Source organism: Sycon ciliatum, chromosome 4, assembly GCF_964019385.1.
Source record: "Sycon ciliatum chromosome 4, ocSycCili1.1, whole genome shotgun sequence".
Taxonomy (NCBI): Eukaryota; Metazoa; Porifera; class Calcarea; order Leucosolenida; family Sycettidae; genus Sycon; species Sycon ciliatum.
Genome location: NC_088646.1, coordinates 38,400,352 through 38,642,851, shown reverse-complemented (window position 1 = coordinate 38,642,851; position 242,500 = coordinate 38,400,352). Strand labels below are relative to the sequence as shown.

The 242,500-nt window shown below is 48.8% G+C and overlaps 9 protein-coding genes and 1 non-coding gene across 13 annotated transcripts in view; 7 read left to right on the top strand and 3 right to left on the bottom strand.

Annotated features, from left to right (window-relative positions):
• LOC135816058 (mucin-3B-like) overlaps window positions 1-10,673 on the bottom strand; it is a 71,552-nt gene extending 60,879 nt beyond the window's left edge. Inside the window, exon 1 of the mRNA XM_065329422.1 lies at window positions 9,920-10,673. Within this exon, the coding sequence (XP_065185494.1) occupies window positions 9,920-10,255 (336 nt within the window). The 5' untranslated portion in view covers window positions 10,256-10,673. The remainder of the gene's footprint in view (window positions 1-9,919) is intronic.
• Window positions 10,674-21,934: 11,261 nt separating this feature from the next.
• Window positions 21,935-22,600, top strand: LOC135813563 (uncharacterized). Its single transcript, XM_065326654.1, has one exon. The coding sequence runs from the start codon at window positions 21,935-21,937 to the stop codon at window positions 22,598-22,600; it is 666 nt and encodes a 221-aa protein (XP_065182726.1).
• A 21,635-nt stretch (window positions 22,601-44,235) lies between these two features.
• On the top strand, window positions 44,236-48,502 carry LOC135816057 (uncharacterized). Its single transcript, XM_065329421.1, has 3 exons — window positions 44,236-44,420; window positions 45,878-46,201; window positions 47,676-48,502. Exons 1-3 carry the CDS (start codon window positions 44,400-44,402, stop codon window positions 47,781-47,783), a joined length of 453 nt encoding a protein of 150 aa, XP_065185493.1. The 5' UTR covers window positions 44,236-44,399; the 3' UTR covers window positions 47,784-48,502.
• Window positions 48,503-53,710: 5,208 nt separating this feature from the next.
• Window positions 53,711-109,616, top strand: LOC135816055 (mucin-3B-like). Its single transcript, XM_065329420.1, has 22 exons — window positions 53,711-54,414; window positions 55,336-55,496; window positions 56,038-56,357; window positions 56,895-56,930; window positions 57,273-58,678; window positions 59,295-69,608; window positions 70,851-79,382; window positions 79,768-80,409; window positions 80,704-80,805; window positions 81,111-99,783; window positions 100,244-100,486; window positions 100,976-101,163; window positions 101,382-101,519; window positions 101,890-102,078; window positions 102,500-102,913; window positions 103,267-103,512; window positions 104,058-104,311; window positions 104,649-104,736; window positions 105,234-105,311; window positions 105,752-105,864; window positions 106,342-106,407; window positions 106,708-109,616. The coding sequence occupies exons 1-22, from the start codon at window positions 54,079-54,081 to the stop codon at window positions 108,986-108,988; spliced, it is 44,820 nt and encodes a 14,939-aa protein (XP_065185492.1). The 5' UTR covers window positions 53,711-54,078; the 3' UTR covers window positions 108,989-109,616.
• A 976-nt stretch (window positions 109,617-110,592) lies between these two features.
• Window positions 110,593-121,781, top strand: LOC135816053 (uncharacterized). Its single transcript, XM_065329416.1, has 8 exons — window positions 110,593-111,501; window positions 112,093-112,294; window positions 112,610-112,685; window positions 113,080-113,157; window positions 119,498-119,661; window positions 119,963-120,035; window positions 120,730-120,762; window positions 121,302-121,781. The coding sequence occupies exons 1-8, from the start codon at window positions 110,613-110,615 to the stop codon at window positions 121,548-121,550; spliced, it is 1,764 nt and encodes a 587-aa protein (XP_065185488.1). The 5' UTR covers window positions 110,593-110,612; the 3' UTR covers window positions 121,551-121,781.
• Trnac-gca (transfer RNA cysteine (anticodon GCA)) lies at window positions 111,860-111,931 on the bottom strand. Its single transcript has one exon. It is a non-coding gene; the product is annotated as a tRNA-Cys (tRNA).
• Window positions 114,365-116,540, top strand: LOC135813328 (piggyBac transposable element-derived protein 4-like). The gene is made up of 2 exons (XM_065326428.1): window positions 114,365-114,686; window positions 115,007-116,540. Exons 1-2 carry the CDS (start codon window positions 114,365-114,367, stop codon window positions 116,518-116,520), a joined length of 1,836 nt encoding a protein of 611 aa, XP_065182500.1. The 3' UTR covers window positions 116,521-116,540.
• Window positions 121,782-123,778: 1,997 nt separating the features above from the next.
• Window positions 123,779-175,870, bottom strand: LOC135816052 (kinesin-like protein KIF21A). Of its 2 annotated transcripts, XM_065329414.1 has the most exons (47): window positions 175,520-175,870; window positions 173,930-174,109; window positions 173,384-173,426; window positions 172,884-172,950; window positions 172,416-172,531; window positions 170,373-170,414; window positions 169,965-170,054; window positions 169,543-169,689; window positions 169,003-169,227; window positions 167,548-167,663; window positions 152,182-152,284; window positions 151,726-151,818; window positions 151,053-151,236; window positions 150,375-150,456; window positions 149,925-150,135; window positions 149,605-149,672; window positions 149,108-149,189; window positions 145,603-145,654; window positions 145,243-145,385; window positions 144,898-144,949; window positions 142,626-142,762; window positions 142,478-142,540; window positions 141,845-141,895; window positions 141,381-141,437; window positions 140,928-140,996; window positions 140,569-140,728; window positions 140,098-140,192; window positions 139,843-139,911; window positions 139,410-139,481; window positions 138,969-139,088; window positions 138,661-138,762; window positions 133,702-133,935; window positions 132,831-132,865; window positions 132,377-132,473; window positions 131,695-132,063; window positions 131,133-131,278; window positions 130,719-130,868; window positions 130,121-130,266; window positions 129,784-129,920; window positions 129,345-129,391; window positions 128,266-128,400; window positions 127,812-127,950; window positions 127,420-127,455; window positions 126,438-126,572; window positions 125,194-125,338; window positions 124,771-124,843; window positions 123,779-124,386 (listed from the first exon to the last, which is right to left on the bottom strand). In XM_065329414.1, the coding sequence occupies exons 1-47, from the start codon at window positions 175,549-175,551 to the stop codon at window positions 124,350-124,352; spliced, it is 5,184 nt and encodes a 1,727-aa protein (XP_065185486.1). In that variant the 5' UTR covers window positions 175,552-175,870; the 3' UTR covers window positions 123,779-124,349. The 2 variants fall into 2 exon arrangements, with proteins under 2 accessions (XP_065185486.1, XP_065185487.1); XM_065329415.1 differs by lacking the exon at window positions 131,695-132,063.
• Window positions 175,871-179,090: 3,220 nt separating this feature from the next.
• On the top strand, window positions 179,091-180,419 carry LOC135813562 (uncharacterized). The gene has a single exon (XM_065326652.1). It carries the CDS (start codon window positions 179,091-179,093, stop codon window positions 180,417-180,419), a length of 1,329 nt encoding a protein of 442 aa, XP_065182724.1.
• Window positions 180,420-185,936: 5,517 nt separating this feature from the next.
• Window positions 185,937-237,189, top strand: LOC135816054 (phosphatidylinositol 3-kinase regulatory subunit beta-like). Of its 3 annotated transcripts, none has more exons than XM_065329419.1 (14): window positions 185,937-186,223; window positions 186,339-186,537; window positions 189,234-189,377; window positions 190,218-190,389; window positions 190,699-190,794; window positions 191,959-192,136; window positions 198,185-198,348; window positions 202,161-202,256; window positions 203,037-203,214; window positions 214,416-214,538; window positions 215,056-215,171; window positions 226,924-227,112; window positions 227,499-227,604; window positions 235,856-237,189. In XM_065329419.1, exons 2-14 carry the CDS (start codon window positions 186,528-186,530, stop codon window positions 235,889-235,891), a joined length of 1,608 nt encoding a protein of 535 aa, XP_065185491.1. In that variant the 5' UTR covers window positions 185,937-186,223; window positions 186,339-186,527; the 3' UTR covers window positions 235,892-237,189. The 3 variants fall into 3 exon arrangements, with proteins under 3 accessions (XP_065185491.1, XP_065185490.1, XP_065185489.1); XM_065329418.1 differs by having other exon boundaries at window positions 186,333-186,537; XM_065329417.1 differs by having other exon boundaries at window positions 185,937-186,537.
• The last annotated feature ends 5,311 nt before the right edge of the window (window positions 237,190-242,500 follow it).

Below are 242,500 nucleotides of genomic sequence, written 5' to 3'. Positions count from 1 at the left end.
TAATCTTTTCGACGACGCACGGGCTGCGAGTCTTTCGGAAAGTTTTCCCTCGTGCTCTTGGCCGGGCTTTACACTACAAGGTCGGTGCCCAGCACGTGCTCTCACACTGCCCTGCGGCAAGTTGCGCGTTTCTCTGAAAAAAGGTGACGTCAACAAAAAATTCCGCCGTGGGAGGGGGTATCTGCAGATTGTGCAGGAGAGATCCGGAGTTGCACACTCTTGTTTATCTACTCTTGGTTTTACTGTAGATGGTCTTTAGTTAGAGGTTTGCACCGTGCGACCATATATGGATCCCAGTATATGAGATGCATATCAAAATGCAGCTAATACTTTAGACCAATCCCGAAAAGATTGTCTGGGTTCGAAAGGGGGCATGTCAACTGAGAGTACACTGTACAGCACATACATGGCACTACCTGATCAGCATGCGGCACAGGACGTGTTTGATAGTTCGCGTGTGAATGCGAGGGTAAGTACACGGTTTTCTCGTTAGTTGCATGCAAGAGAGACGATGCGACAGAAAGCAAAGCCCTTTGTAATTTTCTCTCTCGCACTGGTAATGCAGGGGCGTAGCAGCTGCTCCGGCCGGACCACTTTTTCGCCCGACCACGATCACCATAGTAAAACAATGCCAAAAGTGCCCAGAATGCAGGATTTTGCACCCTAATTTCAAAAAAATCAGGGGCGACATCCCCCCGACCCCCCCCTGGCCGGACCGCCGCCAACGGCGGTGCTACGCACCTGTACTAATGGTCTGCTGTTGGAGTTGAAATGCTAAGACATAATCCTTGTTTCGCTCTTCTGACGTTCTGTGTAGTGTGAAGAGGTCAACGAACATGTAGAGCTCACTTTGATAAAGTAGGCAAGGCTGTGAGCGCTGTGGCTCAAAGCGATAGGCCCTAAATCTTACGAGATATTTCGAGTACTATTGTTTGTTGCGAGCGCTTCGTCTTCGATGAGTCCTGCCTCTTTCCTGGCAGCTGCCCTCCTATAGGACCAACCACGAAGTGACTATACTCATCTGCAGCCGATCAATGTTATATTGCACAAGAAGATAGCGTTTTCGCCAAGCCAGTGCCCCGCCAAAGACCATCGCCGTGTCACACCAGTAGTCACCGCAGCAGCACCAGCAGTCGCCGCAGCAGCAGTAGCACCAGTAGTCACCGCAACAGCACCAGCAGTCGCCACAGCAGCAGTAGCGACAGTAGCACCAACCAGCTGGAAGCACAGCAGCATGATCAAGAGCAACAGCAACTTGGGATTGGCGCCACAATTAATGACTTCCTAGATCCTGAGCGCGAGTCGTGGCCTGTCCGCTGCCGCTGCCGGCACACCTGTAACCCCGCCACAAACGTTCTTCTGCCGAGCGGTCACCTGATTCGCTGTCGCATGATGCGAAGCGTGCTGCCCAGCGTGGTGCGCAGCCACCCCAGCAGGATAACCAATCCTCACAATGATGGCTCCAACAAGTGCACGGCAACCACCTAGAATGCTCCGCCTCATGCTGACAAATGCTTTCGGTATCTTGTCAAAACTTGGGGAGTTCCAAGCTTCTCTCAATGCCCACCACCCAGACATTGTCATCGTCACGGAGACAAAAGTCACGGAGGACAAGGCCACGCCTGCTGACCTCACATTCCCTGGATACTTCCCACCAGTTCGAAGGGACCGTACGCCCAGGGGGGCGGTGTTGCTGTCTGGATTCGGGCCGACCTGGCTTTCACAGAACTAGAATGTATTGATACTGGTGGAAATGAAATCCTGTGGGTTCGCCTCAAGACAGCAGCTGGCCCATCCATTGGAGTGTGTGCTGTGTATCGCTCAGGTTCATCCGCTGATGGAGACATCTCTGCCCTACACAGCATCAGCTCTGGCATAGATGATGCTAGGCAATGCTGCCAGAACATCATCGTTGCAGGTGACCTAAACGTTCACAACCAGGAATGGCTAGGCAGCAGTAGAACTTCCCCTGCTGGTGAAGCTGCTGAAGATCTGTGTTACCACCATTGCCTCGATCAGCATGTCCATGAGCCAACACGTGGCAATAATATCCTCGACCTCATAATGTCAGATATCCCTGGAAGCGTCATCTCAACTCTCCATCCACCTCTAGGGAAATCTGACCACGCAGTTGTGGTAACTGACTTTGAAGTTGCCCCCTCCTGTGACCGTCCCAGTAAGCGAACAGTGTGGCGCTACCAGCATGCTGACTGGCCTCGGCTACGGGCTTTCTTTCGGTTCACAAACTGGGTGTTGACTTATGACAACAGCATTGACATCTCTTGTGTGAAACTTACACAGAAGATCAAAGTGGGCATGCAGATATTCATTCCATCCAAAACCCTGAAGCTATGCCGAGGAGACCCAGCCTGGTGGTCACCTGAGTGCCAGGAAGCTGTTGACAGGAAGCAACGTGCCTGGCGACGTCACCGATCTTCGCCCAACAATGCACACCTGCGGCTGGCCTACTCTATGGCAACAGGTGAAGCAACAAACTGTCTGCACAGAGCCAAGCAAGCGCACACTACCAGTATCCGCCGAAAGATAAGAGAAGGTGCCCTTTCCAGCCGACAATGGTGGACAACCGTCAAGCGAGCAGGTGGGCAAGGACACCGCTCTGCAGACATACCTGTTCTGCGTGCGTCGAACGGAACTGAGCACACCACGTGCAGCGAAAAGGCCGAAGCATTCGGGCAGTACTTCGCCGCAAAGTGCAGTCTTGGTGACAACGACTTGCAAGCAAACAGCCTCCCTCCAGTCCGCCCCCGATCTCAAGCCCAACTCCGCAATGTCCACTTTCGGCCAAGCACCGTTGAGCGGAAGCTGAGGCAACTCCACCCCGCCAAAGCCACGGGTCCAGACGGCATTCCCGGGCGTGTACTCCGGCAATGCAGCAAAGAGCTGGCTGTACCAGTGTCGCGGCTCTTTTCGCAGGCCTTCCACCAAGGTCGGCAACCTACAATGTGGAAGACGGCAATGGTTGTGCCGGTGCACAAGAAAAAATCCAAGTCTGATGTTAAGAACTACCGCCCGATCTCCCTCCTCTCTATTCTGTCGAAGGTCATGGAGGCCATTATCAACCACTCAATCCGACAGTTCCTGGAGGCACACAGCATCTTATCGAAAAGTCAGTATGGCTTCCGCAGCCAACTCGGCACCCAGGACATAATCACGCTACTCAACTACCAATGGAGTCGCGTTGCAGCCAGAGGTGGTGTGGTTAGAGTCATTGCAGTTGATGTGGCTGGCGCATTCGACCGCGTCTCTCATGTAGGCGTTTTGCACAAGGCACAATGCTATGGTATAACTGGTCCACTTCTCGCTTGGCTGAGGGATTACCTGACTGATCGTCACTTGAGGGTTGCAGTTGGAGGTGAACTTTCCAGTCCGTACCCGACCAAAGCTGGCGTGCCGCAGGGCAGTATCCTTGGTCCCACCCTGTTCATCCTCTACACCAATGATGGCGAGGACCACCTCCCACCAGGTATGGAGCTAGCAGCCTACGCTGACGACACCACTCTCTTCCACTGCCTCACATCAAGAGCTGACATTGATTGTGGCTCCGAGCTCCTCCAGCAGGGCATTGATGCGTTTTCCCGTTGGGGACATAAGTGGAGGATCAAATTTGAGCCCTCCAAGACGCAGGCTATGTCTATAGGCCACCATCGCCAGCCCTGGGAGCTCCCTCGAGCAACATTTGACAGCACACCGGTCAGTGAAGAGAGTTGGCTGAAACTCTCGGGAGTCACCTTTGACGACACCCTGAGCTACTCCTTCCACCTCCGCTCCCTAGCTTCCCGTGCTAACCAGCGGATTGGCTTCCTGAAGCGAGTGTCTCCCATTCTGGACGCCGAGAGCCGCCAACGCGTCTACAACGGCTTTGTGCGACCCACACTCGAGTATTGCCCCTTAGCGTGGATGGGCTCACCCTCGTCCCATCTTAAGAAGCTGGACCAGATCCAGCGAAGGGCCCTCCACATCATCGGAGCAGGTACTTGACTCCCTAGCCTGGCACTCCGTCGCCTGGTAGCTGCACTTGCCTATACCTACAAGCTCTGCTATCTAGATGCATCCAGCCCTCTGAAGCAGATGCTGCCCAAACCAGCCACTCACCGTGCCCCCGAGACAAGACCTACCCGTCAGTCTCTCCAGCTGCAGGATTCCCATCCATACCAGATGACAACTGGCCTGCCTGCCAACACCCGGAATAGCTGCCTCCAAGGATTCCCTGCTTGCACCGTTGCAACATGGAATGCCCTGCCACCAGACCTGTTCCACCACCCACCCGCCCAGCCCCACATGCAAAGCTTCAAGAAAAAGGTGTACCGTCACCTTCTTGCTCAGGACTGGCTCTCTGCTACTGATGCACTTTGAATCTGCTCGCCAACGCCTTCCCTGTTCTTATTAGTGTTCAGCTGCTTACCTTATAACCTTGCTGCCATCATCACCAATATTCTGATTCTCATGCACATGTCCCAGAACCTGATATCCTTCTCAGTCCCCATCAACCAAGAGCACTGTGCTTCTATCTCCAGCTCTCTCTCTCTCTCTCTCTCTCTCTCTCTCTCTCTCTCTCTCTCTCCTCTCTCTCTCTCTCTCTCTCTCTCTCTCTCTCTCTCTCTCTCTCTCTCTCTCTCTCTCTCTCTCTCTCTCTCTCTCTCTCTCTCTCTCTCTCTCTCTCTCTCTCTCTCTCTCTCTCTCTCTCTCTCTCTCTCTCTCTCTCTCTCTCTCTCTCTGTCTGTCTCTCTCTCTCTCTCTGTCTCTCTCTCTCTCTCTCTCAGATATAGTTCTGTACTCTACGAGTCGTGTATTCTGGATGGAGTTGACAGTTTGTGCTGAGGACAGATTCAGTGTCAGTAACCTCGCGGAAGGACAGGCGGTATGCGGGATCTGGCCGATCAATGCCGAGCAAACGGGTGGCAGGTCGTTTCTTTTTCGGTTGAGGTAGGTGTGCGTGGTTTCATCCCGGACTCTCTTCGGAGGGCTCTGAAAGCGCTTGGATTTTCTAATCGAAGAATAAATTTATTTGTAATTTGTGCAGTAAGACGTCTCTGCGAAGCAGCTACATCATCTGGTTGCGGCGTCAACAAAAACACTGGTCGGAAGATCCACTTTTCTGAGGTACTGTATGTGGGGCTCCGTTTATTGAGGTGCGTTGAAATTTTATGTCTCTTTATCTTATTATTTCTTTTCTATAATTTCCCCATATGAGTTCCTATCAGTTGCTGTGAACCACCTTGAGTGGAGAGCGCTTGCTCGAGCGTTGAACCGGGTTCTTAATCCACCATACCCAGTTCGCAAGGCTGGGCGGGGTGTGAGCAGGCTTTCATTTCATCTTTTCTTATTATTTCTGCTTTTCATCTCATTACAAAAATTCTGCGCTTTTTCTCCATCTGCGCATAAAATCTAGACTGACAACCTGCCTGTTAAATCATGCACCTGCTTTCAGGCGTAAAAAACCCTGTTGTAGAGGTCTCAGTCCTCATTTGTTAGACTTACCTGTCTTTATAAATGTAACTTACTCTCTCTCTCTCTCTCTCTCTCTCTCTCTCTCTCTCTCTCTCTCTCTCTCTCCTCTCTCTCTCTCTCTCTCTCTCTCTCTCTCTCTCTCTCTCTCTCTCTCTCTCTCTCTCTCTCTCTCTCTCTCTCTCTCTCTCTCTCTCTCTCTCTCTCTCTCTCTCTCTCTCTCTCTCTCTCTCTCCTCTCTCTCTCTCTCTCTCTTCTCTCTCTCTCTCTCTCTCTCTCTCTCTCTCTCTCTCTCTCTCTCTCTCTCCTTCTTCTCTTCTTCTCCCCCCTCCCCCCTCCATCTCCCGATAAGTATTAGCCCCCCCCCCCCCCCCGTTTTCTTTCGACGCGTTTGCTGTGCAGTGAAGCCGAGACCCTAGGTCGGCAGAGCACATCAGACCCCGTCACCACGTCCACGATTCATGCCTGCGATGCTGCACCGCTGCTTTGCATGTCATGATTGGAAGCTGTGGCCTTAGTAAAAAAAAAAAAAACACCGTCGGAACGAGTTCATGATGAGAAACATCATTCGCGCGAGCGTGATGAAGAACTATTTCGAAAGACTACATAGTCTTTACCCCCGGGACGACAACTATGCGCACGTCCTGCAAGGGGAGAATGTCACCAGCGACATCAACGAAGACGACGGCAGTATTTCGGAAACCTGGAGTCAGCGGAGGTCGTCAGGCTCCTCCGCGACCCGGTACATGTACAGTATAGGTGACATGTCGACACGAGCGTGCGGAAACACAGCATACACTGTAGTAATGTTGCGAGAGTTTGCGGAAGGAGTCCAAGTCGGGAAATCCATCAGCTCCAAAAGCTACCTGTAGGTGGGCGATGAGACTCCAGTTCAGACTACAACAGTCAGGACTTGTAAATAGTTGAACTTTGTGAAGCAGCAGATCGAGAAGTTAGCTGGAATCGTAGCTGTTGCAGTATGTCGGCGCTATGTAGCTTGCATTTTTTACGGAGAGTCGATCGCCACGCGAATGTTTCTCTCCTCACCGAGAGCTAGCTGGCCTCCAAACTCCGTCAGGGTCTGCCTAAGGTACCGAAGGTCCTTTGACTAGCTGCTGGCAGGACTCCATCAAATCCTTTAGCTAAATTCGGTGGCGTGCACCGAGTCTTGAAAGGGGGGTTTCTAGAGTTGGTAAAAAAATTCTGGAGACGCACTGTATAATTATGTATTTTGTGCACATGAGCATCCCCCGAACATCCCGTCGGAGTTAAAGGGGAAGTATACCCTGAAATCAAATTTTCACCAGTTGTAGTCTTCTGGGTGCTGAGTCGAATGGTCTTGGTCCGAGGAAGCTGCGACGCTCCCTTCCTACTTGAATCCCAATCGAACTCGCGCACTTCCACCGAAACTGGGTGACTGCGCCCTACTAGATGGGGGTTTGTATGCAAAATGTCACTAAAAGCGCCATTTCGTTCTTATAAAAGCACGGATGACCGCGATTGGCCCATATGTTGTAGTCTTTTGGACGCTGAGTCGACTGGTTTTGGTCCGAAAAGGCTGCGATGCAGCGTTCCTCCTTTATTCCCAATCGAACATGGTTGAAGAAGCGGTCACGTGCTCCTGCGTACACCAGTCGCCTGGTCACCGTGCCTGCAGGGTACAACTTACTAGCCTGTTTGACCTTTTTTGGGTGCAGTCCTGTCACTCGAGTTGAACTCGAGTTGAACCTTGGTGTGAAAGTTGTCGCTTGCTGGCGCGGTGACCAGGTGATTTGGGCACCCAGGAGCACGTGACCGCTTGTTCAACCATGTTCGATTGGGAATAAAGGAGGAATGCTGCAGCGCAGCCTTTTCGGACCAAAACCAGTCGACTCAGCGTCCAAAAGACTACAACATATGGGCCAATCGCGGTCATCCGTGCTTTTATAAGAACGAAATGGCGCTTTTAGTGACATTTTGCATGCAAATCCCCATCTAGTAGGGCGCAGTCACCCAGTTTCGGTGGAAGTGCGCGAGTTCGATTGGGATTCAAGTAGGAAGGGAGCGTCGCAGCTTCCTCGGACCAAGACCATTCGACTCAGCACCCAGAAGACTACAACTGGTGAAAATTTGATTTTAGGGTATACTTCCCCTTTAACGGCGAGGGCTAGGGAGGAGGCTAGGGGGGGGGGGGGGGGGACTCAAGATCAGGGGTGCAGGGAACCAATGAACACTGGTGCTGATGAGATGCGGGGCTCGTCCGACTGCTATCATTAGAATCATGCCGGCACAAACGCGTCTGAGAGGGCAACCAGGTACAGGCGTAGAAAGGACAGAAATAAGAGTAATGAGGAATGGAGGGAGGGGACGATGTTACATGGAAATGTTGGTACATGTATGACCGGTAGCAGGATAAAACGGGTTACCTTTTACATACCAGCACTTCAAAAAGTATTTGCAAAGAGGGTGCAAAGGTCAATGCACTCATTATACAATCACATGTTTGTCAAACCCATAAAAGTTTGATAGGCCTAGCCGCCCAGGCTACATGTATACACTACAGTCTATAAGTATAACACTTTGTCTATGGTACTTCACTAGTCCACTCCATGCAGGCATGTTTGTTACATCAAAACACTGCTTACATTCGACGTATTTTTCTTTCTGTTCTTATGACGAAGTTTTCGGCATGTATTGGCAATGTTCCACATGATTTCAATAAAGAGTTATGGACCTTGCTTCGATGGAAGCTCGCGGGAGAAAAGCGAAGCCCCGCGTCCTTGAGTCGCGGCCCGAGCAGCGCTTCGTTCTGAAGCAGCTCAAGTGGATCATGGACGCACATTTTTACGTCTTCCAGTCGACAACGTTTTTGACGAACATCTCTGCTGCGCACATGAGCGAGAACGAAAGGCTGTCATCTTGATTTGAGTCAACAGTTTGGAAGGAGATATCGTCAATCATATCCTTGAACTGACTTGCATCGCGCGTGCTTGACTCAAATTTCGAGGCAAAACGGATTTCTTGAACGTCATCGCCAATCCAGGAGCGAACCAGAGCTAGCCTAGAGATCGATCTCTCTGTGGCTACTCTCCACTGAAGAAAGAGAGAATAATGTATTTTGAACTGCATGCAAAGCAACTCTCTCTCTCTCACTTCGAAATAAGGACATAGTCACTGTACTGTAAACTGCCCGTCGATCGACGTGTATGCAGAATAACCAATCCAGTACGAGCGTAGGCACGCTTTTCCTTTGGCAAGATTGCCCGAAAAAAGGTGGTTTCCAGACACCAAAAAACTCATACGGTGCACGCGCCTGCTGAGTGCTTGAGCTCAGCGAGCAAAAGTCTCTCTCTCCTCCTCCATGGGCTGACACACACAAACTGAATACAAAACGATGCACTTCACACGTGCTGGCTTCCACGCGTGCCCCCTTTCAATTCACGAACCCAGACGATCTTTTCGGGATTGGTCTATTGGAGTTGCGCAATGCCATTCTTATTTCAGGTCAAACAACACTTGGAAGTTGGAGAGAAAGACGGAGAGATGGAGGGAGACAAAAGAGAGAGAGAGAGAGAGAAGATAAAAAAAATTGGGGACGTCAAATTCAGCTGCTACTTCTGAAGCCAGGAGTCAAACGTTCCCTGTGGAAGTTTCGTTTTGCGCTGGGCTTCAAATTTGTTCATCCGATCAATCGTACCGACTATCCTTTTTGTGACTTCTCGATTGTTCGAACGCAATCCTTCAGCATCAGGACCTTGCGGTGCTGCTTTGTTTCTGGATTCCTTGACGCCATCGTCGATTCATTTGTATGACTGGGGTGACAGAGCCGCTCAGTCTTCGTTTCTCCTCCGAGTAGTAACATCGAGCAGAGCGCGCTTTCGATGTCTATTCTTGACAGCGCTTGGAATTCTGACAGGTGTAGTGCAGTCCACACCGACTCCACAGTCAAAATGGCCTGCGTTCATTTGTTCAGCCTGTAGTATAGTACCGAAAGATTCCTTTCAGGACCATGGAAAATCAGCAAAATATTAATTTCAAGAAGGAGCTAGCTTCGATCGAGCAACATTTTAATTATTATTTTGATTTCCTACATCGCGGTCGCTAGTTACGGGTCAAAAATCGTCTTTGGGACAAGAAAAGGCGGTCGCTGGTCGCGTTCAGCAGGTAGTCGCTAGTCACAGTCAGTGCATTTTGAATGTGAGACCGTTGTAGCGCCCGGCCAAGTGGTCGGTAGTACCAGGCTGGTCGCTAGTCACGGTGGTCTTTAGTTACAGGTTTTACTGTATCGACATAATCAATGACGTACACTCCATAGTCTTCATCTTTTTGTAATTATTATGAGTCGACCAGCGGCATCGCATTATCAATATTGCTGCATTCATAATATCCTTGGTTATTCTTCCTTCCCACAATACATGTACGCCTAAACAACCACAATGATCATCAAACTCATTCAACTCTTGTAACCGCTTACCCCGTGTAATGACGAGCCCGGTCCAGCCAACACATCCGTGTACACCGGTGCAGCACTTCCATAGCTACATTCCGACTGGCACCTGGCGGCGCTGCTCGCTGCAGAACAACTGAAATCACCCCTGGGCTGCTGGCGGTAGGTGACTAAGCCATTGGAACCACACGTGGAGCTTGCCTGCACTGGGGTATTGGTGGAGAAGCTCGCGAAAGGGTCTGCGGCTGGGAACAAGCCCTGGCCATGACTGCACCAAGGCAACACTAGGCAGACGAGCAGACAGAGAGCTAGAAGTCGCGCTGGTCGTGGATTCCAGGAAATCTTGGCCGCTGCCAGCTTCATTGCTAGCGTCCACCCTTTCAGCAGGTTGCAGCGCCTCCCTGCACTGGTCCGCTCATGTCCGGACTATCAGCTATGCACAAGAAGACCACGGCCAAGCAGGACAGAGCGCCCAATGGTTTATTTATTTATTTATTACAACATCAAGACTCGGTGGAAACACCGGCCAATGTTAAGAGAGTAGGTGATTGCCAACCACGGGGAAAATTACAAGTAAGGGGAGGGAAAACAAAAGATTAGCAAATCAACAGCAACAACAACTCCCAATTCTTCCTCACTCTTTCTCCTTTCTTACACTATGATCTCTTATTGGCCACTGGCTATCGTGAGAATAAAGATTTGAAACTCAGTAAAGAAAGAGAATGTCGAATAAAAACAGTGAAATGTTTGTCAAAATTCAACTCGGATGGTGAGCCAATTAAAATAATATTATGGTAAAAGGAGAAAACATTGGTAAGAGAAATGACCAAAAGTCGAAATGGCCAAAGTAAAATGAACCCAAGGTCACGGAATGATTCGGTTCACTCCGCAGTGTAGATGGACTTACCCACTGTAGATCACAAAGTTCGGACAACGCACACCGTAGACTACGGTGTGCGTTGTCCGATACAGCGATAGTGATCTGTGTGCACATGACTGGGACCTTCCAAAGCGATGTGCCAGTTTTGTGACACGAGAATGGCACGAGTGTACCGCTGAGTGTACCGCTATACACGTGGTCGACACTTTGTCGACACGATGTCTTTGTTTATCTTGTTGACACGTGACCCCGTCACCGGTCTGCTTTGTGCCAATGCCATGGCGCCACTCGGTAAACCAGGTAAACATGGTAAAGCCAGTAAAGGCCGATTCATACTTCATGGCGCACATCAGAGATACTACGGAGCATCAGCAAATCGAATTTTCGATTTGATTATTCGAATGGCAAAGAGAAAATCAGACTGAAAATTCGAATGAAAAAGAGGTTCAGCATGTAGCGCAGTCCAGTATTTTCGAATCGAGTTCAATTCTCTAGCCTGAGTAGTTGAGGACTGGGATTTTGAGATGTGCAATGGCTGCGTTTGTTGCAGAGCAAGTCGATTTGTTGGATTCGCTTCTCTTCCTTGAGTTCGCTGAAGGTCACCTGGACAGAACGGAGTTGCTGCTGTTTCTCATTGCCGTTGAGGATGACGCGAAGCGGCGGATGCTTAATCCGATTCAGGCTATTGGCGATAGGATCTCTCTTGGAGACCCCTTGAAAAGGCGGATCTCGGCCGAGCTCCTCCGCTACCCCTTGCATATCAGGAGACCCGCGGACGAATAGCTGAGGGTGGGCCCAACACTGCCTCAGCAGAATGAGATCCATGGTGAGGTCGAACCTCAAATATTTGGCACACTTTGAGTTGCCCTCTCCCTGCGGGGAACTCACCATAGACGCAGATGCCGAGGCAACGCCAGCAGGGTTACTGGGAGCAGGAGGCATATACCGCGGGGCTGGTAGTTGGTGAAAAAAGCCATGATTCCAGGATCTTGAAATGAAACAAAAAGCACACTTGACAAAACTTTTCACAGTTCGAGAGAGAGGAAAGCGTCAAGAAGTCCGGTTCGACTGTACCTTGTGCATGTCTTACAACTACGACTACATGTAGTAAGAACTAGTACTAGTAGCTACATGCGCAAGTATGAGTAGTGCCAGGGGGCCCTGGGGAGGGAACTGGGAAGGGGGTGGTTATCATGGTGGTTACTCACGTCCCAGTCTGCATAATCGAATCGTCCAAGTATTAGCAAGAGTATACATGTAGAAGTCCCCAAGAGACTTGTCCATAAACATGCACTCTTGGTATTATCTTGGTACAGTGTACAGTGTATTATGATTATTCAGTTACTCTCTGGCTGACGATAGTAGCAATAATCAAGAGAACGGTTACCATGTTTTCAGGGTCAGTGTCGCGATGGGAAAAGTCGCACCATCGGCATCCGGATCCCCTCTCTCCTTCCTAATCAAGATAATTATGTCACATTCTAGTTTGTACATGTTTGCATTACATGCCACGTGACCGTTACCACGTGTGACCGTTACCCCTCAGGGCCCTCACAACCTACACGAGCTATTTCAGCACAACTTTGGCCCAATTAACCAAAAAATTAGAAAAAAATTGCCAAAACACACCCGAGTCCTCTGTAAATTCGATATTTTGCTCGGAATTTGCCAGCAATTTCTTTTCGTGGGAAATTTCGATATTTTGCTGGAAGCATTGCCGGCAAATTTGGGCTAGGCCTAATGAGTACTCGTAGTGCGCCGTGTACTAGAGCACGCGCGGAGCATTCGAAAAGTATTCGAAAAGTATTTTCTCTTTGCGGGCATTTTTCAGTCGAACAAACCCCTAGTTTCGACTGATTGAGTGCTTTTCGTGACGATTCTCGAATTTCACTCGAAAATTCGATTTGCTGATGCTCCGTATTGATTCGCTTCGTAGTTGCCATCTTTACTCGATGCAGAGTGGCGACTGCGGCAGTTGCTGCCTCTTTGAAGGTTGAAAGAAGTGTAGCATCATCTTGGGGAGGCCCGATGGCGCCTCCACACCTGTTGTTTTCTGTCAACACATGCTTGTTGGCATTCAGGAGACCACCAGATTGGGTTGCTGGCTCGTTGCTTCAGTACTTTGGATGCTGTGGGGATTGCCCTATCAAAAATTCGATAATAATAATTAACTGGTTTGAGGGAAAGAGACAAACGGGAAAAGTCTGAAGAAAAAATTGACTGTCATCACCAGGACTCGAACCAGGATCGACCTTCGCTTGTAGCCAGCGATGCTCTAACCACTGAGCTATGGTGTAGTCGTCATCCCAGCAGAGGCCGTTCAACATTTTCTTCAGACTTCAATAATAATACTAATAATAAGCTCTCGACGATCGATCTACTCCTAAACTATCGTAATCCGACATCACCATTATTCATTTTTCTCATATCTTTCTCATACTGAAGTGCATATTCATATCGCAGATTTCTCGTTTTTGCTTTTGGTAGGAATCGGAGAATCCTCTCTCCGGTGAGAAGGCAGTATTGCCGGTGCCCTGAGAAGTTCATACATTTCCCGTATGTCACGTGATTGTCGCCTTGGAGTGGACCAATGAGTATGACAGATCAAACAGCGCGGGCTGGAAAGCGCGGTCCTGCCTGCTCAAAGGTGATGGGACTGGATCCACTGCCCGTCGTCAAGTAGAGTCCAGCGGATAATGCTCCGAAAAGGTTCGTATAATGCTAACCATAATGCTCCAAAACTGCCTTATAAGTATCTATTATTGCACGATTAAAGAGGTCAATATATGAAATATAGAACGAGTAAAAGACCGAGGTCCCCCGAGGTCTTTTACGAGGTCTATATTTCATAATATTGACCGATTATGAGGGCAATAATAGATTTATCACGACATAGCATACCTAAAACTGTTTTTGCTTTGCTATAGGAAGAAAGGAATACTATTGTACTCGAAGTAATAGTATAATAGTATGTACATATGCCGTTTACATTGGACATTACTTCTGTGTAAACCGAAGTTTTCATTTGTCTCTTGTAGTATGTTCCCCAAGTTCTTTGACTGAGAATCTGACAGTTTGGGTTCAAATCCCAGCATTTGGCTTCAGATTTTTCTTCTTTCAGTTCTGATTTTTTTCTAAGTTGGGGGAAAAGTTCTAAGTCCTCGGGCTAAGGGGGCGTTCGTTTTTGATCTACAGGTTTGGGTAGAAACTACTTCTTTCGGTAGAGGTGTTCGTTTTTTGAAAAAAAATTCTACTCAAAAGGGTAGATTCTACTTTCCTCTACCGGCTCTACCGGGAAAAAGTTGGTAGAATCCGGTAGAAGTTGGTAGAGCTACGGGATTTCCAGCAAGATCAAGGATTTGTACACAACTCCATAAAAAAAGAAACATTTCACGTACGCATCGTGTAAACTACTAGATCTGGTAGAACAGCGTTCGTACACTTGCCTCTACCATCTACCTCTATCGGTAGAGTGACTCCACTCTACTGTACCAAGTAGCTAAAAACGAACGCAGCCTAAGTGGTCAATATAAGCGGTCAATATTATGCTGATATTTGACCGCTTACAGATCACACGTTTCTGTGAGGGTCAATAATAAGAGAGTGATAATGCTGATTATAATGCTGATTGTAATGCTGATTGTAATGCTGATTGTAATGCTTCAGCAAGGGATATACATTGTAATGCTCTAGGTTTGGGACAAAAATGGAAGAAAGTCTGCACATTGTCAAACTTCCAGGAAATTATGCATATCGTCGATCTGCATCTGAAGTTGCCACCTTATCTCTCACGAGCTCCACTACTTCTTAGCACTGTCTCTTAATTTGCTTGCCAAAAATCCTATATAATAGGATTTGAAAATATGTGACCTGTATGCCGTTGTTATTGGTCATCATGAGTCATTCATGACCCATAATAACGGCATAATGGTTTTTCATAGAAGCTGTAAATATGTTTGAGGCATGAATGTTTACTTTTTAGATTCATAGGACATCATGAATACCCATTTTAAGCTGGAATTGGAACTTTGAGCAGCATTGTTAAGCTGGTGTCATGGAAACGACTGAAGCAGTGAATGTGCAAAAGAACATTACAGGTGTGGCACGGGGTGGTTTCATGACGACATATCGCACATGCCGTCGTGAAACTACCAGTTTTAAGGATAAAAGAAGGTCCAGTAAAATCTCAAATCCTATACATGTATATAGGATTCGAAAAATAGGGCACAGGTCTTAGAAATATTGCGCAAGGAGATGAGCTTTAGATGTTAGTATTTGAAAAAATTATCTTATTCAACTCTCCATATCAACTAAGACCTAACACGGAAGAATTGGCCACATACGTTTCCCTATGCTCGTGCCACACCCATTCTGAGTTGAAAAATATGACCAAAATCCTATATATAGGATTTAGCAAATTAATAATAATAATAATGACAGTTCGCATTTCACTCATTGCATGAGGTCAACGCATCTGTTAACAATTTCGAGCCAAGCAGCTCTATCAGAAGCAGATTGCACAGCATCCAGAAGCGACAGATTAATGCATTGTAAGTCTTTCTTGACAACGTCGATCCATCTCAGACGTGGCCGTCCTCGGGGTCGTCGTATGTCTGTTGTGTTGATCGACATTAGGAGGGCTTGGAAAGAGGACGATTCTTCGCCTTCCCTCACTACATGGCCGAACCACAGCAGTCTCCGTTGCCTGCAGACTTGAATTAAGAGATAAGACATGATCGCTTCTCCATTGATTGCTCTCCATTCCAACTTTGATGCTGTTTGTAGCAGAACAGACGGTGTATCAAATCCCTCCCCTAGTTATCCATGTAGTGAGAGATGAAACCATTATTGCAAGTAGCCATTCATTGTTGGGATGAAGTTAATCTTGGCAAATAGTATTCCTGCCTGCAGACAAGCTGTCACTGCGTCCACTCTGTGAATAATGTCTTCATCTGAAACACCAGACGTGAGGCCAGATCCGATCTCAGATGGAGAGCCCTCCCATTTGCGGAAATCCTGAAAACACGTGGTCAGACGTTATTTTGCCACTCTACATCCTTTGCTTGTGCTCTCATCTTCTCCTTGAGATGGTGTGTAGACGTATGGCTTGCCACAATACTCTTCCTTTCTGATAGCATTTGACTGTAGGCCTGGCATTACAACCGTCCACAACTAACTGTACGTGCTTCATCAGGAAAGTAAGACAGGCGCTGCTGAGCAATCGACTTGGTACTGAGTCCATGAGAAATTCTAGTTCTTTTCGAGCCTCCTGAGCTGGACTCGGCAAAGGCAGTTCTTTTGGAACGAGCTCTTTCTGTTTCTAGCCGCTCCTTCATCGGAAGTTTATCCTGGTCCAAATTTAGCACTGCATCAATGTCTACTTCAGTATCGCTAGAGATGCTATCGCCAGAGCCTCTGGCACAACTAGAAAACTCTTCTTCGTCTGTTTGATATTCACTTCGCGTACGTCTCCTCCGTAGCTCTCCATTATTCTAAAAGTAAAAGAAACCTCGTAAATAATTTCTCAGGATTTGTGTCACTTGAACTGCCTCGGCGCGCGGCCTCGGTTGGCCATGCTTCACAAATGGCTTGTATACATTTACCTGACCACATCGCTACAATCATAACGTTTTTATGTAGCAATAGTTATGTAGCGTTAGTAAAGGTGTTACGTGTCTACACAATCACAAAGTCTGCGCCGGTACGCGGTAGACAATGCATAGACTGTAGTGCTCAAGTGCCCGGAATGAGCGGAGCGTAGTACGCAAGAGGTAGACCTACAGTGTACACAAAAGGAGTAAAATAGGGCTGTTTCGTTGTTACTCAGAGTTTCATGGCAATCATCAGACAACATCTCATGATCATGATTGTAGCCGATTGTTGCCAAAAACCTGGGATTTCCCGATATTATCCACTATTAAACTCGTTATGCCGCTCAAACCTCACATAATGCTCGTTTTGTTCCATTCTAATGCTCCATAATGCTCTGATGCTCGGATAGTCGTATAATGCCGAATATAATTCCGGCATTATCCGCTGGACCCTATCGTCAAGACTTGACGATAGTGACGACGGGCACGTCACTTGACGACGGGCAGTAGCCACTGGACTGACTCTCTACTTCAAGAGTCATGGTCTTTCATTGGTTACTTGTCGCATGTTTCATAAAATACAACTTTACAAGTAATAAATAACTAAAGCAGAAGCGCGACTGTTTGCAACCACAACTGTCATCATGGCGCTCCAACATTTGATCTGGAACTGGGAGAAAAGAAGCCCCTTTGTTGAACGGTATTGGCGATGTGAACGAGCTCCTCCAAAAAGTTGAGGAAGAGACTGAAACCTTTATTGCGGAGTCGTTCGCGCAGGAGATCTTGGACGAGCCGGATGAGCCTCAACCAAAGCGCGCAATGCTCAGCAACCTGCAGGACCCGCGCAATTTGCCGAGTTTTCGATCAAGCCCTGGGAAAAATCCGTAGGAACAGAACAGTCAGAATACCCGATGCCAAGTCTAAATCTGGAGACCCTGATCTGGCGGCAAACTACCGGCGGTAGTCTACCGCCCAGTTTCGCTGCTGCCTATATGTGCCAAGGTATTAGAAAGAATAGTACTGGACCAGATAATGAAATTCTTCGCAGATAATGGCATTGAACACGTACCAGACTCTCAATTTGTATACCGTCGCAACCACTCTTGCGAAGACTGCTTGGCTCTAGCTGTGAACAGATGGCGTTCTGCATTGGATAGCAACGAATACTGTGGTGTCATCTTCGCTGACATGAGCAAAGCTTTTGACAGGGTGGCACACTCCGCCCTCATCCAGAGTCTACATGACACAGGCATCAGAAATGTTGCCTTGAATTGGTTTTGTAGCTACCTGTCTGACAGAATACAAACTGTTAGAGTGGGTCAGGAACTTGGACAGTCACGCCCATGCTCCCGAGGAGTGCCCCAAGGCTCCGTTCTGGGCCTAGTCTTGTTTTGTATCTACATTCGCGACATAACACCCTGTTTTAGGTTTAGCCAAGACCAGGAATAAGCCGATGATATTGCATTTTATGTCCGCCATAGTGACTGTGATGTGTTGGAGCGTCTCACTGCGGACCTTGCTGCTCTGGACAGCTACCTTACAGGGAAGGGACTAGTTCTTAACCCTGATAAGACACAATTTCTGCTATTACGTCGCCCAACTAGTCCCTTACTCACCACTGTGTCCATATCATGCCGCAACTCCACTCTCTATCCTGCGCACACAGCCAAATACCTGGGCCTCATTGTGGATGAGCACTTGGCATTCGATGCTCCAGTAGAGCGAGTTTGCATTGCAGTCAAGCAGAAGGTCGGAGCCTACAAGCATGCCAGGCAGAACCTGAACCACAGAGCACGTCGTCTATTCTATCTATCCATTATTCAATCCACCCTTGAGTATGCTAGCTCTGCCTACATTAACTGTCTATCTCACTGTTCATACAACCAGCTGATAACAGCCAGCCGTACTACCCGGTAGTCTTAAAAGAATATTTGCTCTTGACCGCAGAACTGCCACTGAGACACTGTACGCTTACACCAAGATCTACACACTAGAGCAACGCTTAAATTTCAAGCAATACGTCTTTGTCTTTCGCTGTCTGCATGGTTTATCTAGCCCACTTCTCAGCCTCCTATTCACTCCCCCATGCACTGGCCCACATACTGCTGCCACAACCTGGGGCCAAGCTACAGCTGCTCTTGTCTTGCCTGCCTGCCACTCCCGGTATGGTTTCCATTCCATTGCGTATATTGGTGCCGACAGGTGGAATGCGCTGCCTCCATCTTGTCGCCTGGCCGGGTCGCCTGCTTTGTTTCGCGCTCACACAAAGTCTCATTTAGGGTTCCCAGTAAAAAGGCAACATTGCCTGTTGGGCAATCCCTAACAAAATAAGAAAAAATAATAATAATATTTGTGTCCAGAAGGACAGCATTATTCGTTTGAAATTGTTTTAGTAGCAGCTTGTTCTGTTTGTTTGGCCCTGGTTGGCCATGGTGTCATATCTTGTGTCACAGTAACTATACTAGTAGTCCTTACAAGTTCGTTAAGTGCTTTCGCAGTTTTTCCTGTTATTACCTTAGTGCTAGGATTATAAATAATCTACGTGGAGATAAAAGTTTAATAATAGCAATGAAAAGTATGAATGCCGCAGACATCACCACGCAACATGACAATTTGTTCAAGGTTTGGTTTTGTGTGTTTCCAAAATCGATTTTCACGTTCCGATCATCAGTGGAAATACGGAACTAAAGAGATCAAGGGAAAAACAAAGGTTAAAAATCCAAAGAAGTGTGACACATGACGGGTAACTTGTGGTAAGTTTTACAAAAAGTGAGAACTAAAATAAAGAGTAAGTGTGACAAACGGGCATGAACAGTGCAGAAACAACTCATGAACACGGGGTGCAAACTCACGAAAATAACCTAAGTGCTAAAACATGTTCTTTTTGCTTACACAAATCGGGCTTATTCGAGCAGCATGTACCACTTCACATGCTGCCGGACGCAGCAAAAGCGAAGCGCCCGAAGCGGGGAAGACCACGCAAGAACCCGCTCCCTCTACCACCGACACAACCAGAGCAAGTCGAACACACGGTGCAGAGGAAGAGTGGTGGATCACTAAGCCAACCGAATGTGCCTTCTCCACCGTTGCCCTTGCCGCCATCGGAGCCACCACCAGTGCCGTTGGTGGCTGGGGTTTGGGAGGAGTCGGCAACAACAACAGTACCGCCAATCACAGACATTGAGCCCATTTCTTTGACACAGTATCCGGCTGTGCGGACACCGCAGCACCCTCCGGCGCTTGATCCGTGGGTCCAGAGACCACGGAGGTCGACCGCCAATTATTCAACCGAAATATATGCTAGGAATGGCCAAGGCCCACGCGGAGCATCGAAGGAGACCGGAAGCCGGGGGCAAAACGGAACACAATCTCGGGACGTAGATGAGGTAAAGACAGTGACACGGGACAGACGTAGGAAGGAGAACATGGATGGTATCAGACGACTGACTGGTGGTGAATATGAGTTGGGTGATGATGCGGCGGATGACGAGAATACAGATGACGACGAGGCGGATGACGGCGAGGATACAGATGACGACGAGGCGGGTGATGACGAGGCGGCGGATGAAGACGAGGCGGATGACGGTGAGACGGCTGGTGGTGATGGTGATAAAACGGACGAGGAGGAGTCAGGTGGCAGGGAAGGTGATGGAGCTGATGAGGGTGAAATTCGTAAGAAGTCAGCTGTGTATTTGCATTTGTTATCTCGTCCCGATTGTTTGAGTGTGTATGATGATTCCCACTTCTCTGTACTGTGTCGTGCCCGTTATGTCCAGCAGTTGAAGGTCCTTGAAGCTGTTTGTATTCGTACGCATAAGCCCGATTTGTGTAAGCAAAAAGAACATGTTTTAGCACTTAGGTTATTTTCGTGAGTTTGCACCCCGTGTTCATGAGTTGTTTCTGCACTGTTCATGCCCGTTTGTCACACTTACTCTTTATTTTAGTTCTCACTTTTTGTAAAACTTACCACAAGTTACCCGTCATGTGTCACACTTCTTTGGATTTTTAACCTTTGTTTTTCCCTTGATCTCTTTAGTTCCGTATTTCCACTGATGATCGGAACGTGAAAATCGATTTTGGAAACACACAAAACCAAACCTTGAACAAATTGTCATGTTGCGTGGTGATGTCTGCGGCATTCATACTTTTCATTGCTAGGATTATCATTTTCATTGGTGTTGTTTCTTCTCACTCCATTTCTCTTTATTAATAATAATAATAATAATAATAAGTCGACAATGTCAATGGCCACCAGGGAGTTGTATAGACCCGGGGTCTATACAACTCCCTGGTGGCCACCACAAGAAAAAAAGCACTATGGACTACTGTACTGTAAAAGCAGAAATTTTCGGTGGTGTTTTATTTTCGGTGACTTAAGCCTAGTTCACATTCGACGGGGCGCGACGGGACGCGACGTAAGGATCGACGGGAAGCGACGGGACGGACTGACGGCGTCCAATGTGAACACCAGGAACGGGAACGCAACCGTACTAGTACAGATCGGGAAGCGACGGGAAGAGTTGGATCGATCCAACTTTTCATACCGTAGACGGGCGTAGACGGGGACGCAAGCGTACAAAACGGCTGCAATTCGAGTGTGAACAGGAGACGGCGTCGTGCGCCGACTACTCCCGATTCGTACTTGGAAATTTTTAGCATTTCGAACACTGCGCTTCCCATGATAAGTCACAGAATGGCTAGCACGACTTGAGTTGAATTTTAGCAACATAAGATCTCATGTCACCTATTGTATTTAGGGATAGTTCAGAAGCGTGACAGACGAACTATTCTATCATTTCCTGGGGCTATTATTTGAATGCCACAACTTTCAGGGCTAATTTTTTGGTCTTCATGAAAAACTGGTATTGTGAACTTGATTCCGCTTCTTTCAAGGAGAAATAATTGAAGAGAAGTCCCGAAAAACGAGAAAATAATTAGGTCCGAAAGTCACCCCGTCACGGACCGTGCCGAGCCACCGTGCTCACAGCAGAGACTTCTGTGTGTGTTATTGTTGTGAAATGGACCACAAAGACGTCGCAACGACTGCTGCATGTCGTGTCGTACGAATCGTACAGGATTTTACAGCTCACCCCATGGCCCAGCCCTCCCGACAAGCCCTTACCTCTCGTACCGTCGGCGTTGCGTCGAATGTGAACTAGGCTTTACATGTAGGTGCCGACAATTTTTACCGAAAATAAAACGCACCGAAAATTTCGGTACAACCAATTCTGTATACATGTGGCACTAGTACACTTCTCTGGAGAACGGGTTTTATCGAAAATTTCCCTCTACCGAACTGCTGATTTTGGAGAATACCGAAAATATTACACCACCGAAAATTTCTGCTTTTGCTGTACTACTACTGCGTACATTATAATGGTGTGCTTCTGGCGGCCGGTTGCTCATTTTTGAGCTCCTGGCTCGTCAGGTAGCGTGGACTCTGGGTTGACTGCCTAGAGTGTTCCTTTCTTTGCCTCTCTGGTAAGCTAGGAATAACACCAACTTAGTCTATCGGCATTATCGACGCATTCATTCTTTCATTCATTCAACGTTTATTTATTTTCGCCTTCCATGGTTCCGACCATCAATGATTATTGTGATAGTAATTGTTTGACAACAGAATGGCGAGTGGCGACTTTCAACGTACGTGGACTTGCTATGGACGCGAAGAAACGCGACCTGGTGGCGGATGCAAGGACCTACTCCGCGGACGTCGTCGCTCTACAAGAAACCAAGATACAAGACAACGTAACGGCAACGCTTGAAGGATATCGACTGTTGACGTTCAAGCCAGAAACTCCTGCGTATGGCTTGGGCTTCTTGGTAGCCCCCCGCCTGAGCCCGTTCCTGTACCGCTCCTGGACACCGGCGGACTGCGAGCGGCTGGCCGTACTGCAATTCAAGTTACCTTGCAGCGGTGGACAACGGACGTTTTTGCTGAGCTTGGTGAACGCGTACGGTCCCACGTCAGCTGTATCGGAGCGAAAACCAGAAGTCCTCGATAAGTTTTATGACCAGTTGACGAAAGTATTACACGACGTCCGGGGCAGCTCAGCTATACTGGTGCTGGGAGACTTCAATTCCAAAGTGGGCCGTAAGCAATGTTATGAAGAGTGCCTGGGAAAATACAGTAAAGGCAAGCGGAATGCCAATGGAGACGCTCTCATTGAATTTGCGCAAATGAACAATCTTCTAAGAGTTGGTGGACAAGCCGTTGATTATTCACTCTCATTGTAATATCAAAAAAGTATTCTTTCTAGACCAAAGAGTGGTATATTTGATAACATTTAATAACGATAGAAATATTTAAATAACCGACGAGCTAGCTGTGCTGCATTCTCACGCTTCTTTTCATGTTACTCTAGCTATATAACTGGTTGTTTTAGTGATTCTTACTATGTGACGATGTTCCACTGATGATGGTCACACGAAAACGTTCTGGAATTGTTTCATTTTAATTGTTTATACATGATTATGAGTGCACAATTGATATTTTTCATTGCGATAGAAATATTTACGATACTTCTCCAGACGTTTCGTTGTTCTGAACAACATCGTCAGTGGATAAAGAATTCTTTATCCAGACGTTTCGTTGTTCTGAACAACATCGTCAGTGGATAAAGAATTCTTTATCCACTGACGATGTTGTTCAGAACAACGAAACGTCTGGAGAAGTATCGTAAATATTTCTATCGTTATTAAATGTTATCAAATATACCACTCTTTGGTCTAGAAAGAATACTTTTTTGATAGAACAATCTTCTAATGAGCAATACGTGCTTCCAACACCCAAGCAGACATCTAACCACCTGGGAAGGCAAGAGCCCAGCCGGTAAAAGGATCTTCAATCAGATCGACTTCATACTATGTAACTCGAGACAAAGAGCTGTGCTGCAGGACGCCAGGTCGTACGCTGGCACAAGAACCTTTTCTGACCATCGCCTAGTTATGGCCCGTGTAAAATTTAAAGCTCTTCACCCTGTGTGGAACCGAGGCAAAACAATCCGCAAACGCAAGTTCAACACCATGAGACTGGTCAATGACAAGAAAATGCAGAAATTATACCAAACGAAAATGGAAGAAGCGGCACCTCAACTCCTCAATGTGGCAGAAGCAAGTGCAAGACTCACGGCAACATGCTCATCCATTCGCAAGGTGGCAACTGGAGTAGTCGGATACACACCGAGCAGAAGCAAGCTACCCTACGCTACGGATGAGGTAGACAAACTCTCAGAATTGCAGAGGAAGCTGCGTATGGATCTTAATAGCACACCAAACATGAATAGAAGAAATGAGCTGCGAGTGCAGCGTAACAGAGTGCAGAAGGAAATCCGAATCCTGTCTCGACAGCTGGCGTTACAGCATCTTGAGAGCCGCATCAGAGAAGTGGAGTCGCTCAAGAACAGGCCAATGATGTTTGCAGCGATAAAACTGCTGAAACCAAAGTGCCCACGAGATCTAACCATTGTAGACAACAACGGCAAGGCTGTCCTTGGGCCAGGAGAGCAAGCGGATAGAATAGCAGAGCATTACACTGGGAAATTTTCTCCTACTGCTGCAGAGCCAGCGGTTACGCCATTCACAGGAACACCGAAACCCCTCGATAAACTGATTTCCACAGCAGAGGTAGCGAGCGCAATGAGTCGTCTAAAGAACCAACGCTCCTGCGGGCCTGATGACATACCGGCCGAGCTGGTCAAATACGGAGGCCCTGCACTTGCAGAATGCCTAAGCAGCATTTTCAACGATGTATTCACTCAGCACAGCCAAGCGTCCCGTGGAGATGGTGTACTAATCGCTCTGCATAAGCCAGGTAAACCCAAAGGCCCCATGAACAATTTGCGTCCGATAACATTGCTGACTACTGCCAGAAAAATCTTGTCCCTCATCACACTTAGCCGGATCAGAGCTGACGTAGAGCGATATATATCTCCATCGCAAGCCGGGTTCCGTCAAAACAGATCAACCGCAGACATTGTGTTTTGCAAACGGATCCTGGCATCAATTGTTGAACGCTTCAACACTACTATCTACGTGCTAGGGCTGGACCTGAGCAAGGCTTTTGACACAATATACCGCACAAAGCTGCTTGATGTCATGGAGCAAGAGAAAATTGGAGACGCGGACGGTTTACGACTGGTTAGGTACCTGCTATCTGGCACGGCGCTGACAGTTCGCGTGAACAAAGCACAGTCCGCACCTTTTGAGACAGCTCGGGGGGTCCCCCAGGGCGATGGTTTGTCACCGGTACTGTTCACGGTTTATTTGGAAGCAGCCCTACGAATGGTACGTGACCGACTGCCAGCCCGACCATCAGCAGACAACATTCTACCTGAAGAAACAGCTTACGCCGATGACGTAGACTTCATCTCCACATCAAAATCATTCCTTACCAGCGCCCTACCCGTCATCGCAGGTGTCTTCTCCGAATGGGGTCTTACCGTCAATACCAGTAAGACTGAGTGGATCCGTATTTACCTGGAACCCACTTTGGGAGATGCCACCTCTACAACATCTAGAAAGGTCGGCACAACTCGTGGTAAAGAAGCTTGGCGACAGGTGAAGACACTCGGCTCGCTATACGGCTCCGGGGAGGACGTAACGCACCGTATTGGCTTGGCCGCAAAAGCATTTGGAGACACTCTGAAGTTATGGTTCAAACACAACCTGCTTTCTACACCCATCAAAATTCGTTTATACAACACTTTCGTTCTACCAATCTTGACCTACAACCTTGCTTGCCATGGCCTGTCCCGTGCACAAGAAAAGCGCCTAGATGTGTTTCATAGGAAACAGCTGCGGTGTACCCTTGGAATTACCTACCCAGATGTCATCTCGAATGCAGATTTATATGCTGTTACTGGCCAGTGCTCTGTATCTGAAATGGCCAAGCGGGACAGGTGGAAGCTATTAGGACATAATTATATTACGCCAGCCAAGTGACATCCCTGCAAATGTTGCTCTCACTGCTTTCTGTACATATGCTACCAGTCAGCCCTTTCGAATAGGTGCACCCCGCTCTTGCCTCACCACAAGTCTCCAGCGAGACGTCCGCCTCACACCTATCTGCACTTTTAAGCCCAGCTGCCTTCGTGATCTCGGCACCTATGCCCGCGACAGAAAACAATGGAGTAACATCTGCTCAGCCATTTTAGTCTAGTACTGCTCTTCTTAAATTTGACCTTTATTACAAGACTCTTCTTTTCTTTTTCATTTCGTTCTCCCACTCTCACACACACATGCTCACGGTTAATTCTGCCGTCGTGAGTCCCATTCGGGACGGATACGAGAGTAATAATAATAATACTGCGTACTGTCTGTAGACCTACCAGAAAACAATCACAAAACACAATGCAGGTGTGTATGTCATATATCTCTTTATTTGGCTTGGGTGCACACGGGAAACACGTTCCAGTCACCTCATACTCGGCCTCTACCGCTGTTCATCCAGCCCTTGCCGCTATCGCGGCGCGGACTGGATTCCGCGGTACTGCCCTCGTACTCGTGCAGGAACCTGTACGTACAGGCCAGGTCAAAGGTCAAGGGTTCCATATATTCGAGTCTCGTCGGCGCCACACAAGGTCTGGTTCATTTATGGCTTAGGTCAGTTAAAATCCGAACCGCTTCCTCCCTGTTTGGTGTGTGCGGAGTCGGGTTTCAATTATGTGGATTTCGTGTGAGTGGATGGTCTGGATCATGAAACGTTAGGGAACGGCTCCTTGATCTGGACTTCGATTGGCATGGCACCTTCTTTTTCTCCCTTTTTTCTTCCTTTTTTCGCTGTATACAATGATGGTGTGTGTCTCTACGTACGTACGTGTACGTGTGTGTTTGGGAGTGTTCTCCCTGGAGACGAGTGCTGTACTGTAGTGTCGTTCCTTCGAAGAAGCTTGCCGTCCTTTTAATTTTGTCATCTACTGATCATGATTATTTACTTCCTCCTGGTGCCAAGGTTCCCAAGTTTTTTCCTTTTCACCCTGTCAGCAACCAGAGATGCCGATGGTGGTACATCTTTCCAGTGGTTGAGACAACACTCCCCATGTACTGAGTTGGGGGTGATCCCCACGATCTTTTGTCTACTCACTCTCCTTTCTACCAGGCTGAAAGGGTTTTTTGAGTAGGTGTTTTGCGGTGACTCCAATTTATCAGCCAACAGCTGCTCAGGAACAATGTATGGAAGTCTTATTGGATCGAGGAACGTTCTTCGAGTTTCCAGTGGTAGTGATGGACCATCACCGGAAGCTTCACTACTACTAATTACTAGACTGGTAGTATTCTTGTTTTTTGTTTCCTTTCCTGGCTGATTTCGATCGAGGAGGCGAGGCCGTCCGTTTACAACAGTAGTGAGTGAGAGAGGCAGAAGAGGAGGGCATCTTCTCTTCATCCGCACACCGTCACCCCTCGCTCTATCCAGGTAACTTTCTTGTGTGGCACATCGGCAAGGCGCGGCGTGGTTACCATGTTACCGGCTTCCGGTGATGATCCATACGTTCATCACTACCACTGGAAACTCCAAGATCGTTCCTCGATTCGAAAAGACTTCCATACATTGTTCCAGAGCAGCTGCTGGCTAATACATTGGAGTACATGTACTTATGGTCACCGCAAAGCACCTACCCAAAACACCCTTTCAGCCTGGTAGAAAGGAGAGTGAGTAGACCGAAACTCGTGGGAATCACCCCCGACTCAGTACGTGGGGAGTGTTGTCTCAACCACTGGAAAGAAGTACCACCACCATCGGCATCTCTGGTTGCTGACGGGGTGAAAAGGGAAAACCTCGGGAACCTTGGCATCAGGAGGAAGTAAATAAGCATCATCAGTAGAGGACAAAAGGACGGCAAGCTTCTTCGAGGGAACGACACTACAGGACTCGAGGGAGAACCTAGACACAGACGTACAAGTAATAGTTAACATGTTTTTCGATTTTGACAGCATGTTACAAGGCGAGGACGCGTAGTGCTCCTGACTACAACCATAAACCGGTTGGCAGAGTCCCGGTCTTGCGACCATTTGAACCGTATTGGGAAAACCCAGGTTCGGACCCTCGTTACTCTACGGGTTGGTAGGATTTTTATAATCTTGTAACATGCTGTCAAAATCGAAAAACATGTTAAAGGGGAAGTATACCCTAAAATCAATTTTTCACCAGTTGTAGTCTTCTGGGTGCTGAGTCGAATGGTCTTGGTCCGAGGAAGCTGCGACGCTCCCTTCCTACTTGAATCCCAATCGAACTCGCGCACTTCCACCGAAACTGGGTGACTGCGCCCTACTAGATGGGGATTTGTATGCAAAATGTCACTAAAAGCGCCATTTCGTTCTTATAAAAGCACGGATGACCGCGATTGGCCCATATGTTGTAGTCTTTTGGACGCTGAGTCGACTGGTTTTGGTCCGAAAAGGTTGCGATGCAGCGTTCCTCCTTTATTCCCAATCGAACATGGTTGAACAAGCGGTCACGTGCTCCTGCGTACACCAGTCACCTGGTCACCGTGCCTGCAGGGTACAACTTACTAGCCTGTTTGACCTTTTTTGGGTGCAGTCCTGTCACTCGAGTTGAACTCGAGTTGAACCTTGGTGTGAAAGTTGTCACCTGCTGGCGCGGTGACCAGGTGATTTGGGCACCCAGGAGCACGTGACCGCTTGTTCAACCATGTTCGATTGGGAATAAAGGAGGAACGCTGCATCGCAGCCTTTTCGGACCAAAACCAGTCGACTCAGCGTCCAAAAGACTACAACATATGGGCCAATCGCGGTCATCCGTGCTTTTATAAGAACGAAATGGCGCTTTTAGTGACATTTTGCATACAAATCCCCATCTAGTAGGGCGCAGTCACCCAGTTTCGGTGGAAGTGCGCGAGTTCGATTGGGATTCAAGTAGGAAGGGAGCGTCGCAGCTTCCTCGGACCAAGACCATTCGACTCAGCACCCAGAAGACTACAACTGGTGAAAATTTGATTTTAGGGTATACTTCCCCTAATAGTTACTACTTCATCATGTACGTAGATGTAGAGACCAGGGAGTCGTACTCAAACTATTAGTTTGAGTACGACTCCCTGGTAGAGACACACCATTACATAGGCTAGGCTACATACACACCATCGTAAACAGCGAAAAAAGGAAGAAAAAAGGAAGAAAAAAAGAAGGTGTCAATCGAAATCCAGATCAAGGAGCCGTTCCCTCACGTTTCATGATCCAGACAATCCACTCACACGAAATCAACATTGAAACCTGACTGCGCACACACCAAACAGGGAGGAACTGGTACGGATCCTAAACCATAAATGAACCAGACCTTGTGTGGCGCCGACGAAACTCGAACCCACGACCTACAAGTAGCTCGCAAGCTCGGCAATCCCAAGATTTAACCAAAGTTGCTATCTGGGATCGCTATATCTATGATGTTTGAACCGACCAAATCCCAGGCCATGACAGCCACCCTCAGACGCACCGGCTTAGATCTCCCCCCACTCCTGTTTGGTGGCACACTGGTGCCCGAGACAACCACCATCACCCTCCTTGGTGTGAAGGTGGACGCCAAGTTGACCTTCAGCGATCACCTACGCTCCGTAGCCACCCGTGCACGCCAACGGCTTGGGGTCCTAAACAGAGCCGCCCACATACTCACCCCCGCCGGCCGGACGACCGTATACAAGGCGTTCGTACGACCAGTCATGGAGTATGCGCCTCTTGTATGGATGGGAGCTGCGCAGAGCCACCTCCAGCGTCTGAACAATGTTCAGCGCCGCGCGCTTCATGCTATCGGCCCTGGGGCACACCTACCCAGCCTGGCCATCCGCCGCACTGTTGCCTCGCTTGCCTGCCTGTACAAGCTGCACTACTTGCCTGGTCCTCCGCAGCTGCTCTCTGTGTTGCCACCGCGCCACATCATCTCTACCAACCCCAGAACTCGCAGCGAGCACGGTGCTGTCAGTGGCCATGACCACCAGCTCCAACACCAGCTGCCTGCATCTGCCCCGCTGGCACTGAAGCGCTCGTTCCCACACTGCAGCATCAGCGATTGGAACTCCCTCCCTGCCGCTCTCCTATCCCAGCCTCCCCACAGCAAGAGAATGCAATCATTCAAAACGAATGTTTACCGCCATCTTCGCAGCACAAACTGGCTCTGGGCAGTCGATTCCCTATGAATAGTATGACGCTAAGACAGTTTCTCCCCCACAATCGCTCGTGTTAAGCCTTGGGTTTTTGCATCTTTCTTACCTGTACAGCTCTATCTTCTTCTTTTTTCATTGTTTTTGGTGCGTGTTTTTGGCCGTGACGCCGAGACCTCAGGTCGGCAGAGTCATCAATGCCCCACCATCACTGCTGCGTCTCGGTGCAGCGCCTGCTCATTAGTTGTCACGTTTGTCCTAGTCTCCGTACCATTGTCTTTCCTTATTCTTTTCGAGCTGGTTATGTGAATATAGTAAAAAAAAAAAAAAAAAAAAAAAAAAAAAAAAAAATAATTATGGTACATTAGGCTAAATGAACCCTTGACCTTTGATCTGACCTGCACTGCTTGTATGGTCTGGGGGCAGAGTACACGGGTCAGATCAAAGGTCAAGGGTTCATTTAGCCTAATGTACCATATAGATATAGTGATCCCAGATAGCAACTAACTACACACAGTTGCGCAGCGCAGTGTAAAAAGGGCACCTCCAAAATCTGTTTTTTGCCGCGAGATTCAAAAAATATCGCGTTCCATGCGAAAACAAGCTGTTGTTCAGAAAGAAGTTTTTTGATTTCTCTGTGCTCGCAGTTGTCCCAGGATGTAGTTCTACTTGTTGCAGTGTTTCTGTAGCCGTGGCAGTTTCTACGCTGGAATGAATCACTGACCATGGATAATGCAAAACAAACCTACGCTGCTTGATTTTTTTCTGAAAACTTTGCTGAAGCGGTACGCGGTGGCCACAAAGAAGAAAATAATTACTGACGAAGAAGGGTGAGAAAAGCAGGCTGAAGTCAGTGAAGACATCGATGTCGAACGTAGTGATACTAGTACTGGTACTGGAATTTAGCATGGACTACCTGTGGAGCATGAAGTGGCTGCCCACTCGCTGGTAAGTGGACCCACTTGCAGCTCCAGTCGCACGAGTGCCGTTTGAAACTTTCGGTGGATCCTTGAGTATCCTGAGCTCAATGGACAACGTATCTCAGAGCTGCTGAACTTGGGCTGCTGTCCCTGTAGGAATGAGGTTCGTGTCAACCACTGTACTGTACTGATGGTGTAAGGAAAGCGCTGGCCAGAAGCTTGTGTTTTGAACCAAGGACGAACTTCTAAATCCTGCTCTTGTAAAAATGGGGATGCCACAACTAAGATGTGCACACTCAGGTGTGCATTGGGTAATTGTCTATGGCTGAATATTTTGAATCCTTTCCTATGCGCAAGTACATGCATTTATGTGTGTGTGTGTGTGTATGTATGTGTGTATGTGCGCGTGTGTACGTGCACGCACGCGTGCGTGTGTGTATGTGTGTGCAAGCTGTTGAAAGGTGTAATCCGAGCACAAGTTGCTATGTCTAACGTAGTTTGTTCGCTATCCTCGCTTCAGCGGTGGGCAGGTGTATGAGTGTGTGTGTGTGTGTGTGTGTGTGTGCGTGTGTGTGTGTGTGCGCACATGTGTGTGTGTGCGCACATGTGTGTGTGTGTGCGCGCGTGCTCGTGCCCGCATGTGTGGGTTCGCACGCAATGTTGATCTGGGTTATGCACATGTTCCCACGAGTACACTGTGTGCATGTGCATGCAAATGTCTGCGTACATGTATGTGTGTATGCACGTGCGTGTGTGCGCATGCACGCGCGCGCGTGTGCAAAGCTAGGTGTGGAAGGGGGGGGGGGGGCTCACGGTGCTGGTTCTGTATGGCTCTATTCTCTGGTGCCCGCAAGGACAGTGTGGCAGTGGCTTTACAGTACAGGAGGTGCATGTGAATGCACATTTGTGAACCGCATTCGAGACACAAAAAAGAATTGCCAAGAGATGATGACAGTACACTACATGATGATGTACATGGTATGTGCTGCACGCCAGCGTGTGTAGATGCATATTGCCCTTCACATACATTGTACATAGCGTGTGTTTTTCTGGAGTCTGCTGCTATCAACGCAAGTGACAACCAGCAAATGCACGCCCAGTGCAGTGGCTGGTCTTCATGCTTTTATTTACACTAAGTCCTATTAAGTATTATGGACTAGTAGTGTTACAATGATGCGTGCAGGAGAGTGCGTGCATGAGAGTGCATGTGGGTGTTTACATGTATGTGCGTGTGCACGCACACGTGTGGGTGTCTAGTGTGGCTGATTTTTGAATGCCTGATTTCACATTATTCATGTGCCAGTTTCATGGTCGAGGTTGTTATGAAACCTGGCTGCCTTACATGTACACTACTCGTATATCAATGTGCTAGGACTGATGGCTACATGATGTACATGTAATGATACATGTACCTTTCCAACCACAGACTATCTGGTATGTCCAAAGGAGGTTGCAGCATGAAAATAACTTCTTCTAACATAATATTACCATACTATTATGTCATTGGTAGTGCTATGTAGTCAAGAAGGCAAGAATGGTCAGATTTTCTAAAAATGCTATTTTCAGAATTGGCCTAAAAATACCATATTTTGATACCTATATTGTTTCGTAGGGGCCTAAAGTGCCTGGTGACACCATCAAAACTGTCCATTATCGGTGTCCTTGGGGCTCATAGATCACAGAAAACCACAAAAATCGATATGTCCATGGACAAAATGTTGCAGGCTGAACCATTTCACAATTCAGCACCCGATGGAAATTTCGGTACCCGTAATTTCGAAAAAGTGGCTCGCCAAGGGCAAAACCAAGACACAGTCTATCTTGTGTACCCAAGATACCTCCAAATGTGGTTCTTAAACATATGATGAAGAAAATGCTTAGTATCCTCCCTCCAGGAGGCTTCTTTGGGTCAAAAACCAAATTTTTTTACCATTATTTTGCCGAAAATCAAGAAATTGTACACTCACTAAATACACCAGAATACCTAGGCCTTGACGGATTATGCTAATATTTTCGTGAAATTATGCTTTTCGCATTGCTGAAAAAATTGCAGAATTATGCTATTTTTATGCTAAAAGTTACCATATTATGCCGCATTATGCTCACATATGCTGCTAATGCATAATGGTTCTGCGCAAAATAACAAGGGAATTTTGTTGTAGAGGGCGTAGTACTGTAGAAGCAAAAGTTCAACGGGGTCAACGCATCGTCCGACCTAGCTACGACCATCACTGATTGTAGTGGACTAGTCGACTGGACATGTTATCAAGGGAGTCGTAAACCTACAACTTCCTAGTGCATCTACTTGTACTTGTACTTGTACAACTGTATGGAATTTGATGCGAACAGGCGGATTATTACAATTTTATGCGATTCGTATGCAATTTGCCTCGAATTATGCGATTATTCGATTTTGGTAGGAATTATGCGAAAAATTATGCTAGCATAATCCGTCAAGGCCTAAGAATACCTCTTATATGCCTGGTGACCCTACCTAAAAACTATACCAAGTTGAAGAGGAGACATCACTCCACCATTCTATGCATAAAAAACAGGGTGTCCATGGACCTTTTATTTTTACTTCTTTAGGTGGGAGCCTCCTTAAAACTTGAGATTGCCGAGCTTGCGAGCTACTGGTAATTCAGTTGTAGGTCGTGGGTTCGTGTCTCGTCGGCGCCACACAAGGTCTGGTTCATTTATGGCTTAGGATCTGTACCAGTTCCTCCCTGTTTGGTGTGTGCGCAGTCCGGTTTCAACGTGGATTTCGTGTGAGGATTTCGTGTGAGTGGATTGTCTGGATCATGAAACGTGAGGGAACGGCTCCTTGATCTGGACTTCGATTGACACATTCTTCTTTTCTTCCTTTTCTCATCCTTTTTTCACTCATACTCGGTGATCATGCATCCATCGTATACGCCCTTTATTATTTAGATAGATAGACCTTTCCAAGTTTCCTTATTGTTCGGAGAAAGAGAGGACCATGAACCCCCAGATAGGCGTTAGCGTTTGGGTAATCCTGAAATAAAGATTATTATTACAACCATCATGACTTTGGAGGCTCCTTCCTCGCGGAAGCTTCCGCCTCTCTCACAGCTGTTGGTGGTGGATGGATGGATGTATTGGCTACAAGACAACGAAGGTATGATGAAGTTACATGACTTGTAACGTTAGATCTACAAGGTTCATTTATTCTTTTCGAAGCTGGAATGGCCGTCATGGAGTATTCGGTGTGGCCTGTCAGAGTCCCTTTGCGGACAACACGGTCACCTTCGGCCACTTGTGATCATGGTGGCACTGGCTCATCTGGTAACCTGTGATGGTCACCCGTAGATGTACGTGTACCTGTCAAACTATGAGTAAATGTATGGAGGAATAGTCACAAGTCAACAACTAGAGACTTGGTCGGAGGGAAACATATCAGCACACGAAGAGACGAAACCAGTTGTAAATCTGATGAGGCCTTTCGTATCATTACTTCTCTAATCAGTGCATGGTGAAAATGTGACGGGGACAACGGATAGCGACGTACATCGTTGTGCTTCGTCACTTTATCACCATGACATACTTCGAAGTACTGATTTGAGAAGTAATGGTACGAACGGCCTCATCAGATTTTCAACTGGCTTCGTCTCGTTGGTGGATCTGATCTATCCTCCCCCACCGTTTAGGAGCCGCATCTGACGCCTGATCATGTAATGGGGTGGTGGCGTCCCACGGAAGCGGAAATACATAATCCTACACAGTTGCGAGGGCATGATGCTCTGATCAGGCCCGAGGTCTGTGAGTGATCTTGCCCGAGGTCGCGACGCCCAAGGGGCGTAGCCCCGAGGGCGTCGCGACCGAGGGCAAGATCAGTCACATGACCGAGGGCCTGATCAGAGCGGCATGCCCGACGCAACTGTGTAGGATTGCGCTTCAGACAAGGCCCACCTCACAAACAACTAATTTCTTTACTCGGTATTCATGGATTGTGTGCAGTGACCATCACAAACAGCTATTTGTTTGGTCGGAACTTTCCAGTTTTGAGATGAAAGTATTCAAGTACAGTCAAGGCAGTAGTAACGTTAGTACCAGTAATATGACGGATTCGGAATAAACTCGTTCAAGTAATTTAGTTAGATGATTGCCAGAGTAAGGTTCAAATGCGAGTGCTGAGAAGCTGCAGCCTTAGGGCAGGTACAAAATGTACTTGTGGAGGTCTGCTTCCCTTGTGTACGTTTCGCCGCGAGAAACAGGACCAGCTGCAAGGTCGGTTGGCGTTTCTGGTCTCCCTGCAGACGTTCAAGACAGTAGTGAGTATATAATAATTTTGGAGAAGGGAGACAATTTTTAGTCCTCGTCGGAGATGTTGCCCAAGGCAAGGACTTCGAAAAATGGTAAATGCGCATGTGCGGCGCGATGCTGTACGACTGCTGTTCTTGACCGGCTAAGCAGTCAAGATCGACTGATCTTGACTGCTTATTCTGGCCGCTCATTGGCCGTCTCCTGGCAACAAGCACGTGCCATGTCTGAAAGGTGGTTCTTGACCAGGGAGTTGTACGACTCCTTGTTCTTGACCTGCCCAGTACGCGAACCCGTCGAATTTTTATATTTTATATTTTATTTCGTCTCGTCCTGTGCTGAAATCAACAACTGTCGAGAATTAATCATGCGACTTAGTACTACAAGTAGTTCATAGTCAACTTTTGCCATCATGGTCAGGAGTGTTCCAGGTCCTGGACCTACAGGCCAAATCATCGTAATTACCTTCATTGCAGATGTCCCTGTCACGTACACCAGGGCGCTAGGATTAGTCACTGGTAGATCTACATGGTACCGGCAAAAGAGTGAAAATGATGTGTAGCTACAGCTGAATGGTTCATGTGAAGCTCAGGTTGAAGGTCAGATTCAACATTATGATTGTGTGCCAATAATAAAGGTAACATCTTCATACTTAGTAGCAGTGATGAGGCTTCCTGCAGCTTCATTCGTAGGAAAAAAGGTTTCAGAGCAGACCCGCTCTCTTCCCATTCACTATGCGAGTTCGAGTTTGCAGAGTGAATGGGAAGAGAGCAGGTCTGCTCTGAAACCTTTCTTTCTTATCTTCATACTGTTGATCTCATTCTGCTGCCATCACATACAAAACCCGTGAAGGGATATGCAAGCTAATGATGTTGATAATCATGAGGGCGGCTGGCGTGGGTCTCTCTCACTCTCTCTCTCTCTCTTATTGTACTTTAGAAGTAAATGTCATTTACGGATAATCATGAGGGCGGCTGGCGTGGGTCTCTCTCTCACCAACTCATGTCTACTGCTGAGGAGGTTTCCGGTATGTGTACCCACACTGTATCACACACAGAGTATGAAATTGTATGGTACTGCTGTAGACTGTAGTTTGGCCGGACCAACAGAAAAAATGCTTCTGGCATAACAGTATTGTAATACAAGCGGACAAATACTTTGTTGCTGTATAACATCAATCATACACCGGGACAATGGACCGAGGTTATCATACTGTTGTTGCAACTCGACATAATTGTTGAATGAGTAATTTTAGTTGCGACAAGCACTGGGGTACAGGGTCAAGGTGCAAGTCATTGAGAACGCAAGATGGCGGCATTCCGTTGCAAATTGAATCATGGTGGCATGCTTTCTTGTGCTTCTTGCAATACAGAAACTAACATCACAATTGAGTGCCTTGAGGCACTGAAGGGGACGGCAGCTGACGCTGTTCAGCTCCTAACCAGGGAGTAGTACAATACCGGTATGGTACTACTCCCTGCTCCTAACATCACCAGAGGTGTCAAAGCCGGTGGCGTCACGTCACGTCCTCTTCCCTCCACAGCTGACGCTGCCCCCCCCCCCCCGGCAGATGTGCCAGCTGCGGCCGCAGACACCTGGCTTCACCAACGGTCGCCACGTGCGCCAGCCGGCTTTTCATGTTGCCGAGCATGCCGAGCCCCACCACGTCACCATGGTGATGCAGGAGGAACGGCAGGGCCCTCCGCAGCAGCAGCAGCGGCACGTTAGGCATTGGCGGATAATGCTCAAAAAGGTGGCAGATTCTGCTCGAAAAGCAGTGAAATTGGCAGAACCATACAAACCTTATGGCGGGTAATTCCTCGAATTCTGCTCCATTTCTTTATCCACATACCAAACATTTTTATTTTTTACTGAATACCACAGTACCATCAGATGCTGCACAGCGGGGACGGTGGCATATTGGATGGAAGCGGGGCGGGGCAAAAGTAACTCCTCCGACCAAAGGTCTCGGAATCATCATTACTCCTGTGCGCCGATACATAGGAGAAAAGAAACATGTGCATCCAAGAGGGAAGCACTGGCTTTGCAAACGATAATGGGGAGAATTTGAGATTGAGATAGGACAAAACAATAGTAAAAGCAGCTTCCGTAGGAAGATGGAGAGAACTAATAATCGGATTTTAAGGCTGAGCGAAAGGGATCAAAGAGGGGTAGAAGGGAGCTGGAGTGCGGTCAGTATAATTAGGCTGGTGTGTTGGCTGCGATGGAGAGATCATAGCCTGTCTGTGGCCCACTCCCATTTGCTGCGCCGCAAGTGGTCGTTGACATTTTTCTTGAACGTGTACATACCTCTGCGAGAAGGGGGAGACTGCAAAAGGGAAGGCCCTTTATAGCGGCATGATCGGCAGCACTGTAGAGGCGGAGGAGTCGCCGTGTATCTTCACTCATCCATCCCACACAAACACAAAACAAACATCACGATGAGCAACTTCGAATCACTCTGGCTCGAACTTGACCTACCGAATGTATCACTTACAGTTGGATGCTCCTACCGTCCTCCAAACACAGATCCGTACACATTCTGCCAACAACTGGAGCCCTGTCTAGGTATCTGCAACATGAACTCTCCGTTTCTATTGGTAGGAGATATGAACGCAAAGCACACCTCATGGCTTCCCACTGATATCACTGATAGAGCTGGCGACCTGCTGAGCTACCTACTAGACACTGCAGGATTAAATCAGCACGTGTCTTTTCCGACCTGTATTTCCAGAGGCAACTTGAAGTCCTGCCTCGACGTTATCATCTCCAACGTACCAGAAGAAGACCTATCTGTCACATCGTATCCCCCTGTCGGAGCGTCAGATCATGTACTCGTCGGAGGACATGTGTCCCTTGCATGCCCACCACAAGCACCAACACCCCAGCAAAACGTCGAAGCTTGGCGCTGGAACTGGGACCCTGATCGCGTCGTCGCACTGAAAGAATCCCTGAGCTCAATGCAGCTTTTGCCACCAGCTGAGGAAATCCCGCAGTTATCAATGACAGACCTCTGGTCGCATTGGCATGACTCGCTTATCAACACAGCACACTTGTACTGTACTTCAAGTACTAACTTCGCACCACGACGTACACACCAGACATGCCCAGGTCGGCGACCATGGATGACTCAACAGCTTCTTTGCAGCATTAAACTCAAGCATCAGCTCTACCGTCAGTATCTCAGAACTCGCAGCGCCGAGAACTGGCTCACATTCGTTACTCAACGCAATAGGACCACAACACTACTGAGAGAAGCTAAATCCGCCTTCGTATCCACTACCGCGCAAGGCGACGTAACTGGTGTCCCGCAGCGAAACCTGTACAAGTTAATGAAATCACTGCGGTCGTCCCCGAAAAAGGAGCTTCCACCTATTTCAGCGAACGAAACAGTGGCTAGATCAGATGGAGAAAATGCGGAAGCGTTTAACAATTTTTTTCATTTCGGAAAGCCAGAAGTCCGTCTCCGGACCAACTGAAGCCATGCCAGAGGTTAGCGTGTCGCGCATCTTCGGAAGCGAACTGAAGGAAATCATCACCACCCAGGAGGAGGTCAGAAAACTCCTTTCCGCTCTTGATTTCCGGAAGTCGGCTGGGTACGATGGCATCCCGACGAAATTGCTCAAGATCACTGCAGACGAAATAGCGTGCTCCCTCGCAACACTTTTCAACGAGTCCTTCTCGCGAGGCGAGCAGCCACAGGACTGGCGCGACGCCACTATCAGTCCTCTACACAAGAAAGCCTCTCGTGCAGAGGTCACCAATTATAGGCCAATCTCGCTCCTGAGCGTTGTCAGCAAGGTTCAGGAGAGGATTGTTCACCAACGCCTCTACACCCATGAGCCCCACCTACCGGCCGATCAATCTGGATTTCGATCTAAGGATAGTACTGAACTACAGCTTTCCTGCCTAGTGCATGAGATTTCCGCCAGCCGAGATTCCGGTCAGGCAGTGTCAGCATGCTTCTTTGACTTATCAAAGGCTTTTGACCGAGTCTGGCATGCTGGCCTCCTGGCCAAACTCGAGCACCTTGGTGTCCGTGGCATTGCCCTTACCTGGCTCACAAGCTACCTGACTCGCCGCCGACAACGCGTCAAGGTTGGCTCCGCTTTGTCATCATGGAAAATTGGAAATCCATTCCAGCTGGAGTACCCCAGGGCTCTGTCCTGGGGCCTCTTCTTTTCCTGGTGTACACGATCGACCTCCCCCCAGCATGTACAAACTCTCACACCAAATGCAGCCAGTTCGCCGATGACACGGCACTCATCGCGACGCATTACACGAGGGATTTGTCAGCTGCATTCCTCCAACGTGCCGTGGACGCAGCAGGACGATGGTTGAAGGATTGGCATCTCCTCGTCAACACCACGAAAACCGTCGTCCTTTCCTTCCAACCCCAACACACCATCCACATCATGCTCCACTCGACTCGGCTGCAGCAGGTCCACCAACATAGGCACCTTGGTGTTACACTCCAAGACGATATGCGATGGACCCAGCACATCATAGAAACCACCAACAAAGCCAAAAAACTACTACACCAACTCCACAAGACACGTGGCACAATGAACGCTTCCAGCCTATTGTTAATATACACGACCTACATCCGACCCGTTCTCGAATATGGCAGCCTTGCCCTCTCCAACACCACACAGCAACAGCGGGACACACTGGAGAGAATTCAACGCCGTGCTATGCTATACGCATCTGCCTTCGGATTCCCCTCTTTGCACCAGTTCACCACAGCTCCCTCCTCCATCATGCAAAGCTCCCCACCCTTAGCTCACGACTCCTTGTTAAACAAGCCCTACTAGCATGGGACATCTGCCACCAAACCTCCATACCACACCTGCAACAACCACATCTTGCACCACAACGTCAACAGCAACCATACACCCTTCGACAGACAAGGACCTACTCCATCGGACACGCACAAACGAACAGGCACCGAGATTCCCCCATCAACAGTGCCCTCACCCTCTACAACTCACTCCCTATCGATATCACAACCAAACCTCGTAGAAATTCTTTCCGAAACAATGCATCCAGTCTTCTTTGGAGCAGTACCTGTTCCTGCTCCGCGCATCCCCTGGTTTCTGATATCTCGAACGTGTACTTAACTATCTCGATCACCCCTGCTAACGTTATTGCCCCGCTTGTTTTTCATGATCCATTGCTTCTTGCCTCCCGGTTAATTTCCATCTAGCTGTTTCTGGCTAGTACCAGTTCTATCGCACTTATAATCATCCTTATTGGCGTCACGCCATCGTGGAATAAAAGAATAATTAAATTAAGGTGGGAGCTGATTCCACGTTGCGATGAGGGAGTGGGGAAATGAGCGGAGCGTGTTGTTTCGTGACTGAGGAGGAAGAATACTGGTGAGTTGTGATGGATGATGTGTTGCAGATCTGGTTGTCTCACGAGTAGACATGCGGCATTTCGGTGCGGCTGCTGATGGTGGCAGAATGGCTTTCACCATTTCCGGACCCTCCACAAAGTGCAGCTTGTACAGAAAGCAGAGCCCTGCTACCGTACGGCGAATGGCGAGGCTCGGGAGGTATGATCCATCTCCAATTATGTGCAGGGCACGGCGCTGGATGGCAGTGAGGCGGGCCAAGGTGGTGGGGGCTGCGCTCATCCACACCAGCATGCCATACTCTAACACAGGGCGGACAAAGCCACGGTACACGATTGCCCGGTGCTTTGGGTCTAGCACAGCCGATGCCTTACGGAGGAAGCCGAGCCGCTGGGCTCCGCGTACTGCAAGCTGTCGGATATGGCTGCGGAATGCCAGCTGCCTGTCGAAGGTGACGCCAAGAAGCTTGAGCTCCTCTACTTCTGGCACGACTGCTCCTTGGAAGCGTATTGCGTTCGGGGGGGGGGGGGGGGGGGGTTAGCGAGCGGTGGTGGCTGATGGTCAATGCCTGCGACTTTGTGGGCTCGAACTTGATCCTCCACCTGCTTCCCCATGCTGCCAGTGAGTCTACTGCCTGCTGGAGGATTGCTGTCTCTTCTGGCAGTCTGAGTCGGGTGGTGATGCACTTGTAGAGAGTTGTGTCGTCGGCGTATACAGCCAGCTTCGCCCCATCAGGCAGGTGGTCTTCTGCGTCGTTGACGTACAGAAGGAAGAGGGTGGGGCCGAGGATGCTGCCCTGCGGCACGCCAGATTGGATTCGGTGGGGCGGTGAAGACTGGCCGCCTATGACGACACGGATGTGGCGGTCTGTCAGGTAACTCCGAAGCCAGGCAAGGAGGGGGCCACTTATGCCGCACCGCTCAGCCTTGTGGAGGACGCCGTTGTGCGAGACCTTGTCGAAGGCCCCGGCAATATCTACTGCGAGTACCCTGACGAGGCCTACACATGCATGAAACTTACCAGAAAAAGTACCGAATTCTGCAAATTTTACTGCCGGCATTATCCGCAAAGGCCTACTGTACGTATGGGACTGCCTGGCTGCATGTAGGCCGCGCACCAGGCCCCTACTGCACTTTTTTCCCTTTCAAACTTTTTTTTTTTGATAGCAAACAAAACAAGATCATCGGATAATAAAAGCGTGGAATATAAATGCTAGACACGGCTACTCCGCAAGAGTCTCAGTCACGCAACTGACAGTCGTTGACCGCCAGCACAACAGGACTGGCAGCATCCACACGACTGCGGTAGGGAGAAGCACGGTGACCACGGAGGCTCATGTTGCATGATCTAACCAAAGCAAAGGAGACAAGGGAGCGGATCCAGGACATGACGGAGGAGTAGGGTTCATGCCGCTTCTCCGAAACCATATGGCCAAGACGCTTCAGGAAAGTGTGGGCTACCTTGCCGCACCCACCAGATGCACTGAATACCAGTGGGAGAAAGGAAGCATGCTCCACCTCCCTGACGCGTTCTTCGTAGGCCCTTCTCTTCTGCTGTTCGTGCTTGGCATAGGTGGACGCGGGAGTTGAGGAAGTGTTCGAGCGCGCATGAGGGTTAAAAACCCGAACATGTTGTTGTTGTTGTTGTTGATTTTTATTTTGCTTCGCAAGGCCAAACGGGCAATGGTGCCCAATTCTATGGAAGCGAATTTCAAAAGGGAGAGAGCTACGGGGAGAGAGAGAGAGAGAAAGAGAGCGAGAGAGAGAGAGAGGGGGGGGGGAGGGAGGGAGGGAGATGATAAGCAATTTTGTAGCGTCAACAGAGCGATTTTGCAGTGTCAATAGAGCGATTTTGAAGCATCAACAGAGGGAACACAAAGAGTTCATAACTTGAGCGCACAAGAACATCACAGAACGTGCGCTCAAAACGACTTCCCCAGGCACCGGATGCCGCCACATCAAGAGGAGCACCATCTTCCAAGATGGCAGAGCGATACCGGAGCCTTTCACCCTCCAAGGGCTGCAGAGGAGGTTCTATCTTCACATCCATTGCCACTTCACGCAGTAGGTCGGCTGTCAGGTCGCGGATCGTGTTATGGCGGAGAGCCGGGCATCCACCAGTTGGGCACGAAAGAGCATGGCTGGTGTTAAACGCCTTGCCACACACACAAGTGGATGGCAGGCGGGGAGAGACCCAGCCGAACCGCAGACAGAGTGCGTCTCTGAAGGCGCCTTTGTGGAGGACAAACCCGAACTGCTTCAGGGGCCGGCAAGTGAACCAGTTGGACGCTCCTTTCTCGGCCGCCATCCCCAGGGTTCGCTTGGTGGGCGCATCACATGTGGCCAGAAGCTGACTGGCTTGGTCTCGAGCGGCTCTCCTGGTTGCTGCTGCTGCAGTTAGCTTGGCAGCATGGATGGTGGTGGGCACTTCGTCCATGTTGGTGTCTTGGTCCAGTATCCGGCTCACGAGGATGTTGGTGACAGCGACAGACATAATTATTGTATTGGTCCGTCAAAGACCTCGGGTCAATGAGACCAAGACCACCTTCCCGACACGGGAGGGACAGTATGGCGCGCTCTTCGTCACCGGGTGCGGGGCGACCGGTTAGAGCAGGGATGAACCGCTGTCGGATGGAGTGCTCCAGCGGGTCTAGCAGTCCGCTGATGCCTGGGACCGTCCGGGCCACAAACGACCACTTGTGGCGGAGGCCATGAATAAAAGCAGCGTATGCCGCTTGTGGCTGAGTGGTGGCGAAGTCAGCCAGTCGTCCAACCTCTAGCGTCCATGTCTCTACCTTCTCTGTGACATATTGCTTGCAGAATTCGGGAGACCCAAGTACCGCACCGAGATGCCGCCAGCCATCCGTGCGAATCTGGACTGCCGTGTCAGCAAACAGGGATTCTGCTTCCTGAGGATGCTCCGGCTTCACAAGGACCGACTTGGCATCATTGGGGAAGTACCCATATGCTGGGCCTCGTTGCTTAAGCAGTGACCACCAGTGATGCAGCTTGCGAATGGTGGAAGCGGCAGTGGAGTCGTCTGCATACCACGACTGGAGTGCTCCGCTCTGAGACACTTCCTGGATGAGAGGAACGGTCGCCAGGGCATACATAGCCATGGCTAGTGGATCTCCCTGCGTGGTGCCTTCACAAGACAGGAGACATTCACCATCCACAAACAGCCGAGTCGGGCTGCGGTAGCTGTTGATCAGTGCCGGAGCAATGGCGGGGCAGGTGTGCTGGATATTGTGCAGTGAGACAGCACGGTTAAGGGCGTTAAATGCATTTGACGCATGTGCAAACAGAACGCCTTCCGCCTCGTCTTCCTGAAATGCTGTTTGCATAGCATGTATTGCTGCTTCTATGCCACACTCTTGACCCGCACATAGCTGTAGGCAGCCAGCTGACTTCTGTATTGAAGATGAGGCGCATCGCAGGATGGCTTTCCCGATGATGCGACGGGCCTCTTCTCCGATCCCAATCGGTCTGACACCCGGTTGTTTATCTTTTTATTACAATTTACTGTACTACCGGTAGTACACAAGACACAGGTGCAGGATGTGCTCCCGCGAGCTCGGGCTTTCCGCAATACATTGGTGACTTTTCAAAACCCCGGTCGAAATATTTTTTGGGGGGTGCACTTGCCCCCTGTGCCCCTCGCCAAGCACGCCCCTGCTGATAGTGGTGGTGTAACCCTATGATATTGCTATGATCCTGTGCCCTCCCGACCTCGAGCTACTGGTGCGTTCGGGTCCCGTCATCCCCTATTTAAGTGGATCATTTCACAGTGGGGGGATAATGGGCCAGTTCTAATTTCATAGTTTTACGACGGGGCTGCACCAGTAAAGGGTTTTCTGAACCGCTCACACCAGGGAGTAGTACAATACGGTATTGTACTACTCCCTGGTTTTATTATGGATAATGTATCGTGTTGAATGGATACTAACTTCACTCTACATTGTGCCGGGCTCAGTGCATTGCGGCAAGGACTCCAGTCTAGGGAGTCGGACCCATGGCATGGCCAAACAGACTCTCTGACGTGACATGGTTCATCATAGTGAGGGCTAGCTGTGGCGCGGGATCCCAGCATGCAGCAGTAGAGCTACACTTGTGAGGGGGGGGGGGGGGGGGGCTCTTCACACGTGACTCGACTGGCCAGAAGCTGCCTGGGGAAATCCCCGAATTTTGTTTTTGTTAGTTTGGTGTCCACTTCCAGTCCCAGAGTATTTTTTGAAAGACAGTGAAGATCTCGTTCAGTCGTTGTGACTTTTGGTCCCAATGATTTACCTGCTGATTATCCTGAGAGGCCTGAATTGATAATCGATCTCTTTTGTCGTCGCGGCGGTGAGTGATATAGCAGTTGCCAAGATAATGGCTGCGAAAACTATTCTGGTGAGTCTGAGAATGATCCCTTTTCTATTTGTTTTCAGGGCATGCCATCAAATTGTCGTAGTTTGAACTCAAAGCATGTGGCCAAGAGCACTCTTGACATTGAGAACATTCTGGAGACTTGTATAAAGTGCACGCATTACAATCGTGTCCATTGCAGCTGCTTTTGGGGGAGCTATGAAAGTTCCAAACTTTTTTTGTACGTAATTCATCACATCAAGAGTACATAACCCCCCCCCCCCCCCCCCCCCAGAGTGTGCAACGCCTGATCCAGCTCTGCAAAGGGTCTTGGTCGAGCGGAATCGGATCTTTGCGTCATAATACCACTGAATACCGTACACATCTAAGGGGAACCCGGGGAGTCGCGGGTACTCTTGGATCAAAAACAATGGTACCCTCAGGCCTGCCTCGAGACCGGCCTTGCGCTGGTGTGGAGTGTACGCATGACATCAGAAGATCCGATTCCGCTCGACCAAGACCCTATGCAGAGCTGGATTGGCGTTGCACACTCTGGGGGGTTATGTACTCTTGATCACATTATGTTGGTTGGGTCAGTTTACACGACATGTACATAATTTCGTCACGAAATTGATAAAGTGATAACCAGTCAGGCATCCGTTCGTGGAGAGAGGTCCTTGAATGAAACAATGTGACCAATATATGTTAACTCGGATACTAAGCCAGTAATAAAATTTAATGTAAAATAGAAGAAAACGCATTGAACGAGTTATGAAGCAGCTATCCACGACTGTAACAAGATAATAAGCAGTCAGAAAGTGCGATAACAGGGCTCAAAACTGACGTTGAATGTCTCAGTAGCTTGTCAGTTTTGTGCCCTGTTATCGCACTTTCTGACTGCTTACCGGATTTTCCCCAATAAATGTAGTCCTTTTATTTTTTCAAAGGTGGTCAGACCTGTACTACTATAGGAGACTGTACTAGTATTGGAGTTGTGTACTTTTATTGTTTCTGGAAAGATTGATTGCCTGGGTTGGGTGGCAAACAACTCGTGATAATGCTGCTGTATGGCTGTAAATACATCCAACCATGGTAAGAATCAGTGTACAAAGACACGAAGATGATGAACGGGTAAGAAAAACGAAGTAAGGTGGACCCTGGTATCTGTACCTCAGTACTGCCCATCACATCATTCCGGCATGTACTATTATTAGAGACGTGTCCTTTTATATTTTTGATCCACACTCAACATGACTGTACTACAATTGGAGACGTGTACGTTTAATGGGGAAAATACGGTATTATCTTATTACATACGTGGATAGTTGCTTCATAACTCATTCCCATGTGTTTTCTTCTATTTTGCCCAATATATATGAGATTATAATTGCAGTACGCAAGCTGCCCAACCGTCCTGCACTGAGTTGGATTGTCCTGCATTGGACTAAAACGTGCGTGCGCGCGTGTGTGTGTGGTGCCTGTGTGTGTTCTTCAACGGATAGCAACGTGGAGTTCTGTTCAGCCGTGCTGCGGTGCGCCAGCAGCTGCCTGCAGGCTTCAGTCCGGCTACACTGCAGCTCGACGGCGGCAGGCCGAAGCCACTGGAGCTGGAGAGTGTTGAAGCGGTAATGCCACGCTATCAATACTCTACACCACCATTCATGCGGCATGAGATAGTGCAGTCAAGCTCAACATCGAGCACAACACGCTATGCTGGAGCTCACCCCAACCCACAGAAATTGGCCACCAAGGCTGCGCTCTATGGATTTGTAATTGCTTTTTCCGGATGCTTAGCGCTGCTTGGTCTTGGATCGCTGCTTGGTCTGGTGAGTTCTTAGCAGTCTGCTATTGTCTTTCTAAGGTTGCACTGCCATAGAGCTGTATATTGTAATAAGAGAGCCAGCTCCGGACCCTCGCTCTGCTCATTCTTTACCTGGGTCATCATATGAAATACTCATTCAGCTGAGTTAGAGAATACTGGGATAGCTTGTTAGCACTTCCGCATGAACATTCCGCACTGCACATTCCATGAACGCCGGAGTTAACTTAGTAAAAAAAATGGTACGACCATGGCCGTACATGTCGTACCAGTGGTGCCAGTCCTGATAGAGCGAAGTCGATTGTAGGCAGATCCAAGGAGATGCCTCTCTCTCTCTCTCTCTCTCTCTGTCTCTCTCTTTCTCCCTCTCTCTCTGTCTCTCTCTGTCTCTCTGTCTCTCTGTCTCTCTGTCTGTCTCTCTCTGTCTCTCTCTGTCTCTGTTTCTCTGTCTCTGTCTCTCTCTCTCTCTCTCTCTCTCTCTCTCTCTCTCTCTCTCTCTCTCTCTCTCTCTCTCTCTCTCTCTCTCTCTCTCTCTCTCTCTCTCTCTCTCTCTCTCTCTCTCTCTCTCTCTCTCTCTCTCTCTCTCTCTTCCCCCTCCCCCCCGTTCTCTTTCCCTCCCTCTCACTCACGCATATACCCCCCCCCCTATACACACACACACACACACACACACACATTCACTCACTCACTCAATCACTTGGCGGACACCGAGAAGGTACATGTATCTTAGAACTAAGGTATTGTGTTATGTCAGCTATCACTAACTTGCTGAACCCAAGCCCGTGCCATATGTTGTGATGACAGCTGTACTCTGGCATAGTAATCTGCTTGAACGCCGCCGGTTTTTTTGTCTCTTTCTGTTCTTGTATGTGCTTGCCTGCATGCGCATAGCCGTGTGTGTGTGTGTGTGTGTGTGTGTGTGTGTGTGTGTGTGTGTGTGTGTGTGTGTGTGTGCGTGTGTCCCATATGGTGCAGTGGTATGTGCAGCGATTTCCAATCGATAGGTTGCGGGTTCGATTCCCGACGATTATGGTCACACACATCTTTCTTCTCTTTCTCAGACTCTTCCTGACTTTTCTTTCATTCTCCTGGGTGGTTACCAACAGCCAGTGCATGCCGGAGTATGTGGTGTGATGTGTGTGCGGAAAAAATAATAATAAAAAGACCAAAAAGTAGGGATTCACTGGCCAGAAAAAGCCACTTCATAGCTGTGTGGTGTAGACCAGGCTGAATAGTGGCGGTCAATTCTTCAGCCTTGCAAGCTGTTGAACGGTGCAATCCCAGCACAAGCTGCTATGGCTTCTGTTGTAGCATCGCTATCATCGCCTCCGGCGATGGGCGTCCAATGGTCCAATGGTATGTGTGTGTGTTTTTGTGTATATGTGTGTGTGTGAATGAGTGTTTTTGTGTGTCTGTGTGTGAATCTGTGTGTTTGCGTGTGTGTGTGTGTGTGAGTCTGTGTGTTGGTATGTTCAATACAGGGAAGAAGACGTCGCTCTAGCCACTCTGAGGCCCCAATCACAAACACTGCCCAAGATGCTGCTGCTACTGCTGCTGCTGGAGTTCAACCAAGCCCTGGCAAATCATAAGAACAGAGCCGTGTTTGTGTGATATGACTCTACTTCGATGGAACTTGATGACCCATACCTGCTATCCTGTCACGGTAAGGCTGTTTTGTAGATTGTCTGCCACGGTGACATACTCCGCTCCGATGTCAGTGTATGCGTTTTGCTTCTGGACCGGCTGTGCATCGGTGGTGTTTCTCTCAATCAGACGGCTTCCTTTGGATCAGACTTACTTTCACAGCAACCTTGGTCGTTGATCTGTAGGAGTGTTTGATGTGACTCCATGATGATGATGAACAAACGTTACTCTGGCGGCATCGGCAAGCAGGTTTGCTTCTGCTGTACATGAATGGAGTCAGTGGCTTTCAAGATTGACAAATGACGGAACTGTGCGTTGAAGCGCAATTGTCCTGGGCGCCGTGATCAACACGAGCTGTCGATATGGAGCCGTGTTCTACACGCCAGCAGTTCATCTTGACCGGTAGTATTTATTATCTACTGTAGCAATCTCTTCCCGAGTGTTTACAATACCTTTTTCAATATTTTCCAAGTGTGTCAGTCCCTGTGCATGCCCTACTGGCAGTTGCATGGCATCCATCTTGCCAGGCAGAGTAGGTTTGTCTCTAACTCTCAGCCTGACAACTCACTGCAATGATGATGACGGCTTTATCTCGAAAGGCTAGCTTGGTTTTCTCAAGACAACAGATTTCGAATCGAATAATGTGCCTGTGACACTAATGCTCCTCTTGTGAATCATCAGTGGTGGTGGTAGAGTATGTGTGACTGCAGCAGTGTGTGATAGTGTGTTGCTGACAGTTTCCACTAGTCTGTCTTTGTGTGCCCACTACCCTCAGGGTCAACTCTCTGCTAATATCCATATACAGTACAGGTGGCTCATGCCTCACACTCAGTGATCGTTAGCCCATATCCTTTTGCCACAGTACTGTATGGGACCTGATGATGCCAGGAGTCAACAAATAACGACTTTTGGATCAATTACTTGGATCCACTCTGCCCATAGCGAAGTACAATAAACAATAATTATGTGGTGGGTAGGTCTCTCGTGTTGCATGAATTCAGAAGGTATGCAGTGTGTTCTAACTTATACCAGGATTGGGTCCCCAGCCCTGGCCTGAGGGTCCAGGTCAATTACTACTGGTCACTGCAAAGGAAAACCACACAACACATGATCCATACAATAGACAAGGTTAGCATTTTAACGTTCACGCTAAATCCAACGGTACTCGTGCCCAGCACCCCAAATACCGTCGGTTTGGCATCGTTTCAATGATAGAAGGCTCTGTTTACCGGGAGAACGAAACGGTACGATTCCAACTAGGGTGATGTCACAAGCTGATCGTTGTGTCAGAAACCGAAATGCTAACCATGTCTTGAAACACACACAAAAATGGTACAGGCCGACGGTCGAAGTTGGCGTGAACGGTAAAATGCTAACCATGTCTAATGTATGAATCCATACAGCAATTGGATCCAAGTGGGTCCAATACTAGCAATAGTCAGCGCTGTCATGACCAAGGCAAAGCCAAAGGATCTACATTGCAGGCGGCGACCTGCTGCTCACTGACATGACCACTAGTTACCGGGGTGTGTGTGATGGAACATGGACCCGTTCACCTTGGCACCGAGACACTACGAGTCTTGTCTGCATGTACTGATGTACCGGTAGTGGCAATATGCACTCACTCTGCATCAGGGAGTCGTCAAATACCGTATTTGACGACTCCCTGCTCTGCATACTCGTCGACTTGTTTTATTCAAAGCGCCAATAATAGCAAGAAGGTACAAGAGAAGAGCTAGAGAGAAAAGGGAAGCCAAGGAGGAGTCCAGGTGGACACTGAGGAAAAGTAAAGATTAGAACATTGAAAGGATAGGTCCCGCAATGGTTCAATGCCCAGACCATGCACTCACTCTGCATGGTCTGGGAATTGAACTGCTTGTCATGCCATAACCTTCCGGCCTCTTGCTACCCCCCCCCCCCCCCCCACACACACACAAACGCACACGCACACATGCACGTTTCCTATCTCTCAACAACCGGGCGGGGGTCTCAAGTCATTGAAGATGAACTCAGATGATCACTGCGGATGCTACTTTTGCTAGCGGAGTAACCGGTGCTACCTGTCAAACCTGTCAAATTGACAGGTAGCCTCCTCTGCCTAGCACGACCTTGACAGTCCTGAGAGTGAGACTTGTGAGAGACATGCACCAACCATGCAGTGATGCTGCCCACCCTACTCCCTAGCAGTCTTCGTGGTCAGTCTTGGACGCGTCGTCTGGGGCCACTGGCCATACACTCCGGCATGGAAAGTAATGCGGGTACTCGTAGTACATGTATAAATATTCGCGGGATCCGCGTTAGCATCACTTGAATGTTCAGAAACACACAAGCTATAGCCTTCGCTTCCGCAGGCCACCACTATGCCTTTACACCTTAGTGGCGAATGCAGACCTCACAAGTGAATCAGGGGAGAGGAGGTGAGTCTCTCAACCAATCGGGCGTGTAACGGCCCATAACCCTGTAAACTGCATCCTTGTTATTCTCACTCGAGCTGTGAGTACCCAGTTGACCACGGCTGTTCATATGATCACGTCAGCGGACATCTAAGATGGCGTCGGCTTTGAGCATGAGTCATTTGAAAATTCTGCTCGAGATACGCATTTTTCCTAAACTTATCGTAGCAAACGACGATATCTTCGGCTTCCTCCGAGCCTGTTGACCAGTAACTCGCGATTTTCCAGAAGAGAAAGGAAAGACGAATCGTTTGATACCTCGCTCGACGACGAGCGTCGTTTTGGTCCCGATCGTCGAAGAGAATTGGGCCATTTTTTGTTCGTCGTAACTATTGTTGTATGTTATTGTGTAGCCGTATTTCCTGCTCCCAGAGAAGCGTTGCTGGAGTTTTCCCGTGCTTTCAGGAAGTTTTCCTGGTTGGCCCAAGGCTTCGGCCATCCGACAAACATAAATTCGTGAGCGGAAGCTGGTACATTTTTTTGGAAGCTGGTGGAGATGTTCTTGCACTTTGTGTGATTTTTAGGGCTCGATGGATGGTCTTGCATCTGTATGCTGGATCGGTGGCCAGAAATTCGCTGATTAGCCTTCCAGTACTACGTACTTTGCATCTGAGCATGAAAAATGGCCTCAAGGGCATGGGAGTTGATATTTCGGAGGACTTACTTGAACAACATCATGCTACTGCGATCATGATAATTGTGCACAATTGTGTCACATGACAGTCGCACTACTAAGCAGTGATAGCTGTGCCTTGTGTTGAATTGAGTACAAACATTATACATCATGACTAGAAACTACCACGCGATCAAAGGTATGCACAGCACGAGTACGCAGCAGCCGCCGTCCTGGAAGACGCTCGCACCGTGATTTGGTGGTAGCGGCATAGCACAGTAGAATGCATGCAGCATACTCCTGTGTTGAGCCACAACTGACAAACGTTACGTGCCTACAACAAGTCATCTACAACAATGTACATGCCATCAATTATATATTCACAGCGTAACGGCACAACTTCCGAAGGCAGATGTCACAATTGGAAGAGAACATATTTACCAGGCAGACAAACTGGGTGTAACTCCAGTCAGACTGCACCGGCATAAGTCACAGCAAAAGCACACTCATACTATAGTCATAGTCTTGGCTACACACAACACACACACGATCGCATACGTGCGCGCGCACACGCACCCACCCAGACGCACACACAACATGAATACCGATGTGCGGCACTGAAAAATTTACACTGCAATAAGAACAGGAAAATGAGCACATACGTCAGTGGTGTATGACTACCACTCAATAATGGAAAAAAGACACTAGATTTAAAGTTCAGCTGAGGACGGTGTTATGTCCTGGGTCAGACTCTTCGTGGAAACAACCATGCACGGAGATAACAATAACTATGGACTGTCGGGATTAAGTGGAGTGCAGCCATGCTTACACACTGCCACTGTCCAAAGAGGATGATGGATCCATCGCCTGCTGACGTGTCAGATGAGGGCAAACAGTCACACACCTTGCGGACACTCAAGGCTGATCGTCGCTCACAACGATGTGTAGTAGCGTTGTTATCCGGTCCCGAATTCTGCTGGTCGAGATCAGCCATACCGTTGTGCCAGTTTTGCATCTTGACCTGGGGATCCATCCCTGGATCTACGCTGCATCAATGCTGGCAGAGGTCGGCCAGCTCGATAAGCACAACGCCAGCCGCATCCAATGGCAACAGCAACGAGCAGTACACAGCATTGGTCACACTACATGCCAAGCTGCAGCAATGCATAGCCGACGCGGAAGCAGCCTAGCAGAAAGCCCTACGCATTTAAGGCTGGCCCAGCTACTTAGCTCTGCAAGGCCATTAGCAGTGTGAGACCGGCAGCATTTTGGAGGTTGTGCCGGCAACTAAATCCAGCAGGAGTCGCAGGCAGCATTGCATGATCAGACTGACAATTTCGGGCGACAGTTTGTTGCTGAATCTCCTGCTCACTCCCATCATATCACTACAAGGTAGCTCATCCATACTGCTAATACTGTGCGGTGCTCTTACGCCGTTGCGCGGAATAATACTACAGTAATACCAACTGTAAGAAGCCGTGTTGGATCAGTTTTACACTGGTTGCTGTATTCCGAGCTCCAATAGATATTCCTGGGACAAAACCACGGACTAAAAATTCAGTCTTGCACTGTTTCTTCGCTTCCATTGTCTTCTGCAGGTTAATGATGATGGCTTAGCACTGAGCAACATCGAACATTTCATGAGCTCGTTCAAGACGAGATCGTGAAGAGAAACAAATGCCATGTTACCCCTAATCTGCACCTTTTAGAGATGCACGCCGTGCCAGCTGTAACCCGACTCCATGTGGCCTTGGCTTGCTAGTTGAGCAAGGCTCAGAGAGCATCCATGCGGAATTCAACTCCCACTCTTATTAGAGTGAAGCGTTCCTGCGCCCATGAAACGGCTCGAAGCAATCGCAACGCCTATCAAGAACGCTGCCCATGTCCAGGCCACTCCGTGGCCGTAGCTAAGGCATGGAGGAAAACAGCATCCACTATAATCCTTCTCTTTCGGCTAGCTTACTCCATAGTGACTAAGTCCTGCTCTTCTTCGTCCTCCTTCTGCTACAATTTTTATTTTGTTGCTTTGATCTTCGCGTTTGCAATTATTTGGTCAGGTCTAACAAACCCAATTTACATAGGGTTACCTAGTTGATTCTACTTGATTCGAAAAGGATCCACCTGAAAACACACCAAGTTCATAAATCGAACGTGCAATGTGCAAATTTGCGATTTTCCAGTGAATTCGACGCCATTTTGATAGATGGCCGCAGCTGAACAGCCGTGTGACCGTGGGTGTCGGCGCAGTTCAACACGCGTAAAAAGTCTTTTTACACGCTCCCTGCTGCCAGCGCGGGTCTCGAACTCGGGACCTCATGATTCGCAGGCAGGCCTGCAAACCAATCGGCCATATGCGTTGGTCTCGTGTATCTGATGGGATAATCCAGCCTGCTGTCCGCCCTCGTACTTGTAGTGTTGTAGATCTATCTCCACATAGACCTACCACTCCACCCAGCATACTGGCATCCCCACTCCACACAGTTACTGGCCGCAGCGTGTACAATCATGTAAAGACAAGTAGGTGAGACAGGTCACCTGGTCCCAGGTCAGGGCTAGGGACCTTCAGGCTTCAGTTCAGCTTCAGCAATGACAGCATGCATTATCATGATCATGGCCAAGGTATTTTTCAAAAAGCCATTTTCATTGGAACTAACACGTTCTTGGCAGGGTGTCACCGCACTGCCTATTGCCAGTATACTGGACACACGCATTGCGCATACTTGCATGCGTCTCTAGAGCTCTCAACAGACATTTCAGTCTCATTGCTGCACACCATGCATGCATGGCACTCAGGCAGTCAGTGGACTGTAGAAATAAGGCGGTCACTTTGGAAGGTCCCAGTCATGTGCACACAGATCACTATCGGACACCGCACACAGTAGTCTACACTACAGTGGGGAAATCCAGCTACCATGTCTACACTGCAGAGTGAACCGAATCATTCCATTTCCAATCGTGACCTTGAATTCATTTTACTTTGGCCATTTCGACTTTTAGGCATTTCTCTTACCAATGTTTTCTGCTTTTACTCTGAAATTTGGGAATTTTCATCGACAAACCACTGGGCGATCTGCCCTGCTTGGCCGTCCTCTTCTTGTGCATAGCTGATAGTCCGGACATGAGCGGACCAGTGCAGGGAGGCGCTGCAACCTGCTGAAAGGGTGGACGCTAGCAATGAAGCTGACAGCGGCCAAGATTTCCTGGAATCCACGACCAGCGCGACTTCTAGCTCTCTGTCTGCTCGTCTGCCTAGTGTTGCCTTGGTGCAGTCATGGCCAGGGCTTGTTCCCAGCCGCAGACCTTTTCGCGAGCTTCTCCACCAATACCCCAGTGCAGGCAAGCTCCACGTGTGGTTCCAATGGCTTAGTCACCTACCGCCAGCAGCCCAGGGGTGATTTCAGTTGTTCTGCAGCGAGCAGCGCCGCCAGGTGCCAGTCGGAATGTAGCTATGGAAGTGCTGCACCGGTGTACACGGATGTGTTGGCTGGACCGGGCTCGTCATTACACGGGGTAAGCGGTTATAAGAGTTGAATGAGGTTGACACAATTTCAATGAAATGATCATTGTGGTTGTTTAGGCGTACGTGTATTGTGGGAAGGAAGAATAACCATGGATATATGAATGCAGCAATATTGATAATGTGATGCTGCTGGTCGACTCATATTGCGAAAAAAATGAAGACTATGCAATGGGAAGGAGTGTACGTGGATTATGCCGATACATGACATTGCATTGTACTAAACTAGTTACTTGGCAGCACCCATACTTTAGTATTCATGAACACAAGTGCAGGGTCTTGTAAATGTTGTAATCCATACTGCTCCCCCCCCCCCCCCCCTGCACACACACCATGTACCATGTACCATGTATACGCCCGTCGCAAGAGAAGCACGCAAATCTGCAAATGCACTGGATGTGCACCCACAGATTTTCTCTTATAGCAACGATAGCGAACAAGATCTGAATGAGGCAGATCAAGACTTGCGCCAGATAACTGTCTAATCCACACAACTGGCGAAGCCATGTGAGTCGACCACCAATGCACACCTAGTCTACACCACACGGAGTACATCGGCATAAAACGGCCAAGACAGTTACGGTACCTATGCACACCCTACACTTGCTGGGGTAACCAGTATAGACAGCACGCTGCTTTGATAGAAGTAGACACTAGATGCACTGGTACCTTGAAGTGAAATTGGAGTTACTTTACCAACCAGCCTCGGCTACTGAGTACTGGGAACACACACGCACGCACGCACGCACGCACGCACGCACCCCCCCCCCCCCACACACACACTGCTTGGCTAGGCCAAAGGCTATGACTTCTGTGTCCTGGACTAGGGGTTTGGCTAAGTTTCTCCATGCAATAGTACTATGGGCAAGATGACGTTGGGCTGTTTGTTACGTTCTCGTCCTTCTGCGCTCAAGGTTGTCGCAAATACATCCAATGCCAGCACAACGGTGTGGCAATTCCGTGACAGTCCGGCTGATACATATGTGCAAACAACAGAGCGGCCGTCATCAACGGGCATCAATGTGAATGGCTTGACAATAGCCTGCTGGCTAAAACAGAATGCAGACAATACTGGGTAAGTCATGACCTGTTTGACTGTGACCGATTGGTGTTTGTGACCGTTCAGCTGCATCTTTCGAGTTAAAGTGTATACGGAAGGATGAACTGAGCATCTTGTATGCTGGGTATACTGTGGAAAGATTGGCTGTCCGGCACCTTTTCCTGTGTGCTTTTCCTCCCTTCGTCTCAACGAGGTGTCAATATTCATCTGGCATGTCCCCTAAGAGGCATGCAGTTGGAAGCGATACACTTCAAGCGAGTGCAAGTGTATATATCGTGGTTGGCTTTCACCCCTCTCTCGCCCTTTGCGTGCCAATTGGTCATGGATCACGAGTTGAGTGAAATAAATAAAATAAAATATGCAGTACAGTACGATGGGTATGGGTATGAGTGTGTAGTGTCATGTAGTGTTGACATGGGGGAGGGTGAGGCAAGCAGTAGCTTGACTATATGTACATGTAGGTATTGGGAACTACTCTGTTTCCACCACTGAGGCTAAGATTATTCTCTCATTCATGACCTGCTGTTTGTTTTTGCTATATCACCACCTATCGCAGGTACATTGTTGCCAAGACCTCGGCCACCGGTCTGACTGCCTTCTACGCGATTCAGAGCGATGCGGCACGGTCTGAGCTGACGTTCAAGTACCGCGAGGTCGGCAGGCCGATCGGGTCCACGGATATCATCGTGTCCGGTGTTGCGTTTCTGCCGGATGTTTGGTACCACTTGGCAGTCGTTGTCCATGCAACGGACATGGTCTTGTATGTAAACGGAGCACGGCGCAGTCGGCATACTCTGCCAAAGTACATGGGTGACATCGATCGTCCCGGTGATCACCTGTTTGCTGGTGCAAGATACATGATACCGATTTCAGCAGGTACGTTGGTGAACGGTGCGTGTTATCATAAGAGTTATGCGTGGCTGTGCGACCGTTTTGCCGCAAGCCGCTGTCTTCAGCTTGATTGTGTAGTATATGCCCTGAATCTATGTGTAATGTGTTGGTACTGGTTGGCTGCTTTATTTGTTTATTTATATCTGCACCTCGTAGCATGTCAAGACAGCCAATTGAATTGAGGAGAGGGTGAGACCAACCACGGAAGAAGAGAAAAAAAGCACAGTTTAGTGTCTATTGCAAGACAGGGGCACTTGTCAGCCCAGTAGCATCATTAGAGAATATTTGTAGTTCATGTACTATGTGACACTACCACCATTCAGGGGTTTTACCGTACCACTAATTACAATCAATCTCAGACAGCTAGATGTTAGAGTGCCTGAACTGCGGTATGCACAGCGAGCTTCGCACTATCTCTGGACAGCTAGCTCATGATAGTCCCCGGTTGACATGGAACTTGGTTTGTATACTCATCTAATGAAGTCTTCTATATTTTCTCACCTGTCCTGTGTGTCTGTTTAGCCCTGAGCAACGTCACGCCTGGCTCTGAGTTTAGTGGTAAGCTCAAGAGACTAGGACCAGGAATCATGGTATCACTACTGGGTTGCCATGACACTTTTTGAACATAACCCCACTGTTTATGGCACTGGTGTCAAGCTTGGTCGATGGATACTGGAACTAACTTGTGAGGCTAGATCTGTTGAGTCCGGCATCATAAGGATACGAGTACACGGCTGTAGTGCTTGCTGGCTGCAATCTCACTGTGGCGTGTTACTGTGGATAGTTACGTTAGCAGTAGTACAACATCACAATGCTGGCTTACTGGTATGTTCCTAGCTGTGTAGTGCCTTCACGTTCACTCTATGTGTGTTTGTGTGTATTGCTGTGTTGTCTCCGCAGGCGACCTGCATTCATTACGTGTATACCCGCAAGCCTTGAGCAATGTTGACATTGAGTTGCTTGCCGGGATCGACAATGGTCCTCTACACTTTGCACCGGCATGCCGCTGCCCACCGTCCCATTCGGTCATCCGATCCTTGCTCTCACAGACCTGTGAAAGCCTGGACGACTCCAGCTCTGTGCGGAGACTGACGGCCGCGTCCAGGGATGCTGGGTTTCTGAACGACGACAGTGCCAGCACACCGTGGATATCTGCGATCGGCACAAGACAGGCAGACATCACGATGAGTCTTGGTGGCGTGAGACATGTCTTATACTTTCAGTTAACATTTACATCGGCGCGACCTCAGGCCATGGTTGTGGAGAAGTCCTCGGACAACGGCTTGACATGGTCACCACTGCAATACTATGCCTCCGACTGTGTAGCTAGTTTCAACCTACGTGACAACGGCGTGTTGGCAAGCAGCACGGGCGTTCAGTGCAGCAATCTGTTCTCGGCTGCATCATCCGGTGTGGTGACGTTCAACCTGCTCAACAGTGTGGTCAGGCCCAACTCCACACGGTTTGATCAGGACACTGGGCTGCAGCTGTTTGCACAAGCGACACACTTGCGTGCACGACTGCTCACTAGTCATGTGACCTCGACGTGCACGAGTGACCAGTATTATGCTGTCAGTGATTGGGTTGTGACTGGTAATCCGTGTGTGTGCAATGGCCATGCGAGCACCTGTAGCGGATCGGTGTGCAACTGCCAGCACAACACGGCTGGATCGTCATGCCAGCTCTGCCAGCCACTCTACAACAATCGGCCATGGCTAGCGGGCACCGTTGCACGGTCTAATCCGTGCGAGGCGTGCGCCTGCAACAATCACTCCAGCAGTTGCCAGTACAGCTCGGCACTGGGTCGCGGTGCCTGTGAATCATGCCAGCACTTTACAACCGGGACACAGTGCGAGTCCTGCATCACTAACTACTACCATCCTAGCTCCACTGATCTCACCAGCGTCTCTGCATGTCAGCCATGCAATTGCTTTGCTGCCGGTATAACCAATGGCGGTGATTGTCGTCGTGGGGATCTGGCATCGGCCGACTCTGGACAGTGCGCCTGCAAATCCCGCGTCACCGGTCGGCAATGCGATACATGCACCAGTGGATACTATAACCTGGCCTTGAGAAATGCTGACGGCTGTCAAGCTTGTTCGTGTAATACAGTTGGTACGATCGCTGGTAACAGTTCGTGTCAAGCGCTCACCGGCCAGTGCTACTGCAAGGCGAATGTGGATGGTCTGCAGTGCCAGAGTTGTCTGACGGGATTCTACGACCTCGCCAATCCAAGGGGATGTCAACCGTGTCATACGCAGTGCTCTTCAGCTGGATGTTCAGGTGCAGGACCGAGTGCATGTGTGGTAAGGACTGGATCATTATGTAATTTTCCAGCTACATTATTTGTGTACCATTCTTCAGGACTGTGGTGAAATAAGTTGAAGTATTAGATGGAAGCTGGTAGCACTACATTTGTTGTTACTCAGATAGTTGTTGTATCCTAAGTAAAATGTTTGCGGTTAGATGGGACTTTGCTCTTGGCATGGACATTCTGTCATTATTCGCAAATTGTCGCTATATCCGCAGTCGTTATTCGCGAAGTTGACTATTATATACCCCCCCCCCCCCTCCCCCTCCCTTACACGCACTTACACGTACACCTGCCCATCGCTGAAGCGATGATAGCGAACAAGCTATGTTAGACAAAGCAACTTGTGCTGGGATTACACCGTTCAACAGCTTGCAAGGCTGATGAATTGACTGCCACACATGTTAGCCTGGTCTACACAACATGACTGATTGCCCCCCCCCCCCCCCCCCCCGCCCTGCATGCATGAACGTTTGCAGGCCAAAACGTTTGTGTTGCTACCATGTTCTAGACCAGTTTGCTGACATGTTGCTCATACTGGTACATGGCATGTATTGGTGTGTACGCAAGTTACATAGTGTTGTATGCTGTGCATGTCTTGTTCTCTGCAGAGTTGTACGCATTTCAAGGACAGTGGAGCCTGCGTGGCGAGCTGCCCCGCTGACAAGTATCCCGACTCCAGCACCGAGTGTGTGGCTTGTGCCGGTACATGCCTATCGCTGCTGGCCAGCCCAGCACTACGTACGTTCACGGAGCCAGTAGCAGTCGGCACGGCTGTTGCAAGAGCAGTGGTGACCGACAAGAGATTGCTGTCACGGGCATTAGCCTACTCGCTAGGCGGCACGGACAGTGCCGACTTTGCCATCAACGCGTCGGGGTTTGTGTCGGTGGCGCGCACTCTGGATCGAGAGTGGGTGGCGGCGTACGACTTGTTGGTTCATGTGACGGACAACGGCGCAGACTTGTCGAGTGCTCTTCGTGCAAGTGCTACCCTTGCTGTGTCGCTGACTGACATCAATGATAATGCCCCAGTGCTGACACCACTGTTCTCCCAGTTCACTGTGCCCGAGAATCAACCAGCAGGACACCGAGTAACCACACTCTCAGCTTCGGATCTTGACACCGGTTTCAATGCGTTCTTAGAGTACAGTCTAGTCGCGGGTGATGATGGCAATGACTTTGCAGTGAGCGTGGCCGGAGTAGTGGCAACGCGCAGACCACTGGATCATGAGACCACTCCATCGTACGATCTCACTGTGAGCGTGTGCAACCCAGTGGTTCCGCGTCTCTGCAGCAATGGAACAGTGCGCGTACTGGTCGGCGATGCCAATGACAATGCTCCAGTGTTTGAAGCACACATGAATCCTGTAATGGTGGCAGAGTCTGCAATCGTGGGCTCACAGGTTCTGCAGCTGTCTGCACGGGATGCCGACGGTCCCGGTGTGAACAGTCAACTGACCTACGTAATCTCCACCGGCAATACTGACAATGTCTTCTCTGTAGACAGGACGTCTGGACTCGTTCGTTTGGCAAAGTTAGTGGACTATGAGACACGTACTGCATACAAGCTGGTGCTTCTAGCAATGGACAGCGGTGTGCCAGTGCAGCTTGGCAACACCACGCTGGATGTCAACGTTCAAGACGTGAATGATAATTCTCCAGTATTCCAGCAAACCGTCACCTCGCTGACAGTTGCGGAGTCGACGGCAGCAAACACTGTGATCAGGACTATCACCGCCACGGATGCAGACAGTGGAACGTTTGGTCAACTCACCTACACCCTAAGTGGATCTGGATCGGAGAGGTTTCGCGTTTCCTCGCGCGGTGCCGTCAGTCTTGCTATGACGTTAGACTACGAACAGCGCATGAATTACGTGCTGATCCTGACAGCTAGTGATGGTGGTAGTCCTCCGAAAACAGCAACATCTGAGCTACGCATAGCTGTGACGAATGTAAACGACCAAGCCCCTGTGCTGAACCAGACCATGTATGTATTATACATAGCCGAGGACCAGGTAGTCAACACTGACGTTGGCCTGGTTATTGCCGACGATCCCGACAAGCTTCCCTTGACGTATGCCCTGGCAAGCGCTAGCGTACCCAGTGTGTTTGCTGTGCAGAGTGCGACGGGCAGCATAGTACTTGCAGCCAGTCTAGACTTTGAGACCACGCAGCGGTACGCACTGAATGTCAGCGTCAGTGATGGTGCGTTCATTGCCTACGCGCAAGTCGTTGTCAATGTCCTGGACGTGAATGATAACAATCCTGTGCCTGATCAAGCAATGTACACACTGAGTGTTCCCGAGAATACGTCAGTCCCCACCAGTCTGTTGACAGTGTCATCAACAGATGCAGATAGCGGTGTGAACCGAGTGGTACGATACACTATTGCAACCAGCTCAGCCGTGGGAGTTTTCACCATCGACGCCATCTCAGGAGTGTTGACACTGGCCCAAAGTCTGGACTATGAGGCTGAATCCCGCTACACGCTAAACATCTCCTTATCTAACTCCCTGGCAGCTGTACAGCGTACTAGTTTTGCCCAAGTTTCCATCTCAGTGCTTGACAACAACGACAATGCACCAATGTTTGTGTCACCACAGGGCGGTTATCAGGTCTCAATCAGTGAAAGCATATCACCCGGCGCGTCTGTGTTTACTGTGACCGCAGACGATGCTGATTCGACTACCAATGCCGAGCTTCGTTACCAGCTCAACCCCAGTGTGTCTGCTTTCCGCATTGCTGCTACATCTGGACTAATCACCGTTGCACGGTCTCTTGATCGCGAGACACAGAAATCTTACACTGTTCCGCTACTTGTGCACGATCTTGGCAATCCAGAGCTCTCGGGCAATTCGACGATTCTGATCACGCTACTGGACGTGAATGACAATGCGCCTGCATTCACACAGACCAGCTACAATGTCACCGTGACTGAGAATACACCGGCCGGTATAGTGAGTGGTCTCGACGTCTTCGCTCATGACCCGGATGCCGGCTCCAACGGCACGGTGTCCTTCGCTTTGCTGGATAACCTTGGCGTGTTCAGCATTGAGCCCTTGCTGGGTAATCTCTCAACTCTAGCCCCGCTGGACAGGGAGTCCAGGCCGTCTTACATTCTAACCGTTCAAGCCAAGGACGGTGGGCGGCCAGCTATGTCATCAACGGTCACCGTGTTTGTGCAGGTAGGAGATGTGAATGACAATGCACCGCAGCTAGCTTCTCCCAGCACCAGTGTAACATTCACTGAGGCCGGAGCGGCAGTTCACCTTGCCCCGCAGCTGACAGTCACCGAATTGGATCTGGTTGATATAGTATCGGCCACAGTTACGGTTCAACTTGCCTCAACAAACACACTGACACCGTATCAAGATCAACTGTCTGTCGCCACTAGTCTAGTAACCAGGCTGAGTGTTGCCCTACAGAATTCAAGCCGCGTCATGGTGATATCCGGTGCAGGTTCTGCTGCCCAGTATGGTGCAGTACTTCGATCCGTTCTGTTCAGGAATGTCGAGAATGAACCAACGGCAGACACACGGCAAGTCATCATGCAAGTGAATGATGGACTAGCAAGTGTGCCGCTTGTGATCCGTGTCAACATTAATCTTATCAATGACAATCCACCTAGAGTGTCCCTATCAGCAGCGAGTCCGGCGTTTGCCAGTGTCAGCTTCACAGAGGGCACCGGTAGCATACCTGTGCTGGCAGCTACTGCACTGTCACTCTCTGATCCCGACTCGGGAGCTGTGAACCTGGCATCGGTGTATGTATCACTGATTGGCATGCGCGATGGCATTGAGGAGAACATCACGGCGAGCATGGCTAATGGTTTGGTCATATCCTCGTCTGCCGATTCCCTGGTACTGACTGGACCTGCCAGTTTTGCAGTGTTTACAACAGCCCTGCTCTCGCTGACTTACTTCAACTCAGCCGAAGAGCCCAACCCCGCAACTCGCTCGGTTGTAATAGTAGCAAACGACGGGCTTCACAACAGCACGGCAGTCACTGTACGTATCAACATAGATCTTGTCGACGATGCTCCCAATCTGCAGCTAACTCTGAATGGGGACATTGCGCTGCGCTATCGCGAAGGAAGTGGTCCTGTCCAGCTCTCGGATTCTGGCTTCCAGCTAGCGGATAACGATAACACATCTCTAAGTAGTGCCACTGTGACCATGACTGGTGGTGTGGACGGCAGTCAGGAACTCCTTACCTACACTGTCGGCAGTGGCTTGATAAGAGCTACACCCAGTGTGTCTGCTGTTATGTTTACAGGTGTGGACACCATATCTAGTTACAGTCAACTGCTGAAATCTCTATACTACACGCACACGGGTAGCAATCCGACCGACGGTCAGCGCATTGTTACATTCTCCGTGTCCGATGGTGTCAAGTCCAGCAACGCCGTGCAAGCATTCGTGACCATCAGCGCAGTGAACGATCCACCGCTGGTTGATCTGAATGGGCGTGCGACTGGCAGTGATGTCACGGCAAGCTTCACAGAGGGTGATGCAGCGCTGCCGGTATGTACACAAGCACGGGTACTGGATGCCGACAACACCCATCTGGTCTCGGCACACATCATTCTCACGAATCCACTCGATGCAAGCAGCGAGTCTCTATCAGCACAGGCTCCATCCTCGTCCATCATTGTCACGCAAGTGTCCGCAGCTGAACTGCACGCCGTGGGATCAGCAACATTGAGTGACTATGCCATGCTCATCCAGTCTTTGCTCTACATTAACACGGCACAAGCTCCCACAGAGACTCAACGAGTCATCACCGTCACGGTCAACGATTCCATTTCCACCAGCATCACACGCTCTGTGCGTATTGCAATCATTGGTGTTGACGATGCACCGGTTCTTGTGACATCATCCCGGCAGCCACTACCTGTGACCTACACTGAACAATCCAGTGCTGTGTTGGTTGTCGTACCTGGCCAAGTCAGGGTCAGTGATGTTGACAACATGACTTTAGCAGCATGTACTGTGACAGTATCACCTGTTCCCGATGGCAGCTCCGAGCAGCTACAGTACATTCTACCATCAGGCATCACACTCGCAAACATGGTTCAGAATGGAACGATGAGCGCCCGCTATGACTTCTCTGCATCGCCAATGCCTCAGTCGGCCAGCACATTCCAGCAACTCCTCTCGAGTCTGGCCTTCATCAACACTGCAGTTGAGCCAACGCCGGAGCCAGTCCGCACCGTCCGCATCCGTGTATCGGATGGTCTGCTGGAGAGCAATGAGCAAAGTGCGCATGTCAACGTGACTCTGATCAATGATAATCCGCCTGTGTTTGCCAGGACAAGTTACAGCTTGACGGTGGCTGAGAATACTGAGATTGGCTTCACGGTGGATACTATAACTGCTACGGATGCTGATTCACCATTGGGCATGTATGCAGTCGATGGCCTCATCACCTACAGGAAGGTCAGCGGAGACTTTGCCAGCTTGTTTGCTATCAATCAAAGCACAGGTGCTATTGTGGTAGCTGCTCCTCTCGACTTTGAGATCATATTCTTCCAGCCGTCGTTCACTATACAAGCCACCAACAGTCTCGCATCACCTGCTCTGAGTTCACCTGTTGTGACTGTAACAGTAAGTATCACGGATGTCAATGACAATGCTCCCGTCATAACATCACCATCTGTCATCAACGTCACAGAGAACGTCGCTCTGAGAACCGTCCTGGGGTTTGCACGAGCCACGGACCGTGACAGCGGTGTCAACGCTGATGTGCGCTACTACATTGTCTCATCACATGTTCCTCCCGCACCGTTTGCCCTTGGCTCAAGATCTGGCACCCTGGTAAGTACTGCCAGTGTGGATAGAGAGCAGCAGTCCCAATATCTGCTCACGATTGACGTACAGGATCGTGGCACTCCTCCCATGCAGTCAACTCAGATACTCACCGTCAACATTCTCGACATCAACGACAATGCTCCACGGTTTACTCAATCATCCTATTCCATTGATGTGTCGGAGGGTCGTTCTGTTGGTGACACCATTTTGCAAGTGACGGCAACTGATGCTGATTTCGGTGCTAATGGTACTGTGCAGTATCGTCTTCAGACACCGAACAACTACCTCTCTCTGAGCACGTCGGGTGTGCTGAACATCCGCAATGAACTGGATCGTGAGACAGCGCCTTCAATCTCAGTGACAGCGGTTGCGTATGATTTGGGCTCTCCCAGTATGATGTCAATGGTCACAATATCGTGTACGGTCACTGATGTCAATGACAACAGGCCGCAGTTTGCTAACTCAAGCTATTCATTCTCTATTACTGAAGATATCAGCGCTGGCAGTGAAGTTGGACGTGCCCTTGCAACTGATATTGATGCTGGCAACAACGGTACCGTGATCTACTCTGTTATGTCCGGAAATACGGCAGGGAGGTTCACGGTGGATGACAGTGGAGTGGTGACGACCGCGGGTAGAATTGACCGCGAGGTCGCAAGCCAGTACAATCTAGTCATTGATGCGTCTGACGAGGGTCAGCCACCCATGTCAAACGTTGTCAATGTATCCATACTGATCACAGACGTGAATGACAATGCACCCGTGTTCTCGCGACCAGCGTATCAAGTGTCTGTCTATGAAAACATATCGTCGTCGATGGCACTTGTCCAGCTACTGGCAACTGATGCTGATGTGGGCAGTAATGCAGCCATAGTGTACTCGGTACTGAGCGTTAGCAGTGGTGGCAGGTTTCAACTCAATACCACCTCTGGGCAGTTGACTGTTACACCCCCTCTGGATAGGGAGCAAGTTGATGCCTATCACGTTGTGGTGGAGGCGTCCGATCAAGGGCACCCACAGCAGCGGACGTCCGTCAACGTGACAGTTGATGTCCTGGACGTCAACGACAACAGTCCACTGTTCTCGCCTAGCCTGTTTACATTCAACATTACCGAGAATAATGCTGGAGGTGCTGCTATTGGTACTGTCACAGCTGATGATCTGGATGCCGGTAGCAATGGACGGGTGAGATACCGACTTGTTTCATCAGCTCACTCATCTCAATTCGTTCTTGATCCTGTCTCTGGAGTTCTCAGAGCTAACGTTGCGTTCAACCGGGAAGTTATTCCTAGTTATCTGTTGGATGTTGAGGCTTCTGATGAGGGCAGTCCCGCGCGTACGTCCCGCACAACTATCTCAGTGGCAATCAATGATGTGAATGACAATCGTCCCGTGTTCACTCAATCGTCGTACAGTGCATCTCTACTTGAGAACTCAACAAGTGGCACGCTGGTGACGGTGGCGATGGCATCAGATGCTGACAGTGGTACGAACAGTCAGGTGTCGTACACTATTCAACCCCCAGGAGCACTCTCCATCTCCGACTCAGGCGTTGTTGTGTTGATGACGCGTCTTGACGCGGAAACAGCTATGAGCCATGTATACAGCATCATTGCTTCCGATGGTGGATCTCCTCAAAACTCGGCCACTGCAACTCTTCGCCTCTCTGTGCTGAACATCAACGATAATCCTCCGGTCATTTCCCCAACTACCCTGACAGAGTCTTTCACCGAGAACGGAGCTGCTGTGCCGTTTGCTCGATCGCTAACACTGTCAGACAGTGATGTAGTTCACCAGCAGTTCACTGCGACTCTCACCCTTCAACGGAGCGGTACTGTTGTGGTGTCTCCGTACACTGGATTGGAGTGTGGTCACTCTGTTCTGCCATGGAACAAACTTGCTCAGTGCAATGTTAACGCTAGTACTGGGAATGTTCTTTCCAGTGCTCGACTTGTTGCTGGTGCAGCTCTAACTGCTGACTCCGCTACTCTACGGCTTGCCGCCCAGGGACAATCAGCCAACACAGCGGCAGCCTCTATACAACTGACTAACTCATTCACTATTGGTATGTGGATCAAGATCAGTAGTCATGTGACTGCGCCACTGTTCTCCCTGTCTGATGGAGCAAAGCAGTATTTCTCTCTGCGTATCGACACGCCAGCATCCACCATGACCATCACATACCAAACAGCTGGAGGAGCTGGATCAAGCAGTGACACTACAGTAACATTCCCTGCCGTTTCATTGAGAACGAATCAGTGGCAGCACATTGCTGTTGTGATGTCGTACCCGAATGTGTTCCTCCATGTCGATGGTGCAACTGGACTGCTGCCATCTGCCACAGCCACACTCTCTAGCCCACTCCAACCTCTGCCAAGCAATGCACTGCTGCACCTCGGCTCAGATGGTCTTAGCTCCGGCATTTCCGCCACGTTCCTGGGCGAGCTGTCTGGGTTTTTCTATGCCCCGCATGCTGTAGCCGCGGCATCCCTGGCATGTGTAAGCAGCTGTGATGAATGGCTAGTCCCCGTGGCTAACTCTGCCTCGTCATCTACCCGTACGGCAAGCAGATCTAGTGCAGGCGGGACAGTAGAATACGTTGACAGCACACTGGTCGGCATTCAAACAGCCATACGCTCCACCGGTTACTACAATGCACAAGCAGAGCCTGATCTTGCTACACGTCGCATTCAGATTCAGCTCTACGACGGCCGTTTCTACAGTCCCATGGCAGTCGCCAGCGTGCAGATTGTCGCTGTGAATGATAGACGGCCAGTCATTGATCTTGATTCAACGGACGGCAATGCGAGTCTGAACTTTGCCACACTGTACATTGAGAACCACGGGCCAGTGAGGGCAACGTCGGCGTCTGTGAAAATATCTGATTCGGACTTTGGTGTGCTGCGTATTGACCATGTAAATGTGTCCGTGGTATTGCCACGTGATGGTACCAATGAGAAATTGTCCGCAACTGCTAGTGGGCAAGTCTCCATTATCCAGACTTCAGCCAGCTCGCTCTGGCTTGTTGGTCCTGCACTGTTCGCTGACTTTGAGCAGGTGTTGCAAACTGTACAGTATGACAATACTGCCATTGAGCCTAGCATGCCAGCCGTGCGCGAAATCAGCTTTTCAGCAAGCGATGGCACCCTGCTCAGCCCTGCCGTGTCCACCATTGTCACGATCATGCACACCAACGATCCGCCAGTGCTACAACTCAGTGGGGAGAACAACCTCACCTTCACAGAGGGCTCGCCACCACTTCTGCTACTGCCAACAGGTTTGTCGTTAACCGACAGTGACAACACCACTGCACTGTCCGTGACGATTTCGCTTCAGACCTCGCCCGATGGTGCAATGGAGCTGTTGAATGTCTCTGCAAACAGGCCTGGCATTCGCGTTCAGTATGGCACCAACACTCTATCTCTGGTGGGCCCGGCTCTGCGAAGCGATTTCGTGGACGTGCTCAAAACTCTGACGTATCAGCACACCAATGATGCAATGCCAACAGCTGGCGTCCGCGCCGTACTGATCATAGCTAGTGATGGACTCGCTATCAGCAGTATCCTTGTCTTTGTGACAGTGAGAAGCCTGAATGATGCGCCGCTCCTTGATATCTCCGGCCTCGGCGTTACCCGTAGATACCTAGTCAGTTTCACAGAAGGTGACAGTGGTGTTGCGGTTGTATCCTCAAAGTTATCCCTTCAAGATGTCGACAGCGTTAACATGACTCAGGCTACATTCAGCCTCTCTCCACGTCCCAATGGTGCAACGGAAGGTCTACGCATGAATATCAGTAACAGTGCATTGACATTTAACTATGACATGACACGCGGCACATTGTCAATCCTGGGACAGGCCCATGTGGATCAGTACGCTGTGGCGATGAAAACCATTGTCTATTACAACTCCAATGAAAATCCAGATACTACACTACGGCGGGTGATAATGCATGTGTTTGATGACAAAGGTACCAGTAGCAACTCAGCCGAAGCTCTCATCACAGTCATTGCTGTCAATGATCCTCCTGAGATCCAGCCGGCTGGGCTATTTCCATTTGCTGTCACATTTGTTGAGGAGAAGGGCCCCGTTGTCATTCTACCCACTGGAGTGTCTGCATATGACGCTGATAGTCCAGGCATTGCTACCGTCTTTGTACAGGTAACGGGTGTGGAGGATGGAGTGAGTGAGGTCTTGATTGCATCCGACCCAGCAGTCCGAGCCACAACGACAAACACAGCACGCTCCATATCTGGCCTATCCGTGCAGTATACATTCTCTCCCAGTCTGCCTCTCAGCAGTGCCAGCAAGTTCTTGCAGGGTCTACATTACAACAACTTGGCGCTGGAGCCCAGCTCTCTCCTGCCACGCCAAGTCCAGGTATCTATGAGTGATGGATTGGTAATGAGCAGGCTGCAACAGTCCACTATCACAGTCGTGCCCGTCAATGATCACCTCCCTATGTTTACTAGGACTGTGTTTACGGGTCTAGCTGTTGATGAGAATGCCAGGGTTGGTCACAGTGTTGTGCAGGTGTCTGCATCGGACGGTGACGGTGACAATGTGGTGTACAGCATCAATTCATCTGTCCCGTTCCAAGTTTCTTCGACCGGAATCGTCTCAGTGTCCGGGCCTCTGGATCGCGAGACTACAACCCAGTACAGTTTCTTTGTCCATGCTACTGAAATGGCGTCACCATCTCGTCAAGCCGTCACTCCTGCCTTTATTGACATAGCCATTCTGGACATCAACGATAACTTCCCGCGGTTCGTCCCTGCGTTGAGCACTGTCAATGTGTCTGAAGCAAGTCCAGTAGGTACGCTGGTAACACTAGTGTTTGCACAAGACACGGATAATGGTAGCAATGGTACTCTTCTCTACTCCATACTGAGTGGCAACGATAACGCGTCGTTTGAGATTGACCCGGCGACTGGTGCTGTGAGAGTCAGCAATGGTTTGGATCGCGAAACACGGGCCAGATTCACACTGCTCGTACAGGCCAGAGATGCGGGCACGCCGGCACACGACAGAAGCGAGAGCTTGCTGATAGACATTCTCGACGTGAACGACAGCCCACCTCGGTTCTCAGCACCTCTGTATCATGTCTCTGTGTCAGAGGTGAGTGTTCAATGGCTCTGTGTGTTGGCTCAGCACCATTGCTCTGCATTGTTTACACATATACTGTAGGGCATTCTCGAGAAAGATACAGGATTAATTTTACTATGCTAGTATAAAATAAGTTTGAGGGAATGAAAAAGAAAAATCTGATGAAGACAAGATCACTACCAGGACTCAAACAAGGGCCCTTCACTAAATGCCAGCGATACTCTAACCACTAGTCGTCATTCAAGCAGCGACCAATTTTTCAATGCCACCTTTATTAATTTTGATCCGTCAATTCACAGCAGTGGTAGATTGTCTTGTGACCAGACAAGACCACACAACGCTGGCAGACACCAGCACGAACAGTTCACCAGCCACACTCCACAACAGCTAGAAGTTGCTACTTGTATAAAGAAGCCTTGCTTGGTAGTTTAACATGTTTTTCGATTTTGACAGCATGTTACAAGGCGAGGACGCATAGTGCTCCTGACTACAACCATAACCCGGTTGGCAGGGTCCCGGTCTTGCGACCATTTGAACCATATTGGGAAAACCCAGGCTCGGACCCTCTTTACTCTAGGGGTTGGTAGGATGTAGATTTTTTTAATTTTTTTGTTGTGTTGTAGATGTCGTCGTGTTGCCGCTGAAAAGTCTTGTTTCGTTCCATCTTAAGATATCGAAATCATCGGAGGAGAAGCAGATATTGAATGAAAGGGGTTGAAATGAGTGATACTGTTTTAATATAGAAGATACTGGCGCAGTGTGTGTACACTCAACTAACTCACGCATGTGACAAATCAACATGCACGGAATAGTGTACTGTAGTACTAAAGTTGAAAGGTTTTTTTGTCACTTGGCTTCTACTAAAACTCGATGATATTTACCGTATTTTTCCGGTTGTAAGTCGACCTTTTACGACTAAAAATAGAAGGAGAAAGGGTGGGGGTCGACTTACAACCGGGACTCGACTTATAACCGGGAACTATCAGTATCTTACAAAAAATGACCTGCACTGCATGCACGAGTGCACCATGTGTACACATTTTTGCCAGTTTATTGGCCTTTTTCAAGGATTGGGACGTTATACCCTCCAAAAAGAAATGTTTACAAGACTTGTTGATGTGTTAGTAGCAGGGAGTGGTCAGTAGTGCTTCTTTGGGTGAAACGTTAAAACGCAGAATTGAGACTTTTGGATACGGGGGTCGACTTACAACCGGTAAAATACGATATGTCGTTCTCTTGTCTGTGTGCCCCAAGGTGATTGCAATATCGTCGTCTCTACTCCAAGTGCAGGCAACTGATGCTGATAGTGGTGAGAATGCCCGTATACTGTTCGAGATTGTACCATCCTCAAGCAGCATGGCATTCAGCATTAACAGCACCACAGGCACAATATCTACCACATCGTCATTGGATTTTGAGTCGCAGGTGCAGCATCGATTCACTGTGAGAGCATCGGACAATGGCAGTCCAGCCAGGATGACAGGCACGACGTCAGTTGTCATTGATGTAACCAATGTGGACGACCATGCACCACACTTTCTACTGTCTCTGTACCAAGCTAGTGTGCGTGAGCATTCTAGCCCCGGTACGCCCGTTGTCACTGTTTCAGCTGCAGACATCGATCCATTCTCTGCCATTACGTACAGTATTGTTACTGGAGATCAGCGCCTCTTCACGATCAATTCCTCGACTGGAGTGATCGCTGTACTTGCTGACATAGACCGCGAGTCACAGTCTACATACAACCTCACGGTAGCAGCCCTGAGTCACAGCAACTCCACTCTCGTTGCCGCTAATAGAACCACAACCACCGTCACTGTCACCATCCTGGATATCAACGATTTTCCACCAGTGTTTTCCCAGCCAATTTACACGTATCCAGTTCCGGAAAACCTTGCAACTGGCTCGCAGATTGGATCTGTTTCAGCATCTGATCTTCACGACTCGGGTCTCAACGCTGTTGTGTCTGACTTTGAGCTAATCTCTGGGAATGGTAGTAGCGTGTTCACCGTTAGCAGCAGTGGAGTTCTGCAGCTGAATCAAACACTTGATCGAGAGACCGCAGCACTGTACACCGCAGTGGTACAAGCCACGGACAGTGGTGTTCCCAGCATGTCCGCCACAGCCACGCTTGTCTTCGTTATCACAGATATCAATGATAACCGTCCTGTGTTCGACCAGCCCGACTATAATGCATCGCTGCGAGAAGATGTTGGCATAGGGTACCCACTCATTACTCTGACGGCTACAGACAGCGACGCTGGCAGCAATGGTGATGTTGTCTATAGCATTGCAGTGACCTCGGCTCCGTTTATGATCAACCAAGCAACCGGACTGGTGACTGTTTCAGGGAATCTTAACTACTCTGTTGCTCCATTGTATCGCCTCACTGTCACAGCGTCAGACCAAGGCACTACCACTGTGATGGCAAGCCAGGTTATACTGCTAGTCAATGTCTTGCCAAAACCTAATGGTGCCCCTATCTTCCAGAGTCTGCCCTACACAACAACGCTACTGGAAAACTCCACTGTAGGTGCGTTTGTAGTGATGGTGCAAGCAGTCAGCGGTGATCCACTGATCAAAGGTCCAGTTACGTATTCTCTGGGTGCTCCACTCACAGGACAGTGGAGTGTAGACAAGACAAGTGGTGTAGTGACTCTGCAGCGTCCGCTGGACTTTGAAGCTGATCGCCAAGTCGTGCTGACCGTGGTTGCTCAAGTCAGAGACTTACAGAATCTAACCCTATCATCCACAGCTATCGTCACGGTCGTTGTTGGTGATGTGAATGACAATGCACCAGTCTTGTCACCACTTCGTTTAGTTATCAATGTGAGTGAGGCAAGTGGAGTTCCTGTGTCAATCGGACAACTGGTCACCAACGATGTTGATACAGTTGTATCACCGCTAATGTTCAATCTCGTCTCCTCATCCGTTCCTGGTGCTGTGTTGGTTAGTTCATCAGGTAATGTTCGGCTCAACATGAAGCTTGACAGGGAATCAGTGGGCTCCATCATACTCAATGTTTCTGTGACAGACGGAGTGTTCATCGCCTATGGGATGGTTGTTGTGAATGTCCTCGATGCCAATGACAACCCACCAATGTTCACCAGCCCTGTGTATTCGGCATCCATTGCAGAACGGTCAGCGATTGGTCTGTTGGTGCTGTCAGTCACCGCCCAGGATAATGACATCGATAAGAATGCGCAGCTGACGTACGGCATCAGTTCGGGCAATATCAACTCAACGTTTGTTATCAATGCTACTACGGGTGTCATCCGCTTGGCAGGACCAGTTGACTTTGAGTCGCTGACAATGTACAAACTCTTGGTGACGGTGTCTGACATGGGAGCTATCCCGCTAACTGCAAACTGCACTGTTCTGATCAACATCACTGATATCGACGATGAACCACCAGTGTTTGTGACTGCATCGTATCAACTTGATGTGGCGGAGAATGCTACCCTTGCCACCTCGCTCTTGTCTGTACTGGCCACCGACCCAGACGGTGGACTATCTCCTCGCCGTATCCAATACAGCATTACATCCGGCAACACAGGAGATGTGTTTCAGCTGCAGGCAATGTCAGGAATTCTCAGTTTGGCTAGGACTCTCGACTTTGAAACCCAGCCGACGTATCGTCTCCAGATATTGGCATCAAACGGTGGTGTGACTGGTCCGGGCAGCAGGGCACTGATCACGGTGTCTGTGATGGATGTCAACGACAATCCGCCTGCGTTTAGTGCAGCACTATATACCCGTCGGGTGTTGGAGAACGCCATCATTGGCCATCCTGTGATCACGATGAATGCTACGGATGCTGATACGGGTGTCGGCGGAGTAGTTAGCCAGTACACTATCGTGAGGGGAAACACCGGTGATGTATTCAATATCACTCCCTCCACCGGTGTACTGCTTGTGGCCGAGTCACTGGATTACGACACACGCCCGTTCGGGTACAATCTTGTCATTCGGGCCACTGACGGTGGATCACCACCTCTGCACGGCGACACCACAGTAGCAGTATTCCTGGATGACTTCAACGACAACGCTCCCGTGTTCTCTTCTCCGCAGTACTCGGCTAGAGTGTTTGAGAGTGCTGTCACAGGCATGGCCATACTGAACATCACCGCTATGGATGCTGACTCTGGTACTAATGCTGAGATAGTGTATAGCTTGCGTGGCCAGACACCATTCTCTGTGGACCAGCAAACAGGTACTGTGAGACTAGTCTCTTCACTGGATCGGGAGAACATTAGCAGTTACACCATCACAGCAGACGCTCACGATAGGGGTATTCCCCAGCTTGTCGGCAGCACCACGCTGAGTATAACTGTGCTGGATTCGAATGACCAGATACCTCGTTTTTCCTTGCCATCATACAGCGGTTCAGTATTGGAGGACAGCATTGCTGGTACATCTGTTCTGCAGTTACTTGCCATCGATGATGATCTAGGTAGCAATGCTGTCATCAGATACCAACTTGACATTGCTGGCAGTGCACCGTTCTTTGTCGGTGCTGTGTCCGGTGACATCTTTGTGAATGGAAGTCTAGATCGAGAGCTCACACCGTCATACACATTTGCAGTGCGTGCTACAGATCAGGGCCAGCCTCCGGCAAGCTCAGTCGTGTCAGTAACAATCAGCATCGATGATAAGAACGACAATCCACCCGTGTTCAATCAGACGCTCTACTCTGTCACCGTTCTGGAGAACATCGACCTACGGTCTGTGGTGTACACGCTGCATGCTACTGATGCTGACGTAGGTAACAATGCTCTGCTCACCTACTCCATCACAGGTGGCAATGTCTTGGGTCGCTTCAATACCGAGCCAACTAGCAGCAACATTGTACTGGTTGGTCTCCTTGACCGTGAGCTGGTTGCCAGTTACCGCTTATCCATTGCAGTCGTGGACGGTGGAATACCACAGATGAGCGGCAGCACAATGCTGGACATAACGGTGGCAGATGTGAACGATAACATTCCAGTGTTCAGGCAGTCGTCCTATTCATACACTGTAGCGGAGGATTTGTCAGCTGGTTTGGAAGTGGGCCGGTTGGAGGCCACCGACAGAGATGCTCGCAGCAATGCTGTCATAACGTACGTACTCACCAACACGTCCGTACCATTCAGTATCAATGCCACGACTGGGTCGCTGACTGTGGCTGCACCAGGCTTGGACTACGACACCCAGTCCGTGTTTGTGTTCAACGCTGTAGCCATGGATGGTGGTTCTCCATCACTCAACAGCACTGTACAGGTGACGGTGACTCTAACGGACATCAATGACAACTCACCAGTGTTTGAACCAGCCCAGTACAGTATCACAGTCCCAGAGAACACCACGGCTGGCAGCATTCTGATCACAGTCACAGCTAGTGATGATGATGACACCAGCAATGCTGTCCTCTCCTATAGCATAGTGTCCGGCAATGCACAGGGACACTTTGTTATCAATGCACTACGCGGTTCTGTTGAACTGCTGGGCCAGTTGGATAGAGAAACAACTGCTTCGTACCAGCTGGCTCTCCGAGCTCAAGACAACGGTACACCGCAGCGTAATGGCAGAGCTAATCTTAGTATTATTGTTCAGGATGTCAATGACAACTCACCAGTCATTTCACCCACACAAGCCAGCACTGTGTTTAGAGAGAACGGAGGACCGGTGACCATCTTCAGTACTCTGACTGTGTCTGATGAGGACACATTCCCACTGTATAGTCTGACTGCTCGGCTGATGCTCGACAGTGGACTTGCAGCTCCCTCATCAGACTCTTTACGGCTGAGTGGCACCATTCCGGCCACGTTATCGGTTTCCGGCTCAGGTAGTCACCAGATAATAATCAGTGGTGTGGCTAGTGTGGTGCAATATCAGAGTCTGTTACAAGATATCCAGTTTATCAGTGTAGCTGATGAGCCCCTGTCCACTGTACGCAAGGTCACAGTTAGTGTCAATGATGGCCTATCCAACTCCCCCATCAGTACTGTATCGATCTCCATCGTGTATGTCAACGACCATGCGCCGCAGCTGCAGCTGGGAAACCAGTCCATCAACTATTCCACATCGTTCACCGAGGAAGGACCTGCTGTGAGCATTGTGTCACCCGCTGCAGTGCTGAGTGATACAGACGGAGGAATGAATACTATCCAGTCTCTCAACATTACTATCAAGAATGCAGCTAATGGTGCTGGTGAGATGATTGCGCTCAGCGTAGGGTCGGTTCCGTCCATTTCCATGCAGCGCGGTTCAGCGCAGACAGATCAGTACCTGAATCTGATTGGCCCTGCATCGTTGAGTGAGTTCCAGAGTGTGCTTCGCCTCCTGACGTACATCAACACTGCTGATGAGCTGGCAGGTGTGCCATGGAGAGAGGTGTGTATGCTGGCCACTGATGGAATGTTCTTCACCAATCTGGCATGTGTCAATATCAGCTTGCTGCATCAGAATGATGCGCCCCTGCTCCGTCTGGGCGCTTTCACTGACAACGTTGTCGTGTACAATGAAACTTTATCCGGTGTGAGCATTGCTGATACGAATGCCAGTATTACGGACAGCGATGACTTACTTTTAGCCCAGATGATAGTGCAGATCACCAGCTATCAAGCAACGTCGGACAATCTAACAGCTAGCACTACCGGAACGGCAATCTCTGTCCAGCAGCACGGAGATTCGCTCGTCTTCACTGGTGCCGATACGCCGACAAACTATCTGATGGCTCTGCGCTCTGTTCGGTTTTCGTACACGCTCCAAACTGGAGAAACGTTTGAAAGTCTGGAGCAGAGTGGCACCATCCGGAGACTGCGTGTTTCCTGCAGTGATGGTAAGCTGAATAGTAGCGTGGCAACCTCAATCATCACATTCTCTGCGACTAACAATGCACCAACGGTGCGCATTGCAGGCATGAAGATCTACGCTGTGTCCTTCTCGGAGGACAGTGGCCTGCTGTCAGTGACGGGGAATTCCCTACTGGTCTTTGATCCCGACTCGGTCAGCCTGGTGTCAGCGACAATAGCGTTTTCATCTCCACCAGTTGACGCCGGTGAGAGGTTGAACATAGCTACTGTGCCCGCTGGAATACGCACCCAATACTTCTCATCCAGTGGCATATTGACATTATCAGGCACTGCTAATCTGATGGCGTATCAGCAAGCCTTGAACAGTGTGGAGTATGTGAACCCAGGCGACAATCCAACCTCGGCAACCCGCCGCCTCTTCCTGACAGTATCTGACGGACAGCTCTCCAGCGACCTCACCGTCATGGAGATCGCAGTCACACCGGTTAATGACCGCCCTGTTGTGTCACCCTCCATCTTGCCTCTCGTAGTGTTCACGGAGAACAGCCCAGCAGTCAACATTGCCAGTGCAGCCAACATCACTGACCCAGACTCCTCCATTTTAGAGATCATAGTCACCATCGTAAATGCTCGTGATTCGTCACAAGAGACCATCGAAGGCTCTGCAAGCATAACGCGAAGACTGGTTATTCCACCGGCGTCGTTTGCCTTCTACTTTGCCGATAGCCTGGGCAATCCTGTTGCAAGATCATCGAGTGAGATGACCGATGTACTGCGTAGTCTGCGATACAACAACAGCGCACCAGAGCCTGACGCCAGTGCACAGCGTCAAGTTCTCATTACAGTCAGCGATGGCAAAGCGTTCAGTCAGAACACGAGTGCGAGCATTGCAATCATGCTGGTCAATGACAATGCACCAGTGGTGAGCCCAGCACAGCAGACAGTGCCGCTTATGGAGAATGCTCCAGTCGGCCATCATGTGCTGCAGGTGTCGGCAACCGATGCTGATGTTGATTCAGTTCTTGTTTATTCACTGGTGGACAATTTCACCTTGTTTGCTATCAACAGCAGCACTGGACTTGTGAGTACTTCGGGTCTGCTTGACTATGATATGCCTCCACGCCAGTACTCCTTGCAGATCAGTGTGTTTGATGGTCAGTTTACAGCCACAGCCATGGCTAACATCACGCTACTGGACGTCAACGACAATTCTCCTTCGTTCATGGATGCATCTGTGAATGTCAACGTGTCGGAGTCGCGGGACACTGGATCGGTGGTCTTGACGGCTTATGCCACTGATGCCGATAGTGGAATCAATGGCATTGTGCAGTACATGTTAGAGCCTGGCTTTGGTGCTAATCTGTTCCAGTTGAATATTACATCAGGTCAACTCTCCATTGGATCAAGACTGGACTACGAGACGGACGCTAACTACACACTGCGTGTGAAAGCGTACGATCTTGGACTGCCCTCGATGAGTTCAGTGCTGACTGTCTTTGTTCGAGTGATTGACGTCAACGACAACCCACCCGTCTTTGATCCGACTGAAGTAACAGTCAGCCTGTCTGAATCTGCACCAGTAAGAAGCACCGTTGTTGAAATGAATGCCAGCGATGTAGACTCCAACGCTATATTGTACTCCATAGACTCCAGCGTGTTCAGCATTGATGCTCAGAGTGGTGTTGTGAGTATTGCCCAACCATTGGACTATGAACAGATAGCCATGTACAATATCACGGTCACTGCCGTAGATGCTAACCGCCTGCCCGTGCTGAGCTCCACTGCCCGGCTGATCATCAGTATACTTGACGTGAACGACGTTGCTCCACAGTTCAGTCATGCCGTGTACAACGCCAGCATCTCCGAGTCCATTGCGCTGCACAGTGCAGTTATCAATGTTACTGCAAGCGATCAAGACTCCGGACTCAACGGCCTTCTTCAGTACTCCATCATTGGCGGCAACATCGGAAATAGCTTTAGTATTGATCAAGCAGGCCAGGTCTCAGTCATTGGACAGTTGGACTTTGAGACCCGCTCGTTCTATCGTTTGGAGATTCGTGCACAGGACTATGGAATACCACCGTTGAACAGCAGCACTCTCTTAGAGATTACTATACTGGACTTCAATGACGAGCGGCCTGCATTCCCTGCCTCGACCATCCAGGCCAACGTGAGTGAAGGAGTCGCTGTGCTGCCACATCCGGTCACACAGCTGCTGGCAAGTGATGGTGACCAAGGTTCTAATGCCCTTCTCCACTACAGCATTCTCACCGGCAACAACGGGTCTGTGTTTAGCATCAACACCAGTACAGGATGGCTGGAGGTGGTGTCCATGCTGGACCGAGAACGCATCAGTCAATATCTGCTGGTGATTGAGGCGAGGGATCTTGGAACTCCACCACTGTTCTCAACTCTAAATGTTGTCATATCGGTACTTGACGTGAACGACAATGCTCCACAGTTTAGCACTGGTTTCTTTCCAGCTCGGATTGAGGAAAACGAGCCTGCTGGTACTCCAGTTGCCTCTCTTGCAGCCACTGACCAAGATGTAGGAAGGAATGCACAGATTGTGTATTCCCTGACTGGAGGTTTGGGACAGTTCGCTGTGAATGAAAGCACTGGAGAAGTGAGTACGTTGACTCCACTAGACTATGATGGCCGTCCACATCAGTACAACCTAACTGTCACTGCACAAGATGAAGGAATGCCATCTCTATCGGCCAGCACTACACTTCTTGTTGACATTATTGATTTGAACGACAACAGCCCACGATTGGCGGTGTCTCAATTACAAGTATCTGTGCCGGAGAATTCTGTGGCTGCTAGCATTGCCCAGCTGAATGCTAGCGATGCAGACTCTGGCATTAATGCCCAGCTTGTCTACAGGATCACCAGTAGAAATGTCGGCAGCAAGTTTGCAGTGTCTACGTCCGGATTGGTCAGTCTTAACGCCAGTCTTGATAGAGAAACCCTTGCCAAGTACACATTGACGGTGAGTTAAGCTACATGTATGATTGTGTGTGAGTAGTGTCCACTCTGTGTATTGGATACGGGGGTTTGTCGTATTAGTGTGCACTGGTACTGCTACCCGTTGTTCTATCCACACTGAAAATATACGGGTAACACGCAGTATTCCACAATTTCAAGCTGTTTGCAACCACGATGTTTGCAGAGAATTTTGTTAGTGTGTGTGTGTGTGTGTGTGTGTGTGTGTGTGCATGTGTGTGTGTGTGTGTGTGTGTGTGCATGCATGCATGCGTGTGTGTATGTGTGTATGTGTGAGTACATGCGTGTGTGTGTATATTTGATAGTCAGGAAGGTAGGCAGCAGTGGATGTGACCATGATCATGCACTGGATATGTTTTGTGTGTACTTAGGTGGAGGTTCAAGATGCCGGACCACAAGAGACAGTAGTGCCAGCCATTGCCACAATCATTGTCGACGTACTGGACGAGAACGATAACAATCCAGTTTTCTCTCCTACGTTGTACAGTGCGACAATCGTGGACAACTCCACAGTACCAGCCATTCTTTTCACCGTGTCAGCTACGGATGCCGATGCAGGCAGTAATGCTAACGTGACGTTTGCAATCACATCAGAAAATCCAGGAAATGCTTTCTCACTCTCACCGTACTCTGGTGTTCTGAGTCTGGTTAAGCCCATACCGACTGCCTTCCAAACGTATCAACTAGCCTTTACTGCATCTGATCACGGAAACCCGCCCAGGTCTGGTTTTGCCACTGCAGTGATCACAGCCAGTCAGAGAGCATACTTTGACTTCAGTGTCAGCGGTTTGGGATACAGCTTGCCCACATCCGTGCCGGGATCTACACACGACTTTGGCTTCTTTGCCGGTGCGGCCGGTGTTGGCCGTCAGGGTACAGTGAAGGCCTCACTTGGTCAATTTGAGGTGAATCAGACATTCAGCGTTCAGCGTCATGCGGCGGTGTCAGCAAGAGCCGTCCTAGTGGAGAGCGAGTTCTACTCCGATGCAAGACAGATGCATGTGATTGCACAGGTAAACCCCACTGTCCCCTCGCACAGTCTACTCTCGTCTTCCATACACTGTGGGTCCTGTGGAACAATGCTAGCTTTGGCCGAGCACCCAAGAGTTCTTTCTTCAAGCCAGTAGATTCGATTATGGATGTGGCTGTTGAGTGTAGAATGAATAAGATGCAATGCGATTTGGCAAGCATGTGATGGTAATGCTCTTGAAATATATTATAGCATGGCGACTAGTTCTGCAATGTAGATGTTTATGTTGTTCGGGTGTCTTGTGATATCTCCTCTGTTTGTTGACATGTGACTGCAGGCATATGATACCACCCATGGTATTCACACTGCACCGGCAAGGATAGTGTTCCGTGTCATACCAGATGCTAGCTTGGGCTTTGTCCTAGCTATCGATCAGCAGGTCAGTGCTCGCAGAGTACATCAGATATTTATGAACACCAGTGAATGATTTCATTGTGTCCAGAACGAATCACCATGGCTTTGTTCGTCACTATTCATGTGTTCTCAGAGCAGCCATGATAGCCATTTTAAATTATACACTAAAGAACTAAACATTTTGAAGCTGCCTGCTGAATCCGTTTTACAATAGTATTTTTGCTGAGAAGAAGACCCCATAAGTGCCTTTTAAAACAATTTTTCCGCTTTTCTCTTCTGATTGCTTTTTTTTCTACATGTGCTGTGTTCTGCCAAACTCTCTGTGTGTAGTTGATATGCACTACGGACGATGCTGGTCGTTGCGAGGGTGTTCTAACACTGCCCGCAGATTGGTTTGACGGAGGTCGACTGCCATCAGCTATTCAGCATGCTACTGTGGACTATCGTCTTGAGACGGTGTTCACGACTACATCCCTTGGTCGGGTAGCCCTGCATGCCACACAGCCAGTGCAGGTTAGAAACGATGTGGTGGCCGTGCTGCCGGACTTTCCCGTCATTGCCGGACAAACAGTTGCCGTGCCAGTCTACGCACATGCTGTCTACGCCGTGGCTACCTACAGTTTGCGCTGTGACGCCTCGGCTGGTGTGGAGATCGTGTCAGCATCCGTTGACACGTCGCTCTGGACCACTGACAGTCGTCAGAATCTCTCCACTAGCCTGGCCATCGTGGCAGTGCTGCGAGATCCGGAGCTAGCTTCAGGTAGCGTGGTACAGCGTGACACACTGTTGACACTACAGCTACGACTCAGCAACGCCACACAGGCCATGGCAAGCTCCACAACCATTGACTGCACGGTGTATGGAGTGAACAACATCCGAAGTCAAGAACTCCAGCCGCGTGGTCTACAGTCACCAGTCAGTGCCACCATCAGCGGCGGAGAGAATCAGCGATTGCGTATTGGTACACGCGTACTCCGAGGTCTCATTGCTACAAGTAATCAATCTGAGCTTGTCGACCTGGGCCCTGTGGGTGGAAGATCCACCATTGCATCCATTGACTTGCTCGCTGTTTACTCAGATAACTCCCAGGAACGAGTGGCCAATGCACAGTGCTCTTCACTTAGTACTTCACTTGATTTGTTGCTGGGCTGCTCCGCAGTGCAGCTCAGTGTGAATGCTACGCCAAGTGCTGATACCCGTATCTCTGTGACATTCGGTGGTCTGAATGCAACGCTCGGCTTCAGGGTATGGAGCGTAGTGAGTCAGTCGCAGCCCGTGCAGCTTTCAATGAGCCCTGCGCGGCTTGGCAAGATCAACGGCTGGCTCGAGAGCGAGGCCGGTGCTTGTGTGCAGCGGTACCAGTCAGGTCAGATGCAAGCCAGCGCTCAGTTCACCTACGACGGTGTGTCCGTCCAGGCCGTGTCTGTATTGTCACTGGTGGCTGCGTCTTTCCAGTCATCCAACACATCCATTGCAACTGTATCAGCTACCGATGGTAAAGTACTTGCCGTGAACCCTGGCACGTGTACAGTCAGTGCGTACAGTGACGACATGGAGATTGCAAGCCACTCGGTCATCGTCGATGATAACCTGAACGTCTCAGTAACCTCTCTCAGTGTTGTTGTTGCAACTGGTGTATCACTGTCACTGCCTCCATCACCGTACACTAGTATATCCAGCCAGAGAGCCAGTGCATTTGTACGACAAGAGTTCACGTTTGAAGGAGTCAACGGAACAGCATCGGTTGTAGCCGTTCTCTCTGATAATTCACTGTACGAGCTGTCAGCCAGGGATGGCCTGTCTGTGCGATCACTGGACACCGCTGTAGTGCAGGTGATCGGAGACAATGTTGTGTCGGCCGTATTGAACGGCAGTGGAGAGCTTATTGAAGCTAGATGGTCCTCGACCTCTCCACAGTGCTCGTCTGACCTGATTGCCTCTGGCCGCAGTAGCGTTGCCGTGCGCTTGCCACGCGCCATACAGGTCAGCCTTGTCAGCCAGCACACCACGTTGACCGTACCGACAGACTCGGCATCTCACATTCTGCCAACGACAAGCAGCCTGACTGTGACGGTGTCCTACCAGAATGGACGTAGAGTGGACCTGACCGCCGATAGCCGCACTGTCTATGACACCTCATTGGCAGCTGGCCTGTTCACTGTGGTAGTGAGCGGTGGTTCTGCCAGCGTTCTACCAAACACCGCAGGTCTGTTTGGTACCACTGTACTGCTCGTGCGTTTCCACCATCTGAATCTTACGGCCAGTTTACCACTGACCGTGACCGGATTGAGTCATGTGTCAGTATTCGCATCACCCTATCCTACATACCACACGTCTAGCAACAAGCGTATAAACAGCTTGCACAGGATCGGAAGTACAAGCCCGTCATCGTACCAACAGGCTGAACTGCACGTCACCGCTCACTTCCTGGACAACTCCACCGCTGACATTTCCACGCATCTAACGCTCATATCGTCCGACCGTCCATCTGAAATCTCCATCTCCACCAACATCGTGCGCCCAGTGCCAGCCGCTGCGGAAGGCACTGTAATTCTGACAGCAAGCTTTGTAGCAAAGCACATGGCTACAGTGCGCATGCACCTCAATCAGTCAACTGTTCGTATCGTTCAACTTCAGAATATGACACTATCTTCTGGCTTCACATTGTCTGGCGCACAGCTTGCTACCGGACAGAGTCAGCTATCAGCTGTCTTCTCGGATGGTACACAGTATGCTAGTTTGTTCAGTGGCTCAGTGCCTGTATTGCCTGGCAGCATATCATTCTCATTGGACACGCCAAGTGCCGCCTCTGTGGACACCAGAACCGGTCTTGTATCTCTTCTAGCCAACCATCATTCCTTGGTCAGATTGACAGCAAGTGCTGTTGGCAGTTCAGGCGTTACCGCAATGCTGCTGTTTGCATGTAACCTCCATGCCGAGGCTGGAGATATTGACATTGGCAATAGTACCGGCTTGCCAGTGGACAGGCGTGCTGTGAACGAGCTGTTTGTCCTGCCCATGTACGTCAACACCGGCACGTATAGCCTGGGCGATATGTCAGTCTGTCTCATATTCGATCCCCTACTGATCAAATTCAATACAGTCACAGCAGCCACGGCCTGGTCAGGTGCTACCGTGAACCTCAGCCCACGCGGCAGTCAGACTTGCATCACTGCTAGCAATCCATCGTCAAGAGCTTCTGGTTTGGTTCATGTTGTGAATGTTGTTGTTCAAACTCTAGCCGCTGGGCAAGTGGATGTGAATGTTCGAATTGATCGCCTTGTAAGCACAGGCGATTCTCCTGTGGAGCTGACACGGCCTTTCTCATTCTCCAAAGCTGGCAAGGTGTCATTCCTGGTTGGTAACAGTGTGAGTAGTGGACGACGTCGACGATCCATGCTGGACTCAGCGGTACATGAGCGACTCAGACGAGCAACTGCATGCGCGACACCACCGTGTGATACGTGCCCAGGTAGTAGATCGCCAGCGGACACCGATGGCAGTTGTGAGTTTGACGGTGCTGATGTGTCATATCTACAGCGCTACCTAGTCGAGGGCCTCTTCAACTTTGCACTGCCCACGGGCCGAGCACTGGTTAGTAACCTAACAAACTATCAACGCAGCGCCCTGGATGCTGACGGCAACCAGGCAGTGAACACGGGTGACCTGTACTTTATACAGCGTGTGAATCTGCGCCTACTGAACTTCCTGGTGTCATCAGTCACCGTTCCAGTTCAAGATGTGAATTCGCCATGTCTGCTTATCGTCAACGCAACCTTTCAAACTGCTAATGGCAGCCTACCTGACAATACCGATGTGTTTGTGGACATCAGTTTGCCATTCGATCCCACCTATAGCCAGCAGCAACAGTTTGATAGATCGGTGTTTCTCAAGGGAACTCTCCTGTCCTCTTCAAAGTCGATAGCAGTGGAAGGCGGTGTGGTACAGATGCAGAAGTTCTCCGATGGTACGTTTGGCATGGAAGGCCAGTTTGAAGTGAATGTCAGCAACATTGGCATCAGCTTCCTGCAAGTCACCCATGATAGTAACAACCGCACTGGTGCTGTAAGGTCATTTGCTTTCCTGGGCAGCAGTACGCCTCCCCTGGCACACAGTCAGCCGTTCGGTGTGGATGTTACCGTGTTCAGCCAGCGCATCTCATTCTCCACCAACGTGGGATTCAATCCGTTCACCGCCGTCAACAACACGCTGAAATCATCTGACTGCTCCGTCAACACTCGCCCGGAATTCAATTCCAGTTTGTACACTGTCAGTGTGGTAGAGGGCAGTGCAGTAGGGCAGTCTGTCTTGCTTGCTCAAGCTGTAGACAGCGACAGTGGCACCAATGCTCAGTTGAGCTATTCCATCATCTCGAACCGGACTGTCCCGTTTGTGATATCAGCATCGTCTGGCCTGATCACTGTGAATGGCACGCTGGATAGAGAGATGTCATCTCGCTATCAGTTCACGGTTAGTGTGATTGATAGCAGTATCAACAATCCCCTCTCAGCCACTGCAACAGTCACGGTCGTCATCACCGATGCTAATGACAACATTCCAGTGTTACACAACCTACCTGCCCGTATTGACCTGGTTGAGAACATCCCTGCTGGCTATATAGTACTGGATATTAATGCTACTGATGGTGATATTGGATCAAATGCCCGGATCACATTCACCGTGATATCCTCCACACCAGCAGGATGGGTGTCAGTGAACAGTACTGGGGTGGTGTACACATTACAGCCACTGGACAGAGAGCAAGTTTCTAGTATCCGTGTACAGTTCAGTGTTGCCGATGGCGGCTTGCCTGCGTATAGCGTGAACGCATCCATCACCATTGCCGTGGAAGATCTCAATGACAATGTGCCCGTGTTCAATACACCCATTGCTAGCACTGAGACAGTCTTCCTGACTGAGAACACTACGCCTGGACAACAGGTGTATGCCTTCAATGCCACCGATGCTGATCAGTCTAGCAATGCATCCTTGGTGGTCTATCAGCTTGTTTCTGGCAATGATAACTCAACCTTCTTGCTCTCCTCGCGTTCTGGAATCCTGACGCTGAGCAAAGGTTTGGACTTTGAGAGCCAAACAGCATTCAACTTGACTGTCCGTGCCACAAATCCCATACCATACTCGCCGATGTCACTGGTTTCCGAAACTCGGGATCTCCTTGTCGTCATTCGTGACGTCAATGAGCATCACCCGGTGTTCTCGCAGCCATCATATGTTGTGTCTGTGTCAGAGAGTGTGACCATCGGTGGCCTCAATGTCTCACTCATGGCATCTGATCCCGATGGGTCGAGTGTTTCAATTACGTATGAGATCATTGCCGGGAACTCGGCTGGTGAGTTTCAACTTGACAACACCACTGGTCTGCTGACCAATGCAAGGCCACTGGACTATGAGATCACACAACAGTACAACCTCACGGTCAGAGCTAGCGAATCAGCTGGCGTGGCAGCACTGTCACGCGACGTCACGGTCATTGTGAACGTCAGCCCAGCAAACGAAGCACGGCCTGTGTTCTCGCAGGCTCACTACACCGCATCAGTGCAGGAGAATACCACCGTTGGTGCCAGTGTACTGCAGCTGCAGGGCAATGACAGTGACGCTGGCACTCACGGCAATCTGACATACGCAATCACAGCAGGCAATGACAATGCTACATTCACCATTGATACTCTGACGGGGGTAATCTACCTAGCTGACTCACTCGATCGAGAGAGCATGGTGACGTTCACCTTGACGGCTACTGTCATGGACCAAGGTAACGGTGCATCGTCCGCCAATGCTACCATCACCATCACTATCACCGATGTCAATGATAACTCGCCTGTCTTCGCTCAGTTCACTAACACACTGAATGTGTCCCTCAGCTCACCAGTCGGTTCACCCATAATCCAGTTGTCCGTCTCGGATGCAGACATTGGTACCAATGCCCTGGTGACCTTCTCACTAGTCAGTGGCAACACCAATGACACGTTTCAGATCACAAACCAAACTGGTGTTTTGGAACTGGCCAAGCGACTTGATCGTCCAGGAGCGGTGTTCTCTCTATTGGTGGCTGCATCTGACGCCGGTGATCCTGGCCGGGTCACCTCTGTTAACATCATGATCAATATTGTCTCGCAATCTCCACTGGCACCACAGTTCTCATCTGTGCTATACAGTGCAAGTATTAACGAGTCACTTGTTGCGGGCACTGTATTCAGTGTTGTGAATGCGAGCATTGCTGCTTCAGCAAGTAGTGGCCAGCTTCAGTATGATCTGAGAGACGCCACTGTACCATTCAGTGTCAATGCTGTTACTGGTCTGGTGTCTCTCAACCGCTCGATTATTGGCATTAGTCAGCCACTATACACCTTTCTAGTCCGTGCCACGGCTACTTACAGCACATTAGTATACGAGGCATACACATCTGTGCAGGTGTCAGTGAGCAACCGTCTTGTTGATCAGCGACCTGTCTTCACCTCACCAACCAGTTACACAGTCTCTGAGAATGCAAGTCTGGGATCTGACATTGGTACAGTTCAGGCCGTCTTTGTCAACTTCGCCGGTCGCTCATCAGACATCACGTACAGCATATCACCACTGTCCAGTGTTTTTACGATCAACTCTTCCTCTGGTGTCATTCGTGTGAGCGCACCATTAGATCGTGAACTGGTGCCGTCATACATGCTAACTGTGCATGCTCAGAATTCCCTCAGTAGCGTAGCGCTGAGCACGGACCAAGCAGTTCGCATCAACGTTTCAGATGTGAATGATGAGACCCCAGTGTTCACGGACAGTGAGTACAATGCAACTGTCTTGGACAGTGTATCCGTGGGTAGTGTGGTAGCTCAGCTGACAGTCCAGGATGGTGACGCAGGTACCAATGCTGCTGTTGTAGTCAGTCTTGCATCACAGCCAGCATGCTCACAGTCATTCCGTGTGGCCAGCACCAGCACCAGCATCAATAACACGGTTGTGAACATCGACACAGCACAGCTACTGGATGTCCTCAACTTCACACAATGCTCTCTACTGTTGACTGTCACCGATCTTGGAAGCCCGGCTCTTAGCTCGTCCGTCAATGTATCCGTCGTGATTACGGATGGTGACAATCATGCCCCGATGTTCACAGCACCGCTGTACAATGTCAGCGTATTGGAGAATGCAACACAGGGTACACTTGTCACACGTGTTACAGCAACTGACCTGGACACAGGTAGTGCAGCGGGTAGTGTGCAGTACAATATTACTGGCGGGTCTGGTCAGGCACACTTCGCCATAAATCCCAGTAATGGTGCTATTGTTACAAATGCTCTGCTCGACACGGAGACAACGCCCAATTTTACACTTCAAATTGCAGCGTTCAATCCAAACTCTAACCGTTTTGCTTCGGCCACTGCCATTGTTGTTATTCGTGTGGTTAATGTCAACGACCATGGTCCAAGGTTTGGCCAGGCACTGTACACTGCACTTGTGTCAGCCTCTGTTCAGCCTGGCTATGCTGTGCTGCAAGTCACTGCCACAGATCGTGACAGCCCTGCCATCGCGTTTAGTATATCTCCAGTGACGTTGTCACTGTTTGTGATGAATGCAAGCAGTGGTGTGCTTACTGCCCGTGGTGGGTACAATAGTAGTCATGTAGGACAGCATACATTCAGTGTGCTTGCAGTGGACAACGCCATTCCTCCACTCAGTGCAAACACCACTGTACAAGTGACCATATTGCCAGCCAATCTGGCTGGTCTCCGTCACCAGGACATGGCCTACTCCACTAGTGGCTTGCTGGTTCAAAACACTATCAGCAGTTCAGAGGATTCCACATCCCGTTTCAACCTCTCCTACATTAGCTATTCCGATACAACACAGGTAACTGTGGCCATCCGTGGCAGCTCAGTGCCGTCGCTCACACTGCGACAAGCAACGCCGCCCCTAACAGCAACCAGTCTCACTGCAACGCTCTTAACGGACGATGTTTACTTTGATTCGCCGCGTGTCCGCGTGTCACTGCACGCTATGGACATGTTTGGTGACTCACGGATCAGTAGTGCAACCGGTACTGTCACCATTGCCCAGGGCACAGCAATGGAGCAGAGTGGCAGCTGTCAGCTGGTTTCTGGCCAGTGCATTGCTAACCTAGTGCTTACTGCTGACTGGTTCACAGCCAGACGCTCGCCCAGCTTGTCTGCTCGCCTCGACACCGGCGGTGTATCAGCAGTAGTTGCGGAAACAATCATCATTCATCCACAGCAGAGTGTCACGCTGAGCAATGATGTCCTGATCCAGCTCCCCACGTACGATCATCTCCGAGGTGACACGCTGACGGTGTCGGCATTCGCACACGACTCCTTTGCCATTAGTGGCTTTGACATCACTCTGTCGGTGGGAAGCGCACTAGAAGTGCTACACTCAGTGTCCACGGATAGTGTGTGGTCTGCACAGTCCGTAATCAGCACCTCTGCTGACAGTGTCAGTGTGAATGCTGTTCTGCAGCCGGGTATGCTACCATCGCCTGTGTCATCACCACCGGGAGCAACACGCCTCTTCCAAGTGCAGCTGAGAGTGCGAGCGAGCGCCGCGGAGAACATGTTTGCAAACCTCACTGCAACTGTTCAGACTCTGACGAACATCAACAACGATGGCTTGCAGCCAGGTGGCCGAGCTGTTCCAACATTCGTTTGGTTTGCAGATCGATTATCACCGGCAAGCCCTGTGGGAAGAGTGTACATTGCACAAAATGATCTAGTTGCAGTGTTTGCTTATCTTGACGGCAATCCAGTATTCAACATGGCCGCCTTCACAGGTATCAACCAAACATACAGTGTTGTGGCACGGGGCGTGTTCCGTTCCGCTGCAGTCCGCGTGCTGACATCATCCATCACGTGCCAGTCATCGTCACTCTCCTTGACTGTAGCCAGTGATTGCAGGTCTGTGATTGTTTCAGATCAACACAGCATGTCTGAGCACCAAGCACTGATTAATGTCACTGCCGGTACTGCACGCAGCTCATTTCTTGTTCATCTCTGGCAGCCGCAGTTCCCACTCCAGATCACTCTCTCTACAACCACCCTGAGCAAGATCGATGGCTGGCAGCAGCTGCCCTCATGTCGTGCTCGCTACCAAACTGCTACCGTACAGCAAGTGCTTGCAAACTTCACCAACGTCATTGACAGTCCGATTACTGTCAACGTCCTGGAGCGGGTCCTTTCCCGTTTGAGTATCACTAACACATCAGTGATGGTACTGAACAGTACAACTGGTATCCTGGAAGGTGTAGCGCCAGGCCAAACAGCTCTGCAACTAAGCACTGCCAGCGGACACACCATTGCCTCAGTGATGTGCAGCGTGTTAGATAGTAGCATCACAATATCTGGTATCGACGTGGCTGTGTTGACGGCTCTTTCGTCTTCCGCCAGTGTTGTCAATGCGCCCTTGTCTGCTGGCTACCTGGCATTTGACTGGTCACACATGTTTAATTTTGAAGGACAGCTTGGCTTTATTCATGCCGCAGCAGTGTTCAGTGATGACACACGGCAAATTCTGGCAGCAGAGGATCTGAGAGTGAGTTCTCTGGACACACTCGTTGTAGTACCTGGCTCATCCAAAGACACGATTGTTGTTCAGCAGAGCAGTGGAGCTGGTGAGTTGCTGGACGTTGCCCTGATCTCAAACTGTTCCGCTGACAATGTCCTATTGTCAGCCCGAGCATTTATCAATGTCACTCTGCCACTGCCTACATCAGTCAGTATCCTTGGCCAGGTCAGTCGCATCACCTTCTCTGGTGATCCATCCACTCGGCGCAACATACCCACAGCAATGTCACTGCAAGTAGCATTGGTGTTTGCAAGCGGTGTGAGACAGGACATGGTCGCTGACTCTCGGACGTTGTTTAACTTTACATCAGGTAGTACCTTGGTCAGTGGCAGCGTGCAAAGTGGACGATTTGTAGTGCAGCCGACTCAATTGGCTTCGGGTCCAGTTACACTGACCATTGCGTTTTCGCATCTGCCAGCATCGTATGCAAGGACCGTAACCTTCACAGTAGTCCAGGCAACGGCAATAACAACAACTGCTTCCCCGTTCCCCACATACTCCGGATCATCGTCCCTCATCAGGCACAGTGTTCACCCCATTGCAAGTACGGGTGTGTTCCAAGAAGCTTTGCTTGCATCTGTACTACACCTGAGCGACGGTAGCACCCATTCTGTGTCTGACATTGTTCAGTACTCCAAGCACACAGTCGGGCTACCAGACTCCAATGTCACCATTACGGGCAGTGGGTCATCACGCCGTGTCCTGGTGACGGATCACACAGTGCCCGCTGGTACAGTGACAATCAATGCTACGCTGTTACAGCTGACATCTGCCATGCCTCTGGTGTTGACCGTGTCACGAACACCTGTAGTAGTGCAGAGTCTCTCATTGACTAGCAATCCCAGTCAACTAACCGGGCTCAGGACCCTAGCAAGAACACAGGTGATTGTACAGGTCATCTTCAATGACACGACACAGTATCCTGTCTTTTCAACATCCATCCGCCCACTGCCAGGCCTGCTGAACCTCTCACTGTCCCATCCAAGTGTAGCTTCCATTGATACCGACACTGGTGCGGTAGTCTTGCTTGGCAACTCACTGCTATCACCTGTCAGAATAACAGCACAGGACACCAGCTCTGCGATTAGCAACACCATTGACGTCCCATGCAATCTTGATCCTGATTCTGGTGATGTCGACATGGGACAGCGGAATGGTTTGGCACTCTCACTTGTCACTGTGGGCCATACCTACTCTATCCCTATCTATGTCAACACAGCCAACCTGCGGCTTGGATCATGGGATTTTCGCCTTTCCTTCAACTCCACCCTGGTGAGAGTAGCCCAAAGATCGGACATAACACGTGGAAATGACTGGCCGAGTGCAGCGCTGTTCGATGGTGTGGCTAATGACCCTGTTAGTGAAGTTAGATTTGGAGGCTCAATAGTGTCTGTTGCTGTTGTTGGAAGCAGACTGCATCTCGCTACTGTGACTTTGACGGCCATTGCCAGTGGCACTAGTTTCCTTGCTCTGGAAGTTGTGACACTCAAATCACAGGATGTCCCAGCCAGGGATATTGGTGCAGCAACACCGCGACAAAGTGCTGCCGCCGATGGCCTTGTTCTTGCCGTGATGTCGTCGTCTGTGGGAAGACGGTCAGTTGAAGAAGACCTGCTCCCGCAAACAACCGGCATTGTTGGCCATCGCAGGTCAAAACGCCAGGCGACTACAGCGTGTTCTGTTCCACCATGTCCTGCATCTCAATGCACTGGTGGAGAACGTCAACTTGGTGACACTAATGGTGACTGCTTGTTTGACGTCAGCGATGTAACGTTTGTTCAACAGTACCTGGCTAGCAAAGCCCAGAACTTCATGGACAGCAATGGTGCCACGATCAAGACTGGCTTGGATACCGTGTCGGATCGGCTTGTTGAACTGGATGCCGATGGAAATGGTGTCATTGATGTGAGTGATGCTCGGTATCTGCTGTTAGTCAACTTTGGTTTACTTCGCTTCATGAGAGAACTCCACATCCTACCCGTGCAAGGACTCGGCTCTAACTGCTCGTTGACACTGCAGGTGCGTTTACTGAACAAAGGTGATGTGCCTGTTGACGGCAGGCAGACAACGGTTGCGTTCTTGTTGGCCAGTAACGAAATAGGTCTGGGTGTGCAGCTTGCATCGTATGCACTGAACGTTTCACAAGTGTCAGGCTCATCTCTGGCTGTACTTCCTGCAGTGTTTGTAGGTGATGGGACATTCCGCTTTAGCTCCCCGGTGAACTTCACCTCTCAGACTATTGGAGTGAGTCTGCTTCAAGTAACGTTTGATGCTCTCGGCGGTAGCAGTGTAGATCGGCAGTTGGTCACCCGAGGCAATCCATCTCCACCGTTCCTTTTCAACACACCCGTTTCTCTCAACATCATGGCAGCTCCTTCCGTCCGTGTATCTTTCATTGCGTCGAACGGTTTCAATCCCGAAGCTCGGCTGAACAACACCCTTACTACAGCTCTGTGTCGTGTACAAGCTACAAGAGTACTGGTCATCTCACCTGCTCTTGTTGTACAGACTGTACTGGAGAATACTGTTCTTCCTGCCATTGTTTTCAATGTCTCAGTTAACAGCACCCTTCCACCATCCTCTCCGTATCAACTGCACTTCACTCTGCCGAATGATGCAGCTATTCAGTCACACTTTGTTGTGAACAGCAGCGCTGCTTCGGCGGGTATTCTGACGACAATTCGACCTTTCGACAGGGAAGCCATCGCAGCATTCAACTTCACTGTCTCTGTATCTACTGTCATTGATGGTGTGCTGCTGACAGCTGATGCCAATGTACTAGTTACAGTGCTGGATGTGAACGACAACGCACCGCAATTGACCGTCGGTACACCAGCAAACGTCACGCTCAGCGCACACACCCCACCCGGCGATCCTGTGTTCAACGTCAGTGCCATCGATCTAGACCTTTCACTGAATGCTCGCTTCAACTTCAGCCTCTCGGGCAGCAACGCATTCAGAATTGACTCCGATGGCCAGGTATACACCACTGATCTACTGCTAGAGAAAGATGTGTACATTGTCAACATCACAGCATTTGACACACCATCTTCAGGCCACTCACTTGCAACTACGACTGTGATTGTTGTGAGTGTACCAGATGTTCCTGATGTGCTCAGCCCGCCAATATTCGAAATGTTCAACGAGTCTCTGTCCGTTCCTGAAAACAGTCCACTCAGCTTGATTATTGCTACATTCGCAGCCAACACTCGGAGCAACTTCTCCAAGGTCTACTACGTCAGCTCCTTGCAACCACTGCCTGTGCAGATCTCTGCGACCACCGGAGAACTGACAGTGACTGGTGCACTGGACTATGAGACAACACCAGTCTACAACATCACAGTGCATGTAACCAGGCCTGGCTTGGACCGGTTCGGGGCGGCCAACAACAGCCGTTCATTTCTCCTGCAAGTCACTGATATCAACGAGCCACCAGTATTCAATGTATCCGATTTAAGTCCAGTGTTATCGATCAAGGCCAATACATGGCCACAAACTGTTCTTGGAGACTTCCTTGCCACTGACCAGGACTTCGGTCTGCAAGGTCAGCTGGCGTACAGCATTCTAGCTACCAGTGCACCGCCACACTTCTTTACTATCTCTCAGTCTGGCATACTCAGCACAGACAGTGTTCTGCTTAACTCTAGTGGTCAGTATTACACACTGCAGTTACTAGTGAGTGATGGGGGAAACCCCTCGCTAACCGATGACATCACGGTCAACATCACGGTGAATGCAGTGGATGCTCCCACATTTGATCAATCAGAGTACATGGTGGATATCCCGGAGAACAGTGCAGTATCTACACCAGTCGGCTCTGTGCTGGCAGTGGGTGATAACGCAACGGTTACGTACAGCATCATCGGCGGCAACGAACGTGGCTCCTTCAGCATTGAGCCGCTCACGGGAAACATCACCGTTTTCCAGGATAACATAGATGCGGAGCAGGTGTTAGCGTATTCCCTCACGGTGCTTGCAGCAGCGTATGACTTGTCCACACAGTCCAATCTCAGCACGTCTGTGTCTGTGAATATCCGTGTGCTGGACGAGAACGATAACATGCCAGTGTTTGATAGCAACACACTGAACTTCTCCATTGTTGAAAACACGCCGTTGCATTCTGTACTACACACTGTATCTGCAACGGATCGCGATGTATTGCCGCAAAACTCTTTGGTATCGTTCACACTGCTTGACTTGATCACAACATTCCGCATCAATGCCTCTACAGGGGTGGTGGAGAATCTCGTGTCAATTGATCGCGAGACAACTCCATTCTTCACTGCAAATATATCTGCCGCTGACAGTGGTATGCCGTCGTTGAGTAGTGATGGCGTGATGAAGGTAACTGTGTTGGATATCAACGACAACGCTCCCAAATTCCATCAAGCACCATTGGTTGCCAGACTGGACGATACCGCCGTGGTGGGTGAACCAGTGGCACACTTCATGGCCTCCGATCCGGACCTGGGAAGTAACGGCACGGTCGTCTTCTCACTGGGCGTTTCATCACTGCCATCTCAGCAGATACCCGTATCGGTCAATGCTACCTCGGGTGAACTGACAGTGTCGGCATCTCTGCACGATCTGAACGTAGACCAGTTCAGTGTGCAGATTGTGGCGAGTGATCAAGGTCGCCCTGCTCTATCCAGTACAGCAATGATAGTAATCCACGTAGCTGCACTAGCTCTCACTCCCAGACTCAGTGCCACCGGTGGTCTAAGTGTTGTACAGGGTGTTGTCTCTAACACTAGTGCAATGAGCTACACCAGCTATTTAGGCCTGATCACGGGACCAAGCGGTGAAGTCAGGACCACATTCGGAAGTCTGTCTGCATCCCGGACGTTTAGCTATGCGAGTGATCCTCCAGCGACCGTGCAAGCAACTCTGCTGAGCGCTTCGACTCAGGTCTTTTGCACACCAACTGGCTCAACGTGCCGCGGGGCTATCACCATTGCTGCCCAGGTGAAGACGGCATACTTCAAGACATTGATCCGCAGCCCAGTGTACGTCAGGATACAGGGATCGTCACTGACAGCTAAGACATCAAGCTGTATGTCTGTGGCCCTGCCAGGTGTATGCACTGTCACAATAACATTGCAGAAATCGGATTTCCCAACAGCTGGAACATCACCAGCTCCTGCTAGCATTTCTTTTGGCCTTTCGCCACAGCAGCTCACACAAAGTCTTGGAACTGTTCAACTCCAACCTCTTCCATCATACTCAGTAACAGATAACAATGTGTTCGTTGAGTTGCCTTGGGAACCAGTTTACCGTGGCGATGCGTTTGAAGTCAGGGTGAGCAGTCAGACTGCCGACCGAGTGGAGGGTTTCAACATCAAGTGTACGAGTGGACCAGGTTTGCAGATATCTTCCAGCATCATCATTGACCAGGCTTGGGACTATCAAACGTCACAATTCGGGGCATCTCTGTCAATCCCGGCATTCATACCCGCGACGGCAACCTCTCGTCCAGCCTTCACCGCCGGCAGAACACATTTGTTCTCACTGCAGCTGACGGTAACGCAGTCAGCAAGCCTGGGCAGTAACACCTCTGTACAGTGCAGTGTAAGCAGTCTTGTCACAGAGCTAGGACAAGTACAGCCCAGCGGTGCTTCATCTCCGTTTGCTGCCATCACATTTGGACAGTTTGGTCGCAGCACGGCTGGTCTTGTGTCTGTCGATGCTGATGCTGTTGTAGCCGTATTTGGTGATGTGGACTCCAGTGAACTGGTCAACACAGCTGTAGTGACTGGTCAGCCAGTTCTCAGTACTATGACTGTAGTGGCTGGATACGTATCAGGCAGAACTACTGGCACCACAGGTCAAGCATCATGTACCAGTAACTCTACCAGTGTTGCATCTGTTGATGCTTCATGTGCGCATGTCATTCTTAACGGCATGGAGACAGCCGGGTCGCATAATGCCCGCATCGGTGTTAGCGTTGGAAGTGTGACAACTAGCGTGTCTATTATTGTATGGCATCCAACATCTTTCCAGTTGTCCACAGATGACGATGAGCTGTCCTTGGTATCATCATGGCGGAATGCTGCTGATGGCTGCAATGCTCGCTATCAACAAACTGCATTGCGTGTTTCATGCACTTTCAGCAATGGCCAAGTATCCATCCCTGGTGTTGACATCACTGACACAGCCAAGTCCTATCTGCGTGTTGACAAGCCAACTGTAGTTTCTTTGAATGGCTCCATTGCAACTGGCATCATGCCTGGATCTGTTGCTGCGACTTTGCCTAACCCAGTCCCCAGTCGGCCACCCCTTGCCAGCTTGCCGTTGCTAGTAACCTCCTCTGCACCAGTGTCTGTTGTGGGACTCAGTATATCTGTTGTCAGCAGGCTGGATCTTACACTGAACACACCGACATCTAGAAGTATGTGGGTACCAGCAGCTGCTCCGTTCATCACTACCCGACTGATTCAAGACCTCAACCTGGAGGGCAAGATGGCCAGCCTTATTGTTGCTGCACATTTCAGCGACGGTCAGGCACAGATTGTGACTCAGGCCGATGGTGTGGTACTATCATCGTTGAATACAGCCGTGCTGACTGTTGCAGGCCACACCATATCTACTCGTGGCTCAGGTAGTGGAGACCTACTCTTGGCAACACTCTCGTCAGGTCAGTGTGATGCCAGGGTTCTTGCTAACGGTACGGCCATGCTAAATATTGTGACTCCCGCGCCTGTGCAAGCTGAGCTAATTGCCAGTACAACACGACTAACACTGGCTGGTGATGCACTAAGGCAGACTGGTGTGCAAAGCAGAGCACAGATCACCTCTAACCTAGTTTTCAGCACGCCATCAGGTCTAGCTAATATTCCTATGACATCTGACACACGCACAGTCTACACGCTTAGCAACTCGCTGTTCATTCTGACCAGGAATGCCGATGGCAGTGTGGAAGTCTCTGGTAATGGGTCGGTAACATCGGATACAATTAGAACCGGCACCACTGATCTGGTAGTCTCCTTTGTACACACTAACTTGACGGCTGTTGTCACGCTCCAGCTTGTACTGACCGACGTGGTACAGCTGGCGTCACACCCGTATCCATCATACACAGGATCCGGCTCACATCACGTGTCGGTCTTGAGCCCTCTCGCAAACACAGGCATCTACCAACAGGCCACCATGAGAATGCAGCTGGTGACAACAGACAAACAAATCGTCGATGTTAGTGCGCACAGCCGCACGGATGTATACGTCGAAAACAGCACCGACTCTTCGCTCTCGGCACAACTGAGGCGCACATCAAGTAATGAATTCCGATTAAGTGTCTCTCCGTCACTACAAGCCAATGGTAACATCACAATAGGAGCCAGCTTTGATGGAGATGTTGCCAACTTCTTGTTGATTGAGGTTTCAGCCACACCAGTTGAGGTGGTTTCCTTGAGAATTCACTCTCTGCCGAGGAACACACTGCGAGGCGTGCAGCTTGTTACCCAGCACCAACTCACCGTTGCTGTAACATTCTCAGACAGCACACAGCACCCGAACTATCTCTCTGCATCCAGTCCAGCCCTGCCTAACCTGCTCAGGTTTAGTAGTAACAGCTATTTCAATACGACAGGTATGAGCACCGGCATCATCACACCAAGCATCAATTCTCCTCTCAACGCAGCGCTAGTCACAGCCATCGCCATGCCAACGCCCCAGTGCGGCAGCAATTGCACCACGGCGAGCCATACTCTCCCGTTCACCGTCAACCTGGACCCCGCCATCGGCGATGTAGACATCGGGCAGGCCTCTGGCGTGGCGCTGCCGGTTAGACGGACTGGCACGACGTTCACCGCTGCTGTGCGTGTGAACTCTGGAAGCAGTGTAGTGAACACGCTGGACTGTCTTGTTATCTATGACTCAGCCGTGCTGTCAGTGAGCAAAGTAAGTGAAGGCACTAGCTGGAGCAGTCGAGTCAGCTGCACACTCAACTACGGTGATCCAGGTGAGATCCGTGCCACGTGCTCCGACATTAGCTCGGGTGCTCCGAGAGGCACTTCTCTGAACGTTCTCATCATAGAGTTCATGGCCAAGGCATCAGGAATGGCTCATGTCAGTGGCATGGTGAATACCATCTCTACGTACAGTGGTCTCAATCCCATCACCATCGGTGCACCAACACCACGGCCGTTTATTGCCGGTGATTTCTTCCAAGTGGTCAGCGCAAACCGCCGGCGTCGCTTCACCAGTCCGAGCGGCAATGCGGTGCCTGTCATCGCAGAACGACATCGTCGCAACACTGCTAGTGCAACATCTACCTGCACCAGTATATCATGTGCAACATGCACTGCTGCTAGGGAGATTGGAGATACGAATGGCGATTGCAGCTTTGATGCAAACGATGTTACCTTCACGTTGATCTATCTCGCTGAGAGAGGGAATGATTTCAGAACTACTCGAGGCCAAGCCTTAGCCAACACTCTTCTTTCTGTACAAGTGGAAGAGCTCGATGCCAATGAGGATGGTACCGTACTGATCGACGATGCACGCTTCCTTTCCGAGTATCTTGTTGATTTCATCTACGCGTTGGTTCCACCAATCTCTATTGTGCCAGTGTCCAGCCTGCAATCACAGTGCATGCTCACTGTTTCCGTCAAGCTTGCACGTGCTAATGCCATGCCCATCTCCAGTCAGACTCGTGTTGTCGTGCACCTGTCTCACGAGAACCAGAGTTTTGCAGCGGACTTCACCAATCAGTCCACGGTAGTGCAGGGGCAACTGCTGGCAGTGCCCGGTGACGCGGGTGTGTTTGTAGAGACGGCATTCAGCCCGGATCAACAGCTGTTCTCGCTCGCGTTGGATGCCAACTTTGAGCTGTCAAACGTAGGCATGTCACTGCTGGAAGTCACGCAGAGTACGACTGGCACAACCTCATTGGAACGACAGCACTACTTCTATCAAACATCCAACGCATCCAGCAGTCCATCGTCGGGCGTTGATGCCACTCTAACAGTAGCTGGTCACAAGGTCACTGTCCGCGCAGGAACCAGATCGCAGCCGCTGATGACATTCGATAACTTGCTCTCCTCTAGGTCCTGCTCTGACAATCCGCTACTGGCTGATGACTTACGGATTGAAGTTCACAATGGAACATCTGCCACCATACAGTGGGACATCACTAACCCCAGGCAGGCACTACAAGACACTTTCAATCTAACTCTGACCATTCTGGAATGTGACCTCATGCCTGTTGGACCGTCGGGTTGCCAAGATCAACAGTTCATCGCCGTTGGAAGTCTGAATGACTCTACTCCGTGTAGGCAACGGCTGTTTGACGTGTCTGGCCTACAAGCAAGCCTCACAGTACTCTCTCCGCACACTGCTACCTACTTTCAAGTGTCTTCTCTTCTGCCATCTCGCTCCCCGTCTTCAGCATGGGCTGTGGCCGAGCTGCCGCAAGCACGTAAGAGCAACCCTTTATCGGGATCTGACACTGTATCATCTTGTTGTGGATATTACAACTCACACGTGCCATGTCACACTTTTTTCTTTCTTTTTTTACCATGCTCCCGAATAAATGCGGAAAGTGGTGGCTGGGCCCGGCTGCTCAGCCGACCTTGGTGGTCTCGGCGTCTGCACAGACAAAGCAGGACTTTAATGTGTGAATACGCTATTATGTTAAAGGGTTGGGCATTGTAACCGTCTGAGTTATCAATACTTTCAACACCACAAGCTTTGTTAGTGTTCTAGCGTTAGAACTGGCCTTTTGAGGCCGAACGTCTTCTGCTCATCTTCCAACCACTATAGTACGTGTACTGTGTGCTACGCAGTCGGCAGGAAGCGCGAGCTCCTACGTTTGGAGCAGCCACCTTCTATGCACCAATGTCATGTTATGTCATGTTTCTTGTGTTCTTATATTGCAGCACCGGAGGGTCTGCTTCCACCGACTGTCACACCGCAAAACGATAACCTTCTGATCGAGTGGATGCAGCCTAACAAACCCAACGGCTGCATCCTCTCCTTTACCGTCTTGGCAATCTTTAGCAATGGAGAGAACAGAACGCTGTTCACAGGTCTGGAGAACTCAACAGTCTGGTTTGGCGGTGCCGAGGAGACCACAGTCATTCGCCTGTATGCAGCAAACAGTGCAGGAGTCATCAGTGCAGGTAACATTGCTGAGAACAGCACAGTAACTACTGTACTCTGTGCTGATGCTCATCTACCCATCACTGTGTGTGTGTGTGTGTGTGTGTGTGTGTGTGTGTGTGTGTGTGTGTGTGTGTGTGTGTGTGTGTGTGTGTGTGTGTGTGTGTGTGTGTGTGTGTGTGTTTACTTGCATGTGGGCTGCACGCTATATTGTCAGTGTATGTGTGTGGAGTTTTTTGGCTCAGTGTTACTTCTATACAACTGCATTTCAGTGGGACTATTCATTATATATTCCTCTTCCCTGATCCCTGGTCAGTGGATGGACGGTCTGCTTCCAGGACCCATTGAAGCGACAGTATTGATAATGCATGAACTAAGAAGTATGTTCATGAAAACTTGGTGCATGTTCCGTTATTGATCATTGTATCGACGTTGGTACTTTCCCCAATTCTTTCTCTCCGCATCATGCTAACAATAATCCCACTATCGGTGATCCTCTTTAACTGCAGAAACACCCAGAGAAGGACTGATCAAGTCATCCTCATCGACAGCCATCGCAGCTGTGGCTGCCATTCCCATTGTTCTTGTTCTTGGAGTGCTGCTGCTATTGCTACTGCTCTCACACAGGCGCCGCAAGTCAGCCGGATACGGCATCATGAAAGACTTTGACGACTTCAAAAGAGATCAGATTGAAATCGTGAGTAATCTGATGTTGAATGCTGAGTGGAGGCTACCATTAAACAAAAAGGGATATTTTGCCTCTGTTTCCAAGGGACCTCGCAACGGCCGCTGATACCCGGAATAGAGATTGAAGTACATGTAGCTGAATGTTATGCATGCTAGAACTCGGCTCAATTTTGGATCACATTTGCAGTGTCTTAGCTTGATTTGGTGCTATTCCATGTTCTTATTCAGGAAATGAAACCAACAGCCCTGTCGGGACTTGCTTCCCCTGCCCATCGGTCACTGGCACAGAAAGAGCGTCACTTTGAGCGGAAGTTCGCCAGCAAGGACTTTGCCAGCAAGTTCTGGAGTCGTGATGAAGCTAGCATTGTGAGTTAGACTGCTTGACCAATGCTATAGCAATCCACAGTCCTCTGTGTGCCGCACACCTTGTACACAAAGTCCTCAGCAGGGAGTAGTAAAATACCGGTATTTTACTACTCCCTGGTCCACAGTGTGATGCACACAGTGTACTCACAGTGTAGAGTGTGTCACACACACACACACACACACACACTGTGCTCAGTTGCCCTGTGTATACAGCACACCAATGCAGAGTGTGTGTGTGTGTGCAATCATATCAGGAATGTTACCGGCCTCAAACATGTGCTTGCCCTCCCACTGCTGCATGCAATACCAGCAACTAACATGTTGTTGCAATGTGTTGCCTTGCCCATGTGTGTGTCACCTTTCTTTACAGGAGCTGAGTCCGTACAATGAGCTGCAGATCCGCGCTAAGGATACTATTCTCGGACCGGCGCATTACAGCGAGGATGAAGGAGATGCTGAAGACGATCAGGTATCCACCATGTCACTGGAGTCACCCACACCCGAGCAATCTAATTGGGTTCTGAGCAGCTCAGAGCAGATGGAACGCAGGATTGAGAGAGTAAGCAAAGCATGGGATGAGCACTGTTGGAACGATGGTGCAGTTGGTAAACACAAACATCATATTCCTGCACAGTGGCAGGTTGTAGGTGATGAAAGATGGCCGAGTGGCAAGTACATGTACAGCACTGGTGATCCAGTGACTGTCAACGTTGGAAAAAGAGTCTAATGGGGATACTGTGCACATTAACAACAGTGTTACTGCCTGCAGTGCTAAGCATGAGTACAGTGTATCTGAATGAGAATAGCTATTGGACTGCGCTGCTTACTTCAAGTGTATGGCAATAGTAGTAGTAGTAGTAGTTTTGTTTAAGAGAACACAAACCTACAAATCATGTTGAAAGACAAAAGTTGTTGTTCTTACAGTCGTGCATGATGACATGATGACTGACCAGGTGTTTGTGTTTGCACTGACACTCCAGGCCATTGCCGAAGAAGATGACTTGCAAGTTCACGATGGAGCAAGTCTCCTGACAGCCGTACAGCGTAGGGAGCTACGCGAAAACTCAAGGAGGAAGTCTGTTGAATTGAAGAAGGAGAGAAACGAGGCGAAGAAGCAGGAACGGCAAGCGAAGAAGGACCGCAAGAAAGAAGAGAAACTACAGAGGACTACAGAGAGAGATAGTCAAAGGTCTACAAAGGGCTCAAGCAGGCTGTCATTCCAAAAGCGTGGGAGTAAGATTGATGATGACGATGTACAGCATCTGATTGATGAGGAAGTTATTCAAGGCAGAGATGAAGATCATGGAGAGTTTGACAACCTCATGGAACCGACTGGCCAAGATGTTGTGGACGCTCCCGTGGAAACTCGTCCCGAGAGTGTGGGATCAACACTGGTGAGTGCATCTACATCCCCCCTCCCCTCCCGACTCCCCCCCCCCCCCCCCGGTCGTTTGAACAGCTGTGCTGGCCCTTCCAAACACTCATATTCTAAATCAGTGGTAAACTACACAAGTTCACAATGGTGGGGATACTAAAGATTGGTTGTTACTCAGAGGGTAATTATTGCATCACCCGATAAGGCTAACAATACCTTTGTGCACTGAGCCCTTTTGTAAGGTCGTCATACTGATAGCGTGCTGACAACTCCCTCAGACTATGTAAATAGCACTTCAGGACGTTATGTGAAATTAGAAATTCCACCTGCTCGACAGTTGCTTTGTTTTCCTGTGCTTCTGTATCAATGCAGTTTTCCCAGTTCCACGTGTCTGTCGACGACCTTTCTCACACAGTCTGGGCAAGTTGTGAGAACCTGGAAGCTGAAGCTGGCCCGCAAACCGATGGCCCGCCCGAGTCTCCCTACGTTAGCAGTGAAGATGAGGCGACTGAACAACGCAGTCGCACTGGCTCAAGCAGTCAACCTGATAACCTTGAAGTTGATGATGATGACGACGACGATGACTTTGAAGAGGTTCCTCCCCTCAGTACTATCCAGGTAAGACCAAGAGTGGCATTTGGAGATGCTCTTGTATGAACTATAGGTGTCCATAAGCATGCAGAGAACAGAGGGTAAGCGGCTGACCTGTTGATTGTGATCACGGTTACAGAGTATGCAACATAACTGTGGCTGAGCCGGTGTAGTGCCCGTGTTTCAATGTGTGGCTTTTTGTAAACTACATGAGGCATTAGTAACACTTTCGGAACCCACTGATGAATTTGGAGATTCCTCTCCCCGGTTCCCTGAAGCACCTAGCATCTATCCAGTATTATCTGACTCTTCATGCAGACAGTACCAGTATGTGTCGGCAGGCTTCGTGGCAGAGTTCAGGGTTTTTAGTATGCAGCTCAGTGACATGGGCTATAAATTCTATGATGCCTTCCGAGATCTGTGTGTTCCAGCATACGCATTGGTTCGATTGTATTGTGTAGCACTGAAGTAGGTGATGCTGTTGTTGTTCTCACATTGTGCTTTCTATGTGCTCATTGTGTGCTCACTGTGTGCTCACTATGTGCTCACTTCATGTACTTGTTCATGCACAGCCACGGCGTATACGCCCTGGTTCTGGGTCCTCCCAGGATTCAGACATTGCTCGTCGTCGTTTCACGCCACCGCCAGTATCATTCCATGATGAATGGTCCGAAGCATCCAGTGAAGCGCCTCCAGCACTTGTCAAGATGAACAACCGAACTAGCATGGCAACGCGCCTCAAGGAGAAGATCCACAATCGCATGGTTCACCAGGAATTCGAGCGGCTGGCCAAGGTCCGCGCCGAGGGCAGCTTCAACGATGCTGTGTAAGAACTAGGGCTTTCCTCGACAACCTGTATATCTTTCCTGTGCATTGTGCGATACTCTGCTTCATTCATACCCGTCTTGAATTAGGGTAAAGACTTGGATCTGTCTGCCTGGTTGATGCATTGTCTTTTGCTGTTTTGGAAGGACCCTACTCGTGAAAGGCAAGTGCAGCTGCTGCAGGCACCATTTCCAAGCCAGGACCAGTAGAGATGATGTACTTTTAAAAGAAATTGCTTCACTAATAATGGATATGCAATGGTTCTTGGTATGTGAGATTGGCCTTACAAACAGCATGATGATCTTGTATTTCTATTGTTTTGTTTTTTTCATCTGCAGACATGGAGGCAACCGTCAGCGTAACCGCTATCGTGACATTCTTCCACAGGATCATTCCCGTGTGAGACTTCCTGTCTCTGATGATCTGGTAAGGAAGTTTTAAAGGAACTGGTCAAAATACCCAGTCTGCTAGAGTGTGTGCTTTTCCTGGTTTAGTCCACATCACGGCAATGTTAATCAACTGCAAGTGCTTTGTGTATAGGTGTGTATTGGCCTGTGATTTGAATTAATACAAGCACGTATGTGTGCTTTCCTGGTTACATCTGCTCAGCTATAGTTCTGCTTGTATGGGACATCATTATCTCTTATTATCAGTGGGACCATTGTCATTAGGTTTAGGCCTGTTTTGGAACTCCACTTTAAATAAAGCCAAACAACAAACAACATTATGCTGACCTGCTTCAGTGTGTACTGGACATACTGACTATTCCTGATCCCCCCCCCCCCCCACTCTCTATTCTCTCTATCTCTGTCTCTCACCCCCCCCCCCCCCCCCCCCCACCGTGACACACACACACACACAGATAACCTGTACAGGTAGTACAAATGTATATGTGTCGTGTGCTGTGTGTTTGTACATGACAGGATGGAGAACAATCTGACTACATCAATGCTAGCTACATAGACGGCTATCATCACAAGAAGGCCTACATAGCATCTCAGGTAGGGCACTAAGGCCTGCTGCTAGTCTGCTGTTCAGAAAACTATCACAACAGGTGGACTTTGTCTTGAAGATTTATAATGTAATTAGAGCCGCTGCATCTAGTTGACTAACTTTGTGTTGGTACTATTGAAGGTGTGAACGAGGGTGGAAATCGTCAATGGCATCCATACATGTGATGCAGTAATCGGACCATTTTTGGTTGGTTGGAGCAGCTTTGCGTGGGGCCAGTGCTGAACACTGTTGCTAAAGGTATTAATTGAACACTTAATCTCTGACCAGCTATACGAGTATGTAGCTGTTTTGACCTTGTTAGACTTCACAGTCAGCGGAGCTCTGGGGGAGTGCCCGGTAGTGCTACATGTAGCAGGATACGGTTGGGAGAAACATTCACTCCAGCAATTTTAAAATGTCTGACTGCATGTGCTCTGTGTGTAACTAGGCGCCGATCAAGAACACCATAGACGATTTCTGGAACATGATATGGCACGAGAACATCCACGTCGTCGGCATGTTGACAAACCTTGTCGAGCAGAACCGCATCAAGTGTGAAAAGTAAGTGTGCATGCGCTCAGATCGTGCAGGGTTATGGTTACCAAGGTGATATTCAACACCCTGAATGATCATGTGACTTGCCTAGTTGTGTGTTGTACAGAGTGTGCCTGTTCTCCATGAGGAGGCTATGGGCAGGCATGTACAGTCAACTTGGCTAATAACGACTGCGGATATAACGACAATTTACGAATAACGACAGAATTTTCATGCCCAGAGAAAAGTCCCATCCAACTGTAATACATATAATGAGACTTCGGGTATAACGACACTTCGCGAATAAGGACACTTTTCTGATGCCCCGCCGAGTGTCGTTATAAGCGAATTTGACTGTAGTGAAGCTGTTGGTTTAGCTCTCTCTCTCTGCTGCTGATCATGTCCTTTGCTTACATGAAGTGCCAACAACCTGATGTTTTCATTTCATCACAGTTCGCCATTAACTTGCATTGAGTTGTGCTCCTGTGCTGTGCATCTTTGCAGGTACTGGCCCGATGTTGGGGAAACCAAACAGTTTGGCCATGTGACTGTGTCATGCGCCGATGAACGGTGAGTCATAGCTGCCGTCTCCATGATGCCATAGCTCCCTTTGCATGATGTCATAGCTCCCTCTGCATGATGCAGCACATCAGCTAAACAAGCACTGTGTTTGCTGTTCATGATAATGGCTGGATATTCACACCCATGCATGCATGTTAGGATGCTGTCGTTTGCTGAGCTTTTTCAGCAGATGGTCTTGTTGCTATCAGCGAGGTTCTCTCTTGTCTCTAAGGGTGCTGAGTGGTAGGCACCCCACACCGAACTCTCATAGCAACTGTTTTCTGTGGTTCTGCCTTGTTCCCGGTGCAGGGAGGATGCCAATTTCATCGTGCGTGAGTTCACTGTCGGATCTGACAGTACGGATGAGCTGCGACATGTCGTCCAGTGTTTCTACAAGAGCTGGCCAGACTACGGTGTTCCTCAATCACCGGACGTCTTTGTTGATTACCTGCAGCTCATTGACCTCTACCGACACAAGTCACAGGATGTACAGGCACCCATACTGCTGCACTGCAGTGCTGGTATTGGCCGCACGGGCACATTCTGTGCCGCTCATCGTCTGCTTGAAATGTTCAATGACTGCGGCGAGATGGATCTGCCCGGCACTGTGCAGGCCCTGAGGAATTGCCGCGCGAAAATGGTACAGAATGTGTCCCAGTACGAGTTCCTGCACTCCGCCCTGGCTGTCAGCCTCTTGCGGGAAACAACAGACCAACGACGCAACTCCAGCCCAACAAGAGAGCTGCTGCGACCCTCACGTCGTGTTCACTGGGGCGATGATATGGGAGATGAGTCACCAAAGGCAACTCCTGTCCAGATTCGGCGGCAGTCCAGCAGCGAAGTTATCATTGATGAAGACAGACTGTCGCAGCCATCATCGCCAACACCCCGTGCGCCGAGTGCATTGATTTCAGAAGCCCTGTCACGCTCATCGCAATCCCTGGACACCACAGACGCTCGCAGTAGTGATGCGCCAGCAGCTGCCAGTGCTAGTGCCGCAAGCACTCCGTCTAGTGGAGCTTCTCACATGCACATGTCACCACCTCCTCCGTACTCGGTGACTGATCCGTCTGAGCTCTCTCCACTTTCCAGCCCTGCACCTACTGGCAGCACTGAACCAGAAGCAGAACAGCATAACTTATTGGGCGGCAGCGGCAGCGTTCCCGAGCAATCAGAGTCTGATCAAGTCCATCAACACAAGATGGACCTGTTGGCAGCTATGCCAGAAGAGGGTGTGCAACCTGCACCAGTGTCTGAAGCAGCCGCTGCGCAGGTACAACCACCAGTTGTGCCGCCTGCCCCGCCAGTTGTGGAGCCTCTTTCACCACCAGAGCCAGCGGCACCCGATCCAAAACCTAAGAAAGTACCCCCGCCTGTTGCCCCGAAGACAAAGAAGCCTCCACCGCCAGTTATGCCTAAGAGTAACAAGCCAAAGCCAACGTCACCAGCCTCTGCTTTTGCCAGTACACCAACTCCATCAAAGCCAGAACTGGCACCAGCATCACCTCCACCCTCAGCTGTACTCAGTAGTAGACAAGAGGTAGTGTCTGCTCCATCTCCAGCACCCATCCGCCATGCTGATGTGGCTGCTGCTGCTCCGTCACCTGTACCGACTCGATCCATCGGGTCGATAAAGAAGCCAACCGGCGTGCCTGGCGATACGGTGAAGCCAAGAAGAACTGCTGGGAAGCTGGACCTCTCCATGTGGGAAAAGCCCTCCACTGGTACAACACCCACCACACCGAGCTGGAAGAAACCGAAGACGCCAACTGGACCCACAAACCCGCTGCTTGCAAAACCGACCGCCGCCTCGGCACCAGCTGCCGCACCCTCGCCGTCCCTTCCACTGAAGGCAACTCCAACGCCGGTGTCTGCACCACCCAAGCAGGCACCACCTACTATAGCCAAACCAGTACCATCCAGTCAACAACAAGTGGACGTGTTGAAGAAAGAGCAAGAAGAACGGCAGCAAGCAGAGCGTGACAAGCTGGCTAAGCAAGCCAAGGAGAAGCAAGACCAAGACAAAGCAACTCAGGAAAAGGAGAAACGTGCAAGGTTGGCACGGGAGAGAGCTGCTCGGCAGGAGGAAGAACGGGCTAGTCGCATGGCGGCTGAAAGGCGCGAGCGACAGAAACGTGCTGCGGAGGAAGAGCGGCGACGACGTGAGCTGGCAAAGGAGCAGAAGCTTGCAGCGGTGAAGAACATTGAAGGCATGGTGGACGTGCCAGAGATGAATATTGAATTCAGCAAGCCTAGCCAAGGCAGCGCTGCAGCTACGGGTAATGCCAGCGCTGCAGCCCAACACAAGGTGTCAGTTCGTGATGCAATGCAAGCCGATATCCACTACACTGAAGATGAGCAGAAGGTTCTCGCTGGAAAGGATGGAAGCGCAGCTGCAGTGGACACATCCGATGCCGGCCGCGAAGCACTCATTGCTAGTCTGATGGGTGTTGGTGACGGTGTGTCGATTCCCCAGCGTGCCAAGCTGAACACCGAGCTGACTGACGAGGAGAAGAAGGTCCTGGAAAAGATGGGAACAGCAACAGGAGACGAGAGTCTTCTCGCTGGTCTGGAGAATGTTTATATGTAAACATAATCTAGGCAGCACACACAAACTCTATAATTCCGCCAATTGAAGAACTTGGTACCAGGACTTGTTATGATCTGACAACTGTAAATAGTTCATGCACTTCAATGCAACATGAACATCCTTTTGGAATGTATAGTAAGTTAGTTATGACATGGCAGGCCCTTTTGGGTTATTGTATTTTTGATCTTCATCTGCCTATTCTTTTGCTACAATGTATTTGCTGACCAGAGGCAGGATGAAAGTATTATTTAATTTAAAAATAGAATTTAATAATATGCTACTCGAAACAATTTCACTTGATGCCTCAGAGAATTCACTGACTATTTTATTTTACATTTGCATTTGCTATCTGTCGACTTGATGATCATTCTGTGGCACAAAATGCTCTTTGTTCGATTCAGACCGCTGTGAATAGTGCATTGTACAAGTACTTGCCCGTCTTGTTCGCGCCAATGAACTACAGAACTGCAGTTGAGCTGAATGTCTTGTTGCCGTTTTTTTGTTAGACACCACATGTATACCTTTCTGATTTCACTTGGGCCCATAGGGATCTTGTAGATTTCCTTCTTCTCGCAGAACCCGTAATACATTGTATGCATATCCTCCATACGAACTAACTCGTCACTGATATTGCGTGTTGTGGATCACGGGTATACCCGAAATGGAGGTGATTCTGTGCAGGCATTGATTACTCCCAGCTCAAATCAATCTGATTGACGCAGGGCTGGTACCATGGAGGAGGGGGAGGGGGTCTTGGTGGCCAGGTCCATGCTTGCCGGAGCAGCCCCAGGTTGGCCGCTTTACCTGTACAGGTAGTTCTCACTCTCAGTCCCAATCCGGGGGGGGGGGGGGGGGGGGGGGGTTCTGGACCTCTTCCGGCAGTAGTCACATTGCTATGGCTCCAGCCCTTCAGCAAAAGTGTTTCTTGTTTCCGAACAAAGTGGGTCTCGGCCTGAGCAAGACTGACATACGGTAGCTATGACTAATGTCTGTAGTTTATCATGGTCTGTGTAAGTCTACTCTTGGCACTTGCACTTGCCTTCTGGACTATCAATACATCTCAAGTGTCATTGTCGACCATTTTTTTCTTCTTTTACATGGGAGCGACAGATGGTCCGCTCTGTCGTGGTCGGTAGGGCTGAAATCTAGCAGATCGGGTAGTCTGCAAACCAGACGACTCGGACCGAGTCTGTGTATGGTTATCGGATAACTAACTTATGCAGTTATGGCTAGGTCTACAGCAGGTGCATGCAGTGCTTTTTATGGTTGGTAGCGTGGTACATGTACGTACTCGACGTACATACATGTAATCCATAATTATTATATTCCTGCCACTGAGATTGGCTGAGCAAAATACACAATGACGTCCACGACAGGATAATAATAATGTGCTTGAATTGAAAGGGAAATGGCAAAATGACTACGTGAAAAAGAGAAACCAAGAAGACATCGAGAGCCGTTACTAGGTAACAGGCGGCACACTGATTCATGATTGTGCACCAGGTCCCACCGCACCACCACGCCAGTCTCGGTATCACCATGATAACGTCAAACTCAAACTTTGAGTCTAAGAAAATAAAATTAATGACTATGTCATTGACTCAACGACGTGAAGGGCTATTACATGATTGTACGTTGGGCAAGGTTTGGTTCTCCTAGTCTTCTTCACCATCCTTGGATGGAAATGGACGCAACAAATAGTGCAAGACAAGAAGCTCGATCCCATAGAATGGCTTATCGCGGCCTGCTGCAGCTGGCGTCGTTAGCGGCATTACTTTGCGGCGTTGCAGCCTCTTCCAGCACGCTAATGGGTCATTTGGAGCCGCTAGGGAATCATCGGCCAGGGCCTGAGGATACAATTGATGAATACAATGGATCGCTGTCGCTGTCCGCTGAAACATTCTACAAGGAGTATGTCCTGAAAAGGAGACCAGTTATAATCCGCAACGCTGCAGTAGATATGCCCGCGTTCTCAAAATGGACTGACGAATATCTCAACTCCACGTTTGGGCATCTAGAATTGCGCTTGGAGGAGAAAGTGGAGGGAGCGTCCAATGACCGTCTCCCGGCTGGAAAGTTTGGCATTGGCAGGGACACACTGCAGAACTTCTTGTCTGGTTATCTGGAAGCGGACGCAAATGGCTACATTGTGGGAGAGTTGCCCGAGCCCATGTTCGAGGATGTAGATGTCCTACCGTGCATGGCATGTTCATCGATATACAATAAAATACAGGAGGTGAACTTCTGGATGACGTCACGCGGAGCAGCCAGTGCCATACACCGCGATGCGTTCGATGCTATCAACTGCTTGCTGAGCGGCAAAAAGGAATGGTATTTCATGGAGTCGCACTATAACGACGAAGTGTACGTGATCCACCGCGCCAAGTACGAACTCGGTGGCCTGTCCCTGGTGCAGCCGGACTCTGTGGACCTGGAAAGGTATCCCAAGTTCGCCGAGGTGAAGTACGCGTTCTTGACGGCCAACGCCGGAGACTGCTTATATATCCCACAGGGTAAGGAGAACACGTGTTGGAGCTAACTGCAAAACATCTAAGACCACATGCAGTTGAGGATTTTGGATGGATGATAATAGCTGAATGCTGAACGCCTGAACAAGAAGGACACAACCTGCACACATTCATTCTTGCTGCCAGCCGTTCACAGACTGCAATGTATAGACCATCTGCAGTAGGACACGCGGCAGCGGCATGAGCTGGGCGCGGTGAGGGTTGATGATAACTACAGCTCCCTCCTCCGGAAACTTCCATTTTTGACCACTGCCCTTTACTGAGTCCAGGCTGGATAAAAGCAACAAAAAAGTAGAAAAGCTGCACTGTATGCCCTGAGAAAAGGTGATCAAAAAAATATCACAGGGCACACTCGGAGTTGAACCAAGGACCTCTCGATCTGCAGTCAAATGCTCTACCACTGAGCTATATGCCCTGACTGGTTAAAATAGAATGGGTTTTCTACCTTCAGCTTTGGAATGCTTGATGAAGATTATAGTAGCCGACAAGAATATCCCGGCAGTTTGATTCATGTCACTCAAGCAATCATATCGCATTGTTAACACTGTTTGCTCTACCATGTGTATGCTAATACAGGTTTCTACCATCAGGTCAAGTCACCCGGGGGCAGGAACATGGCTGTTTCGCTTCTCTTCTCCAAAGCAGTGCGCTATGTGCAGCTCGACCAGTGCCCAGCAGGCCAGGCAAGATCCAAGCCGCTGGCAGAGGCTGGCGTGTACTTACCCTATCCTGGAACTGGACTGATGCGCATGGGCTCATTGGACATTGAGATGTACAGGTGAGTGAGAGGATGTGTTTCCCATCTGCCAGTGCACGCTGCCCTGAGAGCTGCAACATCATCTGCTCTCTGATATACTAGTACTGCTGCCAACCTCAGCGGCATCCGTCAGTCTGGTCTATCCCACTGTCAATGCTGTACACAGGACTGAAGTTCAGACGCTAAGTAGACAATTGGGCTATCAGTACAATTTGCTATGTCACTATTTTGCCAAACTGAGCAATTGTGTCACCGTCATCATCCGCTCTTCAATTTATGGGAGACATGTATTGTATCCTTGATGTCTGTGCTGTCTCGCCGTGTGTGTCTTTTCAGAGGCGTTGTACACAACTTTACTCTAGCGAACAACGACCGGTTAACTGAAGATGTTATGATGAAGGTCTACCTTGATGTAAGGTTGATAATCATTCACTCATGATATTTGCTTTCTCACAGTTCACGCTGCCAGTCCTGGGGTGATTCTATGATGCGACATGGCGAGCATTGGCAGCGGCTACTAGTGCAATAGTGTTGTGCAAAGGACCACAGCAGAATCTGCTATAAGAACCCTGTCGATGATTGCCAGAGTACCATATACAAGTACTCAGCACAAACACTACACTGCAACTTGACATGTGGCACCAACAACGAGCAGCTTCTGTAGGTTTCCAGCCACTAGCCCTCTTGTCCTGCTGCAGTTGTGAGTTTTGCCTAGCTTGGCGCACGATTGCTCAGTAGACGATTTGTATGTGGCACACCAGAAGAATTGTTCTTTTCACTTGTGCAAATGAAATTAATATGCTCAGATTTCTGCCCCAGCGGAAGGTTACGAAGAGGAGGGCCTATCAGAAGATGACCCGGACGTCAAGGAACACGTATCCAAGGTCAGTTGGGCAAAATACTGCTGACTCTGTCTGGGGTGCACTCCGTTTCCAGTAGTGGTGACGCGGCCATGTTTAAAGGGGAAGTAAAGGCAAAAATTAAAATTTCACCAGTTGTAGTCTTCGGGGTGCTGAGTCGAATGGTCGTGGTCCGAGGAAGCTGAGACGCTCCCTTCCTACTTGAATCCCAATCGAACTCGCGCACTTCCACCGAAACTGGGTGACTGCGCCCTACTAGATGGGGATTTGTATGCAAAATGTCACTAAAAGCGCCATTTCGTTCTTATAAAAGCACGGATGACCGCGATTGGCCCATATGTTGTAGTCTTTTGGACGCTGAGTCGACTGGTTTTGGTCCGAAAAGGCTGCGATGCAGCGTTCCTCCTTTATTCCCAATCGAACATGGTTGAACAAGCGGTCACGTGCTCCTGCGTACGCCAGTCACCTGGTCACCGTGCCTGCAGGGTACAACTTACTAGCCTGTTTGACCTTTTTTGGGTGCAGTCCTGTCACTCGAGTTGAACCTTGGTGTGAAAGTTGTCCCCTGCTGGCGTGGTGACCAGGTGATTTGGGCACCCAGGAGCACGTGACCGCTTCTTCAACCATGTTCGATTGGGAATAAAGGAGGAACGCTGCATCGCAGCCTTTTCGGACCAAAACCAGTCGACTCAGCGTCCAAAAGACTACAACATATGGGCCAATCGCGGTCATCCGTGCTTTTATAAGAACGAAATGGCGCTTTTAGTGACATTTTGCATACAAATCCCCATCTAGTAGGGCGCAGTCACCCAGTTTCGGTGGAAGTGCGCGAGTTCGATTGGGATTCAAGTAGGAAGGGAGCGTCACAGCTTTCTCGGACCAAGACCATTCCACTCAGCACCCCGAAGACTACAACTGGTGAAATTTTAATTTTTGCCTTAACTTCCCCTTTAACCCTTTCAGCACGCATCACGTATATGTACGTGATGGTACATGTAACTGGCCCACGGATCACGTATATATACGTGATGCGTACAGTGAAAATGAACGTACTCTCGAGACATCCGTGGTCGACGGATCTTATCCCTACGTGGACCAGTGACGTGCTGGATGAACGTCGACAGTTCTACGATAGTACTGACGGGCGCGCGCGCATGTGCGGCTATGTACGCCTACATAGATGTCGCGTGCGAAATTATTTGAACAATAGAAATTTTGACAATTTGCTGTCATGGCGCGGCGTCGATATGGTGCAGACGATCTCGATCATGTCCTCGACCTTGTCGTACTCGACCCTGACAGTGATGTCGAGCCGACATTGTCTGAAGACGACATCGTTCTGTCAGAGGAAGATGGAGATCTGCCTGAAAATCGCGCAGCGTCGCCAGGCGATAGTGAAAATGAATTGGACGACGACGATGTCGTAGGAGACGCCGCGGATGACGATGTAGGTAGCGCCAGCAGCGACAGTGACGGTGAGAACGAGGGGATATCTGCTAAAACGCACGTGGAAGCAGTCGAAGCACTGGCTGAGGGCGACGATGGAAGTGAAGGTCAGTGTGCGTATGGATCTGAAAATAGTACTCATAATTTCAAATTTTCAAATAATTGTACTAAAAATCTTGTCACTCAGCTGATCGCTCAATGATCATGCACGGACATTTTTCCTCATTCACAATGCATGTAAATGTGTATTGTGTTGCAAATGCTTATCGTTGTGAGTTCCAAATTTGAATTATATTTTTAGTATTCATACACATGTACAACTCAATCAGCGGACAGAATTGTACAATGCAAATTATTATAATTATTAGCATTTGTGTGTGACACTGGGAACATCATAGGATTTGTCATGGATATTTTGTTACTGCAGGTATCTGGGTGAAACAGAATGTGGAACCTAATGTGCCGCCATTTACTGGCCAGCCAGGGATCAAGATGCCTCTCCCGGACGATCCAACTCCACTGGACTATGTCAAGCTGTTCTTCACTGCACAATTCTGGGTGATGCTAGTGACGGAGACAAACCGGTTTGCAAGAGCATACATCGACGCTAACGCTGAAACACTGGCCCGGCGCAGCCTCGCCCGCTCGTGGACACCCGTTACCGTAGCCGAAATGAAAGTGTTCCTGGGCTTGTTCTTGAACATGGGCCTTGTTCCTAAGCCCGAGCTTGACCACTATTGGAGCACAGATCCCATCATCGCCACACCGTTCTACAGCCGCACGATGCCGCGCGAGCGCTTCACCTCTATCATGAACTTTCTGCACTTCATGGACAACGCTGAAGAAGATCCCAACGATAAGCTCTCCAAGATACGGCCTCTTCTGACGTTGCTTCAGGAGCGATTCATGAGCGTTTACACTCCCAACGAGTACATTTCAATTGACGAGGAACTGGTGGCGTTCAAGGGAAGGATATCATTCCGCCAGTATATTCCGTCGAAGCGAGCACGCTTCGGGATGAAAATCTATGCGCTCTGCGAAGACAGCGGTTACCTCTTCAATCTGATTGTCTACGTCGGGAAGGACAACGAAACCTTCTGCCCTGAGAAGGTCAAGGAGCTCGGCGTGTCCGGTGCGGTAGTGCACAAGCTCGTTGAGCCGCTTCTCGGGAAGGGGTATAAGCTGTACGTGGACAACTGGTACACGAGTATCCCGATAGCCACCTACCTCAAGGGCAACGCAACGGGAGTGTGCGGTACCATTCGCAAGAACCGGATCGGACTACCGAAGCGTATAGCAAATTTCAAGGGGCTAAAGAAAGGCCACTTTCTGTACCGGAGCGGTGGTGGCATGATGTTTATAAAGTTGCAGGACACGAAGGAGGTGCATTTTCTGTCCACGATGCACAAGGCAAACGTAGAGCCAACTGGCAAGCGAGATCGGCAGCGCCGCCCAGTCCGCAAGCTTCGTCTTGTACAGGACTACAACAAGAAGATGGGTGGAGTTGACAAAAATGATGAGATGCTGTCGTTCTACACCGCTGCACGCAAGTCCCGGAAGTGGTACAAGAAGCTCGCCGTGCATCTGATTGAGCAAGCACTCCTGAACGCGTATATCCTGCACAGGAAGTCAAACCGCATGACGCACTTCGACTTTGTGAAGCGCGCCCTGAAAGCCCTCATCGCCGAAGGCAAGGCGGAGATGGTAGCTCACGCGGAAGCAGCTGCTGCAGCAACTGGTGGAGCCACAGGCACGAAGCGCATGGACAGCCACTTCCTCCGCTACATCCCGGCAACCGAGAAAAAGGCTAATCCGCAGAAACAGTGTGTTGTCTGCTACGGCAAGGGTAACCGGAAGGATGTCCGCACCATGTGCGCTGATTGCCTCGGGAATCCTGGGTACTGCATTCCGTGTTTCGAGGAGTCTCACCGAGGGAAATAGAGCTGTACTCGCTTGTGTCAGGGGTGTTCGGGTCTGGGCACCGCTTGAGGATCGTGGCAGGCTTTATGTAGTTGCTAGCTACCTGCTAGTTCACTGTAGTGGTATTGCAGCGCTCAGCTACTTTGTGTGAGCTGCATTCAATAATTTGTATGAGCTACATTCTATAATTTGTGTGTGTGTGTGGGCGCGCACTCGCGCGCGCCCTCGGGTGCGCTTTCATGCATGTGTCCAATAGTGTACATGAGTGTACGGGTGAATGTGAGTGCGAGAATTGCATGGCTGGATAGGTCTGTATAGGTGTGAATATGTGCATGCCTCTGCCGGTGTCTGTTCGGCAAGAACCTGTTGCCTAGCCATTCGTATTGCATTCAGTGTTTCGAGGAGTCTTACCGAGGGAAATAGAGCTGTACTCGCTCGTGTCAGGGGTGTTCAGGTCTGGTCACCGCTTGAGGATCGTGGCAGGCTTTATGTAGTTGCTAGCTACCTGCTAGTTCACTGTAGTGGTATTGCAGCGCTCAGCTACTTTGTGTGAGCTGCATTCAATAATTTATGTGAGCTACATTCTATAATTTGTGTGTGTGTGTGTGGAGGGAGGGGGGGGGGGGGGGGCGCTTTCATACATGTGTCCAATAGAGTACATGAGTGTACGGGTGAATGTGAATGCGAGAATTGCATGGCTGGATAGATCTGTATGGTTGTGAATATGTGCATGTCTCTGCCGGTGTCTGTTCGGCAAGAACCTGTTGCCTAGCTATTCGTATGCACATTGAATAGTTCCTGACGCCCCTCAGCTGGTTTCAGCAAACATGACCATATTTGGTCATCATCTACTCAAGAACAAAACCGTAATTATGTCAAACCTAGTTCTTACCATCATATCCACCTGGCCATTTTAGTATAAATGAGCTGCATGCTCTGGTACGTTCAACCCGTGTTTATGCGAAAATTCATCAAAAATACGTATATTTTGTACTCGTTTTACTGGCTTCTATTGACCAAATATGGAATTTTGTGTTGGGAATTGTTCTCACTGAAACCTATGCATTCCGCAGAAAAAATTGTGAGTGAATAGGACTACTTTTGGAAAATCACGAAAATCACTGGTTTTGGCTCCGCGGGTCAGTTACACACCCTGGCCGTGCTGAAAGGGTTAAAGAGCGCATAGTGGGGAGTCATAAAATTACGACTCCCTGTCGCATAGTGTGTTGCAGAGACTGCGCTATGGCAGCTTTATGATTGTTGTCATCTATATTTATTTTCGGGATAATGAAGTTGAAGACACCACTGCAGCTGTACTTATAGTTGATAAATATGGTGGTAAAGACACACCTGGCAATATGGCGGTAAACACACGCCTGCCCACACACGCTCTCTAAGCTGCAAAGTTCTGGCACAGAGCTCTCCTTCTCACCACCACCACCATCAGTTCGCGCCTGGCGCCTAGTCGATGCATGGTTGGCGGTATCCGACATAGCAGGCTGGTACATCAAGTAGCGCATGGCACATAGATGACACAGCAACGACATAGCTCGACTGTGACGTACGTTTCGTCCCCGCTGGACTCCTCAGGCAATCTTCTTCTTGGATGTCTTCTATGTGCCATGCGCTGCTTGATGTACCAGCCTGCTATGTCGGATACCGCCAACCATGCATCGACTAGGCGCCAGGCGCGAACTGATGGTGGTGAGAAGGAGAGCTCTGTGCCAGAACTTTGCAGCTTAGAGAGCGTGTGTGGGCAGGCGTGTGTTTACCGCCATATTGCCAGGTGTGTCTTTACCACCATATTTATCAACTATATTTATTTATTTATTTCACCTTCCCGTGGCCAGGGAATATACTGAGGCCAATATGGAGGGAGGGGGGGGGGGGGGGGCGATAGCCAGCCATGGCAGTAAGCAAAAACAATGCAAAAACATTATGGTGAAAAAGGAGAAGGACAAAATGTTACGAGTTATGACTAACTGTCCACCAACGTAACAAGATCTTATTCAGTCAGCGAGTGCGACAAAATGCACAACACTGACAAGGTGTACTGAGACATTTGGCGACCTGACACCTAGCTCCAACATTTCTTCAAGGCGCAAACCAACAACCTTCCAACTTGGAGGTTCTTTTTCACCATAATATTTAATTGGCTCACCATTCGAGTTGAGTAATGCAAAAACAATGCAAAAAAATTACAAGAGGCAATAACCTACACATCTTGTGTGCCCATGCACATGGCAAGATTCCCCCGTTTGATGTGTATCCAGTTTGGTGAGCATAGGGACTGTGTTCACACACTAGCTGCATGTTATGTATCTCACTGGACTACATTGTGCTGTGAACATAGTCACGTGTTGATCACCATGACAGCAGTCAATCATGTTGAATGCTGCTATTATGTGTTCAGGGCTGTTTAGCATGTATATTGTGCGGCACTGCTGCTGCATTTTGAGTTACGAAGCATCCCATCCAATCACTGCGTCTTATTAAAGATGTTGTGCACAACACCAAAAAAGCTTGAGGTTTAGCCGTTACGGCCGAAAATAATGATAAAAACTTTAAACTTTCAACCAAAAAAGAGCACAACAATGAAAACCATTTTGTTGTCATTACTGCACTGTTACACAGTGATACAGCTAGTTGTGTGCTGTCTTACACTGACCATGTGCATGCGGAACAGTGCTGAGACCCATTTCTCATACTCAGAAAGGAACTTTAAAAATCACCACTGTTGCCGGAGCGAGCACTCCCAATAAGCAGATTGTCACAGCCCTTAGACGTTTTTGGTGTTGCCGTTCTCCCTCGAAAGCAACAAAACCTCGTTCTATGCAACCTCTCTCCCGATCAGAAAGTAGCATGCCTCCAGGGTTGCTCTCTTTGTTGCATTTACCTATATGTGCAGCATATACCAGTCGCGGTATCTAAAACTGACACCGTTCTTAATCAAACAACGTCATAATGTAGCAGCTTGCCGATTGCCTTTACCCTCCAGGTGTTTCAAGTGTTGAATCCTGGGAAAAAGCTGTGGCTCAGTACGGCTGAGTTGGATGCACTGCCCGTATCCCTTTGGAAGGAGTTGATATTCAAATTGGAGCCAATTGACGTCAGCAACACATACGACTTCGAGTATTCCGTCATCTCAGCCGAACACGTCCAGTAGGTACAATAGCTACCTGTGATGGGTGAACTGAGAGGCGTGAATACTGTGCATGAGGCAGTTTCTTTGATTGTGTAGATGTTTTGCCTTTGTTTGTCTATCATGTTGTCTTTGACTGGTCACAGGCGAGCTAAATGAGTCTTGGCTAGGCAGGGTCTTGGTTAGGCAGGGTCTTGGTTAGGCAGGGTCTTGGTTAGGCAGGGTGATGCTTTACAAAGCTCAGTGGGTTAGGACTGTTTAGGTATTTTGCTCTTTTGTTGTGTTGTTATTGTTACACGGTGATCTAACAATTCCTCACAGAGCTGCTCTTAATAACTTCTTTGCCAAGAAACGGAGCATAACACGGCAGCAATGGATTGATGTGTACACACGCGTAAGTAACACCCTAATACAGTTGTTGGTCGGGTCGGTGGATTTGTAGAGCAGCAGATGTGACCACTGACGCTCTCCCCACCTAAGAGCTCTATTCTGTCCGTTGTATTTTAAAAGTTACTTTGAAAACATAGCAAACAAGATGTCCAGTACTAGGCAGAAGCAGAGAATAATCATGGAATCAATGTCTACAAGGTATTTGTGAAAATACGGGCACATGGGTGCTGCAGCGAGGACTGTGGCTGACTGAGTGGAGGATAGCACTTGTAGAGAACCGTTGAACAATGGACCCAGGCCACAGCCTAGTGTTGTATTGGCTCATGTTCTGTTGGAGTTGGGAGGAAGAGGAGCAGACTGTAGCTCACCATGTGCTATCTGGAATGTAAGCTTGGCCGGCATGATTTAGAGTACTACCTCCATTGCACGTAGATGATGTGCATTTCCTGTTTGTAATCTACAACTCAAAGTATGCTGTATGTCGGTGTACTGTATGTCGGTGTGCTGTATGTCGGTGTACTGTATGTCGGTGTACTGTATGTCGGTGTACTGTATGTCGGTGTACTGTATGTCGGTGTACTGTATGTCGGTGTACTGTATGTCGGTGTACTGTATGTCGGTGTACTGTATGTCGGTGTACTGTATGTCGGTGTACTGTATGTCGGTGTACTGTATACATGTGCCTGCTCTATGTGTAGATTGTCGGAGGAAGTGAGTACATTGGATCGAAGGTAGGTACTGACATCATTGCCATCTTGTGTTGCGCGACCATGGTGCCTGCACATGTTATTGCTGCTGCTTTCATATTGGCGTTGCTTCCTTGGTGATGATTTCTATCCCCACGTTGCATTTTTAATTTGCACAAAAAATACCAGACATTTTAAGGTTGACATGACTTGAACCGGTGCGCAAACTGTGAGAAAGTACAATAAGAGATCAAGTGAAGTTCATTACCATCACTAGACATGGGGAGGAAGGGGCACTGGCTCTTCATACTAGTACAGGTGTATGTGCTTCATAGCTGCTTCGAGACACTCATATGATGAGATAATAAATGTAACCGGTACGTGTGAGGTTCAGCAATGAATCTGCCAAAGGTGAGTCCCTACGACTTCAACAAACGAAACGAGTTTGCCATGGGTTCTTTCTGATGGAGTTGCGCACACTGTGGTTAGTGTACTGTTGGACTTAGTCCCCCCCCCCCCCCCCTCAACATGATCATGATAGCGTCGCCCCTGTTTGTCCTTTGCGTCTGCTTTTGTATTACCAGATTTTTGACACTGTCGATCCAGAGAAAGACGGCTCCTTCAGCCAGCAAGAGTTCCAAAGCAGAATGTCCGACATAATGGCAAAGTTTGAAAGCGATGATCCTCGACTCGATGTCACCTTGGATGAAGAAAATCTAATCACAAGGCGTGCTGCAAGCGATGACGATGAAGGAGATGATGGAGATGAAGGAGATGATGGAGATGATCAGGATGAGGAGAATGATGCAGGTAGAGCACACAGCGAGCTGTAGGCTTGCACTGCTGACCACCACAAGTCGAAACCAATATATTGCATCACCCATCACCCATCAACTGTCCTGACTCCTTATAATCATTGACGAGAATGTAATGGTACCGCATTCAGATGATCTAAATAGCACAAAAACCGTTAACACATGCAGCAGTAGTTTCACACTGTGTACAAGAATTCATGTCACATTTTGAAAAGTAAGAAAGAGAAGAAAACACATGAGAACGAGTTATGCAGCAACTATCCACGACTGTAACAAGATGATAACCAGTCAGAAAGACTTTTAATTATTGTACTGGCTCAGTATCCGAGTTAAAGGCTAAAATCAAAATTTCACCAGGGTGCTGAGTCGAATGGTCTTGGTCCAAAAAGCTGAGACGCTCCCTTCCTACTTTAATCCCAATCGAACTCGCGCACTTCCACCGAAACTGGGTGACTGCGCCCTACTAGATGGGGATTTGTATGCAAAATGTCACTAAAAGCGCCACGTCGTTCTTATAAAAGCACGGATGACCGCGATTGGCCCATATGTTGTAGTCTTTTGGACGCTGAGTCGACTGGTTTTGGTCCGAAAAGGCTGCGATGCAGCGTTCCTCCTTTATTCCCAATCGAACATGGTTGAACGAGCGGTCACGTGCTCCTGGGTGCCCAAATCACCTGGTCACCACGCCAGCAGGCGACAACTTTCACACCAAGGTTCAACTCGAGTGACAGGACGGTACGCTTTCCAACGGCCAAAGAGAGTTGGAAAGCTTGTGTCTTTGTGGGTAACTTGAACATTTGGGCTCATGCAAAATCGCACCGATTTTGGGATTTCCCCACAACTTTTTGCGTCAGCAAAAATGTTGTGCTGGACCGCATTCCTGTCACTTCGCAGTGGCTTTTCGTTGGTGCAGTTTGTATCCCACCCTCCCACCCCTGACTTCTGGGTGTGTGTTTATCGATATATCGTATTGGTTTTTCTTATTGGCCATGTGGCTGTTGCAGTTACGACTGCTTTTCTTTTTTAGTTAAAAAACGTAGGGGTGGTGTGTGCGTCGTGGGCCATTGTATGGTTACATACAGCTTCAGATTGTATGGCTAGTGACAGGGGGTTGAGTCTGCAGGGGAAGAATACAGTGATTGAACTGAAGCTGGATGATGACCGTGTGGGGGTTTCGAGATGCCGTCCTGGGGCAGGGATGTCGGTCCTTTAGCTTGGACGGGTGTTGTTACATTCATTGTAACATTTTGTCGTTTTCTGTGTGTTTTGCTGTGCGACTACAGTAGCAGCAGTGTCTTGTGCTAATTTTTCTTATCAGGCCCTATGCGTACAATTATTCAAGAAAGAAAAAAGAAAGAAGAAAAAAAGAAAGAAAAATATCAGGAAGGAGATAATTAATATTAACTGGTTTGAGGAGATAATTATAATAATATCAATAATAAAGCCATTGCCGAGCCACCATGCTCACAGCAGAGACTTCTGTGTGTGTTATTGTTGTGAAGTGGACCACAAAGACTGCACCCAAAAAAGGTCAAACAGGCTAGTAAGTTGTACCCTGCAGGCACGGTGACCAGGTGACTGGGATGAAGAATGTTACTTCACCGTCGGTCAGTGTTGTGCAATGTGATCGCATGAGCTGATTGTTTAGTAACTGGTGTTGTTAGTGGACATAATAGCGCAACTTGTAGTTTATTGGTCCTTTTTTCTTTACTATAAATGTTACTTCATCGAAGTATTTATCAGTATTATGACTAGAATGTGAAGAAGAGGTTATTATGACTAGAAATAATTATTATGATCTATTTGAGGTGTACTGTTTACACAATGTCACCAAGAGTTCATAACATTATAAACTCTTGATGTCACCTATCCAATTACAAGCTTTGAGCATTGCCTCTATCTATAACAGAAACATTAGTGATGAAACTGATGATTCGAAATAGCAATTCTTCTAAAAACTATCGCTGCACTGATTAATGCAGATGATGCAGGTTTGCCACCAGGGAATAATACGATACGGTATGCTACATATACAGTCAAACGTGGTCTCCGTGTACAGGTGGTCTCCATGTCCACGGTCATTTGACTAAAAATAGCATCACTTGACTTTGGTCACAGTTGCAGTGGTCTTCTGAGGGAGGTGGGGTAGCCTTGACAGGTCCAACTGTATCACAGCAAGGAGGATGAAACAGGTGACTAACGCCCAAGCCCCCACCCATACAATTACACAAATATGCACATGGAAACTGCCACAAAAGAAGACCATGAGAGGTTTTCTCACCCAGAGTCCTGTGTGGATGTTACAACAGAAACGGTTAAATAAGATACAGGTGATTTCACCTTTCATTAGCGTTAAGTAAAAGAACTAAGACACTGCAAGCTTGGTAAATGAAGATAGAAAGCTGTGCTTTTAAAAAGAGAAGTTCACAGAGTTCGGAGAACTCGGTCACAGAATGCTTTTACAAGTAGGGAGCATTGACAGAAAATCCAATTTCAACTCAATGCTGGAAATTCCTGATGAAGTGGTGGATGACATGGTTAATAAAAAGTGATCTCAGTCACACGATGCTGCCGCAACTTGAAGACATTGCAAGGAAATCAAATTTTCAAAACTGATGATTGCTGATAGATGGCTATTGAAAAATATCTTATCTGTGACGGAGGCCTCAAGTGCAGGCTGAGAGCATCAAGCGTTGCGACATACAAACAAATAACTTTAAAAATATACATTGGGCAGAGCGTGGGGTAACGTCAGTCAGTACACTGAACGACACTTGCGTGTGTAGCATGTGTACAGGGTGGACAGGGTTAGTACAATCAATCTCGATATTTCCACACCTTGACCGTACGATCACTGCACACACAAAGACAAGTGAGTCATAGAGAAATCGTCAGCAGTGTGACTACTACACAGTATGACTACAACACACGCCAGAACAGACAAGAAGCAAAACCGACTATATTTCCTCCGCTCTACACACCAGTAACCGGGCTTGTTCTTCTGGAGCCGCTGCCGGTGAGCTTTTCATTTCAATATTTGACAATAGTGTTTTCGGGAATACAATGGTTCAGGATTGGATAAGGTAGGCCATAGCCAATTCTGACTGTAGGGGCATGAGGCTCTTAGTTTCACGCTCACTGGACACAGTGAAGTCAGTGCTCATTGCTACTACCTTGTCACACTCAGTGTACATGTGTACGGGGTTAAGGGACAGCAATCACAGCCATGCCTACTTACTTGGATGCTGTGAACAACTGCCCGTCGTTAGCTGCCATGGCGTTGATAGGCTGTTTGTGAGCAGCAATTTCACCTGAACAACATACCACCACACCCAACAGCGACAACAACAACAACAACACGAACAAAATCATTGCTGTGGTACAAAGCTGTACATGTTGCTCCTCTCATTCCGTATAATCACCACAAGCTTAACAAGGACAATGACAACACCACATGTACGAGCGAAGAAACAGTCTATTAGAAAGTCGTCGCCTTCCAGAGTTTCTTGCAGAAGCAATCGTCAGGCAACTGACACAAAAATGTCATATACACCGGCATAGGGGAGGGGTATATGTTCAATCTTCCTACACCTCTCTACACAAGAGGTCACAGCATAAAACGGTGGTAGCAGACCGATAAAAGCATTTCAAACTGCCTCACCATTAGGAGCACAGGTGCCGAGTTGCCATAGTTTGACCATACCACTACGACAGCCACTGACCAAGACACCACTCTGGCCACCAGCACTAGATGACTGCACCTTGAGCAAGGCACATACCCAGGCATTATGCGCACCATTCACCGACTGCAAGACACAACATGCACACACAAGCAACAAAGCATTATTAGAACAGCACCAGTGCCACACACACAGTGTTCCCATTTCACGTATGGCAGATGAGCACACACCCATACACACACACACACACACACACACACACACACACACACACACACACACACACACACACACACACACACTTGTACTTGTACTTGCTCACTGCCAAAACTGGTCACGTGGGTCTCCCCGGGAGAGGGGAGAGAGACTCAAAAGGAATCTTGGAAAGATGACTCAATTGGCCATTGAACCACCCAACGGCCGACACCCCCTGAAATCCCCAAACTAGGGTGGACTTGAAATGATCCCACTTATGGGCTCACCACACCTCAGTAAGTGGGTGAGGACAAGGTGCAGAAAAAGGATTGACGGCATAAGGGTATCCGTCCCGGGATCCAACTGCAGGTACCCCTGACCCCAGTGAAGGTAATACTTGGTACTAGTGTGGGTGGCTAAATCAGAGTGGATCTGATAAAAGCTTCACTAGCACCATTGATTACACAAGAGTTTATCTAGCCAGAAGTAGTCCATGGTTAACAAGTATGTATACTTCAAATAGAAAGTATATGAACCCTGAAACCAACAAAGGTGGTAGGTACAACAATACACCTTCAAGCAGCCGAGCCCGTTGGCAACAGGCCCAACACTATCTGACATAAGTGTACCCACCAACCGAACTAGCTGGCACATACACACACACACACATACACACACACACACACACACACATACACACACAATGATGAATGCATGCAAACCAAGTACAGTGTGCTCTGACATCTCTCAACATCTCCCATCCTCCCGTTGCCAATCTCCAGGCACAACACTTCATGCATACCCGCCTCCACCATGTGTCCCATACATGTACAAGTAGTAGATATTACAAGAAAAGTGAGCTATGTGATGTAAGAAAGCAATACTATAAAAACCCTGCAATCGCCACGCAAAGTGGTCATTGGCTACCCCAGCCATGTATTGCTTGGAATAAAATAAAAATAAATAAATAAAAACCAATGTAATGATACAGTAGCAAGAGTAGCAGCAGCAGCCCTAGCCACACACTTACCTGTCGAAGTTGCCGTGATGCCAGATCCCACTGTTTGATGCTGTGATCACGAGAGCCGCTGTACAGCTGGCCGTCGTGCTCAAACAACGACTGAACACCGTCGTAGTGCGGTGGTTCCAGCTGATAGCAAGCCGTCTGCACACGCACACACGCACATGCACAGACACAAACATCCAGAATGGTTTGAAATAGTGGTGAAATGAATATCAAAACCCAGTAGCCGAATATTCTTCGGCTTGACGAACAAACGAACGAATATTCTTTCGTTAACACGGATGACATCACACACCTTCCTCTCAGTCATTTTATTGGATATTGCCACTATCATTAGGCATGACAAACGAAGGCACATATTTCTCCATCATTTCTAGGTCAATGTTCACAAAATCCCCAACTGAAGTGCATTTTGCACGCTAACCCCCCCCCCCCCCCCCAGCTTGAGACGTGATTTTTCGTTCGAGCGCCGTAACTCCACTTCAGAACCTCGGATCGCGTTCGGGTTGCTTGGAGACGACACTGGACAGCTGACAGTTTTCCAATGCCGATAGAGCTTTTGATGAAGCGATTCGGTCAAGTATTCGCGAAGTTACGAAAGTTTGAAGTCGCCCGGCAAACTCTGTATACCGGGTTAACGAATATTCGCCATGAGAAATATTCGTTCGAATGTGACAAACCGAACGAATATTCGAATATTCGGTATATTCGTTTCACCACTAGTTTGAAAGCAGCAACAACACCAAGCACCACGAGATGTAGATTCGACAGCATAGAGTAAAGGAAAGCCTCTGGGCAAAAATGATTGTCGCACAGAGACTGTTCGAAATGTGAGAAGCTGTATGCATATAATGGATGGCAACAGTGAAGTCTTCACATCATGAGAAAGATCAAATAAAAGTGCAGAGTACTCCGTGTGATCTTGTTTGTCAGCAAAGCAACTAAATACGCGGACACACCATGATGCACAGTGAGATATTACACATACCTGGATGTTAGCCAGCTTGGGATTGACTTCGAAAATCTGCCCAAGAAAAAGCCAATGACAGCAACAAAGCATGCATACTTGCATATTATAACTGTACTGAAGCTAGTAGAAAAATCAAATAGACCAACTGAGGTCTGGAGTTTGCTAGAAATGGCATGTGTGCCCTGAACAACTTGTAAACAAATTCATGGTTTGTGTGTGACTCGGTTAGATTGAGTGTTTTCCGCATCTGCAGGAACCGTTGCATTGCAAAACACACACATACTAGTAGTCAGACATGAACAAGAAAAATAGTGCCAACAACCATGGGTAGGTGCACGTCACGGGGGAGGAAGACTGGACTAAATGAGGATGAACATTGCATACATGTACACTGTGGCATGCAGTCGTACCCGAACACAGTGATCACGCGCACCCGTAGCCAGTAACATGCTGCCAGTACTAGCATCGCGTGGCAAGTGAGAGCCGGACAATAGGAGAAGAGTTGAAACAGGTGCAGTGCTGCCAACTAGCCGACCAAGACTCTGGAATCTGGTTAGGAAACAAGAGAAAGCAAACAATACGCTACGTGTCTTGCACTGACATTACATGTACTGGTGTCGCATGGCAAGAGAAGATAAGCAACACATGAATAGTGTATAGGCTGAGGCTATAAATCGTGCCTTCAAACATGAACATCAGCCACTAGCAGTACATTAATAAAACGACTAGAAAGGGTTCACCTCAAACTAGAGCTTCACTGCAGTGAAGCGACCATCACACAATGCATTATGGTCTCTTGGTGAGTTTGATAACTTGAAGCACGCTGGCAGGAATTCCTTCTTAAACAACATCACAAAGTCTTACTTGTTGACATCCCAGACACGCACCGAACTGCCACACGTCGTGTAGAGGATGCTCTCGTCATGGCTCAGGCACATGTCGTTCACACTCTCACTGCTACTGCTTGCTGTAGCCGTGCCACTGCTATTACCTGCAGGACTGCAGCCACACACAACACATGCACATATGCACACATTCACACATGCACATATAGACACATACTTGTACAATCATGTATGTACTTCAAAAGAAGAAGTAAGCCTTGTTTGATAGATAACATGCTGACAGTTTGACAGAATAACCGGGGCCAGATCCCATACGGTTCTAATGATTGTCAAGACCGGGGCTCTGCCAACCGATGATGGTTGAAGTCAGGAGCACTGTTTTCAACGCAGTGCGTCCTCCGCCTTGTAACATGTTGTCAAACTTTCACAATACTTGTACATGTACTACAAAACTGGCCAGAGAAGTCCAGCCACATGCATACACTGTGATTAACGCAGTGGGCTTTCTTTGTCTTCCTCAACAAAGTCAATGTCAACAAGAAGTCAAAAACGGTGTGAATGATGTGGCTGCTATATCTAAGACCTCCCTTATGGCAGTTGTTATCCTCGGAATTAAAAAATTCCCCTGTTCCTGGTAACCAAGTACTATTGACATTAGGGAGGTTTAGTTCCCACGTAACGGAAACGCGTACGTGGGTGATCCACGTAAAGTTGATGAAGGGCACCTACGTTGCAATGTTGTGTTTAGTCACACGGAACAAACAAAAGCATGAAGCGAAAGGCCCAAACCTGGTCAAAGACGAAGCTACCCGGGCCTAAGAAGCTCATCCAATATTTTGATTTCGTGCTTCGGAAACTTCTTCAGCTGAGCACCCTCACAGCTCGCACAATGCGCTCCATTCTGATTTTCAGAACGTGGGTGAGCCTCCATACACGGTATGTCGTGAACCAGAAAACGTCTGTACGTGGGTCACTGAGTATCACGTGGTACACACACGTAAAGTACCCACGGATTACGTGGGACTAAACCTCCCTAGTAACTGCACAATAGCACCCTGGGCAGTCTGAGAAATCAACTGGTCTCTGCTCAATGCTTACCCAAGAACCTTGACACACTTCATTTGGCCGTCGCGTACATCCCACACCTACAGCAAGACAACCATTCACACAGACACGCATGATGGCTAGAGTACAGACATACGGATGGGTATAGCATGACGTTAGCACTCACACACGTACGTACATGCATTGCATGTGCAGGTGAAGAGAGCTCCTTGAGGTGGAATAACACAACATTGAGTTGAAGCCTACGTATTACTGGCACGTGATAGTGCAATGCATGGGCCACTACTAACGGGGAATACGAAAATGCACCTATCATAAGAGACAGAACTAATTACTGGAGCACACCCACCACACACACAGGTCCACTGAGACCACCATTAAAATCACAACAAGGAAAGAAAAAGGCATAACACAGTAAAGCAAGCAACTGGCTCAAAAACCACCACCAGTAGCAGCACCAGCAGTAGCTCACTTTTACAATCGACTGGCACGCAGTGAACACCAGGCCACTCTTGTCAGCGTAGCGTACGGACACAACAGAACTGGGATGTCCTCCGAGAGACACTACTTCCTTGCCTGCACCTAGATCCCAGATCTTGGCAGTGCGATCTGAATTAAGAATAGAACAAAGGAGATGCCAGGAAACCATTACATGTACTTCAAATACCAATTTCCCTGATATGCCTGCAGCTCCAAAAGACACACTACAAAGTGTTACTTCAAAAATTGGATTTCTAACACCATCAACAGCTTTCTGATATTAACGACTGAAACATGACCTATTTCAAAGAGTAAAAAGAAGTGGTTACCTTGTGATCCAGTAAAGAGAGCAGTACTACTGGAGGCAACAGCGGTGACTGGACGACTATGGCCTTCAACCGTGTGCGTGCACGAGAGAACCTGACTCTTGTCACCACGACGCTGTGCTGTGGCCGTGATGGTACCATGGCGACGCCTGCACACGAACGGCACAAAACAAGCACAGACGACAGGGACTTTCATCCAAATACAGTCAACCTCATGAATGACAACCCCGGGTATAGCAACAAATCGCGGATAACGACACAATCTTCAGATCTAGTGACCATTTGACTGCATACATTCAACCTCACGACTAACGACACGTTCCCGTGGACCATCGAGGGTGGTTATTCGCAAGGTTGACTGTACAGACTTACTACGAGAAGTGCATGCATATCCATCAGAAACTCATCTCATCAACACAATGTCATAAGCATGCAAACGGTACTACACCCAACATGTATGGAGGTTAAAAACTGTGCACAGAAAATAGACCGACAAAAAAAGAAGAAGAGAGAAAGAAGCAGCATACCACACACGACGTGCGGTGATGCCAGCAATGCAGAAGAAGAGTACAATGCACACGCTGAAGGCCAGACCACTTACGAGCCATGCACAACCTCCGGCTGACTTGACGTATCGTTGGTGAGACGCTTGAACACGTCCTCGGAGTTGCGAACAGGCAGCTTTCCCGGTAGCGACGATGTCAGATCCGATGACGACGAGTCCTTCTTCCGCATGACTTGTGGAGAAACTCTTCAAGATGAAGGGCACAAAGAAACAAGGACAGAGTGCGTGCACGCACATACATACACACATACAGACATAAAGACACACACACACACACACACACACACACACACACAGACACAACCTTCCCAGTCAGTCAGCCATCGACACACATTCATCCGCTCAGGAGAATGCACAAACAATGTCCAAACAATAAAGCACATCACAAACCAACACACAAGGAAAAGAACACTGACTTGGAGACTAAAGAACACCGACTTGGAGACTCACCCAAGCTGCTTGTAGGCTCTCTGATCTTCGGTGTAAGAGCGAGGCCGTCGCAGCATGCTGCTATCATCCTTTGTAGTCAGCGAACTGTCACTACCGCTCAACGACACCGATGTCGGTTGTAACAGTCCGCCACTTCCATCACGCGACTGCACAGAACAAACACACAGATGCAACATCCCGTGAGCTGACAATTCAAATGAGCACTTGCCTGTGTGTCTCAATCTCACCCTCACTCCGATCAACGAGGCAAGAGGAAGATGCGCAGGGCAAACGTATGGGATGACAGTGCACACTGACTGTAAACATGCTTGACTTTCCATGCATCACTTCTCGCAGATTGGTGATCAACTATGATAGCACTTGCAGAACAGGGCCATGCAACAGCGATGGCGTGGCAATGGCCAATTCTCAGCAGCAGTAGCAGCACTGTGGAATGCATTCACCATGCCAGTGTAGACTCAACTCAGCTCAGCCAGGTGCTGATGCTGAAGCCAGTATGACTCATGCATGATTCATGCACGACTCATGCAGCATTACAGTGGGAGAACCAGTAGCAGCTAACCATAGGCATTGGTGGCAGCGATGACGTCACCGGTATAGAACCAACCACTGCAGTTGTTGTGTCTGGTGCAGATGGCTGTGAATCACTCCTAACTAAGGATGGTGGTGGCAGTGACGTCGTAGGACTGGATGCATGTGGCAGTGATGTCATAGGATTGGATGCATGTGGCAGTGATGTCATAGGATTGGATGCACGTGGCAGTGATGACATAGGATTGGATGCTTGTGGCAGTGACGTCATAGGATCGGATGCAGGTGGCAGTGACGTCATAGGACTGCATGCATCATCTGATGACAATGCGATGTCGGGGGAGGAGAATCGCTTCAGATGGCGAAGCAGATCAGTCTGAGCGTCTGTCTTTCGACGCGACTGCCATCCGCCAGTAGTCACCAACAGGAGCATGTGAGGCACGGGCAGCAAACAACACAATAGAGCAACTTGGCCACACTGCACACTGCCAATATCTTCATGAAGAACAATGCGGCGGAGACAACATGCAGATCACACAGGCATCAGTGGAACTCATGCAGCTACACTACATGCAGTTCATACCACCAGATATCAAGCAAATCTCTAAGCTGTGCAGTGCGTTCTAGCTTAACTGAGACCCCGGTCATCACAGAATGCTGGGAAGGGCATATCATGAGAAGACACGAACAACTCCCATGCCAAGCAATCCTACCTTAGCCTGCCGAGATGTGGGTACTGTTGTTGGTGCTGTTGTGCCCAGTTCCTTCAGCAGCTCAGGACCAGGTATTGTGAAGGTCGCATCCAGAGCCCTGTACAGACACCAGGAATTACAGCAGACAAAAGCTATAGTATCCATCACTAACAATATGGGTCCACTAGTGAGGCACCCATCTACTCATCTCCAGCAGAGTAATGACAAAGCGTAGTCATACACATCATGCAGGTTCCCGTAGCCAGGCTCCACCCCCGCTCACACGCGCACACACACGCACACACACACGCACACCACCACCACCACCACCACTATCACACAGTTTCTCGTGGAGAGGGCACAGCACCCGCCGCACACCATGACCGTGTCCCGACAAGGCAGAGCAACAAGCCAGCATGGTACAAGATAAAGACACAGACAAGCAGATGAGTAGACAACCTCTCACATAACATACCCCAAAGCCGACATTATTCCACTTTCGTCAGGATTCTAAGCAACATACAAACAACAAAATCAAATGCGAGCTGTTGAATTAAACGGTGCCATTTTATCATTTTTATGTTTGAACATTTGATGTAACATTCCGCTGATCTTTTCAAAGTGCAAGGAGAAAATTGACCAGGAAAAAGAAGCAAGTGAACTTCAGTAACACAGTACTTATCACATACATGTACTAGTACAAGGCACTGCAACCCCCCCCCCCCCCACTCCCTAAATGAAACTATAGGGTCAGTAGAGTGTGGAGCTCTGAGTTGAAAGGCCTGGGTCTGAACAGGCTGCGATGCATCATTCAGATATCGTTCAGTTGAACTTACACGTGCACAGTGTGTTGGAATGCAGTCATGGCATCACTGAGACAACAATGCTAGAGATCCATAGTCATACAATCATTGCACACTCAGAGTGCAGAACAGCCCATGTCACAGCCTGTTTGATACGGCAATGCTTTGACGCAGTGCTCCCAGACATCGCTCGTCGAACTAATATGTTCCAATAATTTAGGTCAGAGGAGGTATCTGAGTGTGACACATACCGTGTACTTAGGAGCTGTTGGCTAAGATGTTAGCTATGATGTTAGCTGTGAATGCATGCAATGTGTACTGTTGTGGGCATTGAAATCCTTTGAAAAGTCAAGCAGCCACGGGGCGCTGGCCTTGCAGCCGTGAGCACTGCTGGTCCAATTTTTAGAGTGGGTAAGCGAACTACAGTGCATGTATGCGCTAATGCAGTAAGGCCCTGATCATTCCACCGGATTTCATTGTCCCCGACAGTGCATACGCATACGTGGACAGTTTCTCTCTTTTTCTAATCTCTAAATACCTTACCGAAATACTCCTTGGTCGAGACTTGGGTCGAATCGGTGAAATCTGCAGTACAGAATCACTGGCAGCGGCCGTGGTGCGCGCTGGCGACGACTCTCTCCTCAACAGCGAGTCACCCCCATCATCCGCCGCCATGTTGAGCAGCATCTGCTCACGGACTTTAAGCTGCTGCTCAGACTGCTGCAGACGACCGCGCAGCTGCTTCGCATCCGTCTCATGTTGTACAGATTGTACACCCTACAGAAGCAGTAGCAGCGGCGGCAGCAGCAGCAGCAGCAGCAGCAGCGGCGGCAGCAGTAGCAGCGGCGGCAGCAGTAGCAGCGGCGGCAGCAGCAGTAGCAGTAGCAGCAGCGGCGGCAGCAGCAGCAGCAGCAGCAGCAGCAGTAGCAGCAGCGGCAGTAGCAGCAGCGGCGGCAGCAGCAGCAACGACAACAGCAAAGTAAAGAGGAGATTTACCATTTCATGTTGTTAGGGGTTCGTAATTATCGAAATTAAAAAAAAAAACATCCTTGTGAAAAAAGGGAATGGGTGGTGAAGAGCGCTGGCAGAATTTAATTTTTTTAATTTTTCGTACACTTCTTGCACACTGTAGTGTACAGACAGACATGTCTGTAGTGTAGATTGTTGATTGTTGCAAAAGCAACGGTCCTTGCATTGTGATCATGTCACTTGTCACCGCTGCAGTGAGCTACATGCAGTCATGCTTTCGCACTACGACTATGAATACGATAGGTACTTATTTTTACTTATTTTATTTATTTCGCTCAACTCGTGGTCCATGACCAAATATTTGACAAGGACGTTTGCGTTTACTGTAAATATACTAATTTTCGGCAGCTATTTAATTTCGGCTATATTCGGCACCGACCCAAAACGCCTAAATTAAAACGCCGATGAAATTTTCACAGCATCTGTCGCACTATACCATGCCCTCTACCCCACGCCGAAAATAAATCGCCGCCTAAATGTCAAAAACCGTGAAGTGCCGAAATTTTGCAGCGCCGACATTTTGTATATTTACAGTACCCAGGTTGTACCTCAACTGTCCTCAACGATGGGTAATGGGCCAGTTGTGGAAACGCAAGAAAGTGGTTGTGACAAGGGAGCTCCGTCGTAAAGATGTGCGTGATGCTGACTCATTCAGTGAGCTACTTCATCTTCAAGGAATGGGCATCAAGGACGGTCCTGAAGGGCAAGTACAGTCCGTATCGGCTATACTCCTATAGCGTAAACTTTTGTTTTCAGCATTTGTATCACTATACCCGATGCATCACTATAAGCGACATTGCATGCACATGCACATGCACACATGACTACACATACATGAAGTGTGCAACCACATCTACATGGTAATGTCCCGTGTAGATGTGTGCGTGCAAAAGGCATTGTACTGCACAATGTATTGCGGAAATGCCAGGCCTTTAAGGTGCACATGCACACCCATGGCTGGCAATCCACCTGCTTGCCACGTACATGTATATCACTATAGCCACTATTATTATCGTCTGCAATGCATGTTCTGATTCCAGGATACCATCGTAATATCCGATATATCACTACAACCGGTTACTGGTTTAATATAATGCTATTTTGACTGGGAAAAATACATTTTGCTTTTTGATATTTTGTTCTGATATCACTCTAGCCGATATATCCTTACACCCGGTCACTCTATAGCCGATACAGACTGCAATCTGTTATTACATACATCAGGATCCTGCTTGCCTACCTCTAATCCTCGATGGTTTAGACGAGACCAACCTGACTGATTTCAGCAGCTTTCTTCATGGAGTAATAACGGGGCATGAAGTGCCAGGCGCTCATATTCTTGTCATATGGCGACCATTACCAACGCCTTCAGCCTACTAGCATCAACCTTTTGTCATAATGTAGAACCAGAGAAGCCCAGCGGACTCGTGACGAATGTCGAGCGGTCTTCGTATCTGCGGGCGATAATGGCCATGCCATTCATTGCCAAGGAAGTGTGCGTCCACTACTTCAACTTCATCCCGCAATGCGTAGCCGGCCTGTTAGACCACATGGCAATTCAGATTCTTGAACGTAAAACTGTGAGGAATTACAAGCACTGCCATTCAATACCGAAGCAAGCAGGGAGCCCTACATATACACGCATGTGTATATTCTTGTCATATGGCGACCATTACCAACGCCTTCAGCCTATCAGCATCAACCTTTTCATAATGTAGAACTAGAGAAGCCCAGCGGACTCGTGACGAAAGTCGAGCGGTCTCCGTATCTGCGGGCGATGATGGCCATGCCATTCATTGCCAAGGAAGTGTGCGCCCACTACTTCAACTTCATCCCGTAATGCGTAGCCGGCCTGTTAGACCAGCTGGCAATTCAGATTCTTGAACGTAAAACTGTGAGGAATTACAAGCACTGCCATTCAATACCGAAGCAAGCAGGGAGCCCTACATATACACGCATGTGTATATTCTTGTCATATGGCGACCATTACCAACGCCTTCAGCCTATCAGCATCAACCTTTTGTCATAATGTAGAACCAGAGAAGCCCAGCGGACTCGTGACGAAAGTCGAGCGGTCTTCGTATCTGTGGGCGATGATGGCCATGCCATTCATTGCCAAGGAAGTGTGCGTCCACTACTTCTACTTCATCCCGCAATGCGTAGCCGGCCTGTTAGACCACATGGCAATTCAGATTCTTGAACGTAAAACTGTGAGGAATTACAAGCACTGCCATTCAATACCGAAGCAAGCAGGGAGCCCTACGTATACACGCACGTGCAGGGCTCCATGGAAGCAAGTCCATAAGTTAGTGTTGCAGATTGGAATGTTCGCATTCAACATGCTTGTGAACAAGTGACTAATATTGGATGACCGCACCATCCAGCATGATGCAGTGCACCATCCAGCATGATGCAGTGCACCATGCAGCATGATGCAGTCAGTCAGTGAAGATGCAGTACGACTCGGTCTTCTTGCGACTTGCGAAGAATAACGTACAAGAAAGGAATTCAGACAATGTCGTTTCAGCCACCTGACAATGCAAGAACATCTAGTTGCTCTGTTTCAAGTACACTGGCACACGCCAATGACCAATACCAGGATCACACGACCCGTCAAATGTCTTGGTGCAGAAAGTGTGTCCATGAGAACATTCTGGTTCCTACTGTGTGCACAGCGGGGAAACTGTGCCCCAGGCTGACTGCTTGGTGCGCACATTGCTGACCAACCAGAAGACAATGGAATGACAAGGGGAGAAGGACGATCCTGAGGTCCTTCAGTCCAATCAGTTTCCACTCAACTTCATCTCACCAATTCTAGACGTTCTGGACACTTCATTGAGATGGTTACTTCAGAGGAACTACTGCGTGATCTAAAGTTTCATTCCTATCAAACCAGCTGTGTTCAAAGTTCAATTTTCACATAAACTTCATATCAATACCGCCAGCCGATGTGACATATCTTCTGCTTGATTGGAAAAAATCAGGTGGTAAAGCCACTACTGATAGTCTTTTGCAGTCTCTCAGAAATGTCGGTTCAAAGCTTCCATAGTCTTCTGCAGTCTCTCAGAAATGTCGGTTCAAAGCTTCCATAGTCTTCTGCAGTCTCTCAGAAATGTCGGTTCAAAGCTTCCATAGTCTTCTGCAGTCTCTCAGAAATGTCGGTTCAAAGCTTCGTCACCATTGTGAGGATAGTCTCGGTGGACAGTACATGAATACTGAAGGCTCTACAGGGTCATACAAGTTACAATGTACCTGTCCTAATTTTGTAAAACCTGGCTGAATTTCTATTTCCCTGTCCATGGACTTTTTGTGGCCTCAAATATGGCATTGCAAGGTATACTAGTAATTTGCACAGGTCACACAACGCAGGATGTACTGTTATTTTCACACACGTTACATGTGTGTTTCAGGATAGTACCGGTAGTATAGGATGACTGGGAAAAAAAAGTTATCACCCCCCCCCCCCCCCCCCTCACGTGACCGCGGACTCCTGCATGTACTGTATTTGAACTACTAATTTCACAAATTTTCGGTGTTCTTTTATTTTCGGTACTTTCGGTGCGTCTGTTTCATACCTAAAATTTCAATACACCAAACAAACACTAACACACATAGTCCAATAGGGAATTGCTACTCTGTACCTAAACTTTCTGTTCACCTAACCTGGCCTTTACCCTCATACCGAAAATATTGAGCACCGAAAATTTCTGAAATTAGAGTACCCTCACACAAAAACCACACAACTGTTTGGGGATAGGCGCTTCTTGTCTTATGAAGTGCCGGCTGTGTAAAGGCCACGAGGTCGGCCGGCTGAAGGTGAGCTTCCGGTACACATCTTGCCCTGCCGCTACGCCTGTACATACCTGATACGGTGTTGCGCTTACGGGCTGCCTGAGCCCCACACACCTCCCTGATGTGCCTCGGAGTGCAGTCGAAGCGCCTGTGTCACTTCCGTGATCCAAATGCGAATGCAGTCCTGCCGGTCTGCCACGTATGCGACTAGCCGGAGGCTGACCCTCCCGCATTGAGCGCCTCTAGTCACTGCGATCCCGTAGACGGCACACTGGGCTGCCAAATGCGCGACTGGCTTGAGGACCGCCCTATGCTTCGCAGCAGGGCGCCCAGCTCAGCTCGCACATGGTAGTGGCGTGAGCTGGGTGCGGTGAGGGTGGGTAATAACTACAGTTTCCTCTTCCGGTAACTTCCATTAATAGGAGGGGGTCAGAGAACATTTTGCATGAGGACAGGTATTTTTAATTCTTCAATAATTACGGACGACCCCTTACATTCAATAACACAATTCCGCAGCATATCTCTACAATGCAATCTGGAGGTTCACAGGCCAATCATGCAACATACATACTCACACTCCAGCAATTAAACACACACACGTATACAGTACACGGCCCACAAGCAAGCCATGCAAACATGCACATTGCACCATCGGCTACAGCGTTACAAGCCATACCATACCATTGTGATGGAGAGCTGGAGGAAGTGGTCGAGCAAGTAGCGTGCTTCCTTCATCGAGCAGCTTTGTAAGAGGCCAGTTGCAACAACAGTATCACCTTCATCCTGTCAACCAGGCAAGTATAAAACAACAGAAGCAGAAACAATAATGGATGCTGTAGTGTTGAGAAGACCTGCAAAGAAAAGCAAGATTTCAGTTAATTACATAACGCCTATAGAGATGCTGAATGTAAGTTGGAGATGCGATGATCGCCAGTCAGAGCAGCAGTAGTTACGGCAATATGAAGTAGCACTCTTCCATCCCATCATACCTTTGCCTCCATGAACTGCATGATCTCATCCTGCCGCTCATCGATATTGGACTGGACATATTCTAAATGAGCTCCCAGGGCTTCGAGCTGTTCTTCCTGGAAGCTTATACTGACATCATCCTGCAAGAGAGTGAAAACAAGGGCACACATAGACAAGTCGGTATTGTGACACCTGAAAATGTGCACTATGCCATCTAGATACAGTACAAGTGCACAGATAAAGTTGTGCTGTGATACTACAACTCTTCTATTGTATATTGTATATGCATGAGGTTGTCTCTCATGACTGTGCTCTGGAGTAGTACATCTGGGGCTATACGTAGAACAAAAGGTATAGCAAGGCACAGCAAGGTACCTATACCATCTCATGTAATAAGGCAACACTGCCTGTTTGTTCTTCGACATTAAATAAACCAATCCAAATCCAAATCCAATGCATACCTGCATGCTGAGTACGGCGTCTTCTCGGCGGCGAGTGCAGTCTTTGACCTCATGACCGAGGCGGTCACGCTCCTACATACAATGTAGAACAGTGGAGTGTGCCAGAGAAAGAGCAGTATCAGCAAATGTACAGCCATGCAAAACATTACAAGCACTGCTATTTGTACATGCAAATGCAAATTCACATGCACACACACACACACACACACACACGCACGCACGCACGCACAGCAATACCACAACTGAAATCTTCCATAGCATAGCTAGCACAATACACAACATTGCACAAGACAAAAGGGCCTGTGAAAGCAACTTCAAATCCAGGTGGATTTCGGTCGCTCGGAAGTAGCCTAAAAGAGAATAGAAGTGTGACAAAGTACTCCACCTGTTCTGGGTTCCTCAGCTTTCAACCCCAGCACTCAATGAGACTTACAGAAAATAGTCGGTCCATATCCTGCTCCAAACTGGCCAGAGTCTGCCGTTGTGAAATGGCATCGTTGACCTAGTGACAACACAAAAGAAATAACAAAACTTGCTCCCAACATTTCGCCTGTGTTCTTGGCACTGGCCACAAGAGATTCTTGAAAAAAAAAAGGGACATGAGGTGTTAAAGTGTATTCCAAGTCAAGAAAAAACAGTGGGAAATAGTCTAGAGCAAGAACGAACAACACTGCTAAGATGAACTTACAACTCTTTCTAGACGTTGCCATTTCCGCTTTCCACCTGTTGTTGAGAACACTGACGATACGCGTCTTGATCGCTTTCTGATGCCACCGCTACCACCTAAGCAGTGAAGCAATGCATAAACACAGGTACAATACGCACCAAACAATGCATACCCATGAGAACAAGAAAGCAGAAAAAATGTCATGGTTCACGTGAGACTCGACTACACTGAGTTTCGCATCAAAATCTGCACAACGTAAGGTCCATGTGCAGCAGTAGCAGCGGCCACACACTCCCACACACTCCCACACAAGCACGCACATGCGCTCAGGCACACATGCGCGTACGCATAGTGCAAGACTTGACTTGGGCACCCTGTAAGAAGGCCATAGGCCTGTTGGGTATACCCAAGTAAAATAAAGGGATCCAGACGCGTGATACTCTGCGACTCGTGGGCCGAAGTAAAATAATAAATACTACTACTACTACTCACCGGAAGGTGCCGCCGATACAGCTCTCTGGGAAGACTGGGACTGATAGGTGTTAGAAGCCATCATGGACTGATTGGAAGATGGCTGTGATGAAGTACGCGTAGCTGGTCTTGATGAAGATGCTGGTGCAGCCGCCTGTTTTTGCTTCCTCAACATGGCAACCTAAACACACATGACACAATAAACATCATAAGCTAAGAGAGATAGAAGCTTTTTCGGTAACATGTCTACTACAATATCCCACAGTACGAGCGCGTAAAGACAAGACAGTCCCAAAGTGGTTGAAGCAAAAGACCACAAGTTGCGGTGTTCGGAGCGTCTTTCCTTGCAAACAGGCCACATACACCTTAGTCCAACGCACCTCTTCATTCTTCCGTCGCAGCACATTTTCACGCCGCTGTCGTTCTGCTTCGAGTGATTTGATGTGACTCTGGCAAGACAATCAAAGAGAGAGAGAGAGAGAGAGAGAGAGAGAGAGAGAGAGAGAGAGAGAGAGAGAGAGAGAAATGCAGAACAGGGTGAATAAGGTTTGTCTACTTGAATATCAAGCCGAAAAAAATCACATGTAGCCAGCGCAGGGAGTTCAGGGTTTTGCAGGGTTTGCAGCTCATGCACAGGGGAGTGCTGCGCAAGTACAGGGGAGTGTAGCTCATGTACAGAGGGTGTAGCTCAAGGAAAACAAAGAAGGGGACAAATCATTCAACGGTATTCAGTGACAATCTGACTCGGCTGTCGCTAGCCATGCCAGTCACCCCAGCCATGGAACCAGTGTGACCTAATGGTATTGGTCACAGCCATTCAGGGCCACACATACTTCATGTTTCCGCGAGGTTTTCTTGAGTTGTTGAATCTCCCTGGCACGCCTCGCCTCCTGCAACAGTAGCAGTGGAGGCAACAGATGATGGCAGACAAAGATACTGTTAGACAAGACAAATCTAAGAAAGAGAGAGAGAGAGACAGCATCATGATGCATGCCCTACAATACACAAGGGTTACACACCGGTTATTTTGAACAACAGCTTGATTCAGAATTATTGGTTACTACGGAGGGTTCGCATCTCACATGCCACGCATAGTCAACGGACAAAGAAACGGGCGATCTGGATCATTAGATCATGCCAGTTGGAATGAACAGAAGCAACAGAAACATTCTGATCACATACTCCCACCTGAAGTATGAAACCTGTTCAGGCGTGCAAAACTGAGAACATGACTAAGGGCAAGAGATCAAATAAATTAAGAAAACAAATCCTGCAGTCCCGGCAATTCAATGCTAACCTGTTCACGATTCTTTGCGGACTCGTCTCTCATTTCACGCATCATTTTCACCTAACAAACAAACACAGACACAAAGGGAAGGATATAACAGAGACATCATCTTACACCAACTCTAGAATTTTAAGCAAATACAGTCACCCTCGGAACAACTTGCAAATAGCGAGACAATCTTTAGACTTAGTGATCATTTGACTGCATGATTTTAACCTCGCGGATAACGACACTTTCCCACGCACAATCGAGGGTCGTTATTAGCAAGGTTGACTGGATAGTGGATACGAAAGTATCATACCGTGTACAAGAGCATGTGCAAAGTGGAGTGGTTCCTGGTAGCATTGCTAGAGCATGTGCAAAGTGGTGTGGTTCCTGGTAGCATTGCTTGTAAAGGATACATAGAAGGCACATGTGCTACTAATGGAGTGGTTTCACATCCATAACATGACCATACGGGACAACTATGTTGATTCAAACTCCAGTCCAGTCAACCCTTGCATCTATGGGTCAAATGATGTCGGCCATGTTGGTTCCACTCAAGACTGCACATGCCGTGGTTACTGTCTACACAAATTAAGTCGCATGCCGAAGACGTAAAACTACTCTATACTGTTGGGCAACCACAGCACATTCGCTTACCCGAGCTTTCTTCATCTCCTGTAGGTCCGTCTGAAGCTGCTTCAGCTTCTCTTCGTTGCGGGACTGCAGCACAATAAGAGAGCAAAGAAGGCGAGGCTGGATTCTGCACTACATACAGAGCACTGTACTGGGTAAAACAAGAGCATACCTTTGCACGGAGCAGCTGCTGGTGCTCATTCTTGGCTGTTTTCATCTTGGTCAGCTCAGACTTGAGATTCTTCAACTTTCCTTCAAAGTCAGAGCGCACTTTGCGAACCTGATCCTCCGAGACGGAGCCTCGATTCTCTGAAACAAGCCAACAGGAACATCATTATATTATATTATATATATTAAAAGCATGTCCGCGTAGGTGGCGGGGGTGCCACTTTCGCTTATGCCATTCAGGATTGATGTCTGAAGAGTAATACGATACAATGAAATGACAGAAGTGACGTCAACAAAAGCCGTTAGCAACAACACAAATATGACTAATGGAAAACTTCATCCAAAGTATAAAATAAAAATATGCATACAACATGTCTGGTCAGTCCTGTTAGGTGGGGCGGGCTCCACGCCATGCCTGTCGGTCCGCTGCCATTGTGCGGACTGCGTCAACATCTAGCGGCTGGTGGAGGGTAAGTCCATGCCATGATAACAGTTCCGTCTGTAAGACCGTTACCAAAGTCGTCCGAGGTCGACCCCTGAAGCGTTCAGTGCCCTCGTCGTTGGCCAGGCGAAGATACATATCCACTGCCAACTGTGGAGGAGCAGTTGGGGCCAAACGAAAGATATGGCCAGCGAGACTGTAGCGCTGCCTTGTGATCATGTCGCTGATGGGGACAGCTCCGCAGCGCTTATACAGAGTGTCATTGCTAATTCGTTTAGGGTACCGCATGTCGATGATGCTCCTTAGCTGGGTCCTGTGGAACGAATCCATTCGCGCGAGCTCCGACATCGGTAGGCCCCAAGTGCCGCAGTTGTAGGTAAGGACTGGGATGACGTAGGCGTTGTAGAGCCTCAGCCGAAGACCTTCACTGATCTGGCGCCTCCGGGTCCAGATCTTGAGGAGTGAGTTGAAGGCGGCGGCGGCCAGTTGACGCCTCCGAGCAGCATCTTCGGCGTCACCCAGGAGGGAGCCTAGTTTGCGGACAGTACGCCACGTTTCTTGGTTCCTATCGGGAAATCGGGCGACGGTGGTATGCTCTGTCTTGGAGGGATTAACGTTCAGGTTCCATCTTGCAAGAACTGCTGGAGCTTGTTGTTCAACTTCACTGAGAAACGTCTCATCCCGGCTCACAAAATCAACATCGTCCGCGTATGCGATATCCAGCGGCAGGTCATTGTCCACAGCAGGGCGAGATGGCAGCTCCAGGAACATCAAGCATGAGGAAATCTCCTGTGTTATGAAGTTGAAAGAGGAAGTATGAGTAAAGAGCAAGAGGCATCCAATTGTTAGTACTACTTCCGACAAGCGAAACTTGGCGCGTTTCTGTGTTTTTTTGTTTCGGGTTCTTTTGGCGGTGGTACCACAAGGCTGTGAGGTACACCCTCAAATCGATGTATCCGGCCGGGTGCAAGAAGCCAAGTGCTGCGCTGGTGAGTGGCACATGGCGATTCACACGTTCGAGAGGTACACCATGTGCTGAGGCACGCCTGTCTCTCCTGTACCAGAACGACGATGCGCGCCCCCAAACTGCGAAGGAGAATCGTCGTGCTTTCGCATCTCAAAGCAAAACCAAGCGGTTCTCGCTCTCTCTGCGTGGCCACTTACCCAGCACAGAATCCAGACGTCACGTAAACGACCTGGTGTTTTTCGATAGGCTCCAGGGCGATGTGTCTCTGGTGGCTAAGGAAAATTGCCAGGAATTGTTGGCGGCAGTTTTGGACTCACTTGGTTGGAGAGAAGACTCCGCCGAAAAGATGGAGTCCGTGTGGATGTGTTTGCACATTTCTTTCCACAGCATTCTGGACAGTAGTGACGGAAATGACTACCCTCGACATTGTGGTTCGTGCATAGCACACAGGAGCGCCATCAAGAGTTGCAGAGCGATCACAGCTGATGCGCTTCCTGCAGCTGAATCCACTTTAGTTGCACTTTCGTCCGATGACAGTGACAAGTCCTCTCCTCAAGAAGCTACAATCTCCGAATCAGAGGAGAGTGATTCAGACTAACTGATGTGTCTAGTGTCCTTGTTGAGCAATACAAAGTTGTAATTCGGTGAGCCAATCATTATATTCGATTGCGAAGTGCGAGAAAGTTCAAGTGATTGAATTTTTTTTAAACGCACCAAGTTTCGCTTGTCGGAGGTAGTATGATATAATCCCAATTGGCAATTGCCCAGATCGCAGGTGTTACCGGTATAAGAGACAACTATGGAGGCCTTAGTACATTCTCATCGCCTTGAAATGGGAGCACACGCCATTTAAAAAAGGCAGCATACCCAAATTGGTCAGTACTTGATCCCTTTCCGTCTCTGTTTCTCTGATTTTGGTCTGGGCACAGATGCAAACAGAGTGGGCAAAGCAGAACACAGCACAGACCCAACTATGTGAATCACAGACATCACAACTACTAGTATGACGAAAACTGGCAGCCATGGTAGTAGTAGGCTACTTTAGTCACAAGCACGGGACAACAGTATGTCAAATTGCTGGACAGCACAAAGTTACTTGTCAGAAAGAAACAGAACAAGCACAATGAACTATATACAGCAGAAATGTGATTGGAACAGTGCAATAGTAAACAGACAACGTGAAGCAGAAGAAGAAAGAGATGATTGAAATACCTGCAAGACTAGGAGCTGCTCCTCATAGTGCTTCCGCATAGACTGTAGCTGTTGCTGGCTTGCCTGTAGCTGATCAATCAGACGTTGCTTGATTGATATCTCCGACGAAAGCTCAGCTATGTCACCCTCCAGACTCTGACCATCTACACAAGCAAAGGCATAAAACAGTACAGAACCATTGATGAATACAGCTCTTTCCTGGCTTCATCTACACAGTCAGTTGATACTAACAATGTATGTACGTATATGGCTGAAGCACGGACACAGTCAGCAATCGCACGTGCTTGGAGCACAAGAGAACACAAGCAGACAGCTATCAAAGCAACACCAGACACCAGACACGGCCGGTATCTAACTCACCTTCAGCGGATGAACTTCCTGACTCACTGTCACTTCCAGAACCATCACCGACCTAATGCAGAGAACAGAAAGGAGAGAGAGAGAGAGAGAGAGAGAGAGAGAGAGAGAGAGAGAGAGAGAGAGAGAGAGAGAGAGAGAGAGAGAGAGAGAGAGAGAGAGAGAGAGAGGCAGACAACTCGTAGGAGAAAAGCATAAAATGCATACACACGTCATATACAGAGTAGCGGGGTGAACATGTTCCCCTGACAGCGGCAACAACACAGACATGCTACGAGAACGTGCTCTCATGCCAACAGTGCTGAACACCACCACCACCACCATCAGCATCCTGGATGGAGCAATAGAGTGTGTTCAAGCAAAGTACAGCAAGATCGTCCATGACCATGCTGTTGCTCCTGGCATGGAATTCTACTATACTCATGATGATTTACTGAGCATGCTTGTCAATGGCACGGTATGTGAAGGACGCATTGCTAAACTAAAGATGTACATCCAGGCTTCGCTGGATGACCTCGTTCAATTCTTCATGAAGACCTTGACGCCCTTGAGACATGCTGTGAAATCTCCACATGTCAACAGGATAGTAAGTGAAATCATCCCTTCCGCTTCAATGCACCAAGGGAAGAGCGTGACTGCAGTCTATCTCAAGCCAACCAAGAGTATGTCTCTTCCTGACTTCCCTATGAACGAAGAGTGTATCAGCTCTACCTACATCCTTCCAATATTTCTTTTAGCAAGGAGAAGTGTGAAGGCGTGGCTTTCGGCCATCCCGCGGATGTTTGTGGACTCACGTCTTGGTGAAAGGGGACATGACACAGCTCAGGACATTCCTGAAGCTGAATTGGCTCAACTGGTGATTGCATTTCTCAAGAAGTGGAAGACTGACGATAAGCTCGATGATTAGAGGGATTCTCTCGCCCCGCAGCATCACACGCATCTTCGTAGAATTTTGAACAGCAACTGGATGACCTCGTTCAATTCTTCATGAAGACCTTGACGCCCTTGAGACATGCTGTGAAATCTCCACATGTCAACAGGATAGTAAGTAAAATCATCCCTTCCGCTTCAATGCACCAAGGGAAGAGCGTGACTGCAGTCTATCTCAAGCCAACCAAGAGTATGTCTCTTCCTGACTTCCCTATGAACGAAGAGTGTATCAGCTCTACCTACATCCTTCCAATATTTCTTTTAGCAAGGAGAAGTGTGAAGGCGTGGCTTTCGGCCATCCCGCGGATGTTTGTGGACTCACGTCTTGGTGAAAGGGGACATGACACAGCTCAGGACATTCCTGAAGCTGAATTGGCTCAACTGGTGATTGCATTTCTCAAGAAGTGGAAGACTGACGATAAGCTCGATGATTAGAGGGATTCTCTCGCCCCGCAGCATCACACGCATCTTCGTAGAATTTTGAACAGCAACTGGATGACCTCGTTCAATTCTTCATGAAGACCTTGACGCCCTTGAGACATGCTGTGAAATCTCCACATGTCAACAGGATAGTAAGTAAAATCATCCCTTCCGCTTCAATGCACCAAGGGAAGAGCGTGACTGCAGTCTATCTCAAGCCAACCAAGAGTATGTCTCTTCCTGACTTCCCTATGAACGAAGAGTGTATCAGCTCTACCTACATCCTTCCAATATTTCTTTTAGCAAGGAGAAGTGTGAAGGCGTGGCTTTCGGCCATCCCGCGGATGTTTGTGGACTCACGTCTTGGTGAAAGGGGACATGACACAGCTCAGGACATTCCTGAAGCTGAATTGGCTCAACTGGTGATTGCATTCCTCAAGAAGTGGAAGACTGACGATAAGCTCGATGATTAGAGGGATTCTCTCGCCCCGCAGCATCACACGCATCTTCGTAGAATTTTGAACAGCAACATAGTATATACGTATAGTAGGCATATACAACGAATTTCCCGGCTGCCCATTGCTCGATGATTTGTATAGTCAACTTCTATAGCTGTGTTACGTACCTCCTCCCGTACAGTCTACCTTTTTCCCTAGCTGGTCTGCATGAACCATATGAACCCCGTACTCACCTTTTGTTCCGTTGGCCTGGGTAGCTACTTGCGTGCCCATATTGCCATAGCTACCCAGGCCCTTCATAGTCTCTTGTTGTCTCAGTCTCTTTCTCACTCTTCAATGTAGTCGTTTCGTTCGTCTTGGTCTCTTGTCTCGTCGTCTATAATAAATGTCATTCTCACTAACGTGTTCCCGTTGTCCATTGTAATGTCTGGAGAATATGTCGTCAGTCGTCCTTTTCGTACTCAACATTGGCGCCCAACGTGGGGCTCGAACCCACGACCCTGAGATTAAGAGTCTCATGCTCTACCGACTGAGGAAGAAGAGAAAGGAAAGAGTGGCTTCTGATCTCCCCAGATGTAGCTCGTGAACAGTGGCAACTTGGTCGTGTCGTAGACGTTAATCAAGGTCGAGATGGACACACAGGCGTCGCAAAGATGCTTAAGTCGAAATTGACATGCATGACCCTATAGCTGTTGCGGATAGCCCTCGTTCTGTGGCGCTGTCCAAGGTGCACTATACCTTTGACTTCGCACAGAACATAGCTTTGCCGAACACAGCGAGACAGATAGGGCCCCTCTATTTTTAAGGCACCGCGGAGGGTACAGATTTTTGGTGTGAAGAAGGAGGCCATCCCAAAACAACTGAACTACCTCCTTGATGAAGCCCAAACAATCGGCACGGATGGGAAAAGTTCGCATGGGGCATAATACGATGGCATCCTTGTTGCACCATTATTTTAGCCACTTTGGTTTGCAAGAGCGCGGCTGCCACTTGCATACTGACAACTGTGGTGGGCAAAATACGAAAAGGACAATCATTGCCTATCCAGCATGGAGGAAAATAGTGGGCTTACACAAGCAAATCGACATGCATTTCATGATTTTCATGCCGTTTCCGTCACAAGTCCTGTACATTCTCCAGCAGCACAGCATACTACACTAGAGTACAGTGGCTGTGTAACCCATCAACCTACTTGAACCACCCATGCAGCTACAGCCACCATAAAGCCTCGGGCATACTTCATTCCACGTACGGGAAATGCGCAACCCTCGTGCCATGGGACGAACACGTTGAGCTCAAGCCAACTTTGTCGCATTGTGACGCATTCCCCGTACGCGAAAAGAAGTCTGAATCAGGCCTAAGAGTCCTACGAGATATTCATGTCACACAATGAGAAATCCTAGGGGATATTCATTTCACATGATAAGGAATCCTAGGGGATATTCATGTCACATGGTGAGGAATCCTAGGGGATATTCATGTCACATGATGAGGAATCCTAGGGGATATTCATGTCACATGATGAGGAATCCTAGGGGATATTCATATGTCACATAATGAGGAATCCTAGGGGATATTCATGTCACATGATGAGGAATCCTAGGGGATATTCATGTCACATGATGAGGAATCCTAGGGGATATTCATGTCACATGATGAGGAATCCTAGGATATTTTCACGTCACAAAACAAGATAGTACCTCATTGTCACTAGCAGGTGCTGCAGGTTCCTCATCTTCTACTTGCTCCTCGTCACTGCTTCTGGCATCAGCACCCACGTTACTGATGCACATACATAGTACACACAGTCACAGTGACAACACACACACACACACACACACACACACACACACACACACACACACACACACACACACACACTTGCAAACTTGTTCACTGCCGGAAACGGGTCACGTTGGTCTCTCCTGGGAAGAGAGGAGAGAGATTTAAAAGAAATCGTGGAAAGATGACATAACTGGCTATATCGATCTGCCCGACAAATGACAACCCCCGATCCCCAACCTCCGGGTAGACTTGACAATATGACCCGGCTTTTGGGCTCAACCCACCGAAGTAAGTGGGTGAGGACATGGCGCAGAAAAAAGGCACGCACACACATAGCACATAGCACAGCAACGTGACCCGGAGCATCTCCCTCGGCAATGCTCCAACACCGAGGGTACAGCGAACAACATACCTGCCAGATGAGTTGCCCTTGCTACCCGGCGACTTCTTTGATGGTCCTGCCGTGGAAGACCTGCCACCCTGGAACATCAGTAGATTTCATTACATAACAGCAATACAGTGACACTGAAGTCAATCTCCTGTTCCAGAAGCCAATACGGCAATAGGATCAACACGGCCAGCAAAGAAAAATCCAAGGTGCCCAGTCTACTCGCGATTAAAGACACATTTTAAATTCATGCTTAGAAGGAAGACACTCCAGGTTCTTCAACAGTAACATTCAATATCCTGAAGTGCGTCCTACACAACACAACACAACACTGTTGAACATACCACGAGTTTCTCCTGCTGTTCCTTCATGCGGGCTAGATCCGAATGTGCCTCCAGCAATAGGCTCTCCGGTACTGAACTGCCCACAAGTGACGACGCTCCGTGGGGGTGCTGAATACGCGACTGTGTTCGCGAAACACACGGTGACATGCGACGGTATGGAGATGCCGGCGGCCCAACTTTGGCCAGAGACTCACTTTCCAGCAGCTGTCCCCTGAAATTGCAACAGATAGCATATAGAAATTTTCAAACCAAATCTTTATCATCCTCAGGAAGTAGGAATTCCCTGCCTACACCAACCTACCACTTACTCGTAAGTATAATCTTCTCTAGAGGCTAAAGCACACCGTTGCTAGCAGCAATCTTGTACATGCAGTACACTACAAAGACATGCACGCACACCAGGAATGTCACAGCACAGCACTGCACTGCACTCCGCACAGGACAACTCACTTCAGGTTCTCAATCTCCCGAAGGTACTGTCCAATGAGCTTCGAAACACTTTCGTCGTCTTCACTCAACGCTTCGCCTTCGCCTGTAAGTCGAGACACAAGCATTATAACAGCAGGACCTCTCAATTACGCACACCCAGGGGATCAGGCATTTCCGTTGTGTATACGGACGTGCTCAGATTACATGGTGCACTGCAACTACTTGACTACAAGTGTGTGTGTGTTGTAGGAGCAGTTGAGACTAAACAACCGTGTCCTGAATGTACAGGTATCATTGGTTGAGAGGTGAATACAATTGGGAGGTTCTTCTGCACAGACATTCTAACTTCAAACAAATAGCAACAAAACATTAAAATCTCTGCCTGAAATCGCAAGAGATTCAGCATCCACTCCTAAGCAAATACCCGCATCCTTCACACAGAAGTTGAGGGACAGAACATGCAGGATTGTTCACAGTCTGAAGCAATTAAAAGATACGTTATGAAAAAGACTTCAACGGTTCATTCGGGGAAGTGAACTGCTTGAAAACTTGAACAGTGAACAGAGGGGAAAACCCCAACCCTACCAGGACTCGAACCCGGGACTTTGCTTGTCATGAGCAGTAGTGCTCTAGCCATCTGAGTAATGGGACCAGGCCCAATCTAGGATACTAGACTTCTTGTTTTTTTCTGGAACTTACCAGCTTCAGGAAGGTCTAATTTGAGCTGTTGTTGTGCCAGGCGGTTGGCTTGCTGCTCGACAGTATCTTGGAGAGCACGCACTCTCAGCTTCATCTTGTCGTTCTCAGCACGCAGCATAGAGATTTCAAAGACCTGATCATTGTTGATGATGGTGCCACCGTCCTCTGAAACTGAGCGCCGACCCTAGCAGTAAAAATAAAATAAAATTCTTTGACGTCGACATTCCCCAGAAATCGTTTATTCTAATAGCCAATCTGGTACGCCTACTTTGACAACACACTGCAGCATGAGTTTATAATGGCTGCTGTGAGTATTTCACTAGCCCTGTGGCACAGCTAATCAACTACCAACAAGGACACACACACATGTGAATATATCATACTTTGGGAGCCAACAAAAAAAGAAGGATTATTGCACACACACACACACACACACACACACACACACACACACACACACACACACACACACACACACACACACGAGCGCACACACACACACACACACACACACACACACACACACACACACACACACACACACAGGTGCACGAGCGCGCACGCACACACACGCACACGAGCGTGCGCACACACACACACACACGGGTGCACGCACGCACACACGCACGCACACACATGCACACAACACCGGAAAAGGAAATAGTAAACATACAGTCTTGAACTCCTCCAGCTCTGAATTCAGGCGTTGTATTTCAGCCCTGAGTGCGGAGATCTGCTGGGAGGCCTTGTCTTGATTAACACTGACCTGAACAACAGTGGACGATCAGACACAACATCATTCAAGAAACAGGTGATATCGTACATCCTTCATACATCATATCATGAGTACTTGTACTTGCTCACTGCCAAAGCTGGTCATGTGAGTCAGCCCGGGAGAGGGGAGAGAGAGACACACACACACACGCACACACACACGCACACACACACGCACACACACACACACCATGTACCACGCATATGCCCGTCACCGTCACAAGAGAAGCAAACACACACACGCGCGCGCACGCACGAACATATGCATCCATCCACACCATTACTTCCTTTGTAAGTTCCCACACATATGTTACAAATAGTACTATGTACAGCATATTTATTTCAAAGCACATACTTTGTTCTTGATGTTCCTGGCTCTGTTGGCATACTTCAAGGTGTTCAGCGTTTCCATGAAGTCACGGTCTGTTGGACTGATGCATGCTATCATCAACGTTTGGCTACCAGCAAAGGAACAGAACCCATGGAGACACCACACATGCAATGGCATGAGATACGCTAGGAGAGTATCATAGTATTGCACTGAAAAAGCTGGAAAAAGCTAGTATCAAAACGAAGAGACAAACTAGAGAAAGGACTAAAGAACAAAGATTGAAAGGAGCAAACGTTGGTGCGTATCATAGGCGATGACAGTACAGTCAGACCTCGCTTATCCGGTCCTCTTTTATCCGGATCCCTCGCCATCCGGAAGAAAATCGCCGGTTACCGATTTACAGCATATGTCATGCATGCATACAGTATGTGTGTTCGATTATCCGTTCCCCTCGCCTATCCGGATCTTTTGTGGAAAATGGATGCGTGCGGTTAAGCGAGGTCTGACAGTACTACAAACCAGATACATATACAGAAGCCTTGCTTGGTAGTTAACATGTTTTTCGATTTTGACAGCATGTTACAAGGCGAGGACGCGTAGTGCTCCTGACTACAACCATAAACCGGTTGGCAGAGTCCCGGTCTTGCGACCATTTGAACCGTATTGGGAAAACCCAGGTTCGGACCCTCGTTACTCTACGGGTTGGTAGGATTTTTATAATTTTCGTTTTTTTGTGTTGTAGAAGTCGTCGTGTTGCCGCCGTAGTATTGTTCACGTTGCTGCCGCTGCAGGGATCACGTCTGGAAGGATTTGTGATGTTATTTTCTTGTCTTCCTCTGTAATTAAATTATTTGTGATTTATTTCTTTTTTCTTTTGTTCTTTTGTTCTTTTTCTTTTTTCTTGTCTTTTTTCAACTTCTGCCCATGGCGTCCTTCTCTCAGCTCGTCAGCTGTAACAGTCATAGTCATCACCATGACGACTGTTGTGAGAAGGTGCTCGCTGCCGACGAGGTTGGTGATGTCCCGACGAGGCCATGGGTAGGCCTTCACCACGTCGGAACACCCCGTCTGCACGTTGGTGTTGTGGTCTGGGTGTTGATGGACGTTGATGTTGTTGTAATAGTTGTTGTCGTTGTAATTGTCGTTGATTGTTGTTGTTGTTGTTGTTGTTGTTGTTGTTGTTGTTGTTCTCCTTAGTGTTGTTCTCGTTGTTGCTGTTGGTCTTGGTAATACTAATAGTCTTGTTCACGGACCTCATGAATTCCACAAATAAAACAGAGTTATATTTCTTGAATCAGCTTCAGGGTTACTTTTCCTTCAATTATGAATGATTTGTGGAATGTTGCAATTGGTAACATGGAAACATAAGTTCAGTGCAGCTTCCAGTATGTTGTTCAGGTGAGGTACACCGGTTTTTGGGGATCAAATGTCGGAAGTCAGCATTGCTTACCTCGGCTGTTGCGCTGGACCGTCTTGGGTTCACTCGTAGTTAATTAATTGTGCGTCCCCCCAGGGGGTTTGGGCTCTCCGGTATTAATCCTTTGTTGAACGAGAAATTGTTTACTAATTAATTATTGATGAAGGGGTTAGTGTTGTATCACGTTCTTCGTGGCGTGGGCTGAGTCTTCTGTCAGGTGGACGGAGCTATAAAACACACAGACAGGACGGCGGTTATTGGTGTATCGAAGGAGAAGAGAAGTCTCACTGGCGGGTCTCTGAGAGAGACACACGTGTTGACTTTGGACTTACCGGGAGATCTCTCCAGGTTGTCCGAGGAGCTGGTAAGATGGTCGTCGACGTCGAAGGTGAACGTAGGCTGAGGAAGATATGTGGAGTGTAGTCGGACACGACGTGATGGCTTCTTGTTGTCTTCGCGAGTTGTGTTCTGGAGACGTCGATCTTGCGTGGTGTCGTAGGTCGTGCGCGGGGATCGCGCGTAGCTCTGCGTGCGGTGATGCTGGCGCGCGTGGTGCTCCGGGGCGTTTGTCGTCCTCGTCGTTCCGACAATGGTGAGTCGTACTTGCAGACTTGCTTCTTTCGCGATTGTGCGTTGCATCTCCGCCGTTGGGGTCAATATTTGACCCGGGCGTTGTCCATACCGCTTGTTCTGGATGTGTTGTGCGGTCTCCGTTGATCTGGGTTTGCGGTGGTCAGGTCCGAGTACGAATCTACCACGTGAACCGTGTGTGGTGGATTAATTATTTTATTTTGGTGGAGATCGAAAATGATCTCCGGTCCGAGGAAAACGGCTCGATCCGGCCGGCGGTCGAGTGTGCCTGTTGTGTATAGCGAGAGCTGCAGAGTGCGGGGACCAAATTTAATTTTTCAAAAACGTCTGCAAAAAAAGAATGGGGGGTGGGGGGGGGGAACATGCCACCAGTCATACGGTGTCACCACATACATGTACGTACATGATGTAATTCTGTTTAAGTTTCCTCCATCCTTGCTATCCTGGGGTAATTACAACCACTGCAATAAATATCAAACATCCTACACTCTTTCCGTTACAATTACCCACATCGATCACCAATTTGTTACAGGGCCTGGCTGCCTGCCTGTCCGTTCACGGGGTGAGGAGCACCTGGGGGGGGGGGGGGGGGGGGGAGGGGAGAAATTAATTCTCCCAACATACAAAAAAAGGGAGAGGAGTGGGGTTGTAAGTACCTCCTAGCCTTCCCCAAAAAAAAGGGGGGGCCCAAATCCTTACCCAATTAATTCCACAACTTACTGCTTTACTTACTGATACATAGCACCAAATTAAAATTACAAAATCATATTTACAGAAAAGTACAATAACCAGTGAATAATATTAAATTAATTACATGTAAGTAATAATAACATCCCGGTATCACATCTGTGTCCACCACCATTTTCCTCAACTTGTCCATTCCCTACACAACCCTTCGTTTTCAACCCCGTCATATCATTATAATTATAATTTCCTCCTTAACTACCCAGCGTCCCACTCCAACCATCACAAGAAAATCCAAAGGTTTTCTTCATAAAATTACATTACAGGGAATAAATAAAATGACATTGTATGAACTTGTCACTTTCACATGTTGCTCACCACCATCGCACTAACCTTGTTTCCATTCACTCCACACATCTTTCCTCAACACCTTCTTATACACAACATATATATATTTTTTTAACACACTTATTCTCATTCCACGCAAATTTCCAATGCCCATCCGATGTTCTTACTATCATTCCCAAACAGGACAAAAAATGGCCACCACAATTCCGCACGGACTTTACCAGGAATTATCACCCGCCTCCCGGCTATTACTACAACGATGGCGGAAATCAACGGTCACCCTTCAAAAAACAATGGCAAAAAAAAAGAATTCCTCACCGAGTGCAAGAAAAACCACGTCACGCCTAAGTACCTTGACAGGACCAGAACAACTGACTCGAGAACGGTGAAGGCGGCATTGGCGCAAGGCAACGCCACAATCCTTAGAGAATATACCAAAAAAACCAATTTCAAAATCCAGCAACAAAAACAAAAAAGCCAGGACGCCGCCAAAGCTTGGAGCGAGCACATTGACCACAGCTCCACCTTCAGCAAAGGCTGGAAATGGATCACTGATCTGGCAACAAATGCCCACAACCGCGCCAGCAAGTTACACAACAAGGAGCTCAAGAAACTGAAACCGCACACACCACAGACTACCGCTCCGGCCAAACCAAGCGTGATCAACCTCTCCTCACATGTGCTTACAACGGAACAAACAAGTCTATTGGAACTAGGTTTGGATTTCGCTATACCTCCAAGATCCCTCCCAACAGAAGAGATCATCACGCGCACAGAAATGTGGGCCAACACACTGCCTGACGACCGCCGAGGTCTCGCCCTAGCCACGTGCAGGATAGTGCACCAAACTTTGGACTCCTCTCCTCCCCCAGGCTCCAACCTCTCCAAAGTTCACGCTCGGGCGCTCTCCAGTTTACGTAAGGTGACAAACATCAAAATCTTGCCAGCGGACAAGGGAAAGGCAGTGGTTCTCCTCGACACCAACGATTATGACCAAAAAATACAACAACATCTCAACGACACTACCACCTACACCACCTTGACGACAGACCCCACAGACCGGACAATACGGAAACTAAACTCACTTCTGCAACCACTCACACGGGACGAGACCTTAACAAAAAGCCAAAAGCTTTTCCTCAATCCGTGGACCTGCTCCGCACCACATCTTTATGGATTACCAAAAATTCATAAAGAAGGAATCCCACTAAGGCCAATAGTGGCTGCGATAGGCTCACCGACGCACCGCCTAGCCCGCCACCTGGCCAAGATCCTCCGAACTCTCACTGGACAGACAGACACATACATCGCAAATTCAAGGCATTTCATCACGACGATACCAGACCTTCACATCGACAACGACCACGCAATGGCTAGCTTTGATGTCAAAAGCCTTTTTACCAACGTCCCAATGGCCAAGACTCTAGAGATCCTAAAAGAGAAACTAGACACCCAGAACCCAGCAAACAGGGACACCTCGCTCTCAGTGACCAGCATCGTACAACTGGTAGAATTTTGTGTCAATAACGCATACCTCCAGTACGACCAGACCTTTTACAGACAAACAAGAGGTGCGGCCATGGGTTCACCACTCTCTCCCGTGTTAGCTGACATTTTCATGGAGTGGCTGGAAGGACGGCTTCTGGCAATATGTGGTGAAAGGATCAAGGCCTGGCTGCGGTACGTGGACGACACCTTCACCATCATCAAGAAGGGAGAACTGCCCCACGTACTCGCAGCCGCCAACGCCATATCACCACATATCCAATTCACGGTGGAAGAAGAGAAAAATGGAGGTATTGCCTTCCTGGACGTCTGGGTCCAAAGATCTGAGACCAATCTGTCGACACAAGTGTACAGGAAGCCAACCCACACGGGTAAATACATCAATTTCGCCTCCCACCATCCTAATGCCACGAAATGTGCTACATTATCGTGCCTGGCACAGAGGATCGAATCGCATTGCAGCACTAACCTGCTGAAAGACAAAGAGAGAGAAACTCTCCGCACTGAATTCCTTTCCAACGGCTACCCACTGGAGACCATCGAAGGGGTAATCCAACAGGTTCATCGCCGACACCGTCAACAGCAAGACCGACAACAACAACAACAACCGCAACAGCAACCTCAACAACAACAACAACAACAACACCAACAACAGCAGCAGCAGCAGCAGCAACAACAACAACAACAACAACAACAACAACAACAACAACAACAACAACAACAACAACAACAACAACAACAACAACAACAACAACATCAACCGAGACCGGCTTCCAGTTACACATACCGACCGCTCTCACTACCCTATGTCCGTGGGCTATCGGAGAAAATCAAAAGAAAAACGAAGAACGCACCATTCCGTATGGTTCACCGGCGATCGACCACCCTGAAGAACCTGCTCACAAAGAAAAAAACCCCGCCTCCATCCATCAAGGACCAATACGGTGTAGTGTATGCCCTGAACTGCGCCCCCTGTGGAGCTGAGTACGTGGGAGAAACAGGAAGACGGTTAAAAAAACGAATGGAGGAGCACCAAAGAGACGTCCACAACAGGAAAGCAGACAATGGTGTGGCCAAACACGTCCTGGATACTGGACATGCAATTGATTGGGCAAATCCCGTCATCCTTCGCCGAATACCCCAACTTGCATTACGGAAGTACACAGAGGCATTCCTGATCAAAAGAAGACAGCCAAGTATGAACCTTGATGCTGGAGTAACGTACACATACGAATGGCTGTGACATTTTTAAGGAGAACACTCTTTGCCTGGCAGGCCCCTGACCAACACACACTCGCAACGATACACTCACCAACCGCACAAAAACCATATTCCCCATATGTCACGAAAATATAATTATAATTCACACATAATTCACATATAAATACATAAAACTACATATAACCTACATAATATAGTTACATATTTATAATATTCCCTATTTCTAGTACACGTTACACACACTTACATATAATTACATGATTAGGTAACATTGCCGTTGGTCCAGGTCATCCGTCATAATAATAACATAAATCAATGGCAATTACCCGTCCATAATTTTTCCACATAATTACATACAAATTTCTTACATTACGAGTATATAGCACTCAATCAAACCACCCCCCCCCTGCCTTTTCTTCCTGTGTATTTTCCAACTGATCCAATTCCTTCCTCCTCCTTACGCAATCATACCACCTAATCCCAACTATTCAATTGCGTCACTATGTCGACTGGAAATTTCAACCTCCCAAAAAAATTAAAATTTTAATAAGATACCTCTTCCATAGACTGAAAATCAAAGTCTGAATAGAATCCGCAACAATTTCCACTTGCAGTTTCCTTCTCGCAGGGCTTCCCACGGCCACAGACAATAGGGGTAAATCTACCACTAGGACAGCTCACCACCCACATTTCCCCCTCCATAAGGACACTACTGATCCAATAATTGAACCAACAACCGAAGATTCCTCCATGTATAAGTATCAGTATCAGCACTATAGACGACTGCAACCACTCACAAGCAACAGTTAGTTACCAGCTCTGATCCATCTACAACCTTCTCTTCGACTCTTGTTTCCGAACAACACAGCGCTCAGCAGGCAGTACCACGCGAACAGATTACAGCATCCATTCACCTAGAGACTAGACAGTTACAATAGGGGCGCCAATATTTACTGCACTCTGCAGCTCTCGCTATACACAACAGGCACACTCGACCGCCGGCCGGATCGAGCCGTTTTCCTCGGACCGGAGATCATTTTCGATCTCCACCAAAATAAAATAATTAATCCACCACACACGGTTCACGTGGTAGATTCGTACTCGGACCTGACCACCGCAAACCCAGATCAACGGAGACCGCACAACACATCCAGAACAAGCGGTATGGACAACGCCCGGGTCAAATATTGACCCCAACGGCGGAGATGCAACGCACAATCGCGAAAGAAGCAAGTCTGCAAGTACGACTCACCATTGTCGGAACGACGAGGACGACAAACGCCCCGGAGCACCACGCGCGCCAGCATCACCGCACGCAGAGCTACGCGCGATCCCCGCGCACGACCTACGACACCACGCAAGATCGACGTCTCCAGAACACAACTCGCGAAGACAACAAGAAGCCATCACGTCGTGTCCGACTACACTCCACATATCTTCCTCAGCCTACGTTCACCTTCGACGTCGACGACCATCTTACCAGCTCCTCGGACAACCTGGAGAGATCTCCCGGTAAGTCCAAAGTCAACACGTGTGTCTCTCTCAGAGACCCGCCAGTGAGACTTCTCTTCTCCTTCGATACACCAATAACCGCCGTCCTGTCTGTGTGTTTTATAGCTCCGTCCACCTGACAGAAGACTCAGCCCACGCCACGAAGAACGTGATACAACACTAACCCCTTCATCAATAATTAATTAGTAAACAATTTCTCGTTCAACAAAGGATTAATACCGGAGAGCCCAAACCCCCTGGGGGGACGCACAATTAATTAACTACGAGTGAACCCAAGACGGTCCAGCGCAACAGCCGAGGTAAGCAATGCTGACTTCCGACATTTGATCCCCAAAAACCGGTGTACCTCACCTGAACAACATACTGGAAGCTGCACTGAACTTATGTTTCCATGTTACCAATTGCAACATTCCACAAATCATTCATAATTGAAGGAAAAGTAACCCTGAAGCTGATTCAAGAAATATAACTCTGTTTTATTTGTGGAATTCATGAGGTCCGTGAACAAGACTATTAGTATTACCAAGACCAACAGCAACAACGAGAACAACACTAAGGAGAACAACAACAACAACAACAACAACAACAACAACAACAACAACAACAACAACAACAACAACAACAACAACAACAATCAACGACAATTACAACGACAACAACTATTACAACAACATCAACGTCCATCAACACCCAGACCACAACACCAACGTGCAGACGGGGTGTTCCGACGTGGTGAAGGCCTACCCATGGCCTCGTCGGGACATCACCAACCTCGTCGGCAGCGAGCACCTTCTCACAACAGTCGTCATGGTGATGACTATGACTGTTACAGCTGACGAGCTGAGAGAAGGACGCCATGGGCAGAAGTTGAAAAAAGACAAGAAAAAAGAAAAAGAACAAAAGAACAAAAGAAAAAAGAAATAAATCACAAATAATTTAATTACAGAGGAAGACAAGAAAATAACATCACAAATCCTTCCAGACGTGATCCCTGCAGCGGCAGCAACGTGAACAATACTACGGCGGCAACACGACGACTTCTACAACACAAAAAAACGAAAATTATAAAAATCCTACCAACCCGTAGAGTAACGAGGGTCCGAACCTGGGTTTTCCCAATACGGTTCAAATGGTCGCAAGACCGGGACTCTGCCAACCGGTTTATGGTTGTAGTCAGGAGCACTACGCGTCCTCGCCTTGTAACATGCTGTCAAAATCGAAAAACATGTTAACTACCAAGCAAGGCTTCTGTATATACCATACTCCACTTTGCCACGACAGCAGCAAAGTCACAACCATTGTAATTATATCAAATCACCTATACTCCTTTCGTTACAATCACCAATTTCTTACTGCATTACCATAAATCCTACCTATTAAAAATACGATAGGTAAAAAAAAGGGGGGGGGACCAAATTTAATTTTTCAAAAACGTCTGCAAAAAAAGAATGGGGGGTGGGGGGGGGGGGGGGGAACATGCCACCAGTCATACGGTGTCACCACATACATGTACGTACATGATGTAATTCTGTTTAAGTTTCCTCCATCCTTGCTATCCTGGGGTAATTACAACCACTGCAATAAATATCAAACATCCTACACTCTTTCCGTTACAATTACCCACATCGATCACCAATTTGTTACAGGGCCTGGCTGCCTGCCTGTCCGTTCACGGGGTGAGGAGCACCTGGGGGGGGGGGGGGGGGGGGGGGGGGGGGGAGGGGAGAAATTAATTCTCCCAACATACAAAAAAAGGGAGAGGAGTGGGGGTTGTAAGTACCTCCTAGCCTTCCCCAAAAAAAAGGGGGGGCCCAAATCCTTACCCAATTAATTCCACAACTTACTGCTTTACTTACTGATACATAGCACCAAATTAAAATTACAAAATCATATTTACAGAAAAGTACAATAACCAGTGAATAATATTAAATTAATTACATGTAAGTAATAATAACATCCCGGTATCACATCTGTGTCCACCACCATTTTCCTCAACTTGTCCATTCCCTACACAACCCTTCGTTTTCAACCCCGTCATATCATTATAATTATAATTTCCTCCTTAACTACCCAGCGTCCCACTCCAACCATCACAAGAAAATCCAAAGGTTTTCTTCATAAAATTACATTACAGGGAATAAATAAAATGACATTGTATGAACTTGTCACTTTCACATGTTGCTCACCACCATCGCACTAACCTTGTTTCCATTCACTCCACACATCTTTCCTCAACACCTTCTTATACACAACATATATATATTTTTTTAACACACTTATTCTCATTCCACGCAAATTTCCAATGCCCATCCGATGTTCTTACTATCATTCCCAAACAGGACAAAAAATGGCCACCACAATTCCGCACGGACTTTACCAGGAATTATCACCCGCCTCCCGGCTATTACTACAACGATGGCGGAAATCAACGGTCACCCTTCAAAAAACAATGGCAAAAAAAAAGAATTCCTCACCGAGTGCAAGAAAAACCACGTCACGCCTAAGTACCTTGACAGGACCAGAACAACTGACTCGAGAACGGTGAAGGCGGCATTGGCGCAAGGCAACGCCACAATCCTTAGAGAATATACCAAAAAAACCAATTTCAAAATCCAGCAACAAAAACAAAAAAGCCAGGACGCCGCCAAAGCTTGGAGCGAGCACATTGACCACAGCTCCACCTTCAGCAAAGGCTGGAAATGGATCACTGATCTGGCAACAAATGCCCACAACCGCGCCAGCAAGTTACACAACAAGGAGCTCAAGAAACTGAAACCGCACACACCACAGACTACCGCTCCGGCCAAACCAAGCGTGATCAACCTCTCCTCACATGTGCTTACAACGGAACAAACAAGTCTATTGGAACTAGGTTTGGATTTCGCTATACCTCCAAGATCCCTCCCAACAGAAGAGATCATCACGCGCACAGAAATGTGGGCCAACACACTGCCTGACGACCGCCGAGGTCTCGCCCTAGCCACGTGCAGGATAGTGCACCAAACTTTGGACTCCTCTCCTCCCCCAGGCTCCAACCTCTCCAAAGTTCACGCTCGGGCGCTCTCCAGTTTACGTAAGGTGACAAACATCAAAATCTTGCCAGCGGACAAGGGAAAGGCAGTGGTTCTCCTCGACACCAACGATTATGACCAAAAAATACAACAACATCTCAACGACACTACCACCTACACCACCTTGACGACAGACCCCACAGACCGGACAATACGGAAACTAAACTCACTTCTGCAACCACTCACACGGGACGAGACCTTAACAAAAAGCCAAAAGCTTTTCCTCAATCCGTGGACCTGCTCCGCACCACATCTTTATGGATTACCAAAAATTCATAAAGAAGGAATCCCACTAAGGCCAATAGTGGCTGCGATAGGCTCACCGACGCACCGCCTAGCCCGCCACCTGGCCAAGATCCTCCGAACTCTCACTGGACAGACAGACACATACATCGCAAATTCAAGGCATTTCATCACGACGATACCAGACCTTCACATCGACAACGACCACGCAATGGCTAGCTTTGATGTCAAAAGCCTTTTTACCAACGTCCCAATGGCCAAGACTCTAGAGATCCTAAAAGAGAAACTAGACACCCAGAACCCAGCAAACAGGGACACCTCGCTCTCAGTGACCAGCATCGTACAACTGGTAGAATTTTGTGTCAATAACGCATACCTCCAGTACGACCAGACCTTTTACAGACAAACAAGAGGTGCGGCCATGGGTTCACCACTCTCTCCCGTGTTAGCTGACATTTTCATGGAGTGGCTGGAAGGACGGCTTCTGGCAATATGTGGTGAAAGGATCAAGGCCTGGCTGCGGTACGTGGACGACACCTTCACCATCATCAAGAAGGGAGAACTGCCCCACGTACTCGCAGCCGCCAACGCCATATCACCACATATCCAATTCACGGTGGAAGAAGAGAAAAATGGAGGTATTGCCTTCCTGGACGTCTGGGTCCAAAGATCTGAGACCAATCTGTCGACACAAGTGTACAGGAAGCCAACCCACACGGGTAAATACATCAATTTCGCCTCCCACCATCCTAATGCCACGAAATGTGCTACATTATCGTGCCTGGCACAGAGGATCGAATCGCATTGCAGCACTAACCTGCTGAAAGACAAAGAGAGAGAAACTCTCCGCACTGAATTCCTTTCCAACGGCTACCCACTGGAGACCATCGAAGGGGTAATCCAACAGGTTCATCGCCGACACCGTCAACAGCAAGACCGACAACAACAACAACAACAACCGCAACAGCAACCTCAACAACAACAACAACAACAACACCAACAACAGCAGCAGCAGCAGCAGCAACAACAACAACAACAACAACAACAACAACAACAACAACAACAACAACAACAACAACAACAACAACAACAACAACAACAACAACAACAACAACATCAACCGAGACCGGCTTCCAGTTACACATACCGACCGCTCTCACTACCCTATGTCCGTGGGCTATCGGAGAAAATCAAAAGAAAAACGAAGAACGCACCATTCCGTATGGTTCACCGGCGATCGACCACCCTGAAGAACCTGCTCACAAAGAAAAAAACCCCGCCTCCATCCACCAAGGACCAATACGGTGTAGTGTATGCCCTGAACTGCGCCACCTGTGGAGCTGAGTACGTGGGAGAAACAGGAAGACGGTTAAAAAAACGAATGGAGGAGCACCAAAGAGACGTCCACAACAGGAAAGCAGACAATGGTGTGGCCAAACACGTCCTGGATACTGGACATGCAATTGATTGGGCAAATCCCGTCATCCTTCGCCGAATACCCCAACTTGCATTACGGAAGTACACAGAGGCATTCCTGATCAAAAGAAGACAGCCAAGTATGAACCTTGATGCTGGAGTAACGTACACATACGAATGGCTGTGACATTTTTAAGGAGAACACTCTTTGCCTGGCAGGCCCCTGACCAACACACACTCGCAACGATACACTCACCAACCGCACAAAAACCATATTCCCCATATGTCACGAAAATATAATTATAATTCACACATAATTCACATATAAAATTAATACATAAAACTACATATAACCTACATAATATAGTTACATATTTATAATATTCCCTATTTCTAGTACACGTTACACACACTTACATATAATTACATGATTAGGTAACATTGCCGTTGGTCCAGGTCATCCGTCATAATAATAACATAAATCAATGGCAATTACCCGTCCATAATTTTTCCACATAATTACATACAAATTTCTTACATTACGAGTATATAGCACTCAATCAAACCAACCCCCCCTGCCTTTTCTTCCTGTGTATTTTCCAACTGATCCAATTCCTTCCTCCTCCTTACGCAATCATACCACCTAATCCCAACTATTCAATTGCGTCACTATGTCGACTGGAAATTTCAACCTCCCAAAAAAATTAAAATTTTAATAAGATACCTCTTCCATAGACTGAAAATCAAAGTCTGAATAGAATCCGCAACAATTTCCACTTGCAGTTTCCTTCTCGCAGGGCTTCCCACGGCCACAGACAATAGGGGTAAATCTACCACTAGGACAGCTCACCACCCACATTTCCCCCTCCATAAGGACACTACTGATCAAATAATTGAACCAACAACCGAAGATTCCTCCATGTATAAGTATCAGTATCAGCACTATAGACGACTGCAACCACTCACAAGCAACAGTTAGTTACCAGCTCTGATCCATCTACAACCTTCTCTTCGACTCTTGTTTCCGAACAACACAGCGCTCAGCAGGCAGTACCACGCGAACAGATTACAGCATCCATTCACCTAGAGACTAGACAGTTACAATAGGGGCGCCAATATTTACTGCACTCTGCAGCTCTCGCTATACACAACAGGCACACTCGACCGCCGGCCGGATCGAGCCGTTTTCCTCGGACCGGAGATCATTTTCGATCTCCACCAAAATAAAATAATTAATCCACCACACACGGTTCACGTGGTAGATTCGTACTCGGACCTGACCACCGCAAACCCAGATCAACGGAGACCGCACAACACATCCAGAACAAGCGGTATGGACAACGCCCGGGTCAAATATTGACCCCAACGGCGGAGATGCAACGCACAATCGCGAAAGAAGCAAGTCTGCAAGTACGACTCACCATTGTCGGAACGACGAGGACGACAAACGCCCCGGAGCACCACGCGCGCCAGCATCACCGCACGCAGAGCTACGCGCGATCCCCGCGCACGACCTACGACACCACGCAAGATCGACGTCTCCAGAACACAACTCGCGAAGACAACAAGAAGCCATCACGTCGTGTCCGACTACACTCCACATATCTTCCTCAGCCTACGTTCACCTTCGACGTCGACGACCATCTTACCAGCTCCTCGGACAACCTGGAGAGATCTCCCGGTAAGTCCAAAGTCAACACGTGTGTCTCTCTCAGAGACCCGCCAGTGAGACTTCTCTTCTCCTTCGATACACCAATAACCGCCGTCCTGTCTGTGTGTTTTATAGCTCCGTCCACCTGACAGAAGACTCAGCCCACGCCACGAAGAACGTGATACAACACTAACCCCTTCATCAATAATTAATTAGTAAACAATTTCTCGTTCAACAAAGGATTAATACCGGAGAGCCCAAACCCCCTGGGGGGACGCACAATTAATTAACTACGAGTGAACCCAAGACGGTCCAGCGCAACAGCCGAGGTAAGCAATGCTGACTTCCGACATTTGATCCCCAAAAACCGGTGTACCTCACCTGAACAACATACTGGAAGCTGCACTGAACTTATGTTTCCATGTTACCAATTGCAACATTCCACAAATCATTCATAATTGAAGGAAAAGTAACCCTGAAGCTGATTCAAGAAATATAACTCTGTTTTATTTGTGGAATTCATGAGGTCCGTGAACAAGACTATTAGTATTACCAAGACCAACAGCAACAACGAGAACAACACTAAGGAGAACAACAACAACAACAACAACAACAACAACAACAACAACAACAACAACAACAACAACAACAATCAACGACAATTACAACGACAACAACTATTACAACAACATCAACGTCCATCAACACCCAGACCACAACACCAACGTGCAGACGGGGTGTTCCGACGTGGTGAAGGCCTACCCATGGCCTCGTCGGGACATCACCAACCTCGTCGGCAGCGAGCACCTTCTCACAACAGTCGTCATGGTGATGACTATGACTGTTACAGCTGACGAGCTGAGAGAAGGACGCCATGGGCAGAAGTTGAAAAAAGACAAGAAAAAAGAAAAAGAACAAAAGAACAAAAGAAAAAAGAAATAAATCACAAATAATTTAATTACAGAGGAAGACAAGAAAATAACATCACAAATCCTTCCAGACGTGATCCCTGCAGCGGCAGCAACGTGAACAATACTACGGCGGCAACACGACGACTTCTACAACACAAAAAAACGAAAATTATAAAAATCCTACCAACCCGTAGAGTAACGAGGGTCCGAACCTGGGTTTTCCCAATACGGTTCAAATGGTCGCAAGACCGGGACTCTGCCAACCGGTTTATGGTTGTAGTCAGGAGCACTACGCGTCCTCGCCTTGTAACATGCTGTCAAAATCGAAAAACCAGATACAGTAGATCTCTGATAAGAGGTATTCCCTTGAGTAGCAGGAATGCGTACTTTACAGTAACCGAGGTACTTCTTATCCTAACATACTTCAGCATGGATTTAAATCCAATACTAGTATGTTAAAGCCAATATGGAGAGCACGGGTGTACATGTACGTATGACAGTACACCCATGCTCTGGACCATTGTCCATAGTAACAGTACTCCATCAGTTATCAGAGTACTAGTACACACTAAGTGGCTTGCAGTATACACAGGATGCGGCAAATCACCCAATGCTGCAGAATCATTTAGTGCTCCTTTTGCAACGAATGGAAGTTCAGCCAAATCTACTCTTCAAGTCTACAACTATACCAGTACATGTACGCGTGCCATATAAAGATAAGCTTGGATGATTAAACTTTATAAAGGACAACAAAAAATGGCATCACGCATATAAGTGACTTCATCCCAAACAGTTAACACTGGTCATCGCATTGCTTACCTGTTTCCACCCAGTGAATCTTGTAACAGTCGCGTTAGCTTGCTGTCTCTGTACGGTACGTGTGAGGCACGCTTACTCTTATCACCGAGAGCACTGATGACGTTTCCCAGGGCAAGCTAAAGATGTAAAAAACACAGACACATGCACACAGACACACATGCACATGTGTGCATCCGCGCACGCACACACACACACACATGCGCACACCACACACACATATACACACACATACACATACGTACACACATGCGTACAAGCACAGAAGCTGTACTCAAAACAACTATTATCTCTATATCCACTTGTACTTCCATTGCTTGTTGCACCAGGTGGAAATAGTCTTAGTCTTTTCAGTTTTCACTGCCAATTATTACACCAATAACTGTATTGCCCAATCACTGCATGCCCAAGACAGTCACCTTGTTTTTTTACTGTGAGAAGCAACAGGACTGGGTTTCCGCAAGCCCTCAAGAATGCATAAGACCTTGAGCGACATGGCCAGTGCGGTGACATTTACCGCACACGCAATGGGAACATTACCTACATTCAGTGGCTTGACAATCGTGTTGTGACACACTGCGGTCCACCAAGCACCTAGCTACTGACAGGAATGACGCTATGAGAAGTGTACGTGTTAATGGTGAGCGGTTGCAGCAGCCAGCTCTCCGACCTCTTGCTGGTCTAAGTGAACTTATTGTGAGTCTACAAATTTTAGGCGCATTTAAATTTCGGCCTCCCAGGGCTAAAATACATTTCGGCCTCCCAGGGCTAAAATACATTTCGGTCTCCCAGGGCTAAAATACATTTCGGCCTCCCAGGGCTAAAATACATTTCGGCCTCCCAGGGCTAAAATACATTTCGGTCTCCCAGGGCTAAAATACATTTCGGCCTCCCAGGGCTAAAATACATTTCGGCCTCCCAGGGCTAAAATACATTTCGGCCTCCCAGGGCTAAAATACATTTCGGTCTCCCAGGGCTAAAATACATTTCGGCCTCCCAGGGCTAAAATACATTTCGGCCTCCAAGGGCTAAAATACATTTCGGCCTCCCAGGGCTAAAATACATTTCGGCCTCCCAGGGCTAAAATACATTTCGGCCTCCCAGGGCTAAAATACATTTCGGCCTCCCAGGGCTAAAATACATTTCGGCCTCCCAGGGCTAAAATACATTTCGGCCTCCCAGGGCTAAAATACATTTCGGCCTCCCAGGGCTAAAATACATTTCGGCCTCCCAGGGATAAAATACATTTCGGCCATATTAAAATATCGGCCTGCACTGCTGCTACCTATATACACTGTCACATTGAACCTTGCAAAACAAAATGTTCATAGATGTGTTGGATCTATAGTGCGTTTCAAAAGTATAGACCTCTAGACTTTTTTGAATAACTCAAATTTGGTTTGAGCACACATGGACAACAATCACCAGCATTATATCCGCTGTATAAACCAGACATACCAAGCCACAGTTGATGGAGATTCCTTCCCTGGCCCGATCACCAGTAGCACCGGTGCGCTTCAGCCTCTCCGAACCAGCCAGATCCACAAAGTGCAGCTTGGCAGACAGGGTTTCAAAGTCCACACTGCCACCGGCACCATTGGCCGTGCTACTGTCGGAGGATTGGTTTGGCGATGAGGACAGCTCAGAGCCATTGCCATTCTCCGTCAGCTGCTCCGTAGATGCCTGCAGCAAAAAACGGCCAGAACAGGAGGCATACTATCTGTGCCATCTACTCTGAGTGCACGGCAGCCAGCACTTGCATGTATTACTTACATTGTTAGACACAGCTACAGAACATGTGCACCTGCATACACAACATAGCATGTGCTAGCAAAGTCGTTTCTAAGACTTCAACATTCTCCCAACATTCTGCAAGGCATAAAACTGCAAGCAGTATTGCGTAAGAAAAAAGGCAGAAGATGAATGGTCGCTCGGTGCCAATGAAGCTGAATAGTATCTCCACTATTGGCGAACGTCACAAGTGCTGGGGATTGTTACCTCGTCATTCTCCGCCGACGTCGAACTGATTAGCCTCTGCTGGGTGATATGCAGTGTGAAGATGGCGTGCGATCGAGACGACTGGGCATTCATCGATGTGCTGGCAGTGGTACGGGACAGTGCTCCTTCCTTCAGCGTTTTCATTGTCTGTAGTTGGTGTTGCAACACATCAAGCACAAACAGTCAAGGTCATCCTGAGCAACACAAGCATTGCTTTTTTTAAAGTGTCTTGCAACAGCTCTGGTGGACTACACTCACTGGAGTGAGTCGTTCTAAAGTAACACTGAATGGGACCATACAACACTCACGTATTCAGGGCAAGGTTTCAACCAGAAGAGCAGACACATCTCCGACAAAATTGCACACATAAAAAAAACTTGACAAAACAATTCCAGCGCAAACAAATCTCCGTGATTGCATACCTGCTCGGCCGATGAGACTTTCCTGGAGCTCATGCCTGCAACAAATATCCGTCCCCCGTCCTCGTGTATACGAAGGCCTTTCCTGTTACCCTACAGCAGCAACAACACAACACAACATCATTACTGACGAGACAAATCATAGAACCCAACATCAACATGAACGGTAAACTTAAGCTGCAGTCAGCGCACATTTTTTACTAGAGCCATGCGCGCATGCGTGCGAGCACGCGTGCACACACACACACGCGCGCACGCAGTCAGCGCATATACGCACACGTGTGCACACACACACACACACACACACACGCGTGCACACACACACACACGCGTGCACATGCATAGGACGGTGTGCTACATAGCGACGGTAGCTGCAGCAGCAGCAGAGTATGACTGTGTAAAAGAGCTTACCTGATTGGCATCAAACAAGTCCACAATCTCTTCGTTGTACAGCTAAAGATGAAACAACGGAAAGGGGGAACAAAAACAAAACCGAGTCAGAACTCTGTAGCACAATGTGCCAAATGACCATCATCAGATGTTAGAGTGCAGGTCCATGGATGATGAAGTTATACACTGACAACTCTGCACAACATGATTTGTCGACAAACGTTTACTCCAAACTGGCGCCTAAATTGCTGCCAGGCGACAAAGGGAGGAGTCCACAAATTATAGAGGTGCTCCTCCAAGGCGTACTACGAAACTCCATGTCAACAACCCATGGCAAGAGCGGAAGCGGAGTATGTGATTTTACACTCCATTGTCATGGCAAGCTGAGATAGACCACGAGTACAGCAGTATCATATCCAAAGGGCTATTAAACCCAGCATCACACACACACACACACACACACACACACACACACACACACACACACACACACACACACACACACACACACACACACACACACACACACACACACACACACACACACACACACACACACACACACACACACACACACACACACACACACACACACACACACACACACACACACACACACACACACACACACACACACACACACACACACACACACACACACACACACACACACACACACACACACACACACACACACACACACACACACACACACACACACACACACACACACACACACACACACACACACACACACACACACACACACACACACACACACACACACACACACACACACACACACACACACACACACACACACACACACACACACACACACACACACACACACACACACACACACACACACACACACACACACACACACACACACACACACACACACACACACACACACACACACACACACACACACACACACACACACACACACACACACACACACACACACACACACACACACACACACACACACACACACACACACACACACACACACACACACACACACACACACACACACACACACACACACACACACACCACACACACACACACACACACACACACACACACACACACACACACACACACACACACACACACACACACACACACACACACACACACACACACACACACACACACACACACACACACACACACACACACACACACACACACACACACACACACACACACACACACACACACACACACACACACACACACACACACACACACACACACACACACACACACACACACACACACACACACACACACACACACACACACACACACACACACACACACACACACACACACACACACACACACACACACACACACACACACACACACACACACACACACACACACACACACACACACACACACACACACACACACACACACACACACACACACACACACACACACACACACACACACACACACACACACACACACACACACACACACACACACACACACACACACACACACACACACACACACACACACACACACACACACACACACACACACACACACACACACACACACACACACACACACACACACACACACACACACACACACACACACACACACACACACACACACACACACACACACACACACACACACACACACACACACACACACACACACACACACACACACACACACACACACACACACACACACACACACACACACACACACACACACACACACACACACACACACACACACACACACACACACACACACACACACACACACACACACACACACACACACACACACACACACACACACACACACACACACACACACACACACACACACACACACACACACACACACACACACACACACACACACACACACACACACACACACACACACACACACACACACACACACACACACACACACACACACACACACACACACACACACACAAACACACTGTACACAGCAGGAGAAACACATGCCACAACTAGCACATGTGCACTCAAGCAGTGAACCTACCTCCATGAATTCTGCCTCTAGCTGAAACTGCGGCGGTGGTAGGCTAGCTTCCTGGGCAGCTAACTGACGAGAACGAATGCCATTAAAGATGTGCTCAACAGCACGGGGCACCACGCCTGCGAGAAGACAGAACGCATACAGCCATATTCACAGCAAACCAAAGCACCACTCTCTAAGCATCGTACCGGTACTGTGCATGGGACATGTGTTCCATATCCAAAGGAACGGTCCACTGCAATTAGTACGCCAGTCTGAGTTTCTTGACAAAAGGAATCATCAAGCAACAGTTGCCAGTTGATTGTGCATGTCACATATCTGTGCTTCACGCATGGAGCACTGTACCAGCACTTCCTACCTACGTGTGCATGGTAGGACAATGGCTGTATGGCACGGTTGGGTTGTGAGCTTTCACGGCGCAAAACAGAACAAAATTAATGGACATGACACACAAACTCCCGTGTGACGTACCCAAGTCCACGGAGCCAACGTCGACATCGAATCCTGTTCCCATGGTGAACGTCTTCCCAGCACCAGTCTACATGAAATGAAATCACAAAAAGGAGAGAAAATCGTCCAGGCACATACGAGCACCATGCATCAGGGTCGTGAAGTGCCAGGCTTCAGTGGCATGAAACACTAGGCTGTCAGACTAAGTCAGGCTTGCAGGCAGTGGCCTGATCACTTTCCGTCACGGGCCATTAAGTTCAAATTTGTTCTCAAGCCATGCCTACCAGTACTTAGTACCAATTCAAAAATTCATACAGCATTTGACTTCTCTTCTTAGTGCATCTTGGCATTCTTGCTTTGGGGTTTCACAGCAGCCTGGCCCAATCAGTCTAAAGCTGCTTTCGAATGGCCTACTTTTGTTTCTTAGCCTAAAAATATCAATAGCACACATCTATAATTTCAGAGGCCAAGCAATATGAACTTGATGAGGAGAAGTATTAAAAAAACACCTCTGTACACACCTGTCCATACGCCATGATTGTAGCATTGTACCCTTCAAAGCAGCTGTCAGTTACACAGAAGGTACACAGACATAGGTACACCCAAGAACACACATACACATGCGCGTGCACGCACGCACGCACACACACACGCACACATACACCACACACACACACACGCGCGCGCGCGCACACACACACACACACACACACACACACACACATGTGCGCGCGAGCAGCCAAACAAACAACAATACATGAAATAATACAACTCAAACACCTATAAAAACGGTGGCACAGACGAGACGATTGTTTATTCAGGGAGTCACTGAGTATTGATACTATTGATAACTGATCGGCTGAATGCAAATCAATTATTGGCTATGTACATGTGATAGAGCAAGGAACAAAGCGGTAAGATGTGTGTTTGGCAGGAGAAGAGCAGCCAATCATCACATCAGGTAGACCTCAACAGGAAAGGAGCACACACGTGGCTGCATACCGAGCCTATAAGTAAGTTTTAACACAAAACACTGCAAACAGCACTGCACACAGGGCAGGACTAACCGTTCCACGAGGTTCTCAGCAGACGACTTGTACAATGACTCCTGTTGCGTATCCATGTCGTACACATGGTCATAGGTGAACGCTTTGTCCTTGCCCAGTACGACCTGCTCAATGCCAGGCGTACACACCGTACACACACGACACAAATCGATCCTCTCTCGCGCGCTCTGCGGACGAATCCTGCACAGAAGTACGGCACAATACAGAGCCTGACACTCAGTACGACGCACAGCCCAGTGTACTTCCCAGGCATTGCAATGCGTGTCTGGCATCAGCAAACACTGCACACTCGCCACAGACTGCTACTTCTCGCCAGTTTTTTTTACACAGCCCATTCACCTGTTCAGGGTCTCATCTATGTGTTGGCGTGTATCGAGTACAGGGTAAGTACATGTTTTTCGATTTTGACAGCATGTTACAAGGCAAGGACGCATAGTGCTCCTGACTACAACCATAACCCGGTTGGCAGAGTCCCGGTCTTGCGACCATTTGAACCGTATTGGGAAAACCCAGGTTCGGACCCTCTTTACTCTAGGGGTTGGTACTCTTGATATTGCTGTATTAGTGTTGGTAAGTGTGGTCTGCTACTGAGTCAGCGAAACCTGTCTAAGACGACTGCTCAAGGGACCTTCAAAGCGTGGTCTCTGTTACCAGGTGGTCTCCTTATCCAGGGTCGTTTGAGTGGAAATAGCATCCCTTGGTCCTGGCTCCAGTGGTCTTCTAGGACAGGTGGTTGCTTTATCAGAGTGGTCGCCTTGACAGGTGGTTTACTGTACTAGCAGCCATGGTAGAAGTGTGGCCGATGGAACTACAGTCAACGAGCATGCGACTCGTGACTGTCACTCATCATCTCAGCACCATTGTCTGGCACCACAACCGCTGGCATTGTCGCGTGTTGCAGCACGTAGACTGCGTGTGCAAGTCAGCAAAACGAGGAAAGTCAACATGTGGATTGCGCCTTGAACACACCTCAAGTACAAATCCTGCATGCTGCATGATTAGACTAAGAGACCAAGCACTGGATCATGGATGAACATCCTACAGCACAGTGTGCGGCACACAATGCCCTTCATCTAGATCTATACAGCATGCAAGACTTCCAGACCAGTGGGATAACAGACATGCCAAACTATATACAATAGGTTTCGATAGAGCCGATCCAGCCACGTGGGTGTTGATTGAACAGAAGTGCAAGGTGGTGATGATATTCACACTTTCTTTAGAATTTCACAGTTTCCATGGGCAAATTACTCCCTAGATTTAGAGAGCACAAAGTCAGAGCACACAGCTTCACCCCATATCCACATGGAGATCAACTTGTAGATTCTCTTCTTATTTTTTTAAATCTCGTGACTGTAGTACCCGTGATTTTAGCGATGCTTATCTCCAAACCGGTTAGACCATGGCCAATGCGACGTGACATGCGCGTGCATGTATGTATGGCATCTGCTGGTCTAAAAGTTCACTATTGAAAATGACAAAGGAATACCTGGCAATATTGTCAGATTTCATGCTCAGGGAAACTCCATGGGCAGAAAGTAGACTGCAAAAGGCCATACGTACAACATTTATATCACTACTAGTACTCACCGCAGCGAAACGCGAACTGACTCGTCAGCCATTTCCACCACACAACCAGTTCAATACGGCCGATATAAAGTCGTTCCAGTTGCAAGGGTCACTCAGACAATAAATTGATTGGCACCCAGAATTACGAGATTTTCGCTTTTGCCACACTTCATTCTTCAAGTTCAGCACGACATTTTCCAGTCTGGCAAAGAGAGCGAAAACATCGTTGACGACAGGCGTACCCCAGAAGAAGAGTTTTCGACTAACTCTAGTAACTGGCGATACGAGGACCTCCAATTCCACTGTCACAGATGTGCCTGGCCCTGGAGCTGTGGGTGGTTGTCGGCTGTTGGATGTTGTTGTGGATGCATCGATGCTGTGGCCTGTGACTGTGTGCAGCAAATGCATGCAGGTGCCAGGGTGTTTTTTGAAAGTCTTGAAAAAGCCGCCTTGGCTTCACCATCACAGCATGGCCGCGCCGGCGCCACGTCCAAGGATGTCGCGCTACTGCCGCACTGCACTCTGCAGTGCAGAATGCAGATCGATCAACGCGGGGCGCGTCGTTACGTAAAAAAAGTCGTTAGCTATGCTGCTTGGCTCGGCCTCGGCCTAGCGCCTGGCTCGGGTCGACTTCATGCATGCAGGGGGCCGGGGGCGTTCGTCACTCTGACTTTCCGAGGACTTTCGTTTTTCTGAAGTCCTGGTGCACATGTGCCTGCTGTGGCTTATTCAGGTAGTAGTAGTAGTAGTAGTAGAATTTATTATTTTGATAGGGAAGGCCCTACAGACGTTGCCGTCTTAGTAGTAGTAGTAGTAGAATTTATTATTTTGATAGGTACTAACAGTTTACTGGTTATCATCTGAGTTCAGACTCTGTGTGAGGAGGCAGTCATAGCCTGGTGAAGTAAAATAAAGTAACAACAACAACAACAACTCGAAAAAGGCTTTTGGACGCTGAGTCGACTGGTTTTGGTCCGAAAAGGCTGCGATGCAGCGTTCCTCCTTTATTCCCAATCGAACATGGTTGAAGAAGCGGTCACGTGCTCCTGGGTGCCAAAATCACCTGGTCACCACGCCAGCAGGCGACAACTTTCACACCAAGGTTCAACTCGAGTGACAGGACTGCCCCAAAAAAGGTCAAAACAGGCTGTAAGTTGTACCCTGCAGGCAAGGTGACCAGGTGACTGGTGTACGCAGGAGCACGTGACCGCTTGTTCAACCATGTTCGATTGGGAATTAGGGGCGAACGCTGCACCGCAGCCTTTTCGGACCAAAACCAGTCGACTCAGCGTCCAAAAGACTACAACATATGGGCCAATCGCGGTCATCCGTGCTTTTATAAGAACGAAATGGCGCTTTTAGTGACATTTTGCATACAAATCCCCATCTCGTAGGGCGCAGTCACCCAGTTTCGGTGGAAGTGCGCGAGTTCGATTGGGATTCAAGTAGGAAGGGAGCGTCTCAGCTTTCTCGGACCAAGACCATTCGACTCAGCACCCCGAAGACTACAACTGGTGAAATTTTAATTTTTGCCTTAACTTCCCCTTTAATTATAGCAATAAAAACTGCTTTATGGCAGTTTTCTAAAAAAAGTTATTGTGTTCTAGTCCATGGACCCCGTCTAAAAAGTAAGAAATTAACGAAATGTGATAGCTGAAAATTAAAATTTCACACAAAACCTCACAATAATCACAACACTTGAAATGCTGCTTTCAACACTAAACTTGTACTGCACCAACAATTGGCAACATGCATGCATAGGAAAGAGGATCACGAGGGGAAAAGGTCTTCTGCATGTAGCTTTTCATTCTGTGTGTGATTATTGTGAGGTTTTGTGTGAAATTTTAATTTTCAGCTATCACATTTCGTTAATTTCTTACTTTTTAGACGGGGTCCATGGACTAGAACACAATAACTTTTTTTAGAAAACTGCCATAAAGCAGTTTTTATTGCTATAATTTCTTTTGTTTTTTCTGTCACCAATCAATGGAATGCCCTATATCAATATGTAAATGATGGCCTTCACATCATATCAATACCATATTACACGTATTGTTGTATACATTGCATGCATCATAGGAGTCAATGTGTCATATCATGTTTCTCATGCTATTCATCCTTGCTCACGCTAGACTAGACGTCTGCGTAGGGACAGCTTGCTGGTGTGCTGCATGCATTCATTGCTAGTTCCATGCATAGTTCTTTGCCCTACTGTGGCGGGAAGGTCGTCCCGTGCAGCCGCAATGATCAGCTGCGCTACGGAGGTTCAGTTCCGGCAAACATGCGTGCGGATTTGCATTTTGCTGCTTGGTTTTGATGTATTTGTAGTTATTAGTGCAAGGAAAGAGCTTGCTGGTGCAGTTGTTGTTTTGGTTTTGGTTTTGAGTTTAGTTTGCTCTTTGTTGTTACCTGGTTTGAACGATCGCCTTTTGTGGAATCGTTACGCTCATTGTGGTACAATAATACAGTCTTCAGAAATATCGAATACATAGTGGTCCTTCGAGCCGGATCTAGTCGCGGTTCATTTTATAACCTCACAAGGATGAGTGAGTCGCGGGCGATCGGACCGATGCGTAGTGGAAGAAAGACTAAAGGCTGGCACTCGGCTCGGTATGGGTTTGAGGAGTCAGATAAAGAGGAGCTCGAATTGAGTTTAGCGAAATTGAATAGGCGAGCGGAGGAACTAAAACTCCTGATCGCAGAGGAGACCGCTTCTATGGAAGCGCTGCATGCAGCCTGGATCGCGCGTGGATTGAGTGAGCGTCATGGACGTACATCTACGGCAGAGCCGAGTCCCGTGCCAGTACCAGTGGCAGTGCCGAGACGACCAACGCCTGCACCGCGATCGCGGAAGACGAGTGCTACTTGTGGTAGTCCAGGAGGTGTTGTCAGAAGATTGGACAGCCGAATGTCGATCTCGGCAGCAGAACAAACTAGTTGTAGTTTTGATCAGCCTGCACTTGATGGAGTAGGAGCGCCTGGAACGGCAGGAGTTCAACTTCAACGTGTGTCATATGCGCCTCTTGCACCTTCACCTGCGCCTCGAACTCGCGTGGAACCCAGACTAGCCAGGTTTAGTAGGTCCAGCGGCAGCAGAAGGCAAGAGCGCAGCAGCAGCGGCAGCAGAAGGCAAGAGCGCAGCAGCAGCGGCAGCAGAAGGCAAGAGCGCAGCAGCAGCGGCAGCAGAAGGCAAGAGCGCAGCAGCAGCGGCAGCAGAAGGCAAGAGCGCAGCAGCAGCGGCAGCAGAAGGCAAGAGCGCAGCAGCAGCGGCAGCAGAAGGCAAGAGCGCAGCAGCAGCGGCAGCAGAAGGCAAGAGCGCAGCAGCAGCGGCAGGAGAAGGCAACAGCGCAGCAGCAGCAGCGGCAGCAGAAGGCAAGAGCGTAGCAGCAGCGGCAGCAGAAGACAAGAGCACGTCAGCGGCCGATTGAACCCGGCTGATCTACCAAGTCGTGGAGTTGCGGCCTCGCACTTGCAGGATGACGGCAAATGGTGGAGTGGCCCAGAGTTCTTGCAAGAGCGTCCGGAGCGATGGCCGAACAAAGACATCATAGTGCCCCAGGTTCTTCCGGCACTGCTTCAGCGGCCGCACCCGATGACTCTCACTAGCCAGATCCAGGCAGAGCAGACGACATGCCGCCTGCACCCAGACAACGTCTCGTCCTGGAGCAATCTTCTGCGGGTCACAGCCTGGTGTAAACGGTTCCTTGATAATACCAGAGGCCGACCTCAGCAGTGTGACAGCAACGCAGGTGCTACCGTGCAAGTATCTCTCAAGAGTGCTAAGGCTGTTTCGGTTCCCGAATTGACGGTCACAGAACTCCAAGGCGCCGAGCGGCTCTGGATAAGCTATGCGCAGAGGCAGTGCTACGGAGAAGTAGTGTCAACGCTGAAGGAGAAGAAGCCTCTTCCACCCAGTGCACCGCTAACGAAGCTACAGCTGTTCCTGGACACTGACGGTCCACCGCTGCTCCGAGTTGGTGGACGGCTCCGGACCTCACACCACCTGTCTGACCAGTTCCGGTCCCGTGTGATACTGCCCGCCAATCATCGCGTCACTCAGCTAATTGTTGGGCATGAGGATGAACGCTGTCAACACGGAGCAGGCACGAACCATCTGCTCTCTAACCTGGCCGATCGGTATTGGATCATCAAGGGTCGCCAGGTCGTTAAATCCTACCGTCACCGCTGTGTCCGTTGCCAGAAGCTGTGGAGACGTGTCGCTGAGCCCAAGATGGGGAACTTGCCAAACATCCGGACAAGCGGACCGTTACAGGCATTCGCTCACACTGGAGTAGACTACGCTGGGCCTTTCCTGGTCAAGATCGGACGCGGACGATCGCAAGAGAAGCGCTATATAGCCGCGTTCTCATGTCTGCAGACCCGTGCGTGCCACCTGGAGGTAGTGCGTTCTCTGGATGTCGAGGGCATGGAGATGGCTTTGGCAAGGTTGTGCCATCGCCGAGGTCGACCAACACTGATCCTCTCTGACAACGGCAGTAACTTCGTTGCTACCGATCGTGAACTGCGGGAAGCGCTGAGGGATTTGGATCATGCCAATATCACAGCTGGGTTGGCGATTCAAGGCATCAGATGGCAGTTTAATCCACCGCGATCACCGCCACCTCTGCCGCCGCCACGGAAACCTCCATGGCCGCTACCTCCTGTACCACCGCGGGGAAGAGCTCGGCCGCACTTCGGCGGAGCATTTGAGAGGGTGGTCGGGGCCTTGAAAAAGGCACTCCAGTCAGTCCTGTACAAGGCTAGCCTGACCGACGAGGAGCTGCAAACTTCGTCGTGGGTCATGTCAACATCGCAACAGTTCTGGAGATGGCGGCAGACTCAGAGTCCACGCCAGTTCACCCATACCATCGCTGGAAAGTTATCCAGCAGCTCCTCAGAGATGTTTGGAAGCGGTGGCTAAGAGAAATGGTCTCTGCTATGAACATCATGACTAAGTGGCGCCGCCAATCGGGCACGGTCGAGATTGGAGACGTCTTCCTCGTCATGGACGATGCGTTATCACGCTACAGATGGCCGCTAGGACCCGTGAAGGCCACGTTCCCTGGCAAGGACGGCATTGTTCGCGTCATGGACATCCAGGTCAACGGCAAGAAATATCGGCGTGGTGTTCGATACCTAGTGTCGCTCGATATCCTGACAGCTGAAGCAGCCACTGCGGTATCTCAGTCGGCAGCCCTTGACTTGGATGAGTTGCAGTAAGACACTAATGGAACAGACGTTAGTTAGTAACACAGTACACTTTCGTCACCTCATTTTCTCGCTGCTTTCTAGAGCATTAGGCACTTATTCCTCTATGTGCTGTGTGCTACATACTAGTATCTTCCTTTGGTGTAGTTTCACTCTCCCCTGGTTCGTTCAAGGTGGGGGGGGGGGGGGTATGTTGTATACATTGCATGCATCATAGGAGTCAATGTGTCATATCATGTTTCTCATGCTATTCATCCTTGCTCACGCTAGACTAGACGTCTGCGTAGGGACAGCTTGCTGGTGTGCTGCATGCATTCATTGCTAGTTCCATGCATAGTTCTTTGCCCTACTGTGGCGGGAAGGTCGTCCCGTGCAGCCGCAATGATCAGCTGCGCTACGGAGGTTCAGTTCCGGCAAACATGCGTGCGGATTTGCATTTTGCTGCTTGGTTTTGATGTATTTGTAGTTAGTGCAAGGAAAGAGCTTGCTGGTGCAGTTGTTGTTTTGGTTTTGAGTTTAGTTTGCTCTTTGTTGTTACCTAGTTTGAACGATCGCCTTTTGTGGAATCGTTACGCTCATTGTGGTACAATAATACAGTCTTCAGAAATATCGAATACACGTATACGCATTGATGTGCAAGCATTTTCTTGCAGAAAATGGCACTAGCATAATGCATGTTCTTCTGCGGGGAAACATGTGAGCAGTGGTGGTGATACTTTTTTTTTAAACGGAGGTCATTCTGTGCATGTTGCTGTTGCAGAATTTCATGACTCTGTCATAAAATTGTCTTCCCTTTCAGATTTCTCCCCCCTGAATCAGATTTATTTGAGAAATGTAGCCATGCGCCAGGTGCGTGTCGCAGATGTTTTTGTTGATTCTGTGTTTATAATTGTTTATAGTCATGGGTTATCGTGATAAGGTCATCCAGCATCATATTGAAACTGAAATCGTAATCCTGTTGATGTCGATACAACTTTTGGAAGTAGTTCAATGACTTCAAACTGTTAGTCCACGATTGTCTAAAACAACACAGCAAAGGAGGAACAATAAACATGTATTAAAATGTAAACGAATACATTGCTGAGTCCAAAACCTCGTTCCAACGACTACACTGATCCTGAGGAGAAAAGGGGCAAGGCTATGGTTGGAGGTACTGAGAGATAAACAAGGCACTCCACAATAATAAAATCTTACACATCTTTTGGTGAGTATGAATGATATCCGGTCGATTCTCTTTAGGACGAACACCAAGGGACCGATGGCATTTATTCTGTGAGCTTAACCTGTTTTATAACCAGAGAATACAATTATATCTCCAATAGACATACGAATAGATTTCGTATACAGCGAAAGATTCTAAGCCACACCGACTCATTGACTCGTCTCGTATGAAACAATTGAGTCACTAGAGAGATTCTGCAAAACGAAAATGCGTACAAACTCTCGCTCTACATCATGAAGTGCGAAACTTCGCACCTTTGGACGCGAAACTTGCAGGGAACGCGAAATGAACTGTCGTAGGAAATTTCGTGAGATCGGGTCGATTCTCTTTAGGACGAACACCAAGGGACCGATGGTATTTATTCTGTGAGCTTAACCTGTTTTATAACCAGAGAATACAATTATATCTCCAATAGACATACGAATAGATTTCGTATACAGCGAAAGATTCTAAGCCACACCGACTCATTGACTCGTCTCGTATGAAACAATTGAGTCACTAGAGAGATTCTGCAAAACGAAAATGCGTACAAACTCTCGCTCTACATCATGAAGTGCGAAACTTCGCACCTTTGGACGCGAAACTTGCAGGGAACGCGAAATGAACTGTCGTAGGAAATTTCGTGAGATCGGGTCATGGCCACGGCTGTCAAGAAGCGGCAACTTAGAAAGATGGCGTCGGTTCGAGATGGCATGGTAACCGCGCACGTGCCGTGGTCCGTGACTTGCTCATGTATGCACGCAAATGCAAGTCACAAACTCACAAAGATCGTCTTTGCATTTGGAGAAAATATCTTCGACTCTCTTTGGAGGTTGGCGAGGTTTGCCTAATCTTTACTTGATTGCGATGCCGGTATGTCCTGTCAATAATTAGAACAAAGAGAGCTGATGATCGCTTCATTGCTGAGCAGAAGTAACAATCAACTCTCCTCCGTGTCCTCAGTGCCAAAGGCAGACCGGACTGCAATTCCACAACGCTCGTTTCACGATGATGGAAACAATAATCGTGTACTAGTACACACTTGGACCATTTGGTCATCCCTATTCTAGCCGCTAGTCCGTCCAGCAAGCAGATACTGACTATTACGATAAGGACAACTGCGTGAACGAGGGCTCGCCCAGCAAATACAATTCAAGTCGTGACTCCAGTCAAGAATTAGGGTCTTTACTCGAGAACGTCACAAATACAGGCCAAGGCACCCCACAAAACTGATAGATGGCACGAACGAAAGACAAATAGGCTAGACAAAGTGTCCCAAGTGATTGAAAACAGCAGATCTACCAAATAAGACAGCTACATGTGCCTAAACAACGATTCCCATACAGTAGAGAGTAGTATCAGGCAGAATGAAAGCCTTGGAAGTGCACAAATACAGCCACGACCGCCACAAAAATTGGACGACCGCCACAAAAAAATTCTCATTGCTCTACCTCCTTGAAGGGTGAAAGTTACCAGTTATCCTATAGCGATGTCAGTTTATGCCTGTTGGAACCCCCCACAGCCCGCACGAAATACCTTTCAAATAATTCCAGGATGCAATTGCTGCTCCAGACAGGAGGAAGAAGAACACCGTGAAAAATAATGGCAACGATGCCCAAACTCTCGGGAAACGGCTGAAGTCTTCCTGAAGATGTTAACATTGAATAGCCATCGATTACCAGCGTGGTTTGGTGACTTTAGAACTGTTTTGAGACTTAGAACGAAGCGATATCTCAAATTTGATGGAATTGTTACCTGTCAAATGCGTGGGCGAGCAGGCCAGCTGACTGGTTATGCATGAACATGCATGAGCATGCATTGATTTTTCATGGTTCACGTGCAGAAAACTAAGTTGCCGCGATCCAAGTGCAGCTAACAGCCGTGTGGCGTACGTGCACTTGGCCCGCGCAAACTACGAAAATGTGCAGAACGCAAAGTTCGTGCAAAAATTCGCACACACTTTCGCAAGGACTGTCGCGAAACCAACTTCGTTCGAATTTTCGTTTTGCAGAACCTCTCTACTGAACCTTTCTTTAGCAACATGACGGCAACTGAAACAGCAACAGAGAAAGTACGATACATGTACTTCACATTCTTACAGGTACTACAAACAGATTGCAGATCGTAATTCTTGCTTTGGCGGCACGAAACTTTATTTGGGGCAGTGCAATCTCGGCGGTACTCACAAATCAAACAGCCCAGACTTGAGTAAACAAATCCAATCATACAAGTACGAGATTTTCACGAGACGAGACTGCACCCATTGGCTTTTTTCGTATGAAACAAACAAGTTACTGAACCTCTCCACAATAGAGATTTCCCCCGATATGCTAATTTATTTTGCAAACTCGGCCCAGTCAATTGGTACTTGAACCTTTCCCTCCAGATTGGGAACTGCCAACGATAGTATGCCACTGACCAGTGCCTTACTTGTAAAGTACCAGTGTACAATGAATATGAGTATTTCGACAACACATCTAACATAAGCCTTACCGCCAAGAAGTTGAACTCGCGTTCTTCGCACACTGTAGACAAGGGCAAAAAGATAAAAATGGATCTAAATCCGAATAAAATCAGCACACGCTTCTGTAAATGAAAGGTGAACATAAGCGAATGAATCGAAGGAAACCGGTCAACTTAGAGATCACCTGTCATCGAGTATTCCGTAAAAGGAGGCCTCGCAGCTCGGCAGCAGAAAAGCAAAATTTAGAAAAGAGATCCTGTCAACTTTTCCTATATTTATTGCATTCCGCCCCAAAATCAGCACACTTTTCCGGAATGAAAGAGTCAACACAAGCAAATGAATCAAAGGCAACTGGTCAACTCACCTGTCATTGAGTAATATTCCGCGAAAGGAGGTCTCAGCAGCGCCGAAACGAAATACCAGCCAGGCCATGAGACGAAATATCCGAAACAGCTCATGCAAGAAGCAGTTCCAAAGAAGGAAGTTCCTCGCGCATGCACATCCGAACACGGCCACGGATCCGCAGACTGCATGCACTGAATTGAACACAATGTCTGCCGTGCACGTGCACAGCACACGGCTACCATGCGTTGGTAGATCTAATACCGAGCACCTTACGTAGAGCTAGAGACTTACGTAGCCTATGTGAAATACCGAGCACCTTACGTAGAAAGTTACGTAGCATAGCGGTGTCGTTTTTTCTGCCATGTGAACACAATAATAGAAAAGCTGACAGGATCGCTTTTCTAAATACTTTCTTTACTATATGGACCACATACTACTAGTATATCACAACGTCAGTATCGATCTGCTGAAGAAAGAAAAAGAAAAAAAGAAAAAAAAAGAAAAAAAGAGAAAAAAAACCTTGATGTTGTTGTGTACACTGTGTGCATGAGAGGGTAAAAAGTAAAAAAATAAAAATAAAATCCTCCCGCCCTCCCCGATTTTTCCAAAAAAAAGGACGATCATCTAGTAATTTTTTTTACTCGGCCTAAAACCGAAGCCTACACAATGACACCACAAGTGTTCGAAAAACACTCGATTTCAAGGGTCTTCAGACTACGGTCAACTGTGACCACCAGTCATGCAGTGAGTCACACTGGGAATCAATCAATCAGTCTATTCACCCTCTTGATCTTCTCAGCCTACTGACAATTTGTGACAAACTGTAACGAGTTACGTCCAGCGCTCCGTGGCATCGCACAATCATACTACTGACACATTACTTTCAATAAGGCTACATTAGTACTGTACTGTCTGTAGCCTTATTGAAAGAAGTCATGCGTAAAGGTATCATCCCCCGTACCGTGTAGATCTACTCCGGATCTCGCCATTTTTGCTGGTGTGGGCAAGCAGTTTTGCGGTTTCTTCTCGAAGTGAGCTGCTAGCTAGCTGTGCGGTACACGAACTGTGCTACACCAAAACGAAAAGTCTCCAAGTACAGCGGGTGCAGCTGGCCTTGCTGCGCCCGGACACTGAGCAAGTGGATCTGGGAGCTCCGGAGAAGAACATTCAACATTTCGCAATGCAACAACTTGAACAAGGGTAAAGGGCGTGCAGTTGGCTTCAATCGCCACATGGCATCAAGTGAGTGCGTTGTTGACGTTGTGCGTGCGAGGGTCCACCATTACTTCGCCCAGTCACAGCTCCTCCGACTCGTGAAATGCTACGTGTTCGACTGGGTCAAAGTGCGCATTGGTCATTACTACTGCCAGTACTGTACAAGTCATGCAAGTAAGTTAGTTCTCCTCTGCAAGTTACCTCGATGATTTCAACAACAACTGCCTCACGCCCGCGTTCAGTCATCGTTTCAAGAGTTACGGAAACTTTCCCTGACGGAGCGAAGAAGCAAGTGAGTAGAACTTCCACTCGATGATCTACAGACTACAGTCCGTCTTCTCCTCGCCTCAGATCACATCGCAGATGGCGTGTGTTTCTGTTTGTGTGTATGTTTCATCAAGCACCAGGAAGGAAGGGTTTTGTGAAGGTACGCGACGTGTCGAAAAACTCCCGGCGGAACGCTTCGGGCATTTGTGCTAAAAAGTATTCTATCATTGCCCGACTTTCTGGGATATAGCCGCTGGCTTGCATTCGCAGCCAGGACTGTCAGGAGCGGTATTAGTACTATTACAGCTTAGTACACCTTCTACCCTACAATGGACAACAGTAAGTACAAGCCAGTGTTTTCTTGCTTTGTGTTTTGGAAGCGGTCATTGCTTTAGGCTTTCCATCTGGCGCTCGGCTATCCTGTCTGCGCAGCTCCCGTCAGTTCATCATAATCCCCCTCCGATATGGCCTGATCGCCAGGAGCGCGCGCAGCGACCAGAAACCGAGTGAACGGCTGGGTGGTTGTGATTGATCGTCTGCGCATGGATTCTTTGTTGTACGGGTCTAGGCCGGCATGCCATGTGTCAACAAGCCGGTGCGACGGGAAAGAGGAGTTCCTCTGTTTGCGCTGCGCTGGCACAGGATTGCACCCATTCTAGCTCCGATGCGGCAGCGAAACCGAATGTTCCTGTCGTTTCGTCTGTTTGTGCGTTCTCTTGCCTTTATCCGTGACTTTCGGAGTTTCCGTTGCCTCCTTGTAGTGCCCCCCCCCCCCCACACACAGCCCACTTTTCCTTTCTTTCCAAGTAACGTCATTACTCATTAGTTGGTGATCAGTAACTGTTCATTTGTCCGCCTACGCGCTCAGTATCGACTGCAAGTACCGTATACCGACCTTAGCCCTTTCCGAAAGATGCCAAAGTTTTTCGCAACCATGCCAAAACAAGTGAAAGTTGCAGAAATCGCATGCATATTTTCAGAAAAAGCTCAGAAGTCGCTAATATCGCAACTAAAAATGAGCGAGTTCTTGTGCATAATGATGCCAAACACCTCTGAAAATGGAGCGGAAATAGACGACACTGTGGCACAGCACAACTGCCTGAGACAGGAAAATGGACAGACTTGGAATGAGTCATTGCCCTTTTGTTGAACCTTGGCACACACGACATAGCGGTATGCTCAGGGCTGCCACATACATGCACATGTACAGTTAGATCGGGCGCAGACTGAGACACTTTGCCAAAGAACCCTTAGGCTGGAAAATGGGCAAATTCAGGCTAGATTTGCAGATTTTTAAACGAACGCATGCACCGTTTTCTACAATCATGTTTTCCACGTGCCGGGTGTGATCGCATCATTTGGTGCTCTCCATGATCGTGGAATAAGAACAAAACGACTAACATCGTTCAACATGTTAGGACAATGCTAGGCCGCGGTGCCTTGAGCGGCTGCGCTCTTCGGCGCCCGATCTTACTGTACTTCTCGAAGTACACTTGCCCTGATGATTTGATGCAATGTAATTGTTTTGGCGCTTCTTGTTGAAGCGGAGCACCACGGACACTTCATTGGTCTCCTCCAAGGCACTTCTCTGCACACAGTTGGGTAAAAGTTGCGAAGTGGTTTGTGAAAATGAAAAAAGTTGCGAAAGTTACAATTTCTTCCGAAACAAAAAGTTGCGAAAAAAGTGGCGCGCATCTTTGGGAAAGGGCTACTGTACTAGCATAACCATCTCCATTTCCATGTGCTAGCTACTGTGTATGCTTGCAGGTACTTGAGTGGCAGACTTGGAGCTTCATCTCTCCCCCCCCCCCCCCCCATCCCTGTTTGGCAGTCTCGGGGCTTCATCCCCACCACCATCCCCACTAGCACAGCATGTTGCTGTGCGTTGGTGTTCAGTGAAAGAGTAATTAATCAATGAACCGAATCAGCAGACCTGTGCAAACAGGAAACCCCTGTGTGGAGATTGCACGAGGACTACAGTCTACAACAAAGTTTATCTGGAAGAAGGGAACGGAAAATGGGAACCTGAGCTGGACATTCCAGGTGATCTTTGCACTACAAGTAGATCAGAATAATGTTTTGCCAGACTAGTACCGAAGCTCATGCATCTCCCTTTCCTTCTTCGGGATGAACTAGCCTCATACCTCATCGCAGCAATCTCTGAACAGTGCTGTCCAAGAAAAGGTTTGGGCCAGTGAGATGAGCGAAACAATGGCTTTCACAACCAGAAAGAGCAGGCCTGGCGGAGCCAGTCCGGTTGGTCAGGTTATTACCGGACCAACATTTGGGGCACCAACACGTGTTTCCTACTGTGGTGGGCATGTGTACCCGCGACCTCATACACAAAGTATGAACGGCCATCATGTGGTACTACCGGACCAAACCCAAAAAAAATCTGGTGGTCCTGAAGAGTGTCAAAGAAATAGTGACTATTAAACGTCCTGAAAGGTGCATCAAGCCCTAGAACACCAACAAAGCATAGATGGGTCGCCAAGATATGGAAACTTCCAAGCACAAAGACCATGAAAGCGTTGGCTCGCCCGCCCTGTAGGAAAGCCATCAGCATTGAAGACAGCCCTTGAACGTCTCGACTTGGCATACCTTTATAACTCTGCATTGATTGGCTACTAGCGTGCACATCCCTTCTTTGCATATGGCCAACTTGACATTTCCTTCCTATCTTCCTGACTTTGTCACTGCAAAACCATAGCCACTTCTTCATCATTTTCTCTGTCTCCCATGGTTTTAATCCTCGGTCCTCCCCTCTCTGTCAACTTCATGTAAGGTGTATTTTCCTGTTCAAGTTGAAGCGACATTAAAATATGTATATGTCATGTACTTCAAAGTACAACAGCATCAGCAACAACAACAACGACGACGACGGCGACGACAACAACAACAAGAATAACAACAAGAACAACAACAGCCACAAAGCAGCACACACGGCACAATATACAGTGGTATACGAGAAGTGCTACTTCCCCTCTAGCACACATTATTCTTCTGCTCTTCTTATTCATTTGTAATCCTTGTAGACGCTGTACCTCCACCGCTTCCTCCCCGCGGATCTACGCGAACATCTGGTCCCAAACCTGAGGCCCCGACGACTTCACAACCTCCTGATGTTTCCAGAACTACCAAACCTCCTGCAACGTGCGGAAATCCTGATCCAGCACCAAGTAAGAAGAGTGCCTCTCCACGTTCTATGATGTCATGCCACTCTCTATGATGTCATGCCACTCTCTATGATGTCATGCCACTTTCTATGATGCCATGCCACTCTCGATGATGCCATGCCACTCTCTATGATGCCATGCTCTAACTGTTGCCAAAGGCAAAGTGTAGAGCTGCTGTGCATGTCAGTATTCCATGGTGTGTGTGTGTCTGTGAGAGTATGTGTGTGTGCGTGCACGTGCGTCCGTCCGTGCATGTGCATGGTGTCAGTAGGGAGGGTGGAAGAGCAGGAGCGACCATGCAGGGCAGCCATGACTCCTCCACACACTTTATCTCATATACAATGCAATCCAGGCTGGCGCAAACATATTGAGCCATCGGGCATGCAACGGACATACAATATATTTAACAGCTGAAGTTGTAAGAAAATGACTCTCACACATGTACCATCACTCTGCACATACCGCAAGTCTACACATTTTAAGCTGCGTTAAAAGTTTAGCCTCCGAGGGCTTAACTGTATACACTGTCACACTGAACCTTGAAAAGCAACATTTCAGCCGCAACTAAGTCTTAGCCTCACTGTCCAGGCCAGTTATAGCCGAACACAATATGCGCCGAATATTTGTCAACTTACATTAGCTTCTATGTGAGCACTGCAGGTTTCTCCAAAAACTCTATTCCCAAATGCTTTTCCCTGAAATGTCCACTGGAGGCCTCCCAAATCCTCTCTATGAAATGTGCGTGCTGTCCCACTTCAAATGCCTCCCAACACCTCTGCTATGCATCGCTCAATATCTATGGCACATGGGTTTGCGCGCTACTGTGTGTCTTGTTGCTATTAGATGGAACGTTGCCATGCAATGGAGAAAAACATTTACCGAACGGTGAACAGCAACGTGATCATCGTCACCTAGCGCAGGGCGTGCGTTCAATGTCCAGTCCTGCAGTGACCACACCGGGATCTGGTGCCACCTCTCTGCACGCCTTTGGCTGGTACTGGGGACCTGCAGAAAAGTGAGTGGCTGGTGTTTCTATTCGATCTCCTGCTTTCGCTGGGTACGTTCTGTGAAAGGAGCAATCCATTGCAACCATCAATAACATAATCCGTGCAATCCCTTTGCGTGTTCCGTGCGACACAGGTGTGACTTGTAAGGCATGAGGGTAATAACCTGCTTCATATGTCATTGATGCAGCGCGAGCAGGGTTGCTGGCCTGTGTCATACATTTGTAGCAAGAACGTTCAAACTACTATGCCTCCGTAGAAAGTCCCTTTTCAAGTAACTACCATGCCTTTTGGTGTGTTCTGATCTGATGCAATTGTAGAGAGGTTGTGAAGGAGGCGATGGCTGGCATGCCTGATGGTGCGTTCATGGTCCGTGATGCGTCTCAGACGCCCGGTGAATACACGTTGACGGTCAAGTAAGCTTATCGCTGCAGCAGTCATTGCTACCATTTGTGCTGCTGCTACTGCTACTGCTGCTGCTGCTGTTGGTGGTGGTGGTGGTATTACTGCTGGTGGCGTTACTGGTGTTGTGAGAGGACTCCCAACTCTTTCAGCTGCATGTGCCTTTTTCAGCTCATCCAACAATTATGTGCAGCTGGATTGTATTGGCCTTGCATGCCTGCCTGTGGTAACACCTGTCTTGACCAGACTCTGCTCCGCCGCTGAGGGTAATCATCCTTACCTGCCCTGACAGGTGTTCATTCACTGACGAGAAATCATTCAAATTTCAATGAATGTCCGTGAATGGAAAAACAGTCGTTAATAGCAGGTGGTCGCTAAAACGAGAGGTCGCTTACACCAGGTTTTACCGTATGTGTGCATGAGTATGTGATGGAAGAGGTTAGGCGGGGCGGAAGGGGTGCGTGCACGTGGCACGAAATGAGTGCAGTAATGATTCCCATAGTTGCTAACGCCACGGTGTGCCAATCCTGCGTTCTATTGCAGGGGCGTGCTCGGCCCCCCTACTAGGGGGGTGCACGGGAGCCGAGGGGAGCCCCCCCCCCCCCCCCCGGCAATTTTCTGCAATTTGTTTGCAACCTTTCTTGAATTTTAGAGCATATTTGCATACATTACAATTGCACCCATTTTGGTCAGGGGATGCCCCACGCCTGAAAATACAGAAAAAGAGAGCCCACTACAGTACTCGTAGTACAGTACTCATGGTACTAGATATTGACAATAGGTGGAGTTCGAAATTGGCAGCGTGGAAGCTTTGCGCTTCAATGACGGCGGTCGATTTGACATTATGAAAAGAGCAGCTCAGTCATAGTCAGATACCCATACTTCAGGAAAGAAATCAAAGAATCCAGACCTAAAAGCAAGAAATCGAAACCGGGAAAGAATCCGACTGTCGCAAGGTAATGTTTATGCTGTGCACAGTGTAGATCTACGTGCAAAATTATTGTTCGCGCTGCACGTGTACGTGTAGAAGGCCGTTTGCATGTGTACGTGTCACATCCGAGGTGCAGTATTATTTTTTTTAAACCCAGATTGAAAATTTGTGGGGGGTGCACGTGCCCCCCGTGCCCCTCGCCGAGCACGCGCCTGTATTGTGTTCCGTTGTGTTCGCGTTCCTACAGGAAGGATGGTTTAAACAAACTGGTCAGGATTTATCACGAGAAGGGCATGTATGGCTTCAGCAAGCCCTGTACGTACGATTCCGTGGCAGCACTCATCTTGTTTTACACGGCTCACTCAATGAGCGAGTACAACCATTCAATGGATGTGAGGCTGGAAAAGCCAGTCTTCAAACCATCGGTGAGATATATTGTGCAACTAGCAACATATGGGCATCAGCACGAACACACATGCATGCGCGCAAAGACACAAGAGTTTTTTTCTTATAATAATGCGTGTGAGGTTTTTTGGGCATGGCTACTTAATGAGATCTTGCATGCCTTCCTACCAGTAAGACCCAATAAAGCAAATCCTGGAAAATGTTTAAAAAGCACCCAAGGCGGCAGATGTTCTATTTGTACACATGGAAACAGATATTTTCCCTGGAAATACCACCCTGGGGCCTAATACATACAACCCTAATGGAGTGGGCTACAATGCTTGACAACTTAGCGTTTATTCAAGACAAAGAGGAAGAGAAAATGATTACGCATGCGTATGTGTCAGGGCTAGTGATGGTGACTGACAACATGGCAGCGAGGTCTCTGCAAATGCTTCCAGTTGGGAAATTTCTCGAAATTTGTTTGAAATGAGGTGTTTGTAATGGCGTCAAATTAAAGACTATACCCAGTACATTGTATATTGGCAATTAACGCACTCTCCACATACAGGCATGCACCCGGCTCAGAACACATTGTTTTCTGGTTGGCATATCAGGGATATTGGGCGGAGCAGCTGGCGTGCATGAGAAAGACAGGTCGGCCTGCTCTGCGCAGGAGCTGTGACCCGGTGCACACATAGTGTGTGTGAGAGAGAGACAGACAGGTCGGCCTGCTCTGCGCAGGAGCTGTGACCTGGAGCACACAGAGTGTGAACGAGAGACGGCCGGCCTGCCGTGGGCAGGAGCTGCGACCGGTAGTGATTGAAATGAGCCAGCTGCGGAGATAGACTGCCCTCACCCGATATAAGTATATTGACAAGAGTTGTACTGACACTGTTATTGAGGAAATTATGGTGACAGTGACGGAGAGATAGTGATCCCCAGGAGAATGGGGTTGGGAGGGAAGGGGAAATTGACACTGACGGACAAACCAGTGAACAGTCAAGTCGTCAGAAAGCAAAAGTGACAAAGGCGTCTCTCTTTTCTCCTTCTCTCTCTCTAAAGCAAGATTTGGAATGCATGCGTGGGAGAGTGGCGCGCGCTGCGCATGCGCATGTATAGCAATGACATCATAATCAGATGCATGATCATCAGACTAAGTATGAGTGGTAGATGTTCCACGTTCGTTAACAGGGCTTAGCGCACACGCTAAACCACCATTAACGCACTCTCCACATACAGGCATGCACCCGGCTCAGAACACATTGTTTTCTGGTTGGCATATCAGGGATATTGGGCGGAGCAGCTGGCGTGCATGAGAAAGACAGGTTGGCCTGCTCTGCGCAGGAGCTGTGACCCGGTGCACACATAGTGTGTGTGAGAGAGAGACAGACAGGTCGGCCTGCTCTGCGCAGGAGCTGTGACCTGGAGCACACAGAGTGTGAACGAGAGACGGTCGGCCTGCCATGGGCAGGAGCTGCGACCGGTAGTGATTGAAATGAGCCAGCTGCGGAGATAGACTGCCCGTTCCCAATATCCCCAATATGGCATGAGAGTAATAATGAAATACGACTGGTGTATTGTGCTGTACTGACAGCAGCAATGTAAAGCTAAAGCTAAGCAGTTCAGGCATGATGTGGTCACTAACCCGCAGCTACCATTGATGACTTTGAACTGCAGCTAATTGACATGACACTCGCAGGGTGTCAGCTGTAGCAGCCCGGATGTAGCGGTGGACCGCATCACTGCGCCATCTACCCATGATACGGATGATGTGTTCGGGGACACCTGCCATGGCCGCTGATGTTGCGGCGCCAATCCGGAAAGAGTGACTGGCATATGCACTCGGGTCCGTGACCCCACAGAGTGGCAGCAGGTTGCGCAGTTCAGAGGACACTGCATTTCTTGTAAGCGGCTGGCCATTAGCATAAGTGAACAGATGGTCGTCGCCGGGGCGAAACGCCAGGTAGTTTGCCATGGCCTGCACTGGGCAGATCAGTGCGTCCGTGCTGGCTCCAACCAATACTGTGTGGCCCGTGCTGTCGGGGTCCGTCTTAGATGAGCGCACGTTTACCGATAACGACCGCTGGTCAGTACTGATCGTCACATCACATCGCCTCAGGCCAGCAGTCAGTTCTCCACAACGGAAGAACCCATGAAACGCCAAGGAAAAAGCTGCCCTTAGCATGGCCTTGTCGTGAGGGTGCCGCATGCGTGGAACGGCAACATGCCGGCAGATCTCCCTGAGAAGTGGAGTGGTTATCGGCAGACGATGACGCTGTGTCGATGACGACCTGTCGATGCCCCGCAGGACCCTAGCGAGGAGAGTTGTTGGGCCCGACGGGTAAGCAAAGCCAAGTTCCACATGAAGGTTGCGGATTGCCGACATGTAGACACGGACAGATCGAGGCTGAAGAGTCCTGAACAACTCGGCAGCAAAATAGCACAAAGTAAAGTCGTCGCCCGGCAATGGGTTGCAGGCATGCACTTGGCAGAACTGGAAGTAGCGGGTCTCGGCGGTAGAATACGTCCGGCGGGAGGATGGTGCTATTGCCAGTGCTGCTAGCTGTAGCACGGAGTCTGTCAACGGAGAGTTGGCAAGACTGGCTGATCTGGCTCGGCTGCTGCTTCCGGGGCCTGGTGCCTGAATACCTGCAGCAAATTGCGAGACAATGCATCGGCGACAGTGTTAGTGACACCAGGAATGTGGACAGCTGACACCAAGAAGTCATGCTCAATACACAGCAGATACAATGCCCGGATAAGTGTCATGACTGGCGGTGAACGGCAGGTACCGGAGCGTATACAGTCCACCACGGCCTTGTTGTCACACTGAAACTGAATGCGTCGCCTGCTCCACTCCGAACCCCAGGTCGCGCAGGCAACTATGATAGCATACATTTCTTTGAACTCAATGTTCTCGTTCTCGTTCTGGGCTGTCCACTCTCCTCTCAGCCACCGGCCGTTGTAGAAGGCACCATAACCGTGAGTGCCGCTGGCATCAGTCTGTAGTTGCATGTCGGGGGCTGGCGTCCACTCATCCACCAGGAAGAATGACTTCCCATTCCATATGGTCAGGGCGTCTGCCCACCACAACAGGTCTGCCATTGCCGATGCCGAAATGCGTAGCCATTGGTGCAATGGTGTTGATCGAGTTGCTCTGTCCAGGTCGTACAGGCGTCTCAGGAATGTGCGACCAGCTGGTACAGCTCTGGACGCGAACGAGAGTTTGCCCAATACGGAGGCGAGGACGCGTTTCTGAACCCGGCCGGATTGGACGAGGGCCGACACCGTGGTAGATAGCTTAGTCAGCTTTGAGGGTGGAAGGCGGATCTCCAGAGCCATTGTGTCCAGCTCTAAGCCCAGGAAGGTGAGAACCGTAGAGGGGCCGTCAACCTTCTCAGGTGCAACTGGGACCTGTAAATATGCAAACAGGTCGAGCAGTAGTGACTTCTGGTGCTGGGCAAGAGGAAGACTGGGAGGCGATACATTCAGGAAGTCAGCCAGATAATGAATGAGATGGGGAAGGCGGCATGTGTCCTCCAGAACCCAATGAAGGGCAGATGCAAACTTGTCAAATATGTACGGAGCTGACCGAAGGCCGAACGGGAGGACTTTTTCGAAATAGTAACGACCATCCCAAGAGATACCCAACAAGTGCCAGTCAGAGGGGGCAACAGGGCATAATCGGAAGGCGTTTCGAATGTCCACTTTGGTCAGGTAGCAACCACGGCCGAACTTCATGATATAGGAGATAGCCGAATCGACAGTGTCATACTCCAAGCTGAATGACTCCCGGGAAATACCATCATTGACACTGCGGCCAGTGGGGGAGGATAGGTCATGGATGAGGCGAAATTTGCCATTGGATTTTGGGATCAGGCCCAAACCCGAGGTTTGAAACAGCTGATATGGCGGCTCAGCAAACGGACCAGCTGTTTCCCCAGCATCGCAACAAGACTGTAGGTACAGGGTGACAAATTGTTTATTGCAGAGACTAGACGGATGATTGACAGATTGAATGCATGATACCAGAGGAGTGGTGTGACCAATCGAGAAGCCGTTAAACATGCCAGCACATACATAATCACGAAACAGGGCATCAGGGTGAGCAGCTAGCAGTGCAGTTAGCCGAGGCACGTTGACTGGAGTGACGACGTCACTGGGAAGACTGAGAGGCTGCTCGGGTGCAAGTCTTCTTTGGGTGTTTGCCGCGGCATGACAGACAGACATGGGCCCGTATGCAGGACGGGTATGTGCAGGCGCCGTTGTTGTAATTCCGGCAGATCTGGCGGCCATCGTGACGAGGAGCTGGGCTGGTGGCTGACTGGCTCCCGCCTGCGTGCTGCGCAAGAGGGAGCCCTCCACGAAAGGGGCAATGCGGGGCTGGAGATGGGTGCACGAGAGAACAACGCGAGCAGATAGGGCGCCCGCGGCTCGTGAAGCAGGACTGCCAGAGGTTAGGGTCCAGTTGCCGCCAGGAATACAGGTGCGGCATGGCAGCAAGACCAGCACGGAAACGACGGTCATAGGTCAGCCACGCGTCGGTCAGATAATTGTTGTTGGCCTCGATGATGTTGGCTTGGTACGCCAGCAAATCTGGAGCTTGGTCCGGCGACGCATCGACCAGGACTCTGGTGAACAAGGTGAAGGCCTCTAACCACGTCGCCAAGTCATGGACTCGGCGCTTGGAGGGCTGGGGAGTGGACGAGCTCTGCACCAGCTCAACGGACCTGCCGTTCACCAACGACAACTGCAGGACATCACTACTGCCGGACATGGCTTCAGGCAACAAGTCCCCAAATTCGACAAACTCACCTCGTGTGATACGTTCCCGTAGCCGTGGAGGGATGACGGGGAGTCCTGGAGAGCCGGCTGCGCAAGCCAAGTGCATCGGGGAAGGCTGCCCCAGCGGGAGAGGAGCTGATGCTGGTGCTGGTGCTGGTGCGGCAATGGGCGAGGTGGTAGGGGCGACGACGTTGGATTCCAAGCGCTCCACGCGCTCCAGGAGGGGCTGGATAACACCAGTCAGGTCGCTCAGGGTGAGAGGAGCTGGTTGTGACGGCGCAGGAGAAGTCACCTGGTCCGCATTGGCTGAAATGTGCCCATGAGCATGGATCACACGGGACCTCGCTCTCCGATGGTCTTGAGAATTCGCAGAATTCACAGCCCGCTGCGGATACGGGTATAGAGCTGGGGGACCGTCAGCGTCAGTGCCAGCAGCGCTTGCACCCCGTGAGGTGCTCCGTGTTCTTGGCATGTCCGTTGAAAAATGTAGGAAATTGACACTGACGGACAAACCAGTGAACAGTCAAGTCGTCAGAAAGCAAAAGTGACAAAAGAGTCTCTCTTTTCTCCTTCTCTCTCTCTAAAGCAAGATTTGGAATGCATGCGTGGGAGAGTGGCGCACGCTGCGCATGCGCATGTATAGCAATGACATCATAATCAGATGCATGATCATCAGACTAAGTATGAGTGGTAGATGTTCCACGTTCGTTAACAGGGCTTAGCGCACACGCTAAACCACCATTTTAACAATTGTCAAAATGGCCCCATGTGCTACGGTCACATCGCTAGCAACTATGTCAAAAGCGATTTATGTTCAGAGCAGATCGATCATGATAAGGAGTTGTGGTCGTTTTCAGCTTCCAATGACAGTGGAGTGCAAATTTCCAAGCTCCACTTGCGCTGTTGCCATGGCCTTTCATCATGGAGCTCCGCAATATGCCGTGGAGGATCACCTCTAAAATTGCTGGAACTCATTATCAATCCTGCTTAGAAAAAAGCTTAGAGTCTAGTTGTAGGCAGATGTCGTAAGACAGCGGGCCGAGCGTCATGTCTGTGTATAATGGTCGTACCTACCGGTAGAACCATCATACGCTTAGGGCCCAGGTCTATGCAAGCTGTATGTATTATGAAGAACGTGGTTGTGTATTAAGAACTCAGATGGTGAGCCAAGGAAAACATTGTAACATGTAACACGTCTGACTGTTCAAAATCTGGTTTAGTTGTTGGACTCGATCGCATAACTTGTGCCCACATTTTTCCAGGTTACAAACTATGGTTGTATTTGATATTATCTTCTGCAGGATACACCAGTACGAACAATGCCTCGCAGTGGCCGAGCGCAAGCCAAAAAGTCTTTATCACTGGATGACCAAGTTTCACCCAGACCAGGCTCAGGGCCTACGTTCAAAAGAGCTGGCACCCCAGAAGTCGTAATGGCTGATTGGTATTGGGGTTCCATTACAAAGTAGGTTCTGCCGTCGTTGTTTGGCATCTTGCAGATACGTGTACATGTATGCACATGTATTATTTATTCCCGTAGCTATGCAGAAGACGTTACTTCAGTAACGTCTGGCGCTAGCCAGGGTCCACACAGCTTTAATTTGGTATTTGTGTGTTTGTTTGTTTGTTTGTTTGTGTCACGCCTGGCGCTATCCCGTATCTGTCCCGTATCTGTCCCGTATCTGTGACTACAAAGGCTCTACAGGATTGTACATAACAGCTGTCCACAATATTTGCGGGCTCCTGTATCTGTCCCGTACCGTACCAATATTCGTCGTATTATGCATACGACTCCCTGATGTAGAGGGGGATTTGGAAAGAAATAGGGAGACGAGGAGGAAATTAAATTAGAATAGACGCCGATTAGGTGATAGGATGCGTCAGCATAAACATACTTTGGAAGAGAGATCCCGTCGTCTCCAAAATAAGCGTGAACGAGCGATTCAGTGCCGGTCACAGGAAATGTCGGAAGAGAGATTCCGTCGACTCCAGAACGCCCGTGATCGGTAGAGTCCGGCGGTACCAGGCAACGTCAGGACAGATATCCCGTTGAGTCCAGAACGCCCGTGATCGGCAGAGTCTAAGCCGGTCCCAGGAAACGTCAGGACAGACATCCCGTCGAGTCCAGAACGCCCGTGCGCCGGTCCCAGTAAACGTCAGGACAGACATCCCGTCGACGCGCAGAAAAACTAAATCTGCAGCCTCTTTTGCCGTCGAACAGGATACGTATTTATATAGGAGACTGTAAAGTTATGTAATGTCCAAATTTCGACGTGAGCAGCAGGTCACTCGCGTTGATTTTTTCGACGTGCGAGCCAAATAACGCGAGCTGAACTTTCGCGTCGCAGACATCCCGTCGACGCGCAGAAAAACTAAATCTGCAGCCTCTTTTGCCGTCGGACAGGATACGTATTTTAGGAGACTGTAAAGTTATGTAATGTGCTCCACAGGCAACCATGCATTCGGCGTCGTCATTGGCTCAACAGGTCAATGATTATGTACATGTATTACTAAAAAAAGGCCAGAAAATCCGATTCCTGTATTAAAATCAACTAATGTTCGCTGGCGATTTAATTTCGCTGACTTCGCCGCTTGGTACCAACCGGCCAAAGTAAATCGCAGGCAAACATTTGTCATATAGGCAAATGATGCATGATTGAGCAATGGATGCATGTGAGAGCAAAAATACCGATCGATTTCAAATTTGACGTGAAACTGCGCGTCACGTCGGAAATAACGTGCATCTTCAACTCTCTAATCGAGAGGTTTCTATTTCTCATCGGCCAAAATTTGTTGATTTACAATTATAAGGAGATAAAAATTAAAAAAGGAGCAAAACAAAAGTAGATGATTATTAGAGAAATAACAATCCGCAATAAATTCTGCAAATACTTTTGCCTAACTACAAACTTTGTGCTTTGGAATTATCATGTTATGATTCTTTTTAATATTTCCTTCTCTCATAATATTATATTCGTTCTTAGCAGGAACCGGAGGTTTTTCCTCTGGTGAGAAGGCAGAATTGCCTGTGCTCTAAACGAATTCAAATAAAAGAAACAAACAAACAAACTCATTATTCAAACCGATTGAAACGTTTTTGCAATACAGTGATGTGGCCAATCAACGGAAAAAGACAATTCCATCAGTTCTTATAACATGTACGATGAGCTAGGCAAAAAAGCATAAAAGCATAGCGTAGGGCCCTGAGCTTCCAAGCTCTCTCGTTTATTTATTTCTGCACCTCGTAGCATGTCAAAACAGCCAATTGATTTGAGGAAAGGGTGAGACCAACCGCTCAGGTGTGGAAATGAACTCATTGATGTCTACATTTGTCCCTAGTCACTGCGTGGACCACTTTACATGCAATTGTTGAGTTCCAACAGGAGGACGTCATACTCTCCAAGCACAACAATGGACAACGGGAACTGGTAGATGGAACATTTATTACAGGAGACGAAGATACAGAGACCAAGACGAACGAAACGACTACATTGTGTAAGAGAGAAAGAAGAGGTAGAGATCAAGTGTGAACAGCAAGATAAAGGGCCTGGGTAGCTATGGCAATTATAGGTGCGCAAGTAGCTACCCAGGCCAACGGAACAAAAGGAGACAAAAAGGTGAGTACGAGAATGCATGCAGGCCAGCTTGGATAAGGTTGTAGAACGTACGGGAGGAGGTACCTAACACAATGAACTGCGCCGACACCCACGGTCAACTGGGTACTCACTAACAGTTACTCGGAGTGAGGGTTACACGACACCCACGGTCAACTGGGTACTCACTAACAGTTACTCGGAGTGAGGGTTACATGGATTCAGCTAACGAGGTGTGTGAGACTTACCACCTCACCCTCGCCACTATAGCTATACACACTGCATCTGCCGCTTTGGTATACCAGGCATGGTGGTGGCCTGACACAAGCCAAACTTCCTTTAAAGCTGGTTGTGGTCTTCAACACAATTGTATAGCCGGTGGTAACGTGTGAACGTGTGAACTTTACTTTACTTACTAGACGCTCAGCTCTGCTATGCCCTGTCCTGCCCTGTTCTGCCCTGCCCTGCCCTGCCCTGCCCTCCCCTGCCTTGCCCTGCTCTGCCCTGCTCAACACAATGCTATGCTATGCCTTGTATGACTAGCACATTGAACCATACGGTAGTCCAGTATAGAAGGGTTGACGGACCGGGTCAATTCCCAGCCAGGACAACATTTTGACTGGCCATGGTCACGTATTTCAAAATCCGGTTGATAAGCAATGAAGATCAGCCTAGCATGCCCTATTTTGCCTCTAACCTAGTAAATATTTCTGGGGATAGTCCTCCTCACCCTGCAACCCTCAGCACCCTCCTTTTTAGGTTGCTCGACCAGGCCAGTGGAGATTTCTTCCACCAGCGCTACGGAGTGCATTTAACGTTGGTATGAACTTGTGCGGGCATTCTTCGTGCACTTGTAGCGTCCTCGCAAGCCGGGATTTATAAGTACAAACTGCCTGCACGTTTGCAGTACATTAGTTAGGGGTGCACACTCCTCACAACATTACTGTCTAAAATCTCCCGGCGGCTAACAGAATCCCCGAAATGTGGCTGAAATGCAAACTTGGCTTGGCCAGCACCTACTGTAGTTTCTCTGGTATTGTCATTGTTGCATGTGCTACACATGAGTTACATGTGTTGCTTGTAATTATCATGCACAGTCATCTAGTGCCTTGCTATGCCATCGCGTGACACTCCATCCATGTACGGCTTACCTGCACATGACACGCGTTCATGATCAACCAATCTATGTGGTCTAGCTTGTCATCGTATTGTACACATCCGGTTCTGGATCCTTCTCTCTTCTTCTACTGCTTCTAGCACCTTCCGTCCACTGCTGATAATCTGGAGTGATTTGCATTTCTTTGTTCTTGTTGTTTATGTTTCCAAGAAGTGAAGTCAAAATAGAATGTTCTCGCATGTTGGGTGTGTGTGCTCGAAATAAGTAACAAAGTTCAAGGATCGAACTTTACAGTCATCACACCGGGCCCCAGGCGTGACCCCAGGTAGCTCATGTATAGTAAGTATAGTCAGGTTACCACACCAGCATATGGCCGCCATAGGGTACTACAAGGTTAAAATAGGCAAAATGGTAACTCTGAGGTTGCCGGTGGTACATCGCGGGTCACCACACCACAGATGTGCTCTAGCACATGGTCACCACACCACCGGTGCGCAAGCTACGCCCCATGCACCCATTTGGCATTCAAAAAACCTTTGTTTGCATTGTCTGTGTCCTTGCACCCAGAGCGGAAGTCATGGAGAGGATGGCTGACACTGCGGATGGTTCTTTCCTGGTGCGCGACTCAACGAACAACCCAGGGGAATATACGCTCACTGTGAAGTAGGTTGACTGAATATGCTGTCGTTGACAACCTTAAAACTGCCGGCACTGTGTTCTGTAGAGGTTGGAACGGCCTTACCGTATGCTATATTGAGTACCTTGTGGCAAAGAAGGCGGCTGCTTCAAACACTGAAGCTCGCACTTCCTGCCGACTGACTTGACACTTGACTGACTAACAACTGCCGTCTGGAACACACGAGAAGCACATTGAACCTTCCACTCTGCAAACCTGCAAGAAAGCACCACTCCCAGCTTTTAATTTAAAATACACAATGTTCTTTTTGGGAATTCACCCCTCCGACATCAATTGAGCTTGAACAGGCAAATGAAAATTGTGCTACAAGAGGACTGCATTATGTAGTGGTCTCCAGGGCCAAATTATCACTACAGGGATGTCAATTTGTTGCGGCATAGTTTGTACCTTGTTGTGTACACGGAGTTGTTTTCCTCCTGTGAAATCTATGTTCACCCCCCCCCCCCCCCCCCTCTCGCTCTCCCTTTCCCTTTTGATTTTAGCTGGTAAATGAGAGGTTTGCGATGGTTTGTGAGAGTTTGCGATGGCTTGTGAGGGTGTGTGAGGGTTTGTGTGGTTTTGTGAGTTCCTGTATGGGTTCGTGAAATCTTACTATGGTTTTCGAGGGTTTGAGAGGTTTTGAGAAGCTTTGAATTTAGAGAAGTGTAGAAAGCAAGATTGCTCGCCATATATTTCTGCCCAATTTCAATTTTGCATATTTCGCTCAACCAATGAACAATTTCTATTTTATTTTTGTATTGATGCAGGACGGGCGGAATGAATCGGCTAGTGAGAATATTCAACGACGGAAACAGGTTTGGATTCAGTGACCCGTGTGAATTTGACTCGGTCAGCTCACTGGTTGACTATTTCAAAACCCATTCGCTGGAAGAATATAATAGCACGATGCGAGTCAGACTGCTGCATCCTGTCAGACATTCAGAGGTAAATAATTAGGTGTCCGTGCTTCTTGAGGCGATGAGGGAGAGGCCCGATGAGCACCACCATTGTCTTGTATTGTCTTGTCAAAAAACACCATTGTCTTGTATTGTCTTGTCAAAAAAAAGGTTTCTAAACCCTCATACCAAATTTGGTCGGAATTGACCTTCACGTTAACGTTCACCATGCCTCCGTCTGCTACACACGTCGTAGTCTCGATAAGGAAGACTACAGCTCATGTTTATCATTTACACAACAGCATTGCATGGCCATAAATGCATGTCCACTCTTCGATTTGCAAAAAAACCTTAAAAAAGAGAGAACTCATAATAATCATGCGCACAGTAAAGCATGTGTGGACTGTTAGTAAATGAGTACTGGTGCATGTGCACAGCATAGGTCATCACGGCATTTGGGAACAGGACACAGAGGCTAGCATTATGTCATCATGACATCATTATTATGAGTACGTATCAACGCCTCTTTAGCTTCGTATGGAAAAGTTCCAATACAGTCAACTTCGCTTATAACGACACTCGGCGGGGCATCAAAAAGGTGTCCTTATTCGCGAAGTGTCGTTATACCCGAAGTCTCATTATATGTATTCCAGTGGGATGGGACTTTGCTCTGGGCATGGAAATTCTGTCGTTATTCGCGAATTGTCGTTATATCCGCAGTCGTTATATCCGCAGTCGTTATTAGCCAAGTTGACTGTACTCTAAGCATGTTTACAAAATGGTATCTTGTAAGGCTGCTTTGGCTCAACGCGAGCGCATCTTGGGTTCTCTTAGACTCAAACAAACTGTTGCTTATCATTAGACAACGTAAAACCAATGAAACAGAAACGACACGAGGAGACAAGCTCCAGGAAAAAGGGCTAGAAAACCGTATGTCGTACGTGAAGACCATGGGAACGTCGTAGGCGTACCATGGCGCAAAAGGTAAGTAAAATACTTTAGAAGACACGATAGAAAGAAGAAAGAAGACTGTATAATCGATTGCTTGTATGCTTGTATGTATGCTTGGTGCGAACCATTAGTTTGTGACAATACTCTTATTCATGCAATATCTAACAAGCATGCAATCTCTAACAAGCATGCATTATCTAACAAGCATGCAATATCTGACAAGCATGCAATCTCTAACAAGCATGCACTATTGACAAGCATGCAATATTCCACACTCCCTCCAGATGAGAGCTTAGAAATTAGTGTACTACATGTACCTGACTCGTTCCTACAACAGCGTGATGCTACTAGAGTACAGAGCATGGTGCAACGTGATGCTCTCATCTAATCACAGAATATTGCTGCTGCAGCTCTATAAGGAGCCGGCATTAATCAGTTGCTGTCTGGCCTTATCAGCTGACCGGGCAGCATCTCTCTTCGGGCGCATGGCGCCGGGGTGCGCACCAGATTGCTGGACAGCGGAGGCTGTGTCCGCAACGTGGGCCTGCGATTGTTCGTCGAGAACGTCGGCGGCTGGTGCAGGTCTTGCTACCTCCACAGGGTACAGTCGCTGTACCGGGCGACGCATGGTGGATGCTCGTCCTCAGCGGGAAGAGCATTTTATCACCGCTCCTCGGACCTTGTTGTCCTTGCCTCGGATGAGGTCTTCGACTAACGCTAGTCTCCACAGGCCACGCTTCTCATTGTCGTCGTGCACGACTACTACATCACCGACGCACACTGTTGCTCCTTGGTCGTGCTGATTGCCTCGCCTGTGAGCGTTTCGGAGTTCGAGTAGATACTCACTTCTCCATCTGCACCAGAAATGCTCCAGGAGCGTGTTGAGGTGGGTGAGTCGGTGTAGAAGCTCATCTCGTTGAATTGACGCGACATCGACGTCATCAGGACACACTGTCGGAAATGACAGGACGCGCCGACCATACAATAGATGGGACGGTGTTAACGGCTCCTCGACATCTTCAGTTGACACAAATGTCAGAGGGCGACTGTTGAGGACTGCTTCAACCTCGAGCAAGAAGGTGAGGAGTTCTTCGTACGTGACGCGTGCCTGGCCGAGAATCTTCCTCAAGCAGCGTTTTACACATCGGACCATCCGTTCATAAAATCCACCCCACCATGGAGCCTTCTCCAAGTTGAACGACCATTCCATGCCGTGTGCTGTTAGATAGTCAGTGACTTCGGGCAGACCGAACAAACCCACTAGTGACTTAGCCGCTGACTTGAAGGTCTTGGCGTTGTCAGAGGTAACGTGCCGAGGGATGCCAAATCGTGCCGTAAACCGCTTGAAACAACGGAGGAACGTTTCCGCTGATAGGTCAGGCACAAGATCTAGATGGAGCGCTCGGCTGACGGCGCAGGTGAAGAGCGCGATATATACCTTCTTGGTGTCTGCTCCTTCCCTGACAAACAGTGGCCCTGCGAAGTCCACACCGACGTAACTAAAGGGGAAGTCCACCTTGGTCCTGAATTCTGGCAGGGGAGGTGAATCTTCCGGAGCGTACGGCTTCGACTCGAGACGTCGACAAACGGTGCATTGGCCGACAATCTTTCGTACGAATTGCCGACCACGAATGATCCAGTAACGGGATCGTAGCTCGGTTAGTGTCTCCTTGACACCATTGTGGCATACCGTGTCATGCGCCTGCAGGACGGCTAGACGTGTCAACGGGTGGTTCGCGTTCAGCAAAACCGGATGGGTTTGATCATGCGACAGTCCGGCGTTTTGCAGACGTCCACCACACCGTAGAATGCCACTCTCGTCGGTGAAAAGGCCGAACTCCTTACACCAACCAGGGTACTTCTTGTCCTTGGACAGATCCTGTTGAGCGTTGACCATCCACAGTGTATGTGCTCTGTGGAGATCCTTCGCAGACAGATGTGTGGTCTTGCTGCGACGCTTCAACAGGTCTGTGACCTTCAGGACGTAAGCGGTCACACGCAGCAGTTTGCTCAGTGAGCTGAATCGATTCACATCGATGACCTTCTCGATGCTGCTGTGCGAGGTGCAGCCGACTGCCATGACCGTGGTAGGTGTTGCCTTCCGCTCTCTCTCGACTTCTTCACACTGCGATGCTGCGGAGCCGCTGTCGACTTCTGCTCGGGGTTGTGGCTCGTGTAGCCACTTCGGACCAGTGTACCAGATGGTACTAGTGAGCTCACTGGGCTTCACTCCTCGTGACGGCAGGTCAGCCGGGTTCGAAGATGTTGGACAGTACCTCCAGCAGGACGTCGGAACGAGACGTCGGATCTCTGTAACCCGGCTCTCCACAAACTCCTTCCAAGTTTGCTCCACTCCAGCTATCCACGCCAGTGCCACTTGGGAGTCGGACCAGCAGTGAATCTGATCAATCTTCAGATCTGCCAAGGTTGAGGAGACTGATGCCATCAGGCGAGCCAATACCAGTGCTGAAAGCAACTCGAGGCGGGGAATGGTCTGTTGCTTCAGCGGCGCAACACGAGTCTTTGCCGCGACTAGCTGTACTGAAGTGCCCACCTCCGTCGTGAACACAATGTAGATGGCTGCTGCATAGGCTCTCTCGGACGCGTCACAGAAACCGTGTAGCTCGACACGTGTGATGTTGCCGTTCGCGTCTGTTGCGTAGTGCCGTGGCAGTGAGACCGGTGGCATGGCCTTCAATTCCCGTATCATCGTCTGCCACTTGCCAAGACACTCTCCCTCCAATGGGTCATCCCAGCCCATCTTCAACTGGCATAGTTGTTGGTGAAATACCTTGAGGGTGATGGTGATAGGTGCCAGGAGTCCGAGGGGGTCATACACCTTGGCTGACGCCGATAGGACTTGGCGCTTAGTTACTGGCGAGTCGACCTTGGTCGTGCTGAACACTTCGTCGACGCTGAACGTAAGACGGTCAGATGTCCTGTCCCATGGAATGCCCAGGACTTTGGTGGTGGCTGCGGATGAGCCGTTCAACATGGTCTTGGCATACGAGTCGTTATCCACGGCGACGGTAGGCAGACCGTTAGTCGACAGTGGTGTCGCTGCGGTACCATTGACGATCTCATTCAATTCAGCGGAGTTGGAGACAAACTTGCGCAAGTTGAATCCGCCTGTTGCAAGGTGATTCTTGGCACGGTTGAACGATTCCAACGCATTGGCATTGCTGTTGCCGCCACTCGCAACATCGTCCACGTACAGACTCTGCAGCAGCTTCGTAGTGAACTCGGGATCAAACTTGGCGAGATGGTGTTGCAGGGTAGCGTTCAATAAGAATGGGCTAGCGGATACACCGAAGACAACACGCGTGAATCGGTACGTCTTGAGTACCGGCTGAGCGCTTGTGGGATTGTCGACCCAGAGGAAGCGTAGGACGTCGCGGTCGGCTGCCTCAATCCCAACCATCAAGAACGCCTTTTCTATGTCTGCGGTGAAGGCTACCGCATGCGTTCGGAACCGGAGCAGTATGCTGGTGATCTGCTCGAGCAGCGGTGGTCCCGTGTGGATGCAGTCGTTCAGGGACGGATGCGTCTTCACCTTGGCTGAGGCATCGTACACCACACGAACCTTCGTAGTGGTCTTGTCCTGCCGAATGACAGGATGGTGAGGCAGGTAATGTACTTCGCCCACCACGTCGTGCTCTGTAGTTGGCACCTCCTCGATGATGCCCTTCTGAAGTTGCTCTTGAATTACTGCATTGTATTCCTTCAGAATTTCTGGTGACTTCTGCAGTTTCTTGAGTGTTGACTGCAGCCGTTTCTCGGACAGACTGTAATTGTCTGGAAGCGCGCGATGATCCTCCCTCCATGGCAACCTGACCGTGTACCTCTGCCCATCGTAGCGGATGGTCTGTTGGAACAGCTGCAGAGTGTCCGGTTCATTAGGCAAGATGCCGATGGATTCAAGCTGCCAGAACTTCTGGAGTAGCTGGACCAAAGCGCTGTCTGGATCTTGCACGGTAGATGGTTCGACATCGCAAGCGTGATTGGTTGCGACGTTAGTGGAGATGATGCCTGAATTACACCTGCCTGTTGGTCCGGACAGAACCCACCCGAGGCGAGTATCGAGAGCAGTTGGCCCATCATCTACACGAACGATGTCGCCCGTGACGATCTGCCAATAAACATCAGCGCCGAGTAGAATGTCGATACTAGCTGAGCCGCCACAGTTGTCGGCGAGACTGAGATTCTGTAGAGACTCGTAAGCTGTGACTACATCTGCGGTGTGCTGATTTTGCACGGGTGCACAGACTGATGGCACGACGATGCAGTTGACACGAATCCGGTTGCCATCGACGCACTGAATGTCCAGTTCGACCACGTCCCGGAGTGTGCTTGGGCTTGGCTGTTCGCCGCCAAACGCGTTTATCACTACACGTTCTTGACCGGAGCGGCGCACATCCAACTGAGTCAGTACCGATGATGTAGCGTACGAGCGTTGGCTCCCACCGTCTAGCATTACTCGCACAGGCACTTTTCGATCTGGACGTTGAGGCGAGACCACCGAGGCAGTCTGTGCAGTTTGTAGAAATACAGCTCGGCTGTCACTGACAGTAGCTGCGGTTGTTGACGAAAACACTGGCTTCGACCATTTTCCACTTCCGCCTTGTCTAGATGGTGGAGATGATGTCTTCGCGCCAGTCCCAGGCTGCTCTGACGACTTGGGTTCGCAAATGGACGTATGATGTCGATGCTCGCATTTGCTACATCTCAGCTTGGACTTGCAGTCGCGAGCCATGTGGTTCTTCTTCAGACAGATGAAGCAACGACCATTCTTGCGTATCAGCTCCTTGCGGCGCTTGATGTCTGTGATGGACGAACATTGCGAGGACTCGTGTCCGCTGCCGCAAAACACACATTCTACGCTCGATGAGGTGACGGTAAGAGCTGCTGCTGTGGAAATGTCTGATTTGGCAGGCTTGCTCATCAGACGTGTGGCTGCAACGCTATGCGAGACACTCTGCAGGGTCTCCTCCGCTTCCGTGCGGAAATCTGCTTCCCGTACTAACCACTGCAATAGCGAGTCGACCGACTCGACAATATTGTTATCGCAACGCCACCGGTGGTACGCCGTTAACAGATCTTGGCTCAGCTTCTGCTGCAGCTGAGTGCAGAACGTACCGTACGACAGCTCATTCTGACGGCCAGCATCAATCAAGTTAATCTTGGCGACTTGCACAAGATCTGCGAAACGCTCGAGCTGTTTGGCTGTGCCACGCTCACGGATTGCTGGCATGTCCTGGAGCGCGGACATGTGGACGGCTGTTTTGCGCTTCTCACCTCCGTACTTTTGGTCAAGTCGCTGGAGTGCTGCTGCGTAGGCCGCTGCCGAGTAACCATACGTCTCAACAGTCTTCAACGGTGGACCGGACAGATATTGCCTGAGCTGCAACAGCTTCAGCTCCGGTGACAGAGGCTGTTGATCGACGCAGACGTTGAAAGACGTACGCCATGTGTCGTATAGCTTTTTGTCGCCGTCAAAGGTTGGTATCTTGATCTTTCTTAAATGACGGTAAACGTCTGATGGTGGATTGCCTTGCGGTGCATGCGAAGGACCAGGTGTGAATCCTGGTACTGGTCCAGTCAATCCATACCCATTTGGGGTTCCGCCATAAGGGCCATAATTGGATGCTGATTGTTGGCCTGGGTACAGTGCACTTCCATTCTGTGCAGGCGATCCACCAAAAACGGCGTTGACTGGTGGATGTAGAGCTGGTGATGGGTACAAACCGCTGACATTGTACTGCGTCTGTAGACTCTGTACCCCAAAAGCGGCGTTGTTGGACGACACTGCTGCAGGTGGAACTGGTGACCACTGTGTCGAACCAGCTAAATTAGGCGTTGTACTACACGGCGGCGGCCACTGGCTAGCTGCCGTATCTGACTGCGTCCATTGCGGGGTTTGACTCTGGCCCGTCTGGGCTGCTTGTAATTGTGGCACTCCGAGTACGTCGAGCGGCAAGCGGCTACCGTAGGGGATCGTACTCGCAGAGGCCGGGGCCAGGTGGGAATGTGCTCCAAAAGAGGCTGATGCTGATGCTGCTGGACCACCATAAGCGGACGCTGGGTCAGTCGCGGTGCCGAAACCCTGAGCAAATTTCGTCGTGTTCACTCTCGACGACGTACCACTCGCAGTTAGTGTACGAGCTGAACTGAGGCTGTGTTGTTGTGTTGGTGTAGTTGTTGTTCCGTATTGCAGCATTGGTGTTGCAGCTGTGATCGTGAATGTGCGATTGTCGTTTGTTCGTGTTGTGTTGGTGTAACCAGCACTCGAGACTGGTGTACTCGTGCTCGTCGTGTTCTGCGTGATCTGTTGACGTCCGACGTCGTACGGTGACGAGACTGACGACTGTCGAGGGTTGGTACCGGTGTCACTACTGCTCACAGCCAGACGCAAATCTGTACTCACGCCAACACCGGCACCTGGTTGTTGCTGCTTGCGCTGCTCTGCTGGGACGTTGTTCCGGTCGAGGTCGCGCGCTGCTGGCCCTGTGGCCCCTGTAGCTGCTGACGGGATACCAGATACATCAGGCATGGACATGACTACATTCGTGCATGCACTATCCTGGCCTACAAACACAAGCTCCGTAGCTGCGGTGTTAGCATCCGATGCGGGAATGTGTACGGTACTACCACTAGTACTGGGTTCACTCTGGCCACTGGCCTGTACACTACGACTCGTGCTGGATGTATCTAATTCTTGCATGCTACTGCTACTCCACTGGAGCTGCTCCTGTGCAGTCCGTATTTTGTCTGTAGCTGAAATGGATTCCAAATATGCCTGAACTCTCTCTGGGTGACGGGTGTATCGCAACCCCGTGATTTCGCTTGTGTGTGCACTGTTGTATCTACTCATGCTGATATTTGCTAAAGTAGTGCTGGCCTGCGTCACTGCCTCAGTGTACGACACCTCTAATTCTGCAGTCTCCTTTGCCAAACTCTCTAAATAAGTAGGATTCTTGCAAAATATATCTGCCAGCTCTGAAACAACCTCCATCACGGAGTTCATCCTGTTCTCGAGCATTAGTAGCCCATATTTAATCTCCTCGACACTCACGGTTTCCGATACGATGGACACCAGCAACCCACGGCGGACATTAGTATATTCCGTCTTCGCCTTAGCCTTGGCGATCTTCTGCTGCGGACCAATACTATCTGCCATCTCTAGTCTTCTCTGGTTCGAATCCGGCTATCCGGCTCGAAGGACCAATTTACAAAATGGTATCTTGTAAGGCTGCTTTGGCTCAACGCGAGCGCATCTTGGGTTCTCTTAGACTCAAACAAACTGTTGCTTATCATTAGACAACGTAAAACCAATGAAACAGAAACGACACGAGGAGACAAGCTCCAGGAAAAAGGGCTAGAAAACCGTATGTCGTACGTGAAGACCATGGGAACGTCGTAGGCGTACCATGGCGCAAAAGGTAAGTAAAATACTTTAGAAGACACGATAGAAAGAAGAAAGAAGACTGTATAATCGATTGCTTGTATGCTTGTATGTATGCTTGGTGCGAACCATTAGTTTGTGACAATACTCTTATTCATGCAATATCTAACAAGCATGCAATCTCTAACAAGCATGCATTATCTAACAAGCATGCAATATCTGACAAGCATGCAATCTCTAACAAGCATGCACTATTGACAAGCATGCAATATTCCACAGCATGAGGTTCCCATAGCCAGCAATCGCATGTCATCACGTACATTGAAAATCAACATAATTTTGCGAATCGACCTTTTTTTTCAGGATCACTTTTCAACGAGGACGAAGCAAAGTCGGCCGAACGAAGCCTAGAGGAAGAAAATCACCCTCTCCACTTCACCATCACAATACTGACATAGATACGAGATGAAACAACTAAAAAATCCACAAGAAAACTGTACGGCCATCATCGCGCTGACTTTGGTCTGACTTTGGTCTGAGAATTTCTATCACGATCAAAAATGTACGAGGAGCACTCAAAAATAAGCCACAGACGTACCTTTATCGCTCTCTACTCCTTTTTCAAGGCACAAAAGTCGACTCTCCACTTTCAAACCAGGAACCAGACATACCAGTGGTCCTTTTCAGCTGCTCCACGAGCGCAGGAAATGTTCACCAAGGGGTGCAGAGCAGCATCCATTCCAGAAAAAGAGCTAAAATACGAGTGAGACTGCATGACTGAGTACATGAGTACATGTATGAGTGTCGTGCACGTGCACGTGTCCCAGGTCGTCAGACTAACACACGGGTCGAGCGAGATCCCTCGTCACAAACAGTTTAGAAACACATGTCTTCGAACAAACAACAACTACCAAAACTCCATTGAAGCATCAAAATCAAAGGAGAAAAAAGAACCAAGAACGGAGAGCTGGGGACGCACGTACCCGGCCCCGTACCGGGCGCACAGCCAAGGAGGATGACACCGTAGCGTCCCCACGCTCGACTGGCAAAGAAAACAGCAAGCAAAGAAATCTGACGAGTGCGAGCGCAGTTTCAACTTCCAGCATTTTGAATGACAAGCTGCAAGCGCGAAGCGAGACACGTGACCGAAAATAATGCATGATGTCATCAGTGCACACGCGGACATATGCAAAAAGGTCAAAAGCGAGTGCTGCAAGAAACAGCACAAATAAATAATAGTTCGGATGGCGAAGAGCTAGAAAGGCAGATTCCTAATCATCGAAGAACAATACATATTGTAGAGTTCCAACGCGACTGCCGGGAGATGCTGGCACCCACCAGACGGGTGGTTGCTGCCCCTGTCAGAGAAATAGAACGGAAACTGAGGCAGAGGAGCCACGTTGCAAACGGTGAAATGCGCAAGGTAAGAATATTCAAGCGGTGTCAAATTACGACGTACTGAGTAATATATGGGTAGACAAAGACAAACACTAACAAATGGAGAACGTTCCAACAGAAGCCGTGAGTGAGAAGAGAGGTGAGAGAATGAGAGCTCTTTCCTGATCGGATCCGCAACAATGAGTACATGCAGAAAATAGTCAATTTCAGCGTTTCTGCTCCAAACAGCAACTAGCTTCGACTAGAAACAAAGATTACACCAAAGGATCAAACAACAACCATTTTCTGCAGTTTTTTTGCAGATGGCTTCCTTGTGCTTGGCCCAGTACGCCAAAAATCACACCTCGGAGGAGTACAACAATTACAACTCTCAGATGTCCTCGATTGCTGGCCATGTTCCATAATTGTACCAAGAAAACGTCCTGGAATACTGTACTTCCTCCGCCCAGGCAAAATTTTCGCTTATCTCCTTCAGCCCAATGACAGGTGTCTGACAGCCATTTTTGCATCTTGTGCACTTCACCATCACACAAATCTGCTGGTTCAGGTGTACCAGTTCCAAACAAGTCGGCGAAGTCGGCAAAGAGTAAAGAAACACCTAGAGAAGAGCGCGTTGAACGCGAGTGAACTGGTAAAAAAGACACGGAGTCAGTCACTGGTCAACAAAACGGTGGGTGCTGCTAGAGTACCACTGGAGTACAGAGCAGAGGTGTCATGTTGCGAAAAGCCAGCGTGTTTAATTGCATCCGGCACAGGATGTGTGTACGGTAAAAAATGCACGCCAGCTTCAAGCTGAGAAAGCCACTCAGCGACGCTCGCCCACATACTGCAAAATGAACCAGAATCGGTACTGGGCAAAACAGGGGGAAAAGAAAGGCTTCGATGACAGGGTTGTCACTCACCCAGCTCATTCGCCTGATGTCAACGTGAACGATCCTGCAAAACGACGCTGAGCTCGTCCGCTTCGGCTGGTAAGAAACACGACCGATTATACTCATGAAGGAGGTGAAGCGCTTTGAAAAGTGTCGATACGAAATATTTGCGCTTCTGGAAATGGTGCGAAGTACTACCCGACAAGTGCTGCGTCGGCTGATGACAAAGGACGACTTCTAGATGTTTCGACTTAGAGAGTTTCTCTTGATGTTCAACAACTCCTCAACTCATTCTGAGTCGTTAGGCGCCATTCTGAGAACCTGGAATGTATCAGTAAAAAGTGTAAAGATAAGCGAAAATTTTGCTTGGACGGAGGAAGTATTATTAATTAACAATGCTGCAATGCTTGTGACCAGGGTGACCAAATTCCTCCATTCATTGCAATAGGAACAAAAGAGATCATTCATGTGGACAGCCAACGAGGCAATTTATATTTGTTACAGATTGTAATGTGGGTCATACTCCATCTGTGATGATCCCACTGAACGCATTATGCTGAGGACGACATCACCAAGTAGGCGCTGTTTTAATGCATGCACTGTTTCCGTTTCTTTACTGGCTGGCAGGCTGACACTGAACTTCGGGATACGAACGAAAGTCTCAAGCAACTACAGCATATCAATAGCATGCTCAACAGCCTTGAGAAGCAGTTTGACAAGAGGAGCGAGGATCTTGAACTCCTCAAAATGGTAAGTGTCATCGGGTTATTGAGAGCCTCCGATGCGAGTCTCACTCCCCTCTCACTCCCCAATCACTCCCCATTCACTCCCCTCTCACTTCCCTCTCACTCACGTACACAAAACTCAGAGGAGCAGTTTCTTGTTCTGATTGCAAAGAGAGTCCAGGAAGAAGGCAAAAAGCAACTCCACAAGAGAAGGTGCACGCAGCGGCGAACCCCGCCGCAGAGCAACTTAAAAAGGGACGCTCGGACCTCGTAGCGGTCAAAAGGGCAACGTTTTGATTGTCCTAGGCTTGTGCTATCCAAAAACAGCACTGCAGTGCATGCAATTGGACAATTTCTAGATGAACTACGCTTGTCAGTTGTAGTCTTAACCCTGTACATTTAGTCTGCAAAAAAAGGAAATACTGAAGTATGGTTTTCTTTCTTCCTAAGTTCCTACGCGCAGTGACAAAATGTGTTTAAAAAAACATACTTCCTGTGGTAACACGTGTTGAGGGGTGTCTGTGTTTGCTCTGCACATGTAGAACCAAGATGATCTAAGTCGTGAAGTGAAATGCAAGGAGGCCATAATTCAAGTCGTCGACCGGCAACTCGGGGCGTTGGCGGCCACCATGAAACAACGCGTGTCTTCATCCAAAGAGTGAGCTGTGCTTGTCTAGAAAGAAAATGTATCAAGTAAAGTATCTCGCACAATGCGAAGACTCCACTGTAGCCATCCACTATATCCATACATCTTCACTCTCCAAACGGTCTCTGGGCTACACCAATCACTAAAAGAAAAAGAGATATTAAAATTATTTGATAACCGCAATCAGTAATACAAGCTGGATCGACATTTGTGTACACTTTATTCATGTAATGTAAAACTGTGGAGACAATGTGCAATAAAACGATAAAAATGCGAAGAAATAGTGTAGAGAAAATGAGGATTCAAACAAGTTTTCGTACAACACTCATCAGGAATCTTTTTTGATTGATTGATTTTTATTTCACGGATCCTCCAGAGGCAAATAGATGCCTATCGAAGGGAGTCTCCTAAGTAAGTATGGAAAATGAGGAAGTATGTTCGTAAGGGAGAAGAGGTAGAAGATACATTAGATTATAGAGTACAAAAGAAGTAAATTCAGTTCTTCGGGTAGTACATTGCATGCTAATCATAATGAGAATTAGAAAAGCAGCATTGCGGACTACTATAACTGAAATATACACAAACTATTAAAACTATCATAGATGTGGTTAGCCTAGACACAAAGGTCAGGAATACCTTTCAAAGAAGACATAGATTGCGAATGATACCGACGAACAGCAATACTAAATTTCGCTGTTGTAGAGAGTGAACGAATATCTTCAGGAAGTTTATTCCAGGCAACACTCAAAGAAAAAAGGGTTGATTTACGAAAGTAGGTGCCAGCTTTAGGAAGAATTATGGATAAAGGGTGACGACTGCTTTGGGAAGAGGGTAGCTGGAAGTGAGACAACAAGGAGGGGTATTGGGAGAATACATGGTGGAAATAGACAAGGCCAAGAATCTGCCGTCACCATGCTAAAGATTCCCAAGAGGACAGAGCATTGAGATCTTCTTTGGAATCTTTGTTGTACTAAAGGACAATGAAAACAAAATTGAACTATCATAGAAAATCTAAGTTAGAGAAATAACACTAAGAACAACAGCAGTGAAATTTACAAGTGTGAATTTTATCAATGAAAGCGAGAGCAATAACGAATGCGTGTCCTAAAACTTAACTTGCAACTGAAAATGAACAAGGAAAAGAAAGGGACAAAGTGATAACAAATAACAGCAGTACATTACACCTAGAAAATTAACAGCCAAGCTTGGCCGCACCAAACATGACACTTTACTTGAACAATTTCAACCCAATTATACTATCCTTTTGTACATACAAATTAGGCTTATACAGACGCTGACAGATGGCTTCCAAAACTTTTAACTGTAGTCCATAACCATGACGACCACGGCACAACACAGTGAAAGAAGAGTCGAAATACGAATTGCAACAATCAGGACTAGCCAACAGATGATTGTACACTGAAGTCTTGCTACCACGAAACCTACGCACAACACTAACATTCTCACCGGCACTCTCACGATCACTACAATCGTCGCTCTCCGCCTCATTGCTCCCTTCACCGTCCGTCCCATCATCCGCTTCCTCTCCGCTCTCTCTGTTATCCCGCCTGACTTGGTCCATTGAACGGGACTCGGCCATCACCCTGCTGTCACGCCCCTCCTTGCGCCCTTGTCCGTTGAGTGCGTAGCTTCTGTTGTAGTTGGCTGTTGATCGTCTTGGTCTTTCAATAGTGGGCTTGGATGGTGGATTAGTTGTGGCTGCTGTATATTGCATTGTTGATGATGGTGTGGGAGCTGCTGATACGCAAGGTGGCTGGGGTGGTGCCGCTTGCGGTCCCGGTCCCACTGCCTCCTCCTGATCCTCCGCCGTCGGCTCTTGCGGCGGTGGAGCTTGCCAGTGACAGACCGCGAGCAACATCGACAATGGCAATAACACTAAAATTGCCAACTCAAAAAGACCCACCTTGCGTATCAGCAGCTCCCACACCATCATCAACAATGCAATATACAGCAATAGTCGCCCAAACTGGGCGAAGTCGGTGTTACAGGCAAGAATTCAAATTCCGATACACGTGCACAGGCACACTCTCCGAACGCAAATGGGACAACACACCATTACTAGACGTTCTGGATTTCTCCTTGGCCTTGCAAACACACTTCAACCATAACCGGCATAACTCCAAAACCAAAAACTGCAAAAGGAAGCAAAAAAAGGCCAGCAAAGGCACAGCGCGCTTGCGCCACGACATACACGGACACGTGACACAAAAGGCATCATAGCTAGTGCGAGCATGACTCATAGTCATAGCTCAGTCATACTCATACAGCACAGCGCAGTTGTACAAGCGCATGATCGCGGGTACAAAGGGTTTCAAAAATGCACATAAATTATCACGAGAGCAGCTCAAACAACTACACGTTCGAAGCAGAAACAGAATAGAAGAGAGACAGAGAAGCAGAGTAGAACACGACTAGACAGAAGGAGAGAATTATCAGCGTCAGTAGAACAATAGCATGCATGGACACTCGTAATAACGGAACAGACGACATGGCTGAAAACTGGAGCATCTCCACGTGCGCGCTCGCAGCAATGTGACTCAGAGACAGAGGAAGATGAATGAATAAACAGACAAGGTAAGGTCAAAACGAGAATCATTCAAGAGGCTGTCTTGAAACATTTACAGAACAGGTGAGTGGCGACAACAGTCGGCCTGTCGACTGCAGTCGACAGTGGCACTGGGAACTACATTCTTGCTGGTCGACTGCAGTCGACAGCGGCACTCAGAGTGCATGAATGGGCTGTCGACTGGAGTCGACAGCGGCAGTGAAAGGGTTAATAGAATAATTTTACTATCTCTTTAACACACCCATCTGCATGCACACTACACAGCATTGAGAGCATTGAGTTGTGGGGATAGGAGTGGTTTGTCAATCGCTGTTTGCCAGGCTCGCAGTGAGTATTATTTTTAGTGGCAGCAGGGTGAGTGACCCTGGCCGCATCTTTATGTTGGCGGCAAGGTGAGTAACTCTGTCGCATCTTTTGAGAGCCGGGTGGGCTGTGTGAGCCGCACTGGCAGGATGAGCCTGGTGAGCGAGATTGACTCCCCAAATTGATAAAGCATCCTATTCCCACTACGACACCAGAGATTGCGCAATAGTTGCCTAGTGTGATAAGGCAATGGGCAAGAAAGAAAGCTGGGGCACAGCAGAGTGCTGGGACAGAAAATGACAGCAGAGCTGTCAATGTGTTCAGAGATCTCAGTTCGGGTATTACAGCTTACCGGCTGAGAGATGGGCAGGCTTGCATCACGAGGAGGCACAAGGTGCTGACGCTGTCTCCCCAGGAAGGGATGGAAGGCGTCTTGGGTCAGATGGGTTCCGGTTGGCTGTCGGGTGGAGGTTGCTGAACCGGAGGAGCTCCTGGCGGGATAGGGCATCAGCACGCACGTTGGTGACGCCAGGAATGTGGCGTGCAGTGATCATGAAGTTGCCCTTCGCACAGATGAAGAAAATTTGTCGGAGAAGCGCCATCACCTTAGGACACTTGCTGGTGCCAGATGCCACGACAGCAACTACTGCAGTGTTGTCCGAGTGGAAACAGATGCGCATGCGGCTCCACTTGTGGCCCCAGGTAGCGCATGCCACACAGATCGGGTAGAGTTCCTTGAATGTAATGCAGCGTGCCGTGAGGTGCCGAGGCCAACAGAATGCGAACCATTCAGGGCCGTAGAGTGCACCGTAGCCGATCGAGCCAGAGGCATCGGTCTCGATGGAGATATCGTCTGCCGCCGTTACTTGGGATTGCAGCAGGAGGGCTTTGCCTTTCCACCCCTCCAGCAAGTGTGACCACCACAACAGGTCTAATTGGCAACCATACGACAGGCGGACATGATGGTACGGCTTGGTGGTGTGCATCAGAGCGTCGTACAGGCGGCGCATGAACGTTCATTCTGGGATGATCACCCGACTCGCAAAGTTGATTTTGCCTAGTAACTGTTCTAGCTCCTTGCGTTTCAGGGATCGGCGGGTTCGGAGGGAGCCAAGCGTAGAGCGCAAGTCAGCCAGCTTGTCATCAGGAAGGCGAGCAATCATTTGGACGGAGTCCAGCTCAATGCCGAGAAACGTGAGGACATTTGTAGGCCCTTCTGTTTTCTCTTCTGCAATAGGAACCCCGAGGTACTTGAAAACAGCCAGGATAACCTCAAGACGTTGGCGGCATAGAGGGAAATTGGCAGACCCACACAGCCAAAAATCATCCAGCAGATGCAATAAATGTGGGATGGAAAACAGCTCATGGCAAATGCTGCAATGGGCATTGTTGTGAAATGATGTGTTGTTTTCCTGTGTGATGGCATTCCCCAAACTGTCTCGTCTAGTCGCGTGCATGTGTGATATGAGCATGCGCGATGTTGTAGTCGAGAGTCCTTTTGTCAGTCTTCTTGTTCGTCCCTTTGAGTGTTGTCTCCATTTCCGTAATGTCAATAATAATTATGTAAACCAAACTAGTCTTGTCCTTTGTGTCCTGCGTCCCGGGGAACGGAATGGCTGTGATTCCGTTACAACGTGGTGCCGAAACCCGGGACGTGTGTGTTGTATTGACGAGTGCAAACCCTGCCACGCCAGCGAGATGTCGCTCAAGTTTGACAACTTCCTCCAGCCGTTCCGTGGGAACGGGGACGATTTCGGACGTTTTTGGGATAAGTTTCTGGTGCTTGCAAACATACAAGGTTGGGACACGGACGACAAGAAAGTGAAGAATTTTCCGTTGTTCCTGACGGATGACGCGTTTCTTGTATTTTCACGGATGCCGGCAAGCGATCAGAAAGACAAAGATAAAGTCTTGGCGAAAATGGGACTGTCGTTCACTCTGACGAAGGCGCAGGCGTACGCCAGATTCACCTCACGGACGATGCGCGTGGATGAGTCCCCCGACGCCTACGTTGCCGATTTGCAGCGACTGAGTACTATGGCGGGGCACAAGGCTGATGACGACAAGGACCCGATGATCATAGAGCAGCTGATCAAGGGACTGCCGGTAGAGTTTGCCCGAGAGCTAAGACTTACGATGGCGGGCAAAGAGTTGAGTGTGACGGGTTGCCTGGACGTGGTACGGGCGTTGAAGGCTGCGACCTCGGACCACTTGACACGAGTGCGTGGCGATGTTGTCGTGGCAGCTGCCACCACGGATGAGCAGGCATGTTTCAACTGTGGCGGAGTTGGCCACATGGCGCGGCAGTGCCCGAAAGCGAAGAAATCTGGTCGCAAGAGTGGTGCTGGTAAAGGAACGCGCGGCGAGCGTACTGGCCCTCGAACCTGTTACTTCTGTGACAAGCCAGGTCACATGAAGAGTGACTGTCCGGAGCGTAAAGCCTGGCAAGAGCGGAAATCGTCTGGAGCAGCAACGGCTGCAGACAGTGGCTCCCTGGCGAGGGGTGCGTGTTTGTGCACTGTAGCCGAGGCTACTAGAGCTTCACTGCCCAGAATCTACGTTGACGTGCGAGGCGTGGTAGGCAGCGAATGGGCACGTGCTGGAGCAGCAGTGGACACTTGTGCAAGTTACACAATGGTTACGGTCGAGTTCCTCAAACTTCACAAGATTCCGTTCACTGCTCAGCCACGTGTGTCTGTCGTATCCGTGGATAGCAGCAAGGTGAAGATCAGAGGAGCAGTTGATCTGGAACTGCAGCGCCAAGGAGATGGTGAACCGGTTAGTCTGCCAAGAGTGCGTGTGAATGCCTGCGTTGTCGACTCATTGACGGCTGTGGCAGCAGACCTCCTCCTCGGTGCTGACGTTATAGCTGGTGTTGGTGGCGTTCGACTCAGTTATGACCAGGACGGCGATGTCAATGGCGTGTGCTTTGGTCCTCAGCCTAGAGATACCGGTGCAGCCGCTACTGCTGCAGCTGACGTTGAGAGCACACTCCGTCATGTGGACGTCACAGAGGACGATCGTGGTGTGACCCTGAAGGCCGAAGACGGAGAGCTCCGGTGGGACAACGACAAGCAGCATTGGACGTTGCACTGGCAGTGGCGTGATGGGCAAGCTCCTACATCTCCGATCGGTTCAGGGATCGGACAGTACGCGAGGCACAACCTGTCAGACAAGCAAGAGTCGCAGTTCTGTGACGAGATGGACGCCTGGGTCGAGAATGGCTACCTGATCGAGTACGACGAGGCTACGTACGGTCCTCCGGCGGCCATCATTCCGCTGCTCGCCAAGGACCAAGCCCACAAGGAGTCGACCCCAGTTCGTCCTTGTCTTGATTACCGTGGCTTGAATGCGGTGATTAAGTCGAACCCAGGCACTGATGCCCCAGCATGCGGTGAGAAGATCCGCAAGTGGCGACAGGTTGCAGACAGCCAGTTTGAACTTGTCGACATACGTAAGGCGTACTTGCAGGTACGAGTCGACCCATCCCTCTTGCGCTACCAAGTCGTGGTGTGGCGTGGGAAGCTGTACGCCATGTCACGGATGGGTTTTGGTCTATCGATTGCACCAAAATTCATGGACATCATTGTTCGGTGGGTGACGCGACGATGGCCTGATGTGGACAACTACGTTGATGACGTCCTCACGCCAGCGGAGAAGCGCAAGGCCGTCGCTGCAGAGCTAGCACGGTATGGCTTGCCGACAAAGCCATCAGAGCATCTACCCGAGGCGCGAGTGCTTGGCCTGAAGCTATCGACGACTGCTGATGGTACCATCATGTGGGCTCGCCGCGATGGAGTCGACCTCAGCTTCCGCCAACCGCTGACGAAGCGTGGTGTATTCCAATGGACAGGTCGGCTCACAAGCCACTATCCAGTGTGCGCATGGCTTCGCCCAGCCTGCTCAATGTTGAAGCGGCTATCAAGTGCAGTGGACAGATGGGACACGCCGGTTCCACCTAGCGTTCTTCAGTGTGCTTCAGTCTGGTTCTGATAACTTACTTCTAACTTCTATGTCTCTTCCAATTCTCTTGTAAATAATTCATTCCCTAATCCGAAGTGTTGCGTTAGTGCTGGCTGGTCGAACGTGGGTTCCACTACAACGTGGTGCCGAAACCCGGGACGCAGAGGATGAGTAAGTTTGTCACGAGTCTGTTCGTCGTCGTCAACAACTAATACAAGTAATAGTACAACTAGAGAGTAAGCGTGGGGATGGAGGAGAGACGAGGAGCTGGTGGAAGCGGAAGAAGACGCGGAGAGGAGGCAGAGAAGGTGGTGGACCGGCAGAAGCTGGGGACTGGAGCCTGGGACGGCAGGTACCGCATGGAGCGTGTGGCCGTGGCTCGCCAGAGGCCAGTGGATGAGTCTGGCATCACCGACTGTGTGTCGTCCTTTATTGTTCGTCTTGTTGTTGTCTTGCTCGCTTAATTGTCTGATCATGTTTCTCTCGCTGTTCAGTTCGTTGCTGTGTTGTTGAGTTTGGTTGTCGGTATGTTGCTCTTCTATTCGTTCTGTTGTTCTCCATTGTTTTTGTTGTAGATTTATTTGGTGCGGCTGTGCGCATGTTATAATATTATTTAGTTGGAGCTTCGGCTCCCATGTTTCGGTTGGCCTTGTGTGGCGTGGCCTGGTTGTAGAGCGTCGGCTCTAGGTTGATGGTTGGTTTTCGTTTTTCTGTTCTGCTGTGGTTCCTTTTGCTGTTGTGCATGTGGAACGTGGTGTCGGTTTATTATTTTGTGGAATGTCATCAAGGGGGCAGGTGTTGTGAAATGATGTGTTGTTTTCCTGTGTGATGGCATTCCCCAAACTGTCTCGTCTAGTCGCGTGCATGTGTGATATGAGCATGCGCGATGTTGTAGTCGAGAGTCCTTTTGTCAGTCTTCTTGTTCGTCCCTTTGAGTGTTGTCTCCATTTCCGTAATGTCAATAATAATTATGTAAACCAAACTAGTCTTGTCCTTTGTGTCCTGCGTCCCGGGGAACGGAATGGCTGTGATTCCGTTACAGCATCAGCAATACAGTTGAACAGATAAGGGGCTGACCGCAGGCCAAAGGGCAGGACCTTGTCAAAATAGAATTGATCACGCCACTGAAAACCTAGCAGATAATAACAGGCTGGGTCCACGGGTACTAGGCAAAATGCATTACGGATATCCAGCTTAGCCATAAGTGTGCCTGGACCATGCATGCATAAGAGGTCTATGGCGTCGTCCACCATGACGTACTGAAGAGAGAATGTGTCTTTGTCTATGCCGTCATTCACGGACTGGTCATTGGGATAAGACAAAGGGTGGATCAGACGGAGTTTCCCGTTTTTCTTGGGGACAACGCCGAGGGGTGAGGAAACAAAAACATCAAAGGGTGGGACAGAAAATGGGCCGGCAGATTCGCCGGCGCGAATACGACCAGCAATGTGGTCGTCAACAGAGGAAGGTTGTTCACGTGCAGAAGAAAGACTATCAGAGAACAGGGACTGCATAGTGCCAGAGTGTCCAACATTAAAGCCATGGTCCAGCCCGTGTAAAACAAACTCAGCAAGATTTTGGTCAGATATACGTGGCAGTAATGTGTGAAAGCGAACAGTGTTCAGGGGAGTGGAAGTCGGCTTACTTTTTCTCAGTGGGCTTAGACGTCTTCTCGTGGCTATCTGCAGGGCGCTGCCACCTGAAGCGGGTGGTGCTGGTGCAGGATGTGGCGGCATGTCCTTTGTCTCCACAGGAGCTGCAGGCGTGGAGACGGTCGCAGGGTGTGCGGGAGCATGGCCTGCCGTGGTTGAAGTTAAAACAGACCTGGCGGGTGTTGCCCGCCACTGTTGGAAAGGGCTGCGCGTGTTGAGCTGCGGCATGTGGACAGCGGTCGCGGCTGTGCTGGAGCGTGCATTTGGTGCACGACGGACGGGGTGAGCGAAGTAGGTGAATACTCCACAGCGTCTGGTTGATCATGTCCCAGCGCAGTGCCATGCTGGTGGTGTGTTGGCGAAATGCTCGATCATAGTTCAGCACGGCAGCCGTCGTGAACTGTTGGTTCGCAGTACAAAGTATGTGCTGATAGCAGACGAGCTCATGAGCTCGGTCAGGACGAGCACGAACGACGATGCCCATGTAGATTGTCCAGGCCTCCAGCCAAGCCGAGAAGTCGTTGATCGCGCGCTTGTGCTTTGCGCTGAGGTTGAGCCAGAGCTGAGTCGTGTCGCCGCCAGCTGTAACCAGTTGTATTGGCTCCTGTCCCTGGGAGCTGAAGTTTTCCGGCAAGAGCTCCTCAAGTTCCACAAACTCTCCCCGCTGGATTTTTTCAATTGCGCTACGTGGCGGTGTGGGTAGAACCGAGGGCTCGGAGAGAACTGGAGGTCCTGGCAAAGTCGGTGGTTCCGACAGAACTGGAAGTTCCGGGCAGGATGGGTCCGGAGCTTGACGCTCCGAGCGTGGGAGCGATCTTTCAGGTGCGAAGCGCGAGCGTGGGAGAGATCGGCTTCCAGACTCAGCACTGTTCTCCAGGCGTTCCACGCGCTCGAGGGTGGAGGGCGTTCATCACGACCGAGGAAATGATGTCCGGGGAGAGCAATGAGGGCTCGTCTTGCATAGAGGCTTCGGTGCCCGGAGTGGGGTGAGAACTAGCTGCTGACGGTGTGTCGGAGGTATCAGGCGCAAAGGCGCGCATGCCCTCAGTCCACGCGTATGGCAAGGTCGAAGCCCTACCCAAGCGGCGGGTAGCCTCAATGGCATACCCGCGTCCGCGTCCACGTCTGCTTCCTCGTACAGAGCCTCGTGGCAGAAAGAGAGAGAGAGAAACTGTGAAATCTTTGAAGAGAGTCACCAGTCAGCCATGAAAATCTGAGCAGGAAGCAAACTGTGAAGTGTCCGGTGCGGCGCATGCGCCCTTCTGTGTTAACTTATTTTTGCGCGCTCGCAAAAATTCATTTTTCTTTTAGTGATTGGTGTAGCCCAGAGACCGTTTGGAGAGTGAAGATGTATGGATAAGTAAAGCATCAATAAAGTAATTCCACTTCCACCAAACGCGCTCTCTGGCCGACCTCACACACCAGCAACATGACTCCAAGTTGTGGATTAGGCGTGAAACAATTATACCGAATACTCGAGTACTCGCTCGTTTTTTTTTTTTAAATAATCGTACTCGGAATAAATCAGAGTACTCGTTCATACATGGTACATGTACATGCATTTACCATAGAAATCTGCAGTTTCAGGGCAGCAGTCGGCAGATATTGATGTGCAGACTGTGTAGTGAATATTCGTTCACGAGTAGAGAGAGCCCAAATGACCCACCAACCAATATTCCCGAGAAAAATGACTGCTTCTCGGTTCAATCAGGGTTGTGTCATGTGATTTTAAGGCCCTTGGTGTGCACTTTTTAGGAGGTGAAGAATACTCGAATATTCGATCGGAGAAAATCAGAGTACTCAAACTCGGGATCTCATTGCCAACTTTCGCCCCTATTGTAGATGCCGACAAATAGTTTTTCCTCCATACAGCGCTGTTTAGACCACTATAGGTGTCATCAAGAGTACATAAACCAGAGTGAGCAACTGACTGTGCATATCAGATCTGAAACAGCGCAGTTCGTGCACTACGTCACCCTGATGAGGTCAGCCAAGCCGCGACTTGCGTACAGCTCAAATTTTCATGTTTCATAGCCCGGAAATCAGCCAAGTTTGCTTGATTTTCGACGTCCTGTTTCAGAATTTCGGTGTTTTTGTGTGCGTACATCCACTGACAAGTAAATTCACCAGGCTATCCGCATCAAAAAACCGAAATCAGGACAAACTCAGTGACCTGCAGGCCCGTGACTGACTGGTACACAACTTTTCACAGTAACTGTGGCTTACCATGCCGTCAGGAATGACATACTGCACTGATTACGCTCCCACAGGAACCATCCTGAGTTGCACACTCTGGTTTATATACTTTTGGTCTCATCAGTGAAGGTTGAGAACAAGTAAAGTATCGATAGATTTAATTGACTAAGCTGGTGTTAACGGATTTTAAGTTCCAACGGATGAATGATGCCGGATTGTAGCCAGAAGAGAGAGAGAGAGAGAGTGCGTGTGTGTGTGTTTGTGTGTGTGCGTGTGTGTGTGTGTGTGTGTGTGTGTGTGTGAGTGTGTGTGTGTGTGTGTGTGTTGTGTGTGTGTGTGTGTGTGTGTGTGTGTGTGTGTTGCGTGTATGTGTGTGTGTGTGTATATGTGTGTGTGAGAGAGAGAGAGAAAGTGAGTGAGTGAGTGAGTGAGAGAGTGAGTGAATGAGTGAGAGAGAGAGAGAGAGAGAGAGTGTGTGTGTGTGTGTGTGTGTGTGTGTGTGTGTGTGTGTGTGTGTGTGTGTGTGTGTGTGAGTGAAGAAAGAGAGAGAGAGAGAGAGAGAGAGAGAGAGAGAGAGAGAGAGAGATCGGTATAGGGACCGGCTGACGGCAGAGGAATAGATGAAAAGTGCTCAGTTTCACCAGGAGATGCAGTACTGAGCTTGCAAGATCTGCATGCACGGGCACTGAGCTAGCGGCCGTGTATTATACTAACCGGGTACAAACCGGGTACAAACCGGGTACTAACCTGGTACTAACTGGGTACAAACCTGGCACTAACCGGGTACTAACCGGGTACTACCAGGGCACTACCAGGGCACTAGCTGGGTACTAACCGTGTGCTAGCCAGGTACTAAACACGGTACTAACAGGGCACTAACCGCAGGGCCATAGCACCCTGTCCGGCCAGTCCGGCCATGGCCGGATCTTATTTCTAAAAAGGTTGACCCACCAAATTCGTGAAAATGGGGTTTGCCAACATGCTTCTGCTTCGAACCGGATACTATCCATGCGCTAACTGTACCTGTTTGGTCCTTCTTTTGACATTCCTTCCTTCTACGCAGAGTGAAGGATCACGTTGAAACCACCAAGATGGAATTGGAGCAGATGTGTGAACGAATGCACAGAGAATTTGATGCCAAAGTGCAGGAGTGCCTGGAATCTCTAAGCGACGTGCAGCACACTCTTGCCACTGTGGCTAATATGAGGCTGTCCAAGAATGAGGTGGAGAAAGAACAGAGAAACCTCATCAGGTAAGATGTCCCGGCAGCATTCGATTTTTCGGATTTTTCCCCTGCTGAGTTCAGTGCGGACCTGGGATCGATTTAAGCAAAAATAATTTTGAAATCGGATGGAGAGCCAGGAATTATATTTCAGAATGCTCTGTCTCCATATCAATGTGTTTGGCCTAATTTACTAACTCTTGACAGCTTTTTTGTAGTGAAATTCATGATTTTGTGATTTTTTGGTTTTATTATTGGCGGTCACGTATATAATGTTACATGTTGACTTTGCCAAATTGGAATGTTTCAGTCAGATTTGCTAGTGTACGATACGCTTTGTATTTGAGAGCAAACCTATTTGGTATATCTGTTTGTGACCGACGCTGCTCATGATCTTCTATGTGGCTTACCTGCAGCTCTCTGGTATATCATCATGGTATAAGTCAGTGTGATCCAAGACTGCAGCGCCAATACGTCGCAACACCACAAGCAGAAGCCACAGATCGTCAGGCAAAATTACTGGTCAGTCGGCGACACGCATTTTTCACAAAAATTTGCGTTTCACCTGCTGGGAGAGTATGCGCGTACTCGAGTCTCATCCTGAGCACGTTTTTTTCTTCTTTTTTTCAGCTCCAGTATAGCTGTATTTTTCATTGCAAAGCCGTCCTCGATTGTTGTGTTCGTTGTTCAAACGAAGTAGACATTCAATCATGAAGGCAGAGGACATAAGGTTAGGAGCCTGATTGGAGTTTCTCGTGGCATAGGACAGCCACACAGAGACACTTTGGGATTTTCTGAATATAAAATACCGTACGCACGATGCTGAGATCAATTTGTGCGATATCAAATTGTTTATGATCTACCACATCGAGCAGAACGGGATCCAAACACAAGCTTACCGACGGTTAGGCTGCCGACCTGACTGGACAAATGATCCCTGGCTTCACCAGACCCCAGAAGTCGGACACCATGTCTTTTGCCGCGACGTCCATCTCCAAAAAGAACTCCATCTTCGTCGTGAAAAGGCTTGAAATACTCAATATTCAACCGAGATTCGCGGTCTCACCCTTTCTCAGATCGAATCATTTTTGTTGTAGCAGTTGCAGGGCAGATCCCCGCCACTACTTCAACAGGCGATGGCTCCAAAGCATGCCTGGAACAAGCCATATCGAGGTTGCAAGCCACCCCTCTCAGCAAAAAATTCGAAGAAATTCGAAATTTCAATGGTGGAAGATATACTATGAAGAGAATTTCAAAAAGTATGTTTCGCGGAGCGATCGCTCAACCTACGTCATTCAAACTGTGCAGGATGGTTCAGACGTACATGCTAGGCATGGAACCACAGGCGATGATGCCATAGCTGACACACAGAGTAACACACACAGCAGATTCGTGTGCACAGATACTAAATTAGTGGACGTCGTCATCTTCTTCCCGCTGATCTCGAATGTAGTATGACGTGCTATTTCGCCTGACGTGCCTCAGCAACGGCAGCAGAAGTAGCTGCAGCACAGGCCAAAGCAAAATCAGGCACAAAAACACATTTTCAGGTTAGTAATGGAGGAATTTCATGCAGCTTGGAATAGTTATCAACAAAACTAATAGAGATACATCCAAGTGGCTACTTGAGTATTCAATAGCCATTGCACCTAAGGGTATGTAGAAAGAGAGCAACATTCATCCTTCTACGGTGTTGCCGATGTGTGTGTGTGTGTGTGTGTGTGTGTGTGTGTGTTTGACATGGATCTGTTGGTATGTGTTGTGTTCACTACTAACACCTCAAAAGTTTCAGGATCGCACAGACGCCACAAGACAAAAGGTCACGTAATTCTTTACGGACTATAATGAACGAACAGTAGAATACATTGAGAAGAAGAGACTGGAAAAATACGAACTACATCGGAAAGAGAACTCTAGAACACTAAAGAAAAACAAACCACAGCATCAAGGAAAAGAACAACGCATGAGGGGTAAAGCGCTGGCCAGCCACAACGTGTGTCCACCTTTGGCATGAGCGTACAGAAGAGCGTACAGCGCTCAGAAAGCGGAAGCTAAATTTGGCAAAGCGACAGCAATAGTACGGCGCGAGGCACATGAGCAGTACGAGGCGCGGCACCTATACGCGTGTGCGGCAAACATTACACACCATGTACCATATATGCATGAACAGCGCGGGGCGCATGCTAACTCATTCAACATCAGTGCGCGGCGCAGGCATCTAGCTAGCTGGCGCAAGCATGATCATAATTGCATGCCATCACGCAATCAGCGCACATAAATCGCGCATCAAATAAATAAGTAATCAAACACAAATCAACACATCAACGAAATAAATCAACGAGCTAGCAAGAACACAATTCAAAAATGCAACGAAGAAATAATTACTATTCTAGTCGGTTATTCGCATGGGACCAAGCGCAATGTCCAAGCTGATGACCTGTGATTGCACAAGGTAAGCCCAAGCTCCTGAGCTAACCGTTCTGGTGAGCAGTCTTCTTTGTGCTGCAAACACACACTACACAATGTGTCGTATCTCGTAACAAGTACTGTACCAAATCACAACGAACACTAACAATACGCAATAGTAAACAATAATCAAAAACACTACGCAGAAAAGCAAAGCAAGCAGCACCTAGCCAGGGAGACAAGCAGGAGTCACGGTCGCAACGAGATCTCGACGACACCCCAGAAGACCTTTCTCCGACACGATACACAACATTCTCCCCACCAAAGGGCTTCAACCACACTGATCACAAATCAAGACGAGGTGGTGGTCGAACGGTACGACGAGATCGACGCGTAACTTGCGGTTCAACGGTCGTCGAAGGTATTTCAACATCATCGACGACGTTGACTGGATCAGCGCTCGCGGGTGTCTGCGGCTGCGGCTCAGCATGCTCCTTCGCTACTTCCAACGGAACCAAGCGTTGAATGGGCCGTAGCATGGACGATTGGCCAACTTGGACTTTGGCCACCCTGCACTTGCCATCTCTTCCAGGATACAGCTCTGCGACCCTACCCAAGCGCCATGATTGCCGCTTCCGGTTGTCGTCGGCAATAAACACAACGTCGTTCACGACAATCGGAGTTGACTTCGACCGATGATACTCACTGAGACGAATGAGATACTCAGACGACCAACGCTGGTTGAGGTGCTCGTAGACGGTGTGGACATACTTGACTCGAGCGGACAACTGCCGTGGATCGAGTGGTCTGTCAGACGAGGCAATACCGGTTGCAAAGATGTCTCCCAACATCATGGCTGGAGTCAGCGGCGACTCGTCAGCTACATCCGTAGAAACCGGAGTGAGGGGTCGAGAGTTGACGACTCTCTCGATCTCCGTCAAGACAGTGAACAGCTCATCTCGACTCAATGACGCTCGACCGAGAACCTTCTTCAAGGGAGCTTTCACACATGCCACCAGACGCTCATAGAACCCTCCATGCCACGGGGCAGATGGCGGATTGAAGAACCACGGGATTGCCACCTTGTCTGCGGCGGACTTGAACGTCGTAGCATTATCTGAACGTATACGCAGCGGCTTCCCACGACGGGCGATGAAACGACGCAATGCTAGCAGGAACACCTCTGTCGACAGGCTATCCACGAGCTCTAGGTGCACTGCGCGAGTAGTACCGCACACGAAGAGTGCGACCCACACTTTCTGAACATTTGATGAACTGCGCACGTACAACGGACCTGCATAATCAATACCTGTGAGACCGAATGGCTGGTGGTGCTTCACCCTGTCTGAGGGCAACGGCGGCATCTCCTCAGCAGCAGTCTGTGCGCGAAATCTGCGGCAAACAATGCACTTCTCCGACACGCTACGAAGAAACCGACGAGCTCCGAGAATCCAGAACTGCTGTTGTAGAAACGCAAGCACGCTCTCTACACCCTGGTGCATTCGCTGAAGGTGAGCATCACGCAGAAACAACTCACTTAGATGACATCTGCCCAGGATGATCGGATGCTGAACCTCGTAGGACAGATCGCTCTCCTGCAGACGACCACGAACTCTGAGCAAACCAGCTTCATCCAGAAACGGAGACAACTTGAACAGCTTCGAACCCTTCTTCAGTGGCTCCTTGCTCCGCAACTGGGACAACTCCTTGGGGAAGCATTGCTCTTGGATGGCGCGAAACATCACAGACTCAGCAGATGGAATCAATTCTGCACGCGAAACACCCTTGTGTCGCCATGACAGCATACTTGCGACCAAACCGCGAGCTCGTTGCCACTTGGAGAACTTCTCCCACGGCCAAACAACTGGAGTGTCAACCTCCACAGCCGACACGCGTGCTTCGGTGACGGACTCATTGGTGCTCTGAAACGAGATGACTGGTGGCCACTGAGACTCATCGCTCAACCATGACGGACCATGCAGCCACATCTCCTTCTGCAAGTCACACACTGAGACACCACGCGAGACAAGATCTGCAGGGTTGCTAACTCCTGGACAGTGACGCCATTCTACTTGCAGCTTCTGCGAAACTTCTTGCACTGCAGCAACTCGATTAGCAACATACGTCTTCCAGTGATACGACGGCTTTGAGATCCAGTGCCATGTGGTTAGGCTGTCTGTCCACCCCACAATCCTTTCAATTGGCACTCTCAATTCCTTGACGACAAAGGACAACATCTTCACGCCAAGACACACAGCCGACAATTCCAGACGCGCAAGAGTGGGACGTACAACAGGTGCAACCTTCGCCTTCGCACACAACAAAGAAGACGTCAAACCGGACACAACATAGAAACAACAGCCATAGCCCTTCTCGGATGCATCTGAGAATACATGCAACGTGACTGGAGCATCTGGAGTACACCCGATCCATCTGGGGATTTTAACGGAAGAAAGCGCTGCGAGCTCTCCCCACCATGAAGCACATCGGACAGCCAAATCAATAGGGAATGGGTCATCCCAACCACCGCCGAGCTTCCAACTCTCTTGCAACATCATCTTGCCTGGCACAACTGCGGGTGACGCCCAACCTAGCGGATCGAACACAGCGGCAACACAACGCAACAACGCACGACGAGACCAACCAGACACTTCCTTGGGACACTCAACATCACCGAGCGCAGCCACCGAAATACAATCTGACTCGGTGTTCCACACAATACCCAGTGCCTTGGAACCAGCCTCGGGGTCTGAGGTCATCGTGTTCCCTCGCCACTTCCGCAACTCCATGCCTGCTCCCTGCAAAACATTAACGCTATACTCCTGCAGCTTTTCAGCATCCGCACAGCATGGCAAGCTAGAAACGCAATCATCAACATAAAAACTACGCAGCAGCAGCTCTATGATATCACGCTCAGCAGCAGAAGCAGACTCGAATGCACTATCGAGATGAAAGCGCAGCACAGCACTAAGTATGAAAGGAGAACAATTCACTCCAAAAGGCAGCTTCTTTAAACGCCAGATACACATTTCTTCGCTACCTATCTCAGGCCAAACAAAACGCAGATATGGCCTATCTTCTTCACGCATTCCGATCATAAAAAAAGCCTTGCGAATATCGGCTTGTACAGCACATTCATACTCACGGAACCTGAGGAGGATACCAGTGAGATCCGGTAGGAGTGATGGCCCGGGATCGACCATGTCGTTTAGGGATGGTGCTCCGGTGCAGGCGGCGGATGCATTGAAGACGACCCGTGTCTTCGTCGTTGAGGCGTCGCTACGGAATACGGCATGATGCGGCATGTAATAGCCGGCTTCCTCCGGATGCGGTTCCTTTTCAATGGCATCCAGCTTCAAGTACTCAGTGATGAGGACGTCATCATACGCTAGACGTTGACCTCGTCTCTGTAGCTGCTTCAGCAGTGAGTGTGCCGCTGCCATCGCTTGGTTTAGGTTGGCTGGCGGACGCTTCTCAGATCGCCATAGCAATCCCACTTGGTAATGAGGGCCTTGCCGCTCTATCGGGAAGTCCGGTAACGTCTCAGCTATTTCCGGCACCTCTTCCATCTTCCACAGTCGGTCAAGTTCAATACAACTCACACTGACGGTCGCTGACTTGGTTTCACTATTAGCCGGTCCTGACAGCACCCAGCCTATTTCAGTGTGCCAGGCCGTCTCTCCATTGATTTGCTCCTTGCGGAGAAGGAACTCATTGCAGTAGTCAGCTCCAATCAGCATGTGCACTTCGCTTGATCCGGCCTTTGTCGAGTCATCAGACAGCTGCAATCCCTGTGACTGCCAACGTGCAATTGTGCTGTCTGCTAGCGGATCGAATCGGAGACCTAGCGACTTCTTTTGCCAGGCATTGACGGAAATGGACTTCGTTGCACCCTTGATGGTGACACGGTACCTGTCCATCTTTTCAAACTTCGGCTCCACGTCAAACGCCTTCAGCCTGACAGTTTGCGATCCAAGGTGTGCCGGTTGCAGCGAGTTCACCAGTGGCGCGGTGATGAACGATGCCTGCGCACCTGGGTCGATGAATATGCGTACACTGGCCTTTCGGCTAGGTCCTTGTACCTCAGCCACGCCGGTCATCAAGTGCACGCTGTTTGCACTACATTCATACGTACCGACTTTCGATTCGGCTATCGGTTCGGATGTTACCTGTTTGTCCTCTCTGTGCAGTAGACTGTGGTGTCGCTTGTTGCAGTGCTTGCAACGACCCTTGTTCTGACAATTCATCACTCGATGTCCTGGTCTCAGGCAGTTGAAACACAGTCCCTCTGCCTTGACGTACGCGTTTCGGTGCTCAGACGCCATAGCTGACAATTTCTTGTTAGCCTCATCAACGCTGACCGTCAAACACTCTGCCGACGCAAACGGTATACGTTTGTCGCTGGTGCTAGACTTGGCAGGCTTCAGCTTGCTACGTCCGTGGGCTGTTTGGTAAGCCATACCATCCTCCGCAAACGCCTTCAAGTCCTTCGTGTAACATCTCTTCTCGATCAAGAAGGCCTTAGTTTCTGCCGACACAGCTTCTAGCAGGACTTGACGTACGACACATCCGAACAATTCAGTGTCGTCCAGCTCACCGATTTGTCCGCGGCTAGAGGTACGGCTAGGCCTGGCGAGTTTTGCCCACTTCTCCGTCTCGCGCGTCACTCGTACCACAAACTGGTAGAAACTCTCCTCACTTTTCTGCTGTATGGCCATCAGGGCTTGCCACGCTTTGTCGGCGGTCTTCCCATGCGCCATCAGCAGCTCGCGCTTCGCTTCGGCAAAGGTGTTGCAGCCATAGCATGCACCTTCCAACTTGCTGCCAGCAACAGCCACGCGCAAGCGGATCAGGTACTCGTCGTCGCTGAACTCGTTTTGCTTTGCCACATCCTCGAACAGTTCGAGATAGGTCTCAACAGTCTGCTTACCGTCGAACTTCGGCATCTTGATGGCAGCCCTCTTGCTCGCTAAACTGCCATTCGTCGTATTCAACAAAGTGCTCTCATCACTCTGAGTCTCTCGTGTGTGCTGGACTTGCAACTCCAAATCTGCAATCCTCGCAAGCAGCTGCTCGTCATCTTTCCTTTCCAATCTACTTCCTGCTCGTTCTTCGCGCTCTCTGTCTGCACGCACTTTCTCCTCGTGCTTCTCGATACGCTCCTCTACGTAAGTACGCAATGCCTCTCCAGTGTAGCCATAAGCTTGACCATTTGCGATCAGCTTCGCTTCTACCTCATCCATGTTCACGCGTCTCGATCCTGGCGTGGTCGCCAAAATGTTGTGTTCACTACTAACACCTCAAAAGTTTCAGGATCGCACAGACGCCACAAGACAAAAGGTCACGTAATTCTTTACGGACTATAATGAACGAACAGTAGAATACATTGAGAAGAAGAGACTGGAAAAATACGAACTACATCGGAAAGAGAACTCTAGAACACTAAAGAAAAACAAACCACAGCATCAAGGAAAAGAACAACGCATGAGGGGTAAAGCGCTGGCCAGCCACAACGTGTGTCCACCTTTGGCATGAGCGTACAGAAGAGCGTACAGCGCTCAGAAAGCGGAAGCTAAATTTGGCAAAGCGACAGCAATAGTACGGCGCGAGGCACATGAGCAGTACGAGGCGCGGCACCTATACGCGTGTGCGGCAAACATTACACACCATGTACCATATATGCATGAACAGCGCGGGGCGCATGCTAACTCATTCAACATCAGTGCGCGGCGCAGGCATCTAGCTAGCTGGCGCAAGCATGATCATAATTGCATGCCATCACGCAATCAGCGCACATAAATCGCGCATCAAATAAATAAGTAATCAAACACAAATCAACACATCAACGAAATAAATCAACGAGCTAGCAAGAACACAATTCAAAAATGCAACGAAGAAATAATTACTATTCTAGTCGGTTATTCGCATGGGACCAAGCGCAATGTCCAAGCTGATGACCTGTGATTGCACAAGGTAAGCCCAAGCTCCTGAGCTAACCGTTCTGGTGAGCAGTCTTCTTCGTGCTGCAAACACACACTACACAATGTGTCGTATCTCGTAACAAGTACTGTACCAAATCACAACGAACACTAACAATACGCAATAGTAAACAATAATCAAAAACACTACGCAGAAAAGCAAAGCAAGCAGCACCTAGCCAGGGAGACAAGCAGGAGTCACGGTCGCAACGAGATCTCGACGACACCCCAGAAGACCTTTCTCCGACACGATACACAACAGTATGAATATAGTATGTGAGGTACTTTTGATGCTAACTATACTAAAAACAAATGGGCAACTGCTTCCCCGGTCAAACCAATGAGTATGGGTTCATGGTTTCATTCTCGTTTCTCTCTTTCAAACACAGGAGCGAAAAGCTATCCCGATGCTTGACACCCTCTAGGTATCATCATGACTGCAACGGAGGAGACAAACCAACGAGACTGAGCCGCCGTGTATGTGACCCTAACTGTCTTCATGAGTTGATGCAACTGGCCACTTTCAGTCGTCTTGACCACTGATATACTTCGATGAAACGGATATGATCATTCACTGATGGGCCTTGCATACCAGGACAAAGCCCCTTAATGATGTAATGCAACTGGATGTGACTAAATGCAACTGTATTCACTAGTTCATTCTAGCATACTCAATCACCAGGTCTTTCAAGATTAAATTGTTTTAGTGGTTCAGTACGAAAAGAGCTGGATTGAGTCCATTCAGTGAGGAATAGACTAAATGCAATGGCAGAGTGTTGTGCTGATGAAGCGATGGTGACTCATGGGTCACATAATTATATGTGACTGCTTGATGAATACTTCCATTCGAATTTCTTATGCCGAGGTGGCCCCAGGATTATACTTTGCCATAGGTTAAAATTGCTCATTTGGAGAAGTAACGTTTCTCCTCCGCCTCCTTTGGGAGAGTGAGCAGGTTAATCAAATGGAGTGAGGAAGAGAATAGAGCGAGGGATGGGAGCTCATTGACGGTCAGTGTGGAGTCGCGACTTGCAGCTGTTCGGCTCAGGTTGGTCACCCGGAGCTCCGTCAACGCGGGCATAGAGATGAAGCGAGTGTGTGACCAAGGTTACGCTGACTGTTTGGCAGCGGCTAGCCGAGATCCACGACATGTACGGCCTCAGGATCAGAACTGCCACCACAACACCGGCAACGCAACAGCTGCAGAACGTTGGAGTGTTTGAGTCTGCCTTGTTCGTCAGTTTGCCATTATGTCATGCAAGTACTGTTTCTGATGAACTTTTGGAAAATGTCATGTGCCCAATGCTTCCCTTTTGTTGTGTAGATTTCGACTTCGTAGTTCTTGGCTGTAGTCTAGTCTATCAGTAGAATTGTACAATAATTATGTTTAACCGTATTATGTCCGCTGCTTTTTGTCAACCAGCTGTACATGTATCATACTCAGCAGTTTTCGTATATTTATTAAATTTTGTTGAAGGAAATACTTCAAAGCACTAGTAGCTGACGGTTCGTGTGTGTTTACCGTAGGACTGTTTTGCTATACACTTTTCTTTGTTGCCTATTCTGCAGTTCCATGCGTATTAGCATCGCATTGTCGGACCCCGCTCGTTCCTCATTCTTTATTCGATTTGGCCGAAGCGAAGACTCAGTAGCAAAGCTTGCTTGGCAATGTCAATGCGAAAAGGCTGAGTGATAGTAATACACAAAGGCACACAATGAAAACCTTGGCAAATTTATTCCGTTGTGACTCAGAGTTTCATGGCTGAACCAATCATCAGACAACGATAATGGAATGGAGGCAGCGCTGGTATATCTAAGTGGAATGGAGGCAGCGCTGGTATATCTAAGTGGAGAGAGGTGTGATAATACGATAGCGAGAGGAGTAATCGCGTGAATGTACACAGCGACGGGCTATTTCAGAGGCAGATGCAGTAGGCGCAGGTCTAGCACTAACAAGTACGCGCTTAATGTCGCTCACACACCACACACACACACATACTAACACGCACACACATAGTAACACCCACACACACATACACACATACACGCACACACTAACACACACATACACCCACCCACAACACCCTAACTTGCACACGGGCGCACGCACACACAGGACACCCACCCACCCACAACACCCTAACTCGCACACGCACAAACACACGCACACACGCATATACACACACCTATAGACACATGTCCACACGTATACACAGGCATCTGCGTTCGTATGACAAATCTAAGCGCACACAAACTCCTGCAACGTGTATACGTGTGGACATGTGTCTATAGGTGTGTGTATATGCGTGTGTGCGTGTGTTTGTGCGTGTGCGAGTTAGGGTGTTGTGGGTGGGTGGGTGTCCTGTGTGTGCGTGCGCCCGTGTGCAAGTTAGGGTGTTGTGGGTGAGTGTATGTGTGTGTTAGTGTGTGCGTGTATGTGTGTATGTGTGTGTGGGTGTTACTATGTGTGTGCGTGTTAGTATGTGTGTGTGTGGTGTGTGAGCGAGATTAAGCGCGTACTTGTTAGTGCTAGACCTGCGCCTACTGCATCTGCCTCTGAAATAGCCCGTCGCTGTGTACATTCACGCGATTACTCCTCTCGCTATCGTATTATCACACCTCTCTCCACTTAGATATACCAGCGCTGCCTCCTATTCCATTATCGTTGTCTGATGATTGGTTCAGCCATGAAACTCTGAGTCACAACGGAATAAATTTGCCAAGGTTTTCATTGTGTGCCTTTGTGTACGCCGCTCTGCCTGAATCAGGCATTGAGCACTCTTGCAGAACCAAAGCATATTGCCTCTGTGAGTGATAGTAATAATAATATTACTTTTGAAGTAATAAATAGGTCTAAATAATGGAGACGCTAGTTTTTATCAACAGCACAAGTCATGCCCTCTGGAAATTTCTTTTCTTAGAAGGCTAGCTGAATGTAGCTAGGGGTTTCAAACAATTACTCTTTAAAAAAACCATGCGGTTCTTGACCATATATATATATAAGCGGCGACCCCCTTTGGCTAGAACCCTGTCACGGTAGCCCAAGTTTCCTTTCAGGAAAGCTGTTGTTCACTGCTGCAGATATACATTGTATTGCCCCCAACGGTACTGCACTACTTATAGTTATACTGCAGGACCTTGTTCTTACTATGTATGCACTCCTGCATGCCAGCTTACCGTAATGAAGGGCATGCCGCTGAGGCCTTCAAGGAAATCACCAGTTTCCTCGCAGTCAAGACTGGCGCTCATCCATTCACAGGCGCTCTCTGAACCCTCCCTGGCGACCATCTCCCGTTGCACCCAGGCTCCCTCATTTTTCCGCTACACGTGTACAATAATATTATTGTTAGATTGACAGCATGAAACAAGGTGGAGGACACTGTGTTCGGAAACAGTGACCTTACTACAACCTTCCGTGGTTGGCAGAGCCCCGGTCCCTGCGGACCATTTGAACCATATGGGTGTCGCACCCGGTTCTGACCCTCATTATGCTAGGGTGGTAGGAGACTACTCCTGACGTCCGTCGTGTATTCTTTGATCGCTCCTGGATGTCGTCCTGGTAGTTATGTAGCTACTTAAACCTCGACTACTTTTCTTCCAACTTCTGCCCATGGCGTCCTTCTCTCAGCTCGTCAGAAGTTGGAAGAAAAGTAGTTGAGGTTTAAGTAGCTACATAACTACCAGGACGACATCCAGGAGCGATCAAAGAATACACGACGGACGTCAGGAGTAGTCTCCTACCACCCTAGCATAATGAGGGTCAGAACCGGGTGCGACACCCATATGGTTCAAATGGTCCGCAGGGACCGGGGCTCTGCCAACCGCGGAAGGTTGTAGTAAGGTCACTGTTTCCGAACACAGTGTCCTCCACCTTGTTTCATGCTGTCAATCTAACAATATGCGTGAACTATAACCATGATAACAAGGTTTATCTAATACTAGTTTTGAACTAGTAAGTAGTATTGGGTAGGAAATTACTAGGAATACAATGTCATGTAGACCTACGATGTATGTTGCCCTTCCCATGCATTGTCTACTGGCTGTACCTCACCCCCGGCCCCGTGTGCACTGGCTGACAACAAGCACTAGCGCAGCTGCAACTGCAGACACCTCTACCGTGTCCCCAGGCAGTAATGTGCGCTTGAGGTTTGTGGTTTCTCTATTTTTGGCACTCTGTCACAAAGTCACTTCCATGTAATTGATGGGCGCCAGCACCGGTCCTTATTGCCAAATGTGCGAAGTCACTACATACCAAGCTATATGTACCAACCAACGTGGTTTGTGATGGCGGTCCCTGCTCGTTGATAGACACCACACTTTATCTGCCTTGCGATTTAGAACTACAATATAGTCAACAACCACTTTATCTGCCTTGCGATTTAGAACTACAATATAGTCAACAACAACAACAACAGCAGCAGCAGCAGCAACAACAACAACAACAAGAGCAACAACAACAACAACAACAACAACAACAACAACAACAACAACAACAACAACAACAACAACAACAACAACAACAACAACAACAACAACAACAACAACAACAACAACAGCAGCAGCAGCAACAACAACAACAACAACAACAAGAGCAACAACAACAACATTAACAACAACAACAACAACAACAACAACAACAACAACAACAACAACAACAACAACAACAACAACAACAACAACAACAACAACAACAACAACAACAACAACAACAACAACAACAACAACAACAACAACAACAACAACAACAACAACAACATAGTGACTGGAACTCCCTCCCCGCCGCTCTTCTGTCCCAGTCTCCCCACAGCAAGGGAATGCAAACATGTTAAAACGAACGTTTGTCGCCATCTGCGAAGCACAAACTGGCTCTTGGCAGTCGACTTGCTATGAATGATGCTGCTCTCGTCTATCCCTATCTACGCACCACAACTGGCTCGGACAATCGACTCGCCATGATCACCCATGATGATGCTCCTCTCAGTCACAACCCCTGTAATTGTTCATAGTCTCACAGTTTCTCCTGCACACTCGCAGTTATATCTTTTGTTTTTTGGTGCGTGTTTTTGGCGGTGATGCCGAGACCTCAGGTCGGCAGAGCCATCAATGCCTCACCATCACTGCTGAGTCTCGGTGCAGCCCCTGCTCAGTAGTTGTCACGTTTGTCCTATAGTCTCAGTGTCTTTCTTCGAGCTGGGAATATGAACATAGTAAAAAAACCTGCATGTACATGTATTATAACAAGGAGGAAGGTATTTTATTACTCCCTGCCATGCAACTTGTATCTTGTAAGCACAATTGACCGTGCACAGGGAAAGAGTAGATACTTGTCGAAACACTAGTCTGTCCCAAGTAGGAAGGTTTTCGATACTGTTCGGGAGATAGGGTGATGTACAATCATCATGTATGTTTGTAAAGACATCGTCACCGTCAATCAGGACATCTCCCGCCTGACAGGGAGATGTGGCACCTCTGTGCTATTTTGGCCACGAACCTCAGTAACGTGTTACTCTTCAGAAGCAGCCGTCACACCTTGGATGGTGCTAGCCTAAGAAGTATGAACAAACCCTGCTTGGGTTCTACTACAATTCCAGACCAACGAGAGGTGAAACAGTTGGTAGTGTTTCACTCAGTGGCTGACAAGTGACATTGTCATTGACAATGCACATCATGACTCATTAGTATGACATATGTCCGGTGTCGACTGGCGTTTGCATTGTTGCGGTCGGCGATCATGTGCATCCGGCCGCGGTGCTCGATCGTCATATCACCGTCCTGTGAATGCATTGCGAGAGTTGGTAATCTCGGAGGGCCGGCTGTGAGGTTTTGGAGACGATGGTGGGCAGGACAGTGCTTTTGTATTTTCCTGGTTTTTGTTTTTTGTTTGTTTTTTGTTTGTTTTTGTTTTTGGTGTTTTTTTGTTTTTTGTTTTTTTTTGTTTCTCGTTTTTGCGTTTTTTTCACACATACAATTGTTTTCATTTTTTGGTGTTGTGTTCTAATCATTCGCCATGCCACTGTCAATTAATTGTATTCTGTTTGCCCGTAAAAGAGGCCTTTTTTACTCATGAGTGGGAAAGGACTTAGATACTGCACCGGCGTCAACCGTGTTGATTATCACCAGGGAGTCGTTAGAACACGGGTGAGTAGAACAATAATACACATGAACGACTAAACTCCCTGCAAGTACTTAAGTGTGGATCAACATTTACTTATAAAATTGATTAGAGTAACTGTTATAAGACTAAATTGAATAATATATATTATTATATGTAAGCATGTACTTTAAGATGGTCTACAATGATTGTACAAGTCGTGTTGTTATGAGTAACCCCCCCCCCCCCCCCCCCCACACACACACACATGTCCACTACATGATTGTACAGACAGTTCAATAATTGTATGGCATTATGATTATGGTATGACTGGCTACAACTGAGAGTCAGAGAGGCAACACATACGATCTTACCCTCGGTCGCGATGCCGTCGGGCGTCGCGACCTCGGGCAAGATCACTCACAGACCTCGGGCCTGATCAGAGCGTCTTGCCCTCGCAACTAGCTAACTATTAGTATTACTATACTAGTACTCAGTAAGTAAGTAAGTAAATTAGTTACTTACTTACTGTGTAGGATTGTGTGTCTCACACTCGTACTCTTGCTTGATTCCATACTTTCCGTTTTAGTGAGACTGACTGAGCACACTGTACTAGTAGCTCAGCCCAGGGCTAGGCTCAGGCTCACACTCCTCCGCCAGATCCGGCACTGCCTAACAATGCGGCAGGCGAGGCTACTTGTCATACCGGACGTTCTATGCGTCGAATGCGTTTCTCCCAGGACTAGAATGTCCGCTGAGCAGCGGAACGCAGTAGCCAAACTGGGATAAACGTTGCATCCGTTGCGTGGCCGATGGCCCACAACTCAAAGGCACAAGCTTCCCGGGATCCCCTGTACACCAGGTACACCAGGCTGGGTGTCTGCCCAGTACTGGAACGAGGGGAATGCAAGCTCCGACTCCTGACGTTTCGAATCCGTTCTGG

Bases quoted from the DNA above. Each gene is read 5' to 3' on its own strand.
- LOC135813563 (XM_065326654.1), top strand. From the start codon at position 21,935: ATGGTTCCGACCATCAATGATTATTGTGATAGTAATTGTTTGACAACA.
- LOC135816057 (XM_065329421.1), top strand. From the start codon at position 44,400: ATGGCTGCGAAAACTATTCTG. The intron at 44,421-45,877 runs GTGAGTCTGAGA...TTCAACGGATAG, and splicing joins TGGCTGCGAAAACTATTCTG to CAACGTGGAGTTCTGTTCAG. The intron at 46,202-47,675 runs GTGAGTTCTTAG...TGTTCAATACAG, and splicing joins TTGGATCGCTGCTTGGTCTG to GGAAGAAGACGTCGCTCTAG.
- LOC135816055 (XM_065329420.1), top strand. From the start codon at position 54,079: ATGAAGCTGACAGCGGCCAAGATTTCCTGGAATCCACGACCAGCGCGA. The intron at 56,931-57,272 runs GTAAGCTCAAGA...TTGTCTCCGCAG, and splicing joins GCCTGGCTCTGAGTTTAGTG to GCGACCTGCATTCATTACGT. The intron at 103,513-104,057 runs GTAAGACCAAGA...GTTCATGCACAG, and splicing joins CTCCCCTCAGTACTATCCAG to CCACGGCGTATACGCCCTGG.
- LOC135816053 (XM_065329416.1), top strand. From the start codon at position 110,613: ATGATTGTACGTTGGGCAAGGTTTGGTTCTCCTAGTCTTCTTCACCAT. The intron at 111,502-112,092 runs GTAAGGAGAACA...ATGCTAATACAG, and splicing joins CTGCTTATATATCCCACAGG to GTTTCTACCATCAGGTCAAG. The intron at 113,158-119,497 runs GTCAGTTGGGCA...TTTACCCTCCAG, and splicing joins TCAAGGAACACGTATCCAAG to GTGTTTCAAGTGTTGAATCC.
- LOC135813328 (XM_065326428.1), top strand. From the start codon at position 114,365: ATGGCGCGGCGTCGATATGGTGCAGACGATCTCGATCATGTCCTCGAC. The intron at 114,687-115,006 runs GTCAGTGTGCGT...TTGTTACTGCAG, and splicing joins GGGCGACGATGGAAGTGAAG to GTATCTGGGTGAAACAGAAT.
- LOC135816052 (XM_065329414.1), bottom strand. From the start codon at position 175,551: ATGGCTGACGAGTCAGTTCGCGTTTCGCTGCG. The intron at 172,532-172,883 runs GTACGTCACACG...GTCTTCTCGCAG, and splicing joins CGTTGGCTCCGTGGACTTGG to GCGTGGTGCCCCGTGCTGTT. The intron at 130,267-130,718 runs GTAAGTGGTCTG...GTTCGTGTGCAG, and splicing joins CCGGAGGTTGTGCATGGCTC to GCGTCGCCATGGTACCATCA.
- LOC135813562 (XM_065326652.1), top strand. From the start codon at position 179,091: ATGACTCTCACTAGCCAGATCCAGGCAGAGCAGACGACATGCCGCCTG.
- LOC135816054 (XM_065329419.1), top strand. The intron at 198,349-202,160 runs GTAGGTTCTGCC...CCTTGCACCCAG, and splicing joins TATTGGGGTTCCATTACAAA to AGCGGAAGTCATGGAGAGGA. The intron at 227,605-235,855 runs GTCAGTCGGCGA...TTTCAAACACAG, and splicing joins ATCGTCAGGCAAAATTACTG to GAGCGAAAAGCTATCCCGAT.